This window comes from Bradysia coprophila, chromosome II, assembly GCF_014529535.1.
Source record: "Bradysia coprophila strain Holo2 chromosome II, BU_Bcop_v1, whole genome shotgun sequence".
In the NCBI taxonomy this organism is placed as follows: Eukaryota; Metazoa; Arthropoda; class Insecta; order Diptera; family Sciaridae; genus Bradysia; species Bradysia coprophila.
This window is the reverse complement of record NC_050735.1, coordinates 3,643,905-3,888,034: the sequence shown is the minus strand read 5'-3', so window position 1 is coordinate 3,888,034 and position 244,130 is coordinate 3,643,905. Positions and strand designations below refer to the sequence as shown.

Genomic DNA, 244,130 nt, shown 5'->3' with positions numbered 1-244,130 from the left:
AAAATAATTAATTTAAACGTCGAAATTCGTCATTTGAAAAATAATTAATTTAAACGTCGAAATTCGTCATTTGGAAAATAATTAATTTAAACGTCGAAATTCGTCATTTGAAAAATAATTAATTTAAACGTCGAAATTCGTCATTTGGAAAATAATTAATTTAAACGTCGAAATTCGTCATTTGGGAAATAATTAATTTAAACGTCGAAATTCGTCATTTGGAAAATAATTAATTTAAACGTCGAAATTCGTCATTTGGAAAATAATTAATTTAAACGTCGAAATTCGTCATTTGAAAAATAATAAATTTAAACGTCGAAATTCGTAATTTGGAAAATAATTAATTTAAACGTCGAAATTCGTCATTTGAAAAATAATTAATTTAAACGTCGAAATTCGTCAAATTATAATGCTCCAGCTTTATCAACTGATAATAATCGACAAATATCGGCTGATAATCGATAAATACCGGATATTGTATCGATTATTTGGAAATTTTATCGTCAATTGATGATATTTATCCAAGTACATTTGTATTCGCAAAAAATACACTGAAAATGTTCTCTGATCTCTACTTTTCGCCCAAAATACACTGAAAATTTTCTCTGATCTACTTTTTGCTCAAAATCAACGCACTTCAAGCAAAATTGATCATAGTCGACAGCTGCCAAATAGAGTACTATTTTGTATGAAACTGTCGCTCATGCTTGTGATCATAGTCGACAGCTGTCAAATAGAGTACTATTTTGTATGAAACTGTTTTTTACAGTGTTTCACAGTTGTATGACACACTGTACAGTTTCAGTACCCTATTTAGAGTACCGCTCATGCTTAAAGTGCGTTTTTAAAATACAATGAAAATGTTTTCTGTTCTACTTTTCGCCCAAAATACACTGACAATTTTCTGTGATCTACTTTTCGCTAAAAATACACTGAAAATGTTTTCCGATCTACTTGTCGCCTAAAATACACTACAAATGTTCTCTGATCTGCTTTTCGCCCAAAATACACTGAAAATGTTTTCTGTTCTACTTTTCGCCCAAAATACACTGACAATTTTCTGTGATCTACTTCTCGACAAAAATACACTGAAAATGTTTTCCGATCTACTTGTCGCCTAAAATACACTACAAATGTTCTCTGATCTACTTTTCGCCCAAAATGCACTAAAAATGTTTTCTGTTCTACTTTTCGCCCAAAATACACTGACAATTTTGACAAAAATACACTGAAAATGTTCTCTGATCTACTTTTCGCCCAAAGTACACTGAAAATGTTCTCTCATCTATTTTTCGCCCAAAATACACTGAAAATGTTTGCTGATCTCCTTTTCGCCCAAAATACACTGAAAATGTTTTCTGATCTACTTTTCGTCCAAAATACACTAAAAATGTTTTCTGATCTACTTTTCGCCCAAAATGCACTGAAACTATTCACTGATATAAGAGAGTAAATTCAACAAATTATAAAAAACCGTTTTAGTGACAAATTTGTAAAAATATTTTGACAATAATAAACGCAAAAGCTTTCACTCACTCCGCTCGCGCCTACGTACTCATTTCAATACCTAGTTCACATTAGTTTAAATTTCATATAGGGTCCTCAAGAAGAAAATATAACACACAAAACAAGTAGATTGTTTTTTTTTAATTAAAGGGTTAAACTCGCCACAACAGCTTCAAATGGAAGTAATAGCCTCTGGATATCAGCAAAAACGTTTTTTCATTGTCACGGTATTTCAGTGACTGCTAAGTCAAGGGTCTTATGTCTGAAAATACCATATATGAAAATACGTCTTCAAGTTTACCGAAATGTAAAATCAAATTCAAGAGTTCTGGTTCACAGATGAGTTCGCTGATGTTGTGGGAGTTATTCCCGAAAAAATTTCTTTTTGAGGTAAGTTTATACTTATTGTAGCGCGTTTGGGCTTATACATTCAATTGAGATATTGAAGTTTTCAAGCTAAAATAAAATATTTTGATATATTCATCAGTCATGGGAAGTTTTACTTAAAAAAAAAGAAAGCAACAACAACTCTTAAAACAGAAAACATGTCGAATTTCACTTTTCTCTTCCTGTAAACTTTTCGTTGTTGACATTTTTCAATCATCATTTTGTAGCCACTAAAAACCCCTTGTCGTACAGACTATATTGAAATTGAGATACTTATATTCGAAAAGTGAGATAAATTAATTCGAACGTCACGACTGATATGTAAAATAGTAAAAGGTTAATGATCCCACATGAGTCGGCGGATAAATCGTAGCTCTTTCGAATTGACTTCGTCACACTAGAGCTACGCAGATGTTTTTTGTATTTATAATTGAATTTAAACTGAAATAAATGAAATGAAATGAAATGAAATAATAATTATATTCTAACCCATAGCTCAATTTATTATGTCGACGAAACAACTTAATTTAAAAAGAAAAAAACTCTTCACACAACTCGTTAATGTGCAACTAAAACACCATTAACGAAATCTCAAAATCAAAAAAATATTAAAAAATCTACACTCAACTTCTCAATAATAATCGAAAGCTGTATTATTATGTGTACGGTTAAAATTTACATAAATGCATGTAATTATATCAGAGAAAAGTTTTTGTTGTTGTTGGTGGTGCTTGGTCTTCATTCTCTTCATTTTTTTACTTGTCTTAATAACACGATCAACGAGTATATAATGGCGATCATAAACCACGTAGTAAAATTCGACGAATAAAAATGTTCCATTTAAAATTATTCATATTTCTCTGTCTTTCGATAATGAAGAATCAAAAATCGTCGTTTTTCCCATTTATACTTTACAACAAAGTGGCTATTTTATCCGATTTTAATAAATAATTTTCTTCTTCAAAGCGTACACCAAAGTCAACAGTACGTTTAATTTGTGTGTATCTTCTCCTCTAAGTCTGAATAAGAACCCATTCATTGGTGCGAGACGAGAGACATTATAGTCGAAGAGAAGCACCACACCAAGACCGGAATTCAATGTGGAACACATTTTGTGTTATTAGCGTGAAACCGACTTGAATGAAGAGACCATTGAAGAAATTAGTCGATGAAAGAAGTGCGATCAAGAAAGTCGTGGTAGTGAATTGGTTGTGCGATTAACGAAGAGAAGAAAATTTTTGTCCATTTTTTGTGAAGCATTCAATATTCAAATTGATTGAAATTTTTGCTTTTTGCGAGTTTTTGTTAAAAAAGGTAAGTCGAAACAAAATCGAACGCAATAATTTAACTTAAATGTTGAGTCGATCTCTACTCTCCACTATCTTAACATCTTCATCGTAGCGCAATGAGCAATGACCTAAAAAATCGAATCGAAAAAAAGAACACAAATATTATACGTGTACGCATACGGGCGTCCTTGACAATGAATATTGGTCATGGTCAACCCACTTCAATCTACAAAGAGTTGGTTTTTTTTGTCGATCGAAGAAAGTATAAACCTAAATTGAAAATTTAACATTGAGTTTCGAACACATTGAAGTGAATCTAAAAACGTGAAGTGATTTTTTATTCAAATATTTACATTGAATTGTTTCTTCAGTACAGTATAATGTTGTACAAACTGTTCAAACAGAAGAGAAAAGAAAGTTTTTTTTTGCTGAAAAAGAGAATTCATTTGAGTTAAAGATGAAATTTTTAATCGAAGACCACGAAGAAATAGGAAAAACCAATTGTAGGTGAGGCTTATGGAGTGAGAATTGTTTAATTAATGGAAATGATGATCAGTTAAGCTTTAGCTAACCTACATTGATTGTGTTAATTATGATACACATACACACTGTTGATGAGCACTTCGATAAATATTATTATTGACCGAGTGTAAGGGAATGGTTGACTGAATAAAGTACGTTAGTTGTGGTTCTTCTGATGCTGAGACCATCTTTTTTTCACAAATTAAACCATTGGAGTATCTAGACTGTCTAGTCTGCTTGAATGTGTTAAAAATAGTTCGACTCAATGTAATAGAAGATGATTCCGGTTTCCGGCCGTCAGATGCTTGAATTTCGAAAAAGGAAACCGAATAGAGCATACCAGTCTCCGGACATGCAACAGAAGTCGGACACGTATGGTTCTTTCATCAGTTAATTTTTTTTATGAATAAAAGAGCAGTAGGTGTCGACAAAACTGAAGAATACCCACTCTTTCCTGCTTTTACCGCAGTAAAGTACGACCTCAACCAAAAATGTCTCACTGGAAGTGAAATGAGATGACCCGGGATAAAATAGAATTGCTGAATGAGCCTGTTAATGGTATACCCACAGAGCTTTCTGTACACGTTTTTCTTCACGTTCTTCATTCCTTTGCACATTCTGTAGGAATGAAGTAATAGCTTTTTGAACTTTCACAGACTGTGGCAATATATTTGCTGGCAAAACTGTTCTTTCGGTGTTATTTTCGTCTTTTATTATCGACACACATTTCCGTAATTCATAAGACACATTTCATTCAATTCAACTTTTTTTTTCGGTAAAAATTTACATTTTCTTAAAGTGGAATTCAGTCGCATGTCTTTTAAATACATTGGGTGATGCGAAAAAAAAATATTTCTCATGTTATGGTATAAATGGTATAAGCGGTGGTTAACGGTAAAAAATATATTTATTTCTTATTAAATAAAGAACACAACCGAAACCCAATGATTATTGATGAGCATTAATTAAAATAATTTGCCCATTTTTTTAAGTATCAGTTCATACAGTATTATGATGTGACACACTTTTACTAGCCACAACCATAAACACAAATTGAAAATTATTTCAAAATGAGAAATGTTAATGTACGCGATACAGAGTACTCACTGGACTTCTGACACGTTGGACCTCTTAACTTTTCAGTTCGCACTGGTATCGATTGCATGCCGGAGGCATGCCCATATAATTTCTAGACAAACAGAAAAAAAAGCGTCGCGCGTGTAAACTTTCAATTTTTTGAAAATGCAGTGAATCACTTTTCTTGGCGAGTTACACTTTCTATCTTGAATGACTTGACGAAGTTGTTTCGTGAATTCATTATTCGTTCATTCATTCATCATTTCCTTGAACCACAAATAATTTTTTTTGGAGAAGAGATGATGACTGATAGCATCTACAAATAAAAAGGTTCTTTGGAAGATTAAACTAAATTGCACAGCTAATCGAACACATTTGGGGTAGATCCAAAGCTCACGCAATTTCGTATGATTTTACATTTTGTGAAAATAAATTTACGAAAAGTCAAATGATGTAATGGGATTTTACAGATTCGTGTTAGCCTTGGGTTTATCCCTATCTTGCTTATACCATCGATAGAATCCTAGAAAAGTTACCTTTTGGAAACGTCGAGCGTATCGTATTGATTTAATTCAGATACCAGATTTTTCGCGAATGAGACGTTTGCAGTACGAGTGGGGTCTGGAATCGAAAAATCCTGTTGTGCGTAAGTTCTCCTACACGACGTCGTAAATACGCAACGAAGACGCGATATTTCAAAACTAGTTAGGAAAAATCTATTACTTCATTTGTTTAAACAAAGTCGGTTGGAGAATGAAGTTTACAAACTAATGGTAAAATCTATTACAATTTAGTACTTTTCTTCATAAAAAGACATTTCATAGGAATGAATCATTGTGAAGTTGTTACACAAAAAAATAGTCCAGTGAGATTGAAGTACTATAAAAAAATGTGGCGCTTCTACCTACAGGCCAACCGACTAGGCGAATACTAAATTGAATGTACCTAATTGCTTATTTGTGATAATTATTGATGCAAAATCTTAAACCTCAGCAGTTTCATCATCCCAACATTTTACCATATACATGAAAGTCAACGTAAATAAATATTTTCCGTAAAATATTCTTCCCTGAATGTGTTGTAATCTGTTCCCCGATTTGTGCCCATTTCATTATTCCGAAACACCAATTTCATGAATGCTTTCATCAAATCTACAGAAACACGATCGGCTTCCAATATTTCTTATCTACAACTTTCCTCAATACCTTTTATAGCCTTTGACTGCCAACTTTTAGCATAAACTTGTTCGCAAAGTATGAAAACGTATATATCATAAAAAAGGCAGCCAATTGTAGGTTTATGCAAATCAACGCTAACCGGCATGTATAGACAATAGAAAGATGTGAAAGGTAGCTGCTTCAGCAACAGATATAACATAATACGATCACATTGAACTTATATTTTCAAAAATGTTTCACAAGTGAGTTGTGTTGTGATTTGAATATACAAAAAAAATGTTTCTATCATTTTCGTCAACCCAAAACTGTAAGTTATATATATTACAATGGATACATTGGGCTCGCGTATAGAGGCGTACACATAGGAGTTCAGAAGTAAATAAACAACAAAATTAATAATATGAGAAGAATTGAACAAAATTTTGGAAGATGCTTGTTCCATCCAAGACTCCAATGCATAAATTTGAATAAAATTATCGACTTTCAGTTTATAAGACGTCGACATCGAAATGAACGTGTTAAACTGAGTTATTAGTTATGGGTAGAGTACGAAAGACATCTCGAATTGTTAACGAAACAGAAGTTAGATTATTGTTTTTTTGATTTAAAAATTACTTTTTTTTGGGGTCGATCCTATAATTTATTGCATTAAGAATTGGTTTTAATCAAAATTCTTACGCTGTCCTCTTCTTACTTCCAGAAACAATTTCGATGAAAAAAATGAAACTCTCAACGTTGATTGAGGTACTGCTTATTTTGATTATAATTGCGTTTGCCGCATCGAAACCGGTTGATACAGGTAAGATTCGTTTTTTTTATGTTACAATGTGAACGATCTGTTTCACGTTTTAAATGGGTCAATGTTTCCGCTTATCTAGATGGTCGAGCTTTGAAATATGGTCGAAAAAATGCAGCTCTTCCCAAACAACAACAGCCGGTAGTGGATGCTGCAGCAGCTGTCGTTGCACCTGTCGTCACCGCTGTCGAATCGGCGTCAGTGGCGCCCGTTTCCGCCGTTACACCCACAGATGAGGTCGACGTTGATGATCTACTCGGACTGGGTTAGTTCTACTTTCATCAATTACCGAGTCCAATCAATTTAATTGAAAAGAATACCTAATGAGGATCTCAAATAATGTATATCACTGCCACTAACATTTCTATTCACTTCTCTTTTGCAGTTGTAGGAGAGGATGACGATGACGACGAAGAAGAGGAGGAAGAGGAAGAACCAGTTGAGGCTGATGACGATGACGACGATTTATTCGGTCTTGGAGGTGATGATACTGATGATGACGAGCCCGAAGCACTAGCCGCTGAAGCCGTTGAAGAAGCTGATGCCGATACGGATGAAGGAGCATTTGGCATTTTCGGAGGTGACTTCTTTGAAGCACTATTCGAGGATGAAACTACAACCAAGAAACCAAAAGTTAAACCTTCCGCTGTTGTACCGACTGTTGTAGCTGCACCAGTTGAGGCTGCTGTAGCTGCATCAGCTGCTGCATCCGTTGCTGCTGCTGAAGCTGCTGCTGCTATTGAAGCTGTCGTCACGCCTGGTAAAAAATCATCAATTCAAAACAAAATTTCTCGTCGCAAAGTTGTCCCATTGAAATCGGTTCAGCCAATAGTCTTGGATAAGAACAATTTAAATTTTCAACATACGTCAGCTCTGCTCGAATTATCACAATCCTCAATCAAAAAACCAAATGAAGATCAGATAGTGATTGGACTAGAACCCGGTCAGCGTGTTCCAGAGAAAGTTGTTGTCATTCAAGTACCAGAATCGACAAACAATGACGAAGAGACAGCCGTGAACCAAGTAACTGAACAATTGATGGAAAGTAATGAAATTCCATCAGAGAAAGTTACCATCGAACAAGTGCCACAATTTAGCAATGCTATTAACTCGGAAGAAGATGACGACAATATGATCATCATTTCCAGTTCATCCGACAATGAAACTGTAGAAAAGGACGTTCACGAAGAGGAAGTCAGCGAAAGTGACGAAGTTGCTGAAGAAGATGATTTAGTGGAAGATGAAAAAGTTCAAGAGACCGTTGTTGAACCGGTTGAAGTATCCACTGTAGCTGTGACAAAAAAGAAACCAGTTGAGAAAGAGGACGACGGACTGTTGACGACTATCGTTGGTTTGATAGATGATGAGGACGATGACGAAGTAAAAGGTGACGGTACAAAAGACGAAGCAGTAGCGACGGAAGACACAACGTCCGAGGAGGAGGAGGACGACGAAGAGGAGGATGAAAAAGATAGTACCGAAAAGGATGATGAAGTGGAAAAAGATGAAGACGATGACGAAGACGAGGAGGATGAAGATGAAGATGACGACGACGATACGGATAAGAAGCCAGCAACTGAAACGAAAAAACCGGAAAAAGGAAATAAAACGAAGACGAAAGAGGATGACATTACGTTCGCAAGCATCGGTGAGACACTTGGACTGTCACGGATCTTCAGAGCAAAGGGAGCAAAGGCTGAATAAAACGTTTTACTTGATTGTGTATCCAGTGTGTGTTTGTTAGGACAATTGTAGCTAATTTATTATTTTATTTATTTATTTATTTATTTATTTTCGTGCTCATTCATTTGTCTGTTGCGACTGCGATTTCAAAAATGTTATGCCATAAGTAATCTTTGACCGTATTTCCACAACATGTACCTCAGAAAAAGGAGCACATTGAAGACAATCAGTTCGATGGCATATATCATGGATGGTTTAGATAGAGAGTAAAAATTAACAAAAAAAAGATTCAGCTAAATTCGAATAGAAATTAGAGATAATTTTGTCTACCGAAATCGATGTGTAGGTTAATTCTTTTCGTTTATAAATGTTTTTGATTTTTTGATTCAATAAAAATCCATCCGATAAATTTAAAACTGGAAGTTTTTTCCTGGACGGTACCCGTTGTTGTAGGTGTCTGTGGAAATGGTGGAAATACAGAATGAGTAAAAAGTTTCTTGATTTAAAAAAATGGGGCTGGACGCAACAGGGCAGTATACCTGGAGGACACATTAGGATCAAAAAGACTATTTTGCATTCTCACAATTTAGCCTAATAGCAAACAAGTCCGACCTGACAACGAGTTTGTAGTTACGACAACGGAATTCACATTGAACACGTACGAAGTTTCTGATTGACATATAACTAATTAATCTTTTACTTTTGTTGTTTCAAATTTAATGGTGGATGCAAAGTCTATTACTTCGTTTTTTTAACATCCATTCTGCTATAGTAATAAGAAAACCCCATCCACAAAGAATCGTTTATTTTTGTCATCTTTGTCGATAACAGCTGACAAGACATTTTTAAATAGTACAGATGATGCTCAGCAACACTGGATTAAAAAGCGCAAAAAGTGTACAACTCAAGATTTTTGAGATTTTCAATGGGATGGTATATGGTCATCCCGAGGCAAAGCCGAGGTCAATAAACACACGAAAACGATGCTTAGAACTTAGAATTTGAAGTGAAATTATAAGGGAAATTGAATCAATGAAATTAAATCTGAATTAAATCGAACCCAGAATGGATTTTTCATGCTGAGGGCGTCGAAAGTAGTGCTGTTATAGACCTGTTTCGACTGAAAATTACACAGTTTTTTAAGAATACAAGATCCACACCTACCACCTTTATTAGAACTCTACAGAGTGTCCTTTTTCGTCACCATATCTCTTAAAACGAATTAGCGAATTAGCTAACAGTAGGACGTAACAATCTGCAGAGCTATCTGAATTAAATTCAGGAAATAGTCGCCATCGGCACTCAACTGAAAGCAGAATAACACCAATTTTACAATATTTCTCGTCAATCTTTCGCTAGATTTTATGATAGCTTAAGAGCGTAAAAATTGTCGGAAATTTATTTATCCCAAGACCCTATAAGCCAATTTTTCGTACTTATCGTGTAATGTAACACAATATTTTCAATATTATGAATACACATTATACTACGCATCCCTATCCCAACATTTGAGCGTATAAACTCTGCAAACGGAGCATATTCAAATAATTCCATTGATACTTTTTCCCTGAGAGCTGTTTGGTGTGTATATATACCATTAGCTGATAGTAAGAAAGCCAGATTCGTTGGCTGAAAGTCGTGCGTAACACTTCATAATTTTTGCGTCTATTCGTTGGCAGTGAATATTTTTACGATTTTCGAATAAAAATTTTGAATAAAAAGAATTTTTATGACTGCAATATAATTGAGCGCAATAATAATTTTATTTTGTCGGAAAGAAGAGAAAAAAAAGGATTTAAATTTTGTGTCCGCTTTTGATACGGGGAAAAAACAGCGATATGGCTTTTTACCATCTTAGAGCTTTTGGTCAATAGAATTTGATACAAAAAGAACCTCACGTTTAACGAAAAATAACTGTGAGAAAGTGGAAAATATTTTGTGAATTAAATGTATCATCGACAAAAAAAGTTTTTTGCTTTTCTTTTTTAATTTAATAAAATTCGGTAAATTGAGTTTTGGATTCCTTTTTGTTCTCGCAAAATGTGATTATTGTCGCTCGATTGTATTTTGATCATAAAAATATTAAGGTGCGTAAGGTGTTATACCATGCATATAGTGTGAATTTACTTGTAAAAAAGAGGAAATTTTCATTTAGATATTTTGTGGCTATAAAAAAAAGATAAAAAAGTATATTACGGTGTGTTCTGGCGGAATAAATTTTTTGTTGTTGGTAAAATGGAGAAAGAAAAACACATCATCATGCTATGATTGCAGGCATACAAAGTTTAAAGAAAAAATTGTAAGAAAGCCGAGTTTTGGTTGAAGTAATTAATTGATGTTTCCCCACAATATACCGATCAAAAAGGGATATATTCAATGTCTCTGTGGTCAGAACATCAACTCTAAATGAGTCAATTTATTCAAATCTGACAACACTTTGATTGGAGAAAGTGGTAAGTGAAGATGTAATGTTAACTATGTACACTCGACGAAAAACTCAATTAACTGTTACAATCAAGTATACAGCCGACAAAACTAACTTTTAGTGCGTAGATGCTATTGGCAGGCTATTTCACCTGCAAATAGTCTTTGTAAAAGGAAAAATGCTATTGGCAGGCGCCTGCCAATAGCCTCCGTAAAAGGAAAAAACACTATTCGCAGGCAAGTTTGCCTGCCAATAGCATTTTGTATAAGGGAGATGCTATTGGCAGGCGCCTGCCGCAAGCATCTTTAGTAGTAATAATTTGGCTATTGGCAGGCGCCTGCCAATAGTCACTACGTTGATAGTGACATGGTTTCTGATTTGAGAGTTGATGTTGTTTTTAAGTGACGAATAAATTATTGTGGAATCAACTTTACAAAGCACAAAACCTCCCAAATCAGAAAACATGGCGAATTCCACTTTTCTTTCACTGTACGTATTTCTAAGAGTACTGATAATGGAAAAGAGTGTGATTGTGATGTCGAGCCCTTGGGCGAAGTACACACTGATCCAAGTAAATCCATTTTCCACCATAATCCCATAGATACATACGCCATTTTCCTCAACAAAGTTTAGCAGCACTAAATAATGTACTATTTATACCTCTAGGGAACCCCTGTGACTGTGTTGAGGGAACCACTGTGTCTTTCCGTTTTTTTTAAATTGAACCCTCAAACATTATGCAGACAATACTATGCGAAATGTCAGAGTTTTTATTATTATCAATAGATGATGTGAACCAAGTGCTTCAAATTCTCAGAAATACGTGTAAATGTGAATGGGTTGAGCTTGTGAAAAGGTAGTATTAGATTCGAAAGTAATCGATGTTTTGGTCCTATTTGAGTTCAAAAAGCCATCCGTTTCTCCACTTGATACTCAATGCATTGAAAGGTAAATAAGCAAACAACTGACACTAACACAGCCTCAATATCTAAAAAATATCTCGATTGCCCAACATCCTTAGAACAGATCATTTAATTTCATGAAACAATATTTCCCACATACATTGTTTGCTATACTCCTACTGGATACAAAAAAAAAACGAGAAACAAACTTGTATAGCGAAAAACAGTATGAATAAATTAACTTTGTCTCTGTAATTTTTGTTCGAAAATAATAAAATAAAGCGGTTACGCCACCCAAAAACCTAGCATAACATAGTATGTTGAACATACGCTAGATTTTTTTTTTCAAACAACCTGTATAACAAAAGTTCTCGGTCAAACATTATTTTATTGTATTTTATGTGATAAAACCACACCTTGCACACATCATATGACTTTTTTTTACCCTCATGGTGGACATGTTAAATAGGTTTATTCGGTCGGAGGTCTTGAACTTTGTACATTGTTGATAAAACGATATTTACAATTTTTATCAAATTTTCCTCGAAAGACACATCAAAGAACTGGACTGCATTAACGAAATTGGAAAAAAATATATTTTGATAGTGAGTTAACAAGAGATCCAAGAGATGCAACAGTTATAAACTACTATGTAGGCTAATGATTTCCTGAATAAAAAAGATGCTATTGCTTACTCATCCTAATTCATACAAAAAGCTTCTTAAAATCTATTACTTTTTCTGATTAAATTTTTTGTTGTTGTTGTTAATCATCTGAAGTAGTAGATTTTTATGTTTTGTTAGCTCGTTTTTATATTGTAAAGAAAGAAAACTAAACATTGTATAGTATGCCTGGGCAAAGATTTCCCGACGCAGTATAGGAAACTAAATATGGAAGGACAATGGTTGTTTAATTTAGCTTCTGGTTTCTTCATAAACTAATTTTTAGAACACCCAAAGGACATCCTGAACTACAGTAGTTAATAACTACATAACTAGTACAGGAAGGTTCGAACCAACAGCAAGTGTGTAATCAAACCAAACCCACAACTAGCAAAAAATTTAGAAAACGGGCTCAGATTTGTATCAGGAACTACTGTTGTAGGTATACTTAGCAACATAGAAATAGTAGCCACTAATATTGATACCCATCTAAATTACAATGTTTTTGCTGATTTATATTTGCAGTTTAAGACCTTTCTATGCATGTGAGAAAATTTTTCGAGAAAATCGAGAAAATTTCACGAAAGTCAAGAATAGTGCAACGAGCGGAAAACGGGAAATCGTGTTTTAAAGGTTTTGATTTTGATCTGAGCGTATCAAGGTAAACACAACGCTTTTCACAACAAAGAGTTCCGAAGATTCAGCGGAGGGTAGAAAATTACTATTTTCTCGCCTAAAAGAGAAAGTTTGAGAAAGTTTTTCGAGTTCCTTCATATTACCAAATTCGAGAAAATTCAAGAAAATCGAGAAAATTTTCTGAAAAATCAAGAATATCTTCAGAAAATGAAGAAATTTTTTCGTTCTTTTTATTTTGTCAAATTAGAAACAATTAAAGAAAACCGAGAAAATTTAGGAAAATCGAGAATGTGTAGAAACTGTATTTAAAAATTGAAATTACGGCTGACAATAATGTGCCACTCCTTAAAAACACCATTTCCTTCCATTCCCATCCTAACGTTACCCCAGACCGTAGAAAACTGATCTCGAAAATTTTGAAAATATGGAGGCGAACCTCGGTAAATCCCTTTGTTTTCTGTCTGATGAAGTATCACATTATTCACATTGTGTATCTGTATGAGATGAGAATACAACATCCATAGCCTCCATTATACACTTATACAGCCGTGACATTGATTTTCTGTAAAATATTTATACGCGATATCCGAGGCAATATAAGATATTGATAGGAATTATATTGAGAAAAATATTTTCTTTTAAAGCGGAGAGACAGTATATACATCGTCAGATATTCGAATAAAGTCAATGGTAAAAGTGATTGTAAAGCAATCGAACAATCTGACGAAACATTTGTTGAGCTCGCTCTGGGAACATGGAAGAACGTATAGAATCAACGTCGAATCAAATTTGGCGGCTTAAATGTTTCACACTTAATAATTATCTAAATGTCGACAATTTAATTAATGAAATGAAAATCTTGAAAATTTTGAACATTCCTTTCTGCTTAATGTTTTGAGTTTGCCTTTTGCACGTTTGCCCCATATTCTCGCCTACAGATACAATTTATACATTTTTGGTGTTGTAAATCGAGAACAGAAAAGTCGATGATAATAATGACAATGAATGTTACATTTTCCATTGTTTAAAGCAGATAGACGAATATTCCATGTATATCTGTTATAGGCAAAAGCGACTTAAAATAGAGTAACGAATCGTACATATATCTTCATGACTTTTATGTGTTATGATTCAGCTGAGTTAAACAAAATGTATATTATTATCATAATACAGATAATGAAGGACAAACTTTTCATTGTTTGAAATTAAGCTGAAAAATATATAACTTATATTATCCTGTTAACATATATGTATGTCGTTTTGCTCCCCTCATTTATGCCTGATGGTGTTTCTTTTATTAGAATTTTTTTGTTTCTTTTGCGAATTCAGACTCGTACCAGTTGTTAAGTCTAATGAAGTGAGCAACAACACTAATTTTCGTAACCAGTGTTGAAATATCGTGACTTCGTTGTTCCTAACTGATGCTAAAAGGCTTTTTTAGCGAATTCAATTCCAGCACTCTCCTCCGGCTCATTCGCTAAAAAAATGCATTTAAGCATGCGCTATGAAAATAACTATTATGCTCCTGAGTGACAAACGCTTTTTTAGGCTCTAGATGTGTACATATGTACCGTATGAGCAAACGATTTGAATGTACTTATTTGCTAAAGTCAAAAATCACCTAGAGATACAATGAATTTGCCAGCAAAATTATATCACTTATATGTAAAGCAAAAACTTAGTGTTCACATCGTTGATAATTGTACATTACCATGCTCCGTAGTTTATACTTGACATGCAGTACTACTCGCATAAGCTCTCGTAAAAACATGTCTCGTAAAAACTACATTACAATTATCACCGAGTGGCAAACTACGTTTGACATTCCGTCACTGAGTTGAAAGAAAAAGATTTTTTTATTCAATAAGGAAAATATTGAACTCTGGCATTCAAACAAAAAATACATTCTCTAGGTAATGCCTCTCCAAGTTCCGAGAACTGTGAAAATGTTTTTATCGCAGAGACTCCCTTTATGTGTACAGCTTATTAAATATTTTCACGAATTTTCTCAAATTTTTGCAATTTTCTCAAATTTTCGCGATTTTCTCAAATTTTTGCGATTTTATCAAATTTTTGCGATTTTCTCAAAATTTCGCGATTTTTTTAAATTTTTGCAATTTTTTTTAAATTTACGCGATTTTCTCAAAACTTTTTGCAAAAATTCATGAAAATTTCAGAAATTTGAGAAATTTGTGAAAATTTGAGAAAATTCGTGAAAATATTTTCGCGAATATAGGCACTGGCTTGTAATGTACATAAGAATGAACTGTGAACGTAAAATAAAAACGATTGCTTAGCAGGCAGTAACCAGTAACCATCACCCGTACAATCATCAATAGTATAGTTTTCCTAACCGCATAAGTCAGCAACAATGTTTAGTTTTTCAAAATGTTTCCATTTATTTTAAATGATAATTTTTATACGTTTTATACGTTTTGTTTGATGTCGCGATAACACTAGGTAAAAATAGTACATTACTTAGCAATGGGGAAAATGAGTCGTAGCCGAGGTCGGTAAAGAAGTACCATTTCCATCATTTGCCCCGTTGTCAAGTAAGGTATTTTATTCAAAAACTTGAGGTAAAGTTTTGGATCCGTGCAGTAAAGTTAACTTTACCTCACGCCAATGCAATAAAATATATTGTCATAATCTTTTGCTAGGGTATCTGTCAGTGGCTACCAAAAAAAATTGTTTTTATAACTTAGGACGATCATCTCAAGTGGTTTGTGACTGCCTTCTCGACGAGGTGCAGAAACGTCTTTCTTTGCGTGAAACTTTTGTTTAATATACAACGCATGTTTGAGCTTACTGCAGAAGTGAAGACATTGTAAATTGTAAAGTCTTAAACAGCAGAAAAACTTTTCTAAATTTTAACGAGAAGATCAAACATTTATCTATTCTACCCTTAAGTATATCCAAAATGAAGTACATATTTGCTGTCTATGTTTATCAAATTAAATCTAATTTTACACGAACGTCATTGTTTCTCTTACAAGTTTCAACGTATATGAATGAACTATGGACAATAGACCTTTGATCGAATTTACAACATCGCCAACATTTTGGAATTCATCATTGAATGTAACCAATTATGACTACGAACCGTTCGCACTCAGATATGGGCTAGAGGCTACCATTGCATTAAGGTAATCTATACAAACATATTGGTGGAATCTATGACCGCTTCGCTTATGCTTTCTTTCTTTCAGCGTTGCATACATTTTTGTCTTTATCGCTGGCATCATCGGTAATGTGGCAATATTTCTTACAGTAAGAAAGAGTGCCGACATGCGCCGACTGACCACCCATTTCATAATCAACCTAGCAGCTGCAGATTTATTGGTCCTAATATTCTGCTTGCCGTTTACGTTAGCTGCAAACATATTTCCAGGTAAAGTTTCTTAAAATTGAGCTGGTGTGCATATTATGGGGTCCTAGTCACCAGATAACCAAATAGTATTTTACATTACTAGTGATAAAAAGATGAAAAGCAGAGTTTTCGTGTGAATTTTGTTGATCCGAGGCGAAGCCGAGGTGAATAAACACACGAAAACAAGACTTTTCATTTTTATATTGAATTATGTAAAGGATTTTACATGCTTTGGGCGTCGTAACTAGTGCTTGAAACATGAAAAGTAGGGTTTTCGAAGCATGTGGCATGTAAAATTATCTTACACTCCGATCCGCCTCAATATGAAAAACGTCCAGTCCACAAGTATAAATTTTGAAGAGCTAAGACATGATTCGCACTCGTTTGCATACTCAAGACCATTTCTAATTTTAACTTTGTCCGCGTGATTCGGAAAACCAAATTACTTCCGAACAAAAATTATTAAAATCATCCCTTACAATTTCTTCTTTTCGTTCATCTTATATTCTCACCCCACCGTGTCAATTGTTCGCTGTTTTCCTTTAAAATTTTCTTGGCACTTACTCATCTCTTATTCGACATAATATTACATCGATTCAAGATGCTTGGATGATGGAGAATCAAAGTCGGTTGAATGAAATGGAGTGTGTATAACATAGAGTAACCTTGAACTTAAACAACATTCCCAAACGGAATCAATTAATGAGAGAGGTGAAATATCACCATGACTGAATCAACCCGAAGTGTAAACTGGGGGGTGATGTAACTAACTATAAACCGTGGAAAACCCTTACTGAGGGAAATGTGACGCAAATCCTTGTGCCAGAATTTTTCAACATTATGCTCGGAACAGGTCAGGTTTATCTGAAACCTGAAATGAAAAGAACTGAGGCTGATTCAATCAATTTTCGCCTGACCTTAATTTCCTAATTACCCAGATTTTTTAAAGGGAAATTTGGAGGCCATTTGAAGGCTAAATTGGAGACTTTCGAAATTTGCGGAATATGGTTTCGCAGTCTACGTCAAAACGCTTTATTAACATTTCTTGTAATTAGCCTTGCGTCACGCCCGCTATGCTAACGCGCGGGCATGCTAAAGCAAAAACAAAATGCGAATAAATTTACATTGATGCGGAACAACAATCTAAATTAAATCGTGTCAGACCTCCTCCAACTGTAAACAATAAACCGGAATATTGAAATTAAACGACATTAAATTGAATTCTCAAATAGAACGCTTAAAATATCCATCCATCCTTTTTCGTTTCTTTCGTTTGCCAAACGGTTCATCGATGGAGGAGCCTCTGTTTATTACATGGTTTCCACATTGTGTACACATTTACATGCGGATTTGATTAGGGGGTAATAAACCATGAGAATGATTAAAAGATTTTCGGTTCGGTTTCTCTATGCTGACTGTATGAAGGGAAAATTAAATTCCATTCTTCTCAAGTTACGTACTTCTGTTTAAGTGCGTTTTTTGTTGTTGTTGTTTCCTTTTTATGTACAGCATGGATCTTCGGTGCAGTATTTTGTAAACTCGTATCTTATCTACAAGGAGTTTCCGTTTCGGCTTCCGTTAATGCAATGATGTTTGTAGCTGTTGATAGATATATGGCAATATCGTCACCATTGGTGCCAAAGAAATCGAAAAGGTAATTGTAAAGGTTTTCTTTTGGTATAAATTAAAATATCTCGCTAAATGCAAAATGCTCAGGCCGAACCAAAAAATACAAATCGATCCGATAAATCAGATAAACAATGTTCCGTTTTCCATTCGGATCAAAGTACAATGAATACCACGAGAAACGATAAGAAGAACACGGAAACCTACTTTCAGAATAAAACTTATATTTTTGATAGCTGCACTCAGGGAAAATACATATTCAATTGGATTGAAGGTAGAGATACTGGAAAAAGTATAAAGATCGCTTCAGTATGCAAAATATATTTCGTTCTTCCTTCGAAATTCTTCGTTTGACTGGTGGATAGTACTTGGCGTCGGCTCGTAATCTACTACTTCGAATGTTTTCGATTTTCAGAATTTCTGGATTTTCAACACATCCTCTATTTTTATCAATCGTAGAAATTACCGAAAATTCGCGAATATTATTGTTACAATTAGACTAGACGTGGTTAAAGTAAAGGCTACCCAAACTAACCATTTTGCTCATATTCGTCCTAGTTGAACAGTTTTTCATTGTCGTGATTCCACATGACGAACCGTGGAACCTGAAAATTTAGGTTCATCAGGTATTTCGTAAGCCTGAGCTATTAGCCACTCTGTATGATGCTAAGATGTCCTACGAGACAGGGTCTTCTTTAAAAGTTCTGAAAACTTCTGAAGTTCTTTAATTTGTCAAAATTTATGTAGAACCTGACATTAGGAATGCCCGAGGAAACGCCTTTATTTCAAAAAGCCTAGCTACGGTCCTGAATGAATTGAAAGCGTTATTTTGCTCTTTTTTGTATAATCGAACGGTCGACAGCAAAACCTTCCACGTATAAGGCATATTCATCCAGTCCACTTGTTCCAAATCTTCGGTTAAATTACTTAGAAACACAGAGCGTAGAATCCTACTTTTTCGTAGCTTTGTCTTGGTTCAACCAATTTCGTATCATTTTAGGTACTACCTAAAAGCTGTGTTAGCTGTTTGGATTACGGCATTAACTATAAACTTACCTTGGTTATACGTATTTGAGTTGGAGACAGTGGAAAACGGTAGTAATATAGAGGTGAAATTATCGCTTTTGCAACATCAATATTCGCTGACTCTCAAAATTTAATAACAGATTTGCACGGAGATATGGCCATCACCAACGCATGAAAAGCTATTTTTCATCATTGCAAATGTTCTGATGTTTTATTTGGGTCCACTGGTCGTGATATCGATATGCTACATCCTAATTTGGCAGAGTGTCAGACGAAGAAACGTTCCTGGCGAATACAATGATCAGCGAAGCGTCATTAATTGTGTTAACAAAAGTCGGCTGAAGGTACGGAAAAAAGTGCCCTTAGGTGACAAAAATACTATTTCCTACTTTTTGAAATCTTCGTTCCTGATGACAAATTATTTGGAAGCAGCTACACCCATGAAATTATATGGTTCAACGGTTCGAATCCAATTTATACTATTCATTCGATAGCGGCGTTTCCATACTTATCACGTAGGGGATAATGCTTGAGCAGGCACTTTAGGCACGCTGGAAATTGCTGAGGGAGTCGAGGAATACCTCCAAATAAATTAAATCGAAAGTCAAATTTTTGGTTTTTAGAAATTTATTTGGAGGTATTCCTCGACTCCCTTAGCACTTTCGGGTGTGCCTAAAGTTGACAAGTCGCAATAACCGGCAACGTATCGTTTTGTTGTAGTAGTAATGTATGTGGATTCCACATTGTGGAATATGTGGAATGAATAAAGTTATTTGGGTTGAAATTGCTCGATCTAATAATTCCTTCCCAGTACGCAATACATTTCAGCTGCTATAGTGGCTAACTCTTACTATGGATGTGGGCGCTTAACGAAAAAAAAGCTCTTCTGAGAACTTCAGCCTGTTTAAATGAAATTTACGACTTCATAATTCAAACAATCAAATTTTAGGTGGCGAAAATGGTGTTCGTTATTATCCTAACGTTTGCAGTATCCTGGTTTCCGTTATACTGCGTTTTCGTTATTGTAAAATTTGGTGATGAATTCTTGCTGAACGAAAATATTCAGTCGACAATTTATGTCATTGTACCGATTGCTCAATGGATGGGAGCTGCCAATTCCTGCATAAATCCATTCTTGTTTGTACACATGGATACGCGATTTCGGATGAGATTAACGGTAAAATAGCGATTTCAATATTGCTGTGACATTGTCTTCATTTTTTTTTAATTAAGAAAAATGTAAACACACGTCAGGGTCAGTTCAATGACAAGCAGACTTCTCCGAACTGCACCTTTATCACTAATGATTTTGTTACCTTTCAGAAAATGATAAGAAGATATTTCTTACTCAGATGTTTTAAGAACGAAGAAGAAATAATTCTACAAAATTTTAGCGGCAAAGCATATAAGTCAAGGGACCATTTACACAAAGATTTAAATGAATCAAGGGCGTAATTATCAACTATCAACTAACGTTATTTGATGAAAATGTTTACGAAATCATAGCCAAGGTGGATAAAAAGTGTAAAGGTAATGTCTCCCAACTACCCAACTATACTGTACACTAAAAAGGTGTAAATAAGTACTGTGCTGAATAGTTAGCCCGTTACCATTTACAGTATCGAAATTGATGTCGATAAATTGATAATAAACTCGCTGTACTGTGTTACCTGTTCGAGATAAACGTTACAAATTGTGCTGAATGTTCATCTAAATATTTTATTGTAACAATTTACATGACAGATTATATATTTTTAATGTTTACTGAAAAAAAAAGTATTTTCATGAATTCCAGAAACTACTGTCTAACTTTGGTCTGTCTCTATTATGAGAGCGTGTTAAACGTCATTTGACATGCGCCTTTACCTCTCACAGGCGTACCAACTTATAATTTCTCTGCTCCGTACATTTTCCCCATTTCGACAGAAGCCCGGTGACATTTTTACTGGTTGTGTTTCTTAATAATTAACCAATTAAACATCGAAGTAGAGACGCGGTATATACTGTCGGCGCAGCTTTAAGCGATTAAATGTTGTTATAGTTTAGTCTTTTAGTTTCTATCGTGTTTTACGGAACCCCGCGCTTCCAGCTACATAAAATACACATACTTAACGAGTCAATCTTACCATGTTGTCTTCGCTAATGGTGCTGGTATACATTTGTATGTAATTAGTCCCATGGATGCAAGGGAAGCTGGGTGGTGACTCGCTGAAATTTAAAAGTTAAGATTATCCGAAGGTCATACAACAGTCGATTTTCGATAGATAGAGCCGGTAAATAGGTAGAACCTATTATTTATACAAAAAAAAAAATTGAAACCGTAGAACTCTGAACTTTTCAACGGTACCACATTTAATGTAACTCACGGTATCAGTGTCTTTTGAACACATAACTGAAGCAATATTTCAAGAGCGACCTAAGAACCTGCATAAAGCACGCGGTGAACGCTTGCTGCATTTGTTGTTTTGAAAACTTAATAAGATTATAATAAAACAACTCATTTCCAGCTTTTCTTTATATAATATGCCTTCCGAAAATCTCAATTTTTAAAGTTCAACAAGTCTCCACCAGCCTTTGCACCCATAGAGCTAACTCCTTGTACTATTAGCATTACCTGACAAAGAATTTTATCGCAAAGTATTAGAAATTGGAAATCTTTCAATGAAGAAAAAAATTGTATGAAATAAAACTTAAACTGACTTAAAAAAGAAAAACTATTTTTTGCCAAAAACTAATAGAAAACTAATATCAGAGAGACTAAATACATGGGATACCGAAATTAGTGTACTTGCTCAGATGATCCCCGCTTTGGAAATTTGCTGCTTTGCTACAAGATATGGACATGCAGCTGAAGTCGGCATAGGAACACATAATCAACGTGCAGCTGAGCGAAACACAATGGATTCAGTGGACTTTGGTGGTTTAGGTATTCGTTCGTTCACCTTTATCCCAGCGTATGGAATGCAAGACATCGCGTCTACACTAACCTAACAGGACAACGAGTCAAATATCCCCTACCTGATGGAAGCATTGAACAAGTGGAATCAAGCCTGAAATGTTGCAAAACAAGATGTCCCTGTCATCAACTTACGTTCTTTTTTACGAAATTTTGGTAACGGAAAATTTTGTTCGAGTTCATCTTTTACATAGTTGAAAAGTGTGGTGTCTTAGCACTGTGTGCCAGATTACCATACACCGTCAGGAGCCTGGCTGAACGTTTTTTCTAGCCCGAATATTAACAAATTTCTGAAAAATGATGTGATGCGAATATGTATTGGCCTAAGTCTCGGATAAAAAATTTGTCATCCGTTCGAATGTGTGTGAGGCAAAGCTGTAGACGAATTGGGAAGGCACGGTATTCATTGCAAAAAGAGTCCGGGAAAATACTTCTGCCAAGCCGAGTTGAACCGAACATTGCATCAAGGTTTGGGAACAATCAACATGCCGCCATCCTTGCTTGAGCCAACTGAATTATATTGTTTGGGATGCGACCTGCGCGGATTCACTTGGCGTTTCTAACTTGTCTGGCCGAATCAAAACGCTTGGAATGACCTCAGAAAGTGCTGTCGCTCGAAATCTCTCCAAATATTCATTGATAAAGACAAATTACCATTTCGTCGCCATCAGGGGTGAAGACATTCGGTCCATGGGCGAAGGAAACTATAAATTTACTCAACAAGATTGACTCAAACCTGACTAGACTTATAGGCGAAGCAAAGGCGAGACATTATTTGTTCGAAAGGATTTCACTGGATATTCAGCGGGGAAGAAAGGCAATGTCTGTCAACGCTAGCATTCCGAAAAGTGTCAAAATTTACCATCTGCATTGATCAAATTATTCTTCTTTTTCTTTTTCTTTTTAATTTTCCCGTTCTGTAATTACTGTGTAGAATGTAGAATGTATTGGAATAAAGACTAGTGCTGGAGTCCTAGGGAGACAGACAAGTTCACTATCATGCCTGACTCAAGACAACATAAATTATATTTTCAAATAAAGGCGGTGGTGTTATGTCTCTGTCACCGATCTAGTACAAAATGAATTTGGGTTATGTACTACAAGTACTAAAACATTAGAACGAAAACGAAAAACAAAAAAAAACTCATTTCCAATCAAGCCCTTATGTTGGCACCATTTCAATAAAAAAAAAGAAGAAAAAGAACGTCAAAGTCGAATTTTTTTAGTCGAGAAATCAAAAATTCAAAATTGCAAGTTTTGCGATAATTAAATTAGTTTTCGAATCGAAATCCTTGACACGATAAACAATAAATTACGATTGTTGAAAGGACGAACTAGTAACGTAAACGGGATAATGGATGGTGAATCGGATGACGATTCTACATTTGACAATGAGAATGTCGATTCGGGAAATGTCTCTAGTGATGGCGATGATTTTGCAATGGAAATCGAAAGCAATATATCGAAGGAACGGCAATCGGAACCAGAAGAATATCCATTCGAAGTATTGACCACGGACCAAATTGTCCAGCACATGGTGGATAGCATTCGGGAAGTGACTGCTGTAGTTGAGGTAAATGAAAATTTCTACAAATTTTTTTTTGTCATTGTTTTGGTTCAAGGTCTTCCTTGTTTTCATTGCTCAAATTTACATTCGCATTTTCATATGCGCTTTTGCGAGAAATGGTCTCGTTGTGATTGATATTGTCGTAAAAGAAAAGTTTATTTTGGGTGATGGAATCCAAAATTCTGGATCCTTTTGTTCAACGCGTAAATAGCATTATTTGACGTGTGAACGATGAGGTGTTGATTTATTTATACACATATGTATTGGGATCGTATTATATACCACCAAGGTTGTAGCAAACAACACTGAATTGGTTTTTTGATTTTCGATAATTTTAAACCAATTGACATTTCTGTTTTGGTATTATTGGCGATTAATGATCCATTAAATAGTTAAATTTAGTACCGCACAGCGCAACAACCAGTAACACAGTTACATTCAATCATATTGTTACGGATCGAGTTTAAAATATAAATTTCGTAGCTATGTAGAACACTCACACTGATGCCCTTCATGTAATGAAGGGCCTTCGAATAGTTAAAGGTTTCCGGTTCCTTTATCTCATTATTCATTTTTACGGTTTCATCATCTTATTATGAGACCTTCGACCCTGATGGTGTGCAAAGTTTGAGGTAAATTTTTTTCAAAAATCCTAAAACACATGTGCCACGCGGTATGCCAAACGTGACAGTGAGTCCAACAATAAAACATTGAAAAAAGAAAATGCTCGTTAGTTGAACTGACCGCACTACTTTACACGAATTAAATCACGAATCAACGCTCAACCATGGCATGTGTGTTTGTTATTATTAGGGTTTGTCATGACAGCTGAGAGTGTTTCTATAGACTGTTATGATCAGAGCGAGAGAACCGAAGACTAGTTAATTATAACTTGCCTTGGGGTACTTGTCAAAATATTGCTTTCTCTTTCAATACAGTGTTTAAGGAGAGCGATTTTTGACCACTTTGTTTAAACTGGTCTCGGGGTCACACATCAAAATGAGAGAAATCACATACAAATTTAAACTGGGCTCAACTCTCAATTTATTTTTTCATTGATGAATATTTGACAGCTGACCCCGAGACCAATTAAATTTAATTGGTTTTCGCTCTCCTTAAACACTGTATATGTTACGTTGAGAGCGAGAGGACCGAAGACTATTATAAGTTGTCTTGGGGTACTTGTCAAAATATTTCTTTCTCTTTCATCATAACACTCTATTGTGTCTTAGTACACGATAGACTTAGCTCAGATTCATCAAACACTTGAATGTAGCGACAATTTGTTATCCATGTTCAGAGCTTCGAAATGTTCATTAATTTTAGAAGAAAGGGCTACCATGCCGACTAGCAGTTTTAGCATAGGGTTGCGGCGCGGCTCCGTTCTTAATCCGAAGATGTGATGCATTATCTCGAGTAAAGATTTACTGACTGCACTTAATAGCTTGACAAGGTGAAACACTTATGGCACAAAATGTCCTTGAGTCTCAAATTCGGAACAGGTCAGTCTTACCTGAAACCTGTCTTGAAAGTACCTGGTCCTTTTCCGACTTGAGCTTGATATGGTCAATTTTACCCGACATGAATTGATCTGATAATCGAATGTAGTAATCAGGTCAAAGCTGACCTGTAACCGGGCAGGTCACAGGTCACCTTAAGTCTGTCATTACATGTCTGCATGTGTAAACGTTACATCCAACAGCCTGACCTGACATTTTACTGAAGTTCGACGACATGAATAACGACGACTTTCTGAAGAAACTACGACTAGTCCACTTTTCTTGAGGAATTTGTTGTTTTTTTAACATTTTGCAAATGGAAGTTCCCCTCTACAAAATTTTGAAGAGGCAAGGAAGCGACAAGGAAAAAATTACGTTTCTTCCAAGAGCTCGTCGTTTCTTCAGAATGTCATCAATACCTATGTCGTCACAGCTTCAGTGCAATTGATCTATCTTGAACCGTATTTTCGAGTTAAATTGATTGACCTCGATCGGACCTATTCCGTGTTTAAATAGCTATATAAACAATAAATTTCTGTTCTGCACAAATTATTCATATCTCAAATACGATGCATTTCTGGTCTACCTACATAGAGTGTTCCAGTTCGTTATTTGAAACATTTTCTCGCTTTAACGCATTAAAAATAATTGCGGCCTGTCAACTTTCGGCACCCTGGACTTTATTTAAATAGTCGAGGAAAGCCTCCAAATAAATTTCTAAAAATCTAGAATTCAGTTTTGGATTTTTAGAAATTTATTTGGAGGCATTCCTCGACTATTTAAATAAAGTCCAGGGTGCCGAAAGTTGGCAAGCCGCAATTAATTTCAATGTGTTAAGTCGTTCTTGAGCCTACTTCGACAATTCAAAACATTTCATTTCATTCCAGATACCCGGCACAATTGCTCGAATTCTACTCAATCATTTCAAATGGGACAAGGAGAAGCTAATGGAACGATATTATGATGACGATCAAGATTGCTTCTTCCGTGAAGCACATGTCATCAATCCATTCAATAAACCCAGCAATGTTACAAAACCAAAGCTTAAAAAATCGGGAACTGAAGAATGCGAAATTTGTTTCCTATTTTTTCCGCCAAGCGTAAGTGAAACTGACAATCTCTGTCCGACAAACAATTTTCATTTTTTGTGTGCATTTAGATGATGACCGGATTGAAATGTGGTCATAAATTTTGCACGGCATGTTGGGGCGAATATCTAACCACAAAAATTATGGAAGAAGGATTAGGTCAATCGATTGCGTGTGCCGCTCACGGCTGTGATATACTTGTGGATGATGTCACCGTAATGAATCTTGTGCCGGACGCTAGAGTGAAACTAAAATATCAACATCTCATAACGAACAGTTTTGTTGAGGTACGTCCCATTTAAGCCGAAAATTAAACACACATTTTCACTCGACCATTTTTCCCCACTAACAGTGCAATCGTCTGCTTCGCTGGTGTCCGTCAGCTGATTGCACATACGCGATTAAGGTAATGCACGTTGAATCGAGACCCGTCGTATGTAAATGCGGGCACATTTTCTGCTTTGAGTGCGGTGAAAATTGGCACGATCCGGTTCAATGTCGCTTGTTGAAGAAATGGATGAAAAAATGTGCAGATGATTCGGAAACATCCACGTGGATCGCTGCGAATACGAAAGAATGTCCAAAGTGTAATGTTACTATAGAGAAGGATGGCGGATGTAATCACATGGTGAGTTGAAATCCACTTTTTGTCGTGAAAATTTTTCTGCATTTTTCCTTTACTAGGGAGCGAAAATGGACTTTCCTCCCTAGGGAAAAATCTTTCTCTCCTTCGTGCAGGAAAACGTCATACTACACTCGGGAAATAATTTGATATTTCGTATCACGATGCGTAAAAGTACCTCGGGATCTCTGGATGCTCATCTGGATACGAAATATCAAATTCCTTCCCTTATACAGTAATATACTATTTTTTCCGTTGAGCAAGAGCAAGCATCGAAAGTTACAACGTCGACAGTATCAAGTTGTGAACAATTTTAATCGGTTAAGATCAACGCGTAGAGGAAATATTTTTCTTTTGTGTGGTAACTTGAGTCAACCATGTATACGTATACGTAACTCTTCATCCTTCATTGTAATGAAGAGACATGTTCGTCGTTGTCTCCTATAAATTTGTCTTCCAATAGAAGTCTTCGGTCTAGATGCTTGACTGATGGAATGCTTGTAAGTTGTCTCTTGTCTTTGGGATATCGTTCGACTTAAGTCGTTAACAGGTTTCTACATGTCCAATTTTCGAAAATCAGGACGTGCCCAACTAGCCGGGAATGGAAATAATGTTTTCTTCCCGGTAACATAGTCAAAATTTACCGGTAACCAAAAACTTAAAACTGACTTTCTGGTCCATACATTTTCTGGTGCTTTGTCAGCGATATCCAATTGTTGTACGAAGGAATCAACCAGAAACTAGGTCACTAGGATACCGCTTTGGCATTATTTCCATTCCCGCCACTACTGCATTTCCAAATAATTAGTCCTGATAGACCGATTAAATGAGAGTGTTTCGAAGGTGTTTGCACAAAGACAGACATTTTTCACTGTGCACTGTGCGGATTGTTCTTCCGTTTTTTGGCTCTGTACGGCAAAGATAATCAAAATTTGAACGTCTGTTCTCTCTGTTAAACGGTCCTCCCGAAAATTCATGTAAAATCTGGCTCGGTCTCATGCTTTTCCCGTGAATCTCATTCCCACAGATATGTAAAAATCAAAACTGCAAACACGATTTCTGTTGGGTGTGTTTGGGTTCCTGGCAACCTCATGGCTCATCTTGGTACAACTGCAACAGATACGACGAGGACGAAGCTCGAGCAGCCCGTGATGCCCAAGAGAAAATGAGATTTTCCCTAGCCAGGTAAATGTTTAACTTCACTGTCAATTGAGCCACTGATCGCTTATGTGGCATTGACTTACCGCAAATTGTGATTTCCGTAGATATCTTCACTACTACAATCGATACATGAATCACATGCAATCGCTTCGATTCGAGAACAAATTATATGCAGCAATAAAGGCTAAAATGGAGGAAATGCAACAGCATAACATGTCTTGGATTGAGGTACTGTTTGTCTAATTTGATGCTTAGAAATTGTGGCAGAAGGAATTCAAATTTTCTTTTTTCGTTTGTTCCACACAACACCTGCAGGTCCAATTTTTGAAGAAAGCTGTCGATATATTGTGTCAATGCCGTCAAACGCTGATGTACACATATGTGTTTGCCTACTATCTGCGAAAGAACAACCAATCACTTATCTTCGAAGATAATCAACGTGATTTGGAAACAGCCACAGAAAAGTTGTCCGAATACCTTGAACGAGATATTACATCGGAGAATTTGGCTGACATAAAACAGAAAGTTCAAGATAAATATAGGTGAGTCTGACTAAAGTGAGAATTATTATTTTTCCGATAAGGAGATCACCTGCCATTTAATTCTAAAATAATTCAGTTTAATCCAAAAAAAAATCCCCTTTAATCCCGAAAAATTCCGTTCAATCCCAAAAGTGGTTCACTGTTCAATTTTCCCTTTTGAAATTGGTGTAGGAGCAATTAATTGATTTTCTCTTTGTTCTCTTTTCTTGACGCCGATTAGATACTGCGAAAAAAGGAGAAATGTCCTACTAGTACATGTTCACGAAGGTTACGAGAAAGATTGTTGGGACTACACAGAATAGATAAAAAAGAGATTGTTTGTTTTATTGGAGTGATTGAAAATCACAATAAATTATTAATTATTCTAAAACAAAAAAAATTCAAATAATAAAAACAACCAACCAACCCAAGCGTAAAATTAGAACCCTTCATCATTATATTTTCGTTCTAATGGAAATTTCTTTAAAACAAACAAAAACTCATTTTTACAAGTTGTTTTGATTATTATTAATTAGGTTTTTATTTAAACGAAAACAGAAACACAACACACACTAATTTTCAAATAATAAAACAGAAATAATTTCATCTTAACTTTCGACTTGACTTTTATTTCGGTCAACCATTGCCCAGATGCAGGGCCTATTTTTGGAAAGATGATTTGCTAAATTTGCTGAAATTTTCCACATTTTGCTAAAAAAAAGGCAAAGAATCACAAAACTTCCTGACATATTTCTGGCCAAGACATTCTTTAAATCGATTTTTCACCATGAAGCCATGATGGCTCATTTTGGTCAAATGGAGAAAAATGTCTTGGCCAGAAATATGTCAGGAAGTTTTATGATTCATTGTGGAAAGTCTTGGCAACTTACCAAAAGTAGTCCCAGCCCGAATCCATTGACATTCACACCAACGGGTGTGAGATACACAATATTAAGGCCTACCGAAATCGGACGCATTTACCAGTGGACATTTTATATGTGCCGAGAAAGGTATTCGAATTCGACCCTAGATGCTAAAAAAAATACTCGACTCACAGTGGGTAGTGCTCGAAAACCGAAACCATCCCCTTTTATAAACATAATGGAAACTTCTCCGGGTACACGAAACATCCAGGGTCGTGTGAGATGTCATTAGAAAGTTAAATATTCTTTCGGGGCAAACAGCGTTTAAAATTCATCCACAGTTGAGCAGTTGAAAAATCGGTGAAAATTGTGACAATTTCGGCGAAAATTTTATCGAAGCTGCATTCGAAACTCAACAAAAAAAATTGTGAAAATGTCACTGATTGCTACTGGTGTCATCTTTAAAATGGTAACAAAAATGCATGTGTAGTATCAACATGAGCGTACCTTTGAAGTATAAATTTGAGATTCAGTTACGTTATAGTCCAGTCTCTTTTGTCAATCCGCTCGCTTTACGTTTTTCGAGCTTTTCATATATGATCAGTAATGGAAAAATGTGGTTTTTTCTTTCTTTCGAAAATAGACTCTTTCGGTACAATTTTGGCGAACGGAGCTATTTTTTCTGACACAAGGACTATTACTCAAATAATTCCGTGCAAGGTTTGATCAAAACATATTTTTTATGAGAGAAACTTACGTTTTCAAAATTAGCGTAAGCAAAGCAGCTCTCTTGCAAGAGGACATTGGTTGATTTCATTCCTTCTGATATCGCAAACATGGTGTATGCGGTTGCTAGAGAATCTTTTTATGTAAGACAAAAAATGACATATTTCTGCTCAAAATAAGCCCGAAAACTAAATGTTTGTCTCTCAGAGTCAATTAAAACCGAAATTTAGTGCTTGATTTGAGTGTACTATCGAGGGGGAAACAACAACGGATTATCCTGCATTCGAACGCCATTCGCATCGCTCCATTCATTCGCTCATATTCTCAACTCATATTTCGCTCATTCGCTCATATTTCCCTACATTCGATCCAATGGCGAAAGCAGTCTGTCCCCCACTTGCTCTTGTTGTTTCTCCCTCGACTGGTACCCTTATTTCGAAAAAATGTGTCAACAGCTGTGTTGTAATTTGCTGAATAAAAGTTATTTTTTGATCAATTCTTTCGAGCTCCATTGCTCAAGGTAAACTGGTTTCTTAACTTCGGACATGCCAAATTGCCACTAAATCTGTTACTTCATTTGTGTAAAATGTTTCCTTGTGTGTGATTACAAAATCGATCACTTCAATATTTGGACATTTCGCTATATAAGAGAACGCTATCTCATCACCTATTCTCGTCTTCGCTATCGATAGCAGATCCTATATCTGTATTTATTGACCTCGGGTAACAAAATTCACAACAAAAATTCTACTTTTCATCCCTAGTCATGTAAATGACTATGAAAGGTCTGTATTGTGGTTCCGGATCTTCGTTAGGCTCTCCTCTTGCGCTGAAAAAACAGTTTTGTTGCAACAAGCGTTTTTAGTCCTTAGTAGTTCGACAGAGAGCAGCAGTACAGGTTTCGAAACCGTGGCCTGTTGTGAAAAGTATGTCACACATGGTACATTTAACAAACATCTGTTTGACCTGACCTGAATTTTCAGGTCATTGTTAAGATAAACCTGAAACTACCTGATGAACATTTTTGCAGTTGGTCCGAATTTACGTTAATCTGAAAAAAGCTTGTCTGCTTTAGTGCTTTGGTTCATACAACGTAGCGTAAGAAGAAGTTATTTACAAAAAAGTTCCAGGTCAACTTCAAAAAATTTTGGGTCGTAATTTAAGGTCATATTTAGATTTTAGGTAATTCAGGTCACAAGTCACAGCCTAATCTACCAAGATATATTTATGGTGATGATATAGCCGTGCGTAAAAGGTTAAACACTCAACAAACGTGATTGCGAATACATTGAAGAAAACGAAGCCGATCTTAATGAGAATTTTTACTATTCAACTTAAAAAAAATCTTTTTCTTATAAATAGGAGTACAATTTCTTATAGAATATCTGTTTCAGATGCCGCGCTTACAATTTTCCATAGTCGAACGTATTGATCACTGAAATCATCTGAATGAGTAATTAAATAGAATATTTTTTTGTCGTACCATATACGAAACTTCTGCAAACTATCAGCGTCGATTGACGTACTTTTGATGAGATTTCTCAGAAAATAGTCCTCATCCCCTCTGCCATCTTGTAAATCTATGCTTCTCCACGCCTTTTTTCTATTGACTAGTTCAATGGGTTCAGGTTTTCGCCAGAAATAATTCGAATTTGAATTGATGTGCAGTGGTACCACACCAGTCATGAATACATCTTCATGAGTACAAACCCTTCCCGGAAATGACTTTCGAATTGCATCTAATATCCGATCGATGACACCAATCGATGTGACGTAACCGAGACCTTCACAATGATTTGGAAATATGCCGGTCGGAAAATCTATAGGTGAAGCATAATATGCGCTATTTTTATCCTTGACTGTTTTTTCGTTTCTGTCTACCATGCAACGAATGTTCGATGATACGACTTCAGTTGGTGACCATGAATCCAATTCCCTTGTTAGTTCAAATATATTCACGAAGACATCATCGTCGGTCTTTACCACAATCTGAGCGGTTCTACAATAAGACGTTATCCACTCGTAGGCCATAATGGTTTTGAGTGTTAGATTTCTATAACAGTCGACAAAGTCTCCTACGACTATGTCGCCAAATCGATTCCTCTCTTCTTGTAGTTTGTTGTCATCAGTTACATCGCTTCCGGGTGCATCAAAATTTCCCAACATAAAGACTACACCCAACACTTGCACATTGAATGCCTTTCGAACAGAGCCATACGTTTGGCGTATTAAGTTCCTTCGGTCGAAGTGATTCCGTGCCGACAACACTATAATAACCACAGTTCTCGCATCATTATTATGTTCTGCGGGAAAAGCGCACAAATCTTTGTTCACAAAAGTGATTTTCGTTTTCGGTCGACGAGCTGGTAGATGGTCTTTGCACAGAAATTGTGTGGTGATAAATATGAGAGCCTACGAACGTTAAAATATTGTGAAACTTGTCTAATACGAAGTAAAGGAAATCAAATTTACAATTAAACTGATGACCACCACTCTCCAATTCCATTTCACTACTTTGTTTGAAAGGATCCGCCTATACAGAACCTTTAATCTTGGTACCAATGCAATTAATTCCATTAAAGTTTGCTGCTGAGACGATTTAAAAAAAAAAATGAGTTAACGTTCGTTCGCGTAACCAATACTAGTAGTAAACTAAAGAAAAATTGTGAAAACGATCTGTATTTATGTGTTACTTTGAGGTGGTAAATACGAACATTATGAAAATGTTACATGATTATGTACGACAGGTTGAAAATTGCCGACACAATATACATTTGAATTAGTTATTCCGTTTGATTTGAACAAGTGGATGATAGCTGCGTTACAAAAAATTATCATTACAACGTATGAGAAATGGTTAGTCATCTGCCATCGACAACGACTACAAAATAATAGAGAAATGGGCTCCGTTGGGTGTTCTCTCATAAAGCAAAGCGTACAGCAAAACTAAAAATGTGAAAGATTTTTCATTCAACGTTGAACGTGACGATTCGCTTCCTGTTAATGAAAGGTATAGTCGTCATTACGGAATTACTCAATTAGATTAATCAGAGTGAAAATGTTTTACTCCACAGAGAAATGGTTTTGATTGTTGTCCTTGTGGCCAATGCCCATTTATTCGTGGTGTGGATTTATTAAAAAATTGGGGACTGAGCGAGCACTTGCATAAAATTGTTATAAGAGCGTATGTACAAAACTAATACGGCGTTACGACCACTTTGTAAACACAAAAATCATAAAAAATGCCATTGTCTCGCACTAAACCTTTTAGATAGTATTATCACTAAGCCTTCACAGTTATTAGTCTTTCACGTGATCCCAATGAAGGAATGGCTATATAAGGCCATACACATTTCAGTATAACACTCAAACCCACAAACTGGACCGAAAACACCGCTACGCATAGGAAGCCTGCGCGCGTCCTACACAGATAAAAATATGGACCTAGATCTAAATCTTTTTGGGATTAACAGTACGCGACCGAATCTTTTTTAGAATTTAAATTTAATCCCCTCAGGGATTACTTGAACTTATCCCCAAATAATTAATCCCTATAGGAATTAAATTTTAATCTTTGAGGCCCTAACGTTTGACGCTTGTTTACTATGCGTTGAAACGAAAATCTCATTTTAATCTGATCAAAATGTTATTTGGATTGCAATAAAAAAAATTCTAACCCTCACTTTCACTTCAGAAAAAAAAATATCGGATATTGTGTGATACTACAGTTTTTAGCTAAACGTCTGATATGAGAAGAAGCTTTTTTGTGAATTTGGAATGAGAAATGTTTTTATTAAACAGAAATTATTATTTTTTATTTACCTGACGAGATTTGAACCTGGGACCTCTTGCACTTCAGTCTACGATCTTACCACTGCTGCAATTTGTTATAAATCCCAACGTGGCTTATTGTGAAACGTTGTTTCAAAGAAACTAATTCCTCGTGGGATTAAAATTGGGTTTAAAATGCAAATTGCCAGATGACAAGATCGTCACTTTAAACCTCGATATTTTTTCATGATTTTCATTTTTATATTCTTCTGTAGTTTCCTTGCCATTTATAAGTATTTATCCATTTAAATTCAAAAATGTCTGTTTTCCCATAGTAATGTGAAACAGTTCGCTGATAAAATTAACCTTACTGCCATTTTCAATCTAGAATTTCTCTATACTATCTTTAACCATATCCATATTAACTGGTAGTATCTTTGCAAACTGACTTAAAATTTCTATTCTGAGCCTGGTATTGTAAGGCAGAATAAACCATCGGTAGTACCATTGGAACATTTTAACACCAAATAAGTGTCCGTTTCCATTAATTTTTCTCAAACCATATCTTGTTCGTAAATCGTGTTCGAACTTAATTAACACAAAAGTGTGATTTCAAGACGATTAAATTATAGACGGAAAATTCTAAGCAGCAGTATCATCGTTCAATCCTCAATATTATTGTTTAGTCCTACTTTTAATCCCTGAAAGAATTACATTTTTTCAATTTCTGGCGAAGATTAAAAATCTAATCCTGAAAGAATTACTTTTTGAAAGTAATCCCCTCGGACCTAAAAATTGTGATTCCATATTTTTATCTGTGTATGACTAGGTCTTCCCCGCTCGACTATCAAAACAGAAATGAGAATGGGTTTTGTAAAGGTATCAAATATCGCTTTCAATAAAGATTGTCTTCGATTGATTTGATTTTTAAATTTTGTAATAAATGTAAGCAGAATACAATAAATAATTAAAATTAATTCTGCAATGATTCAGCTTCAGAAGGAATAACAATGGTGTTAGTATTACCGTAGAAAAAAGAACTTCTACGAACATTTCCAAATGCAGTTACTACACCAACTTGATACTTAAAATAGTTTTTCATTCACTCTTCATTAAGTATTGTAATTTAATACTTTGTGCCTCTTTTATTGACAAAGCCTTGGCAACAACAGAAGCATATGAAACAATAACTATAAAAGAAATGACATATTTTTTGCTGCTTATTTTAAGCACAATTTTTTTATTGCTAATGCTAATGGTTTCAGAAATATCCATCACGTTTTAAGAAAAACTGTCGTCATTGTGTAGACCGCCTGCAAGACTACGTCATCAAATTCAATTAATCTTTTTACAAAACACAAACGTTGCTACGTCATAAGCCATAAATACAATTACTAATTATATGGATAGTAATTTAAGCTCTGGGAAATGTCAAGAATACCGAAAAACTAAAATTCTTTAATTTACTCAATCGTGTATTGCTTGTAATTCTTTATAGTGGTTTAAGTTTAAGGGCTGTTTATAAATTACGGAGGGTGTCTTTGGCTTGTGTGAAAGCCCATACATTTTTTTAAAAAAGTGTCATACATTTTGCGCGACAGGGGGAGGTGGTTTTTGAAAACTAGTACACAGTTCGTGAGACCGTGCAAAATTTCTGAACAAGCGTTTACATGAAGCATGACTAATATTTAGCTGATGGCTCATACATTTTCTGTTAATATTTAGACATTCTTCACGAACTGTGTACTGATTCAAAAAATTGACTAATGAATGAACGTCCGTTTCACCTACGAAAAAAATAAAAATGGAAAAGAAAATAATACCACCCTCCGTTTCATGTTTGGAAAATAGAGGATAAAATCAATTCAAATAAGGAGCGACAAAAAAACTTCCACGAATTTTCTGAAATCATATAATGTGGAGCAGTAATACACCAAAGGTTCTACTTAAAAAAACAATATTCCGTTTTTCATTAAGTATTGTAATTTATTGCCTCATGTCTCGCTTGTTGACATAGGCCTGGCAACAAGAGAGTAATGGAACAATAAATAAAAGAATTAATTGCTACTGTAACACTTCTTAATTTTAGGCACTTTATTTTGGTGCGATAGTATTTTGGTTTCAAAAAAGTTCGTCAGACTGTAAGAAAAATTGTCGTCATTGTTTACATCGACTGTAAAATAGCGTCATTTAATTCGAATTTGAGATAATTTACATACATTATATGACTTAATGTGAATATCCGCACCAAACCGATAATGTACGTCAAATCCACTTCATTCGTCATAGAGGAAAACATTATATATACTGTTATGATCAGAGCGAGAGTTTCGAAGACCAGTTAATTATAACGTGCCTCGTACTTTTACTGAACTTAAAGACTTAGAAGTAGAGCTGAAAGACAAGTCCATTAAATTACATATTGTCCCATTTCTAATTTCTAGGTATCTGGCAACTGAATTGCATTTAATTGTATGACACTTTTCCGGACACTGCTACAAGCGACAAAATCCTCTTCAAGTATAAAATTAGTTTACATTTTAATTACATTTTTACGTGTGAAAATCACAACATTCTTACTCCTCGTTGCTCGACGACGATATGGCGATTCAATGAATTCGATGACTTTGATGATCATCACCAGGTTACCTGAATTTTTTATACAAATTTTCAGGGTATCTTCTCTAGTTTCCGGTCAGATCAGACCTGACCACTAAATCAGGTTTTAGGTAAAATCAGGTTCGGTCGAAAATGATTGAATCAGGTTATGGGCAAAAAAGTTCAAGTATTTTCAGTTCAGATTCAGGTAAATCTGACCTGTCCAGAGCGCGTATTGTAAAACAACTTGCTTAATTCTTTGGACATCGTCATTTTGATTATTGTCATCTGTTATACTGAAATTTTATCTCGTTGGAACTGTACCTCTTTTTATTGAACGAATTCAATAAGTTTATTTTATACGCATAACAACACCAAATAAATGTTCGCGGATAATTCTATCAATAGAACATTTTAAGCAAATATTCTACTTAAAATAGCAACATTCGTGCATCATTTGTTGACAAAGTCTTTTTGGAACAAGTGATCAAGAGACGATAAATTAAATAATTATTTGAGTTGCTACTATTTTAAGCACATCTTTTATTGTGACGATAATGATTTCATAGATAATATCCGTGAGAATATTTAAGAAAAATTTGCGTCATTGTTTTTACAGAATTAGAAGACCTCATTAACTACTACATTTGGTTTAAGTACTTTCAATAGTGTCATTCCTATTCATTTCATCTTTAATTCCATTTTTATTAACGGGCGTTTATCGTTAATTTCAGCAGATAACAGATTATAGCCGTCCGTAACAAGTTAAGTAACGCAACTTAGAAAATAATGCGAATATGAGCAACAACCTGCTTCTACCTGAACACTCAAGTTGGAAGATTCTGAAGATTGTTAGCATTGTATGGTTCAACTCATCCAACGAAAACAGATCATCTTCACAAAAGTAACGTCAGAATATTTTGAATGGGGATGCAAGGAGAATAGTGCTATGTTACAATCTAGCTCATTACTGAGCTTCTTTGGGCTTGACTTTGTTTTTTTACTCAACGCAGTGTTCCCATAGAGAAGAGAGATAAATGAGTAAAATATCGTACGTATCTATGAGATTATGATGGGAAAACTCGAGCGAATATATCCCCCTTTCTCTCGATATTAAAATCACCATCGTATCCTCTTTCCACCATTCCTTCCATAAATACTTAATCCACTATTAAGTGCTTCAAGTGTTACGAATTTCGAATGTGTAATACAGTTGCGAAATCATGAAATACCTCACCAGATTGCCTTTTTAAGGTAACCTAATGAAGGTTGCGTATCGAATTCGTATAAAATTTAGAGTTGACACCACAATGACGAAATCGTTCGAATTCAGGATATGAAAAGCGATCGGAAAGTAAATGAAGACGGGGAAAATGAGTTTAAAATGTGAAATGCCGTCCACGAATAGGGTTGAACCAACGAAATAAAAATATATGTTTTTATCAATTAGGATTAACATTTTTATTTTAATTAATTCATACAACTGAATGATTGATAATAATCGATAAATGCACGCTCTTCCTCCTCAGATTTATCTCTCGCACTTTTTACATTTTATTTATTTAATTCCAAATTTAACAAAAACACGATTGCATTTCGGTTTAAAAAGGTTTCAGCAATACAATAGTGCTAGTACTTCACTTTAATCGTCGACGAAAAACCACTTTCAATTATTTTCCATAGTCGACGATACACATATTCATAGTCTGATACATGTGAAAGAAGGTAAAATATTCGTCTCTTGTACAACTCTCGAAATGTGTACAAATTCTCAATATCCGAGTCCATGGCTGTATTTCTAATAAAGTTTCTAAGGAACCGGTCCTCGTTATTATAGTCCTCCAACCCGAAACAAACCCACCCAGTACCTCTATGCTTATATATAATGGATTCGGACCTTCGCGAAAAAATGTTGAGATTTGAATTGATGTGACTCACAACAACTCCTGTCATGAAAACATCTTCATGAGTACAAACTCTACCCGGAAATGATCTGGCTACTTCATCCGCTATCCGTTCCACGACACCAAATGTAGTTACATAACCAATTCCACCGCAATGTTTCGGGAATCTTCCAGTCGGGAAATCAATGGGTGAAGCATAAAATTTGCTATTCACATCGTTGACTGTTTCTTCATTCCAATGTGTTATGCAACGAATGTCTGACGATACGACTTCGGTAGGTGACCATGAATCCAATTCCTTTGTCAGTTCAAAGATATTCACCAAGACGTCATCGTCGGTCTTCACCACCAGTTGTGCCTCTCTACAATATGTAGTTATCCACTCGTAGGCCATTATGGTTTTGAGTGTTAGATTTCTATAGGAATCAACAAAGTCCCCTACGACAACGTCACCAAACCTGTGTATCTCATCTTGAAGTTTATTACCGTCAGCAACATCACTTCCGGTTGCATCCACATTACCCAACATAAAAACAACTCCCAAGATTTGAACATTGTTTGCACTTCGAACAGTGCCATACGTCTGGCGTATTAAGTTTCTATTGTCGAAATTATTCCGTGCAGATAGGACCACAATGACTGCTGTTCTTTCATAGATATTTTCTGCAGCGGACAAAGCGCACAAATCTTTCTTCACAAAAGTAATTTTCGTTTTTTCACGACGACGAACTGATGTATGGTCGTTGTACAGGAATTGTGCCGTGATATACATGAGTGCCTATGAACGTTAGAATGTTGTGAACTTTGTCTAATACGAAGCAAAGGAATTCAAATTTACAATTAAACTGACGAGCACCACTCTCCATCTCCATTTCACTACTTTGTTTGAAATGAACCGCGGATAGAGAACTTTAAATCTTGATACTAATGAAACAAATTCCATTTTGCTTCTGAGCCGATAAAAAAATGAGTTAACGTTCGTTCGCTTAACCACTGACTGTAGTAGTTTAACTGAAGACAACTTGTAAAAATGGTCTGTATTTATGTGTTACGTTGAGCACTGTTTGAAATTCTGTTCCGATTCAAAATATGATGTTACATGATTATCGTTTCAGATTACGACACAACTTCTGTTAATATAAAATTAGTATTCCACGAGCTTCGATCAAGGGTAAAACAGATGCGGTTGCCGTCTATTTGGTATGTACCATTATTAGATCATTACAGAAATTCGAATGCAAAAATGGTCTGTGTTTTGTTTGTAATATAAGCCAGGGCCGACTTACTGTTCTTACTCAAAATCATCTCTGCTCTGTGTACATATTTTAAAAGTAAAGGTGCGCTGGAGCTGACCTGTTACATACACTTGCGGACAAGTGAAATGTTACTTATTTTCTGATTTAATTTTTTGTGTTTTTTTCCACAAAAATTTCGTTTAACAAATGAACATCTAGATTTACTAAATATGATCACTTGACATGACTTGAAGTACTGAAAACTGGAATCTATATGAACCTATTCGAGAGGTGACCAGTTGACTTTTTCTAGCCCTTCTTGTTGGAAAGGAATTTACAGAGTAACATGTTCATCTTTATAATGTTACACCAAAGTACCTTGACCTTCTTCCTTTGTGAGACTCTGTATTCATAACATAATTCATTACTGAAAGAGTGAACGGTAATAATTCTGCCGATACACATTGTCCTGAAATTTCGACGACATGAGTATCGGCGACTTCCTGAAGAAACGGCGAGTAGTCGCCGTTTCTTCAGGAAGTCGCTGTTTCTTCAGGAAGTCACCGTTTCTTCAGGAACTCGCCGTTTCTTCTCGTCGTTTCTTCAGAAAGTCACAGTTTCTTCAGGATGTCGCCGTTTTATGTAAAAAGCGCTGACTTTCTGTGAAAACGATGACTTCCTGAAGAAACAACGAGAAGAAACGGTGAATTCATAAGAAATAACAAGTTCCTGAAGAAACGGCGACGGAAGGTTCTATTGTTTTTTTTTCAGTAACTCACCATTTCTTCTCATCGTTTCTTCGGGAAGTCAACGTTTCTTCATAAGGCCAAAAACCAAATTCTATCGTCTCTATATATGAAGTAGAAATTCTATCGTCTCTATACAGAAAGTCGATAATAAGCGATTTGGCGGTATCTTTTTGGCAGTAACTTTTTGGTTGTTGAATAGTCTTGCTGTAATAATCTTTCTGTATTGAATACCAACCATAAGGAAGTAATCCCTTTACGAATTTTCATTGTACATAAACAGCGTTTTAACACGCCGAGCGATCCGGCCCATTGCCCCGGAGCGAAGCGGAGGGCCGCAATGCGAGCCGGGCGCCGGAACGGTGTCGGTAACTTAGGAGTTAATTTTTTTTCTCTCGCATCGTGTCATAATTAGTCACATAAAAGTGTTTTAAGACACCGAGCGATATGTTTCTGTGTTGTACTTGAGTTTTTTGATTTCTCCATATAAAAATGTTTGTAAAATTAAGAAAAAGGCAGTAAAGCACAAAACAGAAAATGTGTCGGTTTTCAAAATTCAGAGCGTGTATATATAAAAAATGACACAGACTATTTATGACACGATGCGAGAGAAAAAAAAATAACTCCTAAGTAACCGACACCGTTCCGGCGCCCGGCTCGCATTGCGGCCCTCCGCTTCGCTCCGGGGCAATGGGCCGGATCGCTCGGCGTGTTAAAACGCTTTTTATGTGCAATGAATTACACAGACTATTTATGACACGATGCGAGAGAAAAAAAATTAACTCCTAAGTTACCGACACCGTTCCGCCGCCCGGCTCGCATTGCGGCCCTCCGCTTCGCTCCGGGGCAATGGGCCGGATCGCTCGGCGTATTAAAACGCTTTTTATGTGCAATGAAAATTGGTTTTCATGTTGTAAAAAGATGAATTCTGTAGTGATGAACTAAACTCCTTTACGTTACATTTCGTAAAAGGATGAATTCCATAGGAACCAACAAAACGCCTTTACGGCGAGACGAAAATTAGAGTTGATTTGGGATCTCAATGTCAGCTGAATTAGTAATCTTGAGTTGAGATTGTCAACTGAAGAATTTCTTGAAATCGAAATTTCATCTCAAATCAAGAATAAGCCACTGTACGTAGATTTTATTCATTTGAAATAAAATACAGAGCTTTTTATTTTATTTGTTTTAGTTGCTTGCAATCAGAGATTGAACGGTGAGATGCGTTGCTTCTGAAAGTCGTTGTTTCTTCTCGTCGTTTCTTCAGGAAGTCGACGAAACGGTGAGAAGAAACGGTGACTTCCTAAAGAAACGGCGACATCCTATAGAAATGGTGACTACCGGAAGAAACAATAACTTCCTGAAGAAACGACGAGAAGAAACGGCGACTATAGTGGCCGGTTCTTCTCGTCGTTTCTTCAGGAAGTCACCATTTCTTCTCGTTGTTTTTTCAGTAAGTCACCGTTTCTTCAGGATGTCACCGATACTCATGTCGTCGAAATTTCAGGACAATCGATACACCCAAGTAAAAATACCAACAATTTCATTGTACGGCAAAGTAAATTACCAAATATGAACGGTAATAAGTTGAAATAACCACCGTCAGGAAGCATTTTAGAGAATCTTAATTCTGAAAAATTCTGAAATTTCCAAATAATTCTGAAAGATTCCGAAAAAAAATCAGAATAAAATTCTCTAAAATAAGCCGTGGATGGGACCGTAGACCGTGCGCAGATTACATCATTCCATTTTATTGAATTTATGACTACTCTCCGTAACGTTTCTTCATGTCCAAAATTGATTTAATAAGAAAGTAAAAGAAATACCAAACTGTCGTGGCTCACGCTAATAACACCCTTTCGTCTTCTGATAGAAAAATATATTTACAAATTACAGGATACACAATGTCACACCGTCGGCACAGTTACTGTAAATTTCCACGTAATTTTTGACCCTTGTCCAGCATCTTCTTAATTCTTTAACCCTTTCTTTCACTGATTTATTAGGAAAGAATCGTTTGCTATTACTACGTCATAAAAATGGAAACGCGTTCGTTCCCCTAATGCTTAGTTTCCTCTTACCAAAAAAAGTACTCCGTGTGAGAGACAAAATTGAATTTTTTCAATTTTTCTTTGTTTATTTGACAGTTTGCTCTCTCACGGCGCTCTAACGGCTCTCTCACGGCGTACTTTTTTTAAGTGGAATGGGCACTTAACTCTATGCACTTTTTAAACATAAATTCTGTGAAAAGATTGTGTCTGGAATGATTTGAAATTCAAATTGTTTCAAAATATGGACTGTAACTATATTACATCGCGTTACATGTTACACGTATGGCGGCTTATTACGTATTCCACGTGCTTCTTAAAGAAGGTCGAATACAATCGTTAATCCAATAAAGGCATGCAGTTCTTTAAGACTACGACTTCCACTTTAAATTTTCGACTAAAGTCGTATTAAGCGACTGTACCTGGTATTCAAAATCGGGCCCTAATAATAAAGGGTCGATGCTGATCGCGTCTTAGGTCGGCAGACTTAATTTGGGATGTGTCAAATTCGAACAACTTATTTATTTATTTATTTTCACTGTCTTTGAGAATCCCAGCTGTCAACCATCTGCGAAAAGTGAACTTTTAAAATACAAACTTACCACAAATCTATTTTTAGTTCGTATTTTGTAACTTAATTTTTACATAGAAACCCGTCTTTTGAACCATTCACAGTCATAGTGTAAATAGAAATATTTAGTGTCGCGTCGGTTCTGCAATAATTCACACAGCTATAGGAGAATCATGTGTAGAAACTAAGAAGAAATGTAATAGAGTTTTCCCATATTTTAGTACATTCTGTCATGGAGTTACTGCTGTCACTACGCTTATTTTCATGGGAACCAACTTCATAATTTGTTCTGTAATGACAAATGTGAAGTTGGTTCACATGAAAATAAGCCGCAGAGAATGAAGTACTATGAAAAAAATGTGGCGCCTCTACAGGCCAACCCACATGTCCCATTTTGGTGAATATTCGTTTTTTTATCTTTCAAATAATTGTGTTAGTTAATCTGTGCAATCGATTCGAAATTCATAAAACGGTGCTAATGTTTCAGCATTTCATAAATTACTATTTGTGATTCAGAATTAAATTTTTACTCTATAGAGTCACTAGTGTAGTATCCACCTTTGCTCAGAATTATTTAAATGACAAACTTACTTTTAGATTTTTGTTAGCTGTATTAGTCTTATATGCGACTAAATGGGGTCCAATTTAACTGAAAAAAATAAAAACCGCAGGAAGTTTGACGAAAAAGTACGTTTTGTGGAGTCGTCAAAGTTCGCCGACTATGAAAAATTGAGTGGATCTTGAACATGAAAATTCGTAAATTCATCGGGAAAATGGTTCGATTTTTGCTCAAGTGGGTTTAAATTCTTGGGAATGTTGTAGGCTATCCAGAACAGAAAAATTTTTGAAAACAATCTGAGAATCGTTTGGTCTAAAATTGTGGAAAAATGCCTCAACTGAGAAAATCGAAAAGTGACCACAGATATTAAATTCAATTAAAAAATAATGTTTTTCGTGCATATTTCAAAAATTCGATTTTCTCAATTGAGGCACTTTTCCCCAATTTTAGACCAAACAAACACTTACGTCAAAAACGATTCTCAGATTATTTTCAAAAACTTTTCTGTTCTAGATAGCCTACAATATTCCTAAGAATTTAAGCCCACTTGAGCAAAACTTGAATCATTTTCCCGACGAATTTACGAATTTTCAAGTTCAAGATCCACTCAATTTTTCATAGTCGGCGAACTTTGACGACTCACGAAACATACTTTTTCGACAGTCTCGGTCCCTCGGTCTTGGTCTCGGCTTCTATAGAGAGACAAACAAACTTTATATTATAGAATACAAATGATTCTTCACACTTTATTACATAATAAACGAAAACAGCGTTACATTTAGCCTAAAAAAATATTCAACAATACAAAATTGCTAGCAGTCTAGTTTAATCATCGCATCGTCGAAAAGCCACTTTCGATTATTTTCCACAGTCGGCGATACACATATTCAAAATCTGTTGTATGTGAAAGTAAGTAAAATATCTTCTTCTGGTACAATTCCCGGAATGTGTTCAAATTTTTCATATTAATGTCCATATTCGTATTTCTAACAAAATTAATGAGAAATTTATCTTCGTTTCTATAATCTTCCAAACCGAGACAAACCCACCCAGAATATATATGCCTAAGGTTGACGGATTCAGGCCTTCGCGAAAAAATGTTGAGATTTGAATTGATGTGATTCACAACAATTCCTGTCATGAAAACATCTTCATGAGTACAAACTCTACCCGGAAATGATCTGGCTATTTCATCCGCTATCCGTTCAACGACACCAAATGTAGTTACATAACCGATTCCACCGCAATGTTTCGGGAACCTCCCGGTCGGGAAATCAATGGGTGAAGCATAAAATTTGCTATTCACATCGTTGACTGTTTCCTCATTCCAATGTGTTACACAACGAATTTCGGATGATACGACTTCGGTAGGTGACCATGAATCCAATTCCTTTGTCAGTTCAAAGATATTCACCAAGACGTCATCGTCGGTCTTCACCACCAGTTGTGCCTCTCTACAATATGTAGTTATCCACTCGTAGGCCATTATGGTTTTGAGTGTTAGATTTCTATAGGAATCAACAAAGTCCCCTACTACAACGTCACCAAACCTTTGTCTCTCCTCTTGAAGTTTATTACAGTCAGCAACATCACTTCCGGTTGCATTCGAATTACCCAACATAAAAACAACTCCCAAGATTTGAACATTGTTCACATTTCGAACAGTGCCATACGTCTGGCGTATTAAGTTTCTACGATCGAAATTATTCCGTTCAGATAGGACCACAATGACTGCCGTTCTCGCAGAACTATTTTCTGCTGCGGACAAAGCGCACAAATCTTTGTTCATAAAAGTAATTTTCGGTTTTTCACGACGACGAGCTGATACATGGTCGTTGTACAGGAATTGTGCCATAAATATGACCGCCTATGAACGTTAAGAATTCTGAACTTTATGTAATCCGAAGTAAACGAATTTAAATTTACAATTAAACTGACGAGCATCACTCTCCATCTCCATTTCACTACTTTGTTTGAAATGAGCCCCAGATAAAAAACCTTAAATCTTGATACTAATGAAACCAATTCCATTTACGTTTCACTTCTAAAACTATAATAAAATTGAGGTAACGGTCGTTCGTGTAACCACTAGCAACAACTAAAGACAAATTGTGTAGATGATCTTTATTTATGTGTTACGTTGAAGTACATGCATGTTTAAAATTCTGAACCGTTTCCAAATATGTTGTTACATCATGATAATGTACGATAACGTTCAAATTACGACACAACTTCTGTTAATATAATTAGTATTCCACAAGCGTTGAAACGAAGCCTTCGATCAAGTGGAAACAGAGCGGCTGCCGTCTATTTTGTACCATTACAAGAACATTACACAAATCGAATGCAAAAATGGTCTGTGTTACGTTTCTAATTATTAAGAGGCATAATTGTTCCTCCTAAGACACACTCCAACATGATTCTTCTTAACAATTGATACTTGCTCCATCCAACGATCACAACTCAAAACAACTAGGAAATTCGGAAAAGCGCAATAATTTAAATTTGAACACACAAAATTTTGACTTAAATATGTAGATTTTCTGTTACTTATTTGCTGAAATCAACTTCTACAATGTATGCACTGGTAATCAGCGCATAATAAAGGCTGAAATCGTTTAAATTATCAAAAATTCATTTTGTTATTTAGATCAAAAATTTGTTGCCCATATGTCCCCTTTACTGAACGTAGCATTTTAATCGAAATGACATCATTTTTGAAATCATTTTTCGGAAATGATTCGATTTAGTGTGACGCCATTTTATTATATTTTGATAATGCTTAAACCTATTGCAGTTTGTTTTTTAACATTTGTGAAATTTAAAGATTTATTTTAAAAATTTGTGACCGCAATTCCAACCGAATCAGTGGCAGTTTTTCATATAATAGGCTCTTGTGTTGTAATATTTTTGGTGTTGTCAGGAAAGTGAGCAGTTTTGTGAAAATTTTAGCTCAAAACAGAGGTACTTTAATTTCATTATTTTATTAACAAAAATTTAATTTCTGGAAATTGTAAGACCGCAATTCCAACGGCGAAAGTCCATATTACCTTTCCGAAGCATATTCAAATCATTTTATATGACTTTCTAAGAGATACATCAACAGTTTTCGGGTCGTTTTTTCGGGTTTTGTGGTAGGAAAAAGTGCCGATGCCTCTTAAGCAATACAAAACTACACGCGGACCTACTGTGATCAATAGACTATTAAGTTGAGAAAAATACTAGTTGATCTGGGTGGAAAATGTCATCCTTTTGAATAAAAAAATATTTCGAAAGGGACCGTATTATACATTCAAATAATTGTGTATGCAAATGGTGATATTGTCATATAGTCTTTTTCCCCAACTTAAACAGTGTTAGGATCAGAGCGAGAAAACCGAAGACCAGTTAATTGCCCTGGGGTACTTGTCAAAGTATTTGCTTCTCTTTCAACATGTTATGATGTGAGTGAGAAGACCGAAGACCAGTTAATTATAATTTTCCATGGGGAACCTGTCAAAATATTTCTTTCTTTTTCATCTACTTAACACTCTGTAAAATTTGAAGTTTGACATAGTTACTGGTTTGAAGTTATTGTGGTTTGTCATTGATTTCACATAAATTTTGTCTAACAAATGAAAAACTAGACTCCAATTTTTAGTCACGCAAACATGTCTAGCCAATCTAGATTTTCATCTAGTAAGCAAAATTGCAAACGATTCTTTCAACAGAGCTGACCTAATTTTAAAATACGTTCGATGCTAAGCAAACGCTCGCGGAAAAGTGAAATTTGACTAAAGAATCATTTGCTGTTAGGTCAAATAAATGGAAAGTGTATAGATCGTGGAAATTGTTATCATCACTACCGCAAATATCAAAGATGTCGCAGCCTGTTTTGAGCTCAAAAATTTAAAAAAATAAATCGTTTGTAATGAATAGTTATTTGCGTATCTGTTGTGGACGGTATATTTTAGGCAATTTCGCTGATTGTCATGGCGACGAGCGAAAATGCCTAAAATAAGCCGTCCACGACATATGCGTATACACTTTTTCATGCTGAGGACCTAAATTACGAGAAAAATTCCAGAGGCATGAAAATTTAATTTTCCAATCAAAATATTGTTCGTGTGAAATGACAAACTTACCGACAGCGTCAATCATTGAGAGTCCTGTGAAATAGTGATTAAATCCACAATCTATAACGTTAATATGAACGACGTGAATGATTTGAAATTCAAATTGTTTCAAAACAATTTTATTACATCGCGTTACAGGTTACACGTACGACACCTCATCTTTGGTAGTTAGTAGTCCACGTGCTTCTTAATAAGAAGGGAACATTGAAAAATTCGCTGAGTCTATCGTTTAAACGTTTTTGCCAAAAAGTGCTTTCAGTACAAAATATACTAAATACGGTTGAGAGAAAATAGAGTTTTCTCAACTCGAAAATCTTTTTTTTCGCCATAAACTCAATCACCGATGCAACTTGACCCCAAGGACTTGCGTCACATTTACCTTTAAATTTGTTTTTCTGTAATTTTCGCCACTACCTTCAACTTTAAAAATTTTTCTTGAATTTTTCGAAAAGATTTTTCCATCTTCAAATGTTACCGAACCTATTAGACAGACAGTCGAGATGATTCAATGCGAAATTCAAGTCTTTAAACAATAAAAAAGAGACATGGTTTAGCTAAACGGAGCGTAAACGGCGTAAGAGGAAATCAAGCATTAGTATTAAGTTTCTTCGATAATTACAGATAATTCGTTAACAAAAGCCCCAGCATTTGATGTACAGATTCTAATCTACAATGATTACCATCACTTTCCATGTCAATGTTTAATTTGTTTAATTAAACCGTTTCTATTATTCATTTCAGTCATACAATCAACCGTCTAGTCACCGCAAAATTTGTTTTTCAAATGAGAATAATTAATTTTAGACAAACGGCATAATTTCCACCAAAAAAATTGCAAATTAACAAATATTTAATCGCTTCTCGTCTTGTGTCGTCAAACCCACCAGCCTGTTTTTATGAGAACATTAGCGTCATTAGCAGTCCGAAAATAGAGTGTAATGTATATGAGGTATAGAGCTCAATGTAAATGTACGTCAAATCAACTCGATGTTTCGTCATCAACGTTTAACTTGCTACGAATCGTCATTGCGTTTGACCTCATTTTATCTAGTTAATTGCGTATAGGTACGATAGGGTGGTTCAAATTTGGTTGAGAAAATAAAGTCGTCGAGACGTTTACGGATTCTACGTGACTCCCTCTTAAAAGCGTGTCCATGGGATTGAAGGTATTTCGGGGGATTCTTCAGAAGAAAATAGTCTAAATGGTAAAATTTCGAAAAGTGATGCGTTCTGGAACGTATGATAAAACGTAAAACAAGAATTCATTTGAAATAAAGCACATTTAGCACTGCGCAAGCCGTAAGCGATGCGAATACTCAGACTGCACAGAGTTATACATGCTCGTAAGAGCTGAAAGGGTTATTTCAGCACAATATGGGTTATATTTCGAGACATTTTCCGAAATAAACAAGTTTGTTAATCTATGAAACGAACCTTCTTGCCGTGGCCAGTTAAATGCTGGAAAGGATGATTTAAATGTGATTGAAAAGAATATGTGATAGACGTTAGCTTAATTTTAATGATATGTTCAACATTTTATAGCCATTTTCTTATTTTATATCCAACTCGTGCACGGCGCGAACAATTGTCCATAATCGAAAATATTGATGGCTGAAATCATCTGAATGAGTGATTAAGTAGAATATTTTATTGCGGTACCATCTTCGAAACCTATATAAACTTTCTTTGTCTGTTACCGCATCTTGGATGAGTTTTCTCAGAAAATAGTCCTCATCACCTCTACCATCTTGCAAATCTAAGCTTCTCCAAAAATGTTTTTTGTTGACGATCTCAATGGGTTCAGGTTTTCGCCAGAAGTAATTCGAATTTGAATTGATGTGCTGTCGAACCACTGCCGTCATAAATACATCTTCATGAGTACAAACCGTTCCCGGAAATGACTGCCGAATTTCATTTATAATTCGATCAATTACACCAATCGGTGTGATATAAGCCAGTCCTTCACAATGATCTGGAAATACGCCGGTCGGAAAATCTAGCGGTGAAGCATAATATATGCTATTCTTATCCTTGACTGTCGGTTCGTTTCTGTCTACAATACACCAAATGTTTGATGATACGATTTCAGCTTGTGACCATGAATCCAATTCTTTCGCTAGTTCAAATATATTCACAAAGACATCGTCATCGGTCTTCACCACCACCTGAGCGTCTCTACAATAAGAGGTTAGCCACTCGTAAGCCATAATCGTTTTGAGCGTCAAGTTTCTATAGCAATCAACAAAGTCACCCACAACAATGTCACCAAACGGATTGATCTCTTCTCGTAATTTATAGCCGTCAGTCACATCACTTCCGGGTGCATCCAAATTTCCCAACATAAAAACTACGCCTAAAACATGCACATTGAATGCCTTTCGAACAGAGCCATACGTTTGGCGGATTAAGTTTCTTCGATCGAAATGATTCCGTGCCGACAACACCACAATCACCACCGTTCTCAAATTATTATTTTCTGCTGTGGACAGAACACAGAAATCTTTGTTCACAAATTCAATTTTCGTTTTTGGACGATGGACTGACGTTGGGGTGATGTACAGAAACTGTGCCGCAATAAATGTGAGCGACTATAAGACAATATAAATGTTGAAACGTCGGGAACGTTTTATATTACGAAATATAGGAAACGAGCTTACAATAAGAATGACGACGACAAACGACACTCTACATTTCACTATTTTGTTCTTAAAGAGCCAGAGAGGTTGAGCCCTACGTCTTGATAGTAGCTCAATCAATTCCATTTACGTTTTTAGTTTTGAGATAAAAAGGCAAAAACGCTCGTCTCGTCGTCTCTTGAATAACTGGCAGTAACTGAAGTTAAATTTTGAAAATAGTGTGAACGTGTTTTACATGGATAGTACATAGATAGTACGGGTGATCAGAGGTACTTGATAAACTTTTTCAATGTTTTGTTTCTTTGTTCAACAATTTTTTTGACAAAGCTTCCTGATAACTGAAAATAAATTTTGTTCTGAGGTTGGGTGGGGGACGTCAGTGAAATTTAGATAGAACGTTGCTTCACCTTTTTTCTCAGTTAATCCACTCATACAAACAAGACTGTTTATACGGTTTTACCCCTTCCTCACGCGTGCGTGTACCTATTCCACCCAATTAAGTAAAGTAAAACTGACGCCCTCGGATACTTTTATTTATTTGGATACGAGATATCAAATTCCTACACTGGCACAGTAATCTATTATTGTTTGTACGAATGGACCAGATGAAAAACATTTGAAGAAAATTCCTAACATTTCACTGGCGTCCCCGTACTATGAAAAACAGACGTTCTTTAAAATTCAATTTTTTTGAAAATGAGATCTTATACATAATTATATATGCGACACAGAACGAGAGCTCGCGTACATATCAGTTCAGGGCCTATTTTTCAAAAATGTTTGAGAAATTTGAGAAATTTTAGAAATATTTTAGAAATTTTAGAAATTTTAGAAATTTGAGAAATTATTTGAGAAATATTTGAGAAATTTAAGATATTTTTTAGAATTTTTGGAAATTTCATACGCGTCATGTTAAAGAAAATATTTACGTAATTTCAAAGGTACTTTCTAAAAAATATTTACAAGCCAGGACGCGGTAAAGTACACTTTACTTCATTGTGAAAATGTGCTTACAGGACGCTTACATGTAACATGACTTAATCTAAAAAAAGGTATTTTACTCCCTTGCACCCCTGGGAAATGATTCATTACCTGACGACATTTGTCGGTAAAATAGCATACGTGCATCTTTCCGAATGGCTATTTTGACTAGCGTGGTTCAAATTATAAGAGTCAATAGGATATAGGATAGTTAGAAGTGATGGCTTTGTATTTGGGATAAACATCGTCAGTTAGATTCGGATATGTGAATTATTTTTAGAATCTCCAGTTTTATTCCTTACAATATTTCGAGAAATTAAATTTTTGAAGTATCCACTTACGAAATTATATTGTATGTAAGTTCGGTTAAAAATGCCACAAATCTGGGTGTTAAGCTCCATTTTAAGAAGTGATTCATTGTTTTAAGCAATTTACCTATCAAATTAATTCAAGTATAAATCTAATCGCCCTTATAATACAGAGTTCTGTAGAGTACAAATATTTCTCCGACAGAAAATTTTGTCAAATATCTGCATAGTATAGGTTACTCTGGATACTGAGGTAACAATTTTGTGATAAAGCAAACTCTCAAGTGTGTTTTTGAGCAACTTGTTCCTGTAACTGTCTTTTTGACAAATGTAGAGTCTTTATATCCGAGATGAAGTCGATGTATACATTTACACTTGTCGAAAAACAGTTACCGACGCAAGTTGCTCAAAAAGCCACAAATGAGTTTGCGAGTATCACAAAGTAGTTTCCGGGTTAATGAAGTACGTAGCAGCTTCCAATGTATTCTGGTTTACTACCTGCCCCATGCGAAAGTTGATTTCCTCATAGGGAAAGGGAAAGGAAAAAAATTAACCCAATAGTCCACATTTTCAAATGGAAGTAATTTTTATCTAGAATAGTGATACCCTACTGAACTTTTTCATCCTGGAGTACATAAAATCTTGTTGGTGTTCTCATCTCTTGCGCAAAACTATTCCGGTGAAGTTTCAACTGAAAATCGGTCGATTCAAATTTGTTCGATTCTACAAAATGAAAATAAAAAATCTTTCACAAATCGACCGTAATCACAAAACTTTCAATTTTTAAGCACTAGTTAAGGGCTCCCCATAAATAGAGTGTGCACTATTAGAATGGTCCCTAACGAGTGCTTAAAAATGGCAAGTGGTGGAAATGAGGAAATGTGGGTCTGAAAATCAACTTTTTTACCTTGCGCACTATTCCGAGGTCCAGATTTAAAAATCAATAATGAAGAACAGCCTCTTTTTTCAAGTCAATTCCGAAAAAAGTTTGAAGACTGGTTTTTATAAGTGTTTTTATAAGCGTTTACAGAAAAATTGGAAATTTCAGGATGACAAAGTAAAAAAGTATGTAAATTTAACTAATTTGACAATAAAAAATCATTGAAATTGACGTTTTACATTCAGAATTTCTCAAATTTTAGAAATTTTAGAAATTTTAGAAATTTTAGTATTGAAAAATAGGCCCTGTATCAGTTCCTCATAGGGACTTGTTTGTTTTTAATAGTAATTTATGACATCGAGACTCATACAACGTTTTATGCCACAGAGGAATCTAAAGTTTTCTTATTAATGCTGAGTGGCATAAACCTAATATCAAACGTTTACAGTTTACGAAAAGCACTTGTTATACGACAATTATTTTTTTAAAAATCAATAAGATGACAGTATTGACGAATGGAATTTAAAAAATAGTTGGTAAAAGGTCTGCTACGAGTTAAAAATACGAAAATTAAAGTTGTATGGCACAAGACCTGTCACTGATTTTTTTAAAGTTTCATTCACCGTTTGGGATCAATACCTTCATTTCGACACCAATTTGGATTTTCGTATTGGGAATGCACCAACTTGACATAGTTTCGAATTTCGGCATGTTGGCTCTCGGTCTAAAACAACTTTTACACTGCATGCAATTTCTGTTGAAATAATATTCCATATGCTTCAAACATTCGGTACAGCTGTTACTGGTTATTTATGGCATCGAGTGGAAAGTACTTTATTATAGGTTCTAGATGCGTAATAATAATTGTGACACGAGGCCGTAGGACGCGTGTCATAATACTCATATTTACTTACTTACTTAACAGCCATTTTTAACCCAAGCGGGTTTTGGCTGACTCCACAACAGCATTCTTTGACGATCCTCGGCAACAACTTTTCAATTGCGAATACCCAGCCAGAAAAAGAAAATTCATACAATACTCCGGGTACGTGTAAAATTCTTCGGAAAGGTGAAATATACTTCATTAATGTATATGATACATGGACAATGTCTTCTATACGTGGAACACGTTGAAAACGTGGTTACGTATTTCGATTGTCAGATTTGAATATTCTTGTGTTACGTATTGTGGTGATACACGTGGAATATGAATAACTTACGAGTGGGACGGAAGCTAAACGCACATCAAGTATGTTAAACGTATATAGTGGATGCTGGTCTCAGACATTGAATTTGGATCATATTTATATTTCCCAAAAAAATATTTTAGTAAATTCGAAAAATTCTCGTCATAATACTTTCATTTTTTATGAAGAGGTTGCATTTCGTAATCATATCATCATATCCGAAAGCTGTTTAAGTTGAAACCATCTATAATTAATAATCAGTATTTTGATAATTCAAGTGCATAACTCTCTTGCCGTCAAGTCGTAGCTAATTCCTCGTGCTTTATGAATTTAAATTCAATTATGTTAAAATACGACATATCATTATTTATGTGCGTTACGTTATAAAGTGCGCTGCGTAACTTATACGCCACACACGTTTATGGCTTTCAAAGTACGATTCAACAATAAGAAATGTCAACCAACACAACTGTACTGCAACATTAGAAATATGGTTGGCTTATGATCCAGAGGTCCCCGGTTCAATTCCCAAAGAAGTCAATTTTTAATTTAAAGTATTTGTTACCAATGACTATTAAAATGTATAATAACTACGATAAACTGGTGTTAATATGGTGTAAATCGTAGGTAAATTCAATAAAATTCATATTTTTAAATCTCTGTCAAAGCGAAATACGTCTCCCACGTATTATATTCGAGCCCGCTGTACAACTTACCACACTTTTTAACAGGTGGCACGAATGTTATACGCATAGCACGTAAGAAATTTCGCTCAGTGCTCTTTCACGCAGTCAATCCACCTTTTCTTTGGGCGGACTCTGGGCCTAGTGCCGTCAAAATGCTGATCGTGAATCTAATAAAAAAATTGCCTCGAGTTTCATACAACGATTTGTGCAACAGAAGCATCTAAAGTTTGCAAATTTTGCACATTATGATGCTGAGTTGCATAAATAAACTTCCCATGTATTCGTATTTGAAAATTTGGAGGCTTTCTAACGTCATCAAAATTTCTCTGTGGCGCCAACTAAGGTTTGAGGAAGTCTATTCGAAAATCTTTAAGTTGACTTTTCACACAACATGTAATGAGTGCGTTACCTCCACACAAAGGCTCATTTCTAATTTAGCTGGTAAAGAAGTGAGTTTTGAGTTTTTGGAGCTTTGGAAACCTCAATTTGTTTTTTGGTTGAACACGACTAAACCAAACGTTTCACACGTATAGTATTAGTGTGCGCATCTGAAGCTTTTATGCTTCAATAATATGTTTATGTTGGTTTACCAACGCTCAGTATTGGTGGCGTCACCACTACAACTGCTTCTGTCATCATTATTGGTTATTTGTGGTTTGTGTAGGATTTTCATATTTTAATTCTACTAATAATGCGCTGAATGTGTACATGCAGAACAAAATTTTAAAGTTTGACGATGTATGATCATGTCCGCACGTTAGTAAGCGGGCGTGACGCAAGTTCACTACCAAAAATGTTTTAACCAAATTTTTTTGAGGACGGCGGAGCATATTTACAGCACCTTTTTGAGTCCTCCCGCTTAACTCCAACGACACTCAAACTTAGATATTTTGAATCTAGGCATCAATACGAGTTTAACAAGCTATCACACGTTACTGCAGCTTCAAAATTAGCCCAGATATTGAACTTCGAGCAAAATCTCGAATTTTCATATAATGAAAATCGCCTACGTTAGTTAGTTAGTTACTTAGTTAGTTCCTATGGAAAAGTGGATCCAGCAACTCCTAAACGTTTCTATAGATTTTCCTGAAATGTTGGTTATAGGCTAATAATGGCCCAAAAATAAGAATGGAATTTTCAAAAGTTGGAAAAAACCCATATCTTGGAAGCTGGAGCTCCCAAAGTTTCCATACAAATGACATATAAAAGCCAATTTGTATGTGTGTGTGTGTGTGTGTTGTATATTTTGATGCATGAAATTCGGTTTTCTTTTGTTTAAATTCTTTCAGTACATTTTTTAACCATTTTTCTAACAATAGTTTCCTCAACATCTGCCAATTGTGACGCAAATTTCTTTTTGTAAAATTTTCTTTCACAAATTTTTTGAGTAAATTTTTTGTTGATAAAACTTTTGCGTACGACGCACAATGCGTCACCCTCAGCGATATAAGTTATTTTGTAAGTAAGATAAAGGACTTGCGTCACATTTACCCTTTAAGGGTTTTTTGACTAATAGATGAGTCCACCAAAGAATCCTCTAAGTATTTGGCGTTGTTTGAACACAGAACTACTACTTACTTGCTCACTATTAGTTCAATAAATTATTCAACAAGATTTTCAACTTGAAAAACTTTTTCTTATAATTTCCCATAGCCGAAGGTACACTTTTTTGAAATGATCCGAATGGGTAATCAAAAAGAACATTTTTTTGTCGTATCGTTTTCGTAGCTTAATAAAATTTTCCACTTCCAAGTCCATGGACGTGTTTTTGATGAAATGTCTTAGAAAATAGTCCTCATCGCCTCTGCCATCCTGCAAACTTAAGCTTCTCCACGAATTTTTAACGATGTGTTCAATGAGTTGAGATTTTCGCCAGAAGTAATTCGAATGTGAATTGATGTGCAGTGGGACAATCCCTGTCATAAACACATCTTCATGGGTACAAACCCTTCGCGGAAATGATTTCCAGATTTCGTTTATAATCCGATCAATTACACCAATCGGCGTGACGTAGCCGACTCCCTCACAATGAGTTGGAAAAAAACCGTTCGGAAAATCTAGAGGTGAGGCATAGTACACACTATTCACATCATCGATTGACTTTTCTTCTTTGTCCACCTTGCACCAAATTTTCGATGATGCGACTTGATCTTGTGACCATGAATCCAATTCCCTTGTTAGTTCAAAGATATTGACGAAAACGTCATCGTCGGTCTTCACCACAATTTGAGCCTCTCTACAACGAGAAGTTATCCACTCGTAAGCCATGATGGTCTTGAGTGTCAGGTTTCTATAGCAATCAACAAAGTCACCCACAACAATGTCACCGAATCGATTTCTCTCCTCTTGTAATTTATTGTCATCAGTTACATCACTTCCGTGTGCGTCCAAATTTCCCAACATAAAAACGACTCCTAAAATTTGCACATTGTTTGCATTACGGACAGTACCATATGTCTGACGTATTAAGTTTCTATTGTCGAAATGATTCCGTGCCGACAGCACGACTATGACTGCAGTTCTGCCATTGGTATTTTCTGTTGCAGATGAATTGCACAGGTTTTCGTTCATGAAAGTAATATTTGTCTTCTGACGAGGGGGTGATGATGAAAAGTTCCACAGAATTTGTTCTACGATAAGTAGGAGAACCTGTAAAATTTTAAGTGTTTGCACCGTAACGTTACAAGGCAAGAATTGCAGAGAAAAGTTACCATAATGAGGAACACCAGTCTTCGTTGCACTAATTTGTTTAGAAAACGACGCAGCGATAGTGGCACAAACAGCGTTATCTTCAGGACTTTCATCTTTTTTAAATTTTAAATGAGAAAAGGTTTTTACGCCTCGATGCACACACACGTCAATGGAATCACAGTCAGTATACCAATTTTAAATCTAAAATGAAAACATTTAAAAATTGGTATGGTCAACACACTTCAAGCAATGCCAAATAGAGTGCCATTTCAAACGTGTTGTTTGAAGGTTTTACTATTGTGTGAAGTGCTTGTATATCATTAATACCAAGTTAACTTTATGAGAAGCACAATCTTCACCGCACTGCAAGCGTGAGTAGTACTCTAAATAGGGTAGATAGGGTACTGAAACTTGACAGCGTGTAATATAACTGTAAATTTTACTAAAACACTGTAAAAACCCATTTCATAAAAAATAGCACTCTATTTGTCAGCTTTCGACTATGATCACCTTTGCTTGAAGTGCGTTTTCTTTAATCATATCTTGGTAACAACGAAATGGTAATAGTTCAATATTTATAGACTCTTGAACGAGCAACAATGGTCTTCGATGTTAGTATACCTGAAAAAAAAATCAATAAATTAAGCCAAGTAAAGTAAGGATTAAAAGCCTCCAATTTACCTAACGAACTCGAAAATATTCGTTTCCTAGAACTGCAATTACATTTTTTGCTGTTAAGTATGTCATTCCTCTCAATACTGTAACGATTTTGACCAATTACTTTCATTCTTGACGCTTAAGGACGAAAACACACAAGCAATTTAGCGTTGATGGAGTCGACAATTATGCTGCGTTTTCAATTGTAATTTCTCAATAACGCAGCATAATTGTCGATTCCTTAAGAGTGATATCGCCAAAAGTTGAACCAATTTTGGTGAAAATAAATACAATGGTTCGGCGATCCAGGCAAGCTATAGCTCGTTTGAATCGTCTTTCAATTCTAAGAAATAGGGATCTTTTAGTTTTTCTGTTAGTTTCCCATATTTTCGGAGTGAACACGTGAAAAGTCATAGCATGTCAAGGGGTGGTGAAAACAGTTTTTTTGTGATAGCTCAAGATAGACATGTTTCTAAAAGTTGAAAACTTGTAGGAATATAGGCCTTTGGCAGACCTTCATAAAGAGTATAATCATCGGTATGGGCCGCCACCCGTTCTAGACTTATGACTCAAAATATGGTCAATGTTTGGACAGTCCTACTGGCTTGCAACAGAATTTATCCGCGGAACTGACTATAGGGTGTTGTAGCTGGACTTACCCTCTTTGATTCCACGTATAAAAAACCCCAGATAAATTCTGTTGCAAGCCATAAAGTTAGTCGAGGTAAAATGTTGCTCCAGGAGACCCATATTTTTCAGTGTTTTCAACTTGTCTTCTAACAAGCTGGAGCGATTGAAATGAAATAAACTAAATCAAAATTACATGTTCAGCTCAAAATTGTCCTGAACCGAGCGATCGTTGGTCTTGAAAATGTTGCTTTCCTCCTACTTCGTAGTAGGTGGAAAACCTCATTTCTTTGACTTCACAAAATGAACAGAAACTCAATTGTTTGCTACGAATATAGGTTTCTTGCTAAGCAGAGATGCGCACCGTCCATTTACATATAAAAAACTTGATTATACACACATTTCCATATTGTGTGACCTCTAGTGAAGCACAAACTACATCTTGAGTGACCATTTATTGACTGTAGAAGAACGCTGCGCATCTCTGCTTAGCAATAAACCTATATTCGTAGCAAGCAATTGAGTTTCTGTTCATTTTGTGAAGTCAAAGAAATGAGGTTTTCCACCTACTACGAAGTAGGAGGAAAGCAACATTTTCAAGACCAACGATCGCTCGGTTCAGGACAATTTTGAGCTGAACATGTAATTTTGATTTAGTTTATTTCATTTCAATCGCTCCAGCTTGTTAGAAGACCAAAAACAAGTTGAACACACTGAAAAATATGGGTCTCCTGGAGCGACATTTTACTTCAACTAACTTTATGGCTTGCAACAGAATTTATCTGGGGTTTTTTATACGTCGAATGAAAGAGGGTAAGTCCAGCTACAACACCCTATAGTCAGTTCCGCGGATAAATTCTGTTGCAAGCCAGTAGGACTGTCCATACCGATGATTATACTTTTTATGAAGGTCTGCCAAAGACCTATATTCCTACAAGTTTTCAACTTTTAGAAACATGTCTATCTTGAGCTATCACAAAAAACCTGTTTTCACCACCCCTTGACATGCTATGACTTTTCACGTGTTCACTCCGAAAATGGGAAACTAACAGAAAAACTAAAAGATCCCTGATCCCTGACATATAAGAGATGGAAGACGGCAAAGCTTTCCTTCTCGGCAGTCCACTCACCGACGAATCTGCGGTTTTATGTTTGGAACGAAAGATTGATGACTTGAAACGTCTGACGGAAAAATTAAAAAAGATCAATTTTCACAGTGCGTTCTATTTGCTGAAGATTTCCATTTCAACTCCACGTTTGATCTTCTTTCTCCGAGGCAATCCGATGTGGAAAAACACCCATGGCCTAGAACGATACGATGCCGTACTCAAGGAATCATTAGAATCGATTTTAAACATTCAACTGTCAATTCGTTCATGGTCCGAATCTTCTTTGCCAATTAAGTATGGAGGAATCGGAATCAGACATGCAACAGAGATCGCTTTGCCTTGCTTTTTGTCATCCATACATGAAGTTTCCGATTTGGTGGACCAGCTGTTATCTGAACCTTACCGACAGCTTGATCCAGCATTGTTGGAAGCAGAAAAGTTTTGGTGCGAAAATTTTGGTGAGCTGCCTGAAAAAGATCTAAGAAACATTCAACAAGTTTGGGAGTCTACTGACATAGAGCGAAAAATCGAATTTCTGAGTGGATCTTTGGAAAAAACGTGGGATAAGGCACGATTTAAAGCAAACTCTGCACGTGAAACAGGTGCTTGGTTGCATGCACTACCATCGCCACAACTTGGGACATTTCTATCCAATGATGAATTCCGAGTGGCACTATCACTACGTCTCGGCTTACCAATCGTTCAACCTCATGTATGCATTTGTGGAGAAAAAGTTGACAAATACGGACATCATGGTTTATCGTGTGCTAAGGCTAAAGGCACGAATTCACGACATGCAAATGCAAACGGTATTTTCCAACGTGCATTGAAATCAGGTCAAGTGCCGGCTATTCTCGAACCACCTGGGTGTTCTCGGCCAGATGGAAAACTTCCAGACGGAATGACTCTAATCCCATGGGCGAGAGGGAGGTCACTGCTGTGGGATTTTACATGCAGGGACACTTTTGCGCCTTCGTATCTGAATGGATCATCCAATCATGTCGGCTATGTAGCGAAACAAGCCGAGAGGAAAAAAATCAGTCATTATTCGGATTTGGCCCATCATTTCATTTTCATTCCTATTGCTACTGAAACATCAGGGGTCATAGGAAAGCTTGGAATGGATTTGATAAAAAGTATTGGAAGTAAAATTACTGATGCTACTGGTGAAAAACGAGCTACATCGTATTTAATTCAAAGAGTCAGCATTGCCATTCAGAAAGGAAATGTAGCTTCAATTTTGGGAACAATCCCACCCACGAGAGATTTGAGCGAAATATTTTATTTGTAAATTAATTATTATTATACGAAACAATAAAAGATCCCTATTTCTTAGAATTGAAAGACGATTCAAACGAGCTATAGCTTGCCTGGATCGCCGAACCATTGTTTTCAAATTGGTTCAAGTTTTGGCGATATCACTCTTAAATGCGAAATTGCTCGTTTGTTTTCGTCCTAACACTTTAATGTCGCACATATTTTCAAAAAACACTGTGAACACTAAATGATCATAGCTCTATCAAATGTTTGAAAAAATATATTTTCGCCTTCAAGAAAAGATGTTACGTTAAAGACACTACCAAGCAAAATGACTTCGTTCTTTTGACACTGTAACATAACTTAAAGTCTTTCGCGACGAAGAGCTTGAACACAAATTTCTTTTAGCACATATTGTCCCATTTTTAATTTCTAGATACCTATTAACTGAATTTCACTTGATATCAAAGCGTACTCGACGGCACGGCGATGTACCGAATCCTATATGGCTTTGAAGATCGTCACTAAACCTTCAATTTAGTCTATCGACGACATAATGAACCCTATGTAGTAGATCGTCACTACACCTTACACTTAATCTAACAAAAATGTGCGGCCGGTTGGTATGGCAATAAACCCATTATTATACTGTAGCGCAGACACGTTTGAAAACTCGTTTTTTGTGCTAGGTATATATTTTGAGCATCAAAAATCAGCAACAGATCGCATAAAATGAAATTGATTAGAATAAATTTGAATAAAAAAATTAGTCAGGAATTACTCTGAATTGCAATTTTGTTACGAAACGTGAAGTTTTTCGTGTATCCATCAGCATGATGAAGTAATTTTTTACTTTTTACTTTTTATAAATCATTGTGAACCACTTAAAGCAAATTATTAGTAGATTACTATACCAGGCAAGTAATTTGATATCTCGTATCCAGATGAGCAAAAGTATCCGAGGTACTTTTACTCATCGCGATACTAGATATCAAATTATTTACATGGTGCAGTATGCCATTTTACTTTACAAGCGAGGGAAAGGGTTTCCCTTAGGGAGGGAATTGCCATATTACGTCCCTAGTATAGTAATAGTTGATTATTCACCTCTGTCCACAGGTTTATTTAGACACTTGGGGAGTTGTTGCATGAGCCGAAGGCGATTTCTATTCTATTTTATCTACCGACGGCGAAATAATAGCACTTTTTCACTGCTACTATTTCACCTAGGTAGATAAAAGTACATTACTGTCTTGCTGGGACTGGGACATTTTTTGTTGAGGTGTGTGGATATGTTTTCCAACACGTCGAAACAAAAAATTAATTTTGACTTGAACTTGACGCTCGCATTGTTGAAATGTGATGCTTTTGCGGAACCGAGATAGAACCTCCATTTGTCGAACTAATTCGATAAATTTTATGCAACTTTAAACTGTTTGAGTATAAATGGAAATTTCAGTATACTGAAATAAAATTGGGTCGTATAGTGATTCACAAAATTTGAGGTCACAAGTGTTAAGCATGTTGCTTGACAATGCGTCGCTTCATCGTTCTGAACTTGTTAAAGTTATTCATTTACTCAAAGCACTATCTTGGAAATTTGGAATGGGTGTATCATTTTATCGACGTCTTGCAACTGCAACGTGCAATAATTTTTGTCAAGTTGTTGTATTTCATTAGTAACCAAAATACACCGTTTCGTCCTGTTAATCTCAAAACGTCTCTTGAATTTTGTTTGTTTATTTTTGAGACCTCACTAGCATCCTTCAACTGTCTATCACAAGTTCAGTCTAGACCACCGGCTTTATGTGACTTCCGAACCACGCCTCGCCAATACTTACTGAGTAAGTTAGGCCCATAACTCATATATAGCCTAAATGTAGGCTAGACATTTTGTTCATCTTAATTGGGTTATTCCCTTGACTGTAAGTCAGGGTCTTATGCCAGAAAATACCCTAGAGTGTTTGTCCCAAAAGTTGTATGAAATGTTAGAAAAAACGGAATTGTATGTCCCAATATTTTGCTTGTAAACACGATAACTTGAGTAATTATCAACCAATTACTAATTTTATTTTTTTAATCGACGCAGAATTAAATTCCTGATGTTATGTGGGCTATGTGGGATTAAGTATCTGGACGTTATTCCAGAAAAACAGCATTTTACACTGTTGGGTTTTGTGTGATTTTGTTGGTTAGTTATATCCATGTCAGCTATCACGGTGATAGTCAGCTATCACGGGCAAAAGTAGCACAATTCACGCCATGGCATAAAAAATGTAGAAAATTTTTGAATCGTTATTCAAGTGTGAATGACGTTAAAAAACAATCAAACAGAAAGCTTTAAAACTCACACGAGTGTGAAATTTGCGGCCAGAGCGAAGCGAGGGCCGTAATTCGCATGAGTCGTTATATTTTATTCAAGATGTGAATGTAGCAAGTTTTGGGGGACTTACTTTTGTACATCAAAGCAAGAGAATAACATCTATCGTACTTTTTTATTTTGTACCGAACTGAAAGAGTGTTCTAATCGTTCTCGTACGAGTGGGAAGTTTGCGGCCAATCTGTTGTTCGTGTAAAGTTGTTAAAGTTCACCGGCTAATGCAAGGTTATAACCCATTTAATTTTCTTGACGAAAGCTCTAAAATGAGCACAGGCTGTGATAACCGCTAAATTTGACCAATTAGGTAAAAATGTGTAAAATTCCGACCTTGTTCGAATAGCTAAACTGAAAAATCGTTTCTGTTTATTTACATGGAAAATAAAGCCCTGATGATGACCTGGTATTAGGTCGAAACGTCGGCAATTTGAAAACAAAATTGTTTTAAAATCATTGGCAACCAAAAACCTCAGCTACACAACAAAAACAAATCAAAATTACTTAAAATTGTTGCCAGCAATACAACAACAAACATTGATTATATTAATAAAATTGTCAGTCAAGGGACCTGACCCGCCCAAAAGGTGGGGCCTAGTATATACGAGTCAACAAGTCATTCAGTGTGAACGTAAAGGATCGCTAATTTTGGTATACCTACCACAGCCAAAGAGTGAGTCAGAAATAGTCAATTATTTGTACTCGTTCCCAAGTACAACAAACACAGCGCTGACATGTATAAAATATTCTTTACGAATCTGTGCTTCGATATCAAATTAAATTTACAAATCACAAGTCAATCATATTTTATCTACTCTGTGCGCAATATTTCCATATAACAATATAGGTACCTGATAGGAAATCTGATTAATTAATGAGAGAAAATATTTCCTTAGTACCTTGTCAATGTACGTAAATCGTTGTTGGCTTTGCAATTATTGTTTTTAAATCAATATGAAAATTCAATTATTAATTGTGATGTCGCAGACGCAATATATAGGCAAATTAGGTTGTTTTATTTACAATCGACACAATCGCGTGCGAATAGCCATTTTACATTGGGTTTGACTATTCGCACGCATCCACATTTTACCTCAAATCAAAACGATTCCCTTTTGTCGTTATAGCGTTATTTATTGGCTGAAAACTTCAATTTAACATGTCTTTAGCGTAAATTCATTCAAAATACGTGTAAAAATATTTGGAGATCAGAATTAACTCGAAATATCTTACGTTACATTAAATTATGGATTTTTTTAAAATTAATTCAAAATAAGTAAAGTAAAAATATCGAAAGGGTTGCAACAAAAATTCCTAGGGAATTTTTCCTTTTAACGACTTAATGTAACGACAAAGCGTTTCGTTCGATCTTAGGGAATTTTTCCATCGAGATAGTGTAAACGCGTTTGTTGATACTAACTAATTTACCCTCCTACGAAATTTATCGCGTGCGAATAGTTCAATCCACTGTGAAATGGCTATTCGCACGCGCGTTCGAATAGTCTTCTACAGTGTGCGAATAGCATCAGCCTTTTTTTATTTTTCCAAAGTTTATTATCGCCATACACCGTCACAATTTTATTCATAAATTTCGTTCTCGGCTTCGCCTCGGATCAACCACACGAAAACTCTACTTTTGATAATTGTATCTCTAGTTATGTAAGTCTACCCAAAACAGTTTCTCTATGTTTTTTGGACTGGTTACGTTATACCGTGTGATAATAGTATGTTGTGTTACAAGTATTGTAATGTTGATTTTTTCAGCACTAGACCCCCAAAATTGGGTCGTGTGCTGAAAAAATCTCATCACAATACGTGTAACACATCATGCTTTGTGCCAACCGAGCATTGAAATAGACAAGAGCACAATCATAATTTTCATTGTAAACAATCACTCTTCAAATTTGATCGAATGCTGTAACAACTCATACAAATTCCATATCAACACTGCTTTGAGTGTTGTAATATCACATCAAACGGGTGCTGAAATATGTCACTTTACAACACTAAAATGAGCGCTGAAAAGAGTCGTATTTCAATTCTCGGTGGCACAAATGCATTTTTAGAGATTGGATGCGGTCTATGAAGGAAAAAGTTCGATCTCTTCATTCGAGCTTGCCAAAAATGGATGAAAAAACATCTTTTTTACATTAACTAAGAATAATTTTATTCAAAAATAAACATTCCTACTCCAACATGACTATTCTAACAACATAACTAGATCCAGCTTTTGACGGGACTTAATGTTACTTATTATAATAATTAACAACAACAATTTTAATTAAAATATAATCATTTTTACTCCAATAAGCATGTCGACGAATTTACTTTGTCGTATAACAGTTTCACTGTTGAAATGATTTTAAGATGTTGAACATGCTGTAAGCAGAATTCAAAATCTGAAATGAAGCTTCAATGAAAATGATAAACGACAGCGCATTGAGCTCAAAAACACCGACCCTAGTAAATGTCTCCAAAGTCAATGGGTACAGCCTGCCCACTATCAACTCCTGCGGTTGCTTCAAATATTCACCAAAAATGATGATGCACTTTTTGGTTGAATGTGGTTGATCGACCCAGTTCGATTGAAATAAACTATACGACAGACGATTGCTGGACAGCATTATTTCATTCCCAAAATACGTGATCATAAATAGTTCGGAAATGAAATATAAAAGCAGTAATAGATACGTAAGTCGTTCTAATAAATTATCACCGACATTCTACGAGGACACAAGCGAATAAAAACCGTTAGGACTGAAATTCATCAGCTCTCCATTCACTTACAAATGCGAGACAATAGATCGATCCACAGATGCACAGACCGCTGGTACCAAATTGAGTAAGAAATAGTTTTGAGAAAAAGGATTCCAATTCGTTGGTCAATCTGAGAAAAGTTTAAATTTTTAAACCTAGAAACACATTAAACATGAGTACTACATACTCCCTTAGGTGCAGATGAGTCTTGATTGAGGATTTTAAGCCTTCAAAGAAACTATACTGCATTCGCTTTTCCAATATCTTTTTATTTGCCTTCTCGGCGATTTGCTCATGTCCAAGTTTTCTTAACTCACTTCCTAGCACATCATGTCGCAAAGAACATATCAAAAGCAAATACCAAATTAATATCGAGAAAAGGACAGCGATTATGGCCAGAAAAACTTCAGTGAAAATGAAAAATGTTGTGATGCAGAATGCAATGTCGTTGTGTTTCCAATCCAATGGAAATGCAATTTCCAAAAATAAACTTTTCTCACTTCCAACGAACGATAAGACTACAGACTCTGAAAAGCCAACAAATAGAGCTGTGATTAAGAACCCAGTCACAAATTTCATAAATCTTCCTAATTTTTCGTTGAAATATGAGGCGTCGTCATCATCCCGTATCGAAAAAACGCAAAATCGATTCAACAAAACGAGAATTTGGCTTTGTTTCCAGATTAAAAGGCAAAGTTTGATTAACAACACCACGATTGCGATTGCAACTTCCGATAAGAATATTTTCTTATCCACGTTTTCGGTTGTTATTGCTCCAACTACCAATGATAGAAGGAACAGTGCATGATAGATGCAGTAGAAAAACTTGGCTTTCAATTCATTGACGGTAGGATTAGCTCCACGATGCCAAAAGCCAATATGATAGAAGAATGAAATCATCAGATTGATCACTTTGTGAGTCTTAGTGGAATGCATCTTTTAGCAGTAGTCTGACTCGTTTGAAAGTTGAAGAAATACTAAACTGATGTGGCTGAAACTCAGTTTTTCTACATAATGTCCTTTCGTCCTTTACTGACGTGGCAGAGTTCATGAACATATTCTTCTTTCCGATACTTACAAATTACAAACCAGGCATGGGAATCGTTGCAACAGTTACGGTTATGGCTTTGATAATGTTTCTTACTTCCACGTGTTGTTATTGCACCGTTATATACGTAATACGAACAAACGTTGCATTGATGTCGCCTTTGTACATATTTTTTCTTTGCATTATACTTTGTAATTAACAACGCAAGCTGATAATTATTCTAAAATAGAAATTTTATGTTTTTGTCGATGTATCGATTGACGATATAGGGCAATCGATGCTATTTGAAATATAGTTATGTGTTGGACGATTGATTTTAGGCAATTTCGCGAGTTGTAGCACGAATAAAGTGAGGGATTTAAGCGAAAATGTCTTAAATTAATCGTCCAAGACAGGACACGTACATATGTAAAGTGTCAAAAATCCGACAAAAATACCAAAATTGCGATCATTTTCGGCCCGAAGCATGAAATAGTATATTTCAAGATACCCCAATACACACAAGATGTATGTGCACGCGCGGATGGAGCCCAAGCGAAAACACACATGTATTGGGGTATTTTGAAAGATATTTTTCATGCCTTGGGCAAAAATTACGGAATTTTTCTCGTAATTTGGGCCCTCGGCATGAAAAGTTGTATACGCATCTGTTGTGGACGGTTTATTTTAGGCACTTTCGCTAGTCGCCCTCACTTCGTTCGGGCTACAACTCGCGAAATTGCCTAAAATATACCGTCCACAACAGATACGTAAATAACTATTTCTGTAATAGTGAGAGTGTGTTGGTGCATTCCTTCCTAACCGTTACTTTCCTTCTCGACCGTTTACTTTCCCTACCGACCGATTCATATCATAGCTCACCAATCCACGTATAGTGTAGTTGATAAGGACCATTTATACGAGAACGTTTACACTCGTATAAAAGCTGGGCTACCTCTCTAAAAGTTAACTTTTCTCATTGTAAAGTAGGTAAAATTATCAGTAGGTTCCTTAATGATAATTCCCGTTTCTCGATAGAGAAACGGGTCTTCAAAAAAAAATTGCGTTTGTTTGTCCGCAGCCCAACATTATACTATCAATACAATCTATCTACTACCTGTTTATGTATTATGTATCTATCTATCTAACTATTACCTATCGTACGACTAACTATCCTATTATCTATCTATCTATCTATCTATCTATCTATCTATCTATCTATCTATCTATCTATCTATCTATCTATCTATATATCTATCTATCTATCTATCTATCTATCCATATATTTATCTATTATCTATCAGATATATATTTTCTAATATCGATTATCTATTATGTGTCTGGGCCTGGTCCAAAAAATATTTTTTGAGTTTGTTTGTCCGCAGGCCTCAAAAGTGGCCTGGCAGGGGTCTGCCGGCAGGACATCGGAGGCCATTTTTCAAAAGTGGCCTCCCAAGGGTCTGCCGGCAGGACGTCGGAGGACATTTTTCAAAAGTGGCCTCCCAGGGGTCTGCTGGCAGGACGTCGGAGGCCATTTTCCAAAAACGGCTTCTCAGGAATAAGTCTACTAGACCTACGAGGCCAATTTTTGAAAACAGCTTCCCAGAGGTCAGTCAACATCAATTACAAGGCCAATTGTCGAAAACGGTCTCCCAGGAGTCAGTCGACAAGACCTACAAGGCCTATTTTCGAAAACGGTCTCCCAGAAGTCAGTCGACAAGACCTGCAAGGCCTATTTTCGAAAACGGCCTCCCACAGCTTAGCCGATAAGACCTTCAAGACCATTTTTTTAGGATTCAGCCGTAGGATATCGGATGCTTTTCTTTGAAAACAGCCCCAAACGTCTCCCTCAGAAGAGTACCATGGGAGTTATGGGCTGAACTGTCAAACTTTTAATTAAAGGGTTGCCGCCTTTTATTGGTCATTAATTACTTTATTGGTTTATATAAGCGGTAAATTCCCTTTTATATAACCGCTTTTTATTGTACATTAATTACTTTATATAAGCATCAAATTTTCTTTATATCGCCGCCTTATATAAGCGGTAAATTTCACTTTATATCACAACATTATATAAAGAGATTGCCGCTTTTTATCACACATTAATTACTTTATATAAGCGGCAACTTTTCTTTGTATCACTTTATATACGCGGCGCATATCCTTTTGTGTTATTTTCACTTATTATAGGCGGTATAGTCACAGTACCTTTTACTATAGGCGGTGTATATCCTTTGCAAAGACTATGCGCTGAACTATACGCACATATACTCCGTGTATAAACGGTGTTTCTTTTAAGTCCTTTGTGTTGAATAGTTTGTGAGAATATCGGTTTTTTTCTTTTTAAGTCGGTGTACATTCTCAGATGTGTTCCTAGAAGGAAAAATTGTCTGTGGGATAGATCCGTGTGAACGTTGATTTTTTCTCACATTTTTGGTGATATTTTCTGTATAAAAAGGACTCAGTGCTGAACGAACAGCACAGTCTATTTCTGGAGAGAGCTGCGATAGCCCAAAATGGATAATATCACGTGTGTAGGTGAAGTGCTTGTTGATGTTGAACGTGTGGAAATAATACAATATGTGGAGAAAAACTGGAGAACAATAAACTATGAAACAACTATTGAAAATCTACTGAAAAAATTCGAAGATTTGTTAGAGGAGCGGGGTGAAAAGTCATTGTACAGAAGGAAATAACATGGCCATCAAAGAAAGATGGACAGATTTTCTTGCAGATTCGAAGCAATATGGTGTACCAGTTGCCGGTCATTTTGACGACAACCGTGGTAATTTTAGATGTTACTGTACACGTATTATTTTCGGATACCCAAGAGAGATTGTCTGTGAAATCGTCAATGCATATTATCCAGTTCAGTGTATTGTAGAGCAAGTACAATCATATTGTTCGTACGATGAAGTAACAACCAATTTCAACAAGAACTGGAGACGAATGGAATTGAAAATAGTGGTGGAACGCCTTTTGGACATTTTAGATTCCTATGATCCCGAACTGTGCGAAAAACTCGAAAATTTGTATGATATGTCTAAATATAAGGATCCTGAAAACATAGATCATTGTCCATATGATTTTATATTTGGTTTTGATGAGTTTTGGGTGTACGATTGTGATTGTGTACTGACAGCGTATCGCCGCGGTCCAATAACTTTTATCATCAACATTGTGGCTGAAATTTACAAAAAAAAATCCAGCTTCAAACAAAACATTGGTGTAATGCATGTTTTTCTTCACCTTAAATAACTTAAATGAATTTCCTCCAAATAAAGTGATTTTAAATAAAAATTTGATTGTCTATATTCTAGAAATTTACATACAGGTCTTCTCATCTGTTTTTAACCAATTGGTATGTATAAGCAGTGTTTCTTCGATGTCCTTCGTATTGAATATGTAGTTGAGAGAATGTTTTTCTTTTAAAGTCGGTGCATATTCTCAGATGTGTCTTAGAAGAAAAAATTGCATGTGGAATAGAACCATTTGAATGTTGGTTTTTCTCACATTTTTTGGTGATATTTTCTGTATAAAAAGGACTCGGTGTAGGTCAGTGTGACTCTACTGTCATGTAATAGATGGTATAGTAAAAATACGGGTGGTAGATAATAGATGACAGTGTGTAAAAATCAAATTCAAAATCTACGTTTGAATTTTCTTCTTGAAGGGTATGGGTAAATATAAAAAACTTTGTTTTGTCGACAAAATTATTCTTTATTGAGTTCAGAAATACTTGTATAATCTAAAAACTTAGAAAGTAATTGAAGAGCTTAACAATTACATAATCATTGATCAGTAAATTTTTGGAAAACTTAGCAGTAAAACTATCAAAGGTATGTCCATTAGCCATGTGTGCAATGAAACAGGCAGCGTACATCCCACATACATTGCTGGTTAACTGCTGTAAATGATGTGTGCAATAGGTGACTTGTTTACAGTTCTCTTGGATAAATGTCAACAGTTGCCAGCTTCTCGGTTTGAAGCCGTAAGAATCCATGTAATACCCATGGCGATTTCGTGTGATGAAAACACTAACCCAATGACTCCCGAATTCCGATTTTTTTGATAAATTTATTACGAAAGCAAAGTTTTCGTATCGTTTGCGTTTTACTCTCAATTTGGGCCGTGGTAGTTCGTCTATAGCACATACAACAACTTTTGTATGATGTAAATTTAAATTGTGGAAGAATTCTTGCAAATGCAATGTATTCATTGTTAGAGGAGTATTGTTCAACTGCTGTAATCGGTGACCACGTTACGGTTTTTATCTATTTCTATGGTTGACGAAAACTCTGAGAATATTACGGCGGTCACAGATTGGGTAAGAGCCTCGTTAAAACGTACTTCAATACGTAAAGATCCAGTTTTCGACATTGAATTATGCGGTTCTGATGCGCTCAAGTCTGGAGTTAGATCAACGGCTATCAATGTATATCCGGCCGCATATGCCTCCCGACTGATGCCATTACCAAAGTCAGCGTAGTTAATATTGCATCCTTCAAACAACGAATTGTAGGCCCTTATGTATTGGTGATTAGCAAAATCGCAGACAATCGGCTTAGATGGAATAGCCAGGCTGTCCAGAAACACACAAATCTGTGTCATGTCATAGTGCCTAAAATTGAATGGATTTGATGTGATCTGCCCGTTAAAGGCAGCTGTTTCAACGAAACCAATGATACATCTCTGTGGAAGTACTCCGAGGTATAAATTATCCATTGTTTTAGTCTGTGAACCTGTTGGAATCGTGATCGCCTTGACATCGACCCTAGTAATAGGGTATTTCGCTGTGGCAACTTCCAAGACTCTGTTATGTGCCATAACAAAATTCGAATTCAGCTTAACTTTACGAACATGTAACTCTGCTTCAATAATTTCAAATGTGGCTCCAGAATTTGGTACTCCCATTAGATGAAAGGCATCCTTAGATCTTTGTAGTTTGACAGTCATTTCGACACCGCTCAGTAGTAATTTGTCAACGTTAAATAAATCGCAGTGAAGTGGCCCGTAAAGGTCGACAATTCTATTGTCAATAGTATGTGAGCGACGTTTTGTAAAACCTTCATTGTCATTGTTTGTACTCTCCATGTGTCCATGAGTATCGGAATAAAACAGACCAGAAGTTAGATGAGTGTTTTTGGAAATCTCCGAGTAATTAAGTAAATTTTGTAGGTATGCTCTGTACGGGTAACAATTTGTGGGTGGTGTAACACATTTCTGGTTGAGGCTGACATCTACTTGTGAAAACATTGAGTGTAACCAATTGTTAACAGGACCCACTACTGGTGGTGCTGGTGCAGCTACACCACCAGGTGGTATCGGCTGAGGGGGTACAGTTATTTTTGCCTGTACGTGTATGTAAACACGAGCCAGATCCAGATATTCGTCAGCGCAGCTACCACTGACCACAAATTCAATCGGTCCATTGTTAGAGATCGAAGTTATGGGTCTATAGGTCTGTAGAGCACCGCTCTCAATAGCTGTCTGTATAGGAACGGTAGCGAAAAGGTCCAACTCAGATTTAGAGTTCAGCTCAACTACTTTATTTATATGTGCCATTGTAGATTATTTAGTGAAAAATATCTTTGAGTTTTCTTTTGGTAATTTTCTTTTTCTTGTTGTTTGTTTTCTTCACCGTTGGTTTGCTCGGCTTCGGTTTCTTATTTTGCACTGTTTTTCTGCGTTTAATGTTACTCGACTGGATAACTGTACTCGTATGGCGTTTCCTATTAGATGGCATCCGTTTATATCCTTCTCCGTACATCATTTTATGAGTCAAATTGGTTACAGCTTCTTTGGATCTATTATTGAAGGCCGTACGCGGATTGACATTGTTAACGATATCGTTCAGAAAATTAGAGCCACTGTTGATCACTTCACGACCCACCGCTGTGGTCCCTTTTTTCAAAATTGGTAAAACTCTTCTGAATAGTCCTCCTAGGAATGAACCAATGCCACCACCTCTCTGTATAGAACCGTGACCACGTTGATATATGGGTCCACTATAGAAAGAATTTCCAGACCCTGCCTGTGTAATATAGTAATGGGTGAGTGCTTCAAGCTCTGCCATGTTAATATTTGTAGCTGTTTCTCCTGAAATGTAGTTTCACGCTCAGCGTACCGTATTGGAATGGCATGAGTCGCCCTTCGATATCCCTTATATCTATTTTGATGGACTCAAAGTTCTGCGACTGCACAGATATGTATTGAGGTAGACTAAACATAGTGTTGCAAGACTGGCCAAAATATGGGCGCTGAATGCCTGAGTTAGTACTGATTATACCCAAAACTTTTCCCCAACTATCACCAATAATTTGTGGTTCCAGAATGTCACAGTAAATTAACATTTTCTCTGGCATGATTGTGTTATTGTTTGCAACATGTGGTGCAAAAGCACCACCACGTATTTTGAATTGGGGTGGATACCCCAACTGTAAACCTAAGCGTGTACTGAGTTTACAGCTCTCGATCCACTTCCGTCCTATCTCTACAATATCATTACCGGCTCCTACTTTGTTGGCCCATGAATTGAATTCAAAGAATGTTTTCTGTTGTGTTTTCTGGTCGATCTTCGAATTTATAGCGGTAATGACATCTTTTATATCAGTATAGTACCCTGGTAAAATATCTGTGTTGATCATGATAGGTGACTTTAGCGGTGCCGGGGGCTTATCATGTGACTTATCCAAATGCCAATTGAGTACCTCTTCAGTTATCTCATAGGTCTCTAGCATAATTTCGTTTTCGCCGTCTTCAACATTCATAAAAGTGTATGGGTATTGTATTTCGGTCATAGCAACCTCCCAATTGCCATCCAGATACATGTACCGTGGTAATTGCACTGTAAATGTACTGGTCTTATTCTCAGGATAATAATTCATTGAGCTGTTTGACAACAGTGTCATGTAAAAACTATTGTTATTCATTTTTTTGTAATGGTAGAGGCATTTATCCACGAATTATGTTTACTGCTGTAGCCTCGCCACTCCACAAGATACTGAATCGTTTTACCACGCTTCCTCTGTTTTATAATCGTTTTGATGGCCTTGGCTGCTGACTCATCGAAGATTACTTTTTGTAGCTCTGGTTCATAGAAGGTCCCTGTTATTTCTTCCCCGTCCAGATCAACAATCCTGTATACCACAGGGTCTCTTTTCACAATCTTTTGTACCTTGAAACATTCATTTGTCCAGCCGCTTTCGTAACCTTTAGAGAAGGTATTTTTACTTTTAGAAATACGCACGTAGTCCCCGACTCTGAGCTTTGACTTAATTCTGTTAATTTTCCTTTTTTTTGCTTTACGTGCCATCTGGGATTTCATTGTGTTCTCATACACTTGTAAAATGTTATTTTCATTGACATCAACTGGTGCCATTTTAATGGTACGATGATAGCTGTTGTTGTATGCATCGACAAAATCATCCAGCTTGTCAATAAATGTAAGAGAACCAGTGTGTGTGAAATACTTGAAAATTCTCCCCTTCAATGTGCGTATAGACCGTTCACAAATACTTGCCTTTGTATCAGGATTTCTGGTTGAGTTGTAAATTATGTCTTTCTCTTTTAAGAACTTTTTAAACTTCAGTGCTGTAAATTCACCGCCATTATCACTCTGGATACGTACAGGTCGCTGATCAGTTTTTTTAAATATTTTCTTGAAAGCCGTAATAACAGCGTCTGCATTCTTCTGTGTTAATGGCTCGACAAACATGTACTTCGAGAAGCAATCAATAACAACTAAAAAAATTTTACTTTTAGAGTTTTATTTTAAAATGCTTATGTTTTACATTATCTAACCTAGTAAATATTTTATGCCATTGTTTTCCTTAGAGTAATCAGTCGAAAATTCAGCCAAATCACACTCCCACAAATCACCGATGTTAGTTACGTTGTAACTATTGCGCGGAAAATGTATGCGATGCGGTTTGTGGCGTGTATACGTGTACTGTTTTTGTAACCATTCGGTAATTTTCTTTTTTGAAAATTTCTTGTTTGTTGCTAGCCATAACTTTTCTACAGTTGAAAAGGAGGCAGGGTGTGAAGGTGTGTAATAGATTTTACTCAATTTGTTATCCATTGTCTTATTTTCCGCCGTACGGGGTCCAGTTGACCCAATACCCATCGTAGCGTGAGTTTTTACGAACTTTGTCGGTTTTACGGAGTCTATCATGTATTGGTGTACCACGTGGTAAATTACTTCGTAATTGAGTAGTTCGTCGTTGTGCAGGTAACGGTGGACTGGCTAAAAGTTGTTGATGATGGGAATGTCTACCCGTTTTAGGTGTAACTCCCGTTGCTGATGGATCAGATAGAAAACTTGGGTTTGATGGACCGGGGTCTGCAGAGTTATCTGGGTCTTTGTGTCTTCCGTCTGCACTCTCATCTAAAACAGGGTCTGTCTCTTCTTTTTTTATTTCGAGCTGTGTATAGGTAGGTATTGATACACCGATAGGGTTCGGTCTTATATTTTCCTTTTCACTTTCGCGTAACAAGAAAAGGTATTTTTATAGACGTTGATTGTATTCACGAAGCCTTGCATCTGCTGGTAGATCCTCACGGGTCAAAAGGTCCTTCAATTGGGTATCCAGATGACTGATGGCAATGGCATTAGACCCGTAATTTGTTTTACTGAATTCAGTGGCTTTGGCCAACGAATTGATGGCCTCAACAACTGTGTCTTTGGTCTCTGGTTTGGCTTCAACCAGAATCATTTTTCGGGCGTGTTTCATTTTTTACTGTATAACGTGCTGCTGCGACTATCGGTTTCAGTAGGACAGGAAGAAATGACCCACCGTTTTGTACAATCAAATTACGCTTTTTCTCTAGACTACCCTGTACGTTCAAAAGACTTCGTAAAACTGACTTGAATTTTCGTAAATTTCTTGTTTCGGTAGCTGTCAATTTGATGTTCCCGAGTAACGTATTCTGAACACACTCCAATATGGTCTTAATTAGATCCAGATCGCAATTGCTGAGTATACTCTTGCGTAGCCTGGGCTTTGCTGTCTGAACAAGCTTTAATGTCGGTAGATGTTTCTTTACTGATGCCATTCTCGATGGTACTGCTTTTATATTACCTGCTTCACTCTCTTTTATACGGTGTGTTTTCTTGGTATATAGAGAATATTTGAAGGGTTATCCTCTGGAAAAATGTTTGTGCGGTATCTGAAACGGTCAGGTGTTGTCTGGGTCAGGTCCATAACAAGGTAACCGTAAGGTACTGATGTAGCGTCTTCAAAAATTTCTTTCATGTAGGACAGACTCTGCGGGGCGATTTGTCGGGCAAGTGTTGAAAATTGGACCCTATCTCGAGGATTTTTATACATAACAATGTAGTGTGAATTTAACGAAATGTCGCGTTGTCCCCTCCCTTTGTAAAATATATTTTGACAGATAAAAATCACCGAGACAGATAAATGATGGCTCAGCTTGGTGTAAAAATCAGACAGGTCATCAGATTGTGACATAAGATCGTCGATGATGGCTAGTCTCGGTTTCTTATCTTCAAACAGTTCAATACCAGGTAGAGCTTGTAAGTATCTGATTGGTGTTTCACAGCCCTTCAGATCCTGATAACTATACTCGGGGGCACAGTAAATTATCTCGTGGATTGGTATGTCAACCATATGTGGAAGAAATTTCAAAAACTTGGCCGTAAAAGTACTCTTTCCAGAAGATGTCGGCCCCGCTACAATGGCTTTTCAAAAGAAAAAAGACTGTGCAAGCTTAACGATTGGACTTAATAGGAAAGCAAAATTGTTTACTCGACTGAACCCTAGAGGGTTCAGTCAAGCAAACAATTTTTCTTTCCCCGTAGTTGAGACTGCTTACCCGTAAATGGATGTTTCCACTTGAAAGCCATCACTGTTATTAATCCATTTCCACTGATTACCTTCAGCAATATATACGCGTAAGCCGACCGGCCGGAGGTGAGAGGGGGGGGGGGTTGTCCTTTGTCCTACTCAACGGTGGAAGGGAATAGTAACTATTTATAAAGAGGCCACAATCTTTCAGAGACCCAGTACGGAGTAGGAGATCGATGTAAACACATACAAGAAAATGGAATTTGTTAAACAGTTGTTGTATACCTTACTGACAATCGAACAAAAAGAAGCAGCTTTGACAGATCGTAAAATAGCTGTGTACCGTACACTTTGTGAACACCTACAACATTGTTATGCTGGTGAGAGTCACGAGACCTGTGCTCTGTGTGTACAGTCAGAGGAAAAAGATCATGCCCCTTGGTATGCCGCAGTCAAAGGTATACCCAAAACGACAATAAAAGAATGTCTTCAGGGTCTCACCACAACCCGTATCCGAGGGAAAGAGCTGACTTCTATTTTGATGGAATTGTTGAACAAAATCGAGTCCTACTATAAAGAGGATGAGGAAAAATCTTATATCTGTTCTTATTATCGCCGGTCACTGTTGGGTTGTGATAATTACGTAGATGCTCATACGAGAGAATGTAATGCACCAAATGGCAAAAAATGTTCTTGTGAATATAGGGACGGGTATCGAGCCACTGAGATTATACTAAGTTTCATTAACACATTCGTATTCGAGACTGAGTGGGAGACAGCCGGCGAAGAAGAAGAACAAAGTGCACTACCATGACACGAAGATTTTTCAAATTTCGATTTAAATGTCAAGACGGAGAAGAAAAAACATGTTTTTCTGCATTTAGACGAAAAGTGTTATGTCTTTGTGTGTGCTCTGAAACGAAAGAATATGGTATAAAGGACAGGACAACCCGGGAGAATATTCATTCCGAAACCGACTTTCGCACAAACGACTCCAACAAAAGTATAAAAACAATGGCTTCATCAGTTAAAACTACCAACAATGACCAGTATGGTCTCTGGGACCATGAACCTCGACTGTTTGGCGAAAGATACTTTTACCTCAACAAATCAACTACTAAATATGTCTCTGTCGGACTAGACCCTTGTACAATTAATCCAATCGTACGGATCTGTAACAGGGTCACAGGTCGCTATATTACAATTACACACGATATACTTGAGGCCTTCTTTGCAGTCATATCTAAAATTATATCCGGGTCGTATAGCCTAAACTATGGCTACATTGAACAAATCAGCCCTAATCTTGAACCCATGAAATTTGCATCTATGGGCAATGGCATATGGAGGATATCGGACGGTTCTACAGAATATTCAACTCTACAGATACATACCAGCAGTCTCAAGGCATTGGTCCGTATCATGGATGTCATAAACTGGCAGATCGGGTTCTACAATTGTGACGCTTTCAAATCATTGATCGAGCTCATGAACAATAGAATTAAGACTATGACAGTTAAAGAGGCTGATTCTTTTCTGATGGGTGAGCTCCAGAACCCGTTACACGGCTTCATTGAACACAGCGTTCTAGCTGATTTGATCTGTTACCGCGATATGTTTATACATTGAAGAAGAAAACAAATAAAAACATTTCAAACACTTCAAAAAAAACGTATTTTTCTTTCATTATTTTCTATAAAAGTTAAACCCCTTGCTGTACCCTGACTATTTGGAATTCAATACTCGACTGAGGAGAATGGAAACATATATTGGTAAAAGAAAAATGATGATCTTGAAGTATTTCGAAATCGGTAATGACGAAGATGGAAACCGTGCCGAATACACAAGATACATCTGTATACCTTATACTCGAAAGAGATCACAGTTTATTAAGAGTTATATGTCCCGTTTAAATTTACTTATTAGCCCATACCGAGGTTGGTATGTGAAATGTAAATTTATCAGAGGGTCTGAAAATATTGAAGAATACATAGAACATTTGAAATGTAAAGTCGCAAAAGCTCGAGCCAGTGGGTACGGAATTCGGGACCCAATCACAGCAAGAATGTATGCTTCTAACCAGTTGCTACCTCACGAGACTAGGCTAAAGTACAACTTACCCTGTGCCTTCCATGACTGTTTTGGCGAACATTTTATGGATGAGGATAAGGCCGGGGTGGATGTGTGCAGATTATAATATAAGTACTTTGCGTCTCAGAAGAAATATTTCATTTTATCTGTCACTTTCCTACTATATAAAGTGTTTCGATTTTGGAATAAGACACACATTCACTACCATTCTTTTGTGGAGTAACCAACTTGTGCTAGAAAAATGGATATTTACAATTGCAAGAAAATAATTGTAATGAAATATTTTGAAGTCGGTACAGATATGGAGAAAAATCGCGTCGACTACACTAGATACATATGCATACCTTATACACGAAAGAGATCACAGGAAATTAAAAATTATATTATTGGTCTCAACTCATTTGTTGGTCATGAATGTAGTCGGTATGTGAAGCGTAAATTCATCACAGGCGAAGAAAATATTAAACAATATTTGGGACATTTGAGATGTAAAGTTACAAAATTAAAAGATGTTGATTCTGAAGAAATTCGTGAACCCATCACTGCAAAAATTTACAAGGCCAACGAGATGCTACCCCATGAGGAACTGCCTGATTGGGATTTTCCGGTAGTCTTCAATAACCGTTTTGGAGAACATTTTCTTAATGATGAGAAGTGGGGAGTGAATATACGCAACCTATAAGTACACTTTCTCTGTATAAATATTTATCAGTACTTTTCGAGATGTGTCCGCTACACAACATCATTCGATTGTTACACAGCTTCGAAGATTTTACAATTGTTACTAGGTCAAAAGTAGCAGAGTTTCATTCATGCCATCAGCGTTTCAAAGAGTACATGGCTCTCACTAAGACTGTCAAGAAAGATCATCTGGATAAATGCATCAACTATGGCTCAGTGGAAAGTATAAAGGATTGCGACTGTAAAACCTACATTTACAATACACTACCAGACCTGATTCGCGAGATTTTAGACCATATTGCCATTTCATACATTATAAACTTTAAATACTGCAGCAGTAGTTCAATGCATACAGATGGGTTTGTGGACAAGAGTTGTACAGATTGCATCTATAACTCACCAGCGCATCGAGAATAAAAAGAAATCTTTATTAAAAATTAATTGTACCTTACAAATGAAATAAACTTAATATTATTTCTTATAATAAAAAAAAATCGATTTTTTTTCTTATTCTAAAACCCATACGGTAAAGTCTTATAATCTACATTACATTTTTGCCTCTTATTGTAATTAAAACTGTATGATTTAGGTATACGAATAGTGTACACATCACCGATTTTAGACCGTCGAATACAGTCATTTTCAAATACTATGGGACCTTCAATGAGTCCATCCACCATTTTTTTCATTACATCAAAACTGAGAACTTGTGAATTTTCATGGTTTAATGTAATACCCTTAACCTTCATAACAGTAAATATTTCATTTTTTTCTGGTGAGTATACTTTGAATGCATAGTTTTTTGGACCGCCTGAAACGTATTCTATAATGTATGAACCAGGACCATACGTTTCCAATTCATTTGTCATTTGTCCTAAAAAATTACCAGTCTCTACCATGGTCTCACCCTCTTTGTACGAGAAGATAATACTGTCAGTATCGTGATAATAGACCCTATCTGAACCTAACATATCCATATATTTGTACAGTTCCATCCTTGCATAAGCCGTGGTGAATGAGGCTAAAATGACATTTGTAGTCTTGTCAGGAATACGTGCTTCGGTCAATTCCTTATACATGAGTAACATATTTTCTTGTCCCAATGGCAAAACACTGTGAACTTCTATATTAGGGTCAAACATTTTGTTCAAAAGAACATCATAGCTCTGGACCAACATCGTACGAATAAGATCTGGTCTCATTCCAAACCTACCCCAGAAAGAGTTTAATTGATTTTTTGCCATTGCACGTAGGGACTGGTTATATTCCATTTTTGTTGCGTCTAAACGCACACCCTCCCTTTCCTCAAACTCATCTAAGAAACTCTGCTTTTCCTCCTCTGTCACACATGAACTAGGATATCCTGAGCTTTGTGCTTTTATGCGTAAAAATGCATCAATGTATGGTGCAAATAGACCACCGGTACGTGTTTCAGGCTCATATTGTGTTGTCTCATATTCCCAGATCTCATCAATTTTAACAATTTGGTAACCCTTTTCAATAGCCAACTGAACTTCGGCCATTACCCATGTACCAGATAGCTCTCTCTCCGCGTCTGAATGACTACATTGGCCTTGATTGAGATCTTGGGCACATTTGTGACATAATACGAACATCAGTTTACCGTGATACCGTGAAGGTAAAACTGGGAGAGCCAATCCTCGAGGTGGGAGAACGGTACACATCATAACACCGTTAATATTCTGCCAATTTACTTTGTGACAGCCATTGCCTACGTGTACTTTAGGATGTCCAATGACATTTGGGGCTTTCTTATTAATACTTGGATATAATGAACAGATGTCCACATAAAATAACTTTGTTTCACCGTCTGATTTAAAATACAATCTATTGGCATTAGTCCTACCACCATAGAAGGCATCTCTAGGATTCAATGGTGGTATTTTCACCATAGGATGTTGTTTTAATCTTGAGTCTAATGCAGGGTCGTTTTTTAGTTTCTTTCTAAAATCGCATTCTCTCATTGTAATTAAATTATAACCAGCTTCCTTTATAGCTTTATTCTTATTCTTAGTACTCTCACGTCGCATTCTCATTTCATCTGCTCTAGATGATTTGTCAAGGGGATTATACTGAACAGGGATACATTCACATCCATGGTACCAATCCCCGTGAAACTCAAACACTGTCTTCTCATACACCCCATCAACCCGTCCTGCACCTGGAATCACCACCTCTCTACCTCTACCTGAATGTTGAATTTCAATACCTAACTCCTCCTCAACATGACATAGCCATTTAATTGCTATTTCAGACTGATTATCGACAAATCGATAGCCTCTACTTGGTATAATACCAATTGTTTCCTTTTGAAGATATTTGCTTCTGAAAACTTTGTTACATGCCCCGGCCATTGTACAAGCGTCTAGAAACGGATCTATCTGATTACACTCCCAAAAATCTGTAACAAATTTCAAACAAGCTTTGCGCAATATTGTAACATCCTGTACACAATAATTAACCAATTCCTTTTTATTATCAAAAATATAATCTGATGGAAGGGAATCATACCAATGATCAAATTCGATTCTACCCCTGGTACTCATACTATCGGGACAGTAAAATTGCTTATCTGGTACAGGTCCAATGTAATTTAAGTTACTATTTACGTTGAACAAGTGACAATAAAATCCTTTACTACCCTCGAATCCAAAGATTTTAGGTAATTGCGATAACCCAGCATGAAAATAATTCAATGAATCTAAAAAGTGAATTCTCCTGCATAGTGAAATAAAAACAGCCTTTGTACCATTCATTATTACATTGACATCGCTGTACTTATCATTGTTTTCGTATATCTCCTGAAGAATGAACTGACCATCGAAGCCAGACATATTGTGGGCTAAAGTTATGACTTTACTAAATCTGAAGGTTTTCCTAGTCTTCTTACTATCGGTAGTAATTTTCTTTTTCTCATTGGCCTTTTTACATAAAAACTCTAAAAGGTCGGTCACACAATTGGTGGAGTCGAAAATATATTGTCTCTCGCCACATTCCTCACATTCTTCACTCAGATCATTATTATAGGCACATTTTAAGCAGGCAGTTTGTACAACACATAAGTTAGGTACATGTTTCCGTTTGTGTGGCTCGCTTGGATACAAGGGGGTATCTTGCTGTGTTTCAAAATCATAAAATACATAAAGAATATTATTTGCAGGTCTTCGCTTAGTAGCATATAAAGGCATATGGCATTGATGTGTATATGCTACATCATCCTCACATATTTTACAATAAAAGACACCGCACTGGTGATCAGTTTTACTCTTGTAACAGACATCACAAATAGGACACTGTTTCCGTGCATCGCATACAGAAATTTTTCCTTTAGTGCCAACTTTTGGTATTACATGCTTTACATAACAGTCATCTCCTAAAAAGTCCCTGTTACACATATCGCAAGTTATTATATCATCTTCAGGAACTGGAGGGCATTTTGGAGATGATTCACAAAATGAACATGCATATTTGCACACATGATCAGTATTTACATTTGCGCTAGATTGACAATCTGGACACATATAACTTACGGCAAAACAGGCAGTAAGGCTTCTCATCGCAAAATAATGCCCTTGGTCATACATTATATTAATTTTTCTGTCACTTATGAATGCACTATCGGTATAAGGTATTGTTTTCATATCGAACCCCCAATATATTATTATCTGATACTCTGGCATAACATTTTGAAATTTTTTAACTTCGTCTAATGAACATCCATGCGTAATTGCAGTCATATTTACACCTGCTAGTAAACATAAATTGACAGCAGCTCCTCGCAATTTTTTGAATGCATTTTTATAACTATCAAATTCTACTTTAGTGATCTCCTTATTATTTAGCTTTACACATTCTCTACCCATAATAATAGCGTAGGGCAAACAATATTGGTCAATATGGTTCTTTGGCACAGTATATTTTATAAAACATGCTTTTCTTTTTATAAATTCAGAGTTTTTTTCACCTATTTCCTTTTTAATAACACCACCTGACCCATGCGGTAATTGTATGTAGTGAAATTGTATACTCAGAAAACCATCTAAGAAAAATGACTTATTACTATCGAATACCTTCATGATATGACTTAAAATTACCTCGCTATTGAACTGATCCGCTCTTCTAAGAGAGATGTAAATCGGATCAGTCCCACAATTGTTATTTTCTAATGTCATACCAATACGGTCGCCATCCCGTATTTCGTATGACGATCGCTTAAAAAAATAATCTATGATACTGTCAAAAAGTTGCACCAACCATGTTTCGGGCTCCCGCGCTGAATCAGGCGTTCTTATTTTTAGACTGTAGCACGCCCCTTGCATACGGAATTTTTGGTAATATTGTTCATTGGAAGCGACGACCGTAAACAAAGGGCTTTCTGATAACTCAGACTGCACACCATGGCCCAGATCTCTCCCTCCACCGTCACCGTATTGTATCACCACTTCTTGTCCGGGTATATATTGACCAGTAGTAGGTACACAATTGTAAAGATTACTCAACCACACACCACTCAAATCTACAGTTGCATTCGTATTTTCAACATTCCAAGATTGTCCACCACCGTATTGTATACCTGTACACTCGTTTGCGACATCTACGGTACAACTTTCATCATCAATACACTGCACAGCACCATTTTCGCTCACAGGATAAAGTTCATTCATGACACGACCCATTTCTTCATAATAGGTTCTCATGTCAGATTCTGATATAGATACACATTCACTCAAGTCTGCATCCAAGAATTGGTACTCATTGAACCAGTCACCTCTCTCAGTGGATGCATCGACCTCTTCACAAATAGGATGATCGTTCCGTGCATCCATTTTTAACACAGTGAGATATTTCAACACAAATTAGTTTAAAAAGTTTTGTGATGCGATTTTTTCTTTTCTTGTTAGAATCTTTTTGTGAGATTTTTTTCCACCAAGATTTTTCTTGGATGAATTTTTGTTTCGCTCACTCTAATTAGTCTTCTAATTAGTTTTTCTAACCCGATTTTTTCTCTCAACGAATTAGATTTTATATTTTCAGCTACCACAATCACCCAACACCAGATGTCACTCAAATATAGACAAAAACAATTTGATGACAGCAAGACAGCACCAACTACTTTTTATCCTCGCAAAATATTCAAAAAATAATAATAACAACAAAAAAACCAAAACACAAGTACAACCTAGCGTACCTCTCTCCAGAAATAGACTGTGCTGTTCGTTCAGCACTGAGTCCTTTTTATACAGAAAATATCACCAAAAATGTGAGAAAAAATCAACGTTCACACGGATCTATCCCACAGACAATTTTTCCTTCTAGGAACACATCTGAGAATGTACACCGACTTAAAAAGAAAAAAACCGATATTCTCACAAACTATTCAACACAAAGGACTTAAAAGAAACACCGTTTATACACGGAGTATATGTGCGTATAGTTCAGCGCATAGTCTTTGCAAAGGATATACACCGCCTATAGTAAAAGGTACTGTGACTATACCGCCTATAATAAGTGAAAATAACACAAAAGGATATGCGCCGCGTATATAAAGTGATACAAAGAAAAGTTGCCGCTTATATAAAGTAATTAATGTGTGATAAAAAGCGGCAATCTCTTTATATAATGTTGTGATATAAAGTGAAATTTACCGCTTATATAAGGCGGCGATATAAAGAAAATTTGATGCTTATATAAAGTAATTAATGTACAATAAAAAGCGGTTATATAAAAGGGAATTTACCGCTTATATAAACCAATAAAGTAATTAATGACCAATAAAAGGCGGCAACCCTTTAATTAAAAGTTTGACAGTTCAGCCCATAACTCCCATGGTACTCTTCTTCCCTCGGTCTATACTATGAAATCGTCAATTGTAATTTCCAATGAAATAAAATCTTTTTAGGATTGTATAATCTGATGAATTGTCACAAATCAAGTTGTAAGAAAATTGAAAATGAATCTTGTAAATATTTTTCAAATATTATCTTGTTTATTTGTCCGATGATGAGATTATCTCTATTGATTTATTACAAATATTTACGATATACGTCTACGGCTGATCCAAAAAAGGGTTTGTTTGCCCACAACCCCTTACAACAATTCACATATTCATAAGACCATACAGATCGATAAAATTGAGAAACGGGAGTGCCACGTTAGTGGCCTTACTTGTTTTACCTGCTTTGCAATGAGAAAATAGTATGTTGTGTTACAAGTATTGTATGTTGATTTTTTCAGCACTAGCAATTGGGTCGTGTGCTGAAAAAATCTCATTACAATACGTGTAACACATCATGCTTTGTGCCAACCGAGAATTGAAATAGACAAATGCACAAAAATTCAGAATTTTCATTGTAAACAATCACTCTTCGAATTTGATCGATCACGTTGCTTTGCATTTTTTTAAAACGAATGCTGTAATAACTCATACGAATTTCATTTCAACACTGGTTTGAGTGTTGTAATAAGCCATGAAAACGGGTGTTGTAATTTTGGACATTTCAATCTAGTTATCGATATTGAAATCCGTCGTATTTCAATTCTCGGTGGCACAAATAAACTTTTAGAGAGGTAGCCCAGCTTTTATACGAGTGTAAACGTTCTCGTATAAATGGTCCTTATCAACTGCACTAGTAGTTTACGTATACAGAAAAAGATTTTTTTTCCTTGGTAACTGTCACTTTGTTTTGGTTTTGAAAAATGGTAAATGGTAACCGGCCGCAAATAGTGTATTTTTAGCAATTTGAATCCGGGTGCAAATAGTCTTATTATACTCTATTTGCACCCGTTTATGATGCAAATAATCTAAATTACAAGTTTTTTCTGACCAAAAAAAGATATCAAGTGATATTGTCATTAAGTCAAGTGAATATGTCAAAGGTTTGTTGTTTATACCTATATACATTACTTACATCCACATTCAAATACAACTTTCTTCAGAATGTCATTTGAGTTTGACGAAACACCCAATGGTTGGGCCAGTTTGTGCTAAAAAAAAATTCAAGTTGTTTTTGAAGAAAGCCCCAAATAGTAAGGCCAGTTTGTACAAGGGCGATCATTAATAAATTACGTAACGCTGTTACGTAGCTGTCATCAAATCTTAAATAACTCGAGAAATACGCAGCCTTCTGATTTGAAGGATAGGAAGCATAGTTTCAACTTTTTTTCCCTTGTGACGAAAAAGGTACATTTCCTTACTAGTAAAATTTTTGTTTCCTGTATGCAGTCATTCAGAAAGGCCGTCCGATTTTCCGCTTTTTCTGATTTTTCGTTTTACAGTTTTTCGTACTCAAACACAAATTTCAGCAATGCACTTCAAGCAAAAGTGCTTCGATTGACACCTGCCAAATAGAGTACTATTTTGTATGAAATTTTGCACCCACTCTTTTTACAGCGTAAAATTTTGTATGGAGCAATGGAGCACTGTCAAGTTTCAGTACCCTATTTAGAGTACCACTTTTGCTTAAAGTGCGTTGATTTAAAAGATATCTGAGACGATTTGTGCCTTGAGTTCAGGTTCGAATGATTTATTCAAACAATTACACAATTACAATCCGGCGTTGCTATTTTTGATCCGTTAATTCCCATCAACGATATTATAGATTTAATCCCATTCCCAGAATGCATTCCTAAAAAAGAAAATTTTCCTTCCATTACCATTTGCATCCAACTACGAATGATTTGAGGATTTTACCCCAATCCGACAAGGTACTTTATCTCCAAATCTTTTCTTCACTGTGTCTACTTTCTGTCGATGACTCTGAACATCCTTTCTTCCGAAAAGCAAACACGTCACTCCCTAATGGGACATTGAACTTTTGACATTTTTTGTATTTTGATTAAGAATGTTATTGTAAACAAAAAATTGTTCTACACTATTACAGAATTTTCAAGTTTTGTACTTTTAATTCATATTTGAATTACGGCTACGACCCAAATTCAACCTAAAAGCAAACCTTTTTCGTGAGAGAATTAAGAAAAAATGACATGAGAAGAAAAGAGAGGCATATAGAGACGTATAGTCTTTTTTATGTTTGACTGATCCTTGAAAATCAGAAAACAATTAATTAAAAATATAAATGTTTATAATTTTGCGATAGTTTAGAATAATTTGTTGCTTAGAATAATGTTGTCTATCGAAATTATTGAAACTTCAGTCCCCCATTAATAAATAATAATTACGTTTTATCTGCGATTGTAATTCTAACTCACCTCCGTTATATCCAAAACGTCTCCTTGAACTAAACCACAAATATTAAAGAAGACTTCTTGAATGCTGTAGTTCCTATCAGTTGGATTCTTTACCTCTTTCGGTGTTGGACATTGAGCTTCGCCACTTCCACGTAGAAACTAAAAATCAAACAGTAAAGTTGATTTGTTTTGAAAAGGGTGGATGTGAAATGTCTCTTAGTTAAAATATTTTTTAGTATACCTCCTCGCTGATCTCAGCATGGCAATCAATAGAATGTTGCCATAAAGTCGCATTATTTTTATTGTCACAGAGAATCTGTACCCCTTTGACTATTTGAAATATCGATATACAATCCGCACCGATATTCGGCATAGAATTTGAATAAATTTGTTGAAAAATGGTGCAAATGCAACACCAAAATAAATTTACTTTTAAATTCATTTTTTATTTAAACAACAAATGTTCAGCTCAAAGTGCAATCAAACTATATTTTCCTGTCTTGCATTGAGCTCAAATATTTATAGTCAAAGTGTAAGATATCAGGTTATAAGCGGCGTTATCGGTACTATAAAGTATTCCATTCATGTCAAATGGGAAGGTTGCGTAAAATTGAATTTAAAAAACTACGATAAAACCTTCAAGTCAACTAGACAAAGTTTTTATTTAGACAATTAATTACTTTGGACTCCTCTGTAAGCGCATTAGCTTAGGCTAGTTAATAAGAACACTCGTTTCGCAAACTATTTTACATTCATGTGATTAAGTACTTATACCTATTGTTTCACTAGTTGTTCAGACTACTGAAAAAATTACACATTTTAATTAGTCAAAGTGTTAGTTCGCACTCTCGTCTGTGTATTGTATTGTCACTTCGTACACGCGGGCGGAGTCAATGAACACTCCATTCGCACAGGCGTCTGCGGAGTACGATTAGCCAAAATATCATGAAGTGGTTAATCGCACTCGCTTCGCTCTGACCGCAAACAGCTATTATTGGAATTTCTAATTTTCTCCTTGGTGAACAAATAACTATTGATTGTTCGTCGAAGTGATTTATTGATTTATGTGGTTGTTCTTAGTCTATTTCAGTTGTCCTGTGCACAAAACGTTGTTTGCACCTCGACATTAAAGTCATTTTTTCAACACCAGTCCTAAATTAAGCGGTTCAAGTCACGTCAACTCTACCAATCAAGCATTCTGCAAATTCAAAACTAAAATGCGAATTATCATTTTGTGTTTATTAATTTTCGGTTTAATGAAAACATTATTCCATTTGAAGGTACCTAGTTTCGTTAGTTAAACATTGCAAAACTCGCAAAATGAGAAGATAACCTGGGAGATAATGTCATAATATTCAAAATTTCGATGACAATTTTAGAACCAAAATGGGTTAGATCAACACACGACAAGCATTAGTGGTACTCTAAATAGGGTACTGAAATAACGTTTCTTTTTGTTTCTGGGTACTGAAACTTGACAGAGTGTCCGACAACTGTATTATACTTGAAAAAAGACCATTTCGACTATGATCATTTTTGCTTGAAGTGCGTTGGCTAGGTTTAAGAACGTCATTATCTGATTGTCAATTTGTGAACTAAATATTTCGATAATGTTTCATATGCTCGTTTCGCTCGTATCAGCTCGTATCTAACGTGTTAATTCAACCCATTTACTAACTAGTGAGCAAAATAGCTTTCTTTAAGCGAGACGACTCAAAAGGAAATATCAGGTGTGATACAAATCTAAAAAAACGAGTCATCAGAACAGTCGGAGCGTTTGCTGCGACTGAGCCCCGTACGAACCCGTATATCTATTGCGTACATGACCCTACTGCGTCTATCGCCCTACTTTGACCGTAAGCCTATTGCGCACGTAAACGAAGTTAAAGTAAAATTATTAAATAATGTGTAATTCGTATTAAGCCCCGTACGACGTCCCTTTCAAATGTAACACAAATTTCAAATTGACCTAAAATTTTAATTTATTAATGGTATAAATACACATAGGGCCTAGTTGCGGCCCCAATCGAAGGACCCAAATTGTATATTTTGTCAACAACATTTCCTTCGGCCTTCGATTACCTTACAAATAAAACAAAAATTATGAAAATCGGATGATATTTACTCGAGCCATATGCAAAATACATTTAGTGCCGAGTAGCCTTTTACTTCTAGTGCTCTAACTCACTTACAGTGAACGACATCTCAAATGTCTCACTGTCAAATTTTTCTGAGAATTTTATTGTGTCATTGCAAATTCACAATGACATTCTCTGAAAAAAATGACAGTGAGACATTTGAGATGTCGTTCACTGTACCCGATTTTCACAAACTTTTTTTTTCTGTATTGGTATCGTCAATACCTATCTTTTACCGTTTTATTAAAATTTTCTTTCGTTTATTTTGCCGTAGATATCCCCAAAAGACCTTAAAACACTTAGGCGGCCGTAACTCACAAAGGGCCGACCCGAATATGCCCATCATTTCGAACCTAGCCTCACTATTTCAACTACCTTTCAGGGGAAAAAATTTTGAAATTGGATTTACGTGAAGAACAGACAACATCGTTATTGCGGATTCGTAATCTATGAACATAGGCAAATACTTTGACCTTAACGTCAGCTTCGAATTCCATCAATTACACACGGCATCGTAATCCTATAAGCCCCTTTGTACTTCAGACGGGGCTATAAATAAATAAATAAAACAGACAGCTGTTCATGTCACGTCAACTCTACCTTTCTACAGTTTTGCAAATTCTAAACTGAAATGCGAATTATCATTTTGTGTTTATTAATTTTCAGATTAATGAAAATGTTACATCTATTAAAGGTACTCACATGAGAGTTTCGTTAGTTAAAACTTGAAAAAAATAAGTTTCAGTGCTTATTCTCATGAATAATAAAACTTAAGGACCAAAATGAAAATTAAATTTGTCGGACGGATTATTTTTTTGGTAATAACTTACCAGATGGCCCGTGGACCCAAATAATGAAAACTTATTAAATCTACTGAAAAAATGCATTTTTTTCAATTCGAAAATGTTTTCTTTATAATTTGCCATAATCTTCGATACAGTACTTCAAACTCTCCACTGTGAGTAAATAGAAAAAACTTTGTATTGCGACTCCTTCTCCGAAGCGAATGAAAATTTTCAACATCCGCATCCATTGTCGTATTTTTGACAAAATTCCTAAGAAAGTTGTCTTGATCGTCGCGACCATTTTCAAAAGCATAGTTAAACCAATGGTCACCCTTTACATCCACGAGTTTGATGGGCTCAGACCAGCGAGAAAAAAAAGTCGCATTGGAATTTATGTGGGTCGGAACGATTGCTGTCATGAAAACGTCTTCATGAGTACAAACCCTTCCCACGAATGATCTTGAAATATCATCCACAATCCGTTCAATCACATGGAATGGCGTTATGTATCCAACCCCAGCGCAATGATCCGGAAACTTCCCGCTCGGAAAATCTACAGGTGAAGCATAAAATCTGCTTTCTGTATCGTTGACTGTATTTTCGTTTTGATGTAATTTACACCAAATGTTTGATGATACCATATCAGCTGGTGAAAATGAATCCAACTGCCTGGTTAGTTCAAAAATATTTACGAGGACATCATCATCGGTTTTCACAACAATTTGAGCCTGTCTGCAATAAGAAGTGATCCAATCGTAAGCCATAATTGTTTTTAGTGTCAGATTTCTGTACGCATCTACAAAATCGCCCATGATAACATCGCCATAACGATCCGCTTCCTCTTTTAGCTTATTGTTATTGGCCTCATCATCTTCCTGTCCGTTCGAATTAGCCAATACAAAAATGATGGTTAGAATTCGTACATTGTTCGCATTTTTAACAGTACCATAGGTCTGGCGGACTAGATTTCTACGATAAAAATTTTTTCTAGACGACAGCACCACAATAACTGCAGTTCTTTGATTCTCATTGTCTGCTGCAGATGAGACGCACAGGTGTTTATTCATAAAAACAAATTTAGATTTTGGACGATGTGGCGGTAGAGACAGTATTGGTAGATAAATCACTGTGAGGAATGTCAAAGTCTGCAAAAGTAGAGAATTAATTTCGTAAGACAGAAAAGGCAAAATGAAAGGTTATTTTACTATTAAACTTAAAAGGAATAACACTCTCCACTTCACTAATTGATTTGATAAACAGCGAACATATTTCAGGCTCGATGGAATAAGGAATCCCATTTTTTAAGTCGATCCGGAAACTAAGTAAATTTTTGTTACAGTAAGTGGTATCTTTTAAAAGCCATATGTGGCCTTCCTTTCAATTCAAACTGACACTGATCATTGTGGCGTAACATTGACTCACTAAAAGAAGAAGCAAAACATTTTTATACCCATTCCAGGGATCCCATTTGCGAAAAAAGTGTTTTTTTGTTTGATTTTTTTTTGTAATGCAAAACTAATTAAATAAGTGATTCAAATAGACAGAACTGACTTACGACTTGTTGTGATTTTTCCATCGATACTGATGCGCTACCCAGCGCTGCATAAGTATTAAATTTAATTGCATTCAGTCTTTTCAAAAACTCAACGAATTTCTAACTTGGTAACTTATGGTGATCATGGCACCAATGTTATACTTTTACTGAAAATGTGGCACACACGGCTCCGATATTTGCCTTGTCTTAATAAAAATAATAATGAAATCTTTAGTCAAGGTCACGAGAGTATGCAAGGTGTTGAGGAATTTCGCGCCGTGACATTCACAATAACCCACAAAGTGACATTTTCCTTATACAGATTGTGTCATTTTGTCAATTATTGTAAATGACGCGGCGTGAAATTCCTAGCAGCCGTACGTCCAATATGATTATATGTACGTTATTATTTTGTCGTTACTCTTCATTAGACGGAATAGCTAAAATTTGCGTGTGACCCCTGTCATTCTGAAACACTTGTAACTTAGCGAAACTGTGACGTGAAACCTACCAGCTGTGCAAACTCGTAATTTAGACGATTCCATGCATGACCTAAAAATATTTCTGAATTGCAAAGAACCACTGCTCTGCTTCTAGCATGAATATAAGTAAGATTCGGAGGCTTATATAATCAAAATAGGCACTGCCTTTTCTCGTAAAGACAAAAGTCATGATTTCTTGGTGTGAATTCACACCGTAAGTGTGCCTAAAATTTGAATTTTAAGTGAACGATTCGATGAAAAAGTGAACCGAAAAGTACATTTCAATGCTTCCTTGTATGAAAATGACGCTACGTTAGAAAGACCTCCGCACTTTCCATTTTGAATTTCGACCGCACTTACGGCGTGAATTAAATTTTTTTGTGACTTTTTGACGTTGGAAAAATGAGTGATCATGCTAGAAGCAGTGCTACGAAACAAACCTATTTCCATTTCGATTAGTCACATATTTTGAAAATTCATACTTAAAACTGTAGAACGTCGATTCGTTAATTAACGGCCGTTATAATTTTACGATTAAGATTGGCTTGTTCAGTATTGTGTTTTTTATGTATGTGGAAGCACGGTGTTTTGGTTGGTTTTGAAATTAAGTTCCTCTATATATTGCACCAAGAAATCTGCGTAGCTTTCCAATATTGCCCTTATTTTTCGAATGTTCCATATCGACGGTCTCACAATAAAAAGAGGCTTAATTTCCCGTCAATGTTTTAGATAGAACGATTTCGAAAAAATAAATCAGCAGCTAAAATTGCTACAAAACAAATTTTGGTCAAATTTTTTCTGTACTCGCAATTTTCCGAGTAGCGGAACTAGGTGTCAAATTTACACTTCAAAGTCACATTCATCAAGACTCTGTCCGTGTCCATGCATTGGAAATCTAAGACCAGTAGCAATCAGGGGAAACCCCTGATCAACGTGTTCTTGGTACAAGGCAGATATAGTGTGGAGGTAATGCCAGCAGACGCGCGGTCTAACACCTAAGTTCGATTCTTATAACATTTCTATTCTTAAAATGGTTGACTATGACTTACTCGTGTTTCACAAAATGTTTTCGCTATCTCAAAACAGATGGCCCGAGTTTCTATTCAATTTTTGCAAACTTTCGTGCCACCTCACATCTGATTCTGTTATACATGACATTACCTCCACACAACATCTACCTTGTTGAATTCTAACACACCGTAGAAGACCAAGATCGTTCTACAAAATTTCATCAATATTTTCGTATTCATTATTCATTGGGTGAGGGAAATATTATCGTACTGCTAAACGATAATAATCGTACTGGTATAATGTTTTCATCCAAGTTATTTTCCTTTTAAGAATGCTTTCAAAATTTGGACTTTCTATCCAAATCAGAGTTATTTCCCTTTTAAGAATTTTTGGAAATTAAAACTTTTCGTTGAGGAAACCTCTCATAAAACAATAATCATCTGCCACGTAAGACTCAATTTATTTTGTAAGATTTTAATTGTAACATCTCCCGTTTACTGATATCAAATGTTTTGGAAGTTTAATTTTTACAGGATTAGCATCAGCTTTTCCTTTTTTAAGGTTTTTGTGGGATTATTATTAGTCAATGCTGGCCTCGTTAATTACGTCATTAAAAGCTGCGTCATAGGGTAGGCGTACCAGTCCTCGGACACGCCCCAATGCTCGGACACTTTGACATTAAAAGTAAATTAATTAACATCTAGCTCGAAAATATTGTGGATGACTATCCTTCAGTTGTAATCTGTAGTTTTCACTATCGATTGATCGTAAAATTGGATTCACTAGGAATACTGTGTAATTTTAATCATTGAAACAGTGGCACCACGTACAGAAAAGTGTAATTTTCTACCTGAAAAATAGTTTGTGAGGTGATCAAAACACTTCTTTTTTCTAGTTGAAAATTGATTATATTGCACAGGGCTATTGTTTTTGAGATTAATTAATGTTCAATTTAATATTATTTTCACTCAAACACGATTATAAACAATTAATTCTACGGTTTTTCGGGTGTCCGGTTGATACCAACCGGATATTTCGTTTTGATTCAGTAGTCGGACTATATGGAAAACATTAGAAGTGTCAAATTCAACGTATGCCATGTGAAATGCACCGAAAATGATACCAAAATTGTGTGACTCAAAAATGCTTTGTAAATTGTAATTTAAATGGTTTTATCTATTCAATTTAGTGTTTTCACTTCATTTGTGGTGCATTTGTATGATTAACAATTAACTTTTCTTACTTTAATGAAAATAACCCGAGGGGTGACTCACTTCTAGATTAAATGGATTAAATGGTATTAAATGGATTTAATGGATTAAATGGATTAAATGGATTTAATGGATTAAATGGAATAAAAATTGGATTAAATGGATTAAATAGGAAAAAAGTTCATTTTACCAAATACTGTAAAAGTCTTAAAAATTGTTGATTTTGATCGAACCACGTACTACAACTCAAACTACAATGTTAAAAAGCGAAAAAATCCACTTTTAGGAGTTTTTGGTGTAATGGATTAAATGTATTAAATAAATTTAATACCATTTTTACCAAAAAAAAAAAACTCTATACCTCATGAGTACTTAAACGCCCTGGAGATCGTGCAGATCTAATTTTCGTAATTAGTTTACAAATTTTTAAGGTGGGCAGCCTAATTATTTCGGTAAAACTAAAAAAAAAATTTGGATTAAATGGATTAAATGGATTAAATGGATTTAATGGATTAAATGGATTAAATTGATTAAATGGAAGTGCGTCACCCCTCGAAATAACCCGTGAAATTGTTGAATTGAGTTAGTGTCCGAACATTGAAATAGAGGTGTCCGGGCATCGGAGAAAAGTGTCCGACGATTGGATTTTCATGTTCGGCCGAATGAAAGTGTTAATTGAAAATAATTCAGAAATAAATGATATAATTAGTTTACATGAAACGAATCTCAATTAAATTTGTGTTTTGATGAAAATACAAACTATCCAAAATAAAAGCTTGTAACTTTGTAATACTTAAACAAAGTCGAAAAAAAGTTAATCGTCCGAGGATAGGCGTACCCTAAGTGGCAGATGAGTCGATTTTCTTACGTTTCAATTCTTTCAGTACATTTTTTAACCATTTTCCTACAATAGTTTCCTCAACATCTGTTTTTTGTTGATAAAACTTTTGCATACGACGCACAATGCGTCACCCTCAGCGATATCAGCCCCAATGAAAGTTGAAATCATCTGTCATCCCAAAATTTAGGAACCAACTTTGGAACACTTCATATATATCGAAAATAACCCAAAACCATCAAAAAACCGATGAAAGTTTGGTAATGCCAGAGGAATCATCCTGTCATCCCAAAATTTAGGAACCAGTCTTGGAACACCTCACTCATGTCGAAAATAGCACAAATCCGTCAAAAAATCCTATGGAAGTTAGGAAGTGCCAGAGGAATCATCTGTCATTCCAAAATTTGAGAACCAACCTTGGAACACCTCACTTATATCAAAAATAACCCAAATCCATCAAATAAACTGATTGAAGTTAGGTAGTGCCAGAGGAATCATATGTCATCCCAAAATATATGAACCAACCTTGGAACACCTCACTTATGTCGAAAATAACCCAAATCCATCAAAAAAACCGATATAAGTTAGGTAATGCCAGAGGAATCATCTGTCATCCCAAAATTTAGGAACCAACCTTGGAACACCTCACTCATGTCGAAAATAACCCAAATTTATCAAAAAAAACCGATGGACGTTAGATAGTGCCAGAGGTATCATCGTCATCCCAAAATTTAGGAACCAACTTTGGAAATTTCTATAGGAACTAAGTAACTAACTAACTAACTGACGTAGGTGATTTTCATTATATGAAAATTTGAGATTTTTTTCATTTTCATACAAACATCATTTCGAAGTTCAATATCTCGGCCAATTTTGAAGCTGCAGTAACGTGTGATAGCTCGTTGATATGGATTCCTAGATTGCAGATGGCCTAGTTTTCGTAGAAAACAGTTGGAAAAAGTGAGTTAGTGGAATGCATGTAATGGAAAACGGTAGATATTGCACGTAACATTGCAGCGAAGTTTTGTTTTGTTTTATTTTATTTTTTTTATAAATTACGTATTTACACTTCTCATAACAAAATAATTATCAATTAAAAATGCTTAAATATTTCACTAATATGTGACGTTGTTGTAGCGTTCCCTATTTTGTTTGATGATATTTTTGCATGCCATTCAGCACAAGTCCATAAATATATCGGCACAAAAATAATGAAACGACCAATCATAAATTATACGACAGAATTGTAAATTCAAATGTTGGTAAAAAAAACAATAATTAAAAATCGAGCAGCGTCTAAAATGCTAAGACAGATCTTTTCGCGTTGTATTCGGTAACATTAAGCACATCAGACCACCACCGGCAAGAAGTACGGCCACGATAAATGTGGGCGCTGGACAGTACATGTCCAGTAACGTTGCTATGACCACGTTGCCAATGATGCCGCCCAATCGGGCAGCGACCATCGATATTGCCACACCAGTTGCACGGAGATGTGTCGGAAAGACTTCGGTGATCAGACAATCTAACGAAGCATTGCCGCACGCGATGATACCCGTAAAAATTGCCGACACAATGAAATTTTGCTGTTTGTTTGTGACAAAATACATTCCAGCAGAGCACAGACCTGCTGTCAATGTACTGAATATCAGGAAAAACTTACGTCCGAATCGATCCATTCCCAGTATAGCTACAAGGACAGAGAAAAAAAAAATCGAATTGTAGTGAGAGACTTTAAGAGAACTGATTGAAGCGAGTCCAACCGATGATCTATGCTTACCGATTACATTGGCTGGTAAGGCTGCTGCCAATGAGATTAACGATTCCATAAAAACTGAGCTTGGAATCGTAGAATTACATTCACCGTCTAGCATGTGTGAAGTGGCATTGACAACATATGCGGTAACTTGACACACCGAAGCTGATTGACCGGGATGGGCCGTATCATAAATGTCGAATCGATGAAACAGTTCGGGGAACCACATCATCAGCCCATAGTAACCGATGTGGAATGTAAAATTGATTGTGATGGAAATCAGTGTAAATTTCAGAATTGGCGACACAAACAGCCCTTTGCTGTTGTTTAGTATATTCGATAACATTTGGGAGTATTTTCCTTTGGCCGATTTTTCGATCTCTTCCAATTCCTGTTTCAGTTTGTCATCGATTAAAATCTCTTTCACCGGATAAATGTCTCGCGATTTGCCGGTATTTGTGACGAAAATTCCGCGAAAAATGTTCAGCGCTTCCTCGTTCCTGCCTTTCATGATTAGAAATTTCGGACTTTCCGGTAGGTACACGAGTAAAATGGCTACGACAAACGATGGAAGGGAACAAATCACTAGGAATATCCGCCATGAGTTGTACACAAAGTATGGAGTGTGAACACCAATATCTGAAACGAAATTAGAAGAAAGACTATTTAGCAAATCAGTACAACGGAACGGTTAAGTACATTGACTCACTTAGTGGTATAATCAACCAGGCCATTCCAGCTACGATTAAATTTCCAAATGTCCAAAAAGCGGCCATGAAACTCAGCATGGAACCTCGCTTTGATTTGGGCTGAAATTCAGCAAAGTATGACCATATCACCGGTCCACTGCCTCCCAGACTGTTGGAAAGAAATCATAAATTCTATGTTCTAAAACAAATTAAAATAAAGACTTACGCGGCTCCGTTCAGAAACCGAAACAACATGAATAGAATGTAATTCTGAGTGAACGACGAAGCCACAATGCAAAGTGCATTCATAATTGATATGACTATCAGGACACGTTTTCTACCCATCGAATCGGCTAAACTGCCCCAAAAGTACGCTCCCACCATCATTCCAATGAATATAATCGAATTGAGCCATCCTTTCGTTTGTGTATTCAAATGTAGATCGCATTGTGCCGATGGTAGAATGAACGACATCGATATGACGTCCATCTCTTCGCTGGTGCTGACTAGACCGCATATTGCCAGCAGAATGTAATGGAATTTGCCGTAGCCCGTCAGTTCAATGGCTAGCTCAAAGTCGGCCTTTGTGACGGGACCCTTTTCGGCGTCAATTTTGACGCCGCTGCCATTGTTGTATTTGGTTAATTCGACTGTCGACAGTGGAAATGAATCGAATTTCTTCCCTTTGGAGGAGAATTTCGATTCAGATTCTTTGGCATCGGCACCGTTTCGATAATTTGTGTCTCTTACATTTGAATCTGTAAATGGCGAATGATACAAAATTTAGTTAGGTCTTTGTTGTTCGAAGTGCTTGTAATTTTAAAATAATAAAAAATTGTTTTCGATTTAAGAGAATATACTGTACGTAGTGCGAACATACAATTAAAATAACAAATAAGCCAGACACGTACAACATCAAATGGATTTCAATTTGGGTCACAAAGAAACAGACTTTAGGTCTGTTTGTAATTTTAACCAAAATGAGCAACATTTAAAAATAGAAGAACATTTTTTTAACAACAACGAATGAAGGTTCTAAATAGTGAAACTGTTACGAATAACATTTTCATACGTGAGGCTTTATACTTTTCTCATACTTCGATTTTAATTTATATTTTTAACTTAAACTTATGTATTGAAACTAATAGTCCCAAAAGATCCGCAAGAAGTTCCTAACTTTGGCCATTTTTTACAAATTAAAACCTGATAACCCGTAGAATGCTTGAACCGAAAAGTAGAGATGTGTGGGTTACCCGAACGTTTTTAAAAAGCCCGGTCCAGGAATCGCTTTTATCTTGTTAATTGAGCTTAAAAAGTTTTGACTTGGTGGATTTTTTTGAACGTTCATCAATTCCTTCGTTGTTGTTAAAAAAATGTATCTCCTGCCGTTGCTTTCAGAGGAAGATCATTAAAACATATTGAGGTTTCCTGTTTCCTGTTCAGTTTCCTCCGGTTTTCAGTTGTCAGGTTTAAAAAATTACCGAATTGTCAATTCGTACACGGGTGCCAATCAAGGTTCTGAAAGAACAGGTTAAGACACTTACGAAGGCGGGTGAAACACAAATCTTGACAATTCAGACATTTGTATTGTTTGAAAAGTCAACTTGAAAACAATTTTTTTTTGTTAAGTTGAAATCGTCATATAAAAGTTTCGAAATCTAGTTGGCGCTACAGGAAAATTTTGATCACACCGCCCTCGTCATCAACTCGAAAGTGTCTTAACCTGTTCTTTTAGAACCTTGGTGCCAATTTAATTTTTTAAGTGTACAAATCTCGAAAAGACGGTCAACAAGACGGTCAACTTTTAACTTAATTGAAAAACAAAATTATTTACCAAAAAAGCAAAGTCTGGCTCCCGTATGTTATTTAATAAAAGTTTAGTGTCTTGAATCGTTGTTCTTGAAATTTGAACATTTAATTGTAGAAAGGACAAAAACCGTCAAATTGAAGGGTTCAGGAGCCTTTTAAAGATCAACACCGATCGGCTTTGAATAGTTCATATAAATTGGTACAGATTCTTTTAGATATGACGGTCGGATTTTTCTTGAACAAAAATCAAGAAATCAATTTTCCTTCGTCATCTAATTTTCAACGAAGTGAAGCAAGTGTTGCTTTATAATATTTTGGCTGTTCGGGCAATGACAAATAGCCTAGAAAGGGCTATTCCTTTATTGTGCGAATAGCTGCTTCTTGTCTATTCGTGCGTTGAAAGTTTGATTCTAACAATCATGGGGTCTTTCTCCGTTTACAAAATGAAACGTTAGGGTGTTTTGTTCGATCATAATGTCTTCATTCTTCTACAGCATGAATTGGTAGAGTGTTTTGTTTTGTCTTAGGGTCTTTGTCACCCTTATGTTTTATTTTGCAATAGTATAAAGACACAAGGAACGAAAATGATGTTTTCGAAGTACAAAGCTTTTTTTTTCTCGAATACAGTGGAATAATGATTGGCACTAGGTGAATAGTGTCAATTTATACTATTGCCAAAAATGTGTCCATATATTGTTGCTTGACTCGTGTAAATCCCATAACCCAAAATAAAAGATGATCAAGGCACTTGCACTTCACTCAATGATGAATAACACACAATGAGAATAAAAGACAACAGAAAAAAGCCCTACAGTAATCGGCCTCACTTTATTGTATGTGGAAATTATTGTTGTTGTTTATTTTGTTGAAACAACTGCGGAATAGTCATCGTACAAACGTATCGAAATATGTCTGCGCTTTATTGTTAAAATTCAATAAATGTTATTGTTAAATAATAAGTAGACATTTTCCTGAATTAACAATTCTAAATTATTTCAATTGATGCAAATTTTTGCAAAACCTCTGAGTAAACAGTTTATATTAATAATTTCATTGATAATCTCTTCAAACAAATCGGATGTATCATCGCGCACTTACACCTTCATTTTATTTTTAATCAATTCAGTATACCTCTATAATAGGAATTTAATAAATTTAAATGCCATAATTGGATATAATTGTGATAATCGAGCTGTGATAGCATAACAGACTGAGATGATCGGTAGTTATTCTGAACATAAGATCAATGACTGTGTTTCTAATCACTGCGGCGTAGATCTCACGTGTATCAACACCATTTACTTTCATGGTTGTAGTTTTTTCTCGTTCTACTGATGATTTATGGGATTATATTAGACTGTATGTAGCTAGCCTCATCGAGTCAGCTAATGGGGGATGGGGCATAGACGTTTTTAGTCGACATAAAACGCTATTCTAAGAAAATATTGGTTCTAGTTACGGTAATTGAAAAATAAATAAAATAAAACCCAAAACAGACAGCCGACAAATATTTTACCGTATTGCTTTCCTGACACTTTTCCATGTTTTCTTTCTATTTTTCCGAAAATTGAGAAAAATTTAGGATTTGTAAAAATTCTGGAAAATTGGAGAAACATTTTTCCCAACAATAGTTCATGCTAGGCTCTTAAAAGTTGCTTTTCAGCTCGAAATTTAAATTTATTGCAAGAGTCACTAAATGTATTGCTGATTGCCCCTTGATATTTCGATTTTGGTGACTGTGCCTAGGCCTATAAATACGGAGTTTATTATGGAGAAGAAAACATTCAATAAAAGTATGTTGAACGGGACACAAGTCCCAAATCAAAGTGTTTCATTCTTGAAGTAGTATTCCCAACAGACTGCATCCAGGTTCTGAAAGAATCGGTTAAGACACTTTCGAGTTGATCACGAAGGTGGTGGTATCAAAGTTTTCCTGTGCCACCAACTAGGTTGTGAAACTTTAAACGAAGATTTCAACTTACCAAACCAAAAAAATTGTTCTTTTCAAGTTAACTTCCCGCACTATATGTAATGAGTGCTTTTAACAAACTTGATGTCACCCGCTTTCGTGAGTGGCTTAATCTGTTCTTTCAGAACTTTGGGCTGCACTGCTACATTTTAGGTAAATTCATTTTTGCCATCGTGTTTGTAAAGAAATCGTTGCATTTTAGATCATTGCTTACAATAGAGGGATTCTTTTGAAAATTGGGTTCCAAAAATCGAACCCATATGTGGCCATTTATTATACATGCCTGGAGAGGTCTTAAGCCGAAGGTGTAATTCAAAATATTTGATAGAAATTTCAAGATCTTTGTCTTGACGAGGTGGAAGTATCTTTAATTTTGATTTAATAAACCTAATTCCGAGCCTAATTCATTCAGGTTTTTGTGTCTTTATTTTAACTTTTTGTAAAGTTCGAGGCAGTGAAATTTCAGCATGAATTTGCTTCATATGTTTTCATACGGTTTTACCACTAACACTCGTGTGGCAGCAAGTCAAGATGAAATTTCACTGCGCCGGACTGTATGCTTTGTAGAAAAAATCTTCTTTTTTATTAAAATCTAAGATATGTGTAAAAATATTAAAGCAAAACGAATACACTTACTATCTGTAGATTTTGTACTGTTTTCACTTTCTACCATCCTATGTTATCACAAATATTTGGTTGATTTTTGGTTGGCGGGCAACAGGAAACTAAAAATTAAAAAAAAAGAATAATAAATTTTCAATGACCACGGAGAACGATCTGATTTCATTGATAATAAAGTAAAAATCCTCCAATATAAACTGCGGAAGGCAAATCTATACCGCAATGTATGAATGTACACAGAAAGTAAATCAATTTACTCTATTATAACACTGTTGACCGTGTTAAGATATTACAACTTGATTCCTACATAGATATAGATACTACACGCATAATTTATAGCGCGCGTTTTAAATGCAGATTTGTTAATATTTTTTTAACTTGTTCGGAATATTATTGAGAGTAAGTATCTATCACAACGCCTAATAAATTACTTTATACTTTTAATTATTACGAATATCAATTATACCAGAAATTTTTACTAAAACCTTGACCTTATCGTTTACATTATACAATTAAATCTGATAAAATTGTCATTGAATTCCTGCCATAGGAAACGGAGTGATTCGTCTTGTAAGAGTGAACCATGTGATTATTACAAAGTATTCACAGATATTCCGAACATAAATAAAACATAAATTTTTTTGATGTACAAGTACAAGTTTAAAGGGTAAAGATTCAGTGGTTTATTGAAGTATGCGACGCTGATTTTCATTATACTGATTATTACTTTGTATTAATCAAGATTAGAAATCGCCAATTAGCACCGCCGTATAACTACATTTCATGCATAAATCGATATTTGAAATATTGAGCTGACCTTTAAGTATTGATTTCATTGATTTTTTGTTTATGCTTTCGGTCGTTTACAAATCTTACATAGTAATAAATCTAGGAAAAAAACTTATATCGCGAAAGTGAAAACCCAGTACTGATACCTAAAGCACCAAAACTCATTGTTCGGTGAAAGTAGAAACGGCTGCTGGATTATCTGCACTTAAATAAACATTTATGGGGAGGAAATGCCAAGTTAACCACCTTAGCTTCTATCAACACGGAGCAAATCGTCGGAAATATTTCGAGGGATTTATTCACATTTTTTTTGTATCTAATGATCGCCCTTTATTTTCGAAATGGTTTTTTGACAAAGTTAAAAGAGAGAAAAAAAATTAAAATTATTGTCTTCCGCGTACGGTCCAATATAGTTTTGAGAACAATTCTTCTTCGTCCAGGTAAGTTTGCTTCAGTTTTTCGATTTCAGTCTTCAGTCCATTACAGGTGTTCTGACGTCTGTTCTGACAAAATGATGTTACTTATTCCACGTTCCATTTGCACGTTTTAACATTTGATTATAATTGTGACTTCTTATTTTTCTCCGCCTGCACACTCTACTCGCGTAGAAAGAAAATTCAACTTAATTTCGGATTGAGGGGTTGTTGCAATTGGAACTGTTCCCACAAAAACTACGTCAGCAAATATACAGTAATAAGGCTGAAAATGAGTTTGTGGAAACAACAACCACAACAGCTCCCAAATTAGAAAACATGTTGTATTCCAGGTAACGTTTTCTCAATGTAGGCCACGAAAGTTTTATGTTTTGTCATTGAGTTGAGAAAATTTCAGGAACCATTTTTAGAAAAACGTTTTCCCATATTTTCTTGAATTCCCCACGATTTTCATAGATTTTCACATATTTTCCTTAATTCTTTAAAAAAAATTTTTGGAAAAATTCGGAAAAATGTTGGAAAATTGAGAGAAACACAAAAAAAATGTTTTCTTAAAAGTGGTCCTTGGTAAATTTCTGATTTAACTTTTACTTTTAACCAAAGATGAAGAAGAAGCACAATAAAAATAAAGTTGAAATTAGTTTGAAATATGCTCAAAATGGGCCTAGATGATGCGGCTAAACATTGATCAATTTACATTTTAAATTTTACAGCCCTTTTTAAAACGAAGTGTTGAAATCTTGAAATTGTTCAAAACATCAGACCATTCAACAATACGACGCGACGTATCCACATTCAGTCTTTGTTAATCGTAAAATATTCTTGTCAGTGGCCATTCATACCCGAATAAACAAAACAAAAATTCTAAATAAACAAACTCTCGATTAAATTCTTACTATCGTCACTATTCAATTCAATGCATCTGCATAAGGAGCTTAATCTCTATACAAACACAGCTGTTTTCTCCGAGATAATAAAACTATCAAGCTAATTGTAATTTGATTTTTTTCTATTACTATTTTTGCTCTGTACGTATGGATGCTTTCGGTAAATGCAAATTAAAAAGTCAGAAGTTTCATTTTTATTACTTTCGTATATGGTATAGCTCGTGGTATATAGCGACTTTGATACGATAAACGCATTGTATAGATATATAACTCGACAATTTTCACTGTAATTGAATAATTCTATGAGCAGAGCATAATTTTGTTACAGAAACACTTTATGTTTAGCGAAAAAAAAAATGTAGAGCTTGTGGTTGATTGAGGAATTGACTTTATGAATAAGCTTAAACACTGAATTGAAATTGTCACGCATTTCCATCAGTTCGTTTTTGTATATTTTGACAAAATAATGGCAGAAATTCCTGTATGTGATATGACATTGAGATTATGAAGATAACTCGAAAAACATTATTACAATCGGTGACTATACAACATATCTAACGAATATTTGACTTCTGCTCGCATTAGCTTGTTCTAGGTTATTCTGCAGAAATCTGTCCCGCTCTTATTTATTTCTCAAACTGCACGTGAAACGACGTTCTGGTGGTTTTGATTATACCGTTATGGATGAAATGTGTAACATTGTTACTTAATTCAATTTTAATTGAAAATTAGTGTATTCACTGTGTACGTGACCGCGTCTTTCTTAAATAAAAATAGCTAACATCTACGTTGTTCAGTTTTTACACGCGAATATGACGACTTACATATGAAAATATAGCTTGAAACAGTTGAAGTAAAAGATTTTGTGTCAGTATCATGAAAATATTTGAATGCCTGAATCAGTTGAAAACAAACTGAAAACTTATGCGTCACTTATTTCACAGTTAAAGAAGCGATAGAATCGATAATAATTTAAGACTGTGAAGGATCAAAAACTTCCCTGAATAGTCATTGACATGGCAAGAGATAAAAAGTTGAAAACTCAAGTTTTTGTGTGAAGTTTGTTGATCCGAAGCGAAGCTGAGGTCATCAATAATACGAATACGATACCGTTTGTTTGTATTCCGAGTTTTGTAGACGATTTTACATGCTACATGCTTTGGAAGCTGTACTTTTCATGTTTCAAGCACTACTTTCTAACTTACTAACTTGAGATAGAAATGGAGTCTAGTTTTCGTGTTTTTATTGACATGGAAAATCTACTTTTGATACTTTTTTTCCGTAGTTCTGTAATAGTTCAACGAGGAAAACAAAGTTGGACTTGGCATTTCGATGCTGTTTTTTGTGTCACCCGAGAAAATGCAATTTCCAACTTTTATACCGAGGTTAACACAACGGTATTCACAACAAAGGCTTCCGAAATTTCAGCGTAGGGGAAAAATGACCATTTTCTCGCCTGTGTTGTGAAAAATCAATGGATTTCAAAGTACATAATAGTGTCACATACAATAATATTTAGGCGCACCAAAAGGTCACATTCTGAACAAAAATTGACACAACTGAGAAAAACTGTTTTCGTTTTGGCGCGCTATCCGGTGAGTGAATGTGACGATTTCGGTCGGCCTAAACATAAAGTTTTTTCTTAAACCCAATTGCAATCGACATAAAAAAAAGTGGAACTCTGCTTCGGAATGATCTGGTGAAGCACTTACGGTCTCAATAGATCGAAAGTGGTGCTCAACATTGGAATTCGAAAATTTTAATGAAATAGCATATTACCAAATAGCAAATATTTAAAGAAATAATGAAATAGGTAGCAAGTGAAACCCTATGGGTGCTTTCGTATTTGCAATACAGGCGATGGAAACAAAGTGATATCTTGGTAATCACGGACGATCTCTTTTTCAGAATTAGTTATCGGGAAATGGAGGCTTTAAGAGTCACTGGGAAGTCAGTCTAACGATTTTCATTACTGACGGATTTTTTGATTTTTACTCGATTACCGAAAAGAAACCATTGTTTCAATGTCAGTGAAATACCGTGTCTTTACAGACATTCGGTGAATTTAACTAACACAAATTAATCACAACAAAGTAATACTCGACTGTATAATCGTTCTTTTTTTATCCACAAATCATATTTTACATCCGATGCTCACCCATAAACAAACTGTTCAATTAAACCACATTAATCTGTAATTATTATACGACAATCGTAAACTATGAATGAAAATCTATTCATTGTGCCCGTAACATTTTTATTTTATTTTTTTTCATTGAGAAATTTGACGAATTTTATTTTTTATTTACCTTTTTCACTCTAATTTTTCGTTTTGTTAAAACCTTTTTTCAACTATTCAACTACTATATTAGATACATAGAAAACTGTCTAATTTGCATTTATATCGAAAATATTTTACGAAATGTATAGCCGGTTAATGGTTCAATTTTATGTTCATCGCAAATACTAGAGCGAGTTTCAGATTTGTTAATTGGAACTAATTTGAGGAGAGGATACACAGATTGTAGAGCATGCCGATAATTAATGTTGAATAGATTAAATGGAGGAAACTACTCCACTGTCGTGCTTAATTTCTTTAATTTAATTTTTCTAGGGAAGAATGGATTCTCACGTGTAGGAGTAAAATATGAGAAATATTTAAGGGCACAGAACTGAACTAATGGCAACTGGGTACCACATCCCATTCGATCGAAAATGTAGGAATCATGATGGGATTTGTTTATGACATATTGATCACAGAGTAAAGTGTATTTTTGGTTCGCTCGTACGCACTAAAATGGTAACTGTAATTCTCTACTCTTTTGGTATCTGATCGTTTTCCGATATTTTGCTTAAAATACGACATTCAAAGTTTCTGCATTATTCTTAGTGCAGCCCGAAAAAGCGTCAGACTTTGAATTAGAGAGAACCTATAGTCTGGTCAGTAGACTATCTAATCCAAATATTTTTATGTTCGCTATCAGATATAGAAACAAAATATCCCTGGCACTGTCAAAAACTCTAAATTAACTCACCTTTCTAACGCAGAATATTTTTCTTTTTATTTTTATTCCTTCGATAAAATGCAACTGTGAGCACAATTTAAACGTAAAATATCACACAATTAAAATCTTGTTTAATGAATTAATTAACGGGCTTTTTCTAAATGTTACCGAACAATGTTAGATTCGTACTTATTCAATGTTTTATAAACCACAGAATTCATACTTAACAACACAAAATATTTTGCTTCTCTTAATTTTTACTTATTTATTTTTTAATTTTTTTTTTTTATTTATTTTCAAAACAAAACTCTCGAACGTGTTATATCATTGCAGACCGTGTATCAATGAGCAGATTGACTGAGGATAAATTTCCACTGGATATTTTTACAGACATCAAAGTTTGCTGATCTCGTTCAGATTAAAGCTTGAAATGAACTAAATTTGATTTAAAAATGGGACTGAGATTTTTTTTTCGTTTTTATGTCCGAAATTGCACACGTCAGAACTCCTCGTGTGTCAGTTGTATGAGAAAGAGATTTACACTGATGGATGGCCATATAGTTTTATGGAAACTGTGTTGTAGTGGGAGTGTTAAACAACGCAGAGTCGCACTGAGGCACATCTGTTCAATTAAATAGAGCATAAGTGTTTGATCTCTCTCTTTTTCATCAGTACGGGGAGACAAAAGTGAAATTTGACATTTTCCTGATTTAGGAATTGTTGTGATCTGTAAATGATTCCACATGAAATTTGTTTAGTGAATGAAAACCTAGATTCTTTTATTTTAGTAAATCATTCTTGCTGCGTTGCGAGCCGCATAAACAATCAAAACCGTTTTTCATGCTAGTGATGCGAAATAGTTATTTGTGTACCTGTTTTGGACGATTGTTTTTAGGCAATTTCGCGAGTTGTGCCGAAAATCAATCGTCCAAAACAGATCTCGAAACAGATACTAAAAAAAAAATTTCATGTAAGTGGTCGAAAACCAGAGAAAAATCTCAAAACTTCTTCATTTTCGCCCCCGACACATGAAAATACTTATTTTGTCCACTACGAAGTGTTGTGAAAATAACGTTTTGTTGTTATTCAGAAAAGCGTTATTCTAGGTGAGAAAATAATCATTTTCTCTCCTAAAATGGCTGAATACAAACACACGCCGTTTATTTTATTTTCTTCAAAGTGGATAAAAATGCGGAATTTCCGCAAAACGCAAGCATGAAAAACGTTGTGTTCACCTCGGGGAGAAATATGAGAAATTCCACCTTGAGCGAAGTGCAGCCCTCGCTTCGCTCTTGCTGGAACTTCCTATTTTCTCCCCTTGGTTAACAAATAACTATTACACCCAGGGAAATGTGCTTTAACCGCAAATGTCACTGAAGTAATAACTCATTTCCTGGGGTGCAATAAGTAGAATAATTCATGTTTTGATTTTTGTATTCAGCCACTTTTGATTGAAGCCCTTTGCTTCGACTCGGGCTACAACTGTGGCTTAAACGGAACGTAATCTACAGTTATTTCACTTATACAGCTGATGTTAAGCTGGAGCTAAACGGTCATTTTTGTCATTGTCCATCGTGAACAGATGATGATATTGTATGGACAAATTGGCGTAATTTGTGAAATGTAATATAGCTTACAAGAGAGCGGTTGTTTTATAAATAACATTTAAAACTCAACACTCTCATGTAAGCTACATTACATTTTATGTTGATTTGCCCATACACCTCAATGCGGGCCTGGTTATAATACAATCATTTGTATAGACGTTATCACATACAAATCGTCGGATCGCACTTTGTGATAAAACATTTACATATATTTTGCTACCTCAAACGATATTGTTAAATTTATGTATCTTATAAGTAGCCTCACTTCACTAATAATACCTACAATGTTGATCAGCAGAACAAAATAATTTCATTTAAAATAAACTAAACAATCTGTACGCGATATACACGTATTTGTTGTGTGTATTATTCATGCTTCGGTATTGTTATGTTTGTTTTGGAATCATTTAGATATGTTCGGACTAAGAGGGCCATTAGTAGATTTAAAAATTGACTTATCAATAAATCAGGAGCTTTATTATCTGCAATTACGGGTCATTAGCAAATTACACATACGAAAAATGACGAATTTCAGACTGCCTCTCCTTTGTTTCCGAATGAAGCGTACGCTTTTCAAGAACTCCTTCTATTTTCTTAAGCGTGTGTCTAATATCTGCACGGCTTCTTACTGTTTACTTTTGTTAGTTCTAGCGCAGAACTTTTAGGTGTTATTTTTTGAGACGTTGTATGCGGGATCCTCTTTGCGTAAATTCATTCAATCTTTTCAGCTAATTTATGTGAATACATACTAATCAACCGCAATCAATATAATCTTCTGTTCGCTTAAAAGTGGAAAAGGTAAAATACCAAAAGGACCTAAAACTAAACGTCTCTCGTTAATCCATTTGTTCACCCGATCAATTTTCAATTGTGAATCACAAACAGTGATTACGCTTGAACATTTGAATTGACGTACACCTTGGCTTTGAAACAAATAAGTCTTCTAAATCAATTGGTCAAAAAAAGTGAAAAACATTTTAATAATTATTTACGCGCTACATCGGCCATAACGTGCGATAATTGATAGTATAAACGATATGAGTTTCACATTTTTGATGCAACAAGAAAAGTGATTCATCAAATGATTCTTTTCATAAGTGGGCAAGCAAATCACCAATGAATTTCGAATTTGATCTGAATAATTTTTGATGTGATGGAATCTTTTACTTCATTTGCTTTGCCATAATAATACCAAAGCTATAACGCAAAACCTTCTGTTTTCACTAAATTTCAGGTAATTTAAGAAAATATTAAAATACTTATATTTTTACAAAAATAGTTCCAGTCCATACAGTGAGTCTGTCCCGTTGTTTTAGGTGTACACTTGTCAATTCAATGTTCATGCTAGCAGCAGTGCTCTAGTTTGTGCAAAAAACAAAGTTATGGGTTGCTAGATAAAGCTCCTAATGGGTATGCAAATGATTAGGTAAATACAGAAAGTCGATGTGTCACATTAGCGAATTATAATAAATATGGAATTTCATTCATTTAACTTTGTTATGAATACAGTCAAAGGTAGTGAAATTTCAGCATGAATTTGCTTCAGCTGTTTTATATGCAATCAAAACTGCTTAAACTTGTTTATATGGTTGAAGCTGAGGCAGTCTTGATTTTTGTGTGGGTCTATGCCTCTGTAGACGATGTTTTTTTCTCTTAAACTAACAGAAACCTGTATTGATTTCGTCAGTTTGAAACGAAGCTACATGAAATTTCATTTTTCTTTTAATTTGCTAATGTGAAACGTCTCCTTTCTGCATTTAACCATTCAAATCCTCGAATGTTAGTCTTATCTTAGTAAGGATTCTGAAAGTTTGCAAGAATAAAAGATGACCTTGGCTGTCAGTTGAATGATGGAAGCCTTCTGTTCTATTTCCGGTGGGGTACACTTCCATCTTACAGGCAATATGTTATTGCAATTTAGTAATGCTGATTAGATTATTCACAGTCAAAATAGCCTACAAAAGATATCTTAATTGTGTGTATTGTTCTTGATCAGAATGCTAAATATTTAGTTCATTAGTTCAGTTTACCAATAAATTAGTCTAAAAATTTACTAATTCGATAAGCGATGACCATAACACTTCGCAAATACTCTATTATCTGCATGAAATGTTTACTTTTTTTAGCGTTCAATGTGTAATATGAATCATATGCTAAACTTGTTTATTTACTTAAAATTTAGTTATCGACATCGTTTACTATAATTACAGTGAATTATAGTGAAACTATTTAGACGATACAGTGTCTAATTGAATCTATTCAATTTAACATTTCGTAATTACGGCAAAAAATGTAATAATTATATCAAAGCTGATAGCGCTAATAAGTGTGTCTTATTTGAAAAAGCTTTTACTAAAACTGTTTGTAGAATGTAGTGGTGGTACTATGCCCTAGTTTGACAAGGAACGTAAGAGGAAAAATGGCTTCATTGTTAAGGTAGGCGAAGCCCATATCGGTAAACATTCATAAGAAGTCATTTCCACTATTTGCTACATTAACAAGTAAGATATTTAACTCAAAAACTTGAGAGGAATCAAAACTTTACAACACGTTATAAGCGAAATCTTTTACTTTGTTTGTTTAATATTTTGCTGAGTTAGGCTGAGTTACTTGTTCTCGATAACAGATGAAATAGTGTTTTGCACGAAATATTAATTAGTTCTAGTAGGGTAAGAACTCATTTGGAATCTATTTGTAGGGGTCCGTCAAAGCACTGCATCTGCCTTCAAATATTTTCCATGTTTATGCAGAGTTTAGTTGAGGTGGAACAGGGTCAATCGTGCACCTAAGCCTCAGTTGGGCCTGTCGTACGTCCCCACGGAATGAGAGCAAGCATTGACTTGAAATCTAAACGTGTTTCCATCCATAGAACACAGATTATGATGCTAGTCATGATTCTGACCTAATTGAATGTGTTGTGAGTATGGCTTATTAGAACTATAACCAATAGCAGAGGAATTAAACTTTATTATGGTCATGTGTCAACTATTAAATGTCTAAATCACTTAGTGATTAGAAAAAGCCAGACAGGATTGTTCAGCCTGGGATCCTTATCCTTGGTATATGAGTCTGATGATCTACCAATTGAGTACATTAGTTTTCCTTTTAGTATAGTTTTAAAATCTGCACAGACGGAAGATACTAAGTAGCTCAAGAATTAATTAAATAACAAAGAAAGTCTCTAAACTATGATATAGAGATGTTTAGGGATATCGAGTGTACGTTAAAGAAGTAAATACAAACATATGAGTCAATAGAAGCTCAAACTTTTTAATTATTTAAATACATTTGACACGGCGCAGTTTGTATAAAAAATTAAAAGAAATTTAATACAAAACAATCCGGAGGCTTTACATAATCAATTTGATACTGTTATATTAATGGGACACATCTTTCGTGGAAGTGATTACACCGTGCGGTGCGTTGTGTCTAACTAAATTCGCAAATAACGTGTTATTATATTATTAAAATTAATATTTATAAATTTGGGAATTTCGATGTTATTATCACGTGAAAGATGGAAATAAATGTGAGCGATGAATCATTTTGGACATCATCTACACGTTAGTTCGTTTGACCACCATTCCAATATCGACGTGGCCAGGTTAAATTAAATTCGTAAATATTTATTTCAATGAGAAGGTTGTTTCACTTTACAATAGACATCGTAGTTTTGAAATTCAAAATTATTTGTCACTATTTGAACTGACCTTCTTAACAATTTTTCAGAAAATCATAGTTTGATAATGAGATTTTCACTATTTTATACGGATGGATGGAGAAATGAAGCAAAAATAATTTTAAGGATTCCGGTGGTGGTAAGTAATATTAGACCGAAGTCATGTGACTAAAAATTAGTCTATCTCTACTGTCTTTATACATTCAAAAAAGAGATTTTTAGACCCGTATGAAGTACTGGGGTCTTATAGGTTTACGCATACGTTTGTAGCACGTCGAATTGGACTCCCTGAGTAAGGGGAAACCTATTGTGGTTGTCTAGAGATGCCAAATCCGCGAAAAAAAATGTCCGTCTGTCCGTCTGTCTGTCTGCACGATAACTTGAGTAAAACGCATCCGATTTTGAAAATTCTTTTTTTTCCGTTTGGTAATGTCAAAAGACAGGCTAAGTTCGAAGATGAGTGATTTTGGATCGACCCCTGCCGAGCTGTGGCCCAATAAGTGCTTTACGGTTTTTCGAAGATATCTCCGGACATTTAAACGTTAAACTTGTAAGTGATACGTCAAATAAAAGGTATTTATAATACCGATCGACAAAAAAAAAGTTTATGGAAATCGGATGACCGACTCGTGAGTTAGACCCCTTGGTGTGAAACAGGCACAGGGCGGCAAGCAGTTTTTGCTTGTAGGTCGGCCACATTTGAACATATTTCGTCTGTTTTAGCTTTATTAGATAGGTATTGACCGTACCAATCAGGGAAATTTTTTTTTATGAAATTATGTTCTCCGGAGCGTGAGCTAGGTCTTTTGGAGTGAGCTCTTATCTGGCTACTCGGCCGTACAGTGAACGTGGTGTATTTTGACAATATCTCGAGTAAATTTTGACCGAATTTCATGAATTTTTTTTTGTTTGAAAGGTATTAACGAATGTAAAGCGTCGGTACTATTTCCGGTCTCCTAACAAAATGGCTGCCGGCGGCCATATTGGATTTTAGTAAAATAGAAATATCTTGGGAAAAATGATACTTAGAGAGTTTCTGTTAACATGGAAATAATTTGTTATGTGTGTGGGGTTTCAGGGATTCCATATACGGACATCTATATATACCTATATACAGCTATATTGAGCTATATACAGGCATATAGAGCTATACGATAGCATATATTTATCTGTGAAATGTTTATTTATAGTGAAATATAGTTAAATATAGCGGTATATAGCTGTTTAAATAGGAATTTATGAAATTTGTCTTCGTACGGGGCTGTCTATATTGCCTCCGGCAATTTAGTTGTATATGATAACAAGGCAAAGAGTGGATAATGTAAGTGATTTTAAAGGGAGAATAGTTTTTCAGCAGAGAAGAAAATGAAGTAAGAGAAATGAAGAGTTTCACATTAAAGGCTTTTGATACGAATAGGTGTTTCGTACGGGTCGGCGTTAGCTATGTTTTTGTATCACATGGAGACCATAGTACATTATCTACGTCACCATTGTGCATTATCTACACCACAGCCGTACAATGTATATAGGACTAGGACATGTACGATGAACTGTTTGAATAGTCGGTTACTTTCCCGCTATGTACGCCAAAGAAATTCGCGTTTCATGAATGGAGTGAATGGAGCCAGCAAGTCAAATATTGGGAGAAAATTCTATAAACACTGCGTCACTAATTAGAAGTGTCTTAGTGACATCTAACGCCGGTCGTTCACCCATCAATTAATTTTACATACTACATGCATCACACTTTTCATGTTTCAGAAAATACTTTCGATCCCCTATTATATAAAATCTACATAGCTCGGGATGAAAGTGGAAACACTAAATTGACTGGGAACATCGATTACCCTTAAATTATAAAAAAATCTCAAACATTTATGTTCAGGGCGCCGGTTCTGAAAGCATTTGTAACTTTAAGAATTCATAAGTTGACAGTTCTTATGGGATTTTAGACTCGCAACTGCCAAGTTACGAATATTTGGAGTTCCGAATATACGAAAATAGTCGTCCAGAACTAAAAAAAAACAGGCAGTTTTGAAGATTTTCTTGGATTTCGAAGGATTTCCGTTAGGATTTCAAAGGATTTTTTTAAAGAATTTTCTGATAAAAGGATTTTCAAGTTTTCAAAAATTTGCAAAGGATTTTTCAAAATTGTTTGACAGAGGATTTTCATGATTATTATCCGCCCTCGTTATTTTCGTTATTTTGACGAATGGTTAACGCGTGGGATGTAATCTTCCATTGTAGAATCAAAAATTCATTAGACAACAAATACAGTAAGTTAATACTCACAGCTTACAACAAGGCTCACATAAAAACATAAAGTTCACTGTGTTTCGAACCCATAATTTCTTGAGCGACTTCCGAAATATATTCTTTAATAAGACCCGCAGTATACATACATATACATACATTTGATAAGTAGTGTAAAAGATATAAACGCTCTTGTTTGCAATGCTATTTATGTTCAACAGCAAAATTAAAGTCCGAAAAAAATTCACAACAAAATACTGTTGTTCGTAATATCCTATACTGGTTAAATTGGTACTCAAACTAAATTAGTTTATTCAATTTGTGTTTACCAATAATAGTATATACATACATATATGCTGAACACATTTACTTTGATAAGACACAAATTGTATCTAAATGTGACTAAGAAAAGTGGTTTAACAGAATTATTGGCTTATCTCGGCTCGTTACATATATGAACACAAGAATAAATTCACGAATCAACATCTCTTGAAACATGATGACCGATGTGACGTCATTCTTAAGTGTTGTTTAACAATTTTCGTTTCTTTGGTTCCATTTTGAGAGCTATAATACTTAGTAATATCTGTTGGTTTATCTTTAATAGTTTATCCAAATAGTACGCATTGAATTTTTTTCTTTCTGTATTCAATGCACATCTGTAATCGACAGTCGACAATGGTAGCAATTAGCTTTGAAAAATTGGGTTTTATACTGTAAAAAGAATAAGGCGAATAAGGATCGGAAAGGGTCGTTTTGTTTCGAATCTGATTTTTCAGTTCAGGTCGACTAGATATCAACGTGAGCCCGACCCGAAATATCAGGTTGACCTGTGGGTTAAGTTCAGATTAGCTTCTTCTTCGACAAAAAGTCAGAAAAACGTCAAACCCACCAGGTCAGCCTAAACCTTATTAAGCATTTCAGAATTAAATGGCGAATATTCAAAAATATTTTCTTTATTCGTCGATTAAAACCAAACTTTTGAAAATCGGTTGAGAATTACTCACGTTAAGTTGAATTCATAGTCGTCCGTTTTCCAGCTGACAGTTAACGGAAAGCTAAACGAAGGCAAAACGCACGACTGTGAGGCCACTATCGTGGTAACAATACAATTTTTATGGACGTATTGCTTATTATTTAACGTTTTTACCAATTTAGAACATTTTTGAAAAATCATTGCGTTACAGACATGTCACTATCAAGTGATTTTCTCTCATAAGATCCTGACTTTCAGTCAAGGGAATAATAAGGTTTTTGGCGGTGTATTTAACATTATTAGTACAGAGCAATTGTATTCGGTTAAATTCTGTGTCTTTTCTAATTTTTTTTTTCTAACACATACCGCTTATCGGACTGGTTATACATACACATACGAAGCATATCGACGATGAAAAAAAAACTTGAGCCGCATAAATCCTGTATGCCGCACTGGTATTTCTACAGAGGCGCCGAGTCAGAACTTTTTATTTACTAAACCTTTCATTCAAGCTATGCCTATAAATTTACATAATGTTGGTATATAAATGGTGTCGTAAGTAGCTTACTGATTGTAAGTTAAGTAAGACGAGGTAAATTGTTCTATAAAAATATGAATATTTACAATCTCCTGAAAACAATAAGTGGTAGCGGGATTGGGTGTCAATAAGACTATCGTGACAGTCTCTTGCGTGATAGGGGTAAATGGTCCCTGTTAAGTTAGTTCACGAAATCGTGCAAAGCGAAAGTTGAATTCGTGCACTCGGCGAATGATTGATTCGATTTAACTTTTTTTCTTCCCTTAATGACATTGAGCACGAGTTTTGTATGCCATTTCGACAATTTTTAAATTTTCCTAATAAATTCCAACTCATAGGCCGGTTAACAATCAGTGCATATATGAGTTTATATTTTTGTATCAAAAATACTTTCTGCAACTTTTTCATCAGTCTTGCTCCTACAGGTCAAATTAAGATGGGCGGCTTTGAATGTCTATTCCTCAAAATTGCTTAGATTGCATATTTGACATGAAATCATACCAATGTTTTAGCACCAGCATTCATTTGGTAATATTGGTGATGCTGAGCCGTCAAACAAAGCGTTGATAAATAACGAATTCTTGTGAATTATTTTGGATCGAACTATCGAAATATCGGATCGAACTGCCTGTAGATCAGGAAGCTGTAAGTATTTATAAGAATCTCGGACGTCACATTTTGCATCGACAATGAATATGTGGCCGCACACCGACTCATTCTGGCCGCTCGCAGCGATGTATTTGATATAATGTTGTACGGATTCGCGAATGCCAACCGCGATATTGTGTACATTGAGGATATCTCTATGGACATATTTCGCCTGCTGCTCAGCTACATTTACACGAATCACGTCGACTTGAGCCATGATAATGTGATAGAAATTCTTTATGCAGCACACAAATATAATCTGTCATTTCTGGAGGACCGATGCGAGCATTTCATCAAATCTCATAAAACTTATGGCAATGTTCTAGCTACCATAAATCAGCTCTTTCAGTACAGTGCATTCGAGACGATCAAAAGTAAATTGCTTCAGTTTGTGTGCAACAATTTCTACGAAAACTTTACAAAAGTGGATTGCTTCGTGCAAATCGATTCGATTGATTTAATTAAATTGTTGCTGGAGAAACTGTTGACCTCGGATCACAAACCGGACCATGGTCGATTTGAATTCGATCTGTTTCACATGCTCATTCACTGGGCAAAGATGAGAACCAACGAATCGAGCGGGTCCGCCGGCATCAAGTGGGACAAAGTTCGTAGCTGCTTAGAGGGTGCGGAACAGTTGATCAATTTCGAAAACATGAATGCCGAATTGTTGAACAAATGCGTAGCGGCGAACCCGGGATTTTTCACCAAAGACGAAATATGCAATTTCTTCACGCGTGAAAATCTGCATGCAGACTCACAGTATCAACGGAATAACAGTTCGTTCGAGGTGTGTGATGAAGGCGAGGGATTCGTGCTCTTCCGAGCTGATCCGAAGTTGATGAGTCGACAATTTAAGGCCATTCTACCTTCTGCCACATTCAAACCTTTTGGATCGTCAGTTGAGCAGATAGACGAATAATGGTTCGGTTTTACCATTTTTTCTTAGAAAAAATCAAACCGAAATGAGTTCTGTACTTAAATACGTTGTGTACGTTAAGTATTTTCTTAATATAATGACTAAACGGATAGAGGAGGCATTTTTGTTTTCAGTTAATGTTTCTGCTTTAGAAAAAACGTCTGTTTGAGTGCATTGTTCGATCGTCCATCGAAGAGATCTGAAAGACCTACGAATACTAACTGTGGATGGTATTGAGCTTTTCAACCTTTCACACACGGCAAGTATTATATATCACCAATCAACGCACTTCAAGTAAAAGTGCTTCGAGTGACAGCTGTCAAAGAAAGTACTACTTTACATGAAAAAAAAATTTACAGTGCCAAAATTTGTTTGATACACTTTCCAGTTTCAGCACTTTATTTAGAGTACCACTCATGCTTGAAGTGCGTTTCACCAATATATTGACGAGGGGTAACCGACTGGCCAAAATGGTGGCAAATCAATTTCTAATTCCTGTCAATTCCGTTTAATTACCTCAATTACCGGTCCAACTCGTCTAATTGCCGGATTCGCTCTATTTCCTTCAATTCCTTTCAATTCCGTTCAATTCCGTTCAATTCCTTTCAATTCCCTTTCAATTCCCTTTCAATTCCCTTTCAATTTCCTTTCAATTTCTAAAGGTACTTCCTGTCAATTCCTTTTAATTGCTCTTAATTCCTTTCATTTCTTTCATTAACGGATTAACACCACTACTTGCCGGATTCGCCCTTCGATTCCTATAATTCCAATCAATTCCTTCAATTCCACGAATTTTCGAAATAATTGCTCGATATTTTCAAATAGATATAAACTTAAAGTCAAAGTTAAACCCTTAAGCATTTTGGAAAAAGAATCGTCAGACTATATCAAGAAAAAATTTGGAACAACTATGTTGTCCGACATTTGTGACTCATTTTGTTAGAATCTTTAATTTTTACTCATACAGTGAACGACATCTCAAATGTCTCACTGTCATTTTTTTCAGAGAATGTCATTGTGAATTTGCAATGACCGCAATGACACAATAAAATTCTCAGAAAAATTTGACAGTGAGACATTTGAGATGTCGTTCACTGTACTTTTAGAAGAGATTTTTCAATTTCAATTTAGATTGAACCGTCCAATTGACTGCAGTTTTGTTTAAAATGATTTCACATCGCAGATCATTGTTTATTTTAGATAAATAGTATTTTTCGTACCAAGTCAGGAAATGACAAAAAACTTTTGTGCCGACAACTGAAATACGACATATTTTGCCATGATTTTTCATTAAGAAATGTCAGTTTTTCCCGAACTATATATCGTGCAGGAATAGTTATTTACGTATAAATATGTTGTGGACGGTATATTTTAGGCAATTTCGCGGATTGTAGCGCGAACGAAGTGAGGGCGACAAGCGAAAGTGCCTAAAATAAACCGTCCACAACAGATGCGTATACAACGTTTCATGCTGAGGGCCTAAGTTACGAGAAAAATTCCGTAATTTATGCCCAGTGCATGAAAAAAACTTCATTTCTTTACGATTTATGGTTTATGGTGAATGTGAAGTGTGTATGTTTTCAAGAAAGTTGCTGTGTTTTGTCTATTTCAGTTGTCCGATGCACAAAACGTTGTTCGTACCTCGACAGGAAATGGATTTGTTCAGCACACGTCAGCAAAGGCAAAAGCACTCAATTTTTTGTTTCGCTCAAGTGATCGACATCGTAAGATTTTAGGCTTTTGAAAAGTTGATGGAATAGATGATATTGTCGCTGATGCATTTTTTTTGTAAATTTGGTTTGAAACTGGAGCATTTCGCAAAGGCAATGCCCCAGCCTAACATTCCATCGACGAATATTCACTTGTTTGTTGCGGCTCAAACTCTTCTGTATCTGACTAACAAGAATCGTCCGAAGAAGAATCCTTCAGTGTGCATATTTTGAACATAAAAGGACGTTGGACCTGTTCTAAAATGGAACTGATCAACACTGTACACTGTTATTTATTGTGCGGGAGCTTTTAAAATTAAAACAAAAAGGAAATAATGTGGTTTTGAATTCGCTGGTCCTTCTTTCCGATAATCACACTTATCAGCATTTACTCTCATTTACTTTCAATTCCTTACAATTCCACATATTTCCAGTCAATTCCTATCAATTCCGATCAATTCCGATCAATTCCTGCCAATTCCGATCAATTCCGATCAATTCCGGTCAATTCCATCAATTCCAATTATTTACCGGATACTCCGGCAATTCCTTTGAGGGTGTGTAGTCAATTTCCCGAGTCGGTTACCCCTCGTATATTGATCATTTGTTTGAACATTTACTTTAACTGAAGAAGTTATCAGAAGACTTTATTTTGTTTTAACTTCAAAAGTCCATTCTTTAAAATAAGGTCATAAAATCCATAAGCGCCCTGGCACACTGCAATGAGTTAAAACAAAATCCTCTTTCCACTTCATTAACTTTGAGTTATGTCAAAGCACTGTCAAGCACCGAAGCTGACTTTGACATCACTCAATTAGAAGGCCAAAAACACACCTGTTGACTACTTTTAAACATTTTTTGATAACCATTGTATGAAAAAGAATAGCCAACTTTGATCGGTTCAGTCCTCTATTTGAGTGACGTCAAAGTCAGCTTCGGTGCTAGACAGTGCTTTGGTTATGTAAATAACGTCGTCTGCTTCAATGCTGCGCACATACGATCACGCGTATCGAAATGTTGGACCGTGCAGATCAATCGTTGCGTCGTTTAACAGGACGTTTGGAATCACTGAAAATATCCGCATCTGAAATGCATATAAATAAGGAGCTAAAAATTTAAAACAACAAACAGAGCTTTTGCTCTTCCCTACCACTCATGGTACGTTAACCCAATAGGTTAAAAACGACTGTAAGATCGAAAGCATAGGTTAGGGTACTATACACGGTGAGCTTGAAAATTTTTTATTAGACCTATCGAGGAAATGTTTTTAGTGGTTTTTGCAGATGGCAGTATCACGAGTAAGAATAACATACAGTGATTAAATAATTTCTGTGTGCCGATCCAGCAACAGCTGGTGTTGTATCAGCTGGTGAACGTTGTAACGATTGTTTACTTTTATCTTGTTGCTCTCTTTATACAAGGCTGTATACTCTAGTCTTGATGATGTGGTGAATTTTTTTACATGTAAAATCATCGGAAGTGGTGTGTTCCCGCGTATCTAATAAAATGGCGGTCTGTGTGACCTCCTCAAAGTATACAGCCTTGTCTTTATATGCGTGTGAGTGTGTTTGACGGGTAATAGACGATAAATTCCGATTGTTCTAACAATGAAAATAGACACCAGCTGATACAAAACCAGCTCTGTTGCTATAGATCGACACACGAACTTATTTTATCACTGTAAGAATAAATTTTCCTAGGTCGATTTTTCGTTTTTTTTTTTTACATGAGGGAAGCTTTGGAGACGTTTTGGACCCTACTGTGGACTTGTACAATTCATGAATGGTTAGTCTAAGGTACAATTATTAATATTTGGCTTTGAAATGGTAAAATTTAGGTTATATGAAATATCAACTCAATCACCCCAGGCAATAGAAGGAATTTGCAATGATTTGTAGTCAACACTGCAAGGGGATTCCCGTTGTGTTACCTGCTACAACAGTAGTGCCCGTATTCAATGTTAAATCTCCAGTCAAGTTGACCTGGGACCTGTTGCGATAAAATAAACGAAGTAAACTTGTTTAGGGAAACGCTGTTCTGAACCTATAGCCCAAATGTCATAGAATTTTGTAGAATTCTATAACATTTCTCGTACATTTCGTCTTAAAATTACTGATGACTGCGCTCTATTTCACTTCTATGAAATTTCATGGATATTTACCAACTGAAATTCAGTGCCGTTGATTACGAACCGCTACTAAATTCAATCTATAGGGGGATAGAGCAGGTCAGGTAGTACTAGTTATACTTAAAACTACCAAAGCGACACCTAAGCTGAACACGGTCGTTTCGTGAAGTTTTATACTGAAAACTGTCAACAAAAAACATGTCATATTGTATCAATATCGCGTCAATTAACATTTTTGAAAACAGTGAATATTGTCCCGCTTCGACAGTGCCGACAGTGCCGCCTACATTTCATTATTCATAGAATTTCGTTACTATTCAATCCATTCAATCTAGTATGATATGAAAACAACCATCATCTGATGAGAGCTGAGAATGTGCAACTGTCAAGACTGTCAGTTTTGTAAATATTTTGAACATTTTAACTGTTTTGATAATCTCTACGCAATTTTTTACTGTTTTGAGTTTTGCCTTTTTCTTAAATGAGAGACGTGAGACAAAACGTGTGTTCTATCAAGCCAAGTTCAACGAAGCTGAAAGATGTCCGATACTATTGATAAAACTGTACGAAGCTCTGCTCAATCAAAGGTAATTTTCGTCTCGTAGCTCGTCTTCAGCGAACTAAAAGAAATATTTTTTTTTTAATTGCAGCCACAGTATCGCAAGCGACCGTCAAGCCAACGAAGACAATATGATGTAAGTTACCAAACGGCGCTAACTTTATTTTCGTTCTATTCACTATTTTGGTTCTTTAGGCCGTATTTCCGACTATTAAATTTACGGAGCCCTTTTATGGTGACACGACATGCCCTCATAGTGCTTTCTGTGGATTGAATAGCTCCTCTCAGGCACCTAACGTCGAAAATATTCTTAAACCGTCCATATGGCAGTCGACGTATCCTACCCCCGTTGTCGATGGAGCCTTGGCTGACCCGAAGGTTGATCATTGCTTGGAATTGGCCAGGCGCAAAAAACTGTTCATTCGAAATGTTCAATCGATTAAACAGTGTTATCAGAAGAACAAGTCGAAAAGTAAGTACAGTAAAGCGAAGTGTTTCGACAAACGTTCTGCTTTCATTGTGCTCATTACAAACATCCGTTTTTAGTCGAAGAGGAAATGAAACAAATCCCAAAGGACAACATTAATACGAAGATGGTCAAGAAATTCGCAGAAACTCTGGAAACTGATCCTGATAAATACTTCAATGGGACGTACGATTGGTATTTCACGGGGGGCAGTATGGATATTGTTGATGTAGATGGTCAGGAATTCTTAGTTCATTCGGAAGGCAACGAATTGCAAAATCTGAGTGAGTAACAGTCGGCTCTAAATGCATAAGATGATGTGAATGCCATCGATTCCTTTCCTTCTTTCACAGAAATCTCTAAATTGACCAGCAACTGCGACATAATTCCTACTACTACCTACGACAACAACACTAGATCATTAAACAAAGGCAACACGATCTACGAAATAAAATCCGTTGTCAACGAACCCTACTTCACCGTGCGCCAGAAACACCAACTGACCATAGCGCATTTACGTTCGGACACCCTGAAACGACAGAAAATCCATTCCGAAATACCGTTGGTGACCAGCGCTGTCGATGAAGCAATGAAATTAATTTTAGTCGATGCCCAGCAGCACCTTCAACTATTTAATTTGATTGACGGGAGACCAATCAGTAAAACTAAAATTTTTACCGATCGAATGACGATCGACAACTGGAGCAGTGTTCGTTTCATCGACTCGAATCAGTTCATTTGTGCCAGTCGAAAAATCGTTGAGGTCTATGATATACGACAGTCCCTTGAACCGGTGATGCATCATGATTTGACCAGTTTCTTGGGATATTGTGAGGACCTCACATGTATGGAACAATCGAACAATGGCTGCAATACCTTTATTGCCACCACACACAAGTTGCATGCTTTCGATATCAGACATGCAAGGAATGACATTGAGCCCAAGTTAACGTGGATCCATCAGTTGAAAACGTCACCAATTTTCATGGACATCAGCAAGAATGAGAATGTGGGCGAAATGATTGTGATTGCCGGTATTAAGTCGGGCGATGTGAAACTATTCGATACGACGACAGTGTCTGATGGTGGGACAATATCAACGCATCTACCGTATTGCCCTGTCAGCATTCATGATGCATATAAATACGCTAGATCGGTTGGCAAATTTTTAGATCCAAATTCTTTAGTTCAGTATCAACTGCGACAATCAAACACCGCAGTCAAACTGAAGCCGATCAAATTGAACAAATTTTCGCTGCTGACCAAAAACACTAGTGGCGACATTTTCCAGCAAGACATCGATCATGTTAGTGGAAGCATCAGATCGGAAAATCAGGAGCCCAGAATCAGCAAAATGGTCAATTGGGACAATGAGTTGCGTAGTCGGGGAAAAAGTGAAAATCGATTAGGGATGGCGGTTACCAATGTCACTAACTTTCAAGCTATGGCTTCCTATCTACGTGCCAATGTGCACACCGACATCGACAATTCTAAAGCTGAGTCTGGTACACCACAGAAACAAGACTGGGAAATGAGCATAGAAGAGCTGGCTTCGTATCAAGATGTACTAGCCAACAGTCTACTCGACAAATGGGTTATCGCTCAAGATGTCGAAATGGTTGAAGAATATGCCGATGATCGGATGGACAGCTGGGTGGATTCAACGGTGGAACAGTATCATATATTCCAGGAAGATGTTTGTGTTAAAGGTGAACCGGAAATCCGAGAATATTGACCGGTTCGACCAGTAGAGTAAATTCTGTAAATAAAGGAGGAAGTCGATGTTCACCACTTTGTTTAGAATTTGAGATAACTTTGAAGGTAAAGGAGTAATCATCCTCCCTACACAATCCTTTGGATGCGTTGAATCGGTCCAGGGTTGTTACTAGTCAATGAAAGAACGGTTCGTGGACTCTTCAACATATTTTGTTTTCGAAGTTTATTGGACATTCGGGAACAACTCCTGAGCTAAGGATAAACCAACTTCGGTCATCGGATATTTTTGTGACGAAATCAAGACGCCAGCGACGGGTCAGCAAACATTTATTTCGAGAATTTCGCCACAATTGCATTTCTCTTGTCCAGCGCCCTTTGATCAATGGTAAAATCATGGCAAGTATTCGTCGAACTAACAACCGTCGTATCATCCTCTCCAATGTCCAAATAAAACGAATCATTTTGCTGTATGCAAAAGTTATGCATCGCACAGCAAAGTTCGATGTAATCAGTTGCCTCTCGAATTTCCAGATTCTTCAAGCAGGTAAAGCGTTCAAACAATCGCTTAATGGCAATATCTATGATTTTACGCGACAATTCCAGGTGCATGTTGAATTCGTTCTGTTCGTGCGTCTTTCGGAACTCCTTGAACGGCACCATGAGATACCGTTTGATCGGATAACTTTTGTCGCCAATCAAATGGCAATTGGGCGCTATGTACAGTTCATCGCTTTCGATTCTCGATTTAATACTTTCGTTAAATACGGAAACATTCGATACGGCAACCTGCGTCTCATCGGCCACAAATGAATCGAGGAATTCTCCTTTTGCATCGCAAACGCACTGTAATTTAACAACTTTGCCCGTTTTAGAACTTCGGTCCATCGGCGATGGAATCGGAATCTCTACACAGCCAATGACGCCACAGATGTTCGGTAGCTTATTGTCGTACACCAGGTATTCGTTGAATTCTTCAGTGATTTTCTTTGCACGCTCTTTGTTCGGCCAGCTGATGAAAAATCCCTTGTTCAGCTTTATTGTGTCGCGTAGTCGATTGAATGCTAGACGACACAAGTGTTCGGATACGTTGAATCTATCGGCTGTACTCTTTATGGATTCCTGTGACGTTAGCAGCCACAGTGCGATTAAAATTAAGCTGGTTGTTGAAAGGGGGATCGATTCCTTTTTGTTTTGCAGTTCAATGTTCGGTGTTAGCAGACGTACGAGTGACTGAAAATAGAATTTCAATTGTTAGAATCAATGCAGTAAACAGTTCAACCAAATCTACCTTAAACGTCGACCTCGAAATTTTGTATTGATTTTCGAAAGTGTTGTCCTCGCATTCTTGCAGGAATTTCAGAAACAAATGTTTCTTTGGCGCTCCTTGAGCTGTTCGACTGACATTGCCAGCAGTCGGACGCCTCTTAGCCAGTGATCTAATTCCATGCTTTGAACTGAATCCGGTACGTGATGGGCTTTGATCACTAACTTTTCGTTTTTTCATTAATTGAGAGTAAAAGAATAGGTCCAGATCATCGTCCGAGTCTGCGTCTTTCGCGAATATTGATGGTGCAGTGATGGTCAATAATTTATTTTCATTTAGCAAGTCTTTGGCTAGTAATGCCGCTGACTGAATTAGGAAATCGGAAGGGTCGTCTGTCATTTTTTTTAAATGGTTCTCAAGCACTAGGGGTTGTTTCAATAGATTTTATTCTGTGTAAAGTTATGTGTTTGTTTAACCTCTTTTGTTTTGGAGTTGATTTGAATGACATTAGTTGACATTAGCTCCGCAGAAACAGAAAATGTAGTAGAAAAGGGGTTTGTTTCGATTATTGAACTGTAGAGCGCGTCTGCGGCGTGGGGTAATTTGGCACACGGTTTTAAAAGAACGCATTTTTCAACTACGTAAAAGGTGAACTCGCACACGATTTTTCGATACCAAAATTTTTGTAAAAGAAGTCATTAAGTCGATGACATGGCTAAAAAGCATTTGCAGCAATAAACTTGCGTGTGCGACTTCACCTTTTGGCACCGTGTGCCAGATTATCCGATACCCGTCTGCGCGACTTATATTCTTCGTCGAACTTTCTTACACAAATTTCGATCATGAAACAAAAGGACTACCACTCAAATTGTTATTGTTTCCTAAGTACAGCTGAATTTAAAAAAAAAAAAATAATTTTGACAGACAGGATTGTATGGAAATCCAACATAACACCGAAAAAAATTTGAATTTTCATACACAATTCAAATTTTTAACGGTCAAAAATTATTTTTATAAAAAATTCAGCTGTATTTCTGGCTGCTCTAGATAAATTCAATTCAACTTTATTTATCACAGGACAAAAAGGAAAAACCTTGTACAATGTTATGTAAACAGCCGCGATGAAGCGGGTAACATTGGTAGAGTCGTTTTGTCGTTGTGTCATTTTGCGACAAAGTGGTTCAACGAAAAAGTGACAGTTGAGAAAATTCTAAATTAGATTTTTTGTTTTGATGTGGTTGATTGTGATGATTTTTCGTTTTCTTTCGTACAAACGTATGAAAATTTGTGATTTTATTATCAACAATAAGCTTACATACTATGTAGTAAAATTCGTGTGTAGTGTTCTCCAAAAATTTAAAATCCGTGTCCAGTGTAAACAGCCTCGATGAAGCGGGTAACAGTGGCAGAGTCGTTTTGTCGTTGCGTCATATTGCGACAAAGTGGTTCAACGAAAAAGTGACAGTTGTGAAAATTCTAAATTAGATTTTTTTGTTTTGATGTGGTTGATTGTGATGATTTTTCGTTTTGTGTGTGAAAAAGTGTGCAAAATTATGATTTTATTATATTAATAATTGATTAATAATGTGCCACCAGTGACAGTGTTCTCATAAATAATAAAATCGGTGTTCAATGTTTTCAAAAACGAAAAATTCCATGGCCAATGTTCTCGTTCTCATAAACATTAAAATTGGTTTTAAGTGAATAGATCAAAGAAATTGTTACGTTGAGATATGAACCTAGGAAAGCACTCCAACGACCTGATTCATTTCATATGATCCCGTCGGTCTAGATTCTAGATCTGAGATTTTTTCTGATTCAGTTTATGTGAAGAGATTTTCTCTGATTAAATTCCTGTGATCAATCAATTAAAAGCCTCAACCCAACATGATTTTAATTAGACTTTCTTGTTTCAGGCCAGGTTTGACCTGTTGCGAGCATTAATTATGAAAATATTTATTATTTCTTGTGTTCAATCAATTCAAATCGAATTCTTGAAAATTAACATTCAAAAATGTTGCGCTAAAAAAATCCAAATTTTACGACAGATCCACTTTGTCGCATTTTCTCATGTCGCATATTTCTGTCTCTGCCACTGTTACCCGCTTCATCGAGGCTGTTTAGTCCAGTGTTCTCATAAACACATTCAAAAATGTTGCGCTAAAAAAATTCCAAATTTTACGACAGAATCACTTTGTCGCATTTTCTCATGTCGCAAATTTCCGTCTCTGCCACCCGCTTCATCGAGGCTGTTTAATGTTATGTCGTTCTTTCATCTGACAGTAGAGCAATATGCTCTTTTTTCCTGCAATTGAGAAAAATTACTTGAACAGACTATATGGATCACAAGTTTCATTCCACGCAGTCATACCGATTCTAAGAAGATCGTGTCATCAATACATTTATACATCTCCACCATCAATATTGCACATAAAAAAGAATTTACGCGGTTACACGGTTTCGTGAGTTGTTTGTTTCCAAGTGAAAAGTTGCAGCATATTTCCATTCGTTCGTTTTAATTTCGAAGCCGAAACAAAAGGAATTAATGTAAGTCCCGTTTTAAAATTATGGATTTTCAATTGAGTGGTAGAACAATTAGTCGAGGAAGGAATTCCGTTTAACACGGTGATTGAGGTTAAGACTGAACTTTTTATTGTTTTTGTCGGAAAGTTTGTTAGTTGCATTGTGTGAAAGTGAAAGTTGATGAGCATCTTACTTACGAATGTTGTAATATTGTACTGGAAACTGATGTGCATTCGAACGGAAGACGATAGTTAATAAATCGAAAATTCACTAACGATAGGGACGCGATTGTGAACTGCTGTAGGACAATAGATTCTATAATTTATTGCTAGCTATCAAAAGGAGATAACTCAATCACATTGAGGATACTACTTATGAAATCCAAGTATTTGATTTGACCTGAGTTAATTTCTAACAGAGTGAACTGAAATCTTTCTCTTCATTTGATTTAACATATGTCTTGTCTTGGTATATAAGCGAGACTATACCGGCTCATTGTTTCATTTCGTTGTCGATAACAGATGATGATAATCGTCTGCAACAGTCGCAAAAATGTATTCCAACATAGTAACTATGTAATACATTGCATTACATTGATTTCGCTTTATTATTGAATGTGAAGCCGGTAGGACCGCCAAATTGTACCGCTCAAATGATTTTGCAGTGTTAAACATATGAAATTTTTGTAAAACCGTAAGGCCGAAATCACACGAGCAATTTTCCGTTGATGGGATCGTCAATTGTCAATGCTGCAGAGTAAAATAAGCCAGGCAAGACCTCTTGATTTGACTAGGAACCGGAATTATCTGGTAGCTTTATGGTTTTCGAATAAAACTAATTCAATTTATGTCACTGTTCATTTAAGTTCATTTAGGTCACTTATTTGACTTTTCAAAAATGAACCGATCCTGCCTGATCAGATATTCAATACATGCTAAACAGTGAAAACGCAGCATAATTGTCGATCCCATCAACACAAAATTGATCGTGTGTTTTGGGCCTTACCTCTGAGGAGTCGTCGAGTCATACTGATTTCCACATAAAATTTGCCGGAATTGTAAGTAAGTGAATTAGTGAGTTTTGATATCAGCGGGACGGTGTCTCCAGATATTATGGAATAAGAATTGACTGGACTTGAGTATGACATAAGATTTGATTGTTGTTGTTATTCAGCAAGAGGTCCATACTAGATAGCCTCAATACGAACAGCACACACTCTACGGATAATAGCGGCAGAGTCAAAATGACCCAAAATTATATCAGCTAAATTTGAAGTTTTTGTTCATTATCAAAAATAAGGGGCACCTTCCATACATCTCGATTGGACCACGGGAACCACCTGGAACCACTTGCAAAAATCAAGCAAAATTTCGACTCTGCCGCTGTTATCCGTAGAGTGTGTGTTGTTTGTATTGAGTTGAAATTGCATTAAAACTGTAATTCGCAAGACTTCTTTCTTGAGCGAATCGGTTTTGCGTTATAGCAGCTCCAGTTCTGTTTACTCACCACTGACCGTTTTTCGACTCAGGTTAAGAGAAAGTTGGTTTACGAAAGGTGTAAATTGGTCCGAAAACTTTCCTTGACATTTTTGTGTAAAATTATTTGTTTTTAAAGTAGATGAATCCTTGAGGCTGAAATGTCTAAGTTGGCCTAAGCTTGTTTACCGGCTGGTCCACTTATACATAAACATTGCTCAAACGTCGTTCTATGGACTTAATAGTGACATGCACTAGCGCTGAAGTCGTAAGAGCACGCAGTGTGATTGTATAGCCGGAACAGCTGGCGTCACAAGTTTTTTTTCAGTACTTCATTCTTTCCGGTAATAACTTCACTCTGGTAAATATCTATGAAATGTCGAAATGTCATAGCATTTCTCTATGACGCATAATTTACATTACAAAGGAAAATCAATTGGCGTCAATTTCAATTCAGCTTTTTCTTTCTTTAATATTTTTCATTTATAATAAGGCAAGCGTTACATATATAATAGTTTATTGTTTATCTTAATTAATATGTTTTTCTTTTGCTTTTCAAAGCACCTTTTTGCTAAAAGGTTCTCCATTTTGCTTTAGCCCTACAATTTTGTTAACTATGCTCGCTATTTTATACATTGATCACCTTCAATGACATATAGTTATACATTTTCTCTATAAATTGAAATCAAAAGGCTTCTACTGTCGACAGAACAGATGAGACGACCGTCTCAACTGTTCCGCTTAATACAGATTATTTCTGTTCAAAAATTCAGCATCAGTCAGATTTTTCGGTTAAACTTGAGCCCTTGGAGGAAATATTATCGAACGTTTAGAGTTCGACAAGCACAGTTATTATGTAGGCAGCACATTTACTTATCTAATTTTATTTTTATTTCTAGACTTTATTCTAACTAATTATCTACTTAACAAACAAAGACTTAAACGAAAGAACTTTCAACGAATGAAATAAAATGAAAATTTGAAGAAAAATAAGTTCTCTCTAAGTCTCTCTTAGTAATCAAAAAAAAAAATTGTTTAATCAACCTCCGAGTGAAATAGAAAGGCCATTCATTAAATATTTCGTTATCTATTTCATAGTCTCATAATCTTACGATTTTATTTCCTTGCCTTTATAAATAGACCGGTTAAACGAATTGAAGTTTTGAAGATCAGCTAAAGAGGAAAATAAATTCCGCTTCTGCGGATGCATTGTTCTTTCATTTGTACAACTGATTTGCTGATTTAATAAATCTATTTAAAGTACCACACATCAAAACTTCGTTGAAGTAAGTAAGTTGTTAAAATGCACAGAGATAAATTTTTTCAATATTTGTGTACGGCAGGGCCTATTTTTGAGAATGTGATTTTGGAATTTTTGGAATTTTTAGGAATTTAAGGAATTTTTCAGGAATTTAAAGAATTTTAGGAATTTTTAGGAATCAAATTCTCAAAAATAGGCCCTGGTACGGTGGTGGGATATCAAATGGTATATTACAGTCGACGTCAGTAAAATATAGACATGAATTTTCATCAGCTGTTATTCAGTTTATCCACTCATACAAACAAAAGTGCTTTGTACATCTTCATACAGGTGAATTAGTTACACGAATCGTGTGGTAAAGGTGAAACCGCAGTAAGACGCATGAGCAATTTTGTTTGTATGAGTGTACCAGCTGATGCAAATTTGTCTGCATAAGCCAAAACAATGATTCACAAGCACTGTCACAAACTGTGACGTAAATTTTCCGCTTTTTTTTCGGAATAAGTTTCTTACAAATTCCGTCCATTGCGATCCTTATTTTTAAGCTGTAAAAATTTGGATGTCTCACCGATTCAGGCCGAATATATTTTGTTGTTGCAGTGCCTGTTGACTCAAAAATATTCAGATTCGAAGTAAACATAGTTTTACGGTTCCGTACCGTATCTTCGGTGTGAAGCTGTAAACATTTAGCTGATGTTTTTCTGTTAGATTTTACATTAAAGGAACGATTACAATAGCAATATTCTAAGATAATAGAAACATTACTCCTTCTCCCGAGCCTACTCCTTCTCCTTTTTCTCCAACCTAAGTAACTAACTTTGGCGTTAAAAAAAAGTTAACAAAAATAATGATTTTTTACAATCGTCCGGCTCTGGACTATCTATGTAATTACTCTCCAATTTGGCTATTTGTTCCGTCTTTTTCGATTTGATAAACGGGATGTGATGTCACCGTGAATATTTCAATAGAAAATCTTTTTAAAATGATGATCACTGAAGTCTTTACGCGATGTGCTCCACAGTGCAAATTATAAGTGGTCATCGGTTCATATATGAAGAACAGCTTCTTTCTCTCTCCAACTGATTTGAGACGGTATTTTCATTTGGTTTTATTTGTGCACTTCTCATGATGATGTTACATTTGGAATACTTCAAGAGAATTTGTGGCGAAATTTATTAGAAAATTTTTGTTTTTATACATATTACCACAATGAAGAGTGTCCACTACCGCAAAAGCGGTGTATTTATTCTAATAATTGCTGTTTTCTTAAGCAACTCTCTTAACTTAGAAAGACAAAATTGTGTGCTTGATAAAGATACAAAAACCATTCATTCGATCAAAGAAAAAGCAATCGATTCTCCACATGGGCTTGTGCTACCCCTTTCAATAAAATGTATGTTCAAGCTTTTACTTCAGTTTTAGAAAAATAAATTTTACAAAAATCTTCATTCCCACCCATCACTTCTCGCTCTGATTATTCCATCATAATTAAATGCAATTTTCACCTTGATTTACGTTGACGAATACGAATTGTATCGCATAATTTTGGATAGCAAAATCCACATACCCGACGTGATTGAGCACATTAATACGCCGCACCATCCCAAACTGAGACTCCACGATTTCGAAAATATCCGAGCTTCGAAGAGACTTTTCGCCAGATGCGATACGCTTTTCGGTGCAATCAATCCTTCGATGGTCCCGTCAAAGTCATTGTCGGGCATTTCTTGTTGACGCTTCACGTAAATGATCATGAGCGTGAACAGGCCGAACAAAGCTGGATTTATAAAATGAAAAATTGGAATTGGTTAGACAGAAAGAAATTAAAGGAAAAGAAGGGAAAATAGGGTAAAACTACCGAATACGTGCACCTGCTGTAACACGAGCCCGATGTTGTGTTTTCTTTTGTTTGTTCGCTCGTATTTGGCAGGTTTACACCCTATCAAAATCGGATAAGTAAATTGTTGAATGGCGACGTACCTGCTAATAGGTACATAACTCCAGTAACTAAAATTGCACTGATTTGCCGTTGACAAACACCAAAAGCTCCTACTAAAGCGGCACTACCGAGTATTATCATACAAACCAGAGAACATGATATCGACAAATTTTGCATACCTGAAATTTCATTCAATCAATTTCCCTTCAACTCTTTTTGGTCAATTAAATTATTACGAATTCTTGGATGGTTATTTGACGGAAATCCTGTGTTCCGATATAAATCGTCACCGCTCAACACTACTTCGTCAGCCAAGTAGTTGACACACTTTCGTGTATTGGGAAATCCCGATCGTCCCAAAAATCGCATATCTGAATCGGTTATATCGATGCACAGTGTCCAAATACCACCATGCATGGGTACTAAAAATAAATTGTCCCTACGTCCGCCCTCTGAAATATATAAATTTCTGTTATCCGTCCCACAGTGGGAAAGATATTATCTGAATCACATGCAACTCACGTTGAACAGTTACAATCGCAACCCGTCCATTCAATTGCCATTCTAACGCATTTGTCGTGTTATTATGTGTAAGTTTTTCTAAAATTGTTTTATCCCACGTTACATTCTCCCAATGATCCGACATAATGGCACCGCAAAGTAAAGCCGTTGTACCGGTAGTTACCAATAAAGTAACAAACAAAAAAATTACCGGCGGCGGAGCCATACAACACGCCCGGTTCGGTGTTTCCGTTTGCGCATTCATTGTCAGTCCCGAATAGATTGTTGAACTATTCAGGCTCTGATCCGAATCACAAGCGTTCAACTCGCTGGTCGAGTCTATTTTGTATAAAGCTTCATATTCGTATTGATGTGTATTACGATGAATAACCGGCCACGTCCGTGTCGTCGTTTGATTCTTGCTCAACGATTGATAGTCTTGTTCGTTAACACACCGAGTTTTCACCTTGACACGTCCACCGGATGATGATTTTATGAGTCATAAGTCTGTGTCTCGTGATTTCATTGTCGGCCGGTGCGGTGTGGGTGGATCGTCTGTGCTGGAAAGTGAAAGGAATAATTTGGTAAATTTTTTTTTGTTTGGTTTTTTATTCCGCACGTGGCGTGGTTAGAGTGCGCTGACGATTTTACAAGAGTTTTTGATTAGCCGATTAAAATTGAATAGAATTAACAGGATACGACATTATACTGACCGCATAGTGCAGAAAATTGGTTGACATTTGCTGCCCCAATTAATTGGGAAAACTCAACCAATTTCAACAAATAACCAAGTAACCAAATAACTCTTCCCGGACTGTTATATTTTTTAAAATTCTCAACTAGCATGCATAACGTCACACAATAGCGGTTTAAAGCTGCAATTTCTAGTAAATATTCTACCAACTAAATTACTACACTATCGCATCATATTTTTACAGCCACGGTCATCAGGCAGAACCGTTCATTTTCATTGTCAATGCTAACTTTCCCGATAAAATTTAATTAAGTTTAAAATGTCCATCCTGCCAGAAGTTGAACGTTACTATAGCAATGAACCTCATATTTATCTCGTTACATAAATTTCCGAGAAACTTTCATAATTACGCTGCTGAGAATTGGCAATTATGGTATAAGTGCTGCAAAAACTTTTAAATGAGAAATTATTAGCTTCCCTTTTAACCAGCGAAATTATGAGATTTTTTTTACAGATTCGGTTCGTCCAACGCGTTTATCATGTCGTCGTAATTATTATTGATTAATATTTTCATGTAATAAAATCTTCATGAAATTATGTTTGACGATTGGCCAATTCTAGTTCATCATTCACATTTCACGCGATACCATTTGACATATACTACCAATGTAAATCGACAAATCACACAAAACCGAAATCTTTCCCTTCAAAGCATGCACTTCGTTTGATATATATTTACCAAAGTTTCTGATATCCTTCCATCATTCGCAAATTTTTGCGTTCAATTAAATTAGTGAAATTGATGGTCTTTGTGGTGGCTTTATGAAAATAAAGACAAAAATTTCGACTATTAAATTTATCGTTCCAATGATTATATTCCATACAGAAGCGACGATGATACTAGAAATGTTTATCGAAGAATTTCATTAGACACCCTGAACGAACGTTTATGAGGTGTGTTTATTGTCATGGGAACATACATATAGGGTGATGGTATACAAGTTTTCTATTTAATATAAAGTAAAAAAAAAGTTGACTGGTCATTCGGCTCGATTGATGATAGCATTCACGAGCCTTCGTATTCAACAGCAGTTTACTATAAAGGAATTTTCGATTATGCCTTTCACGTTTTTCGTGCACATATTTCTTGTGGAATATTCTCTGAATGACTGTGCAAATAGTGAGTGAGGGTGACTATAAAAATAGCAAGTGCAGTTCAATTGTTGCATATATCACGTTGTGATGTACGTCATTTTAAAAATAAACAAATAAACAAATACTTGTTCTCGGAAGTGAATTTAAACAATAAAATTTCGAGCGAACAACACACTGCCTTTTGTCACAAAATAACAAAAACTCGATGAAAATGTTGCGATTGAATGAACAAACGTGAGCAAAATTTAGTTTTGATTTATAGCGGAAGATGTTTTTCTTTCTGATTTCCGAATTTATCAAATCAAATAAGTCTACAGTGAAACGACGGTAGATATATTTTCGATGTTTTATTCATACGGTGTGTAGGATGACGGAAATCTGGGGTGTTTGTTGAATTTAGACAGAGTGAGAGAGAATTAATAAAAATTATCGCTTAAGACGTGTGTGTCTAACGAATTCTGCAGAAGAAATGGTATTCTTAACCGAAAGGAAATCGTAAATTCATAAATTTCGTTGACAAAGGATTTTCAAAAATAAAAATCCTCTGAGGTTTTTAAACGATTTTGAAGGATTTTCTTTTGAGTTTTGAGGATTTTTTTGTATTTCCAAGATTTTTTTTACATTTTCTGAGAACTTTGTTTGATTTTGAGGTTTTCAAGTATTTTTCAGGGATTTTATCGAGGGGACAAATATTCGTAGAAAATCTTTTGTCAGTCAAAAGGAAATCCTTCGAAATTTTACGAACGAAAATCCTTGAAAATTGAAAATCTTCTAAAAACTATAGAAAAATCCTCAGAAGATTGTCTTTTCGAAAATCCGTTGTCAACGGAATCAACAAATATCAGCCCCTGGGATTTTGTTAAAAGCTTTGTGTGGATTTTTTTGTCATTCAAGTCAAAGTCCTCACGTTCAAATAATCTCATGGGTGAGCCCACAGGGGCAAGCTTGTTATTGCGAAAGTCAAGTCAAGTCAAAGTCAAGTTTTGTGTGGATTTTTTTGGATTCGGAATATTTTCTTCGATTTCGAGGAATTTCTTGGATGGTCCTTAGATTTTCGTCGATTTTGATGATTTTCTGATGAAATAATTTTCTAGTTTTCCAAATAATTTCCAATCCCCCCCCCCTCGGTCTTAACAATGTAATATTACGAAAAAAATATCTTACGAACATTGTTCCATGCAGTTGCTATTTTAACGGTGCTATACTATCGTAGAGCTTTATTTACAGCATGTCGTCATACGAACTTGCCTGTGCTACGGAAATCACCAAAACCTTATCAATCATGAAATAAAAATTCCCACAATTTCTGGAAAGAACGTCTACCAAATTTGAAAATAACTTGTCAGAGCTTAGTGTGAATGAATGGCTTTTATCTGAAACGATTTTCTATAAAGAAAAATGTCAATCGATGTCAAAGGCTAACAACTATTTTGATACCGTGCTCTGACTAATATTGATGAGTTTAAATAAACCGCAATTAGTCAACCGTCTTTATTTAGCGTTCGTGGTGCACATCACAAAAATATATCTAACAGCTCACAAACCATTTTCAAATAAAAATTTCTAGCATACGCAGACGGTAAATAGAGAAGGAGAACTTAAGTTTAATTTTATTGACAGACTTTTATATATTTGCTCTGTATACGACATAAACATAAACGAAAAGTTCAACTTCGCGCAAATACATTTAACCTTGACCTTGACCCAATACATCTATTTACTATAACGTGTACTCCTCTTATCCATCAGCTCAGCACACAACACGTAAATTTACCACTAAAACTAACCGAAATCCACTAAGAAATGCAATATCTTTCACTTCATTTACATACCGATACATCTTCATGACCGTGTGTCGGATGCTCGTGCTGGAAGCTGGATTCATTCTGTTTAAGCATGCCGAATTCTATACCCTCTTTCGGTATATATGTTGAGATTGAAAACCTTTTCATGTTTTTGTCACACTTTCGTTGATTTTGTATACATAAAAACAAACCATAGAGTTCATGCTAGTACATGTTATAGTGTCTATCGATTATACAAAAAAAAAAATTAAGCATGCGGGTTACAGGTGGAGCAGTTAAAGAAATCACTTAAAATACGATAAAAGTAAATTCATGAGATCTCATCGTTTTGTTATTATCTTAATGGCCCAACGTTCGCATTTTATACGTACCGTTGAATCAAGCTCGATAGTGATGGTTGAGTGTAGACAAAGGTTTCGTACGCACAAATATTCGTAACAAGGAAATTACATGCGAATTACTTCAATTACACTACACACGCGATGTTAAATGTTACAGCAAAATGATCTTGCTGAACGATTGCGATAATTTTTTTTTTTTTTTTTCGTTTGTCTTGCAGCACCACAACTTTTGCTTATATTTTGTTTCAATCAGATCAACATCGCAATTTTTATCTTAATAAATAGACAAGAGAAGAAATAAAAATTTTCCTTGGATGTAACTATTTCTGTATATCGTCGCGACTTGTCGTTATTGTATATGAGGACGGACTGAGAATTTGTGTATTTTTCCAAGTGAATTTTGAGAAGAAAACAATCGTTTACGTATCTATCTATACATACATCAGCAAAAATCACATTATGCGCACCATTGATGCGCTGTCTATCAATACAAAGCCGGTCGCTATGAAAACCGTGACTAATCTTGTCTCTAATGCGACGACGGTAAAGAGAAAAAAAAACTGTTCTATAGCAATCGTTTCGAATGATAGTTTATGCAACAATGACAAAATGTTTAACGAAAATTTTCTATTTGGCGTCAAATAATACATAGGGTGTCGTGATTGTAAACATATTTGCTTATCTATCGAAAACACTCACATCGACTGTAGGTCAGGGTTTTTTTTGTGTATGAATGCAATTCATTGTTTTTCTTCACTCACCTGTGTGTGCATAATGTTAACTTTAGTATAGAATATGGTTGGGTTTTTCAGATTAGACTGATTAAGGAAAAGTTCCATGGACTTGCATTAGAGTGGATACGATTTTTAGAAATATTTTTGGCTGAATATTTCACTACTGCAAAGTTGAAGCCATTCGTCGATTCGTCAATTAACTATTTTGTTGTTGTTGTAGATTTTTAAATGTCTATCTAGCGCCGTAATTTTAACCAGTCAAAATAAAGTGTTTTTATTGTAACTTTTGGTTGATTTTGCGAGTTTTTCGAAGCTTATAAAATTTATATTTTGACAAAGTTTTTGGAAGTTTGAAGCGAAAAGACAAAGGTCATATTCACTATGGAATGGAACTTTTTTTTTTGGCTCAATTCAGCTGTTCTTCAATTGTATCTAAACAAGACAAAATTATCTCCGCAGTAGCTTTCTTTTATATGTTTTTGTTGTAGGGCAAGGACTACCAAATACTATAGTGAGCCCCTAAAAATACAAATATTCGTAACAAGGAAATTACATCACACACGCGATGTTTTACTCTATTTATCCGCTGATGGAAATTATGTTTAAATACGGGGGAGTTTATGAAAATTTCTCGGGTTTTCAACGCCTACATGAAGAAAAATATGCACGTATGTATGTCTTGGCAGGCGGTTTCTAGGCATTTTCTAATGTCTACAACACCTATAAACCGATATATTAGGCATGTTCATTACAAAATTCCCTCAATCAATTAATGTGAAAGTTGGGATCAAAAGTCGGTCTATTCGATCTGTCAAAGTAACATTTTAAACGTCAAACCAAAAATGTTTATCCAAATAATCACAAAATCGTTTATTTTTCAAGTCTATTTGACTGATAGAATTCAGGGAAAATAAGCTACTTCGTAACTATTTAGCATACAAATTTTGGTTTGACGTTTAAAACGTCACTTTGACAGATAGAACAGACCGACTTTTGATCACAACTGTAACAAATATTGAGTGATAATCGAATTATCATTCACTACAGTAGCAGACTTTCAATTTTGTGCACTATTTTGATTCAGCTGTTTGCCCAGCTGGTCCATGTAAACAAACAAACTCAGGTAATTTTATAATCAGTAGTTGGATAAAAATGGCAACAGTGGTTTGTTGAAAGCATATTTCGAATGGAAAGTATGTTTCGTATGGAAAGCGTGTTTCGTATAGAAAGCAGGTTTCGCATGGAAAACATGCATTGATAACGTATTTCGCACGGAAAACATATTTTGAGTGGACAGCCCATTTTCTAATTTATTGAACTTCATAAAGTGTTATATGAATAACATTAAATCCTTTTATTTGAATCGAACTTCTAGTCTCTTTATGTCCATAACATTCATATCATCGAACTTCTCATTGGTTCTTACTTTTCCTTTGAATTCCGATGATTAAACAACTCGTGGTGGTCAAAAGTTTTAAAACACTGAATTAGGCATTGAAACAGAAAATTTTTGAATTTTGGAATTCACCATCTCGTAGATTTTTCTATGCAACGTCTCAGCATCTAAATTATTTTAATTAGACTATACTCTAGGTCTAAAATGATTTTAATTTCTAAATAATTTAAAGATTTGCATTATACATATAATTAATGTACCAAATTCGGATTAAAACAAATGTTCGCACGATGTTAGTGATACATTAGACTCATATGAGACTCTCTTTAGTTGTATTGTTGACGATAATAAACAAACCACTGTTGCCATTTTTATCTACTCCTGATAATAAAATTAACTTACTTTGTTTACATGGACCAGCTGGACGAACAGCTGAATCAAAATAGTGCACAAAATTGAAAGTCAGCCACTGTAGAAAACGGAGGGTGTAAGTGTGCTGATGAGACTATTAATGTGTAAAATTGATTACGATTACTGATATTACTATCACCAAGTTACTTTTAATAGTCACTTAAAATCTCTTCGAAAGTTTGATTCAGAAGCAATCCAAATTGAGTGACTAAAAATGCAAATTATTTCTTTATGTTTCGGTGTACGTGTACACTCACAACGAAATTGGTTCGATTCTCTTGTCTGTTTCCTTAACTTACAAATGTGTGTTTCACAATTGTCTTTTAGTTGGAGTCAGTCCCACGTTCCACGCGATTCTCAGATAAACCTACAGAATTCGCACATTACGCATTACGCATTGTTATGAATGTTAGTCCGATCTTACAAAAATAATAATCTCCGTTGTTTCAGACTCAGAACGTAAGCATCCAACGACAAAATCATGGCCGATAAAAGCGAGGACGTTCAATCGATTGACGATAAGGTTACTCTTGCTAAAGAGTTGTATGCAACTGGCAGTCGTAGCTATTTGGTCAAATCCTATTCCGACGCTCTTGAGGACTTGAGCAAAGCATGTGAAATGTTCGAAATTGTTCATGGTCATTTGGCCGACGAATTGGGTCTGCCATACTTAATGTACGCAAAGTCATTGATTGCCGTGGCCCAACAGGGTGAAAATAAAATTGTTGATGTGCCGGATGATGAAGAAGAACAGAAGGATGATGATGAGGAACAGAAAGATGTTGAAGGAGAAGGTAACGACGACGATGATGATGACGATGAAGAGGATGATCAAGAGACTGACAAGCCAAATCAGGCTGATAATGGAACCGCAGGAAAAAGTATTACGAATGGCAACGGCACCAATGGTGCATCATCATCTTCTGAACCACAACCGGGAACATCATCCGTGGCTGAGGACAATCAGGAAGATGATGATGCCGATAGTGACTCTCCAGCTGCTAATTTACAATTGGCGTGGGAAGTGTTGGAGTTAGCTGTAAAAATTTTCGTTCGTCAAGGGGCGCCTGCGTTATCGAATTTAGCGGAAGCCTATTTTGAATTGGCTGAAATTTCGTTTGAAAATAGCCATTTTGATACTGCCGTGATGGACTACAGTGAGTCGTATAGAGAAATTACTTTACCGGAAGGAATTAAACAAATTTTTTTTTTCCTATTTTCACAGAAAAATCGGAAGACATCCGTATGAAATTGCCAGATGATGATCTTCGAATGCTGTCACTGATTCAATACAAGATCGGCTTAAGTTACTACATGAATCAGTCATTTGACGAATCCATTGCAGCGTTCAAAAAGGCATGTGATATACTCGACTGTCGAATGGAAACAGCCAAAAGCAAAGACGAAAAATCCGACAAAGACGTTGCTAATATCGCTGAACTGGAAGAGATGAAGGAAGAAATTCTAGCGAAAATCACCGAAATTGAAGAGATGAAGCAACAGGTAACAGTCGTTTGATCTCCGAAGAGAAACAGTTTTTTTTACGATTTTTCATTTCGATTCACAGTCAACTGAAGACGTGAAATTGTTGCTGGCGAAATTTTTGAATGGTGACACTGATGCTGGTCAATCAAGCTCTTCGGCGGCATCGGCGTCGACGTCGGCCGGTGAATCATCGAAACCTAAGCCAACAGACATTTCTCACTTGATCAAACGGAAAAAACCGGACACACCTGACGATGAACAGTCTAAGCCGATTGCGAAGAAACTGAGCATTTAAATAACATGATTGTAAGCCGTTGTGGGCTGTTAATTTATAATTTTTTTGTTTTTTGTCGTCGGCAACAGATGGGATGAATAAAGAAAGTGAAAATCCTTTTTTTATTAAATCATTTGATTTGAAGTGAAGAAGGTGTAAACGGATGCTCAATAATACCAAGGTGCTAAAATTGAAGAATGAAACCATAAACCATCTACCGACTCATGCTACAAAATTTAGTCACAGTTCATCTAAAAGCTGTCCCATCTTTCTTCTAAAAGTTAGTAACAAGGGAAGACAATATTTGCAGCTGACTGTTGCTTTATCGAGTCATAGACTTGATCGAGGCAATTTTCTATCCCTTTTGCAAAGTGACGATCAGTAGTCCTATAGTGTTGACCGAGGAGTCGCATTGAATTTGTGAGTTGCCAATTTGTAGGTTCGATTTTCAACAGCATCACCATCACTCTTTCTATCGGATCTGTCCTCAATAATAACATTTGATTGAATCGGTTCATTGGTTTGCGGTTGTGATAGTATCTACGAGCGACCCGTTGTACTAAATGTTAAAAACGTCTTGTACATCAGTTGCACTGTCATTCAGTTACGCGAAAAGTCTGTTGTTTTTATTCGCGTGTGGAAATTTTGTTTTCTTCCCGGTAACCGAGTCAAATTTCCCGGTATCTAAAATCGTAAATTTGATTTTTCGCCACATATTTTTCCCGATTTTTTCGATTTCCCGGTATCTAAAGAATTTTTCTGATAACTTCCCGGTATCCAGGATACCGCGGATAGCGTGAATTTCCACACGCGTTTTTATTCCTAGCAGCATATACTTTACTATTCCATACCAATTGGTTTTTGGCAGAGCCTATATTAGCGAAAACATTTTCGCGAATTTTCACAAATTTTCTCGATTTTCAGAAATTTTCACGAATTGTCTTGAAATGTTTTTTTGTGAAAATTTGAGAAAATCGAGAAAATATTTTCGCGATATAAGCATTGGTTTTTGGACATTATTGTTCAACACATTCGCAACCTCGAAACGACATTTCGACGTTCAGTGTTCTGATCATCCATATGAACATCCTCCGAATTTATTCGAGTATATATCGCAGCGCCTTTCTAAGCCCCATTACCCTACATATTTCCAAATAAATCGGCAGCTTGACCTCGACCTTGACTTAGCAAAGAAATGCCACCATTCACCAGTCACATTTGTTCACTTCTACGACTTCACAGCCGTAAAGAAAGTGACAACAACGATACAATCAAGTCATTGGTTACTGGATAGTAGGGTCGGTCGATTTTTGAATATTTTCCATCCGAGCTTCTGGACCTAGCTGATCCGGCTCAGCGGAGTCTAAAGAAAATTTTAAGACCAAAAAAAAATATTTTCAAAAATGTTCTATGCTTTGCCCAAGACGATTTTTTGAAAATCTTCTACTTTTTCGAGGTATCGACAATCTAAAGGCTTTCTTGTCTATGCCAAAAAGTGAATTGTTGGTAAAACGGTCTTAGTATAAAGTACAGTGTCTACTCTAATAAACAAACCCAAAGAAACATCCTTTTTGTGAGGAAAATACTTTTCCCGGGTAAAAAAGTTTCGCAGGTTTCCGATATTTTTATTTGAGAGAGGTTTTTTTTGCAGATTTTTCCACAAAATGAGTTTAAATTTTGTCGCACAATAGCTTATTTTAAAGCTACGTTGATAGGGAACCAAGAAGTAAAAAGATTTTGAGAAAAGTTTTAAATGCGGTCGAGTGATCGCCATTAGAGTGACTAAAAATTAGCCATTTTCGGCCTTCTACGAAAAAGCTGTGAAACTGTGAAAAAACTCAGTTCTCAACTGTTTTTGGTTGGAAATGTGTTATAAACGACCAAAAACTATATTCATAATGAAAAACATGATTTATTTATTGTTTAGGGAAGATCACTTTTCCATGTATGTCGAAAATGGCTAATTTTTAGTCACTCTAATGGCGATCACTCGACCGCATTTAAATCTTTTCTCAAAATCTTTTTACTTCTTGGTTCCCTATCAACGTAGCTTTAAAATAAGCTATTGTGCGACAAAATTTAAACTCATTTTGTGGAAAAATCTGCAAAAAAAAACCTCTCTCAAATAAAAATATCGGAAACCTGCGAAACTTTTTTACCCGGGAAAAGTATTTTCCTCACAAAAAGGATGTTTCTTTGGGTTTGTTTATTAGAGTAGACACTGTACTTTATACTAAGACCGTTTTACCAACAATTCACTTTTTGGCATAGACAAGAAAGCCTTTAGATTGTCGATACCTCGAAAAAGTAGAAGATTTTCAAAAAATCGTCTTGGGCAAAGCATAGAACATTTTTGAAAATATTTTTTTTGGTCTTAAAATTTTCTTTAGACTTCGCTGAGTCGGATCAGCTAGGTCCAGACGCTCGGATGGAAAATATTCAAAAATCGACCGACCCTACTGGATAGAATCTTGGTAGGAAAGACTTTAGGACACTGGCAGTTTTCCAAAGTTTTTCGTATTGATTTGCGGATCGCAATCAAACCTGCAATTCCTTTGTCAAAGCTTTGATTTTGTTTTGTTCGTTTCCAGTAGTTCTCTTTCAACAAAGTCATGCATATTGGCCTGGCAAACACACTGCAAGCCAAGCCAGAACCAAGGTTCTGAAAGAACAGGTTAAGACACTTTCAAGTTGATCACGAAGGCGGTGTGATCAAAATTTTCCTGTAGGGCCAATTTTATATGACGATTTCAACTTAACAAAAAAAAGAATGGTTTTCAAGTTGACTTTTCAAACAATATACATGTCTGAATTGTCAAGATTTGTGTTTCACCCGCCTTCATAAGTGTCTTAACCTGTTCTTTCAGAACCTTGGCCAGAACATACTTTTTAATGATCATTTTGGTCGCTTATTTTGGAGACGGCAGTGGCTTTATACCAACAACATTAAAAACGTAAAATTTATTTTCGGGATTTTGACTACTGCGTCGAGCAGTCGCCTTATTTTACTGTTATATAGTGTTTGGTTCGCAATGCGATGCCCTGGCAGAAAAGGAATAAGATGGATGGCTGCAATTTGCTATTGCTTTCAATGTGCTTACCTCGGTATGTTTGAATATTTGTGGAACTTAGTATTCAGTAGATGTTCTGTTGTTATAGATCATGAACATGTGCTACAAATGTGAATCAGAATAGTACATTTTGTTCCGAGTGATGAAAAGAGTTTATCGGTTCTAGTCGTAAGTTTATGACGTGTACCGAAAAATTCAGCTTTCACCACGAGTCACAAACGACGATTTTTGTGCTTGAAAACTGAAATAAGACGAAGCCACAACACCATTAACATAGAAATCACTCTACAGCCATTTTTTTGATACCAACATTGAAAAATGATACTTTCGCCCCGCATATGAGGGGCGAAAGTAAAAAAATGCATCCCACGGGGAGAAAGTACTTAACGAAGAGCGAACGCAACTGAACGAACAGCGAAAGTGACTGACGTCACAGAAAATGAGAGAAATGAGTCGAGTTGTCAACAAAATCCGCTCATATTATGCAGAATACTTTGATCAAAATTGTAAAACACTGTGCGCCAGTGTTCTTATTGAAATTAGCATACAAAGTTGATACTTTTTGTTACTGAATGATTTGTTAGTTATATCTTAATTTTTGTGTGTGTTATTGTTGTGATGGCTAAATTATTAAATTTTTCATATACCAGGGGGCTGCCGCCCCCTGGACCCCCGCATTTTCTGGCTAAATGCCTTTTTATTTCAACATTTTGTTGCGATGTTTGCGATACGTATCAATTTTCAATGTTGGTATCAAAAAAAATAGTATGAACGACTCGGGGCAAAAGTTAAAAAAAATTCAACCTGTGCGATTAGAGCCCTTGCCTTCGGCGCGGGCTCCAACTCTCGCACACGGTTGAATTTTTTTACTTTCGCCCCTTGTCATTCAATGTACTATTTAACAACAAAGCATGCACACTTGATCGCGGCTGGAAAAATATATATGAAAATCCATTTTCGGCCGGAGAGAGCGTCCGAGAATAGTATGTTGTGTTACAAGTATTGTAATGCATTGTAATGTTGAACAAAGTACTTTCTTAGCCGCAAATACCTCTCTCTGAGAAGTACAGAAAAATTGAACTTTTCGATCGTAGAATGTGTGTCAAAATTCGTCGAATTTCAGTCTTCAAGCACAAAATAGTACATTTCGTACCTAGGACTAAAAGTCTTTTTTAGCGTGTGAGAAGTTTCCAGACAGAGCCGAAGGCGAGGTCTGGAATCGAATAAAAAAGACTTTTAGTCCGTGGTACGAATAGTATTTTTCATATTGGACGGAGAAAAAGTCGCACTTTTCGGGTCCTAGGTATGAAAAAGCTAAAAAATACTTTTAGTCCTAGGTACGAAATGTACTATTTTGCAGACCATGGAAACAATTTGTTTTTACGCCATTCTTATCCGTATGGAAATGAAGGCTGTGTTGTGACACTCAAGAAACTCTTTCTCAAAACTCTAAGAGCTAAAGTGCTACGGTTAAGCAAAAATTTATTAAGTTTCTCGTCCTCAACATTTAAACAAAATACTTCCACGTACGTCTGGTGGGAATTGACATTGTTGAATTAAAGTAACCAAACGGATCCCACTTCTGCTTAATTTTGATTAATTTCTTCAAATTACCGCCATAATATCTGAACAAATAATCGTTCAGCTCCAGATCCGGAAAGTTTTAATACGTTGCGCCACTGTCCATGAATTGGGTCGCTTTCATAAACTTTTTCAACCAACGTTTCCCCGCAACGACCGAATCACCACCACTTATACTTTCATAGTAAACTCGTAGATCGAACAAGCTGTTCCGGTGAACGTACGCTGAGTCGGTAGCTCGTCGGGCACCGATGGCACCTTGCTCGGCATTAATTTGAATTCCCATTGTGTTATTAGGTATTTCGTTTACAACATCTTGTACTTCATTTAACTCGTCGGATCGGATTTGTTTGTTTACGTAAAAAGACTTGGAAAAGAAGTACCGCGAAACTGCCATTTCTTTGGTCAATGTCGAATAGAAATTCAATTGGTTGTCGATAGGATTCGATGAAGTGTTTTGTGGTTTTGCAAGCACTGGTGTGTAACCAGTTCCAATGACGAATTGGATGTATGACGGATAATTTGTTACTATGGCATTGGCATTGTTAAAGAATGTTGGATATGCTTCTAAAACGTTGCTGCTAGAATTGGGTTGTAATATTGGGTCTTGCAAGTGAAGTATCTGGATTGTGACACCAGGTTTTGCGGGCTGATGAGGTACGTAATAGTTGTCTGAAACAAAAACATTAAAATTGGAACAGTAATGTTGGATAGGAAACAGCTAACCATTAGTGACGAACATAGTTGTCATAACACTAGGCTCATTATCTTTGACCCAATCCAACCATTGAGTGTAATTTGCAAGAACATTCTGAAAGTCCTTAACCTTATATTGAGCTTCCGTAAATGTCAGCTTGAGGTTCTTAGCCTTGAACATTTTGAGTTTTATACTTGTTACAATGCCAATATATCCGGGTCCAACGCCACGCATAGCCCACCACAAATCAGCATTGCAATTGGCATTAACTGTTACAGCATTTCCACGGGCATCCACCACTTTCATTTCCAAAATATTATCAATAACGAGTCCATACAATGATGAAAAAAGACTGATACCACCTCCAATCGCATGTCCACCTATTGCTACAGTCATACACATTCCTAAAACGGTTCCCCATCCACCATTTTGCCACAATTTAGCGTTCACGTGACCGACGAAAGCACCTGGACCAACAGTGACGGAGTTCGTTGCTTCGTCGATATCGACTGAGTTCATGTAGCGAAAATCTACAATAATTGTATCATTCGTTCCGCTTGACAAATCGGCATAAGAATGAGCTCCCGAGTTTGGAATCAGCTGAATTCTAGACCTAAAGCCGCATTTGACTGTAGCCTGAACATCTGGTACGGTTGATGGAACAAAGATAGCGATTGGAAAAACAGTTTGAAAATATTTGTTCCATTGGTAATTGTAGGTGTTGTAATAAGTGCCATTTGTTATCGGGTCTACAACTCGCCACAATTGGATTCCAAAGTTTTTCATGCATTTTTTATATTTTGCCAATTTGTATTCGTTAGGCTGCAAATAATAATAGTAGGTACTGGATTTATTATCAAAGAGTGGACGACCTACAGGGTATAATAACGAAATGTTTAAATTAACGTAGAGATGGAACGCTTTCCGTTTTTAGAACTAATTGATATCAGTCAAGAAATAGCATTTTTCTTCCTGAAGTACCAAAACCGTCACATTCACTCACCAAATTTAGTACCGAAAGAGCAACATTCTCCGACACTTTTTTCTCTCAATTTTCATTCCCGCTTATGTCATTTTCGATCCTATCTTTATTCTTTCCCAGATGTGTCATGTACTATAACAAATGAAAATGCTACACATGTGATATTAAATGCGATCTCGCATCAGATTTTGTGATATCGCATGCGATCTCGCATTATATTTTGTTATATCGAATGCCATCTCGCATGTGATATTGTGATATCGCATGAGATTTTGTGATATCGCATACGATCTCGCATGTGGTATAGAGATCGCAGCTGAATATGGCGTGCAAATCTGTTGTTATGTTTTGTTCGGAATGTGACTTTGGTACTCCAGGAAGAAAAATAGTATACATACCACGGATCGAAAAGGTGTGTTTTAGACCACGGTGGTGAAAACGTCCTTGGTCTCTGCTCCGCTTCGCGTCGCTCCATCCCTGGACGTTTTCACCACCTGGGTCTAAAACACACCTTTTCGATCCTTGGTATGTAACATACTATTTCGTACCAAGACAAGAAATGACATGTGCTGAAAAAATCTATTTCCTGTCGAGGTACGAACGTTTTGTGCACCGGAATTGACAAAACACATCAATTTACTTGAAAAATTTCAAACTTCACATTCACCATATTGTTCAATCAAATAGTTATTGAAAAATTCATTCGTTTAGTTGAGTCGAGTGATTGGAGATTGTTGGGGGCATCAAAAAAATAGGTTCTAGAAGAAGAGACAAAATTTTCGGCTGCCTCGCCTCTTTAAAGTTAAAGTGCATAGGTGTCATTGTCAAATGATTTCTCCGGCTGTGTGACTACCTTGTGATAGCTCAAATGAAAGCTAAAAGTCCAAAGTTTATTTGGGCATGAAAATCTTTCCGTGATTTTCCAATTTTCCTAGAGATTTTTCAGTTTTTCTCGAAAGTGGACTCTTATTTTGAAGTTTAAAGTTAAATATATTTTAAACTGAAATTTTTGGAGTAAAACTTTGTTCAGCAATAATGTTCAACGTTTCACTCTGCACAATTTAAAAAACGAGCCGTCAGAACAGGCGGATCGTTTGCTGCGACTGAGCCCCGTACAAACCCGTACATCTATTGCGCACGTGACCCTACTTCGTCCGTCGCCCTACTCTTAACGTAAGCCTATTGCGCCCGTAAACGTCGTAAAATTCTTATGCAATGTGTACGTCTTAAAAATTGCGCATAGCGCAATTACGAAGCCCCGTACGACGTTCCTTTCAAAAGTAACACAAACTACACTTCCCACTGATCAGTGATTTTGGAATTATCATTTTCACCTATTTATATTGATTTTACAAAAATCCAAAATGGCGACCGACGGCCATTTTGTTAGGAGGTGGAAAGTACAACGGCTGCTTTACATTCGTTAGTACCTTTCAAACAAAAAAAAAATCATGAAATTCGGTTAAATTTTACTCGAGATATTAACAAAAAACACCACCTTCACTGTACGGCCGAGTAGCCACATATAAGCTCACTCCAAGAGACCTAGCTCACGCTCCGGTAAACCGAATTTCATAAACTTTTTTTTCCCTGATTGGTACGGTCAATACCTATCTAATAAATCAAAATCCATCTAAATCCGTTCAAATATGACTAACCTACAAGCAAAAACGGCTTGCCGCCCTGTACCTAGTTCACACCAAGGGGTCTAACTCACGAGTCGGTCATCCAATTTCCATAAACTTTTTTTGTGTGGATAGGTATTGTAAATACCTTTCATTTGATGTATCACTTACAAGTGTAGCCTTTAAATGGCCAGAGAAATCTTTGGAAAACGTTAAAGCACTTATGGGGCCCCAGCTCTGGAGGGGTCGACCCAAAATCGCCCATCTTCGAACTTAGCCTCACTATTTCAACTACCTTTCAGGAAAAAAAAATTTTTTGAAATCGGATTTGATTTACTCAAGATATAGACGTGACAGACGGACTGACGGACAGAAGGACAGACGGACAGACAAAATTTTTATTGCGGATTCGTTATCTATGAACATAGGCAAACACTTTGCCCTTACCGTCTGCTTCGAATTCCATCAATTACACACGGCATCGTAATCCTATAAGCCCCTTCGTACTTCGTACGGGGCTAAAAATCGATTTTTTAGTTTTTTTTGTTGCGATTCTACATGTAATTTTCCACCGATATTCGCGGATTTATTTTTCAAATACAGATGCACGCTTTAAGCATGATTTACGGAGCTATGTACGTCAGAGAGTGGCGTGTGATAGCTCAAATTAAAGGTATTGGTCTCGAGTATTGTTTAGCATGCCAGGAATGTTCCAGTTTTCCGATTTTCTTATGAACTTTCCGAGTTTTTCCTAAATACTACAAATATGAATATTTTGCTTGTAAATCGATTTTTTTAACGGATTTTTCTGATTCTTTTTATTTAAAAGGTAAATAAAGACAAAATATCATAGTTCAAGCCGTATCAAATTTCCAACAAAATGGCTGACGGACGCCATTTTAGAAAAATATTAATGACGAGAAACCAATATAGGTTCTTTGTTGGGATTATTGAAATCTGCTGATATTCAAAACGTCGATGCCATTTCACCAGCAAATAGTCTTTGTAAAAAGAAAAATGCTATTGGTAGGCGCCTGTCAATAGCCTCCGTAAAAGGGAAAACACTATTCGCAAGCAAGTTCGCCTGCCAATAGCATTTTGTATAAGGGAGATGCTATTGGCAGGCGCCTGCTAATAGCATCTTTAGTAATAATTTGGCTATTGGCAGGCGCCTGCGGATAGTCACTACGTATTCAAAAAGTGTGAAATATCACCATTGGGAAGAATTCATCACCGATGCGGGTCACGTTTTTACTTTAATAGTTCAGGAACTATTTTTATCGCCAAGTTCTCGCACGATAAATCGTAAAGAAATGAATTTTTTTCCCGCACGCTATATCGTCCGTGTAAACCTGACATTTCATAAAAAAAAATCATGGCAAAATATGTCGTATTTCAGTTGCCTGGTGTTCAAAACTCCTTTGAGGTTTTTGTGGGATTCAGCTGTTTTGGTCGTACATACAGCCCTTCAAACACCTCACGAACTTTGCTTCTACAATTCCAAATGAGGAATCAACCTACCACCACCTCAATAATCCCAACAATCCAGCAGAACCGAAAAATACCTTTACGAGGCTGAAATGTTATGGAAGGGACAAATGCAGGTACTTAATAGTACATTAAGGTACCGGTGAATATACCAAGAATACTCTTCTGTATATTACACAAACACGAGTGTACGTGTAATATACAGAAGAGTATTAGCTCGTGGTATATATTCACTGGTACGTTATGATGTTTTATTGTATTGCGGAAACGACTAACTTATCGACATATTAATGTAGGCTTATGAATCTAGGTAATTAATATTGACGTCATATCAATGGAATAATTGATAGAAATAATGTTTGGTATAATACTCCGACAAACAGTGTTTAAAAAATTGCTGACTATAAGCACCTGCTAAAATAACGTAATAACGTAATAACTGAACTAATAATTGAACAGTTGGCATTTCATTTCATGGTGTTTATTGTTTCAAAACGAAAAAGCGATAAAATATAGAATTTTAAGTTTACATTCGTAATTGGAATTTCGTATATATACATTTGTGATTACCTAAAACATTTTTATTTTTTAAAGCCGATCACAATAAATTACATCAGTACAGTTATCAGAGATTAGGAGGGCAATCCATAAAACTGAACTGAAATAAAACAACATAAGAGTTTTAGGGCACGTCGAATATAAACTACCGTGCTTGGTAATGTACTATTTTTGACTGCGTAAAAGTTAGATATCTCTGATAAAAAATGTAACTTATTTTGAGCGGCTTTACACTGAAATATTTATTTTAAAAAAATTAAAAAAAGCGGTCAAACAAATAAATGAAATACCAACTGTTCAATTAATTGCTTCAAGTAATGTTATTTTAACACGTGCTTAGAATCAGCAGCTTTTAAGAATTTTGAATTTTAAGTTTACATCCGTTTCCATGACATTTCAGACCCGTGATATCTAAATAAATGATGGAATTTGTTTATGTACTGTCCGTTTGACAAGAGGATCGCCACGGTTCAGTAGGGGGTTTTGAACATTTGTTTTATACACGTTGGCACACGTGCTCTTGTCAGATTCAAGATTCTTTTTACGAAGGTTACGCTGATTATACTTTGTGAAAAAGGCCAATACCTTGCAAATATGTCACATCTTGGACAGAATTTGACACTGCAATATCTGCAACATGAAAAAACTAAATGTTCGAAACCCCCTGAAACCCCGTGCTTCCACCTACGTAATATACACAAACTAGGTGAGCCAATCTTAATTTATAGTAGATTATTCAAAACATCACGCATATCAAGACATTTTGACGCACAGTTTTTGACATTTATTACATGAAGTCAGCGGTATTTTGTCCAACAGTTAAGAGCGTACAAGGGTTTAGCTTCGGACAAAAACCAAAATTGCACAAAAAATAGGGCATGTTTAGGAATAATAATTCCCAGGATGCAAGAGATGGAATACAACAAAAAATGGAAAAAAGTGTTTTCACATCTATAATATTGTTCCATTTTCACGAATATTTTTCACAATTAAAAAACGTCTGCACGGCAAAAAAAATTTTCCGCTTTAGGTACATTTTATCGGCATTATATCGAAAATAATCACATAAATTGCTATATGAAAATCGTTTCTTATGTCACGAACCACAAAATTTTGTTTTCATTTTTTTTAAATAAGTTTTTATTTTTAAGAAATTAGCCAAAAACAATTTTGTTACTATCACGGCGGCCATTTTGTTTTCACTATATTTCTATGATGGGTGTCTTCGATGTTCGATTTTCTATTGTTATTGAAGATGAAGACACAATACGAGTTTCATTTAAATTAAAAGAGATGACGCTATAGTATTTGGTTTTTGTCCGAAGCCAAACCCTTGTACCCCCTTGGCGTGAATTTAGGGATCAATTTTGTGATATGATGAATATGTATCAAGTGTGTATCAGAGCAAGAAGCTTTGGAAATTGGAGTCATTAAGTCGATGACATGGCTAAAAAGCATTTGCAGCAATAAACTTGCGTGTGCGAGTTTACCTTTCACGTAGTTTAAAAGTGCCTTCTTTTGGCACCGTGTGCCAGATTACCCGATACCGTACCAGGGCCTAATATTTGACAAAGTTTCACAAATGTTTCACAAATGCTTATATGTAGAATTTTTGTGAAACATTTGTGAAACTTTGTCAAATATTAGGCCCTGTGTGTAACTAGTAAAACTATTATTGCACTGGTGCATTTGTTTTGAATTACGAAATAACCGTTCTCCAACTGAACTGCGAAAAGTGAACTTTTCCATGTATGATTTTTGTCTCTAGTTACAAAAAGTAAAAATATTTTTTCTCGATATGCACTATGGCAGTAAATGATTATTTGAAAAGGGGTTTTGTGATAATTAGTAAATGAATAACTACAAATGGAATCTGTATTGATGTAAGTTATCTACATTTCAAAGATCACTTTTCGCAGCTTGTTGCAGATATTGTTGTCTGCACACGTTGCAAAATGTGGTTGATTTTGTCAGACGATGTGAATTCACTTCTAGTGGCAACAACAGAAACAAGTCATTTCGTCATCAATTGACAGAATCCTACTACGATCATGTGTAGCAGGATTTTGTGTTGATGTGTTTTGCTTGAAAATTATGAATACTTCAACTAACAGTAGATAAAATCTTGTTGCTAACACGTTAGTAAATGGGGTTTTACACACACGATGTGTTGCCGAACTCGCTCCGCTCGTATCGGCAAACCCACATCTAGTGCGCAAAACAATCACATTTACTAACTAGTTAGCAAAATATCTATTCAAGCACTGCAACACAAAATATCACTTTTCGTTTCCAGGTAAGAAAAGGCGACTTTTCAGCACCACTCCTAAGTTTTCTATACGATCGGAAAGGAGCGTATTGTTTAACTATTTAAAAAGTTTATTCGATGTTGCTCAGATTTTTTTTGCCAGAAATTTTTCGACACTCAGTTCGAGGTCATCATCAGTGGCTGAAATCACAATTTTCGTAATTTTACACATTTGTTTATGTTAATTTACAACAATAAATGAACACCTTCGACTAAGACACTAAATTAATGAGTTTAATTTTCTATTAAACATCGTCACAACAATGAAACATTGTTGGTCAGTGTTTAACTATTATATTACTAACGTTAGAAACACACATATCTTATTACTATATCTAGCCATTAATTCAAAAGCTCACTTCATTGGCAAATGCATCTACACACTGTAAAAAGACTACTAAGAAAATAATGAAGTTATAATTTTTGGTGGGCAACAACTTCATATTTGAATGAAAACTATTTCGTGATCTCGAGATAAACTAAGGTTCTGAACCTTAAGATAAACAACGACTGTGTGCTAAGTTAAAAAAGAAGCGAATATAAATAAAGCAAAAATTTACTAAATGTGTGACGCAAGTAGAGTTTTTCGACCAAAACGTTATTAGTGGAGGTCCTTGCTAGTGTAAAAGTCCAAAAAATAGTTCAGTTCATAGTAGAATTGAGAAATTCAATTTGAGTAGCTATACGTAAAAACCCTCAAACACCATGCCCATTTTCATTTTTATTCATTTCATTTGCATTACTGTACAAACTAAGACTTATTGAGGCATTAGAGAGTTATTAATAATAACCCAAAAAGTGGGTGGTAGGCGGTATGTGAGGTTTTTTCAGGGTATCACTGGTCCAAATTTCACAATTCTAATATGAATTGTGTTATTTTTAGGCTATGACCCTCTACTATATCAATATTATTCCCTTGACTGTAAGTCATGGGTTTTACAAAAGAAAATACACCGTACGTAACACGTTCACTATGATTAAAAATGTATGGACATGTTAAATGTTAAAATTTTGCGCCCTTTGTTAACGCGATAACTTGAGTAAATCTCAACTAATTTTCAAAAACTTTTTTTTAATCGTCGAAGTATTGAAATCCACAGGTCAAGTTCGAAATTGGGCGGTATCGGTTCAACCATTTGATAGTAGTTCTCGAAAGAAGCCTTTTCTGTTCTTTGTTAATACGATAACTTGAGTATATCACATCGGGTTTTCAAAAACTTTTTTTTTATTCGGTGAAGTATTAAAATCCTCAGGTCAAGTTCGAAAATGGGTGGTATTGGTTCAACCATCTGGTGGTAGTTCTCGAAAGAAGCTTTTTCTGTTTTTTTTTACGACAGCTGGAGTAATTCTCAACCTATTAAAAAAAATGTTTTGTGGATAATGGAATTAATTCCTGAGGTTAGGTTCCTATCCTAAGATTATATTGGTCTAACGAACAAGCTGATGTTGCTAACAGAATTTTTGTATCTATTTCAATTGTATTTCTCTTGTTATGTGACTTTTCCTTGTAAATAAAACCGAATAAATAGGACAAAAATTACGGATGTGAAGTTTGCGGCCAGAGCGAAGCGAGGGCCGAAAATCACACGAGTTTAAGTTTCATTGAAAACATGTGTCATTTTGACAAATAGATACATTTTGTTGAACACATTTATTACAGTTTGTTTGAAATGTCAACTTGAAGAAAGAAATAGTTTTTATCAGGTTGACATTTCAAACAATCTGTAATGAGCCTGTTCAATAAAAAGCATATGTTGCACACATATAAAATTCGTTTGCGTCAAGTTGTATTTAGTTGTGAATTGGAAGTATTTAGGGCCGTCATGTACATGCAACGTTGCACAAGTCTAAGTTAGACAACATACGAAAATGAAAGTTTAGATCCGCAATTTTTCTGATCCGTTGAGGGTCTGCATTACCTTCAGTGTTTATATACTTTGCGAAATTGGTACCTTTTTTTTCAAGCGCGAGAATTTTCGAAAATTGATGCGGCTTCTTAAACTTAAATTAAAAATTCCAATAAACACTTTTTCAATGTACATTTTAAGTGTTTCTTTGATGTGTTCATTGAAATAAAAATACATATGGACAAAGGCTCGCGTTTCTGAACCAATGTATCGAAATACATTGAAACGTGGATTGTCATGTAATTTTACGGCCTTTTTGCTGGCAAAAGTTTCAGCAAAACTTTTACTACTGCTAATTTGTGTCAACACAAACCTTTTTTTGTGTCAGACTTGGGAAACCACAAAAATTATTTTTGGAAATCTGTAAAATCTGTAAAAAAATTTTGTGGAAATCGTATTTGTTGGAAATCGTTGAAAATGAGTACGTTGGGGATAGCTAGTAGGATTTACTTAACATTAGATTTGAAACATTTATTACTTCGAACTTAGTGAGAAAAACGTTCCCCTCTTTTTATTGTGAAAAGCGATATGCAGTTTATATTAACTTTTCGAGTCTAAACGAATAATTTGTGGATAGCTAGGAGGAACTACTTACCATTAGATTTGAAACATTTTTTACTTCGAACTTACAGTCAAAGGCAGTCAATTTTCAGCATAAATTAGCTTCAGCTGTTTTTCAGCTGATCCATACAAACAATCACAACCGTTTATACGTCTTTATACGGTTTTACCACTATCATGCGTGTGCGTGTAGCAGCTTCAACCGTATGAACAAGGAAAACCAGTTTTGATTGTATGTGTGGATCAGCGGAAAAACAGCTGAAGCAAATTTATGCTGAAAATTGACTGCCTTTGACTGTACACAGTATTTTATATCTTAAAGGCATTTGACACTAGAAAAAGTTACAAACAAATTCTCTCACATTCTCTACCATAAAAGCCAACTGTCATTCCAATGTTCCTTCTATCTCGCCACAGGTGTACCAACTTATCATTTCTCTGACAACAAACTAGGAAAATTAAAGTGTTAAAACTGTACAGTGTATTTTGTCATAGAAAATGTAACACCGTTAAAAATAAATTAAATGAAGTATGAGCACTGAGCAGCGATGTCCTTTTTTGTGTTGAAAATATTACGCCTCTTGTTACCATTTACGTCTTTTTTTGTGTGTTGCTCCGTCATTTTGGTGTGCAGAAATGAAATAAATTTTGAAATATTGCGATATCGATATTGCTTTGAAAAAAGGCGCGTCACGGCAACTCTATTACAAAAAAATCAATGTCACATTTATAAAACGTAGTGACTATTCGCCCGTATGGGCGAATAGCATTCTTATAATACTAACACTATTCGTCCGTACGGGCGAGTAATATTCTTATAATACTGACACTATACGCCCGTACGGACGAATAGTACTCTTATAATACTACGACTATTCGCCCGTACGAATTCTGTTTAAATTGCACCAGTGTGAGTTTCTGGGCCTTAGAATCATAATTCGACGTATTTCGTCACTGCACCTACGATCAAAAAGTGATTGCTAAGAAAAGCTGAAATAAATGATGGAATTTGTTTATGTACTGTCCGTTTGACAAGAGGATCGCCACGGTTCAGCAGGGGGTTTTGAACATTTGTTTTTTACACGTTGGCACACGTGCTCTTGTCAGATTCAAGATTCTTTTTACGAAGGCTACGCTGATTATACTTTGTGAAAAAGGCCAATACCTTGCAAATATGTCACATCTTGGACAGAATTTGACACTGCAATATCTGCAACATGAAAAAACTAAATGTTCGAACCCCCCTGAAACCCCGTGCTTCCACCTACGTAATATACACAAACTAGGTGAGCCAATCTTAATTTATTGTTGTAATGTTTTTGTTTTGCTTTTCGTCTCATTATGATCCTTACGGCACAGAAAACGTACTTCGTGACTTGTGACGAAAGCAGAATTTTTTCGGGACACGTCTTAAGCTTGTCCTAACGAGGCGAAGACGAAAAATACTATTTGCATACCAGAGTCTTCCCATGTCACTTTCCATGAATCTTTGGTGTCGAAGATGTGTTCGTGTACTTGCGTTGCTGTGGCGATAGACGGTTTCCGGAATTACAGCCGAGAGGTATGCTGGGAATCGACAGGGCTTTTTGGTATTCTCTAGAAAAGCGTGTTGCCTTCTTACTTCTGGTGATGCTTTATCACAGAGAGCGTAGAGCCATGGCAGAGGTTTGGATCCGACCGTACCAGTTACGATTCAATGGCTTCGTTGAGTTGTGTGTCTACTTTTTGTGTGTGTGCGCTGTTTATCCACGAGGAGCAGCAGTATTCATCGTATTCATTGTTTTTTGGCACGACGCGGATACACCCCAAGTGGTGCCGGTTAGTTTGTTCAGCAAGTTTTTTCTTGTGCTGATTTTCTTCTTGTTTCAAAGTTAGCGAACGGTCGAGCAAGACTCCCAAATAGGCTGGATTGAATTCATGTGTTAGACACGAGACGTTTAACCAGATTCTTAGCTCTAAGGAGTCTGCGCGGTTGTTCAGGTGAAAGGCCGATGCGACGGTTTTCGATGCGTTTGGAATTAATCTCCACTTCCGGCAGTATTAAACGTAATTTACCATGTCTTCGTTCAATGTTTTGTTCAATTCTTGGAATTTTTTTGTGGTGGAACGCATATGCTTTGTCATCGGCGTACAAAAACTTGCGAAATTTGCGTGTGCAGTTTCGATGTAATTGGTGAGTGAAAGGACCTGGTCATCGCATCTATGTCCGGTACGGAAACCACCTTGGTCATCTAGCAGGATTTTTTCAATTTCCATTCGGTTGTACAGGACACGTTCCATTAATTTTAGCGTTTCTGGTTTTTCTTCGTTCTTGTTCGGTTTTAGAAGCGCCATTACTTTTGTTATTTTGAACGCTCGTGGTGGGATGTTCGTCTTGATTATGTTCGTGAAGAAGCCTGCAAGCTATGTTCTGCATCTGGGTCCAGAATTCTTCAGAACTAGAGATTTCGCTACTCTTTGGTGTCTTTTTTCGGAAATCACGATTTTTTTGGTTATCCGGCTCAGGAAATCTCTGTCGTGCGGAGCTTTTAACGTTTGTACCAATTTTCGTGCGATTCTATTCGGTTTCATTTTCGTTTTTTTTTTCGAATCAAAGCTCATGCTATTCTGCGCGATCTGCATGTCCATGCTTTCAACTGTTTGAGTCAACTTTTTCTTCCTCGTTTCATCCAATTATTTTAGAAGCTCCTTAGCTGCTCCGGGACTTTAATTTTCCTTAACCTCATTGTGCAGCAGTACAGACGGTTGCTCTCTTCGCACCAGCACCAGCACGGAATGTATTCCTTCCTATTAAAATTTCTCTTAAGCTATGTGTGCCTGTCACTTCTCTTTGATCGAAAAATATAGTAAAATCCAACTCATTCATTTGAATTCCTTCCTATATCTTCTGGGCACGTACTTTTTGGCTGTGGTGACGATCATGTTTGTAAACGGTGGCGATAAATATATCATTTCGCTTAATTCAACTTTATTTAAGTATCATGTTTTTCAAAGAAATAGTGTCAGTATTATAAGGATGCTAATCGCACGTTCAGCCACCTGCCACAGTGTTATAATTTTCTTCCTAAAATTTTTCTGGTAAGATTGTTGTTGATAAAACTTTCGTGTACTTTCCTCATCAGCTGCCATTTGTGACGCATACCTTTTTGCGTGTAGAATCTGTTAGCGTCACCTACACCGATATCAGTTCTTTTGTAAGTGGATAACAGGACTTGCGTCACACCTCCACTGTAAGTGGTTTTGGGCGATATCAGCTCTTTTGTGAGTTGTGATTTTTTAGAATTTGGTCGCAGATAATAGACAATCATATTGTGCAGTTTTAACGAAAATATTCTTCTTACAAAACTGTATAACTTTCTCTTTGATTTGAACCTTCCAGCTTTCATTTGACGAAAATCGAAAATTTGACAAAATTCGAAAATTTTGACGGAATTTGAAAATTTGACGAAAATCAAAACTTTGATAAAAATCGAAAATTTGAATAAAATCTAAAAATTGACGAATATCGAAAATTTGACGAAAATCGAAAATTTGACGCGCTTAAAACGCTCATAGCTCCCAAATAGTCGACTTTTTAGTAAAACCATGAAACACGTGTCGACGAGAATGTGAAACTCTATAATTTTTTTTTTACACGAGGCTTCCATCTGCCATATTTTCCGAGTTATGGCTGACATAGCTCGCACTTAAAACGCCCATATCTCCAAAATAAGCGACTTTTTAGGGAAACCATGAAGCACGCATCGACTAGAATCTAAAACTCTATAACTTTGTCTTTTACACGAAGTTTCCATCTGCTGTATTTTCCGAGTTATGGCTGACATAGCTCGCACTTAAAACGCTCATAGCTCCCAAATAGACGACTTTTTAGGAAAACCATGAAACACGTATCGACTAGAATCTAAAACTCTATAACTTTGTCTTTTACACGAGGTTTACATCTGACATATTTTCCTGTGATATCTCTGACATAGCTTGCACTTAATACGCCCATAGCTTCCAAATACGTGACTTTTTAGGAAAATCATGAAACACGTGTCTACTAGAATGTGAAACTCTATAAAATTGTCCTTTAAACGAACTTTCTATCTGCCATATTTTCCGAGTTATAGGTCCCATAGCTCAATAAGTTAACACGCTCATAGCTACGAAATTATAAGCTTTTATAAAATTTCCTTCAAATTAGTTTCTTAGAATTACGTCCTTAACATACCCTGAAAATTTCAGCCAAATCCGCCGGTAAATTCAAAAGTTTCAGTTAACAGAGTGACAAAGTGACAGAGTGACAAAGTGACAAAGGTTGGTAAAATTCATCAATTTCAAAATGTATGAAAATGAATTTCTTCATACAAATTTCCAAGTTTTGAAATTTAATATCTCGGCCAAATTTTAACCTTATGAGGCGTGTGATAGCTCGTTGAACTCGTATGGACGCCCAGATTACGAATAAAATACTTTGGGGGTAGTAGGATCAAGTGGGGAAAAGTCAAAAAGTTCGTGTATATATGTTCCTCAGTCCTGCGGAAAAAAATTTTTGTCAAATTTTTCAGTGTGAACGGACTTGCGTCACGGCCCTTCACCAACGTAGGGCCATGATACTCTCTCTAGCAAAAAAAACTATCTGAAAAAATCGAATTAGGTGACAAAATAAGTTTGAGAAACTCTGCTCAACTCAAATCAACAAACAAACATTGCAGAGGGTTGACCAGCGGAAAAAAATCAGCTATATCGATTTAATATCAAAATGTGAAGTCCTACTGTGGTTTTCCAATAAAATGGAACACAAACGACATTTTTCTCTGTGAAGTTTTCGTCACGCCCACTTATCGAATCTGAATACGCAGCAGTTCATGCTATTACATCCAATAGTCACAACTAACATAAGAATAACAATAGTTATATGTGGCACTAAAGGCTACATGCACTACTATATATCGATAAAAATCCATTGATGTTTACTGTGATCGTCAAATACGTACGCATAGCACTGCTCCTAGTATTAGTACTGAATTAACAAGCGTCAAATTTTGGATGGCCCATTTTATCATATACCAAAAAGCCCCCTACTTTTAGAAAAATTAGGAATACGCCCTCCTAATTTTTCGTGCCGTTTAATTTTACGTGAAAAGCTTTAAGTTACGCTGCAAAATGTCCAAGAAAAGCAGAGTGCACCATGAAAAACCACTATGTGCACCTTTTTGGAACCCTTAAAACATTTCGACAATATGCCATTCATTGTCTACTGAATCTGCCTATTTTGAAGAAGTCATAATTTCGAAAATTTCAAATTTTCTTCGAGCTATAACTCACCACGAAGGTTTGCTGTCTTTGAAGATCAGTCTTGAATGAAGGCTGCATACTTGGCGGGGACATAGAGTTATAACTCTATGAAAAAATCCATTTTCATACGTTTTGAAATCGATGAACTTACAACCTTTGTTGTGTGTTTGTTACAACGAAACTTTTGAATTACTCGGTGGATTTGGCTGAAATTTACAGGTTATGTCAAGGACGTAATTCTAAGAAACTAATTTGAAGGAATTTTCATAAAAGCTTATAATTTTGGAGCTATACGCGTTTTAAGCTATTGAGCTGTATGACATAAACTCGGAAAATATGACATATGGAAAGTTTATTTAAAAGACAAATTTATAGTTTCAGATTTTAGTCGACACGTGCTTCAGGGTTTTCGCCAAAAATCTCCCATTTGGGAGCTATAAGCGTTTTAAGTGCGAGCTATGTCAGCCATAACTCGGAAAATATGGCAGATATAAAGTTTGTTTAAAAGACAAAGTTACATAGTTTCACATTCTAGTCGACGTGTGTTTTATGGTTTTCTCCAAAAATCAGCCATTTGGGAGCTATGAGCGTTTTGGGTGAACGCAAAATTTGTTTGATAATTTTTTTCTAGAATTTTTTCGGTACAATTTTCGCTTTTCTTTTTGTGAGTAGAAACTGTAAGCTGTTTTGGGCTATATTGTCTTCACATCCTATTTTAATGGCTGAAGTAATCAACATTTTGGGGAATTGAAACGGAAAATAATACAGAAAAACTCGATTTTCGTTAAAGATCCAAGAAATAAAAAAATCATAGAGTTAGACGTTTCAAAGAATTTACTGGCTTCAAATTGAAGCCTTCAATTGAATTCGTTTTTGTTAAATGTTTATGTCCTCTTTATGACACATGCAACGAGAAGGTATAATTTAATGGGCTCGTCAACTTCTGTCTTCAGATATCCACCATTAAAAAATATATGAGCTGTCACTCCAGAGCGGACAATTAAGTAAAATTGATATTTGTTCAATTATATAATTTTCTTTATTAAAAAAGGGGCATAGAAGAGATTCATTTATTATAAAACAAAGTAAAGAAAAAAGATGATGAGAACATGCATCTTCTACCGGCAAGAAATATTTTCTTTTTACATTAAGATATGTTGAAATTAATTAATTATAATTTAAATTACAAAATTATTTAAAATAAATTTACTTTTTTTAAATTAATTATTCGTTTACAAAATACAAAAGAACTATTTATGTACAAAGTAACAAAGAACAAACAGGGCAGTGTACATCAGTTTTTGTCAGCATTGTCCATAACAGAAGACAAGCCGTTGAAAGGTCAATAGAAATATATTTTGTGACGCAAATACTGGAGGGTGTGGGCATCAGCCTCCGGATATGTACCAGTAGTTTATCAATCAAGTAACAATAGGTGCCCCACTAACTGGTACATGCCCAGAGACTGGTGCCGCTACAGCATTTTGGGCATTTCGTAAAATAACAAACTGCTTTGATGACGTGAATATTTACTCATTACTCAAAAAGCAAGTGTTACCTTTTGGAGTAAAGGCAACGGTGTGTTCCTGATGGTCACGAGTCAAACAACTTTTTCATGCAAAATGCACCAAGGGATAAAAAGTTGATAAGTAGAGTTATCGTGTGAATTTTGTTGATCCGAGGCGAAGCCGACGGTTATGCCTGGAAACTTCTCACACGCTAAAAAAGACTTTTAGTCCTAGGTACGAAATGTACTTTTTGTGAAACAAAATTTTGAGCGTTGATACAAAATCAGGCTTGCAATGTTAACAAACCGTTTCTTCGGACACCTATCATTATTATCAACAGAGCAAAAACTTATGATCTTTTGTGGATGTGACAGTACAGGAACACTAGCAACGAAATGCCACTCTACTATTATGAAGAGAAAACAAACAACTTTTGCAAAGAAAAACTGCGTAGAGAAATCTTTCTCTCGCATTCAAAGGAACATAATTTTCAAATTTTTCAATTTTTTTTTTAACAAAACTCAGTTTTATCCAACATTTTCCAATATCCAAGGAGTGAATTTTGATATTCGAGTGCAAACGCCAGGTAAATTAGCTTCAGCGCATCCAATACCCCATGAAATTATTCCAGCCAAGAAGAAGTGACCGTCTTTGCCTTTTACCTAGATTAAACAGTAAAAAATTAAGTTTAAAATTAACTGTTTAGCGCACCAGTCTCTAGACATGTAGTCGGGCACCTATTGTTCTTTCAATTTTTATGAATGAAAGAACAATATGTGTACGACTTCGATTTGGAACCTAAGTACCAATTTTCCAATATTCTATCTCACTCTATCTCTCTCTTACATTAAAATTCACATACTAGACAAAGATGCCACTACGGATTCCGTGGAAGTATTCCATTGCGACAACCTTGTCTTGTATATGAATTTTAATCGATGAAAGAATAAGACAAAATGTCGTTCGAAAGTATGAAAACATGTCTGGAGACTGGCGCCGCCACACTAGTTTCGAAGCATCTACTACCAATCAGAGTCTAGTTTTGACCAAAAATATTTGAGAAAGTATTTTCTCGAAATTTCTTGCGAAATGAAGGTCGAGATATTTCAAGAAAATATTTGCTCAAAAAAAAGCTCTGCTATCAATCACTGGAACAGAAATTTGTCAACGGAAAAACCGTATCCCTAAAGATTGATAGAACAGTAAGCTTGTCAGTTAATTTTTTTAATTACCTGTAACGGTCCGCCTGAGTCGCCTTGGCCTGCGAAAAAAAAAAAATCAGAAGCGAAAGGTTAATTGATGACAAACATTCAGAACTGGGATTAGTTTCTTACAAGAATCCTGGCCGCCAGTTTCGTGTCCCGCACACAGGAATATCTCTGGAATGTATTCATTTCGTCCCGCACGTAGGAACATCGTTTTACATTTATCATTACTAACGATGGGCACGAGAACCTTGAAATGAAAAGTTTCAATTTTTTGTTTGTTTTTAAATTTTTTTTTCGTTGTAATTTAACCTCTTGTAATACTGACGGCAATGTACCGCCCTCACTCAATCTGCCCCAACCAGTAACAGTTGCATTTTCCCCAATCAACAAATCGTCATGGGCGGGTAGACAAATGGGACTTATATGCGGTGCAAATTCCAACGGTGAGTCCAATTTTACCAAGGCCAAATCATATTCGTATGTAAAGAAATTGTATTTGGGATGGACGACCTTGCGTTCCACCGCTCTTTCAATGTATGGAAGTTGTTCTTGTACGTGGGAAAAATCATATTCACCGACTCTGATACGGATCTGTGATGTGAGGAGGCTGGAATGCGTGCAAATGTTATTTATTATTTTCGGGTGGAAATGAAAGATTTTTTGATCCCAAGTTGGAAAATGGTTTGGTCGAAGGAAACGAAGATTTTTTTATTAAAAAAAAAAGATATTTTACTCATCAACACAATGTCCAGCAGTTGCAATCCAATTCGCATTAATAACAGCTCCACCGCATCGATGTGTGCTAGAGAATCCAAAAAATGACGTTCTCCTCACCGATACCTGCCTGCAAAATGTGTAAAAAATGTTTGATCTTTAGTCGAGTCTTCACGAGAAAGAAATTAATTTTCTCACCATGGCCACCGGCCGAAAGGAGCATTTTTACCGCCAACGATTCGAGTCTCGGGACGACCACTGACCGATGACAATCCACATTCTACAACAAAATAAATGGGAAATTCGGATCATCGGGGCTAACTTTTCTTTCGAGTGTATGAGGTGTTGAGGAATTTCGCGCCGCGTCATTCACAGTGACCCACAAAGTGACATTTTCCTTATACAAAATGTGTCATTTTGTCAATTATTGTGAATGACGGGGCGCGAAATTCCTAGCAGCCGTGTATGAGCATCCACTTCTTAAGGAAGCTACAACTAAACTGTATGGAAGACTTTGCTTTACCAGTATTTTTAGCTGCTGACAAAGTGTCCCGTTTGGTTGTCTCAGGTATATCATTGTTTTCAACCAATGCCGTAGATGAAATTGCAGTGGTCGTTGTCGATGAGGTAGTTGCGGTTGCCAATGTTGTAGTTCTTGTAGTGGTTGGCCTTGAGGTTGTCGTTGTTGTTGTCGTCAGTGGTTTTGTTGGCTTGTAGGTTGACTGAATCGGATTTATTTTACAAAAATGTCCTGTCAATCGAACGTAGTCAAACTCTTACCTGTGGCTTTGGTTTCGTTATGATTACATCCTGTGCGCTGGGAGGGTCGTCTAGAGTCTGAAATCCTGTCGATTGTTCGATAGCAATGGGCTTCTTTGTCGGTTTAGGCTTCGTCCAGTATGTCGATATTTTGTCTATGTGTGTAGGCTTTGGTTTTGTAATGAAATTCGGTTGTGTTGTCATGTGCCATTGCACCGTCTGAGTTGGAGTGTTCCAAACCGCTAGAATGTTACGTTCATTTTCTTAAAATCGGTTTGAAGAATGAAACAATGTTTTACGTACAACCAGTTGATATACTAGCCGCTGTATCTAAATCACTAATGGAATTATCCGAAAGACTAGGAATTTTGACTACCGTCGTTACAGCATTCGTTGTACTTGGCCTACTCGTATACGGTCTCTGTGTTTGAATTCCAGACGGTCGTACAACAATCGTTCCTGCACCATGAGGCCTATGTATTGTGGTGGTTCCACTGAAAGATAAAACTTTCGTTCGCAAAGACCGAAGAACTAAGTGAAGACTAATCGACCCACCTTAAACTTGGCTTATAGGAATGAACTGGTGACGGTCTGTTTTTATGTGAATTGAACGGTTTCGTTGGTTTATAGACAATCGTCTGCGTTAGTATAACATTTTCGGTTAAATTATGTGCACAGCACGATCCAAACATGAATGAATCAACGCACATGCCAATATGTTGTCCCTCAGATTTGATGCATTCCCAAACGAACATGCATGTGCCTTCATATGAATTGCCGGAACAGGGTTTCGGACTGATTTTGTAATTGTTACTGCTACCGGGCATCGGTTGGGTTAATCGAAGCAAAAGAAATATTTGTGCGAAGATGAACCATCTTCTACACATTGTTGATTGAACGATACCTAGAATGTGGGAGAATTTTTGGGGAAATTGGTTGATTTGGTCGATGGAATTTTAAACGTTTGTTGTCTCACCGTGTTGTTGGGATTCCTGTTGGAGGATCGAGGCCAAATTTACGGCATTTCTGTAAAGAATTGATTTTTTTTGGATTATAAAGTAAACTTTGAATCGTTTGTTACAGTATACGTTACAACAGACACGCATATAGCTATTTATCATTGAACATTTGATTTACTGTTCTGCAAAATCTTTTACTTCATTTGTTTTAATATCATTTTTTATACAAGGCGTTTCCACATTTCGTTTGCAATTTCTTTTTGTAATAAAACCGGTGGATAGCGGGTAATGACAAAAATTTTAAACGTTCGACTATATAGTGACTTGTCCCTCAATTGATTGGTCTCTATTTTTAGGGGTAGGAAACTGCATCAAGAACTCCGCTACCACTTCGTTCCTGATCCAACGAGGATAGTTAGAAGTAGTATTCCATGCACTAGTTGATCCTTTGTATATTGCATGAAAATCGTGTATCTTGCGATCTGGGCACCTCATCATCATAAAACTGCTATATGCTAAGGACTACATTTCGGACCAGGAAAATCCTTTTATGGCAACGTGGAAGCAATAACTAATGCATTGATTCCCAGTACTCTTGAACTTGGCCAAGCCTGATTCCTGGGAACCTCAAAACACAAACAGAGAGACTCGAAACAAAGATCTGATTACTGCCAATGTAAGGGCAGTGGTACTCGTGCGAAATAGCAATACATTCTTTTCAAATTGACACCAGCCTCTTCACTTGATTAATAGACGAAAGTACAGCAGCACTGCGTGAACCTGGTGCCAAACTTGAAAACTAGTGTTATGTAAATCGTTAGGTACTTGATCCACTTCTCCGAAACCGGAAAAATTCTCAAAAAAATGTATCAGGCCCAAAAGAACAATAAAACCAGCGTTCATCTTTTCTTCATGTCGTCGTTGTCGACAACAGATGACTGGCCGTTTCTTCAAGAAGAAGCTGCAGGCATCACCTAATATGCTTTACACGCATTATTTGTACTTTTTCTTTTAAACATCAAACAATTTAATCAATCCCAATGATGATGATGATGAGCGTGGTAGGAGGTGATGTATAATTACACCAGCAATTTATCAATCAAAAAAAGGAGGTTACAACAGATGCCTATCAACGTACCAAATTATATCAAAAAATAATAATTCTTCGATCAATTTTGATGAGTGAGATATCAAACGCATTATAATAATATTGTGAACGTTTGAAATCTCCATTAAAAATTGATATTTATCCAAAGAGGTCTCTCCCTATCATACATACATGCAGTGTGTGGCGTTAATTTGTTTTTCTCTGAAAAGATATATTAAGCTACGTGTCCATTCGTATGCCGATTTATACTTTATATTCTATAAATGTAATTAAATAATTTTTCTGTTGTTTAAGAAGCGGTTAAGGTTTCTGTTCGTCGTTTTTTGTTTGTACGTATCTCTATCACTATATGTAATACTGAACTCAGCTGAGGTTGTTTCCGCCAGTAAAACGCAAACCGAACGCTACCAAACGTATATATATGCCGTTATGCAACAAAACATATACCTGTTACGTTATATTTTATTACGTTTTATTTCTGTTCGACTACATGTGGCTGGTTATAATTTAAAAAACAAAACAAAAAAACATCACACACTCAAGACTGGGTAATGTACACATTTATGCAGGTAAAAAGAGTTCTTCTATTAGAATGCAATTTTTGAAACATTATTCCGAACGCCTTCAATTCATCTCTCTGTGAGTTTTTATCGATAAAAGGTGCTATTATAGTTAGAATAAAGTACAGACGATTTATCGCGTATAGAATATCGCAACGAGTGCGATGCAAATTTTTTAAAGCTCTTTAAGAACATTGCGCCGCATCAGCAGTGATTAGTCTGAGAGCTGCTTCGGATATGTATACACAGTGCCGATTTTTTCGGCACTGGAAAAGTTTTACTTTTTATTTTTCTAATAATGAAAACTGGGCACGTACGAATGTTATGAGATATAGACGGTTAGTCATACACAATGGATCTCACGTACAACGAAACAACGATACGAAATTCCGCCATGCATAAGTAACATTATCAATGTTTACCTTTCTACACCGCGTTTTTAACGGTCCTCTAGTTAGGTGCATAGAGGTACAACGGTGACCTCTGATGACTTTGGTTTTGCGCCACCTCTACCATTTACGGACCAATGGCATTTCAGTAATCAACTCATTTCCATTTGACGTATATATAACCAGGATGTAAAGTTATGCCTTCATAATGTAGGATCGAGGGAGAAACTACTCGGGTAAATACTGAAAAATGTGGTATTTGCTATTGTGTCAATAGACGGAAATAGGACACCAATGGAAATAGATGGAACAAGATTTTCTCGCGTCATTTTCGCCTCGTATAGGCTTCATTGATTTGAAAATAATTTACGATAAAATTACGGATTTCACTCACAGTGCAGAATTAAATCTTAGAGTCAAAATCTATAGGCTATCACATTCTAAATAAAAATTCAAATTTATTACTGAAAGGCGGAAACTCACCACGTGATATCTCTCGAAGACATGTATCAATGGTTCAATCACTTATATCGGCATTACCTGGAAACCAAAGAATGGCAATTGGTTAAATCAATTATTTTCATTCAATTCACTTAGGATTTAACATTTAACCTTGGACCAGACGACAAGCGTTCCGTCGTCAGTACAATTTATCGACAGAGTTCTATTTGATCAAATTATTTTGAAAAGATTTATAGAAAAATATGAAAAACCTTAACTCAGCCATCACACATCATGAAAAACCAAATTGGTGTCAAAATGAAAAATATAAATTTTCATTGGCAGATCTATTGTACCAGACAAGTTAAAAAAGCCCAGAGCTCAAATAAAAGTCGTGGAACAAAAGTATTGGGTTACATGAATTCGAGTTCATACCGTGGCCCTATGAGGGACTGATATCAGGTCAAATTTTAAGGAATTTGGAATAACATCGAAAAAGAGAGTAATGAAAGAAACAAATAGGATTTACACTTACGAAAAAAGCACTCCGTTTTCTCTTTAAATAATACAATAGAGGCGTGGGTTAGCTAAACGGAGGCAAAATAGAGTTTTTGTAAGTGGCAGGGCCGATTTTAGAGAACTTTTTTAAGATATTTTAAGAACTTTAAGAACTTTAGAAATTTTTCAGAATTTTAAGAACTTTAAGAACTTTTGGAACTTCTAAGAATTTTAGGAATTTTTCAGAACTTTTAGAACTTAGTTTCAAAAATAGGCCCTGGTAAGTGGAAATCAAGCCTTAATGGTATGTGTGCGGAAGAGTGAATTCCTAAAGATTATAAAAAATCTCAAATTTTGTACAGTCTCTGAATTATAAGAAATCACAACTACAATCCAATCGACGCTATTCATTCCACATGCAGTACCAACGTTACGACATTTACGTTTGTAACGTGTAAATCGCATGTGGAATGAATAACGTAGATTGGATTGAAATTGTTGAAAATGTAACTTCTTATAATTCTTCCACCGCAAAAACGTTAGTAATTTTTACATTCTGCGACTTTAAAACAAATAGTTATTTACGTCACCAGGACATTTCATTTTCGCGTGACGTATTATGTTTTTCATGCTTCATACGAGAGCCGAAAGTGAAGAAATGTCAAAATTGACATTTCTACTCTCGGCTCTCGTATGAAGCATGAAAAGGTATTTTGATAATCAACCTTAGGCGAAAATCGATTGTAAAATTTGAGAATTTTGAAGAATTTAATTCCCTTAAAATAGACCCTGACTGATATGCATATGGGCTCTCGATCAATAGTGAATCATTTCCGTGAGACATGTTGCAAGTAACGTTTTTTTGTTAGACATTTGTCGCCAAACTAAAAGTGTGTAGCTGCTTTTCCCATCTTAAAAATTCCATGTCGTGGAAATAACTTTTTTTTTCCCGATATTCATCTATCTAGTTTATATATTCAAAATAGTTATTGTTCTAAATACTTTCTATTTTACCATACATTACATACATGTACGTGGTATATATTTAAAATACTGCTCTCATGTAGACAGAAATAAGAAAATGGAAATTTCTCATCAAAGCAATTTGCTATAACAATGTTTGACGGAAAAAAGTGAAGACATTCGCTCGTAAACACGCACTGAATTAAATGAAGAAAAAAAAACTGAAATTTCCAAACAACTTCCAGAATCGTTTTTAATCAAATTTTGTTCCAATAAAAAAAAGTAATTTGAAATTTTTACGTTTAAAGATAAGTAGAATATTTTATGGTGGCATCCAGTTAAAACGTTTAACACAATCTCGGTTTTCGGCTGTTGTACTATGTACATGGTTGTATACATAATTTTCTCTTATTAGAGTCTCACATATTCATAAATTAGATAATAATCTTAAGATTTTAAATGACCTGAAGCTGCGAGACTTTTAAACAATATAACATTTATCAGTCAGTAACTCCCATAATTTATACATTACATTGTACTGTGTACAGGTACATTCGTACATACAGCATAAAATAAATGTTATGCAGTGTGTTAACCATCATACCACATCGCTGTTGGTAAATGTTTCACTTTGAGCCAAAGTGTAATGAATTATGCAGAAAAGGTGCGACATAACAAGTAAAAAGTCGATGATGAGTTTGGTCCTCCTATATATTGATGGAATCTGGGTCAGTCGTGATTTCGATGAGACAAAAATGTTAGATGAGGAATTGTGTTCTGCGGTGTTATGGATCGTTTATGAAAAATAAACAGAAAATATAATGGGCCTCGCGCTTTTTTTTTGATAAGAAAATGGCATTTTCTGATTTATATCTGCGTTCTCATGAGATCGGTTTGTGGTTGGAATATTACTTTTTCTTCGCTGTCGGATGACCTCAATATTTTGACAGCAATAAAAAGTGAAATTTACAAAAAAACCAAAATAATTCGTTGTGTTCGAAACAATTGACATCTTTGCAACCAATAATTTTAAATCGTTCAGAATGTCGATCATTCGAATGGGTTTTGGCATGTTTTACATTCAACCATTTAAATGGTGTCGGGCGATTTCGCATGATGAAAGCAGATTGCAACAAATTTGCGGTTCATTATTGCATTTGTAGAAATTTTCAATAAAAATGAGCTAAATAGCTAAAAAGGAATTCGGACACCGATATATACATTGTTATCACGTGACCATCCACAGAAGAGATAGTAGTGTACCTATATTCTTGTGGTCTGATACTTGAGACGGGTTTGTATTAGAAATTGTTCACTTTACACCAGCCTCAGGTTTCGCACCTTTGGGTAGTATGAACTTCAAGGTGGGGAGAGGATTTACCATATTCAGATGACAAGCGCCTTTTAACGGCTTCTCATCGAAAACCGGGACTCTCTCTGATAGAGGAAGTAAGGCTAGGGAGTAGGAAACAAAGGATCTTTGATCTGAGTTTGAGCTTTTCTACGTATATAAATACAACACCAGCAACACTTTAATATGTGCTGCGAGTATGATCACAAAAACGCAAAACCGAGAATTGGGCCTGTTGTGCATAAACAAGGAAAACCTTAGCAAACAGTCGAATTATGCGCACTTAGATCTGTATTGTTGTGTGTAAGACTCAAGTTCGCATTGAATTCAGCGTAGATGAAAGGCATATATAGGTTAGACCTAGAATCTAATAAATTCCCTCTTAAGTCTCAGACTTTAATAAGCTGTAAACATAACAAAACATCAGACAATTTCTTGTCTCAGAATTCACATTATTTCGAATGTGTAATAAGGCAGACATAAAGCTCGTACATATCGAGTAAAAACTGATCAAATAGATTGTCTTGCTGCTAACTTTGGTACTTAGTAGTAATAGTAGTAATAGTAGTAATAGTACTTAAAGACAATCGGATAAAAATCAGGTTGTAACCAAGCAAATTATCAAAATTAGATTAAAAGTGCTTATACGTTCTTAACACATTGAACAATATGCAAATAAAATGATAAGCACACAGTTGAGTCAACAACTGTACCCATTATACATGTTATTCGCCTGAACACACATTCTTCAATAAAATTTCAATTTATTATTTAACATGCCATTTCGAATTGTTTTTATCGCATGGATTTTGTTATTTGAAATCAGATGGCGACATTGTATCAATTGCATTTTAAAGTGAATGGAAACATCGGTTTCAAGGAAATGCAACAAAAGAAGTGTAATTCATTTTTACTATGTTTAACAGTTTAAGTGAACCTGCTACTTTGTAGTCACATTTGTAGGAGTATGTGTAAATACTGACTATGAGTTGATACTAGTACATACATATGATAACGTTATTCCATCAACATTTCTAAACAATCATAGAGTGAAATAAATTAGATTTTCTTAAGGCCCGTCATAGGGAAATGACAGGACAGTTTCCCGAAAATGTATGGAAAATTTGATCACAAAAATTATGCTTTCCATTGTATTCGGGCATAGTCTCTTTAGGTCGCCAAGGCATATTTGAACACTAAACACTTTTTACTCGACGCAAAAACCAAAAGTTTTTTGTTTTGTCGCGACAAAAACACAGAAAATATTTCGACACAACTGTGACACTCCGCTGTTATAAGTACTAGAATAAATGTTTGCTGTGTTCACTTCAGCGGTAAAATATTGCCCGAATACAATGCATTAGAGGTGAGTTTCTTCGAATTATTTCGGTGAATTTTTGTGATAAAATTTTCCATACATTTTCGGGAAACTGTCCTGTCATTTCCCTATCATGGGGCTTAAGCTTTGGTTTTAGTTCCGTAATATAGCGCACAACGTCTAGTTTCATTGTCTTTGAGGGATGACTTCGTCCACTTTCGTTGTTTTAATACATTTATCTAAGAAAAATTGTAATGTTGAAACTAATGAAGTAATAGATTTTCTTTCAAATACTAGACCTTAAGACGTAATTAGGTTTACAAATTATATACGCACAACGTACATTGTTGCTAAAACTATAAAAATCCACATGAAATCATATTCTTCAATAATTCAATTTCAAATTGTTCTACCGCTTAAATCTTGGCTTAACCATGAATTATTTTTTAACGCAGATAGCGACACTGTATGTTTTGCAATTTTTTTCTCAATGAAATTCGCCTATAAAACGTATATATAGGTGTACATGAGCCAAGGTCTTATGATTAAAAGATATGATTGATTAATTTCAAAATTTGTAGATGTGTTCGAAATCAGAGAGTATGACTACGCATAATCGATTGTCTTTCATTTATTAAATTTACTGGCCCATTTGTTCGTTGACCGGCGAACTTAGTGTTGACAAAACTTTATTTTCTCAACTCAGTGATGAAAAGTGAAACTTTTGCTGGGGCTGCTGTAAAACAAGGTCAACAGGCTCGGGTGAAAATTTACATATCTAGCACTTAAAGAAGCATTTATCACTCGGTGACATAATCAACTTTATACCACGCATTATAGTCTTATAGGGAACATTATTGAATCGTGCGGGTATCTTCAATCTTATACGGGTGTGTGATCAATTATTTTTCATTTTACTTATTAACTTAAGAAACCACATACAGCAATTCTATTTCAGTCTGTCGGTTTTTTTCTGTCACTTAAGATTAGGTAGTGCTGTAGAAAGAGTTTTTATTTTCTAATTCTATTTGTATTAATACAATTTGCAAACGAAACAATATTATGATAACCATTGACGAGGCGAATGAATTTCTAATTCATCAACTTAAATTTGCCAATTGGAAGGAAGTCATACAGCGAAATAAATTGGAGTTTCTTAAGCTGTTAGTTCCGTATTATGCGCACAACATCTACTTTCAGGTACATTGTACTTGCGTTTTTGCTAAGCTTCTTTTTATTACAACATGGAAAAGAGAACCTGCCGTTGATTAATTCGTGCTGTTTCGATTTGTTTAGAATATCACATTGACTTCGATCCCAGCAAGTGAACGAAAAGTTCCGGATGAAAAAGCCATAATTGTGGCCGGTTTAAATGGAATAGGTGGAAATTGTATCACCCAAAATAGTTTTTTAGATTTGCTGCTAAAGTCACTCGGATTTGATTCGTCTATCATATCCGGTACGGTTCATTGCGGCGAATCTACTACTACTAACAACCATGTGTTAGTTGTGGTTCGCTTGAGTCCTAACGAACTTTATCTCCTCGATTTGGGTGTTGGTGTACCGTTCCCGGAGCCTATTCCTCTTCATAATTTACCGTATATACATCGAGCGGTAGGACACCGTATCATGTACCGGAAGTCTACAAACGATTTTTACGAATGTGTTCAACTCGATGGCACGTTAATGGGGGAGAAGTATGTAAGTGAATATGGCACGCAACTAATACACTGAGAATTGATCAAAACATTTCCAGGAAGACAATGAGACCGAGTTTGTGCGATACGATTTCACATTGAATCCACGAACAATAGACTTCTTCAACGAGCCGCTACATTTGATTTTCACCGATCCAGAGCGTTCCGTTTTTTTTGAAGGTCCACTTTTATTCCGTTATTTTACGGAGAACGAGAATGGGCAAATGTTAGATGATGCACAACTAACTGGAGACCGGAAGTTCATTTTAATCCGTGGTGATGACATTCTAATTGGTACGAATGAAACAAAATTGCATCGAATTGTAACTGACTACGAGGACACAAAAGCAACCATTCTGAAATATTTTCCTAGACTAAGCAAAGAAAATGTGGAAAAGTCTTTGGATTTTTTTAATAAAAAACGTTTCGTCTAGCTAACAGCTTCTACATACAAAGCTGGGTGAGTAATCCTCCCGATAATCACAATGAATTTTTCGTTAATATTTTGAGACATCGTCTTAAAGTAAGTTAGTCTACTCCTAATGGCTTATGATCGAAAGTCTACGAGTCGTTGGATTTGTTTACGATAAAGGCGCATCTCATCAAATTTCTCACAGCTGAAAATGGCGCTCGTAGAAAATGAGGTTTTGATTTTTAGGTGAATACAACGCACTTCAACGCAAAAGTGATCATAGCCAAAAGTACTCTATAAATTATCAGTGATACTTGCCGATATTAGGAGAGTTTTAGATTTTTGTGTAACACAAAGAAGTGTGAGTTTTTTTTGTTAATGCTTCAAGTGAAGACGAAGCTAGGATGTCTGCCTATATATTAGCATTGTTGCCGGGTATCAGGAGAGTTGATGAGTCTTCTCTTGAGATATTAGGGTCACCGGTTTTTGAGTCAGGTTTAGAGAGGGTTTTTTCTTCTAAGGTTGAATCGTTGAGGATAATGTGCGACCGTTTAAAATTAATGGATGTGCATCCGGCTTTGTGCATTTTTAGGAAGTCTTTAGGGAGCTGTAGGTTTAATTATTTGTTGCGTCCTTGCAAGACTTTTTTGCTGCGCGATCGTTTGAAAAGTGTTGACGATATTTTCCGTTCTACGCTTGAGACGATTACGAACGTTAGGTTGTCGGATTTTGCTTGGGATCAAGCTTCTCTTCCTTTAGTTTTTGGTGGGTTGGGGATTCGGAAGGTTGATGACTTGGCAGTGCCTGCCTATCTGTCATCTGTGTATTCATCATCTGATTTGTCGAATGAAATTTTGAGTAGATTTAATCTACGGATGATTGATGATGCAATTACTAACACAGTAGATTGCATTCCTAACAATGTTATTCCAGATAATGATGAAATGAGAAAGGTGCAACGAAACTGGGACCTACCGGTGATTAGGAGCAGTTTTAGCGAGATGTTAGATTCTAGTGAACCTGTTACTCGTGCTAGACTACTTGCGTCATCTACCAAAGAATCTTCAAAGTGGCTGCAGGTTGTCCCATTGACTCAACTAGGTTTACTATTAGATAACAATGCTGCAAGAATTGCTGTTGGTCTTCGTTTAGGATCCCAGTTTTGTGAAGAGTACAAGTGTAATTGTGGTGCTGTGGTTAAGAAGGACGGTTTGCATGGTTTATCGTGCAAATTAAAGATAGGGATTATTGCTAAACACGATTCTGTCAATAATGTTTTTGATCATGCATTTTCCTTTGCAGAATTTCCCAATATTTTGCAACCACCTTGTCGAAAATTTTAGATGCTTTCGATTCTTCTTCGATGCGACTACGAATTACTTTGAAAATAAACACAAATATTTAGGGCATCCAGCCCGTTTCACTGTTGTATTTATTCTGATTTTTAACAAACTGAAAATGCCAGAACTCTTGGATTAGATACCATTGACAATTTTCCAATAAACCAATAAATGACTGTGCATACGAACCAAGCTTGTCAATGCAAGATTTCTGACCATTGACAATCTTAGACAATTTTGGGTCATTCCATGTCGTTACAAGAACCAGTTCGCTGTGTCAATGACTTTACAGAGGATTCCCATTTGGGTCATTCCATGTCAATACAGAAAACCAATTCGTCTCGTCAACGGCTTTACAGAGGAATTCCCAATCCGTGTGAACTTGTCAATACCAGGATTCAACACCATTGACAATCTTTCTTACCAGCCAGATACAATCATGTGATCAACGATTTTCATCAACTCGAACAAATTTCACAGAATGACCATACGTTTTCCTCAGAAGTGCAAACATTTCTTTTCGTTGACTCGTACTTTCTTTCGTAGTCCACTGTTCCGGAAGGTATCAACCGTCACTTAACGTATGACTTAAATTCTTCACCGATTTGTTCAAACTTTTCCAAATCCGCAACCGCACCGTCCTGTCTCGGTCGCCATGTCGAAAATTTTAGATGCTTTCGATTCTTCTTCGATGCGACTACGAATTACTTTGAAAATAAACACAAATATTTAGGGCATCCAGCCCGTTTCACTGTTGTATTTATTCTCGATCACCCGTAGAATTGACAACAATGTATGAATTCACAAGGTATTTCTAGAGACGACGGTAAAAGACCTGATGGTATGACAATAGTTCCATGGAGTCATGGAAAATCACTTTTATGGGATGTAACAATACGTGATACTTTGGCTTCTTCATACATCGGTGAATCCTCTAAGAAAGCAGGGTCTATTGCAGATAAAGCGGAGAGATTTAAGCATAATCATTATATGCGTCTTAAAGAAAACTATTTATTTACCCCCCTTGCCTTTGAATCATTAGGTTGCATGGGACCAGAAACAAAGAAATTTATTGACAAGTTGGGATCGTTAATGAAGAGAGCATCAGGGGAGCCACGTTCCGAAGATTATCTGTTGCAGAAATTTTCTATTGCTATACAAAGAGGAAATGCAGTCTTTTCTTTCGCTTTGAATGAATAATAGAATAACTCTATTTTGTATGAAAGGGTTTTTTTACAGTATTTTACAGTTGAATTTTTGAAAATCTCGGAAACGCAAATTTAATACTACAGTGAACGACATCTCAAATGTATCACTGTCATTTTTTTCAGAGAATGTCATTGTGAATTTGCAATGACACAATAAAATTCTCAGAAAAATTTGACAGTGAGACATTTGAGATGTCGTTTACTGTACAAATATTTCCCTCGTCAAAACGTCGACCATATGAAAAACCTCTAAAAGAAAATAGAAAATTCCAATTCGATGGATCGTTCTTGTTGGAATTTTCGATTTTACGTTTTGAAGTGGTAAGACATAAATCGACCGGACTGTTTCGATCTGAGTGATAGTAAAGTACGTCTTTCCACGTTTGCTAACGTGCAGTTGAAAAATGGCATTGTGATACTGATACAATGCTCAGACTATATCATATTACGCAAGAACAGTTCTAGCCAATTATAATTAAAATGAAATTTCAATTCCTATCACTAAAAGCAAACTCATTTTCTTGTTTTGAATTTGTCTTTCTTTTTTCGCAAATTGGGAGGCATGACTCAAGACTTGAAACATTCATCCACCTAGACTTTAGATGCTCTATGACTCAGTAAGTAGCATGCAATAAGATACATTGCTCTTTTGTCACACTGACACTGTAACACATTACGTATTTTATGCATAAATCTGAAGTTAATAAAACGTTATTCAACAAAATGATGACGATCATAATAGAAGGAAGAGGAAACCAACATTCATAACTTATGACTGATTTCACCACATATCCAACTCAATAAAAAATAGAAACTTGAAAATAAAAAATGATGAAGAAAAAAAACTTATCTCTTGCAAGAACATTTTATTAAAGATTGAGTTGTTTAGCTTTTCCTCTGTGCCCATTTCCATGTACAATTATTATTTGATATTGTATATTACAAATATTACAAATAAAACTTTTAAAAGATTTATGTTTTTGTACTTAATTCATGTTACATTGAACTATAATGGTAAAATGTATTAATAAATTTGCGACGAGATGGAGAAGTAAAAAAAAACCGACTGAATTATAACAAATTAATTTAAAGTCACGCAACACACCATAAATATACATACCGATACGCGTACAGACCTTCTTACAGATTTATATTTTTTTCTTTCTTTGAATGTTGTTCCTGAATATACTTTATAACCAGCCATAATAATTTTGATTCTTTTCGGATTTAACAATATTTTCCAATTGGCTTCACCCGTAACACAATGGCAACAATTTATATAGTTTATTAATGGAACAATATGTTATTGTAATAAAATAATTTTTTTTTATTGAAAGCAACAAAACGAAAAAATGTGCACACAATTTAACACAAATTTATATATTTCTACACAATAACATCGTAAAATACATAATTCAACGAAAATGGATTATGAATGTCGTAACTTGTCACCGTCGTCGGTTTATATACCGTACAAGTATTCTCTTGCAGTGATCCATTGTTTTTGGCATTTCATACGTGTAGTATATATAGTATATTGTAATGTGGTAAACATCATCACTAATCGATCATATTATATATAAATGTTGAGGCACATTGTTCGTACAATGGTGAACTATTATAAACTTCAATATCAAGGAACTCTCACTTTCGTTTCAAGTGAAACAAAAATTAACCAAAGCATCGGGTAAATATATTCTAATTAGATGTTAAACGAGGTGTGTTGTGTATACACACACTCAACTCATTCCATATCAATCCTACAAAATATGCGAGGCGTATTACACATTCGATGGCTATTACTATTGTATATACGTCTAAATAACCAGATTTGATTGCAATTTTATATAGAAATGATGTTTTACAACTTGGCAAATCGTCAAATTTATACGAAAAAAAAGAAAGTAGAGAGACAATGCAATTTTTCCGTTCACACCGAAAAAGAAAACTGCATCTTGGCGACTTTCTTGTGGTCATTCTTCATTCATTAATAATTTAATAGTCGCCCCAGGAAATTTATTACCATTTACAATACACTCCTATACCTGTTCAATGGAAAATTTAACGAAAAAAAAAATCTTTTCTTATTATCAGAGACATAAAAAAATTCATCACCAGTTCTGTGCAGATTATATTCCTCATTTTATATGTTACAAGCGTCATGAGTCGTATTATTTGACTTATTGGCTGTATAGAAAATGATAAATGATTTTGCTGCGGTCAACGGATATTATACCAGTTGATTAAATTGCACAGAACAAATTGGCTTGAAATCAAAAGGGCTGGTGAAACTGATGACCAATCAATTTCTGAAGAAAATTTATTTTAAAGGGAAACTCGAGTTTTTTTTTAACAGAAGGAGGTGCGTCACATTCTCTCACCAGATAGAGCACCAAAACAACAACTTTTTCTCTCCCTATTGCTCTCACTTTTTTTACATTTTTCGTTCCCAATCACGTCACTTTTCGTGGCAAGTTGTGAAGTCTACTGACTTTTCGTTCCCAGTTACGTCAACTTCATAAGGAATTTGTCAAATTTTAGTTTGTTTCTGTACGAAATTGCAAATTAAACGTTGAAACAATTTCGGATTTCATTTGTTATCAAGAATTGAGTTAACTTGCGAATCATTGATTAGATGATGTAGTAAGAGATATGAGTGATAGCATGCGATCACTGGGTCAAAAACGCACCTTTTTGTTCCTAGTAACATAATATACAATTTTAAATTTTCTATATCCACTTCTACTGAGAAGCACCGATCTTCTCGATGTAGGTAACTTGAATCTGAGCCGTAGTTAGAAAAAGGTGATTGAAAATTTGCCATTTTTTGTATGGAATTGCAACGAAACACTCAAAACACAGTCAATATTTAGTATGACTTCAGATACAACAAATAGATGAGATGGATCAGCAATATGATAAACAATCCAAGTTAATGACGCAGGGTTCCTCTAACATTTACTTGGTTTTTAATTACTCAAAAAATCGAGGAGAAGCAACTAGAGGAAATGATGCTACATTCTTTATACTCCATTCCATGGAATAGAAGGTGTGTTTGATCAAATATGATCAAACAGATTTTCTTTTATATTCGATGAAAACTTCAATCACATCCAAGGTTGTATATGAAGAGGTTACGCAGACCGGCATTATTTCATTCTGGCCATATCGCTCAAAAAATGTCGTTAACTTCCAATACAAAATTACTAAAATTGTACTAAAACTTTGTATGAAAATTACAACACAGTTCGGCGGACGTTATAACGCGTCCTAGTGATTTGCGTAACCTTACCATATAGAAACTTAGATCAAATCACCGCTAAGGTAGACTAAATCTTCCTTAAAGTAGACCAAATCATCAGTAAATTGGACTGAATCCTTGGTAATGTATGTAAAATAGGATGTACTAAGTGAAAATCTCAGAAAAATTGACATTTAACTTTAGACAATATTGTCAATTGACCTGTGCGCAGACGCAGGAACTGAATAGTTTAGTTGGTTTCCCCTTGCACGAAACTTGTTAGGGCAGACCATTTAATTGCATTTGTTGGAGTTGTCTGGTTTCAATCTAATTGAAACGAAACTTAACGGAACCTCGTTGAGTGATGATCATTAACTGTCTGTATTATATATACCACCAATAAAATAATTCCAAAAAATCCATATTTTACTTTAACGCACGGAAAAAAATAATTAAAAATTCTCGTTAACTATGCGGTCGGCGCGGATATATATAAAAAGAAGATGTTTTACTCATCATCCATGAATTTCTTAAACACTCATCCATATGTTTGAAATTTTTCGTTACATTCATTTTTACGATCAACATTTTATAAATGCACGCAATAGCATCTCTCATGTCATTGCCATTTCCATGCAACCAGTTTATTCATCATTTTTTTTTGTACTTATCATTATTTTCGAGTGATGAGATTTGCGGGGAATTTCGATTTTATGGCATTCCGTCAACGAAATATTGCCAACGACTTTTCTTTTTTGTTGTTCCAAAAAACAAGGCAATTTACAACGAAATTCGTAGTAAGACGATGGTGATTAAGATCGATACAATCCGTGATGATGATGAATCATAAATAACGAGGATATCAGCAGAAAATGATATTGGTGGAAACCTGACTGGTTACGAAATTATGTACATTTTTTTAATGCTCGAAATTAACCGGGCGAAAATAATTGCTACACGATATGTGAGTACGAATAAATATTTCTTTTAAAAAAATGAAAGAAAGAAAAGATTATTACAAGAAAGTTCAACAACCTACGGTTTACAGTTTAATTATGCGTTTTATATGTTTCAAATAAGGTAACCAGGTGATCAAAGGATGATGCTATCTAAACTGGCATATGCACACGCACACACATAACTCGGCATACTGAAACAAGTGAACAGCGGCATGTTTTGTACGAAAAAAAGGGAAACATTTCATTTCAAAGTCAGCGTATGTACTGCGTGAATAATTGAAATTTTCATAAAATTGCAGACTTTAATCCTTCCAGTTTAGTACACACGTTTGTCGATATGAAACTGAATCGAAATGTTTTAATTGGATTTAAAAACTTTTACGAACGAGGTGAACGTTGCATTCATGTATTCAATTATCAAATCTATTACTTCGTCTTGTCATTTCTTTTAGTGTTTGATACCAAAATCTTTTACTTACTTTGTTTATTGTAAAATTTGACCATATAATAAGAGCTACTCGAACACTTTTGATTATTTATTAATCGTTGTCGATAACAGATGAAAATTTAAACTTGCTTGATTTATTAGGGAAAGTACAGGTCCAGGAAAGGAACAAATAAGAATCAGGTGCCTAGTTTACTTTCGTTGGAGCGACTTGTGCGATTGGTCGCTTAGTTTATAATACGAACAAGTAGATGTCGTTTAAGTTTCTATTTTACGTTATCATAGACGTTGTTTTACAATACTACCATCACGAAGCTACTGACCTCTAATGATTCTTTTATGTTCCAGGCTAAACAGCTGTGTTTTGACTCGTTACGGTACGAGTGCAGTATTACAGATTTTAGGAGTAGGTTCAAACATAAATTTACAGAAGTTTGACCGTTCGTGATCGAGGGGATACTTTCTAAATAGTAGCACATATCAAAGCGCGCAAATCTGAAAACACCATCTCAATTTCACAAAAAATTCTGTCCTGTCACTGAGCAGTAACAACCATCAGGAGAATCACAGGTGGCCTTACAGGGCATACTGCCCATTAAACATCGGACTACGTAGATCATCTTCAAAGACGTTTTAAATGCCATCCACGTTAAAAAAAAATCATACAAATGAATGAATACGAAACATTTAACTTAACTTAAAAGGCAACTGTACTTAGCTAAAATTGTAGACTACATTTGTGTGCCTCTTATTGATTTTTGATGACATCTTTCCATCAGAATCCTTTTTTAAAATGTACGAACTCAATAACGACCACGAATGTGTTAGCTTTAAGTAAAAATTAGTTTTTGTTGTTGTCGTTTGACCAGATCTGAGAAACGTGAGCATATCATATGATATCAGTAAACTAAGATCTATTTTTTAAAAAAACGCCCAAATGTATGCTTTTCAGCAAAGCATCGGTGCGTCATAAGTGAGATTACGTCTGAAAGTACCGTCACTTGAAGATGATCTATAGGGTGGGAAATGTGGATAAATTGAAACAGTAAAAAGTTAAAGAACATTCGGCCCAAGCAGTTAGTAGCTTTCCTTTACAGAACCCTAGTTAATCCTTGAATGGGTCAGCTCAGCACCAGGTCAAAATATTATTGGTACCGAATCTACTGAAGACCTGAAAAGGTCTGTAGAACTTCGTGACAGACTTTTGATATTTTTCAAATAATGAAACCACGATGACTCTTTTTGTACAAATGTAGATTATAGTGTCGTTTAAATCTTTTTACAATTGCTCAAGAATGAACCATCATGGATGGCTTCATGTTAAAAAAAAGATTTGAAGAAAGTCTCGGCCAAAAAATATTTCACTAGGTTCTATGGGTCTTCCGATAAAATTGGTAAATTTCAGTGAATTAATAACGGACAATTGGCCTTGGTACAAAGCAAGTCCACTGGAGCTTAGATCCATGGGACCTGTCCGGCCCATTCATTCTAAATTTAACTAGATAACACCTTTTCCAATGCATCACTTATATCTATCTGTATGTATCTGTATCTTACTAACACATCTTTGCCATATCAAAATATAACCCTTATGTGATAGCCGATCGCATCTGTGCTAGACCGTACATCTTGTCGTGTCAATTCAAAATCAAAATGTTTTAAATTTCAAATTTCAAATATTGATCATACCACATCTGAAAGGTATACGACAGGTATAATATTTTCTTTAAAAATATATAACACAAAATCCATGAAGTATAAACACTTGTCTCTTATTGTTTGTACTTATATGCATGTTTGATGTTTAACTTAAAGGTATCATTTCCATCATAAGATGTAACGCTTTTATAACAATCCCCAGAAGTAGAAGTTGCTTCAAAGCACACAAGATAAATTATATGTAAACACATAAACGTGATTTATACATTCTTGTGTCGGATTCTGGTTCTAGACGAATTTTTTTATTTTTAATTTTCTCTCTTATTTTCATCAGTTTAGAATCGAAAAACACACACATGCGATACACTCATAATATATGGCAAATATTTTCGTTGTATACAATGCTTCTTTTCCACTTTTTTTTTGTTAAAGAATTTTTTTACACTCTGCAAGAGAACTGTTATAGGAACTGCACGCACCGTTATTGTTTTCCGAGTAAATTTGCAAGTGTTTTACTTTATGGTTTTTTAATCTAGACGCTAGAATAAAACCTGTCAATTAGCCTTGTAATAATAATACTTATGCTACTGTGGTATGTTTAGGTTGTTGGTTTTTTTTTATGTTAATCGCAGCAGAAAAGTGATATACATTTCTCAGATAAAATTTGTAATTTTCCATCTGTGGATATAATTTATGGTTAAGTCAATTTGTTCTCGGTTGTGTTTAATAAACATGAGAATTGTCTTTAGCAAACAATATGTTGTGTGCGTTAGTGCATTTATCAGTCTTGTGCTCTAACACAACATTGTTAAAGAGTCGGTCATGCCTTTATTGTTTTGGCAATGTCTTTGTACCTTGTATGAATGCACTGTACATTTAGCCGAGTTATGCGGATTTTGTTACATTAGTGGATTTCAATCACATCTCCATATCTAGATACCGTGCGTAAACTTTACAGTGTAAAGGGAACATCTACAGTTAGCGAATTATAAGAAAAATGAAATTTCATTGATTTCGCGTCATTCTTAACAGGCTGACGGTGTTTTTTCTTCTGAAGTATCGAATTATATGTAAAATCAATGAAATTCCATTTTTCTTATAATTCGCTAATTATACTTGTCTTCTGCTTGTTTTTAGATATTTATTTTAGATTTAAGAAACTCAAATTAAAAAAACTGCTATAGCTGCTATAGCTGCTATAGCGGCTGCTCGTATACGAGCTACTTCACTTTATTGTCCGGTAGCTAATTCGGCCCTGATCAGATGACTGCTTAAATAACTGTATTGAAAAAGAAACTTCAACACAAAAATGATCATTTTCACCGTGTTCAATAGACGACAAGTCCCAACGCACTTCAAGCAAAAGTGGTACTCTAAATAGGGCACTGAAACTTGACAAAATTTTACAATGTAAAAAGAGTGGGGATAAAATTTCATATAAATAGTAATCTATTTGACAGCTGTCATTAATAGCACTTTTGCTTGAAGTGCGTTGCAAATCCACATAAAATTCCATTTCGATTGAATTTCTGTTAAGCTCAGCCTTAGGCACCAACTACCGGAAAGGCCTGTCATGTGTGGCTTAAATCAATCGATTCAATTCAGCCGAAATTGAATTACTCGCAAAATTTTATCACCAATCGTTCCTCAATCTTTTAATAACATCAAGCACCGTTATACAAAGTCCATTTATAGCTAAAGTGTTATGCCAACACTTTCAGTCGATACGATATCGAAAAATATAGTCGAATATAAAAAAAAAGAATTTATTGGATTAGTTCGATGACGACGACGACGTTGCGGTTTGTATTTATAGTTTGATTTATTATTTCATAAAAATTAACTTCATAAAAATACGCTAATCTGTAAGCATCGGGTCGTTTTATATGAAACGTCGTCGATTCACTCAATTTACGGATTAATATAAAAAAAAATCAAAATGACATACACTATCGTGGTCATACAAAAACGTCTTCATTGACCACATGAATACACTCAGCATTATACAGCAATATCTCGTAAATTTATGTGCATTGAGTTCAATTAATACATATGGATGTGCATTTGCTTTATAATTACGACGAGTTTGAGCATAAAGAAATTAATTGTTACCTCGATTACATTTCTTTTAAACATCGTGTATCAACAAGACTTCGAGATTATGTACACACACAACGCACACACATCTTATAATCATTCGAATTTGTGAAATGAAATAAAAGCATTAGGTCTAGAAAATATTTTCTGTCCACACATGAATGTGCAAGCATTAGTACGGTGTGATCGGTCAAGCTGAATGTTATTTTGTGTATATTAAATATATGAACTTGACTCGTCAAATGCCAAGGGGAACGAGAAGAAAGCGGTGACTTTCGACAGCTACCGCAGAATTCTGGATTAAATCTCTTCCGGGGCTGGGCGAAGGTTCAATTAAAATTTGAACGAGTCGAGAGACGTTTTATGCAGAGATCATTACTTTAGGTTGTTGTAACGAGAAAATTCTATTCCTTTGGGACAAACGATAGAAATTGCTTTTTGTATGTGATTTATTGACCACGACTGAAACAAACTGCAAAAACAAGAAGTATCGTTTCCATCGTCCTCTATATTACCAGCCAATATTCGAAGAAAAAATTACTTCTTCTCGTTCATGGCATAATTCAGAATTTCATTTTATGAATTCTTCAGAATTATTAGGAATTTTAAGAGTTTTTGAGAATTTATATGAATTAAAAGAAATTTAAATTCTGAATAAATATTCCAAAAAATTCTTAGATTTAAGAACTTTTAGGAATTATACAGTCAAAGGCAGTGAAATTTCAGCATGAACTTGCTTCAGCTGTTTTTCAGCTGATCCACAAATACAATCAAAACTGTTTATACTTGTTTCCACGGTTGACCACCGTATAAGGACGTATAAACAGTTTCGATTGTTTGTGTGGACCTGAAAAACAGCTGAAGCAAATTCATGCTGAAATTTCACTGCCTCTGACTGTAAGAATTTTTCAGAAGTAGTTCTTAAAAATTCCTAAACCAGGGCCTATTTATGGTAATTTGATTTAGAGCATTTATCTGATTTACCGACGAAACTACTTAATTTACTGACAAAATTACCAAAAGGTAAGTTCGGTAATTTTGTCAGTAAATTAGGTAATTTCATTGTGCTCACTCCTTGGCAAATTTCTAGCCTACATTTGTCCGCAAAAATATTCGTTTTTTGATGATTTCACTGAACAAAAATCTTTTTTTGAAAAAGTAAAACCATAAAAGCATGCAAAGATGTATTACCTTTAAGACGAATCTACACATGGCTAAATTATTGCCTACATTTCCGGGCAAAATTATTATTATTTTGATGATAATTTTGGATTCGTATTATTTTTGGAAAAAGTACGACCATCGTTTGGTGTTAAAATGTGTTAGGTTTCAGTTAAAATTTAAATGTTTGTGGTGATGTAACCTCAGTCTGAGAAAACTCAATATTTCACGAAAATTGATACATATTTTGAGTTTTCTCGGAGGTAGGTTACATCACCATAAACATTAAAATTTTTAGTGAAAGCAAACACATTTTAACACCAAACAATGGTCGTACTGTTTCCAAAAATGATGCGAGTCCAAAATGTAGGCAACAATTTAGCCATGTGTAGATTCGTCTTTTGGATTGTGAGCCATAACTTTATCCACTTGGAGAAACCCTTGCAATATGTGTAATTTATAAGTGGGATAAGTTATCAACCACAAACCATTTTAATGCTTTAAAACAATTACTTTTACTTTTTCAGAAAACGAATTTGGTTCATCAAAAGACGAATATTTTTGCGCACAAATGTAGGCTAGAAATTTGCCAAGGGGTTAGCGCTCTTATTGGTAATTTGAAGTACCGATTCTACTTGATCTGTATATAAAATTACCGAAATTAGCTAATTTAGTGACAAAATTACCAAACTTACTTTTTTGTAATTTAGTCAGTAACTTTCGGTAATTTCATCGTAAATCGTATAAATTCCGATGTATATTCGGTAAATCAAATTACCAATATATGCTGTGTCGTCAGAAATTGGTGTACAATTAACAGTAAAATCACCTGTTGCGTTCTCTTCAGTTAGTTGTTCTAATCTACATACGCTCGTTATTTGCCCCCATAACGTTTTGCACCAAAAACATATCAACAAAAAAATGCTTCGAAAACGGAACCTTTTTTTTGTTGAATCAATTTGTTTCACTGGCACGTTCACGTTCGAGAGGGATATGACTACATTTCTCTATGTATATTACCAATTCACGCCGCAATAATTCAAAAACACTGATCGTGAAAATGAGAATACACAAAATGCATGTCTGGACTGCGGATCTATTTCATCAAAGCTATTTTTATGAAGATGAAGAGCGGAACAAAAAGCAACAACCAATCTGCGGAGAGTGCTTCAAGTCCGCACTACATTGTATTATTTATCGCAAAATGGAAATACTAATAAAATAAATAAAGGTAATTCTTCGTTGGTATTATAAAATGAAGACTCTTTTTTATAGGACAGCGATAAAATTATAGAAGACATTCTTCAATGTTTGGTTTGGATATAAAAATATATTTTCGTTCAAAGACTGTATGTACCATTTGGATGAAATGTTTCATAAGCAATCTGACAAGTTTTTTTTTATCTTCTTACTTCTTTTCTTCATTTCATTTTAGAGCAAATTGGAAATGATCGAAGAAAAAAACGTAGAGAGTTTGATATTATTTATAGCTTCATAAAATAATGACTTTGTATACAAAACAACAATTTTATTGATAGAACTTTTCGATAATAAGCACATCAATAATCACGCAGATTTTTTTTTTCTACTTCATTACTTCGGGTTTTCTATACGAGTACGAGCATACACATCCTCACTTTTTATGGTTTTAATAAATGATCATTTCAATCGACCCACAAAAAAGATTAGATCGCTATTCATTTAATAATGTGATGAGTTGTGAGCCAGATGGGTTTTAAAATTAAATTTTTCACATATGCGTTTTTGTACACGTTATCCACCATATCGTGCAATATACCGAATAATTATGGTATTTAAAGGTGTTAATTTAAAGCATTTTTAGTTCACTCAATCAGACTCTGCCCATAATCGTGTTCAGTTTTGAAATGTTTTATCACAGCAAAAAAATCTGCGAAATAAAGTTTGTTGTTGTTGTTGTGCTTACCTTTGCGAATTTTTCAGTCTAGTTTCAAGAGTGAAGAGTGATGTGGATATGATTATGGACATGTGGACATCATCAAAATCGTAATTAACCAGTTCTTATAGCATATAGCCGCGTACCGGCTAAGCGAACAAGAAACCGATGCTTCTTGAAAGAAAAGTGGTACGAACCATTTGAGGAAGCATAATGTTTTTATAAGAATTTTTATTGTAAAAGGAAATGAAATGGAAAATTTGAATTGTGAACATGGCAACTTTTGCTTTGGAACTTGCTGAGTATAAATGATGGAAATGAAATGTCCCATAAGACTTATAATAAAAATGCCATGCTTCTTGCTGGAGTTGTCGAGTGGGTACTGGTGGATACAGATAAAAGAAAAATGAATTATTCAATAGGAGGAAAGGAAACTTTTATTATTTTGTTACCATTATGGTGTTAAAGTGATTGAAGGTTTAGCACAGAAACAATTTGCTCTTGGATGAATATTTCACAGGTCACAACTAATTTATTTAGAAGCTTAATTAACATTTTGCTCACGGTTTTTGCATCGGTTTTCATCGACAACGACGGCATTAGATGAACATTAGATGCGTTCTAATTTTGTTTTATATTGCAGAATTTATGTAAGCAAATGATTGGAATACTTCGTTAGTAGCTTTGATAATCATACTGATAATATACTTGCGCGGCCTTTCCGACTGACATTAAAAGGACAGCTAAATTTTGAATTGGAATTTTCTACTCTTGCAGTAAAACTCGTTTCCTAACGGTACTTTCAAGGTAGTTTTAAGTTAGAGTTGCTTTGATTAAAAGATTTAGTGAAAATCGAACACGATGAAACCAACACGAACAAACAGAATATTCCTATCAGCTGACAATATCCCATTTCGATTCTTTAGAGTTTCTGTACGTGAAATAGTATTTTAAATGACTAGGGATAAAAAGATGAAAAGTTGAGTTTTCGTGTGAATTTTGTTGATCCGAGGCGAAGTCGAGGTCAATAAACACACGAAAACGAGACTAATCATTTTTATCCCGAGTTATGTAATGGACTTTCCCTCACTAGTGAAGACCCTTTCCCTCGCTCGTAAAGTAAAACGCCATACTTTACACGTGAAATAATTTGATATCTCGTATCACGATGAGTAAAAGTACCTCGGGCTGAAGCTCGGATACTTTTACTCATCTGGATACGAGATATCAAATTACTTCACTGGTATAGTAATGTACTATTTCATGTGTCGGGCCCGAAAATGAGGGAGTTTTGAGATTTTTCTCTGGTTTTCGACCCCTTACATGAAAAATTTTTTGAGTATCTGTTTTGGACGATTGTTTTTAGGCACTTTCGCATGTAGCCCTTACTTCGTTCGGGCTACAACTCGCGAAATTGCCTAAAAACAATCGTCCAAAGCAGATACACAAATAACTATTACATGTTGAGCGCGTCTTTTTATGTGTCGGCCGAAAATGAGGGAGTTTTGAGATTTTTCTCTGGTTTTCGACCCCTTACACTCACTTCGTTCGGGCTACAACTCGCGAAATTGCCTAAAAACAATCGTCCAAAACAGATACACAAATAACTACTCTGATGGAGTTCGTCATTCTTAATTAATTTCGATAAAAAAAAATTAAAAACAGTTTTCAATGATTTATCCAAGGCCCCTCTCAATAAAACAAAATGACTAATGAAAATGAAAAATCATCTCTTGAATGTGTGTGTGTCGTTTTCGTGTACAGCAACGTAACTTGAATTTGACATAATTCAAGTTACCTTATTTATGCGCGAAGGTTTTGAAAGGTGCAGTAAATGTTTGAGGTTTGCTTATAAAATCATTTGAATTGGATGATTTGCAGTCAGAATTGGTTATGTTATAGTTTGGCCTGCCTATAGCCAAATTATTATTAAAGACACTATTGGCAGGCGCCTGCCAATAACATCTTCTCCTTTCACACAGGCTATTGGCAGGCGCCCGCCAATAGCATTTTTCCTTTCACAAAGACTATTCGCAGACGAAATGACGTGCCAAACTTTTATTAAAAAGGCTCTCGGTCTATTTTATGTAGGAATTTTTCACATTTTATTTTGTTTCTGTACGAAATACAAATTAAACATTGAAACATTTCGGATATCATTTGAAATGAAAATAAAAATTGAGTTAACATTTGCGAAACATTGGTTAGATTACTTTGATTGATGAAGTAAAAAATATGAATGGTATCACTGTGATCGCAGGGTGTAGCCCAGTAAACAAAATATTAAATTCAAGTTTGTTGTTATGAATTTGATAAAAACGTTTGTGCCACCGAGAATTGAAATACGACGGATTTCAATATCGATAACTAGATTGAAATGTCCAAAATTACAACACCCGTTTTCATGGCTTATTACAACACTCAAACCAGTATTGAAATGAAATTCGTATGAGTTATTACAGCATTCGTTTTAAAAAAATGCAAAGCAACGTGATCGATCAAATTCGAAGAGTGATTGTTTACAATGAAAATTCTGAATTTTTGTGCATTTGTCTATTTCAATTCTCGGTTGGCACAAAGCATGATGTGTTACACGTATTGTAATGAGATTTTTTCAGCACATGACCCAATTTTCCTTACTCGCTCCGCTCGTAAGGAAAACTTGGGTCTAGTGCTGAAAAAATCAACATTACAATACTTGTAACACAACATACTATAACGTTACTAGTGAGGTAAAGTGGCTATTCCCTCACTAGTGAAAACCTTTTCCCTCGCTCGTAAAGTAAAACGTTATACTTTACACGTGAAATAATTTGATATCTCGTATCACGATGAGTAAAAGTACCTCGGGCTGAAGCCCTCGGATACTTTTAATCATCTGGATACGAGATATCAAATTACTTCACTGGTATAGTAATGTACTATTTTTTTCTTCGTAAGTGTCTGTTCTTTCAGAACCTTGACAAAATATTTTTTTTCGGTTCACTTTTTCATCGACTCGTTCACTTGAAATTCAAATTTTAGTAAGTCGGCTTCCATTTATTAATTTGAGGTGGAATTTTGTTCCAAACTAGTTCGCAAGTGAATACAATTCCACCAGCAATCCATCCACACCAAATAATTGTGAACATACCGCCAAAACCGTTATTATCTGAACGGTTACTTGTAGCTCGAAGACTAGCTCGTTTCTTTTTCGTCAATTTTGATACCTCTTTTTCGGTTGAGTCTGCTAACAACTTCCACAATATTCCATTACAAATCAGGCGTTGGTGGATAACGCTTAGCGGCTCGACATATGGAAAATCGGGATTTATTGGAAACGTTGCGTAGTAGTCAGCCAAAGTCGGATCTGTTATCAAATAAAACGCTTTTAAGTTTAACCGTTTCTGCAGTTTTAATGGGGGTGTCGATGCTGCGATTGTCGTAGCATATGCCACAGAATTGTTTAATTGTCCCATTTCCATCGCAAATTGGACGCGATTTGACTGATGCACTTTTTCGTTCCATCTTTGTCCGTTTATTTTTCCCATCCCTTCAATTGTGTCATTCATCCAAAGCAAATCTTTAGCTAAGATCGGTATCTGGGACTTGTAGAGGTCGTCGATTGTTTTGATTTGACGCTGGTAAATTGGTACTGTAAGATAGCTCTTGAAGACAGACAAAATTCCATTCACCATGACCAGCCCGGTGAATGTTAACGGTACAACGATAAAAATATCTGCACGATGAAGTTGTCCATACTTGATGGCAAAATTGTCGTTCATTAGAAGATTCACGACGTCAACAACACATTGAACAAATGAATTTCGTTTGTTCGTGTGCTGATAACCAGAAACGATTAACAGAAGCGCTGACGTCGCAATTACAACGAATATATAGCCGACGAGTACGCTCCACGTTGTATTTTGTAAATATGCGGCAATGCTTATGTATGGCTGAGAATGAGGAACTAACATCTGAAGCTTTGTGAAGCTGTCTGGATATAACACTAAATTTTCAATTGATTTTACACTTACTCTAAACACTCCAGCATCTTCATTTATCTTCTCAAAATATCCTGCTGCGTAAGTCTCTTCAGTCATATTTATTATGGACATCGATGCATTTAAAATGTGAAAAACAGTACGCCAAAAGTTAACATGAAAATAGCTAAGTTCCATGTCATTGAATTTAAAAACCCGAAACGGATGGCGGTGATAATTAGGAATTTTATCGCCAGAGAAAAAATAATCTTCAAGCGAATCGCTTCCCGTCAAATTAATCAAAAACTTTGCTTCAAACGGATCGAATCGAATCATATTTAGCATTGACGATGCAGCGTCGTCCTTTGCGTTCAAGAGAAATGCACAAAAAATTTTCACAATCTTCTTACTCCAACTCCACTGAAATAGTTGCAATACCGCTTCCATTGAACTGATGTTCTTTTCGAAAAAAATTCCAATTTTTAATCTGTTCTTGCCGCGTTGAATCGAAATCACCTCATCCAAAATATTTGTTGCATATGTACCATTATTGGTAAAATTAAAGCATAACTCGGCAGCCACAACAATTAAAAATGTATTTGAGCCGGTGTCTGCCAATGTTTTTTGCAATTTCAGTTGCGTGGCGTTGAGTTTGTTTTTGTAATCGAAAATGTAGACTATTCGAGGTGTAATGTACTCATTATCAGCCTTAGTGTTGATGGGAATGTATCGGCTTCGATCTTGCACAGAACCATCCACCAAAAATATGTTGTGATCAAAGCAGAAGATTTCATTCAGTCGATTGATAAGACTCGCTTCACGGCTAGACTGACTCCGTACTGTCAATAGTAACCTCATGAGTGTCGCAAGTATAACGTACTTCATGTTACGATGTCAATGGCTGTTGAGCCTTTGAACGCTTGATTACCGTATGCGTAGCAATGTTTCATTCGGTTAATCGCTTTGATATTTTAGATATTAGAGAGTTTGCGCTGTCGACGTATTGTCTCACTTATAAATTCGAATTTATAATTCTACGTATAACTTATTTTAAATATAAAACCTGAGTGCACCTCACTATTCCTCGGTACCAAGTGAATGTCTCGTCATCTTTATTCTCAAGAAAACATCTAAACAGTAATAAATGACGCAGTTTTAATCTTCAAAAACATCTGAAATCGCTGTTGTTGACGCATTCTGCGAGCGCACGCAAACAATTTTGATCAAGAAAATTTTGAATGATGTCAGATGTTCAGAAGAAGTGGTGGAAAGTAAATCCATTTCACCACTAGTGACGAAAAGCATATATGAAAATCCATTTCACCACTAGTGGTGAAAAGTAAAACATAGAAAACCAGAGAAAAAAACTCCCTTCGATCGCCACCCAAATTAAGCATGAAAAAGTTCAGTTTTCGCCGCGCCGTTGCAGAAATTACTATTATTAACATTGCGTAAACTCTCTATTGATAATTGACTTTTTGTACTCTGACTGTTATTTCATAACAGAGATCAATTACAGCACGTCTGTTACTCATTTCCACAAAAGTAATAACCGTAATTCACAATTCAAGTTAATTGATCATTTGATAACGATTATTCATAATGTGAAAGTAGTTGATTATGTGTCATAAATACACATTTTTTTTCTGTAGATATCACACCCCGTGGAAAATTGCCGTTCCCGTAAGTAAAAAATCTCCATAAAGTTAGAAGAAATAAAATGATAATATCGATTTTTAGGTAATTGTCGAGGGGGAAACTACTATTTTGTGATTAACATGGTAATCAGTTGATCGGTGATTAACATTGATTAACCGCTATATTTCACGTTTGATGCGACGATTCCCCTGGTCAAATGCTGGTAAATCACCAATTCATCATCATGTTAATCACATCAATAAAAAAGAGTGGTTTCCCCCTTGGTAATTGTTGACTTATTCGATTTGCTATGTAAGTATCATAAAAGGGATTCAAAATAGTAACACTGGACAAACAACAAAATTCAGTCACTATTTATGAAGAATTTTAAATTAATCTCATTCCACATTGATTGTAACACTAATCAAAACAAGGAGTTGGCAGAATAGGGTAGACGTACAAGTCCAGTGACACTACCCAATGCGGGTGCGGGACACTTTGACATTAAAATTAAATAAATTGAACGATTGTTTCAAATAACTTTCGGTGGTGCTTTTGAGTGATTTCGTGTCAGAGCACGAGTGAAAGTGGTTAATTATACTCAAAACACTTGTCGTCAATTGTTTGTCATATTTCCCAAAATAAAATATTTGCCCAAAGTTTGAATTAGTAAATATCTCAAGATCACATGGAACTCCGAAGCCGTTTACTCTGTTTTGCATTGAGAACAATTTGTCCTAAGGTTCAGAAGTTCATCAGTCAGGCCGCATCTTGTCAAAGACTAATTTTAAATCGTAAACACTTCACACCACCCCTTCATTAGTTTTATCGAGAGGGCGCATGCCGCATAGCAAGTCGCAATGCTTTTAGTTCAGAGAAATGATAAGCGAGGACCCTCACGGCTGGGATAGAACACGCCTGAATGCTTTTTTCATAGAACGGTTGAACTGTCAAACTTTTTTACATTTGTATGTAAAATTTTGACAGTTTGGTTTTAATAACGATATATCTCGTTTTCGTTAACAACATTTATAGCTTGACTATATGATTGACGTTCTGGTCGCATCGTCTTCAAATTTTTCAGAAAAAAATCCGTAAGGCGGGTTCTATCCCAGCCGTGAGGCGCCGTGCTTATCATTTCTCTGTTTTAGTTATTAACGTTTATTGTACGTCGGGTACGCCGTCAGCGGTATTTTCTGCTACTGTCAGTTGAAAATATTTAAATTTTTGGCGCACTTATGTCGTGAAGATGAGGCCTTGTCGAGGAAAATTATTTCACTATAGAGTTCTAATGTTTGTCTGTCGCGATAATAGTAAATGATTTGTACTAACACTCGTGCAAACACATGTTGTACGTATACTTCTCTTATTTAACAATGTTTTATTGTATATCAAACACGAAGCCAATCTTTATCCCTAATATAGGCCATACAACCGACACTATCCATCTAGACGAGACACGGTTCAATCTTATTGATTCTTTGTCATTAATTTTCAACGAAAAATAGACTAGACAATTAAGTCGATGGATGGAATGGAAAAACGAACTCGACATTTGTTACGATTCAATTAGATTGTGCTGTAATAGAGCAAAAACATTGGCCTAACAAAAAACGAATGAAAATTGTATTAGAATATACACGGACACGGAGTCACAACAATAAATTGTTAACATTAAATCAACATCAATAACTCAACCAACATTTATTAATTGCTTATAACCGATTTACAAACGTTCGCTGTTTCTTTTTATTAAATATTTAGTGAAGTGTAAATTGCGAAAATATACCGTTTTTCCCAACGATATTAGTAGCAATTAAACACTTAAATACAATTCTAGAAAATAGCGAACTTTTTTTTTTGATATCGTTTTTCATTCAATTGCTGAAGATGAAGAAAAAAAGAATCTAACTGGATGAAACTGAGCCAATGTAATCATTTATCATAATTATTTTGAGTTCAATCCACTCTTTTATTTTCACTCAGTCGTCACTTTTTTTTCTCTCTTCTTCATTACTAAATAAATCTTCGTTTAATAAATTTGTCAAATTTCTGCCAGATTGCAACAATTTAAAACGCATTAAAGAGCTATTTATTTGATGATGAAGAAGAGAAAAGAACATTATGTTCTATAAACTACATTTAATAGACATGGCAAATATACATAATACAGAATTTCTTCAATTTTCAATCTTCCAACTATTAAAGGTATGCACATACACCTCACAGTACTACATACACACCTCTATATACCCTGGTTCTACGTACATTATATGGCATTCTTTCTTCAAAAGATAAATTATAGGTTTATTACTTCAGACGTTTATTTATACATAATATTATTATTGGTTTATGTATGTAAATGCATATTTTACCGTTGTGTGTTGATAGGAAAATCACTTTTTAAATTAAAGAACAAAAAAAAAGTTATTCTTGTTTTCAGTGTTATAAGTCATTCCACCCGTTCTGTCGGCTCGCGGTCCTGTTATTTGGAATCACTTTTTTTTTTTTAAATGTTATTAACGTAAAAATGTGTTAATTACATTTAATGAAAATATTTCTTTCTTGCTTAAATGACTCTGTTCAATTTTCGGAAGAAAGTTTGAAGCCCGCTCAACTTCCGTATAACAAAAAATTTGATCGACTTATCCATTTTATTCAAGCAACTAGAGCGAATAAAATGCTCTGACCCCAGCCGAAGATAAGGGCTTTAATGTCACGAGTCGGAAATAGTTATTTACGTACCTGTTGTGGAGGGTAAATTTTAGGCAATTTCGCAGATTTCACTTTGTTCGGGCGACAAGCGAAAGTGTCTAAAATAAACCGTCCACAACAGAAGCGTATATAACTTTTTCATGTGTCGGGGCCGAGAGAAATACTCTAAATATGGTACTGAAACTGGACAGTGTATCAAATAAATGACGACACTGTAAAGAAATTCGGATTTTTAATACAAAATAGTACTCTATTTGGCAGCTGCAGCACTTTTGCTTGAAGTGCGTTGGTTGCAATGGTTTATATATGTTTGACGGTCACATCAGTTGAACTTTTAGAATAATGCTAGTTAAATCTTATCGACAACAAACAGACGGAGTAATAGTAGATTATTCACCTCTGTCCACATGGTTATTGAGACACTTGAGTTATTGCATGAGCCGAATGCGAATGGTATAACCCCAAGTGTCTAAATAAACATGTGGACAGAGGTGAATACGCTATTTTATCTACCGACGGCGAAATAATAGCACTTTTTCACTGCTATTATTTCACCTAGGTAGATAAAAAATTTTATCGCATACGCGGTGTGATTCCCCGAAAAAAGTATTCACCTAGGATATGTAAACAAACATTATACTTCTGTAAATTGTCAAAGTGTCATTCGCATATCTTGTTGTCTCGTTTTCGCTTATGCGATAAAAAAGAATATGCACGTATGACAAGCCGTCTCGGCAAGCCTCGACCGCCTTGTCATACGTGCATAATATTTAGTATCTGTCTAGAACGATAATCTCGAACTTATCTCCCTAGGGAGTTTTTGTTTATCTCGATATATCTGTTCTCGACATATAAAATATGATATGCACGCCTTCGGCTAGGGCAATAATGTCCTACACGTCAAAATACCAATCTTGGCAACAGGTGCATAATATATATTTCATACTACATGCGTTGAAAACCGTACGTTTCATGTTTCAAGCACTAGTTTCGACGTCCTCAGCATGTAAAATCCATTAAATCGGGAATCCCGAGTCGGGATAAAAATGAAAAATCTCGTTTCTGTGTGTTTATCGACCTCGGCCACGGCTCGGATCGACAAAATTCACACTAAACTATAAGAAAAATATGAATTGAACGATGTGAGGAAGTAGATCATCTTCAGTGTAATTCAAGAAAATAAATGCTACAAAATGCATTAAATTTAATAAACTATTTATTATTAGACAGAAACAATCGAAGATAATAGCAGACCAGTTAAGTAATAGACGTTGGTAGAATGCTTTGGGGGCAAATAGAAGCCAGAAGCCAAGTAATTGGAACACGTTTTTCTATTGTCGATTCTCCCTCGCATTTTCCACTGTATTTTATTGCTCGAAGAGTAAATATTTCTACATTTAAGATGCTATTTGAATATAATATTCATGATTCACCATAAATGTTATAAAACAGTGAAAATGAAACTCATCATCATAATGAATCGTGCTGTTTTGTCACTAAATAAATATATAAAAAAGAAATTAACAAAAAATTTTACTTTCGATGACTGGTTTTACGTTTACATAAATTAATTCGCTGCTGGTATTGAGTTCAAAATTTTTTTTATCAATCATCGTAAAATGTGGATAAAAAATAAATAAATAAACCAAACGACGACGACAACATCATCAAGATCATTGTGATAAATTTTTGCATTTTAATTTTTATTTGATAGAGACAAGTCTAAGTCTGCAATTTCTTTTAGATATAATCTTCTATACGAGATCTTTGAATTCTGCAATTTAGTCAATATAAATATCGATAATATCGGTATGAAATTAGTTGATCATTAAATTCAATTTGCATGACGGGATACGTTTTGTCGGAGTAATTTTATGTTCATTTAATATTTTTGCTAATGTAATTTTAAAAGAGGATTGGATCTCGTCTTTAAGAAGGCAGAGGAAAGAAAGGTTGATGTCCTTAATAAATTGAATAGTACTGGGAGATATAATCGTGCGTAATATATTATTTACGCAACCGTGTGCGACAAGTACTTATGCCGAGTCCCCATGCTCATTTTACAGGGAGTGTCTGATTTTCATCTGGTAAATGAGTTTAAATGGTCCAACAGGTTAAAATATTGGACAAGTATTTTTTTTAGAATTTTAAAAGTTACTTTAGAGGGGGAGCTCTGGGCATTCGTTCATTCGAACACGTCGGTACTGCCAAGTGATTTTTTAGACGGTAGGTATGTAATTGGGTAAGTGCCTTGAAATGTTGAATCGGTCCTTTTGCTTTAGCCAAAAACTGTGGCAGAACGAGAGTGGCAATAACAATACACATTGTGCGCACCAATCCACAGTTATCACAGTATGGAATAAGACTTTATCACAATAACTTGCGCCGCCTTGAGTTGACAATTTCACACAAGTTTTGTGAAAAATTTACTTTCGAGTGCAGGTTAGATAAAAAGCTACTAAAGGCTGAGTTCTCCGAAAAAACAGCTAGTACGGATTTCGATGCATGTCGCAGTCGCATGCAACTAGAAATTATTTCGCCCCAGATCGCTTTTTAATTTCATGATGAGAAATTAATTTGGCTAAAATTTTATCGACGCTTGCATATACCGACAAAAGTATTCAATTTTCAGTTAACGACATCAGATGTAAATAATTTGATTCGATTATGAATACCTGCGTTAAATATCGGTCACTCCAAATGTCTTAATCATCCGGAATTTGCAAAGGATTCGCAATCGTTTTCTTAACGCACATTTGTAACGATATATAGTCTAATTCAGAGTAAAACTTCCTTTCTAATTATACATGTTTTTCCCATTAGCAATAAAGCTCTGCATGTTGTCTGCGGTGAAAGATTAAATCAATCATAATATGAAATTATTAATACGGGGGAATCTCTTCATCATCATCATCAAATGAATTGATATGAATAAATAGTGAAACATTAAAAACACTCGGAACAGTTGTCCGGTTAATTTTCTCATAAATATTTCAATTAAATATTTAAATTTAATTATTTATTCCTTTTTACATCGAGTACATTACGGTTGTACTTTCTCGATAAAATTTACCATTAAATATTCATGAGTACCGGAGATACATATATAATATTATATGTTCCATCTGCAGAGATAGATCTTAAGATCAGAATGCCGGTAATAAAACAATATAAGATTTAAAAAAAACCATCCTAAAGAGAGCGGTATAATGTAATTACAGTAATAATCTACATACATTTAAGAAGAACAAGAAAATGAAAAAAGAACAAGTTAAACTCACTTTTAGCAACGTCAATCTTATTAACCATATAGAGTCGGATCAATGATAACCAATATTTAAAAATCACTTGCTATTTGATTAATCCAATTTGTTTAATGCAAAGAAAATAATTGCAAATGCATTTAATTGCACGATTTAACGACCGATATTGCGATTTAAATAAAGTCGGATGCGGCAAAGAGGATTAGAGAAATTAAAAATTTTCTTTTTTTTTTTCAAAATTACTGTAACTGACTCGGATTGTATTTTCTTTTCTTTTTTCGTTTCAAATTGGCGATCAGATTAAACGGTTAACCAATTCAATTTTATGTTTGCCTGTACTCCGGTATGTTAGCGCGCACGCGTCTTACTCTTAAGGCGACCAACAGACTACTGACTTTATTGATACGATATGCACAGTGTTCTGTGGCAAAGAAAATAAAGAAGAAAGGTACAAAACGAACAAGAGAATTGAATTATTTCAAAGCTCAGTTTTTCGGTCTGAAAGCACCGCCGAAATGAAGAGAATCTCATAAAAACGACAATAATACTCATGTGTGTATAAAAGCACAGCCTTGGTAAACACAATCAGATATATCGAAATAATGAGTAAAACAAAAACTTCTCACTATACACAAATTTCGCCCATCCAATATCGTGTATCGTCGACATATAGGAATAATAAATTGATAATGAGCCCGCGTGTACAATGTGTACATTTAAGATGCATGTGCGTTGCAATAAAAATGTTTGTTGTGCGTGGACTTTTTTTTTATTCGAAGAAATATTCTGCTATATTACTTTTTGAATCATGTGTGTATATTTGCTGTACATGACCCTTTTTTTTTGTTCCGGTAATCTGGGTCGTAGGTTTCTTTAAATAAATATTTATGATTTTTATGTTTCGTTCGTTGTCTTCTCTCCACTCGAAACTAAACGTTTATCTCGAAAGTATATCTCTCATTACACAAAACATTTACCAATTTTTAACCGATAACCGCTTTTTAGTTGAACAACAAACATGCATTTGAATTTTCATTAATCTTCCGTTGTTGTTTTTTCACTTAAACGTTATTCAGATTATCGTTCAGGCTCGTAAGTGATCGAAAAGTAATTGGTTTTCTCCATTTGAAACTTGCATACGTTGCAAATCTCAAGGCTCACATCATACTTCACTAAACGGTAATATAACCGATGGCAAGGGAACAGCTCGAATAACTCTGTTGGTGTGCCAATTCAATGATTACGTTCACAGATTACATTGATTACAGTTCAATTCCTTAGCGATCGTAAGCATTCGATAGATGAAGATTTGCTCTTTAGATTTGTGTTTATATTTGGTAGGTGGAAGTACGGGGTTTCGAGGGGTTTTTAAATTCAGTTTCTCTATGTTAACACATTGAATGTAACATATTTGTCTAAGGTGATAAAGTGCAAGGTGGGGTGATAACTCATTAAGAGATCTGAGTAATTTCTCTAACTACAGAACTTTCAATTTTTCGACGAAAAAGTAATGCAAGCTGGTAGAGCGTAAAAAACAGAAATCAAAAACCCCGGAACTGGTTGCGAGCCACTTAAGTGGTCAATACAAATTTCTTTACCATTCTGGTTGAAGTTTTCCTTGATTGACTATGTTGCTGACAATAAAACAGGTAATAGATGTCTTGGAATATATCGTGTCCTCTGAATTGCGTATATCACAAACTACACTTATCGTAGTTTAACTTACGAAGTGTGTTGAAACACTTTCCTCGAAGATGTCGTAACTCGAATTGTGTTATACACAAAGTACTTTCTACAGTTAGTAGCAGTGGAGTTTCAGCATGAATTTGCTTCAGATGTTTTTCAGCTGTTCCACACAAACAATCAAAACTGTTTATATGGCTTTAATGCTACCCCGCCGGTGCGTATAGCAGCTTCAACCGTATACATAAGTATAAACAGTTTTGATTGTATCTGTGGATCAGCTGCGCTGCCTGTGACTATAACTGAGCCCGAAATAAAAATGGAATTCGTCAAGGCAAACTACGTATTTTTGCTATAAGTGTAATCAAATCTATTACTTCTTTTGTTCAAAGTTTCGTTTGATGTGTGATTGGAAATCTTACACTACCCTGAGCGGCTCTAAGGTTGTTTTCGAAAGCAGATGACTATAGTCAATGTAAAACGTTTATGATTGTGACTCAAACATGTCTTAAGGAAGGAAACATTACCCATCTTTTAATTCTACACCTACCTGTAGGACAGAGATACTGACTGTGGTCAGTCTGTACACAGTTTAGAGGAGACTTGAGATGCGATTCTGTCTTCAAGTTGACTGAGTAAATTTTATTTTACCGTTTATTACGTATGATGTACACTACAACCAGACGCATTAAATAAATTGAAAGATAAATTGGTAATTTAAATGGTTTTTAAACCTTTTATTGATTGTAAATTTCTAACTAATTCTCAATCACTTGATTGTAAATTTTGATTGGTTTTCGAGAATTGTTTATTTAAAGCACACACTTTCAGTGAATAAACACACTCTAGGTGGTTCGTATACAACAACGAACAGACGACGCATTGTTTTGTGAACCGAAATGCATCATACAACCAGAAATATTACATTATTGTTTGCTCATTATTGAATTTTGATTTATTTATAATTTATAATTTCTCTTTGCAATTAGTTTTGTGTTTGTTCATCGGTTTTCAATGGTTCCGTTTTGAGAATGGTCATAAAAGTCTGTCCATTTGCCTTACCTATTTTGGTGAAACCGTACGGAGATTGGCACTATAAAATTCGCGCATTCCACTCATATTCTAAAGTTTATCAGAAAAGATGGGAAAGATTACGACAACAGTTACTGGTAGTTTTATCTGACCTTTTAATGAAAAAGATGGTGAAAAGTGTGTTTTAAGTGGCTTTTATAATCTAATTATACTTGCAGCTTTTGGAAACGATTGACTTCCTAATCACAGTGATGTAATTTTCATTTCTAGAGGCTTCGGGACAAAGTAAGTGTTTGGACTAGTGGGACCATAGTCTGGCCTTCGACGCGGTCTACAAGTCCCACTCGTCAAAATAACAATGTCCAAACAAGGTAGTAAACTGTTTCATATAAAGCTTTTGAAGTGCGAAGCCATAAACACATACATTAGTTGAAACACATACAATGACACATTAGTTACTCTGTGACTGTGAAGCAGTGCCGAAATGGGTCAAAATAGCTCATCGGGGGAAATTCCAAAAGGTCCATCTTTTCGGGCGACTGTTTCGGACAAGGTCTATTGGCTCATACGACTGCGTCTGCTCATAATTTAGAAGCTATACGAAAAAGCAGATGCTATTTGCACCGGTTACAAAAAGTTTCACTATTACTGGTAGATGTATCCAGTACTATCGCGAGCGGAGCGAGTGAAGCAATCCTTTGGAAGAGCGAAAAATCGAGATTTTTTTCGGGTTCCAATTTCGATTAACTCACTTCGTTAGGGTTACAACACGCGCAAAAGCCGAAAATACGCTCGTAACGTTTCAAACTTATCAATGAAAGGTCACCTCGGGTATTCGTCCTGTGTAATGTCATAGGCGAATTGAAACAGGACATTGAAAAACATATTTAAATTTTACAAATAAATCACTGAGAATGTATGAAAATCTTAAGAGCCCACTTGTCTTCAGTTCTTCAGAGATACAGCGGTAGAGCTATGAGTAATCACAAGCCACTGATACTGACTACCAACAAATTTTCCAAAAAAGTAAACATTTGAAAGTAAACCAAAATTGTAAGTATTGCGGATATGTAATCACATGAAGGAGTTCTAGAAGGTACAGGTCATATCAAATCAAAGGTAATGACCGTGTGGAGTTTTTATAAATTATCTGCACTGGTGAACTAGTCATTACATTAGGTAAGAGACAGTAACATGAGACATTTGTCGGTGTCATAGTATGTAAATGTAAGTCTCTTCATCGCAACGCACCTTTCACATTCAAACAATGTTGCGGCTCTTTGGCATAAAATTTATTTCCCCACTAAAGTAACACTCATATGCTTAGTTACTACGTCCGGAAGGACCCTAATGAGATTTCTGCAGTTTTTATTGAAGTTACCGGTTTTTCCAAGAATATCAAGCAGAATGTTATTAGTAGATCTGTCGACAAGAGTCACCCTTACATTTCGCCAACTTCTCCAATGCCAAGCTTAGTAGCGCATGTTCCGAAGGCAACATATCGAAAGCAATGTTCGTCATTTCGTACGGATCCACAGACAGATCGTACGCTTCGACAAAGTTCTGTTGACAAACAATCGTTGGATGAAATTTCTTTTCGTGGAATCAGAAGTTTACCTCTCGATCTTGAAATTCGCAGAAGATTTTGTGTTCCTCCTTTTGGACAAACGTTTGTCGTATGCACGAATACGTATTATTCCAGGCGTCTTGGCAGTGGCACTCTGCTTCGATTGAGCATTGCTGTAAAATACACAGAGAAAGAAACATGACGATCGATCCCTTTGTTCTATCATTCTATCACATATATCACTTACAGATAATCTGTCGCCCTTGTGCCATTTACATTCCGGACTGTATGTAGTCGAATCACCTTCTCCCCAATATTCAATCAAAATCTGTCGGTTACCATAATCATTAGTCAGAACAGTTTCGTCGTTCTCGTTGGTGGCGAAAAATGATTGACCATCAACAAAGTCCGGCAATGGTATACCTACACAAAAAGATCAGAAAGAAACATTGAACAACGCAGCCGCAAATGTCTTAATTGTCAATATATTTCTCGAACCGTTTAGGGTTCACTCACCTGCCCTAGTCAATACAGACGGAAATATGTCGATCAAAGCGACCGGATAGTCGTAAACTATTTTCGGCGGTATCTTAGGACCACTAATGACAAACGGTACACGAATGTCCGTTTCATACGGTTGGCGCTTATCGATTGCCTGACCGAATTGACCCACATGATAACCATTATCGGACGTGTAGATGATGTACGTGTCATCGTACAAATGTTTCTCCTCCAGAGTGTGAATAATGTTAGCAACCATATCATCAACGGCAAGCAATGACTGCCAACGCTTTCGATAAATAGTATCGAGCCATTCTATAGTTTCGTTGTTGAGTGTCGCTGGAGGCATTCTCAATAACCAATGTTTGTCTGAAACGGGTGTTATGTTAGACTTCTGTCGATTTTGAGAAAGACTCGACGTGAGGCAGATAAATGTAGTGCCAACGACGTAGTAGAGGAGTTTCAGCTTTCATCAACAGCAGTAATGTATCTCTATGCAATCCATGGTTTACTACACTCTCCTTACCTAGCACTCCAGATGGAATGTTAAAATTCGGTGTCCGCAAGGCTTTTATATTTTCAAACGAATGTGAATGCCGTTCTGCTGCTTCACAGGGCATATGTGGTGCGGGAGGAGCAATCATAGCGAAAAATGGTTTCTTAGCGTTGGACAAAAATTCCAAGGCTTTCGTATTCTGTACGAGAATTTCGTCTGATTAAACGGACTTTCTATCACCAACAACAATAACCTACCAATACGTCGGTTAAATAGTCATTGTCATACTTCTTCATTACACCATTTTCGTTGAGCGTGTAATTAAAGTATGCCGAATTGCCGTGCAGTCCATACCATTGAGACCAGCCGGGTGGAATTGTTTCGGAAAAATACTGAGAGAATGCAGAAAGTTTGCCAATTAGTTACAATTGCGATTGGATCCAACGAATCATTCATCCATTCACCTCATTCAAATACTTTCCAGCGTAAAACGTTTCGTAGCCATTCCTCTGTAAGTGCACTGGCAGAGCCGTCGGTTCAATCTTCTCCTGCCAATGACTACCGTAGCATCCACCAATGCGGGAATTGTTTTTAGTTTCATGATTGTGCGCATATTGTCCGCTGAGTATCGAAGCACGAGATGGACAACAGATTGGAGATGATGTGAACTAAGGGAAATGATAAATTACGCTGGAGTGTTAACTTACTATTCATCGGTTTATCTAATCTTTCAAGTTTCAAGTCTAATCTTTTGTCATATAATGAATTGTTAAGAGATGGTAGAGTGTGTGTCGAGGGAAATGATGTACCCGATCAATTTTATTCGGATGACCAAGCATCATTACCCTCTCTGAATTATTGCACTCAGATACTTCCATGGTATACAAATTGACTTTTTTTGGTAAGCAAAAATACTGTCCACGTCCACAACAACTGACGAGATAAAATGGCACGGTTATGGTGATAAAAATTGTTGCATCGGCCCCCTTTCACTCCGATTAATTCAAATTTATTTGTGGTCAATTGTCTAAAGTAATATTTGATTGCATGGCAAACGGACTTCGTGTTTTAACTTAAAGTGCTCAGTTCAGCCTTGACGATGTGATGACGATGTTTTTTTTTACATAAATCATCAATTAAACAACTTACCGCATTTGTGAACAGTGCTCCCCTATTGGCCAACAATTTCCTAACATTTTCCATGGGATTCAACCCATTCAGCACAATATCTTGATCGTCCGTTAAAATAACAATAAAATTCGAATCAGCCGATGATGCCTGGTCCAGATAAAGGACTAATGTAAACAAACCACAGACACTTAACACGTTCATTGTTCAAGGTGATATAATGTCGACGTTTTTGTTTCAAATATAAAAGATTTCTTTTTCCACTGACGATGATTCGATTGAAAGAAGAAAAAAAAAAGTTTCGGTTGACACTGGTTCTTTCTTACTATAACAAACTCTCTTTATATATTTTCATGATTTGAATGTGTACATTTGAATCAAATTGCGGAAATCAATTTCAATTAAATAGCGGGCATTATATCCAGGCCGTCACACTCTTGCGCAATCTTAACACCAATCGCAAATAATGCAATGCCTTTGATGAGTGACCTACGGCGTATAAAAGAGAAAAAAAATTGGTCGACTAAACGAAATGCTTTTTTTTATGAATGAAATTTCGCGAATTTTAAATTGAGGTTATGTTGGTGGGTATTGATTATGATTGTCCCGTTGTTGACAGTAATGTCGAAGGTCGAACTTACCATTGATATTCATTGTGGTACATTGATTTGAAAATGGTGAAGATATTCTGGTTGCTTTTCGGTTGCATTTTATGTGAAAAATCTGGGTTTGATTGAACTATTTCGAATTTTCTATTTCAAAGATGTACGAAACAAAAAGTGCTCTGACGTTTGTCAAACCGATAGATAAGTTTTTTTTTGACACTGTGACAGCTTCTGCTGCTTCTCATTTCATCCGTCAGATGTCTGAAGTATCGCCATTCACACAAAATTCACACTCAACTTAGCATACGTCAAATACATTCAATACAAGTTGCCACGAAAATTATTCTATTTACAAGTTTTTACTCAAAATAACCAGACAGATCTAAAATTATTGTCAATACGATCTCAATATTCGATGCAGTTAAACCGTAAATAGTTGTGATTAAGCCTAAGATGTTATCCCATAATCATAATTGCAAGAATATTTGAATGGTAACAGATCCGAACCACTTGTTGAATGTTTACCTATAGTAATAAAATCAAATTTCAATTTTTTTTTGCATATCTTTTACCATTTATACCATGAAGATGCTCACATAAAATCCGAAGTGAGTAAACAATAGTGTAATTAATAAATATTTGTGTTATATGTTAAGGTCTGAGGTGTGGTATGATGAATGGATGTTGAAAATACACTATTATACATGGAGTGGATATGTGAGTGCGCAAACATTTTTATAAAACTTTTCGATTTGCTAACTAAAAAATTAAATAAAATTGCGAGATTTTCGTAGGAATGTGTACAGGTTGTTATACGGTAGAATGTCTGGTAATAATTTTAGTTTTTTTTTTTAATTTAATGTCGAAGCAAATCATTTATTCATGTCGTGTTGCCGTCTCGTATTGGTATCGGCATTTAAATTGTATTAAAAACGTAATTGTTTTTCGGCAGGAAGTCGTTTCAAACATCTAAATTGAGTATGTGGATAATTAATTGATTTTAATATGAGGAATTTGAATTGACACTGACATGTACACAACCTAATTATTTAAAAAAAAAAACTGGACTAAAGTGGGTGGTGGCCTGCCCAAAATTATTGTAATATGCAATTTGAGGCGTTCCTCACTTCCTAATCTCATTTATTGTTGTCATCCAAGCAATTCCATTTCGTATCAGTGGATCAAGTAGAGCTTGTCGTTTTAGATTTTCATATTTGTGATCTACATTCAATAGTAGACTTGAAAGGTTGTGATTAGTTCAACAAAGAGCTTAGTGTCTAACCAAGGGACTCTATTAAACATTCATCCGTGTATCGAGCCTTTGCGAAATCTTCGACCAATTGAGATCCAAGGGGTCTCCGAATACAGCTTTTTTGGTATGAATGGATTCGTTGGACTCCGCTGAGTCATTTGTAGAAGAAATTTTTTCTTCAAACACTTTCACCTTAGATGTGGACCTCTAGGAAAAATGCACTACACCGAATGGGGCAAAAGTGTATTAAGCCAATATTCTCCTTACAACTAATCGGTTAAATGTGAAATTATGGTCAAATAATAGCCGCAACAAGGACAACATTTAGCAGTATCGATATGTTCGAAAAAGTTCAGATGCAGCAGTTACAGCAGTTCTTTTACCTCGAAAAATTGACGATTTTCAAGGGGGTCCGGAGGACGACGAAGCTGGAAAAACCTTAAATTTATGATCGGCAATATAATTATGTTAAATTGATTAAGAGGCCTGAAATACAGTTTTTCTTTCGATTGACCAAAGGTTAGCGTTCAGGGAACAATGTCAGACAAAATTTTTCTAACCAAAGTTTTGATACGGATGAGCTAGAGTGACCAAATTTTCACTGGGATGTCATTCTTGAGCTCTTTTTTTTGAAAAAGTAATACTGTTGCCGGCGCGACCACTTAACCTTTGCGATTTTTATAGGGTTCCAATCTAGTTACCGAGTGATGATATCCCATACCATTACTTTGCAGGTACCAGGATCGCGTTGTCACTCAAAATTCAAACATAAATCGAAATTTAAATTTACACCCAGCTACTAATAGACCGAGAGCCCACACAACTAAGGTCGCAGTAACCTATATTGTTACATTACCCTGACAATAGTACATTACTATGCAAGGGAAGTAAAGTGATATCTCGTATCCAGATGAGTAAAAGTAGCCGAGGGCTTTAGCCCGAGGTACATTTACTCATCGTGATACGAGATATCACTTTATTTTCCGTGTGTAGTACGACGTTTTACTATGCGAGTGATGTAAAGGCTATTGTCTATACATGTAATAGCCTTATTACATGCACCAGCATAGTAAAACAAATTTTTGATCTATCGACTTGCCACGTACGCCAAACCTCTCAACTAAAATGTTGTTTTTCCATAATGTTCTTCATTCCCCTTCGATACCTACATTTTGACACCAATGTCAATTTATTACGATGTGTGATGGGTGAGTTATTCAGTAGGATAGGACCATGCTTGAAAGGGACCACCCAGAACTCAAACATAAAAGACGTAGAGTAAACGTTTTTTGTATGTAATGTAGCAGCAGGAATGAGGAACTGATATGCATGCGGGCTCTCGGTCTACACATCGATCTAGGACAGTGTGTATGTTGGATGCATTTTACACCTAACGCATAGAAAAATACAACTTGTCATAGAAACCATTCACTAAATTGAAAAGTGCTCACACCTTCCACATTAGGGTGTGTCGATTTCAATTATTTTTTTTAGTCATTCCGGGTTCCGCCCTACCGCGATTCACCCTCGCACTAGCAATAATAATCAGCAAAATTTTTTTTTTCTAAGTCAATATAAGCTTGCACCGTCACTTTTTCAAAAATTTTCGAGCTACACGAGATAGCTGGATTATGGGTCCGAACCAAAAAAAATCTACAGATGCTTTTGCAAAGTTTTCACTCTGTACGGCATCTAGAGGGTCTACTAGAACATACAAAAATTAAAAAAAGTTAAAAAAATGTTTTACCGTCATTTTGGTATAGCATCAAGTTTCACCGAGGTGGAATTTTCAAGAATTTTGTAAGTGGAAAAGTCATCTCTTCTGGGTGAATTTTTTTCAAGCTATTGTTGTGATAGCTCATTTTGTAGGTATTTCAATAGCGCATCCAGCAAACATACAGTTTAGATAGATAAATTTACATATTTTTTGGTTTCGCTGTTGGAAGGCCCAAAAATTGGGCATTTCTTCGAGTATGGAGACGATTAACATTTTAAATACAGCAAGTAAATGAAAAATTTGGACAGAAATTCAAATATTATTCATGAATAACACATTTAAAAGCTGAAAATAGTAAGATTTCGTTTTTTAAGAGAAGCCAATTTGTTATGTTTTCGAAAATACCCAAAGAAATGCCCCTTTTTTGGGCCTTCCAACAGTGAAACCAAAAAATATTTAAATTTACCTATCGAAACTGTACGTTTGCTGGATGCGCTATTGAAATACCTACAAAATGAGCTATCACAACAATAGCTTGAAAAAAATTCACCCAGGTGAGATGACTTTTCCACTTACAAAATTCTTGAAAATTCCGCCTCGGTGAAACTTGATGCTATACCAAAATGACGGTAAAACATTTTTTTAACTTTTTTTAATTTTTGTATGTTCTAGTAGACCCTCTAGATGCCGTACAGAGTGAAAACTTTGCAAAAGCATCTGTAGATTTTTTTTGGTTCGGACACATAATCCAGCTATCTCGTGTAGCTCGAAAATTTTTGAAAAAGTGACGGTGCAAGCTTATATTGACTTAGAAAAAAAAAAATTTTGCTGATTATTATTGCTAGTGCGAGGGTGAATCGCGGTAGGGCGGAACCCGGAATGACTAAAAAAAATAATTGAAATCGACACACCCTATTCCACATGAATGATATGATGAATGGTTCAGTCAGCTAATCATTCAATTTTGCTTGCGGGCATATATGGCACTCCAGTAGCGAGTTTACTTACACATGTTCAGAGAAATCGAATTATTATTGAAATTTCTATTTGCATGTCAAACGAAAGAATTCAAATCGAAATGCCATTTGATGTCATTTACGAATTATATACGACACTTTAACCACTCTGAGTTCTATGACACCGTATATGCATCGCAGTTGGTATAGATTTTATTGGTGATAGCGCGCTAATTTCGTTGCTGTTTGTGTATGATCCCTACTACTAAGACGTAAATACATTCATTTGAATTATCTGATTATTAAAACGAATTTAAATAATTAAGTAAATTTATCGTCGATGTTACTATAACGTATACTGGCATATAACCTGGTATGGTATATATATGCGCGATGTTAGTAGGTGTAAAAATTAAAATAAAATCCAACGGAAGACAATAGATTTACATGCTCGGATGATAAATAGAAGTAAATGATATTATTGCAGATGTGCTTCAATCACATTACATAACAACACCGTAAATGACAATGAATTTCTAACTATTTATCGAATTGTGTATGCAGAATACCAGTCATTTTCGTATATATTATGATGTGTACTAGTACTAGTTCGAATATATCGATTCGATTCAATTGAAGTTTTTAATTTTCTGTCGCTAACTGATAATGACGACCGTTCTAATGAAAATAAGATATCGTTTGGTGATGTTAACATGTAATGCAATTGTTGGGATGTAGTGCCATTATGTTTGCTGAAACAGAAAGACGATAATGAATGTGGACCATGTCCTCCGTGTTGGCTCAATGAGTTAACCGATCCAAGGACAAGGCACTTTTCATGAATCCATTTTGATCGTTTCCAAATATTCAATTCTTACACAAACCACCCGCCTGCAAGTCATTCTAAAAACCATTTGTCCTTCCAGACAATCCAATATACAACGCAGAAATGGCCTATCATCGACCTGCCGAAGGAAATTACTCCGAAGATGAGTTTGAATCTCGCGTTGGCAGTGATCTGGACAGTAAACCAACCTATTTGCTGGAACATTTGGCCACATTCACGGTGAACAAAGATTCGGGCATCGTTTATCCGGCTGATGGAATGAATCGGCTGTTACAATTGGAAAAGACAACGGGTATTTGGTCGCAGAAAATGCAACTGTGTTTGGACCGGCAATGGATACTGATAGTTGACTATGAAACGGGGGTTTGTGCTGACGGACGTTTTGACCATGAAAACCTTGCATTGATTTGTAAATTTTACAGAAAGTTATCGAAAGATTTCCGGCTACACTAATCCAAGAACCTACTGCCTTCACCAGCGACGCACCTCTAGACATGTACAACAATGTGCTGGTTTTCATTGTTGGAGGTGGATCTGGTGCCCGATCTGAAATGCACATTTTTCAAGTAAGTTCCATGGCGGATATGCAGCGATTATTTCTACAATTTCGACCTCATTGCAGTGCCAAAGTATATCAGCCGTGCAAATCGTAGAAGATCTGAAAATGTTACGAAGTGGAAAACTGGTTAGCCAACATCGTGAGCCAAACACTGCTGTTACCAAGAAACCGTCCAACACCGAATCATATCACCAATATACTCAGGACAGTGATTTCGAGACGAATGCTCCATTGAACGACGAGACCAGTTCCACGTCTAGCGACCGTTACGAAAAAGATGTCTTTGTTCTAAATCATTGCTTTGACGACATCGAAAAGTTTATCGCTCGACTGCAACACACGGCTGCAGCTGCTCGCGAATTGGAACGACGCATTTACAATCGAAAGTCAAAAAAACGAGATCCTGGCGAAGGATTGCTAACGTTGCGAACGAGACCGCCGCACGAGAAGGAATTCATGGACATTTTCTCCAAATTCAAATTGTCGTTCAATTTGCTGGCCAAGCTTAAAGCTCACATCCACGACCCGAATGCACCCGAATTGGTTCATTTTCTGTTCACGCCACTCGCACTGATCGTTGATGCATCACATGATACCGAATACGATGTGAAGATACCGGAACGGGTGATCGATCCATTGCTGACACGAGAGGCTATAAATCTATTGATAAACTGTGTGACCAGCAAGGAAACCGAATTATGGAGATCGTTAGGCGAGGCTTGGACAGTTCCTAGGGACCAATGGAAAGGACATGTTGGCGCTTATCATCCGGTGTTTTTTGACGGTTGGTCACCGGACTTTTCAATGGTTGACGAATCAGATGGGATTCGGATAATTACACCGCCAAAGTTGACGCGACACGCTGAACCGCCACAATTTTCGACCGAATACGAATACGACCCCAAATACAATCCGCCGGCAAGTCCGGGCTTTCGGGATTTTAGTGTACGCAGTGACATTTCCAATGATTCGATTGAAAGAACGAATGCAACGCATGATCAATCGTCGACACTCGGATGGTTGGAAGACATTCAATCACGGCATGGAAAAATCGCTCAAGTCACTTATCCTCGGACGGCTAACAATGACAAAGAGTTGTCCGTTGTTCGTGGGGAATTTATTGAGGTAAGTGGAAATCTGACTTTTGGGGTTTGTAATTGTGGCGCAAACGAAATTTTTTCTTAAGATTCTTGATGATACGCGAAAGTGGTGGAAGGTGCGAAATATACTAGGCCAAATCGGTCATGTGCCTCATACGATAGTTACGCTGTACGACTATAACGACCAGCATGCTGTCCTGTACAATTCTAATAAAGCTGGTAATTATGGACGCAGTCGATCCAGCAGCAAAATCCACAGTTAGACAAATAGTTTAAAACAAACAAAACAAAAGAAAAGACACCCAACCAATCATTAAACCATAGATACAACACGAGTTACTCATTTACACCGAAAAACGTTAATTACAATTTGTACTTAAAATAGTTATGTAAGCACTAGGGTGGCGGGTATTGGATAGATTGATTTTATTTTTTATTTAAATTAGAAAGTTTATTTTAGTGAAACTTGGAACTTTGTTCGATTTATTTGTATTTCATCTCATTGAGCTCACTTGAACTCATCACATAATTCCTTGCTAGCCACATCTAATCGCCAACATAAGCGAAACTATAATGAATTACTATTTCATCGAATGATTAGACTTCGCGTCTGCTGATGCATCGGATTTAATTATTCCATCCGTTTCCTTTGTAATTATTTGAAGAGGAGAGTCCATGTACTAAAAAATCACTTGAGTGTATGTGTGTTCCTAAAAACAAACCAATTGCTTACACTACCGATAGTGTTCCTAAAAACGCTAAGATGTGAACGTTCTCTATCCCAAGTCGTTTTTCACAAATTCGTTAAAATTCCTTAAATTCTGAAACGACACCCCAAAAATTGCATGCGCTCCCAGACGTGTTAAAAAATGACAGTACCAACATGCCATTTCTCGAGTGTAACTCTGTGGTTGATATTCTAGAAAAGTTTTAGTTGTCCAGTCGAAACCAACAACTTCTAATCTTCACTGAAAACTGACGACAGGTAAGACATCTTTTTAACCAATTCGAAAAGAGCCGAATTTGAACCATTCAAAAACAGATTCGAAACAGGGTTGAATTTCGTCGTATCATCCCCGTTGAGAACTTAATTTCCATCAAAAAGGTGAGTACTTTCAACTAACGTAACGAGCTTTCATCGCATGAGTTCTTACAAGTCCCTTTAATTCATCCTAAACGAAGATTGTCGGGTGTCATTCAAATACTAAGGACGATTGTGGGGCGACAAATTTTACACGTATCACAGACAAATATGTCAGACGACCCATAATTTCGCTCAGAATATTGTAAAACACAATTTTTGGCTTTCGATTGAAGACATCTGATTCGTTTCTAAAGTATTAAAGACATCAGTTGAAACATGGAACAAATCAATGAATAATCTGGTTGGCGCCAAATTTTTAAAATTTTCTTTTATTGACTTTTAGCATCTGGGACTTGTGAAATGCGCTTATCGATATCGATAAGTTCATGGGATCGTTCAATAAATTGATTCGACATCGAGTCGTTAAATGTTCTTACTAAAAGTGGATTTTTTCAAGGTAAATGGACGGAGGTAATGTCATATATAACCGAATCAGATGAGCGGTGGCCGCGCGTCCGAATGGCATATTCTTCACACTATATCTACCTTGGATTTTTTTTTTATTTTTGTATACATGGAACGTCTTCTTCTAAGCCTTCCAGGTCGATGGAACCGTTAGGATAATTTTGCTTCCTGATCAACTCCTGCATATAAGGCAATAATTTCAAACTTCACCCACTGTCTTCACATTTACATGAAAAATCACTTAGGCGGTAGGCTACGTTGCTATGAATAAAATCGTCGTCGTTCGTGTTCACCGTTTTGACATTGACAGTATAGGTTTCTTCAAAGCAACGATTAAGCCGAACAAAATGAGCCGAACACGAACCGATGTCATCCATAACCATAACCACCACTTATTTTTCTTTGTTATTTTGACAATTGCATTTTTAATAGTGTTGAGGTTATGGCTCTATCGATGATAAATATGTTCGAAGTTTTGTCATAACATGTTCCTTCAGAACCTTAGGAATAATTGTCTGCAAAGGAATACGCAACGAACTTAGCTTAAAGTATAAAAAAATCGTTAAGTTCGACCAATATTTAACGAAACCGTTCCACGACTGTCAGTTTCTGAACGTCTTCCCATCACACGTCATTTTCACAACTTATTTTTTCCGTACAAAAATGACTTATCTCGTCAGTATAAAATAATTTTTTTTTGTTTTTAATTATTTTATTTAAGTTTTATTATGATTGTGTATCGAAAATATTGTTTATTTTGTACCAGTTGAACAGTGAACGAATTATTTATCGTAACAAAAGTGTAATTTGGTATTAAATTGAGTGAAAATTTGTCTTTTTCGTTGAAACAAAACTGGACTCTAAGAAAATGTCGAAAACCAAAATCATTCATCCCCGAATTGATAATGAAACAATCGAGATCAAATCAAAGGTAAGCAACGGCTTTGAAGGTGAAATGTTTCCTGAAAACGAAGTCGTCTACGCTATTTCGGTTAACGAGCCAGGCTGTTAATTACTACAAATTGTGTTAAAAGTAACTTTTCAATGGAAATGCAACTGGTGCATTAATTCAATAGATCCATTCCAGTTACGCTTCTTTGTTGCACTTTTTGCTTCACTAAAAGAAAGTTAATGGAAAAACATTGATTTTTTCCGAGAGTATTTCATTGATCAAAACGACATCGGTTTGAAAATCTAATGTTAGACCCATTGATGAACAAATTGAGTTTCTAGAGTTTTATTTTTCATTGTAGGGAGATAACAATGTGTAATGCGATGCGTAATTGTAATGTAATGTCAACAGGTTGTAATAATTTTCTTCCAGCACTTGTTTCATTTTTTATCGACAGCGGTAATAGTTGATGACCTGTGGCTGGGTAGTTTCATTTCGCCGCTTAGTTCTCGTTTTCGGCATAAGACAAGTTCGACTTCATGAAGTAAAAGATTTTCCATCAATCTGACGAAAGTATTCAGATCATAAAAGCACAAACTCGACTAATTATACAAGTGACATGCTTGTCGTCTGTGAAAGATTAATTTAATTAGGCGAAATAATCAAACTGATACGATGATTGTTTACTGTGAAGGTTGATTGTTTGATTAATGTACTACCTTGTTTATGCGCCGTGCTATTTTTAAACAAACAAATTTTTCCCAATCATGTGGCGCCTGAAACATTTTATTTTCTGACTAACAAAATGAAATATTCTTGGAAAAAATGACTTGCCAACAAAGTTATTTCACTTCAATCGGAAATATTTGGAATTTATTCGCGACTTGTTTTGTGCTAGAAGATTTGTGATAGAAATTGAAGGAATGTGCGGGGGCAACAAAAAGTCTGAATATTTTGACTAGAGCCGGTTTCTGAAGAGTAATGTTACTTCATGAGCTTCTGGGACAGTGCGTGCAGACTGTGCACAGAGACCAGCTCTTCCTGTATCAATACCATTGTACCACTGTCTAAAGAATCCTCTCTTGCTATACATTAGAACTGAGATTTGTTGATGAAATTTAATGGAATGGTATTAGTAACTGATGGATGAGCGGTATTTTACCTAGGCGCCCGAGTCCTAGGGATACATTAGTTCTTTTTACCTTAAAAATGCAATTTATCAAGAACAGCCCAGATCACAACATTTTTGATTTTCAACCACCCAGGTCAGAAAATTTTGGTCGAGCAGCCCCTGGTTTTAAGTCCTCGTTTAGAGTAATTTTAGCAAACATTTTGGTTTCATTGTAAAATTTCAGTTCGACGCTGAATTCCGCCGCTGGTCAATGAAACGTTCCGAAACCCGTGTGTTTGACGATTTTCATAAACAAGTGGAAAAATTGCATCAAATGAAAAATCTACAATTTCTCATATCGTACATCGATCCGCGGGACAATGATCTGCTTCCGATTAACAACGATGACAATTTCATCAGGGCTATTTCAACAGCAAAACCGATTCTAAGACTTATTATCCAAAGGAAAGGTAATGTAGATAGATTGGTTTGTTTGGGCCGTTGATTGGATTTATTTGTTTAGGTGACAGTCTGGAAGAAATGACCGGATATGGAACGATGAAACCACGGAATATTATCAGCAGTATTTTAGGTCAAACGCCAGTAAAATCGAAGTCCTTAGCAATATCGAATCCGCACGATTTTCGTCAAGTTTCAGCCATTATCGACGTTGACATTGTACCAGAAACGTGCCGTCGAGTTAAACTTATCAAACATGGCAGCGAAAAGCCACTCGGATTTTATATACGGTAAGTCGTTGGACTATTCCACCATCATCAAAATTATGGTTTGTGTAAAACTGAAATGTTTACAGTGATGGTACGTCCTTTCGTGTAACGGCAAATGGACTGGAGAAACAACCAGGAATATTTATTTCACGTCTCGTGCCTGGTGGTTTGGCTGAAAGTACAGGTCTATTAGCAGTTAATGACGAAGTTATGGAAGTGAATGGAATTGAAGTAGCCGGCAAAACGCTTGACCAGGTAAGTTATCGGACAGCGTCTCTCGTTTCCAAACACTTTTTAATGTCTCTGTTTCACAGGTGACCGATATGATGGTAGCAAATAGTTCCAATTTGATAATCACCGTTAAGCCGGCTAATCAACGAACATTGGCCACACCGCGACGAGGATCGTTTTCGCGGAACAGCCAGGTATCGAGTGGTTCGCAGCAATCACAACACACCAACAATACAAACACTTCCGATGAAATCGATCAGGATGATCAAGACGAAGTGGTCGATCTAACAGGTACATTGGACGATAATAGTTTGATAAACAAGAAGGACGGTGTATTGCATTTGTGAACAATTCAACAATCGATTTTCATTTCATTTTCTATTCATTTTTTTTCTTACTCACATTTTTCGTTTGTTTGCCGCTTTCAAAGTGTTTAAGTGCGGTCAGGAGTCATAATTTTCTTGTTGTTGCTTTTGTTTTCGAAAAATCGAGAGTTAAAGAGTCATAAAGTCGCGCTGAAAGTAAATATCAAATCAAAGAATTAGAAACGGGAAAAGGAAATTGAAAGCAAGACATATCAGTTAAATGAATGACGCTACTTAAAAATAAAATAAAGTCGCTGCGCTCGCAATTGGTTCAGGAGAAATGGCTTATGTTTTGTCGAATAATTTAGAGTGAAATAAAAATCGTCGTACAGTCCGGAACACGATTTATCGGGGAGCTAATGTTGAAAGAAATTGAAGAAGAAATTTTCGGAGAGAACCTACTGTTATTTCAATCAACTTTCCTACTGGTGTATGCAAAAAATTACAATAGCTCCTGTCATACAAAATGCTGGGTAGTCCAGTATGTGGCCAATTCGGGCCTGAAAAGAGAATGCGCGAGTGGGACTCATTAATATTTCATTTATGACGAAAGTACTCGTATTTCCACTGCCATGAAAATACAGGATCTGGGTTTAAATTTGAACGATTCTTCTGTAAATGTGTAGTGTAGTTTCGAGTGCAAACATCAGCTGATTGATTCAGAGAGAATCACAGGAATCATGAGAATCACGGGAATCATGAGAATCACGGGAATCATGAGAATCACGGGAATCATGAGAATCACGGGAATCATGAGAATCACTGTAATCATCAGAATCATATGAAACAAGCTAAAGCTTTTGAATTATTTGGAAAATCCCAAAACTCTTATAAGTTATGTTTGTCCCACTTATCATTGGTTCGAAGACCAAGCTACCCGTACCCATGGACTTATTTTTCGTAAACATTTTACCGAATTTTCCTTGATTTTTCCAAATTTCTCTAAAATGGTGAAATTAAGGAAAACATTTAAAATATAAGAAAACGAGAAAATTTTAGAAAATATTTAAAAATGTTTTCCTGACAAGTTATTGTTCAACAAAGGTTTTTCCTGATTTCACCTTCTGAGCGTTCTTAATAATGCCCAAATGTTGCCGAAATTTTATCGGACTCAAAGTGAGGAAAAATCATTCTAATTGTCAATGAAAATCATCGAAATTAATTAGTATCCGGAAAATACCGGAATAGTCCTGAAATCAAGAAAATTTCTGAGAATCAGAATAATAGGGGCTTTCAGAGGCATTTAACCCTCGACGTCATTTTAATACTGGAGCATTAGAATTTTTTTTAAATGATAACAGCAAAGGGCCATTAGAATTGTTGCTAGAACCTGGAAATTTCTAGAAACATTCCAGTGTCTACCTCCTTCCAACAGTAAAGATATTAAACAGTAAATTGGATGGGAGCTCTTTCTCTCGGCTCGGGATTAATATTCTACAATCGTCTCGTCAAAGAACGATTTGATAGACGTAGGATAGTATAAGTCGGCTGATTTCATTAAGAGAGGGTATGCACATAGGCTGTTGTCGTTGTGTTTATTACTGGAAGTAACTGTAATGCATCGTCCTACATGCTGTCGATTCCAGCTAGAAAAATAGAGGGAAAATCTGGTTTCTAAATGGTTTGCGTTCAGGGTAAACTCTTTATTAATAAAATTACCTACGAGACCTTACTCAACCTTAAATAGCTCGTGGATCACCATATAGCGCTTGAATATGTTACATTCTTTTTTGTAATCGATAAACGAATGACTAGACGTGTACAAAAGGATTCATTGTTCTGATTGTCCCAGTAAGTACATAAACCATAATTCATTTTCTCTGAACTAATGCTGCAAGTGATGATGACAAAAGACTTTCGTGTTACTTAATTCTTCGTTATAATATTTAAGAAAGTAGTGCCTTCTCACTATCAATCAATAGAATTGTATTTGATATTTTAGAACTGTTAGATAATCACTCAGAATCAAAGCAATGCTATAAATAGAAAATAAGTTTTGAAAAATAACAATAAATTTGGGGAATATGTTGCCCAATATCTTTAATTAATTTCAGTGAAATAAACCTAATCCAAACCTAATATGTGAACCGTCCGATATGAAATATAGTGAGGAAGAAAAAAATTTACTTTGGTGCAACATATTCAGAAATTAATTTAAATGAAATGAAAGAAAACATTCCATTGTGTCTTGTAGCATGTATACTTAAGGGTACGAGTTAATTAAATTCCTATACTATAAAAAATATGACCAACATTCCGATTCTTTTAATCACTGTGTCGTGGAAATTTCAGTTGTTACACAATGAGCTTAAACTTAAACAAGAAGAAATGAAAATTTTGTCAAAAAAAAAGTTGTGAACGAAAAAAAAATTATTTTATGTAATCTGTCTTCGACATTTCGTCCCGTCCCAACAACCACAATATTATTATTATATTAATTACAGTATATATCGTATATCGTAGTAGTATTATTTTATTATAATAAAAATCAAATTATCGGAAATTAATTCAAATCTGAGTACTTAACTTTATATATACTTTCGACATATAATTTTATTAAATGAAAAGAACAACACACTGCATGGAATAAAAAATAAAATAAAAATGTTAATTTGTGATTCATACTTAAACGTCAAGTTTGTTTTATTTAATTTAAATTTTCCATAAATATGCAGCGAAACAACTACTGAACGTGACAGTAGTTGCTAACAATTATTTGCATATCAGACGGTGAATTTAATTTTTCTTCCACTTAAATCAACTTGATCGCAAAATTTTTTGGTCTTCATTTAAATAAAAAAAAGGAAATTTTTTGGAAAGTTTCATCATTCCACTCAAATTTATGCACGAATTCCACAAGTGCCACGGTGCGGTTGAATCAAATTTTATTAACATAACGAGAATGCACTTTTGATAATTTTGGATATTGTTAATCGGCTCGGAGCCATAAAAAATTCAATCTTCTATCCTTACCATTCGGTGCGCCGTAACCCAGGGCACCTGAGTCTACGGAATGAGCGATTGGGTTTGTAATCGATTGGGATTCCAATAGTGAAAAAGATAAAAATAAATTGGTCCCACGACCCCGAGTGTAAGGGAAGCTGGTTAAGGATTGATAAGATTAACAAATTACGATTTTGAAGTTGACTGCTTGAGGATTGACGCGTTATACTTGTTGTAATTAGACATCATAATAGATGGATATGTCTATGGCTAATCACAAAAAAAAACATTTTTGAAGAAGATCTGTACGACCATTCATAACTGTTTAAAGAGAGGTAAGTGCTATTCGCCAAAGTATGATAAAGTGGCTATTCAATACAATGTGCAGAAAACCGCATGTTGGTCTGGAAATTGTAATACGAAGCCCTTTTGAGGCAAAATATAATTGGAAAGTAACTACTGACTTGTGTTGTATCCAGGGCCTATTTGCAACACATGCCCTACTTTTAATTTTGGTGCCAATAGTCTCTTTATAATACTGTGGCTAATGGAACCGGGTGCCAATAGTCTCTTTATAATTCTGTGGCTAGTGGCACCGGGTGCCAATAGTCTCTTTATTATACTAATGCTAATCGCACTCGGTGTCATTAGCCACAGAATTATAAAGACACGATTGGCACCTGGTGCCATTAGCGACAGTATTATAAAGAGACTATTGGCACCCGGTGCCTTTAGCCACTGTATAATAAAAAGAAATAGAATATTCGTTTAATTCTGTGTATAAGAATAAGAAGCGATTTTGATTGCATTGCATCGCGCTTCATCCATATGGTCACTTCATAAAATTACCTATATTGGTTTACTAAAATGAAAGCAAAATAAAAAGATCGAGTCTGGTTTTTGACAATTGACATTCAATTGTCAAAGACCAGACTCGATCATTTTATTTTGCGTTCACCTTACTACGACGAGCATTTGTATTTCTATGAAAACAGTATATATATAGGAACTGGATCAGCTCGTTTTTAGCGGAACGTTGCGCTTCTACAGCATTAGTTTCAACATATGTTTTCACATCAGCCTCGGATTCAACTAAATTCACAGTAAAATCTTTACTTTTCATCTTTTTATCCCTTGGTATGCAATTTTGACAGTACGAAAACAACCGACCGTCATCCACAGAAGCAAACATAACCGCAATTTAAACAAATTTGTTTATTAAAACTTCAAAGTGAGGTTGTGTCGGCTTCTCTGTGGATGACGATTGACATTTTGAACGGCCTTGGAAGAAACCTCATTATTCCATCGCTGACATTTGAACACGCAATTCCACGAAATTACATGAACATTTCGTAAGCAAATCCTGATGCATATATCATTCCATTCGTCGCGTCGTATGGTTTATGTTAAATATTTAAATTTTATTATCACGCATCAAACAGAACAATCAAATGGCAGTTCTGAATTGTAGCCCTCTGCAGAAACACACGAACAAGATGGATGAGAAGAAGGCAAAACATTCGATTGAAAAATCGTTATCTAAAGTCACACTTATCGGACAGGCAACGGGATTGCAGTGTTTTTCTGTTAATGCAGAATCACTAGAAGCGACAAGTGGTATCAGCAGAGAAAATAAAATATTTTTGTTGTTGAGTCTTACATTTTTGATAGTGGAGGTCATTCTAATGGCTTTTGACGTATATTTACGACATGCGAAACAACGTGTTAAAGGCGCCAGGACATCGCAAATGATACAATTGATAGTATATAGTCTATTAATTATAGTCGTTTCCGTCTCAATCTTGAACAATTTTCTGTTTCGAGAAAAATCGAAAAAGATTTTTAGAAATTGTTTTCGAATTAACGAAATACTTTCGTCTCTCAGTCAGCCGGCTGACTATACATCCTTTGAACGGGAATTTAAAATGACGATGGTAAGACTATTTTCCGGATGGATTTTATCGAATATTTCTTTTATGGCTGTCATGCATTATGTTCGACATAACTTACTTGTGGGTGTGATTGCAGTTTATTCATACTTTATGATAACGGTTCTAGTTAGTTACTGGACACTGCTGATTCGCTTGATCGGCGAAAATCTCAAATTTATTAAAGAATGTCTGTTTTATTTGCACAAGCGACACGAACTGTTCAGTTCCCACCCGGAAACATTTAATTCGGATTTAAGAATTCGAAGGACCCAAGAGATCTACAACTTCGTTGGAAAACTGAAAAAAATGTACGCACTGGTTCATGATTCCACTTCACTCTTGAATGATTTGATTGGAATACCGATCTGCGTGTTCATGGTATTCTTAGCCACGTCTAATATATCCGGCGGATACAAGCTCTTCTTAGCGATCTGTGGAGAGATTTCGTCTATGAGCATAACTAGTAAAAAACAGAACTTTTTTTTGTTTAAGTGTTGGTCCTTGATGTTCTCTTTGCAGTTCCACTATGTTCGATGTATACATGCGGTATTGCACTTGTTACATTGGTATTTTCATGCAATTCAGCCTATAACACCGTTAATGAGATTCTGGGTCAAGTACACAAATTTGAGTTCAACAAATGGGAACGAGACGCTGGTCTTTCGACGATTACCTTAGAATTTGCGTGTCAAATTGATCAACGACCCATTGAATTCAAGGTCGGTGGATTTTATTCTTTAACGCAGCCACTGTTGACCACTGTAAGTAAGATATAATAGACACAAACGCGTCAACAGACGATAGTGTGTACATGCAACTATAAAGCTAGAGAGCTGCAGGTAAAGGACAATATAAAGTTTGAACCATGTTCTCCTCAAAAATTGCAGATTACCACTGTAATTTTTACTTATGTCATGTTATTGGTACAATTTCATTTACCTTCCAACTAGACAAAGTGAGTGATCAAAAAAAAAGTTCAAAAATTGAATTAAAATAAATTCGAAAATCTTGCAGACTAACTCTACATTGGAAATAATTGTTAAGGCTTGCTCTCAACAAACAGCAGCTCTTAGCCGGTTACACCTTGAAAACACATCACTGACGTTGATTCTCCGTTGGACGTTGCCAGAACAAAATCTTTTACTTAAAAAAAATGCACAGACATTACATTGGGTAAATTGTGTAAAAATTGCAACAGCTGGTGTTCATGCTATTGTCTACATCAGTAGCGTATTAACCTGTTTATTCACCCACGCATAAGTGAGAATGAGGAAACCGACAAATACTCTATTGATATAATAGCATGAACACCAGGTGTTGCAAATTATGCATTCCAATCAAATTTGCCCAATGTAGTTATTCCATTCAATTATTTCGAAAGGAATCTTCAACAAAAAATAAATTTCATTTAAAACGAAAGTCCGTTAAAATACGCTTTGAAGACAAATTATTTCCCATATTCTTGGAGTTAAAGCTCAAAACACACGAGGCATCGAAATTTAGTTTAGACATAGCACTGCTTCTAGCACGAACACTAATTTTTGCAACGACAAAAAGCCTCCAAATTTTCAAATATGTGTGAGTGTGTGAGTGTGTTTTAATTCACACCGCCAATTAACCAAATTCTTCCGATTCAAAAAATCGGAAATCATTAGGAAAAAGAACAATAGATGTCGCTATTGTTCTTTTTCCGAAGGAAATCCGATTTTTAAATCGGAAGAATTCGGTTAAGAAATCATGATATGAACTTTTCGACCGTTTCGACCAAAATTTTCTTTAACACGTTTTCGATGCCTCATGTGTTTTGAGCTTTAAGCATTTCCGAAAATGCCCGACCCGACCCATTTATTATTAGATTTGGTGTGGTTGAATTCGGCACTTTGACCATCATTTTAATATACATTCTCTACTACAGTGGTGTCGTGATTAACGACATGAAGTGAAAACTGTGGCATTGCTACCACTCTAGCACGCAACTCTATGAAATAACATAAAAATTTCGTAAACGAATCCTGATGCTTATCTAATTCCATTTGTTTGAATTTCATTAAATATTCACAATTCAATAAATAATCGTTCCATCAATAAAACGAAGAAAACAATTGTTCGGTATTATGTTAAATGAATTTTTTCATACGGCTAGCCTACCTTTAGGCAATATATCAATTAACACCTAACTTTCGTCAGAGATTATTTGCATACTTCGAGGCGTGGACACGTTAAGCCAGTGGTTTAGACTGCACTTGGTATTATGATAGGCCGTAAAAGGCTGTTAGTGAGGTCTCCAAACAAATCAACTCAAATTATTATTACTTCTTACGACCAATACATTAGGGGTCCCAATGTCAAAAGTAAAGGGACTCATAATGTCAAAAGAAGCAAAGTTGATTTTCGTGTTAGTGGTGTGTGTGATGTAATTTTTCAATGAATTTCGGGTCATAATTCCTCTATTTTCACGATATTTCGCGGTTTGATTGTTTAATAAACTTGTTGATTATTTAATAAAATGCTTGGATTTTGAGGGATTCTTTTGAAAAACAGCCTACCGAAATCGGACGTATTTTCCAGTGGACCTGTTTGAATGTGCCTAGAAAGGACTTCGACCATAGATACAAAAACCACCTTCAAAAAAATTCTTCGAAGCTTATACGGCTGGTGAAAGGCACTGCCGAACTGGCTCAAAAAAGCCCTTCAGGCGTTATATGATTTTTTTTAAAGGCCATTTGTCCATCCAAAAACCAAAAGACCCTTCGGGAATCACCCGAACGCCCATAGGACCAGTCCGGCACTGGTGAAAGTTTATCAAAAACCGAAACACTTTTCTTACAAAAATTTCTCCAGTTGCACGAGCCGTACAGGGTCGTGTGGGCTGTCATTTGAAAGGTAATCACATGTACTATTGAGCCGAATGGGGCCTTACTGGTTTTAACATTCATCCACACTGAAATATGTGCAGTTGAAGTTTTCAGCCGAAGACTTGCGTTAAATTCTCGAGAAATTTTTGTAAGAACAGTCACCAACCGCATAAGCTTCAAAGAATTTTTTTGAAAGTGGTTTTGGTATCTACCGGGGTCGAAGTCCTTTCTAGGTACATACAAAAAAGTCCATTGGAAAATGCGTCCGATTTCGGTAGGCTGTTTTTCAAAAGAATCCCTCGATACTTTTAAAGTATTTTGGATGCATCACACATTTGCGCAGGGATTTAAGAGGCCGAATGTTCATTTTTCTTATAATCCACAAGTACATTTTTTCGGCCGAAATTGAATTTTTTTTTACCTCAAAAGTATTACTAAAAGACATCACTCTTCTTATTTTTAACTGTAAACTATATTTTTAACAAAATAGCAGCATGTATTTTTAAAAATTATCTCGTTTTTTACATCTTAAAATTTTTTGTATGGAAAAAGTCAATTTTTCTTTGAGTCTTTTTCGAGGGATGCCGGGATGGCCATTTCATCATGTCATCAAAAATGAAAGGGCGCAGCATAAACTACAATTATAGAAGTCGGCATCAAATGGCCATCCGGGCTACGGATGTTATGTGCAATTCTTAGTAAAATTTCTCAAATTTATGACACACGTACTTATATCCTTTTCTTATCGTCTTTTATCATGATAATTACAACAAAAATGATGTTGTTTTACGAAGAAAAAATGGTGATAGCGAATCATAATAAAAATGAAATTTGACTAAACGGTGGTCGATTAATCTTTCTTTATCATGCCACAAATTTGAAATGGTATTTTTAGGTTGACCTCTGACTCGATAGTAAGTCTTAACTCAATCTTCTAGGACATTTAACAAAAAGGAGTTTACTGGATTTGGCAGGATATTTTTGGAAAAACATTTTCTTATATTTTCTTGAATTATCTCCTGTTTTCCTTGATTTTTCCATGTTTCCACATATTTAACATATAGAAATGCTTATGGAACAGTGGAACGAAGGAATAAAGCGGAACGAATGAGAACGTAGAACGTACTTAAAATGCTATATTTGGAAACTATATATATAAAACTATATTTGGAAAAATGTAGGGAAAATTAAAGAAATGTATTCCCACAAATAAGTCACTGTCTTTAAGTTTAGGTTTTTAGGCCTAATTTTTTCAATATTCTCTCCGACTTCATCCATTATAATTCATATACAAGACAAGGATGTCATAGTGGAATAATTCTACGGATATTCCACCCTTGTCTTGTTATATGCAATTTTATGGATTGAAAAACAGGGGCGCCGACTTGTGTTTTGGTTGTTGGGTGCGAGATCTCTGTACAGTGATTTTCACGATAGCGAATCTAGCAACTTAATTTAATATCAAGAGAAAGTGCAAGACCTGGTTCTCAGTGATTTGTAAATCTAACAGAGAAATATGTATTCTCCCATCGTAGTAATAATATAGTCGAGAAATGTAAAGCTAAGAACAAACTATAACAAAAGGGCGCATGAGTACGTACAGAGGGTTTCCTTTAAGAAATTGCCTGTCTAAACCGAACTAAAAACTCAAGTTTTCCAGCAGAACGTCATAAAATAAGGCTACATTCGTCCAAATAGATAGGGTTCGCCAAGAAAACTAAAATGAAGTGATCGTATTGCAATCAAGATTGAGTCAATAATGTCTAAGTCGTACTTGTAGAACATACTTCTTCATGAAAATATTACGGAATAACTACATTCACTTACTTTTGTTCAAGCCTTCTTTTGACAATCTAGCTTCATTTTATATAATATTTTGGTGGAAAATTTGAGTTGAAATTTCCGGTTTTTCGTATAGCCGGCTCATCTCTATTCTGGACATGTATATCGACATTAGAGAAAAATTGCTCGTATGCATGCTTTCCATTTTTTATGCAACTGTCGACTAATGGTCGGAGTGGTTCAGGTAAAGTAAAACTTGAATCGGAATCTCATTTACCTGATCTTAACAGGGTGGCTTCCGGTTAAAGAAAATGAAACTGACCTGAAAAAATCAGGTTGGCTCGAAAGTAGTTTCAGGTTGACTTCCATTTTGACAACAAGTCAAAAAGTTAACATTTCAGGTTTCAGCTTATACTTACAAGTCGTACTCGTACCCAATCCAGGTCGCCCTCGCCCTGACCAAAAGTCCTGACATACTATTTCTTTTTCATGCTTGCTATGGGAACCGAAAGTAAAAATGTCAATTTTGAGGGGCGAAAGTAAACATTTTTCTTCTTTCGGTTCCCATAGCAAGCATGAAGAACTCAATACGTCACATGGAAAAGTACTTTCGAACCTTTGTCCTTGTGATGACTATTTCTACAAAAGTATTTTTCATAGCCTTTGTCATATTCCTCGTATGATTTTATTTTTAAACATATCGTCTGTAATATAGATGACTATTTCTGCACGTTTCTTCTCGGTTCTACATTAGGAAAGTGCTGAAGTGGAACACCAAGCTAAGACAAAACTAATACAAAAACTCCAATTCCAGACAACTCACACAGAAACGTTATTATTATTGCTTGTGAAGGTCCGAAAAATGTCTGAAGGCTTTTTTTGTTTCAATTGAGAAACAGTGGCAATAATATTAGTTTATTTAATTAAGAAAAATATCAAATATCTGTTGGGTGCTACGCACCCAACGAATCTTGGTGTCGGGTGCTTGAGCACCCAACGCCACCTAGAAGTCGGCGCCCCTGGAAAAAAGGGACCGTGGATCGGAATTGTACTTCGTACGGTAGATAGAAACTGAACTAATTTTCGTTTTAAAGTTCAAAATTTATTGAAAATGTAGAATTACAGTGCGCATAAAGTACAATCATAAAATTTTGCATTTACAAATATAGTTTTTGTTTGTTTGTTTTCTAAATTTTTTAAACCTATAAACAGCAAATATACTCTTCGTTTTCTTTAGTACAATATAGACAATAGAAAAATTTTGTTTCTTTTAAATCTCTTCGCTCCTATAAATATTAAGTTTTACAAAAAGTGTATAAACTTTGCACATTTGAATTTAAATTTAAACTTAGTTACACTCATTATCATGTTTTTATTAATAAAGCTTTTTCACGGATTTTATCGACGTTGATTTTTCTATTAGTTTTTGATTGCATTAAAATAGTATATTTTATTATATAGAACTAGCGCTGCAATACACGTACATTAAACAGACAAAAATATCTCAAATTTTCAAATACTTTTTTTTTGTTTGTTTTCTTCGAGGGGTGACGCACTTCCATTTAATCCATTTAATCCATTAAATCCATTAAATCCATTTAATCCATTTAATCCATTTAATCCAAAAAAAAATTTTTAGTTTTACCGAAATAATTAGGCTACCGACCTGAAAAATTTGTAAAGTAATTGCGAAAAATAGATTTGCACGATCCCCAGCTCGTTTAAGTACTCGTGAGGTATAGGAAAATTTTTTTTGTGAAAAATGGTATTAAATTTATTTAATCCATTTAATCCATTTAATCCACTTTACACCAAAAACTCCTAAAAGTGGATTTTTTCGCTTTTTAACATTGTAGTATGAGTTGTAGTACGTGGTTCGATCAAAATCAACAATTTTTAAGACTTTTACAGTATTTGGTAAAATGAACTTTTTTCCTATTTAATCCATTTAATCCAATTTTTATTCCATTTAATCCATTTAATCCATTAAATCCATTAAATCCATTTAATCCATTTAATCCATTTAATCCATTTAATCCATTTAATCCATTTAATCTAGAAGTGAGTTACCCCTCGGTTTTCTTTTTCATAAATTTTAGTTTTCAATAAACATTTTTTGTTTGTTTTGCTTAAAATTCTACCAGTGGGCGATTATCAGTCTCTTTAAGTTCGAATGTTGCTGAAACTGACAAACTTTTTTCTGTCGTTTCGGTACAAGGACTAAGTTTCAAAGATTTTGTACTGCATTGAAATTGTTGGTCATCGGTTGTTGCTAATGATTCGATAGGAGGAGCAGATGGTTGAATCCGTTGATCCTGAATCAAAATAACGAAATTAGAAAAATTAAATGTGAAAAGGTTTCTTAGTGACGAAAATGGACATGATAGTGTCGTAAATTGTAATGCGTGCGGGTTTTTCTTTTTGTTACTGATGTTTCAATTTTTTGTTAAAAGCAAAGAAGGTAGATTGAGCATCGACCTTCACCCCACAATAATTTCTTCAATTAGAGCGATCTTAGTTAAATTTGACTGTTTACTTTGACTTCATTTGACGGGATGGTTAAGTAAATGATCTGGGTCCGACAAATCTACATGAAATCTTTCTAGCGACTATATCGCACTGGTAACGTCCTAAAGTTCATTCACAACCTTCATAATTTAGATAGTTGGAGTTGCAGTGTGTTTGGTGGCTGTAACGATGTACATACTGAATGAATTCATGTGACGGATACATTTTTGTGCATTTGTCTAGCCTTGATTTAAGTGGGCAGACTAGGTGTGAAGTAGGCTATATATTGAAAAATTGGTTTTAAAATTAGGGAACGTCCATAAAGGACGTCCGCGATTTTTATGAATTTTTTGATACCCCCTCCCCCCCCTGTCACAATATGTCCGATTTACCATACCCCCTCCCCCCCTGAAGGACGTCCACAAAAAATTCGAAATTGATTCAAATCAAAATTTTATTTAATAAAAACACATCTTCCACAAAACACAATTTACACATCTTCCGACCACTCGTTGTACAAGCAAGTTTCGACAGGCATAACAATATTCCCGTTTGTTGTCTCTTCTTGAGGAATATCAAGACCATCCAGGTCTAGATCTTCCTTTCGATGCCATTCAGCGTCTTCCATTTCATCGTCGTAGTTTATAATTGCCAGGGCTTCCCGCGCTCGAACAGCAGCAATACGCTTCGGTCGCAATTTTCTGATTACAGTTTCGTTCTCGCGCTTGTGTTTTGCATAAACGGACGGGAACTGTTGTTACATGACGTTTTCCTTCTTGAGTGTTAGACCTTCGTGGCAGTAGCCTAAGGTACGTAGCGGCTCTTGAAATCTGGAAACCCTCATCATTCAACTTTTCTTTAAGTTCAGTCAACGTCCTAATTGACCGAAACATATCCTCACGCCGCTTATCATGAGACGCAGACCCGTGTATCGCAATAGCAATTATCGTCTTCAGCAGCTCTGGTTGTTCAACTTCTAATCGAGGTCGGCCAGTAGAATTTCGAATCTTTAAATTTAAAAAGGTTTTCATTACAACAACAGAATGCCAGACATTGACTGAGGGCAATGCTTGTGTGTGTAGTTTTGTTACAAGAGAACACAACCTACTCACAGAATATTGATGTCTTAACACAAATGGGAACTCACCTTTAACGCTTTCTTGACGTCCGGATTACTGTCGCATATTTTGGATAATTTTGCCTTAAAATTGTGACGACTTTTACGTTTCCTGAACATATCACGTCGTTTTACACAAAGCTTCTTCTGGAGAGATGATAGTTTCTCGCGTTTCTTTTTCAGTTCGGCTCGCATATCACTCGTGAAAAGGCCACTTTCCTTCCTTTTTGACAATGCCACAATTTCAGCTGTTAGGCAAGCAGATTCTTGCTGCAATTTTAATTGGGCTGGGGTCCGATCGTTTGCCTTGTTGTGGAATGTCGACTTGGTTTCTTTAGTATTTCCGTGACTCGGAGGATGACTTGGAGTTACGTCCACTGCTAATTCTTCAAAAGAATTCGATAAATTCAATATTTCGCCAGTATTATTTTGCGGATTCGAGTCTGTCTGCTCATTAGAATTTAATTGGACGGATGCATTGCTTTTGGAGTTCCACAAATGAAATAAATTCGCTTTTGATTTTAGCGATTTCTCTTTGTATTCCACTATTTTCTTGGAAACTAGCTCAGAATAATTTTTTTGTTTCTTTATTTCGTTCCATACTTTGGAAACATCGCACTGATGTTGCTGTTTTGTTTTTAACGGATACGCTTTCGAAAACGCATCCAATAACGATTTAAATAAGGAGTATTTATCCATATTTTCAAACTTAAAAAATATTTTTCACTGACGTCCAATCTAAATTGAACACATGTCACGAAGTCAAACAATTAGAACTTAAACAATAGATCGAAATGTGTGCAATTACTCGGTTGACCTTTACCGACTATAACGTCTCGTACGATAAGAAAAAAAAAATAAAATAAGTGGACGTCCAAACTTTTTTTTGACCCCCTCCCCCCCTGTTTTAGTGGTCACATTTTGTCCGATTTTCAGAAACCCCCCCTCCCCCCCTAAGCGCGGACGTCCTTTATGGACGTTCCCTTAATGTAGACCATTTAATGAAAATCTGTTCCAGCAATTAGATGAGCAATATGTTTATCTATCTCTAAAAAATGAAAAACGATTTACAATAAGCAACAGTTGGAAGAAAACCGATTTCCAAAATATGAACGTCGCTTAAAGTTAGGCTATGCAATATTTTTTTGGAAATCGGTTTTCTTCCAACTGTTGCTTATTGTAAATCGTTTTTCATTTTTTAGAGATAGATAAACATATTGCTCATCTAATTGCTGGAACAGATTTTCATTAAATGGTCTACATTAATTTTAAAACCAATTTTTCAATATATAGCCTACTTCACACCTAGTCTGCCCTCTTAAACAAGATACCGATTAAGCGCCTAACTTTCCTCAGCGAGAATTTGCATACTTTTAGGTGTGGTTCGGAAGTCACGTTGAGCCGGTGGTCCTGCGCTTACAGCCGTAAAAGGTTGTTTGGGAGGTCGATTTACGAACAAATCAAGTCAAATCAAGTGACTAGAACCTTTACCCAGAACTTTATCGCGCAGGTGTCAGGTCTTGGTGGGGATTCGTGTCCGGAGTCACATTGTTTTTTGTTGATTTTGCGATTTTTATTCTTTTTGCCACATTTGTTGATCTTTTGCGCTGCCAACGTTGGAGGTCTGACTTAGTTACCGACCTGCTTCATAAAAAATCCAAATTGGTATAGAACTAAAGGTGTTGGAGCCAAATGACGCATGGAATTTTTTTTTGTTTTGTTGGAAGGTCTCCCGAGCCTGTTAAGTTGAACGATCGAGAATTGCACTTGTCAGGCACAACAGACCTTCCAACAAAAAAAAAATATTTTTCAACGACTTTCTTGGCTCTACTTTGACACCAATCGTAGAACAGTTGCTTTTCACTTTACAAAATCTAACTGTATTACCCCATCCAGAGAGGCATTAAAAGGCACGAGTGCTCTCTGGGTCTGTAAGAAAATTCCACAGCAACAACCGAACCATTTCTCTTTCTGTAGACTCTATTTTCGATAGTTTTATTGCCCACTCGAGCCGAGCCATTTTCCTAATTTTTCGAGACTTGTGAGTGAAGGTCGTTAACAATTTTGATTTAGGTTGTGGATGTATGGATGCAGTTTTCAATCATTATAATGCGGAACAAATTCAAAAATTAACTTACGTCGAACTTACTTAGCGTTAAGGAACTAGCGTTCAATATAGCATTTAGAAGCTCTAAACAACATCCATATTATGTGCATTTTGGTGCAAACACAGTAAATAATTGGTGCTAGTGCGTATAACAACATCAACAGCAACATTTGTTTAGTTAATTTATCGTAATGGAACATTGCGATTAGGCAGCGACTGTGTAAGTTTACTCGTGTATTGTGCTGTATATTTTTGGATTTGTCTGTGAAGCAATTTCGGTTTAGATTTCGGAAGAAGTGCAATTAAAGTGTCATAGTCCGCTCTCGCATAATAAAATTTAAATCGATCACTTACCAAAGGTGATAGGCACGGCTCTTGTGATTCCATTGGGCAATTACTTTTATGATTCGATTTGCTAGTATAATTGTTATCTTCAGCGTCCGATGTTTCGCCGGCACAATATTTACATCTCATTTTTGAGTCATCTCCCACCTATAATGGTTTTCAATGAGGGTACATCCGAAATCATTTTACCATAATTTTCCTGCCTACCTTCACTGATTTTGTGATAATACACAGAGCAATGAATGAAATGACGAATAATGAAACGGGAACACACACGGCAATCAAAAGTTCACGCCACGTTTTATCCAAATCAAATCGAAGAACGACGAATGCTGGATTGTGCTGAAAGAGAAATTTTCGTTTTTGATTTCAATAATTTTTGCGAAATGACGTCCGAGCAGTTGCGTTTTTTACTTTATTGTAGAAACACCGAAATCTCGATTGGGCTGTATTATTATCGCCATCTCGGCCATACATGGCAACGAATTCATTGCATTCACCCCGTAATGTGTTAACGCATCCTTCGAGATTGATGAACAATTTACTGGTGTTGTATATCGTCACACTTGACTGTTTCGGTAAAAATCTGAAAATTAGGCGATCAATCAAGAGATACCTTTTTGAGAGGCTTGGTTGAAGATCAACGGCCCGAACCGCGTAAGACACTTACATTTCGTTGGGATCCAATACTTCGTTACTGTTTTCGTATATTTTCCAAAATTGAGTAAAATTCATGTAAGGATGAGGTAATTCTGATTGTTTCAATAAAGTCCCATTTAAGCAGTCAGTGGCTCTGTTAAAAAAATCAAAAGATGGTAAATTGCCGCAGCACAACATCTCTTATTAAAATCGGTAACCTTAGTTTGTCGCCGTCCCTAATAACGTCGTGACAACTCGTCAGCAAAACTCCCATATTTTCATCCCAAATTTTTTTCGGTGTACTAAGCCGCACCTGAAATCAAGAGCGCACTTTGACAACTAATCACTCAAGGAAAATTGATTTTCTCAGTACCCCAGAATCCTTTCCTCTCGCTTCATTGTAACCATACCCGATATCACATTCTGCTGTAACTAAATTATCGTCTTGCATGATGAGAACGTTCACTGCGGTTGTGATCTTTGGACAGTATCGATCGCAAGAAAAGGCTTTTCGGATTTTGGTGCATTTCGAATTTACGCATTCGAAAAATCCATTCAATTTCAGATTGTCCTTTTCAGCGTCTATAACGACACCACCATCGGCCTTGTGATGACAAAGATATAATTCGGACATATTTTTGCAATGTCCTTTAACGGTGAAATAAAGTGGAATTAGATTTCGCTTTTGGTTCATTCTCTTTTCCGGGAAGGCTTACCTAAAGAACAATTGAACACTCCACTCAAAACGGCACATTCGGTTCCATTGTTACAATTGAATTTTTTTATTGCTTCTGGTTTTACCTGAAAATTTGAATTTTAACGGTCTTTAATAGACACAAACTATCGGTTATCTGTCGCTGAATTGTCATCACAAACTCTAAGTTGAATTTTATTTCGATCTGACTCATTTGACCTTTCACAGACGGCACATATGCCTAATTTTTCAGTCTGTCAACTCTTTTGATAAACATATTGATTAAAAATCTTTTACGTCATTTGTTGTAACACACATTTTGCCATAAAAAACCACACGAGTCAGATGTCATGACTAATTTCTGTTATAAAAATGTAGGGTGAAAATGTCTGTCTTATCCATACCTGAGGACATCCTGTCGTTGCTATGCGAGTACAATTTTCCAATTGAATATCCGTTCCATTACGTCGCACAGTTGCATGGATTTGAGTACAAAAACCTCCTGTTTTCGTTAAACACCATTCACCACAAGAAGCCCACGGACAATTGTTGGCGATTGTTGTATTAACAGTTTGACACATAACTGGGGTATCTTCGAAGCCAGACTGAAATGCCCTAGATTGTACAATATTAAAGAGGTGTCAATGAAATTCACTGCAGTATTCTTCGGACTGGTGTATCTTCATACTTATACGACGGAAGATAGATGGCGACACTGAGGTAGACGATAGAAACACAGGACAAAACAATGGTAAGTTGGCATAGACAAATTGAACCACATATTCGTTTGTCCTGTTCAGGTATTAATCTTGGCTTGTTTTTCCGTCGTCCCATTTATTGAGGAAGTTGATTTTGAATTCGTTGATGCAATTCCAATCGATGTAATTAAAAGTTAATCTGGAAAAAAGTTTTTTTTTAAATATTTTTGCAGCAATTAGTGTAGATGTTCCGAAAAGAAAATCATTTAAAGCTTAGAGGGAATCTTTTACTTCATTTATTTTAACACCCCCACATTCGCTGAGAATAAGAATGCGTTCTAACTACACGGCACACAATTTCGAATTATACAGCGTATAGCCACCATACTCTGTATATTCACTGCATCATCCACCAACATTTGACTGACCTATTTATTCAGGAAAATTGAAAAATTACAACAAAAAAAACTCCAAACTAGAGACGTAATCTGTTCCCCAACAAATAACAATGCGAATTCGTTTTTATTATGATAAATGTCCCATCGTAACGTAAATGTCAATCACGTTTCTACTAACGTTTTTCTTAAAATAAAATTATTATTTTTTCGAGGGAATTGAAACGTCTACATTCACCGAGACATTACCACTATGTATCACTATGATACACTCTTTTAACATTTTATATATTTTGACTCGACATATTTAGCATTTCCCAGAAAATTGTCACATAAATCATACTTCTCGCCTCTATAATTCAGTTCTTTGCAACGACCGAGCAAAAAAAATATTATTTTGTTTCCAATGTAACTTCTTGGAATGGAAACAAATTGGAAAATTATTGTAATTTTCATAATGCTATACAATTTGGAATCGTTTTTCTTTTCTTTAATAGACTTGCGGTTTAGTTGATGCAACTATAGAGAATGCGGCCTCTGTTTATGTTCTTAAATAATAAAGTTTCACTCCTTCTTCTCTCTAAGGACATTCTATTAAATGAAGGAATCTAAGATCTTCCTGGATTTTTTATTTTTATTCAGATGGTCAGACAAAACCATGTTGAACATTATTGTCGCGCTCATTATAATACGGCATATGGCAATTATTATTTATGTATAAATTTCATGATACCATTATCGATCCGTCGAACCAAATTATTCATCAAAATATATGATTTTACGGATCCTCGGTTTTTTTTTGTAAAAATATATTTACATCAGATAAGTACGTACATCAGATTAAATGTTATATATACGTGATACGAGCCAATAAAAAAATTGGAAATCTAAAAATATGAATAGGACGAATAGACTTTGCACACTGTTGGTAGTCATGCTGAAGGTTTTGAGAACCGATAAAAGGCACGTTGGATTCGTGGTATAAAATCTTGACATTGATATGCTACAGTTTGTTCACATTAAGAAAATACAATTTGAGGTTTTTTGGAGTTTTGAAAGTTTTCGATGTTTCTAGTCAATTAAGTGCTTCCCAGTCTATATTCTGGCGCAAAATTTGAATTCGATCACAAATTGAAAACGCCTAATTGACTGGAAACAACGCAGACTTTTAAAACTCTAAAAACCCTCAAATTGTGCTTAGAACTAAAAAAAACCTCACTGCAATGTAGTGTTACATGGAGTGAAGGATTTGTCACGTGACCCTTTCTTGCTACAAGTTGGATCCTATTAAAGTTGCGTTATACCAATTATCACGTTAAAGAACAGACGCAGCGCAAAAAAAAAAATTGAAAAACGACCCGTACGAAACACCTATTCGTATCAAAAGCCTTTAATGTGAAACTCTTCATTTCTCTTACTTCATTTTCTTCTCTGCTGAAAAACTATTCTTCCTTTTAAATCACTTACATTATCCACTCTTTGCCTTGTTATCATATACAATTAAATTGCCGGAGGCAATATAGACAGCCCCGTACGAAGTCAAATTTCATAAATTCCTATTTAAACAGCTATATACCGCTATATTTACCTATATTTCACTGTAAATAAACATTTCACAGAGGAATATGCTATTGTATAGCTCTATATGCCTGTATATAGCTCAATATAGCTGTATATAGGTATATATAGATGTCCATATATGTAATCCCTGAAACCCCTCACACTTAACACATTATTTCCATGTTAACAGAAACTCTCTAAGCATCATTTTTCCCACTTTATATAACTTTTAATAAAATCCAATATGGCCGCCGGCAGCCATTTTGTTAGGAGACCGGAAATAGTACCGACGCTTTACATCGTTAATACCTTTCAAACAAAAAAAAATTCATGAAATTCGGTCAAAATTTACTCGAGATATTGACAAAATACTCCACGTTCACTGTACGGCCGAGTAGCCAGATAAGAGCTCACTCCAAGAGACCTAGCTCACGCTCCGGAGAACATAATTTCATAAACTTTTTTTTCCCTGATTGGTACGGTCAATACCTATCTAATTAAGCTAAAACGAACGAAATATGTTCAAATTTGGCCGACCTACAAGCAAAAACTGCTTGCCGCCTTGTGCCTGTTTCACACCAAGGGGTCTAACTCACAAGTCGGTCATCCGATTTCCATAAACTTTTTTTTTGTCGATCGGTATTGTAAATACCTTTTATTTGACGTATCATTTACGAGTATAGCGTTTAAATGTCCGGAGATATCTTCGAAAAACCGTAAAGCACTTATTGAGCCCCAGCTCAGGAGGGGTCAATCCAAAATCACTCATCTTCGAACTTAGCCTGTCCTTTGACATTACCAAACGGGGAAAAAAAGAATTTTCAAAATCGGATGCGTTTTACTCAAGTTACAGACAGACGGAGGGACGGACGGACGGACGGACATTTTTTTCTTGCTGATTTGGCATCTCTGGACAACCACAATAGGTTTCCCCTTACTCAGGGAGTCCAATTCGACGTGTTACAAACGTATGCGTAAACCCATAAGACCCCAGTACTTCGTACGGGTCTAAAAATGATCATGGCCCAGCTGGTCCGTAATGCGTTAAAGTAGCACGTATTTCGCTGACGTTAATTTTGATGTTGAAAATATTTCCGATAAATTTATACACACGAACTACAAAGCACAATACTTGACTCGCCAAATAAAATGTTAGAAACATTCAATAACATCTATTGCCCTCGAAAGCATGTCAATGAGGGACAATTTTTGGGAAAATATCCTTTAATTTTCCTAAATTTTTTACAGACTTTTCCAAAGTTCCAAAAATATTTTCTTTGGGAAAATTACGAAAAATGTGAGAAAATTGAAGAAAATATGGGAAAATGAGAATCTGAAAATAGTCCCTAGTGACATTGTATGATAAACATTTGAAACCCAGTTGAACAGTATACATGCTGTGTTTGTTGCATTGTGATATTGTGACTAGCTACCAGTTAGGTGAGTTAGGGTAACCGTGGTGTAGATCTATTTTTCCAATAAAAGTATTAGACTGACATTGCCAATCTGTTTTGGCTGATTCTATTCGCACGCGCGTACGAATAGCCATTTCACAGTGGACTTGACAACGCGCACGCGCGTGCGAATATCCATTCCACACTGTCTTAGACTATTAAATAGCTAATTTCACATTGGATTTGACTATTCGCACTCGCGTACAAATAGTCAAAACAACGAATACTGGCTATTCGTACGCAAAAAGGACTGCCTTTGCGCCATGCAAAAATCATATTTGTTTTTTTCATAAGCAGTCCTTTTTGAGTACGAATAGCCAATACCCATAAGATTACAAAAGAGTGCAACCAACGGAATAAAACGGCTGTAACTGTAGTTGTAAAACGATTTTGAGTGTGTCGGAATGAAATAGCGAATGGTTTTTGCCACTGTTTCGATCTGCGAGAAGTATTGACTATGTACGTCTTTCGACGTTTTGCATTAAAATGCTGTTCAAAAATACCACTTCTCATCAGGCCATGGGGACAGTGGCAAGGAAATGACAAACCTATAGGAAGTAGGTCATACCTTTGTACATGTACATCTTCAGCGAATCATAAACGGAAATGTTAGTTCATTTTCGTATGAAAATAAACTTCCAAACCATTTCATCACCAAACATGCTATTACATGCGGGAATGTGGTGGGCTACCACTTAAGCCGGGTTTTAACAAACATAATACAAGTACAAGTGTTGTGCAAGAACAAATGAAGTCACACTTCATATGCTAACACTTGTAAATGTGAGAGTTTGATTCTATACATAAAACATCTAAATGTTTTTCTGTAATTGGTTCGGTTGGAATCGTTAACTAAAAAGAACAGGAGCGAAGTTCTTCTCAATATAAATCACCACCCTTCGTTATTTAGTAGAATTCGAAATCCTGAAGTGTCAGTCGAATAATTTCGAAAGATTTTCTTTTATTGAATGTCAATTTTGAGGTTTTGGACATTTTATATCGAAAAATATTTTCTTCCTATTTCACTCTTTTCTTTTCCACTTAAAACAACTTCAGGTCTATACAATCACTGGTGTACGAGTACGGCTGCATACAGCTTTGAGTTAATCCAACCGCGCTAAAGAATCCAATCCAGATCTTTCAAACTTATAATACTTATCACATTTTTCCTTTCGTTCAATTCAGTATTCGCTCTCAGACTACAATCGCTAAACCGAACTGGTGTGCATACAGCATACGTTATTTTGCACCAGCTGGTCCCATTTGGAATTGTATGTGACCAGCTGGTGCAAAATAACGTATGCACACCAGTTCGGTTTAGCGATTGTACTATCAGTTCTCCTTCCTTTCAAAGCTGTTGAAAATGTGTATGTACAATCATCCGATTGCAACTGGAGGAGACTTTGTTTTCAACAACAGAACTAAATCTAAGAAATTTGTCTTCTATAATAAAAATGCTTGATTTGAGGTTTGAAAAAATTCATCATTTTGATTTAGTATAAATCACGGGCGTCCGAATAGTCAAATCCAATGGCTATTCGCACGCCCGTGCGAATAGTCTACCACAGTGATCTGTTTTATCTTGAACGCCCTCACAATTTATATCAAATTAATCTAAAAATAGATAGTAATAAACGAACGTTATTAGTTTTTGGTTGTGCGTTAAAAATGATTCCATTTGCCAATATTTTCATGAAATCCCACAAGAAACAATCGTGAAATATAATTTTCCATATGAACATGAGTGCGTTTACAAAACCTCTAGGTCCTGTGAGCCGACATTAGACCGCACTTGGCTTAAAATTTTATTGATCCTTTTAAATCTAAACGTAATTTCACACAGATTATAACGCAGTTTCGATTCTTTTACTGTTCTGATTACCAGAAGTGTAAAATTGATTCACTTAGAAGAGTTTAATATAATGATTTATGAGATGAACGTTAGCTCATTTACTCATCTCACAATTGTGTGGAAACTGTTTAAATTAGACTAAAATGCCCCATTGCATTTCAGTGCTTGTGTACGTTCCTTTTTTTGTTTCTTTTAGCATAAAACATCAATTGACTTTTGTTATTTCGAATTTGTAGGAAGATTGTTTTGAAACCACAATCAAATTCGTATTTTTGGTATCAGACGATATCCCCAAAGAGATATGGATTTCTTCAAAAGCGAACTAATTATAATTGTAGTCTACCATAATGTATTTTCTACTCTAATTAAACTTCCTCAAAAGCTGAACAAATTAGTTCACAAATTACACTAGTGAACTTGTTGCACCTACACGCCTTTTTTCCGCTTCATCAACCAATAACAAAAATAACGAAATTATTGATCACCAAAGTAAATAAAAAAAATCGTAAAGGCTCCTTCCATCTATATTTACATTGACTAAAGGGCAACCACAATGTCAAACATTTCATTGCACTTGTATCACTTCTACCATGTTATACATGGTATGGGGAGCAAACGGATTGTCAAAAAAAAAATTGTTTAATTATTGAATGAATCACATTTTCTTACAAATATTGAAATCCTTCGGAATTTCCTTTTTTTCGTGTTCAGTAATTCACATGGCAAAGTTTTTTGTTGTAATTGTGGTATCATGCAATGGTTTTTCTTCAAATTTATTAGTTTATTCGCAAATATGTACTCGGGGTCAACTTTCGTTTGTAGTATATTGACGAAAACATAAAAAAATTACAAAAATATTTTACCTAAAAATTTATTAAAATTCTCTCACAACAACTTAATGTCCTCAAGCCGATCGTTCACTCCAAAAGCTCCATCACAAACTGAATATTCTGAGTAACAATTTTTGATATGATTCAGGAAATCGTCCCTATCGAAATGTATTTTTGTGCTAATTGTGTGGATACTTTTCCGTGCCTTTACATTTGTTCTACATCGAAAGAAATGAGAGAACGATCAGACAATTACTTGAGTATATTACAACATTTCGACTGGAAAACGTCCCCTCTGATTTGTTCTAATAGATCTTTAATGTAGCCCCAAAAATGTATTAAACATTGCTACACAGCGAATCGATTATTTTTATTATTTTTTTGTTTAATTTTTAACTTTCATTGACGACGTTAAGCAGACATGGTACCTAATAATTGGCAACACTGTCCATCTTTCGTCTTTGCATCGCTTGCGTTCGTATATTGTGTACGCATGTCTAATAATTATCCATTCAGAAAACGTAACACTACTCTCTAGTA

The 244,130-nt window shown here is 35.7% G+C and overlaps 21 protein-coding genes and 2 long non-coding RNA genes across 37 annotated transcripts; 8 read left to right on the top strand and 15 right to left on the bottom strand.

Annotated features, from left to right (window-relative positions):
* Window positions 1-3,034: 3,034 nt before the first annotated feature.
* LOC119066822 (myb-like protein X) lies at window positions 3,035-8,854 on the top strand. The gene is made up of 4 exons (XM_037169477.1): window positions 3,035-3,207; window positions 6,660-6,758; window positions 6,838-7,020; window positions 7,141-8,854. Exons 2-4 carry the CDS (start codon window positions 6,671-6,673, stop codon window positions 8,457-8,459), a joined length of 1,590 nt encoding a protein of 529 aa, XP_037025372.1. The 5' UTR covers window positions 3,035-3,207; window positions 6,660-6,670; the 3' UTR covers window positions 8,460-8,854.
* A 7,216-nt stretch (window positions 8,855-16,070) lies between these two features.
* LOC119067013 (neuropeptide SIFamide receptor-like) lies at window positions 16,071-20,637 on the top strand. The gene is made up of 7 exons (XM_037169742.1): window positions 16,071-16,209; window positions 16,273-16,454; window positions 17,943-18,087; window positions 19,060-19,168; window positions 19,226-19,429; window positions 20,035-20,262; window positions 20,409-20,637. The coding sequence occupies exons 1-7, from the start codon at window positions 16,082-16,084 to the stop codon at window positions 20,538-20,540; spliced, it is 1,128 nt and encodes a 375-aa protein (XP_037025637.1). The 5' UTR covers window positions 16,071-16,081; the 3' UTR covers window positions 20,541-20,637.
* A 2,555-nt stretch (window positions 20,638-23,192) lies between these two features.
* On the top strand, window positions 23,193-28,988 carry LOC119066858 (E3 ubiquitin-protein ligase ariadne-1). The gene is made up of 8 exons (XM_037169532.1): window positions 23,193-23,614; window positions 25,995-26,207; window positions 26,267-26,482; window positions 26,548-26,823; window positions 27,845-28,002; window positions 28,083-28,206; window positions 28,294-28,520; window positions 28,741-28,988. The coding sequence occupies exons 1-8, from the start codon at window positions 23,396-23,398 to the stop codon at window positions 28,820-28,822; spliced, it is 1,515 nt and encodes a 504-aa protein (XP_037025427.1). The 5' UTR covers window positions 23,193-23,395; the 3' UTR covers window positions 28,823-28,988.
* Window positions 28,989-31,401: 2,413 nt separating this feature from the next.
* Window positions 31,402-50,494, bottom strand: LOC119066965 (UDP-GalNAc:beta-1,3-N-acetylgalactosaminyltransferase 1-like). Of its 5 annotated transcripts, none has more exons than XM_037169722.1 (3): window positions 50,293-50,494; window positions 49,360-50,223; window positions 31,403-31,636 (listed from the first exon to the last, which is right to left on the bottom strand). In XM_037169722.1, the coding sequence occupies exons 1-3, from the start codon at window positions 50,395-50,397 to the stop codon at window positions 31,463-31,465; spliced, it is 1,143 nt and encodes a 380-aa protein (XP_037025617.1). In that variant the 5' UTR covers window positions 50,398-50,494; the 3' UTR covers window positions 31,403-31,462. The 5 variants fall into 5 exon arrangements, with proteins under 5 accessions (XP_037025601.1, XP_037025617.1, XP_037025610.1 ...); XM_037169715.1 differs by having other exon boundaries at window positions 31,403-31,650; window positions 49,374-50,223; XM_037169708.1 differs by having other exon boundaries at window positions 31,404-31,642; window positions 49,366-50,223.
* A 1,737-nt stretch (window positions 50,495-52,231) lies between these two features.
* On the bottom strand, window positions 52,232-57,614 carry LOC119080721 (beta-1,3-galactosyltransferase 5-like). Its single transcript, XM_037189257.1, has 4 exons — window positions 57,515-57,614; window positions 57,025-57,205; window positions 55,945-56,962; window positions 52,232-52,251 (listed from the first exon to the last, which is right to left on the bottom strand). The coding sequence occupies exons 2-4, from the start codon at window positions 57,115-57,117 to the stop codon at window positions 52,232-52,234; spliced, it is 1,131 nt and encodes a 376-aa protein (XP_037045152.1). The 5' UTR covers window positions 57,118-57,205; window positions 57,515-57,614.
* Window positions 57,615-65,269: 7,655 nt separating this feature from the next.
* Window positions 65,270-66,751, bottom strand: LOC119066941 (odorant receptor 94b-like). The gene is made up of 4 exons (XM_037169663.1): window positions 65,973-66,751; window positions 65,816-65,915; window positions 65,488-65,751; window positions 65,270-65,427 (listed from the first exon to the last, which is right to left on the bottom strand). Exons 1-4 carry the CDS (start codon window positions 66,719-66,721, stop codon window positions 65,374-65,376), a joined length of 1,167 nt encoding a protein of 388 aa, XP_037025558.1. The 5' UTR covers window positions 66,722-66,751; the 3' UTR covers window positions 65,270-65,373.
* A 20,201-nt stretch (window positions 66,752-86,952) lies between these two features.
* Window positions 86,953-88,068, bottom strand: LOC119067256. Its single transcript, XM_037170135.1, has 4 exons — window positions 87,843-88,068; window positions 87,623-87,760; window positions 87,105-87,209; window positions 86,953-87,039 (listed from the first exon to the last, which is right to left on the bottom strand). Exons 1-4 carry the CDS (start codon window positions 88,041-88,043, stop codon window positions 87,007-87,009), a joined length of 477 nt encoding a protein of 158 aa, XP_037026030.1. The 5' UTR covers window positions 88,044-88,068; the 3' UTR covers window positions 86,953-87,006.
* A 2,563-nt stretch (window positions 88,069-90,631) lies between these two features.
* On the bottom strand, window positions 90,632-91,912 carry LOC119080657 (beta-1,3-galactosyltransferase 5-like). The gene is made up of 2 exons (XM_037189116.1): window positions 91,730-91,912; window positions 90,632-91,669 (listed from the first exon to the last, which is right to left on the bottom strand). Exons 1-2 carry the CDS (start codon window positions 91,820-91,822, stop codon window positions 90,632-90,634), a joined length of 1,131 nt encoding a protein of 376 aa, XP_037045011.1. The 5' UTR covers window positions 91,823-91,912.
* Window positions 91,913-96,638: 4,726 nt separating this feature from the next.
* On the bottom strand, window positions 96,639-108,103 carry LOC119066760 (synaptic vesicle glycoprotein 2C-like). The gene is made up of 6 exons (XM_037169399.1): window positions 107,590-108,103; window positions 102,460-102,548; window positions 98,272-98,803; window positions 98,066-98,214; window positions 97,381-97,995; window positions 96,639-97,290 (listed from the first exon to the last, which is right to left on the bottom strand). Exons 2-6 carry the CDS (start codon window positions 102,494-102,496, stop codon window positions 96,905-96,907), a joined length of 1,719 nt encoding a protein of 572 aa, XP_037025294.1. The 5' UTR covers window positions 102,497-102,548; window positions 107,590-108,103; the 3' UTR covers window positions 96,639-96,904.
* Window positions 108,104-117,222: 9,119 nt separating this feature from the next.
* LOC119067346 lies at window positions 117,223-127,624 on the bottom strand. The gene is made up of 3 exons (XR_005085923.1): window positions 127,615-127,624; window positions 123,077-123,083; window positions 117,223-117,255 (listed from the first exon to the last, which is right to left on the bottom strand). It is a non-coding gene; the product is annotated as an uncharacterized LOC119067346 (long non-coding RNA).
* On the top strand, window positions 122,412-124,827 carry LOC119066606. Its single transcript, XM_037169171.1, has 5 exons — window positions 122,412-122,603; window positions 122,667-122,711; window positions 122,771-123,047; window positions 123,122-123,325; window positions 123,395-124,827. The coding sequence occupies exons 1-5, from the start codon at window positions 122,556-122,558 to the stop codon at window positions 124,774-124,776; spliced, it is 1,956 nt and encodes a 651-aa protein (XP_037025066.1). The 5' UTR covers window positions 122,412-122,555; the 3' UTR covers window positions 124,777-124,827.
* LOC119066913 (putative nuclease HARBI1) lies at window positions 125,072-139,516 on the bottom strand. 2 transcript variants are annotated; one of them, XM_037169625.1, is made up of 4 exons: window positions 139,505-139,516; window positions 126,046-126,499; window positions 125,914-125,987; window positions 125,072-125,814 (listed from the first exon to the last, which is right to left on the bottom strand). In XM_037169625.1, the coding sequence occupies exons 2-4, from the start codon at window positions 126,418-126,420 to the stop codon at window positions 125,085-125,087; spliced, it is 1,179 nt and encodes a 392-aa protein (XP_037025520.1). In that variant the 5' UTR covers window positions 126,421-126,499; window positions 139,505-139,516; the 3' UTR covers window positions 125,072-125,084. The 2 variants fall into 2 exon arrangements, with proteins under 2 accessions (XP_037025520.1, XP_037025511.1); XM_037169616.1 differs by having other exon boundaries at window positions 125,072-125,987.
* LOC119066933 (protein NASP homolog) lies at window positions 128,413-142,138 on the top strand. Its single transcript, XM_037169650.1, has 4 exons — window positions 128,413-128,568; window positions 140,707-141,413; window positions 141,482-141,759; window positions 141,824-142,138. Exons 2-4 carry the CDS (start codon window positions 140,738-140,740, stop codon window positions 142,034-142,036), a joined length of 1,167 nt encoding a protein of 388 aa, XP_037025545.1. The 5' UTR covers window positions 128,413-128,568; window positions 140,707-140,737; the 3' UTR covers window positions 142,037-142,138.
* On the bottom strand, window positions 132,475-138,102 carry LOC119067125. Of its 4 annotated transcripts, XM_037169922.1 has the most exons (6): window positions 137,746-138,100; window positions 137,402-137,597; window positions 133,742-134,280; window positions 133,456-133,671; window positions 133,261-133,398; window positions 132,476-133,057 (listed from the first exon to the last, which is right to left on the bottom strand). In XM_037169922.1, exons 3-6 carry the CDS (start codon window positions 133,983-133,985, stop codon window positions 132,792-132,794), a joined length of 864 nt encoding a protein of 287 aa, XP_037025817.1. In that variant the 5' UTR covers window positions 133,986-134,280; window positions 137,402-137,597; window positions 137,746-138,100; the 3' UTR covers window positions 132,476-132,791. The 4 variants fall into 4 exon arrangements, with proteins under 4 accessions (XP_037025827.1, XP_037025817.1, XP_037025799.1 ...); XM_037169932.1 differs by lacking the exon at window positions 137,402-137,597 and having other exon boundaries at window positions 132,475-133,057; window positions 133,742-134,275; window positions 137,746-138,102; XM_037169904.1 differs by lacking the exon at window positions 137,402-137,597.
* Window positions 142,139-143,895: 1,757 nt separating the features above from the next.
* On the bottom strand, window positions 143,896-148,890 carry LOC119067314. Its single transcript, XR_005085908.1, has 3 exons — window positions 148,881-148,890; window positions 144,158-144,474; window positions 143,896-144,117 (listed from the first exon to the last, which is right to left on the bottom strand). It is a non-coding gene; the product is annotated as an uncharacterized LOC119067314 (long non-coding RNA).
* LOC119066888 (chitooligosaccharide oxidase-like) lies at window positions 146,542-148,180 on the bottom strand. The gene is made up of 2 exons (XM_037169579.1): window positions 147,394-148,180; window positions 146,542-147,339 (listed from the first exon to the last, which is right to left on the bottom strand). The coding sequence occupies exons 1-2, from the start codon at window positions 148,148-148,150 to the stop codon at window positions 146,750-146,752; spliced, it is 1,347 nt and encodes a 448-aa protein (XP_037025474.1). The 5' UTR covers window positions 148,151-148,180; the 3' UTR covers window positions 146,542-146,749.
* A 14,886-nt stretch (window positions 148,891-163,776) lies between the features above and the next one.
* On the bottom strand, window positions 163,777-201,969 carry LOC119066742 (serine proteinase stubble). 3 transcript variants are annotated; one of them, XM_037169369.1, is made up of 13 exons: window positions 201,580-201,969; window positions 169,762-169,818; window positions 167,239-167,288; window positions 166,818-167,166; window positions 166,566-166,756; window positions 166,284-166,504; window positions 166,027-166,225; window positions 165,702-165,783; window positions 165,523-165,633; window positions 165,099-165,396; window positions 164,916-165,036; window positions 164,814-164,842; window positions 163,777-164,243 (listed from the first exon to the last, which is right to left on the bottom strand). In XM_037169369.1, exons 4-13 carry the CDS (start codon window positions 167,147-167,149, stop codon window positions 164,109-164,111), a joined length of 1,719 nt encoding a protein of 572 aa, XP_037025264.1. In that variant the 5' UTR covers window positions 167,150-167,166; window positions 167,239-167,288; window positions 169,762-169,818; window positions 201,580-201,969; the 3' UTR covers window positions 163,777-164,108. The 3 variants fall into 3 exon arrangements, with proteins under 3 accessions (XP_037025264.1, XP_037025273.1, XP_037025281.1); XM_037169378.1 differs by lacking the exon at window positions 201,580-201,969 and adding an exon at window positions 179,696-179,714; XM_037169386.1 differs by lacking the exon at window positions 169,762-169,818.
* LOC119067116 lies at window positions 174,603-175,982 on the top strand. The gene is made up of 3 exons (XM_037169894.1): window positions 174,603-175,049; window positions 175,146-175,550; window positions 175,606-175,982. The coding sequence occupies exons 1-3, from the start codon at window positions 174,912-174,914 to the stop codon at window positions 175,978-175,980; spliced, it is 918 nt and encodes a 305-aa protein (XP_037025789.1). The 5' UTR covers window positions 174,603-174,911; the 3' UTR covers window positions 175,981-175,982.
* A 3,584-nt stretch (window positions 201,970-205,553) lies between the features above and the next one.
* Window positions 205,554-208,774, bottom strand: LOC119066868 (N-acetylglucosamine-6-sulfatase-like). Its single transcript, XM_037169542.1, has 9 exons — window positions 208,610-208,774; window positions 207,990-208,457; window positions 207,305-207,508; window positions 207,098-207,232; window positions 206,871-207,039; window positions 206,360-206,713; window positions 206,091-206,266; window positions 205,894-206,016; window positions 205,554-205,839 (listed from the first exon to the last, which is right to left on the bottom strand). Exons 2-9 carry the CDS (start codon window positions 208,170-208,172, stop codon window positions 205,690-205,692), a joined length of 1,494 nt encoding a protein of 497 aa, XP_037025437.1. The 5' UTR covers window positions 208,173-208,457; window positions 208,610-208,774; the 3' UTR covers window positions 205,554-205,689.
* Window positions 208,775-208,892: 118 nt separating this feature from the next.
* On the top strand, window positions 208,893-215,464 carry LOC119066768 (epidermal growth factor receptor kinase substrate 8-like). Of its 3 annotated transcripts, XM_037169423.1 has the most exons (6): window positions 208,893-209,065; window positions 209,162-209,181; window positions 213,425-213,708; window positions 213,768-213,911; window positions 213,968-215,029; window positions 215,091-215,464. In XM_037169423.1, exons 3-6 carry the CDS (start codon window positions 213,448-213,450, stop codon window positions 215,265-215,267), a joined length of 1,644 nt encoding a protein of 547 aa, XP_037025318.1. In that variant the 5' UTR covers window positions 208,893-209,065; window positions 209,162-209,181; window positions 213,425-213,447; the 3' UTR covers window positions 215,268-215,464. The 3 variants fall into 3 exon arrangements, with proteins under 3 accessions (XP_037025318.1, XP_037025328.1, XP_037025308.1); XM_037169433.1 differs by lacking the exons at window positions 208,893-209,065; window positions 209,162-209,181 and adding an exon at window positions 212,604-212,770; XM_037169413.1 differs by lacking the exons at window positions 208,893-209,065; window positions 209,162-209,181 and adding an exon at window positions 213,083-213,213.
* Window positions 215,465-217,167: 1,703 nt separating this feature from the next.
* LOC119067101 (partitioning defective 6 homolog gamma) lies at window positions 217,168-221,996 on the top strand. Its single transcript, XM_037169867.1, has 5 exons — window positions 217,168-217,484; window positions 218,801-219,026; window positions 219,080-219,305; window positions 219,371-219,539; window positions 219,599-221,996. Exons 1-5 carry the CDS (start codon window positions 217,422-217,424, stop codon window positions 219,860-219,862), a joined length of 948 nt encoding a protein of 315 aa, XP_037025762.1. The 5' UTR covers window positions 217,168-217,421; the 3' UTR covers window positions 219,863-221,996.
* Window positions 221,997-231,458: 9,462 nt separating this feature from the next.
* On the bottom strand, window positions 231,459-243,724 carry LOC119066835. Of its 3 annotated transcripts, none has more exons than XR_005085812.1 (12): window positions 243,624-243,724; window positions 237,490-237,698; window positions 237,206-237,416; window positions 236,824-236,908; window positions 236,481-236,755; window positions 236,326-236,420; window positions 236,139-236,261; window positions 235,883-236,054; window positions 235,676-235,810; window positions 235,478-235,615; window positions 235,162-235,385; window positions 231,578-231,706 (listed from the first exon to the last, which is right to left on the bottom strand). XR_005085812.1 is itself a non-coding variant. In XM_037169501.1 (11 exons), exons 2-11 carry the CDS (start codon window positions 237,633-237,635, stop codon window positions 231,521-231,523), a joined length of 1,566 nt encoding a protein of 521 aa, XP_037025396.1. In that variant the 5' UTR covers window positions 237,636-237,698; window positions 243,624-243,724; the 3' UTR covers window positions 231,459-231,520. The 3 variants fall into 3 exon arrangements, 1 of the variants encoding a protein (XP_037025396.1); XR_005085814.1 differs by having other exon boundaries at window positions 231,631-231,706; window positions 235,166-235,385; XM_037169501.1 differs by lacking the exon at window positions 235,162-235,385 and having other exon boundaries at window positions 231,459-231,706.
* LOC119067070 lies at window positions 232,272-233,945 on the bottom strand. Its single transcript, XM_037169807.1, has 2 exons — window positions 233,047-233,945; window positions 232,272-232,906 (listed from the first exon to the last, which is right to left on the bottom strand). Exons 1-2 carry the CDS (start codon window positions 233,713-233,715, stop codon window positions 232,529-232,531), a joined length of 1,047 nt encoding a protein of 348 aa, XP_037025702.1. The 5' UTR covers window positions 233,716-233,945; the 3' UTR covers window positions 232,272-232,528.
* Window positions 243,725-244,130: the final 406 nt, after the last annotated feature.

Excerpts from the sequence above, each read along its gene's own strand:
- LOC119066822 (XM_037169477.1), top strand. The coding sequence starts at position 6,671 with ATGAAAAAAATGAAACTCTCAACGTTGATTGAGGTACTGCTTATTTTG. Across the intron at positions 6,759-6,837 it reads ATCGAAACCGGTTGATACAG|ATGGTCGAGCTTTGAAATAT; the intron begins GTAAGATTCGTT and ends CCGCTTATCTAG. Across the intron at positions 7,021-7,140 it reads TGATGATCTACTCGGACTGG|TTGTAGGAGAGGATGACGAT; the intron begins GTTAGTTCTACT and ends TCTCTTTTGCAG.
- LOC119067013 (XM_037169742.1), top strand. The coding sequence starts at position 16,082 with ATGGACAATAGACCTTTGATCGAATTTACAACATCGCCAACATTTTGG. Across the intron at positions 19,169-19,225 it reads AAAACGGTAGTAATATAGAG|ATTTGCACGGAGATATGGCC; the intron begins GTGAAATTATCG and ends ATTTAATAACAG. Across the intron at positions 20,263-20,408 it reads GATTTCGGATGAGATTAACG|AAAATGATAAGAAGATATTT; the intron begins GTAAAATAGCGA and ends GTTACCTTTCAG.
- LOC119066858 (XM_037169532.1), top strand. The coding sequence starts at position 23,396 with ATGGATGGTGAATCGGATGACGATTCTACATTTGACAATGAGAATGTC. Across the intron at positions 28,003-28,082 it reads ATGAGATTTTCCCTAGCCAG|ATATCTTCACTACTACAATC; the intron begins GTAAATGTTTAA and ends TGATTTCCGTAG. Across the intron at positions 28,521-28,740 it reads AAAGTTCAAGATAAATATAG|ATACTGCGAAAAAAGGAGAA; the intron begins GTGAGTCTGACT and ends GACGCCGATTAG.
- LOC119066965 (XM_037169722.1), bottom strand. The coding sequence starts at position 50,397 with ATGGAATTGATTGAGCTACTATCAAGACGTAGGGCTCAACCTCTCTGG. Across the intron at positions 50,224-50,292 it reads TTGTCGTCGTCATTCTTATT|TCGCTCACATTTATTGCGGC; the intron begins GTAAGCTCGTTT and ends ATTGTCTTATAG. Across the intron at positions 31,637-49,359 it reads GTAGAGGTGATGAGGACTAT|TTTCTGAGAAATCTCATCAA; the intron begins TTTCTGAGAAAA and ends GATGAGGACTAT.
- LOC119080721 (XM_037189257.1), bottom strand. The coding sequence starts at position 57,117 with ATGAAAGTCCTGAAGATAACGCTGTTTGTGCCACTATCGCTGCGTCGT. Across the intron at positions 56,963-57,024 it reads GACTGGTGTTCCTCATTATG|GTTCTCCTACTTATCGTAGA; the intron begins GTAACTTTTCTC and ends AAAATTTTACAG. Across the intron at positions 52,252-55,944 it reads ATGGGAAATTATAAGAAAAA|TTGAAACTTCACCGGAATAG; the intron begins GTTTTTCAAGTT and ends ACCGATTTTCAG.
- LOC119066941 (XM_037169663.1), bottom strand. The coding sequence starts at position 66,721 with ATGCATTCCACTAAGACTCACAAAGTGATCAATCTGATGATTTCATTC. Across the intron at positions 65,916-65,972 it reads ACTCATCTGCACCTAAGGGA|ATTGACCAACGAATTGGAAT; the intron begins GTATGTAGTACT and ends AACTTTTCTCAG. Across the intron at positions 65,752-65,815 it reads CGATCTATTGTCTCGCATTT|AATGTCGGTGATAATTTATT; the intron begins GTAAGTGAATGG and ends GTGTCCTCGTAG.
- LOC119067256 (XM_037170135.1), bottom strand. The coding sequence starts at position 88,043 with ATGAATTTAAAAGTAAATTTATTTTGGTGTTGCATTTGCACCATTTTT. Across the intron at positions 87,210-87,622 it reads ACGTTTTGGATATAACGGAG|GGAGTGACGTGTTTGCTTTT; the intron begins GTGAGTTAGAAT and ends ATGTCCCATTAG. Across the intron at positions 87,040-87,104 it reads AAGTACCTTGTCGGATTGGG|GAATGCATTCTGGGAATGGG; the intron begins GTAAAATCCTCA and ends TTTCTTTTTTAG.
- LOC119080657 (XM_037189116.1), bottom strand. The coding sequence starts at position 91,822 with ATGGGATTCCTTATTCCATCGAGCCTGAAATATGTTCGCTGTTTATCA. Across the intron at positions 91,670-91,729 it reads TATTCCTTTTAAGTTTAATA|ACTTTGACATTCCTCACAGT; the intron begins GTAAAATAACCT and ends CTACTTTTGCAG.
- LOC119066760 (XM_037169399.1), bottom strand. The coding sequence starts at position 102,496 with ATGGTAGAAAGTGAAAACAGTACAAAATCTACAGATA. Across the intron at positions 98,804-102,459 it reads CAGTACAAAATCTACAGATA|ATTCAAATGTAAGAGACACA; the intron begins GTAAGTGTATTC and ends CGCCATTTACAG. Across the intron at positions 98,215-98,271 it reads CGGTTTCTGAACGGAGCCGC|TCTGGGAGGCAGTGGACCGG; the intron begins GTAAGTCTTTAT and ends TCTTTCCAACAG.
- LOC119066606 (XM_037169171.1), top strand. The coding sequence starts at position 122,556 with ATGTCCGATACTATTGATAAAACTGTACGAAGCTCTGCTCAATCAAAG. Across the intron at positions 123,048-123,121 it reads TCAGAAGAACAAGTCGAAAA|TCGAAGAGGAAATGAAACAA; the intron begins GTAAGTACAGTA and ends ATCCGTTTTTAG. Across the intron at positions 123,326-123,394 it reads CAACGAATTGCAAAATCTGA|AAATCTCTAAATTGACCAGC; the intron begins GTGAGTAACAGT and ends CTTCTTTCACAG.
- LOC119066913 (XM_037169616.1), bottom strand. The coding sequence starts at position 126,420 with ATGACAGACGACCCTTCCGATTTCCTAATTCAGTCAGCGGCATTACTA. Across the intron at positions 125,988-126,045 it reads TTTCGAGGTCGACGTTTAAG|TCACTCGTACGTCTGCTAAC; the intron begins GTAGATTTGGTT and ends TTCTATTTTCAG.
- LOC119067125 (XM_037169932.1), bottom strand. The coding sequence starts at position 133,985 with ATGAATGCGCAAACGGAAACACCGAACCGGGCGTGTTGTATGGCTCCG. Across the intron at positions 133,672-133,741 it reads TGCGATTGTAACTGTTCAAC|AGGGCGGACGTAGGGACAAT; the intron begins GTGAGTTGCATG and ends TATATATTTCAG. Across the intron at positions 133,058-133,260 it reads AGTTATGTACCTATTAGCAG|CTTTGTTCGGCCTGTTCACG; the intron begins GTACGTCGCCAT and ends TTATAAATCCAG.
- LOC119066933 (XM_037169650.1), top strand. The coding sequence starts at position 140,738 with ATGGCCGATAAAAGCGAGGACGTTCAATCGATTGACGATAAGGTTACT. Across the intron at positions 141,414-141,481 it reads TACTGCCGTGATGGACTACA|AAAAATCGGAAGACATCCGT; the intron begins GTGAGTCGTATA and ends CTATTTTCACAG. Across the intron at positions 141,760-141,823 it reads TTGAAGAGATGAAGCAACAG|TCAACTGAAGACGTGAAATT; the intron begins GTAACAGTCGTT and ends TTCGATTCACAG.
- LOC119066888 (XM_037169579.1), bottom strand. The coding sequence starts at position 148,150 with ATGAAAAACTTTGGAATCCAATTGTGGCGAGTTGTAGACCCGATAACA. Across the intron at positions 147,340-147,393 it reads AACTATGTTCGTCACTAATG|ACAACTATTACGTACCTCAT; the intron begins GTTAGCTGTTTC and ends TTTTTGTTTCAG.
- LOC119066742 (XM_037169369.1), bottom strand. The coding sequence starts at position 167,149 with ATGTGTAGAAGATGGTTCATCTTCGCACAAATATTTCTTTTGCTTCGA. Across the intron at positions 165,784-166,026 it reads GTCAGCAGCTAAAAATACTG|AATGTGGATTGTCATCGGTC; the intron begins GTAAAGCAAAGT and ends ATTTTGTTGTAG. Across the intron at positions 165,037-165,098 it reads TGCCGTCAGTATTACAAGAG|GTTCTCGTGCCCATCGTTAG; the intron begins GTTAAATTACAA and ends TTTCATTTCAAG.
- LOC119067116 (XM_037169894.1), top strand. The coding sequence starts at position 174,912 with ATGATAACCATTGACGAGGCGAATGAATTTCTAATTCATCAACTTAAA. Across the intron at positions 175,050-175,145 it reads CGCACAACATCTACTTTCAG|AATATCACATTGACTTCGAT; the intron begins GTACATTGTACT and ends CGATTTGTTTAG. Across the intron at positions 175,551-175,605 it reads CGTTAATGGGGGAGAAGTAT|GAAGACAATGAGACCGAGTT; the intron begins GTAAGTGAATAT and ends AAACATTTCCAG.
- LOC119066868 (XM_037169542.1), bottom strand. The coding sequence starts at position 208,172 with ATGAACGTGTTAAGTGTCTGTGGTTTGTTTACATTAGTCCTTTATCTG. Across the intron at positions 207,040-207,097 it reads ACTATTTAACCGACGTATTG|AATACGAAAGCCTTGGAATT; the intron begins GTAGGTTATTGT and ends ATTCTCGTACAG. Across the intron at positions 205,840-205,893 it reads GCGAATTTCAAGATCGAGAG|AACTTTGTCGAAGCGTACGA; the intron begins GTAAACTTCTGA and ends GTTTGTCAACAG.
- LOC119066768 (XM_037169413.1), top strand. The coding sequence starts at position 213,165 with ATGACGACCGTTCTAATGAAAATAAGATATCGTTTGGTGATGTTAACA. Across the intron at positions 213,709-213,767 it reads TAGTTGACTATGAAACGGGG|AAAGTTATCGAAAGATTTCC; the intron begins GTTTGTGCTGAC and ends TAAATTTTACAG. Across the intron at positions 215,030-215,090 it reads TTCGTGGGGAATTTATTGAG|ATTCTTGATGATACGCGAAA; the intron begins GTAAGTGGAAAT and ends TTTTTTCTTAAG.
- LOC119067101 (XM_037169867.1), top strand. The coding sequence starts at position 217,422 with ATGTCGAAAACCAAAATCATTCATCCCCGAATTGATAATGAAACAATC. Across the intron at positions 219,027-219,079 it reads ACTTATTATCCAAAGGAAAG|GTGACAGTCTGGAAGAAATG; the intron begins GTAATGTAGATA and ends TTATTTGTTTAG. Across the intron at positions 219,540-219,598 it reads CCGGCAAAACGCTTGACCAG|GTGACCGATATGATGGTAGC; the intron begins GTAAGTTATCGG and ends TCTGTTTCACAG.
- LOC119067070 (XM_037169807.1), bottom strand. The coding sequence starts at position 233,715 with ATGGATAAATACTCCTTATTTAAATCGTTATTGGATGCGTTTTCGAAA. Across the intron at positions 232,907-233,046 it reads ACGTCAAGAAAGCGTTAAAG|ATTCGAAATTCTACTGGCCG; the intron begins GTGAGTTCCCAT and ends TTAAATTTAAAG.
- LOC119066835 (XM_037169501.1), bottom strand. The coding sequence starts at position 237,635 with ATGGGACGACGGAAAAACAAGCCAAGATTAATACCTGAACAGGACAAA. Across the intron at positions 235,616-235,675 it reads TTATCACAAAATCAGTGAAG|GTGGGAGATGACTCAAAAAT; the intron begins GTAGGCAGGAAA and ends AAACCATTATAG. Across the intron at positions 231,707-235,477 it reads AGCCGTGCCTATCACCTTTG|GATCAACGGATTCAACCATC; the intron begins GTAAGTGATCGA and ends ATTTTGATTCAG.